Here is a 288,358-nt window from a genome sequence, read left to right as displayed (position 1 = left end):
GTCACGCCATTTAAAGGAAACAACGGTAAATTTCACTTCTGCTCCGCAATCGGGAATGCGTGCACAATCAGGTAAACAATCGAGCACATAGTGCATTTGTTACAGTCGATAACTAATAATTTGAAGACAATTGCGATGTCATAACCTCGTTGACTATTCAACAGTTTGTTGATGAGTTTGGATTTCTACACAAGCTCTGCGACAGATGTAAACTGGTCCGCTTGATTATTATGATGATTATAAAATATGCAGTATACGTGATGAATCAACATTTGGTTTACGATTATGTTTATTATCAGGTACACTTAAAAAAAAATGACTATTTGAGGATGTAAGAAAATAAAGAATGCATATTAAATGTTAAAAGGCCTTTTTTGGGCGTGGTATATATCAATAAATATCAGTATATTCTAAAATCATATTTACATATTTGACAGATTACGCGTTGTCAAGCTGGTCGTATTCAATGCAGGAAGAAGTTCCGAACATGAGCATAGCATATTTAAAAATAGTTCGCATTCAAAGTGCACCTTTATCTAAAACATAGAAACAATGTTCTCATTATCGCTATCAATAAACACCTTTTTGTGGTTTTGCTTAGTGGCTGTTAAACATTTTGGGCAAACGTCATAGTGGTACAATTGCAACGAAATAAAAAAAAAAAACATCTTAAGCATTTTTGTACCAAGATGTTTTAAGACCATGTATTTCTGTTAGGGAAAACCTGGAGAAACGAACTTAGACTGTTTTATGGGTAGAGCCAGTACTTAAATTAAAGTTGGGAAGATAATCAATTGTCTTTGTGAACAGAGTTCGACGTCGGACAACCAATTAGTTTTACTACCTATCCACAGCAGTCTGGGAACAAATCAAAATTCTGAAATACGCTAAACACACGACTCGCTTGAATACCCGCATAAGGTCCTCTTTTTGTCAGTCAGTCGAAATATAAGCGCACGAAATATAAGCAATTGTTTTTGGAGCATACGTTAAAAGCGCCACTTAAGAAATAAGACACGATAATGTTTTATTGACGTAAACTGTCTGTCTGTCCGACTTAAGAAATCGGATTGATCTGATAACATACGACAAAGTGATCCGGCGTCTATAATCGATCCGCTGCCGTTATATAGCTGGGACGGAATATTGACGTCTGACCAAACTTTGCCTCATGTTATCGATGATAGTACATATCATCCTATTGTGTTAATTCCCTAATCTGTATTACCACACCCGCTTTCCTTACTTTCATTGCCATTCAACTAACTGCGTATTACATGACGTATCTCGTTTGCAATTCACTCTCTGTATGTTCGGGAAAATAATGTGTTCGTGGTTGGGTTTTGACCGTTAAATATTTAAATAAAAAAAATAATCTACATCTTTTCCGGATTGTGTGTTTGTCATGCATAATTAGAAACTACGACTAGAAATTTAAAAACCGCTCCGAACAGTCATTCGTAAATCGTGTTTTGGTAAGAACCGCCAGTATTTAAATAAGTATTAATGGATGGACGAACAGAAAATGGATTGTGCACGTCTGTGTGATTTTATATATATAAGCATTTGTTTCATGTTCTTATTGACGCGCGTCGTTTATAACATTGTGTGACTCTTTTTCAATAATGTCATCAATCAACTCTATATTTAAAGTTTTAATCGATATTTGAATTATTCAAATTGTTTTATACGCGTTATTACTATTATGTGGGTGTGCGCAAGTGTTCCCGTGCGCGTGCGCGTGTGTGTGTGTTTTCCGTTGATTTGTATCTTAATTGTATTAATCACCGTTGGCTAGGAGTGAGTGAAACCATTTTGTGCACTTGAAGTCGTGCGAGTGTTTACGAGTGTATTTCGAAGTTTATGAGGTCCTTCCGCGCTTGAAGAAACATTAATACCCCAAATCAACGAATATTTCGAAAAATATGTCGTCAAATAAAATGAACCCATAAGTAAATATACCTTATAGCAATAGACAAAATTTCAACGTTAGATGTGGTATGGTAAGTTTGGTAACATAGATTTAACGCGATACAAAATGCTCGTTTTATTACATTCGAAATTTACGAGTTATATTTATTTTAAATCACCATAGACGATAATGATATTTGAAGCTAGTTTTGAAGACTTGTAAAGTACATTCGCTGTCTTGGTGCCAACTCTCCAGATAAGATCTCTTGCATGGTTATGTAGTGATTTAAGGTCACTTCCAACAGCCTTGCTGTCGAGCTAGCTTTTCAGCGACGTGGTTAGAGTGTCTGACTCCCAACCCGGAGGGGCGTGGGTTCGATCCCCCATTGGAGCTCTGTATTTTTACAATAATGGCGAGGAGGCAAACACGAACTGTGATTCAGAACGTGGGTGTGAGCTGTCTAATGGCTTCAAGGAGCCGCTTGTGAAGCAGTCGACACTATAGCAAAGTGTCAATGTGACATGCTGTAGCTGGCATGTCTGGCCTTGAAACATTAAGAGGGGGATTGTAATGATTTAAGGTCACTTACAACAGCCTTGCTGTTGAGCTAGCTTTTCAGCGACGTGGTTAGAGTGTCTGACTACCACTTCGTAGGTCGTGGGTTCGATCCCCCATTGGAGCTCCGTATTTTTACAATAGTTACACTACATTCATTTATGTGAGGACATGGCACGACAACGCTGCTGGGAGATTGTTCCAAATATTTATAGTAAATGTTCACACACACTTCAGCGCATTTTTATTTTCTAACATTATACGATGTCTTCAATAATAAGAAATCGTTACTGCTATCGTCGACATTTTGATGTGGTTCCAATCTATATACGTCAATTTAAGTCGTTGATCAGACTGCAATTGATGACGAAGTCAATGGCGCCGTTGATGACGACGTTACTTAGCAACGTCATTTCTTGAACGCGAACGTACGCGACTGTAGTCTCACTCGTTATATGCGAACAAATAAATACAATTTTTCAAACGAACTGTCGACAAAAATGAACAGGTAATTTGGCCACATGTAGACGATGATGTACAAAGAGCAGTTCTTTATACAACATTAATGTTAAAATAAATTGTATAAAATTATTTTCTGAAGATAGTGTATGTCTTACAGAATGAGACTTTTGCTTCAAATAAGTACGCTTTGAAAAAACTTTAAATAATAATATCATCATCTTCCTAATAAAATGTTATTAATATTACTATATATAATAATAATAATAATAAAATAATAATAATTATAATTATAATTATAATTATTATTATTATTATTATTATTATTATTTTTTTTTTTTTTTTTATTTTTTTTTTTATCATTATTATTATTATTATAATAATAATTATTATTATTGTTATTATTATTATTATTCATTGTTGTTATTATTATTATTATTATTAATTTATCATTATTTATTATTATTATTATTATATTTATTATTATTATTATTATTATCTTTATTATTATTATGATTATTATTATATTATTATTATTATTACTTTATTATTGATTATTATTATAATTATTATAATTATTAGTATTATTATTATTATTATCATTATCATTATCATTATCATTATTAGTGTCATTATTATTATTATTATTATTATTATTATTATTATTATTATTATTATTATTATTATTATTATTATTATTATTATTATTATTATTATCCTTATTATACAACAGACGTACTACTAGATCTCAGCATACTGCTAAGACTCCGCCCGCCAGCCGGCATAGTCCCCCTGCATCGAGCGGACTGAATAAGTTATCGAGCTTTGCCAATGCCTCTCCTTCGGACTTGAATGGACTCGTAAGACACCCAGTTAATCTTTACTCAACCCAGCAAGAAAATAGCAATGCACGATTCAGCAAACCAGAAATGACCAAAAATGGGTACCAAAGTCGTATAACCATGCAGATGACGCGATACCTAGAAGCTGAAAGCATCAAGCGCCAACTCGGGGAGAGCATTGCACAGCAATGCTACTCGGCATCTACAGTTCAGGAAATAAACGAAGCTTTGCCCAAACCCATTAAAATACCTGCACAGTTTCAAGATGACCGCCAGTTTGCGGCCGATCGTGTCCATAGCCAGTATGTGGAGGAAGTGAGGAAATGCTATTCTTACGTCAGTAAACAATACGACCCTGTGCTGCGAGATAGAGAGCAAGGGCTAGACAAGACACGTACCAGTTTTCTAAAACAGAAGGCAAAAGAAGACGAGATCAGGAGAGCCGAAATGGAACGGGAGATGGAACTGGACTTGAAGAGGCACGAGTTGCTGAAGAAAAAAGAGCGCGAGAAATCTAGGAAGAAAGGCAGTAAGAAAGAGAATGAGCATTCAGTTGAGAAGACAGAATCTGATCATATAAATCGAACATCTGATCTGGCAAAAAAAGGAAAGAACATGAATACATGTACCATCATGACACAGATTGCTCCGGCTCCGCCCACTTTTGAGAAGCCTAAAATGAAGACTAATGTCGCCAATGAAATGCGAACACGCGCGCGCACTCCTCCAACTCAGGGTGAGCAACCAGAACTTGAGTCTTTGCACCAGCGTATACGGAGGCGCCATAACTTAATGGGCTCGGAAGACAATACTGTCGACATGGTACCGGCTCCACCCCTATATGCGAAACCGGACACTTGCAACGTCAGGAGACACAAATTTGTTGGAGACGGGAACACCCCAGAGAAAAATGCCGCACTGGATTTGCCAAGCGGATCGACTTCTTCTACTACTATTAATACGAATACATGTTTAGGCGCGTCTCATACGAACCATAAAAGTCTTCAGGATTTGAATGAAGAGCTGAAAGCAAAACAGGAGTCAGAGCTCAGCGAGGCTGAGATCAGAATGGGCTGCGGAGGTATTTCTTACCTGATAGACACGAACACCTTCCGCCCGTCAACAAGCAGACGAGAGATCACACGAGCCCACAAAGAGGTCGTGACCGGACAGTTCCGGCGACACGAGAAACCAGCCGTCATGAGCTGGAACGCTACTACCGCCAAGATGAAGGTCGGATTCAAGTCTAAATTGAGAAAAGAGCAGGACCAGGCCTCTTTCGACAAAACATGAACAATAACAACAGAACTGTAAATATTTATGTACCGGTATGTTAATATTGTTGAGTGTCACTGAACTCTCTGTTTAAAATAAAGTTGATTGAATGAAGTTGATTTTTTTTCTTTCGATTGTTTACTTGACAAAACAAATTGATGTATTTATTAACAGAACATGTTAATGCATTGTTTTGTTGTAGCTTTAAATTTTAAAACTTAACATAAGCGGAACTGTGGGCCACTAACAAGAACTTGAATAAAGGGAGTTAACTATTAGTTCAATATTGCAACTTGTTTCACGGTTATCTTCCTTCTACTAGTTGTGCAAACCTGCGCTTATATGTTTTTGCGAAATCGTCCATGCAGGTCCTAACTATAAAAGGGCATTAAGTGGGAAAAACGACTGATAGAGAATATGTTACATTATGTGTCATCACTTGTTCATACCATCTCTTAATGTCAACAAACTAAACATATCCGACTAATATAGTCACTGAGTACATACGTTACATTAACAAACATAAGAATACACGTTTGTTTTATTGAGATAATTAGGAATATATGTTAGCAACAATTTTTTTTTATTTATCAAATATGGTTAACGTGCAGAGTCACTGAAATCTTTAACGGACGTGTAAAATTAAAGAAGCATAATAAATACATAAATAATAAATAAGTTAAAATTTTGCAAGTAGATTGGGCACAATGCGATTCGGATCTTTATAACAACTCATATGTTTCATGTTTATTAATGGTTAAGAAAAAACTGTAACCTAAACGAATTTAGACAAACGTTACTTTATTATTATGATAAACATGTGCATGATTATTTTCTCAAAAACAGAACACAATACCCAAGTAAGATTATATATTACTAGTAGACGTATAACTGATGCAATCGGAAATTGGCAATTTACAGTTCAAGATGGAAATCAATAACTTTCCAAAAATGTGATACTTAAATGTTATTCTTTGATATTACAAGAGAATTTGACATTGTTGGACAGTTATGTTATCTTTGTTTGGTATCTACAGCGCACATAAGCCACACGAGTTATTTCAATTTAAGTAAATGCGTATGAAACTTCGCGAATTTAAATATGAAGCAACAAGGTCCGAAATGCGCGTAACAACCCATCGTTGATTACCCACGACTAATTCATGCCGTTACTCTCCAGCATTAATGGAGAGTAACGGAATGGGTCGAACGTGGGTATCCGACGATGATCAAGACAATATTCTGATAATTGTCAGACGGTTTTGAGAGTGAACGTTAAAATAATTTAGAAATAATTTAGTTGGCCATCATCGGATGTTCCAGTTGGAAGAAATCTGGTCATTAAAGCAATGAACTACCCAGATTCGACAGAATCAATTACTATTCAATGATTAAGACGATCAGATAAAAATGACATCAATGACGTTCTAAACTTACGTTGATATTCTATTGCAGACGTCAGAGAGCAGATTGTACTGTGTTGTCGATTAAATAAAAAATCGAGTGCAAACTTTTAGCAATGGTCACACAAATGGGGTGCCGGTTGCAAGATGTATTCTCTACCCGTGGCGTTCTTTCTCTTTCTCCCGACTGATATTCCATTTATACAATTTACCAATTACTCAAATCTCCTGGCAATAAAATGGCTCCATGATTAAATCCAAGGATTCGAAGATTGCGTTTCGTCGGAGATTGAATATGAAGAGTCTTCAATATCGATTCCAGCCAATCAGATTTGACCAGAAGACGTCAAGTGGCTGCGACTATTGAGGTCGCTGATAATGAAAATCTGAATTACATCGAGGCTGCTGTTCGTCTTCTTCCTCTTGGCGCGCGCGGAAGACAATAGCAGACGACATGTCAGGAATACTCAAAATGCGCGTGCGAGCCTCGCGTTCAATGGCAACCAAGAGTCTTTCGGAGACATTTGATTCAAGTATACGCGAAAGATCTTTTGCTGAATTTAATTTCGAGCACACTTATTTTATTGTGTGAATGGTATTTATGCCTTGTTTTTGAAAATAAAAATGAATAACATAGACTGTATTTAAGATTTAAGAACTTTTGATAAGTTGAGTTTGGTTCATTTCAACTAATCAAACAGTTTTATTTTATCATACATCCAACATGCCGGTAAACAGTTGCAGTCACGAACTGTAAGTCGGAGTGAATGTATTTTATCATGTATAAATGAATATAATATTTGTGCAGTCCGCACAGGCTATTAAAGGACGTCAATTTCACTGTTCTTGTATTTTTCATAAAGAGAGAATCTCTTCTTAGCGAATATCTTGTTAGGCAGAAAGTGTCGTCTCTGATGAGCATGTGAGGACTTCACAGGCTAATATGGGACACATTACGCCCATGTTTTCACAGAGCGTGGCTCATTTAAATAAAAAGAAATCAACTTTTTTTCAATTACTTATTCCTTAATATTTCGGTTTTGACAACCTTGATACAGCACTCGGAACACACACCGCGTTGATTTACATTAAAAATTAACGCGACGGTATCACCCTGTAATTAATTGTAAAAATGTCACAAATTCAACAATAATCAATGAATATCTAATAATTAGTATATTGAATCCTGGGATCGTGCAACCACGCCCACCTTGCTTATCAACTCAGGGAACGGCGAATTTCATTGTGCCTGTGGAATGAAAATAGGTGGAGACATAGGTACAAGAATGATGTCATATCAGGGGAATTATTTGCAATTTAATCTCAAATGAGCCTCGCTCTGGGAAAACGGGCCTTAATGCACGTGTGTTAAGTGTCGTCCGAGCTTACATGTGTTTTTTAGTCTCGACACTTTCAGCTTAAAATATGTATTTTCGTTTAGACGATACTTAATTTAAACGAAAAATACAATGACAGCGGTCAAGTGTCTAACCTGATTAGCCAGTGTGGATTGCACAGACTAATATGGGACGATACTTTACGCACACGAATTTAGCCCAATTTTCCCAGAGAGAATCAAATGAGCCTTGTTCTGAGAAAACTAGGCTTAATGCATGTGCGTTAAGTGTTATCCCAGATTAGCCTGTGCAGTTCGCACAGGCTAATCAGGGACAACACTTTCCGCCTAATCTTGATTTTCGGGACTTTCTTGAAACTAAATATACCATTAAAGCGGAAAGTGTCGTCCCTGATTAGCTTGTGAGGACTGCACAGGCTAATCTGGGACGACACTTTACGCACATGCATTATGCCCAGTTTTCTCAGAACACGACTCAAATATGTCAAGTACTAATCAGTTTTGCAATTTTAAAACCCCAAAACAATAAATCGGTTAATGTATAAAATACAGGAAGCGTGTTGCAACCCAGTGCAGAGAAATCAAGTACGAAATCATTCACCAAATCTGACGCAGGCAGTATAGCACGATCAAAATGCCTATGATATACATCCATTGTATCATGCGATCATTGTGAATATAAAGATAAAGACATCTTCATCTTTCTGTGTAATAATAAATATACGTTGATGGAAAATACATTCGAAAAAGAAAAAATGTGCTAATGCGCTTATACAAGGTTTGACACAAGTGTTTAACACCTGTCAAGTTTTAGAATGACCACAACTATTTCATGTAGTAAGAATAGCCAGTGCGGTCATGCGAAAGTAATACACTTTGGCACTTGATTGTTGAGGTAAATTACCTATTAAAGGGATTATTGAATAGCATGATATTAAATGAAAGGTCCTTTCAACATCTAATTAAAGAACAAAATATCATAATTACTATCAAATTTTTTTTTGCTTCGTCTGCATGATTTCCGCTACAGCTACAACTACTACATGTATTGTTTTGCGTTAAAATAAAATAAAAAGTTTTACCAAATGATCATCCTTTTTAAATCAGCATAATTATCCTGTATTAATTAATATGTCGTTAAAAAGGGAGCCAAGTTTGACACTTTAAAGTTTGAAAAGTCACTTAACATCCATGTGCTGTGCCATAACTGTGCGCGTTGGGTTTTATAGCATTTCATTAAATTTGTTGGACTTGTTCAGTATTTTGGGGTCTTGACAGGCTGGGAAAATGTTCGGGTGCGAAACGTGCGGTCACAAAATTAAATAACGGCGATGGGAATATAGGTAAAAGTTACTATTGTACTTCTGTTCAATTCACCTAAGTCGGGTTCGCATGGTGTCGATCGTGTTTACGTGTCCTCATTAGCAAAACCCCTTTCTACAGGTGTATGCGGACTAGGTACTCGACCGGGATGCCAAAGGACGTTGCTAATTGTGGCCGCCATTGTGCAGCGAGTTTTCGCCCCGCGGGGTGGCGCTGTGCCCAGGGCAAGAGCAAGCAGGTGCGCGAATTCGAATCTGCGGTTGGGCTGAGAAATATCTGAAAAAGCGCTACCCTACTGTAACAATTACCGTAAAGCGGAACAGTTTTCCTGCAGTTCTTTACAATACCGAATAATTGGTCGGAAAACGAAAACTTGCAATTAACTAGTGAGACGATTTCCCGGTGTTTTGTAACTCTTTGGTGGCGTTTGAATGGCGTAACCTCCGAGCCGGTAGTTATCACCACCTTTGAGTTACCCAACCTGTGGATTTCGTCACCGCGTGGCGATGATCTGTCAAAACAACCTCGGAGGTCCGCTACTATTGTTCCCTCTGCGCTCTAAAGAAGTAAGGAGCGATGAGTGAGCTTTGGTGTAATAATGGAGTTTTATCATATGCGTTTTTGCCCGATGTCAGTGTTCACGCAGAAGACGTTGAATCTTATGCATCCGTTTTCCATCATCGTGCATACAGTTCAATAACATACAGGTGGGGTTTTCTTCTGATACCCTGGTCCGAACCCCGCTGCACCCACAGCTACAGGTAGGGTTTTCTTCTTATACCCTGGTCCGAACCCCGCTGCACCCACAGCTAATAGTCGTCGAACTGAAATACCTTTCAGTAAATACTTAATACATGGAAATTGCATCTTTTGCGATCCTATAGAGCTTATAAGGAAGAGATGCTGGGAAACACTCATATAATACAGACTGAAGGACTTAATAAACTTCCAAATACAAAATGTGTGTATGCATAAACGTTATCGTACCTTTCATGCCCATAATAAAATTAAGTGACACGGTGCTTTCAAGAAGTGTATGCACCCGATAATCTTCGCGGTGCTGAGATCATCACAGTGGTTATGTTACGTTTTCCAATGCTGATTGTCCATAATATGTATGTTATAATGTGTGTTAATGTTCAGATCGCTTATTTTCTAAGTTGGTTATGTTCTATGGTATGTGATTTTGTTCAACGGTGATTATGTTCGAAGACGGTACTGTTATTCGAGGATACGTTCAACAGCCAGTACGTTCGACAATGATTATGTTCCATTCTGTTTGACGGTGTCCATGTTCCAGTGTGATCATGTTCCACGGTGCTTATGTTCCACGATGACGATGTTCTTTGGTGATTATGCTCCACGATGGCGATATTCTGTGGTGATTATATTCCACGGTGTTTATGTTTCGTGGAGTTAATGGTCCACGGTAATTATCTTCCATCGTTTGTATGCCCCACGTTTATTATGTTCCATGGTGTGTATGTTCCATTGTTATTTCAGTCGACGTTTTTATGTTCCACTGTGATTATGTCCCACAGTGTTTATGCTGCACTATTTATATGTTTCACGGTGTCTATATTCCACGACGTGAATGATCCAATGCAGCGGTAGTCGACGTTTTTTTAATTTATTTTCCACTGTGATTATGTTCCTTAATGTAAATGCTCCACTGTTACATGTTCCACGGTGTCATTTTATGTTCCACGATTATAATGTTCCACGGTGCCAGTTTATGTTCCATGGTGATGATGTTCGACGATGGTTATGTTCCACGGCGTTCGAGTTCTCTGTGGTCATGAATCATGATCATGTTCTATGGTCGCAGTGTCTCGGTGTTCTATGGTCGCAGTGTCTCGGTGTTCTATGGTCGCAGTGTCTCGGTGTGATTACGTTTTTTAACGTTTATGTAGATTGTACCTTTGACTTTGTAAAATCTGCTTTTCCCAAGGCTGTTGTCATGGTTGATGTTGTAAATGTCAAACATTGTTTATTCTTTGTATTTAATCTTAGTGTGCGATTTGTGACGATGGTGTGCAGTTTACCAAAAATTTGGCAAAAAAGTGATCGTAGCATACAGTTGTTTAAAAGGGACCGTCAACCAGATTGACGAAAAAAAGAAAAGTTCTAAAATACCGTATTTTTTACAAGTATTGGTTTATAATGATTCAAATATCACGACTGGTATATTTCATTACATGAGAAAAGTTCGGTAATAAAATTTCGCGATGTAAAATCGAAAGTATTGATCATTTTATATAAAAACTTTCCCTAATAAAATGATATATAACAATTCACTACGCATGCACAATTTGCATTCCTGGGTTAACCACGTGATGATGATGATCAATCTACTTACGTTATTCATTGTTAATTGGTAGTTATCTGGTACACATACCCAGTAGAATTTTATTACCGAATATATGAAAATATGAAAACTTTACAACTTTTTCAAGTAATGTAATATACCAGTCGTGATATTTTAATCAATATAAACTAATAATTGTCAAAAAAACGGTATTTAGAACTTTTCTTTTTGTCGTCTATCTGGTTGACAGCCCCTTTAAACTAATGACAATATTCCACAACGCCAGGGGCAATAGATTTCAGAGGTATTTAAAATTCTGATTACTCGTAGAGACGTATCAGTGTCATGTGCACTCCTGTATTGAGATCAGCGGGTCTCCATGACAGAGTCAGTCAGTTTTATGAATTATCCCTACAGTGAAAACAAAAACAAACCAATTTGTATTGGATGTTATCATTTTGCCATCAATCTTAATTTTTCGTGAACGGGCTTACAAAGGTGACATCACAAATCTTTAAATATAGAAATATTGAAAGTAGATCGGCGTTTATTGACAGTGGGGATAATAATTTATTTGCAAATCATATTTCTGTCTCACCTAAGCTAGTGAAGGTAGGGTATTTGTAAAGGGGCTCCGAATGAATTCCAATTCGCACGCGCCGTTGCTAATTTGCGGATACCAAGCGTCTCACGGTTCCTACAATTTTATTCTTTCCACGGGAGAACATTTTAACAGTTCGTGTTTTGTATTTTGCTAAATAAATGATATAATATGAACTTTAAATCTTATTTGCGAGATTGGAAGATAAAACCCGTCAGCTGTTATTTTTACCGTATGTTCATTCAGATTAATGTGGTACAGTTCAAATTGCAATGGCCGATCACGTATGACCAAATGTTTCGAGTTCAAAATTTAAGGCGTCGCCATCGACATGATTAGTTATACCATTAAACCACGTGATTTTTTTTACATGTAAAACTGACAACTAAGTATCAAAATCATTAATAGAAATTTTGCAAAAAATTACGCTTGAAACAATACATCCTGGACTGAGTTTTTAACATGTAACGCGAACCACGGTGTAATGGTGAAACACTGACTCGAATAAGCGAGGCCGACCGGGATATGAAACAATCTAGCGCACTCGGAAAACTTGATGTAAACTGATCTGAATTAACATACGGGGTGTAATAATAAAGACCAAGTCAGCCGTTGATGAAAACGGAAGCGCAATCTTCCCTTCGCGACCGAGCGCGGTTTTGGCGAGGTGGGCCGAGTTTCTACAAACTTGCATGTCAGTTTTGCAAACAGCGGTTATTTATCAGACCCGGGCGACATTTTGTGTATACATTTTTCTAGACTATACGGCCGCGTGGACATTTAATTTCATAGCTTTCTTCACCTTGACAGTCGGCGTATGGGCGTTCAAAGTTGTATATCCCACGCTTTTATTGGCTCATTCATACGTTTAAACGCTGTGCATGGTAAAGAACACGAATGTAAAACGAAAAGGCAAAATATCGTACTCTTTGGGTTTATATACCACTAGAATATTTTTTCATCGACTATTAACTCTTTAAAGTCCACAGTTTTGCTGAATATTAGCGAATACGGCGGTTGTATATGTAAACATACTCTAGCAAAATATGAATTATGCGTATTTTTTGGTTATAAATGCTATATTGATTTCATATGAAAACAACAACACTTGTTTTGAGTATTTCCCTTAAAAACGATTACGTTGAAAATGATCTTATGCGCTGCTATGAATGCGACCATAAGCCCAGATTTCTTTAAATGTATTTGTCTTTTTCAAGAGTAAATGGCTTTTGATGCATATGGCTATAATTCGAATAACGTTGACGATGTTGCACACAGTAATTATGTAGTTTTTTTATATACATTCCGTTTAAACTTGTCATATAATAACATAAAAATATGCACATATTGCAATATGAAACACCGGGGCCCTGTGTTCACTCAGGCGTAAGCGCCTCGAAACAATCACATCCGTTCTGCTATCCCAACCCCTTCACCCTCCCGCCTCTTGATTCTCGCCACATTACAAGGCAACACGACACCACGGAAGTTCGCTTTCAGGTTGAATTCGTCACGAAGATATCCTAGGGCAGTGGTGGGCGTCTTTGAATTTCAGGAGTCACGTGACAACATCGGGATACGAGTTGATAGAAATTTTTCAAATAGTTGAAAAGATCGACGTTCGTTTAGTTGCTAAATATTGATTGTGTTTCTAATTAACTTGGATAAAAACTTTCAACGTAGATGTTTGATTGTGAATATAGTATCATATATATTCAATATTATATAATGATTTAGAATAACGTTCGATTTGGGTGTTTGTTTTATTTCGTGAATAACTATATTGCGTCGCCCGTTTACTGTCGTCAGCAAAATTTCTATAAAAACAAGAAGGCAGTGATTGCCAATAAACGCTCAAATGAGTTCGATGTACACCAATTGTGAAACCGTGTGACCTAAAATTTAATACACTTGACCCAAATTCGCAAGGTTTTGATATTGACAATACAGTATAAATATTCTGACCATTGCTCGACATTGAGTCTTAAATGTGGCTTCTCGAGTTGAAATGTGTTTTTTTCCCGAGATTTGACCTAGTGACCTAGTTTTGGTCGCTATTATATAGTCAGTCACTTTGATGCCGTAAATAGACTGATCATAATACCAAAACTTCGTGCTCAGGAGAGCTAACAAGACAAATGCGATATGGCACCGCGATGTCTGAAAGATTTTTTTATCTTATTGTTGGTCATATACATATGATGAGCGATAATTTAAATATAATATAATATATATATATATATATATATATATATATATATATATATATATATATATATATATATATATATATATATATATATATATATATATATATATATATATATATATATATATATATATAATTTTACTCTATCAAAAGGTGCAACCTTTCAATTGTGTCACAAAAAAATAAAAACGAGCATTTTGTATCTACAAAAATCTATGTTATCATACCACATCTAGCGTTGAAAATATGGCACTGATTGTTTAGGTGTAAACTTTATTTTACGAAATATTTTACGAAATTTTCGTTGGTTTTCAGCGCTATAGAGACTTTAAGATTAAAATCCTCTATAGTTTTATCTTCAATCTTTGGACCGAGTGTCTTGCCGGTATGTGGATATGACGCCGTCCCGTATGGAAGAGATGAAGACGTGACATGGTCAGACAAAATCTCGGAGGTCATCTTTAATTTCCACCAATACTCACTCGATAACTTCAAAGCATAATATTTCATCAAACACATTTATCAAAACGTATCCGATTTCAAACAATTTCGCCGCTGCCAGTCTGAGAACGACTCCTTTATTCGGACCGCTTTTTAGCATGGGCCTACCCGCAATGTTTTTCATGTTTCATTGTCGCTGCCGCGTTTTGCACCCAAACGCTAATAAATACCGGAAGACAATGCGTTCCCATTAATAGCGAAGAATTCAAGAAATTAGTATTTGCTCACCTGCGAAACCTAATGTTTTGTGTTTTTGTGCAAACATAGCTCCACAGGTACTGAAGTTTTCTCTATTTAAAGATCCCACTATGAAGTCCGAAATAACGACGTATCACCGAGAATCGAAAACAGTAGAATCGTCGCCATTGTTTGAAGGTTAAATTGAGGTGGTAATAATGCAATTAAAGGTAAATATTTGTCGAAAAATATCTTATTTTCCATTTAAATGAAACCGCAAGAGCGATCACAGGGGTGTAGGCTGAGAGTATTTGAGGAGCTATATTACACGGCAGCTCTCATGTATTGATATATTTGTACAGAAGAGTGAAACGTTGTTTGCTTGATACTATTTCTTTCACAACTTCTTTGCGAGTGCCAACCAACTGTTGTATACATGTATTAAATTTGTTGCAAAAATCTGCAGTTAGGATCGCTAACGATCAATACGATCAATCAATCAATCTATAAACTGATCAATCAATCAATCTTTAAACTGATCAATCAATCAATCTGATCGCATGCTACTCAACCAGTATTCCAACCGACTTGAATGTTAAAAGAATCCTCGTTCTGGTGAAACTGGGCTTAATTCATGTGCGTAAAGTGTTGTCCCAGGGTAGCCTGTGCAGTCGGCCTATGATAATCAGGGAAGCAACTGTCTCCTTAGACTAGATTTTACATGATACTTCGTATAAACTAAAAATACCGGTACCATAAAGGCGAAAAGTTTCTCCCTGATTAGCCTGTGCGTACTGCACAGGCTATGGGACAACACTTTACGCACATGTATTGATCCTATTTTTTAAGGCTTCAGTTAAGCAGTCTGTTATGGTCGGTCCTAACGGAGAGACTTATGAACGGGCTTAGAATGTATTCTTGGTATCATGTTGCACCCAATGTTTAAGAAGCGATAATTAGTCTATTAATAAAAAAACATACTTAAGTTCAGGGAGTATGGTACATGTAAGATTAATCTCAGAACAACATTTAATAAAAAAAGTGCTTTGCTTCGGGTCCTTCTATAGGATTTAAATGTATCAAATGAATAGACATCTCGGTACAACTTTGCAGGTGATATAAATCGATCGCAAAAAACAATCCATAACTTAATGGTTTCTGGTTTCGACGGCGGTTCCGCTGTTCTTATCAGCGGCCAACGTTAACGCGAAATCAGGTGTCAATAAACGGCGCCGTATTCCGCAGTTACCCAGCAGCGGTCCACGGTAGGCCGCTTCCGGCGAGGTGTATCAGCTCTCCCCGTCGCGTAATGACATCCTGATGGCGTAGCTGGTCCAAGCGACCGCGCAACACCGAAGGAATGGATCGTCTGATATTCGGTAATATTTTTCTTACCGCTTGAGTGCCTTTATGAGCATTTAAACCTCGGTCTGCGAAAACTGGACTGAATGCATGTGCGTTAAGTCTCATCCCATATTAATATTTGCAGTCCACACGTGCTAATCAGGGACTACACTCTCCGCTTTTATGGAATTTTCCTGTTTGAAGGAAGTATCTTCTAAATAAAAATTCGGTTTAGAAGGAAAGTGTCGTCCCTAATTAGCCTGTTCGGATTGCACTGACTAATCTGAGATGAAACTGTGCGCACATGCATTAAGCCCAGTATTTCCAAAACTCGGCTCATATGCGGACTATTTGAACGGGTCTTATCGGTGAAATAGGCGTAAGACACTGGATTTACAACCCAGGGATAGCAGGTTCGATCTATCGCTACGCCCTATCTTAATTATCCGTGTTTTGTAAAATGCAATACCGGTAAATCAAGACATTGGCACTAAAAGACTCTATTCCGACCATCTGCAATTTGGAATGTTCTTTTGTCACACATTTTGCGCCCGCAGTCTTCTTTTTTTCTTGGATGATGCAACATATTGTTTTCTCTACATTGATGTGTACCGGTAGTCATTTTTAAATTACACGTACAGTATTATTTAGAAAAAGGATGAACAAGATATATTTTGCCTGAAGATATATATTTTACAATTGTTACATGTTATTTGAATACCTTTGAATCAATATATATTATGTTATCTTGTCTTTATTTAAATTACTATAATATCAGCCTGATAGTTTAATATCGTATATTTATATTAGTATATTTTGCTATTTTAAAAGATGTTTGTTAGTGTCAGGTAATGTCTTTATAAAGCCAGCCGTCGGCCACTGAGAGAGTAAAGAACTGATGAAAAGATAGATGATACTGATTACTTGTTGATTTTGTCCGTGTACTTAAAAAAGTCGTAAAGAAAAATCTCCTCAACAACCTATAACTACTTTATCATTGGCACATATGTGAGAACATGCTAAGTTGTATCCTAAAATATATGTGGCAGTGTACAAAATGACTCATATTTTACAAATATACTTACAAATAATTACCATAGACAAACACTAATAAAAACAATGTACAGCAATATTATTGATAATTTATTCTATAATTGCATTTTATAATTAATTTTACACATGCAAACATTTTATTTGAGAAATCTGACACCATTTTTTAAATATGGTTTCCATGGTAACATAAATCTGAATTTTGATTTGTTTTTCAATTCATCGATAATGTTTTTATCGTTATTTCATTTACCATATACAATTAAAATTGCATGTGTAAATTGTATACATTTTTTTAAATATTAATATTTCAGATGTACCTTCTGAAACTATCACGAGTATAGCGTTGATAATAATACTACTGCATTTCTTTGTGTAGACAATTAATGCACAAACATACCATGCCCACTCAAGGTGTTTGACATCACTTTTCAACATAATAATGCGTAATATGTGCACTATTACCATTGCAAATTTAGTTAAACATGTATCACATTTGTATACACACGCAATAAACATCTAAAACCATTTTATATGAATATAAAAAAATATTGTTGGATGCCATAGAAACTAATAGATAAAAGCACCATAAACCACACGTTTGGTCTTTGACTGTTCATGAATCATGTCACTTTCTACATGAACAATGCGTACATTTTATTGTTTATAAGTATGCATATGAACATGCCATTCAGATCTTAATGATTTTCATTCTTGGTAGTCAATATTGACAAATTGAAATAATAAACTAACGACATCAGAAACAATTTTGTATTTATTAGCTGGCAAATTGCGCACTGAACTTTAAGTAGGAATAACACTTTTAATGCAATATGAAAAAGTAAACTTTATTTCCGATTATAGAACATGCTCAGTCTGAGACAATCACGTTGGGAAAACGGAGCTAAATACGTGTACGTTTCGTTCCAGGTTGGCCTTGGCAGTCCACATAGGCTGATCAGGGACGACACTTTTCGCCTTAACCGGGGTTTCGCCCAGAAGAGACTTCCTTCAAATGAAAAATACTATAAAGGCGGAACGTGATGTCCTGATTTGCCTGTGAGGACTGCAGATACATTTAATAAGCATCGTTTTCACAGAAAGCGGCGTAAATAAAGCGTTCATTAATCAAATATGATCGGTGTAACTATTATTATCCCGAACTTTGCCTTGTATACCAAAACGGTTGTAGGGTAGGCAGCAATCCGATCGCTCACGTCATATGATACAAGCAACTTATCACTACCAAACATCTGCAAATGGGCCGTGCTCTGTGAAAAGGGGCTTTAATGCATGTGCGTAAAGTGTCGTCTCAGATTATCGTGTGCAGTCCGAAAAATATCGTAAAAGCGGAAAGTGTCGTCCCTGATTAGCCTATGCGGATTGCACAGGCTAATCTGGGACGACATTTTACGCACATGCATTAAACCCCTTTTTCACAAAACGCGGCTCAAATGTATTTCTTTCATTTCTTTTAAAAGAACGCATATTTTAAACTATGGACAATAACAACTAATTGAGACACAACAGCCACGTATAGATTCATAAATAGACTTTATTTTTGATTGTCATATTCAGAATGCACTATTTGACCCAAATGGTCCGAAATGTCATAAAAATGTATATCTACAACATATTGTACCAGGTCACAAACGCTCTTTCGAACGCAATTTTTGCAGAGTTTCTGACTTCACAACACATTTCAAACATACTTAATATAAAATAATATTTCACTTTTTACACTTTTGGCAAATATCAATATTCGTAATTTTATATTCACTGTAAGATATCCCATGAACAACAAATTTCAACAATTAATTTGCAATCTAAGCCATGGTCACGAATTTGCTTTAAAAACAAGATTAATAACTTTGCCATTTAAACAGCACGTTCGTGAACAAATATAAATACAAATTTACAAACATATATTAAAAATAAATATTTCGCTGCAATACCGATTTTGCAATATTTCCAGAAAGTTTGCAAATGCGCAACGCACAGTCGTCAAAGGTTTGTTTCAAACTACCAGTTGTCGTCATCAAAACTGAGGTAAATAAACTAAACACCGTCTAAATTTGTACAAATACTTTATGGACAATAATGACAAAAATGTTCAGTTACCTCACACAAATTATATTATGCATTTATGGCTTAAACAATGAAAATATTATTGCAGATAAATCTTTATTTTAAAGTAAAATTACATATGCTAATGTTCCTTTCAGAAAGCAGCATTATACATTAATCTTTATTATCATATGAAAGTATGAATTTAAATCAAGCATTATCAATAATAATTATTAATTATTAAAGCATATTGTATCCAACCATGAAAACTGGCTACTGCATTTTGGTGGCATCTTGTATTCATTCTCTTTGTCTATAAGTACATGTGACAACGTAGGTACATGCGCCCGGGGTAGTCAGCAACTCGCACCCACGTTTAGTCTACAGTATTAAATTTCAACATTATCCAGCGCATCTCACTGCACATTTCCATCCGTTCTATACTAAGAAACCATAAAACCTTTGCCGTGAGCGTGTAACATTCTCCCCGCCTCTGTTTTATATGTCGCTCGGTTTGCTCACTGACAATAAACCGGTCGTTTTACGAGCACCCGACTTGGGAAAAGCAAACATCGCCTAACATCAATAAACGCACGGAACCGCGTTAACTGAGACCGGACGCTAACGGCGCTGTCACCAAGTACGTCCACTCAGTAAATACGGCGATCCGCCATTCATGCTGGGCGGCGGGTAACTTAACGGGTTCTGAAGTCCTGTTGTGGATGAGGAGAGTGACGATGACGACGACGACGAGAAACAATGCGTAGGTGCGCCACCTGTGAGCATTGAGCTACCATGGTGCGACTGGGACTCCTGTTTTACACTAGTATTGTGCGCATGCGCAGGACTATTCTGAGTGCTGTTCAACACGGGGCTAACCCGTGATTGCGTATTTTGTGAACTATGGCCGTCACCACTTCCGGTTACATTTCCGGTACACGGTTTACCGTCTTTGACTAACACCGGCACGGCGACTTTCTTCGGAGAGTTCTGACTGGGTTGAGATTGTGGGGAATGTGCACTGTCATTGGAACTCGCGCTCGTGTCTAGCTTCTCCTTATCTTTCTGTTGTCGTTTGCACTTGTAGCGGTGGTTCTGGAACCAAATTTTCACCTGAGTCGGCGTCAAATTTATCATGCTGGCCAAGTGCTCCCGCTCGGGAGCCGACAGGTACTTCTGCTGCTTGAACCTCCGCTCGAGCTCGTACACCTGCGCCTGGGAAAAGAGGATCCGGCGCTTCCGGCGCTGCGAGAGCGGGAACTGCATACCCTTATGTTGGTCGAAACCGGAAAGGCCCATGTTGCTCATCGGGTTTATGCCAGACGACATTGGCGACATGGCACACGAGCTCTGGCTGCCCATCAGGCGGGAAACTGAAAGAACGCAGACGCCAATTTTAGCAAATGTGCCATGTTCTACGAAATATACACTGTTAAAAACGAAAAGCACTATCAATAGCTTCATAACATTCAATGATATGGTGTTTAATGAGTGCATTACAAATTAATTGGTATTTAACATTTGTATAAAAAAATCCATTTTAAATGCAAACTCATTTCATATCTAAAATATATTGCTCAAAACCTATTATCATAACAGTGTTTCACTGACTATTATATATATGTTTGAAAAAATATTTTTTTACTTGAAATTGATTATTAATTAAATACATATTAACAAAATAAATTATCATCTTCATTTTGTCATGACTATCATTATGATGCTTAAAACTATGGAACTTCAAACTAAACTATTTACAGTCTGTCTTATGTAATTATATACAAGTAGTTTCAAGGGGCTCTTTATTAACTTGATTTCAAATCAGCCATTTAATCAACATCAAAATATTTGATTTGAAGTTGACAAAATATTATTTTAGTGTAATGAATGACCAAATCCATTGTTCAAATGCGCCGCCGACTTGTTTTGCCTTTACGCGAGGGGATTGTTTGATTTTCTCTATCCGCCGCTTGTGGTCGCACCGGTCATTGTTTCGCCAGGTGTCAGTGCTTTAATCGGTTAAAAAATAAGCTTCACACTTTGCCTTATTTGCTCTGATAATGTTTTCGTACACGATTTTCCAATGCTTTAATAATTCAAAATCTATATCGATTCAAATTGAAACAAGTTATCTAACGATGCGGCAAATGTTTTAAAAGCTAAGCAATCTGATCATGAGTGGATTAAAAATACCCTCACTTTTGAAAACACACACACAAGCCTTCTATTGCCAAACGTTCAAATTCACAAATTCGTTTTTTTATCTACACTGTGACTGTAATAAATTTTATCAAATATACACATCATCACAGAATTTGACGAATAGCAGCTTACACTTTAGTATAAGACATTGCTTAAGTGAAAATATCCAAGGCAAAAATTCGCTTATAAAATCATATATGCTTTTCTCATTTGTTATACAGTATCTCCGTAATTATTGTTTTCCAGACTTCTGAAATTCATAAACTTATTTTAAAACACCATTCAAACTATTTATGAACGGGCTTCGATCCTGATCTGGCATTACGAATCGCTTTTCTACACTATCACGCAGAAAAAAAGTATGCCATCGCACTAATCGATGCAGACATTTCCGCCTTGTAAAGCCATTGAAAGGTCTCAATATTTTCAAAAGAAATGAAAAGTTCATTAAATACGAATCTAACGCCATGTTACAGTCTGCAATTATCTCTGTATGAGTGAAAAGCTGCCAATGCGTGTATTCGAATTTCACTTAATTGAATACTGAGCACATGTAGGAGTTAATTTCGCAAAACGATTCCCATATATTCCTATTATTAGGATACTAAATGTTTTAAAATCTGGGTGGCTCTTTTAATGATGAAAACTTTTCAATAAAATATTTTGCAACGGTCTTCTTGATATTGGTGCAGGGAGTACGTACAGCAATTACAGAAACTAAATAACATACTGTGTTGTACTGCCAACGATACCATTAAGTTGTACTCAACATTTCAACTAACATTACAAAGTAAAGATATACACCGCGGTAAGCCAGTCTCATTTTTTTAAACTGTCATATTCGTGCGATAAAGATTTTCGGCGTTATTTGTACAGATCGTGCATATCAAATCGGCTTGTTTATTAAGCAACCGACTTTATCGGGTAAACTTGTCTAAACTCCGGGCAAGTTTTGGATGTTCTGCTCTAACCCGGGCCCATTGCAGGATGCTCCACTTGAAATACTCGGTCTCTTATCGCAAGCGAGCCCAAAATGTGTTAGCTTGTTACTCTTTATCCTGTCCATGACTTTACTTACCAATTTGTGTATTATATTTTTATTATTAATGTACGCAAATACGACTTATTATTTATGTATTTCCATATATCTTATTTATATACATGATTTGTACATTTTATTGTACCTATAAAGTTGTATTTTCAACTTTCGACAAGTTGATTTATTAAAAAAACATGATCATTTAGATAGCTTATATGCCAATTAGACAGTTGGATGTGATTAATTATTATGTTAAATCTGATGTAAGAGTCGTTTGTTTTCATTAAAATCAACAAAAAGAACAGTGGGTAAGTCGACTCAATAATTAATTTGCAGTCCTTAAAATTTTCTTAAATGATTCACAATATATAAACATTATGGTATAACATGCAGAAATATTCCAAATCTCTATTTAACATTGTGTCTTTAGTTTATTTTAGTTAATATAATGTCTTTCTTACTTAGTGGTAATTTAAGGGAATTTAGTCAAATGATGGAAAACTCAACCTAAAATGCATGTACATGTATATTTAAAAAAGGTTCAGGGTCGGCACAAGAACTTCGAGTGTGTCGGGTAGGTCGAAACTAACTAGTGTTTATAAGTGAAAAATAGTTTATAATTGTTGATGATGTTCTTTCTTTATCATTTACTTCGAAATTGATCAATGAAGGCAAAAACAGTGGAATTATTTCCCGTTTATTATTGCTAATGAACGGATATTTTGAAGTTGTTTAAGTTATTTTGCCTCGTTTAGTTAAATATATTTACGAGTTTACTGGCGCGCTCTTGTTTATTAGCAAAATCACACAAAACAAAAACAACAATATAAACAAGGCAAACATTTCGATAAAATAAATTTCATAGTTATATCAAAAGAAACAAAGTATCGACTATATTGAAAAAAAATCGTCTATCGAAATGATTTTGTAAACAATCATTGATTTGTTGGCGAATGTCAATTGGGAATTGTAATCATCTACAAATGTTTATGTTTCACCAGCAAACTTGAATGATTTCAGCGGTCCAGAGATGGAAGTTTATACACTTAACATACGAAGTTATAATGCTAATAAATTAAGGCAGAATAAAGTAGTGGTAGTAGTAATAGATAATTATTAACGTGTTAACATTAAATTAACTTATTACAGTACATCCCATTTAAAAACTTGAAAAAAAAATATATTTAAAAAATAAATCAAATGTACAGGCACATAGAGTGAGAAATATTGTCGAACAAGTAAGCACTCGGATTATCAAACATTAAGAGGAATTGCGATTGACTTGTGAATGCATACGTCTTTTAAAACTGCCGAAATGTGTCATCTCAATGTTATTGACTCTGACCTATCTGATTTCAAATAGCCAAAAGCACTTAAATGCTAGATTTTCTTGTTTAAGTTTTCGTGGGATGGTCTGATAGAAATTGCGCACTGAATGTGGACTTAACCCTTTTTCACGTTGACAGAGCTGTAAATTTCGGTGGTAATAAATTTCAAATAATTTAATATCACTCTTTCAATCGACATGATGAGAAAAGTTACATGAATTGAGGCGAATGTTAAGGAAGAAAAGAACTTTTAAACGGAAAAAGTTCACGAAAGCGTGCCTATAACTGTAAGCAGCACTTTGCTGCAAGTACGTGTATAAATTATGCACTTTTTGTTACGTCCGGCCGAAACCAAAATAAGCTTCCGTGTATTAATTCTCATTTAACATAACATAACAAGAACAATTTAATTACAATGTTTATCCATTAATATAACTTTGTTAAAGAATTATCAATTATTATTATTATTATTATTATTATTATTATTATTATTGCTATACCTATAATTATTATTATTATTATTATTATTATTATTATTATCTTTATTATTATTATTATTATTATTATTATTATTATTATTATTATTATTATTATTATTATTATTATAACTTAAAATATAAATAAAAGGTATAACAATCTATTCCAGCGACTATTTTCGATACTCATAGACTAGAAACTAGTTGATCAACTTCGAGTATATGATTGTTGTTTTTGATGTCACAATATTATACACATTTTAGGTATGTTGCCTTTCTCGTGAGTATATTAGTTACTTGGATTGATAAAACATGAAATATGAACGTGATTTGTTATCTTGTTAGGATGTCTTAAGATAATTCAATACACGGTAATACACGTATTATCAAACAGATACGCGGTGTCTTTGCAGCATTGATTATATTCATTACACGTTTATATTTCTTAATATTTTTATTACAGATGTCCGCTATGATATTATGCACTTTCTGAGAAAATATATTACATGTAGTAACTTACAACTGTTTTAGTTGTGATTGACGAGCAGTACCATACCCAATAGTTGATAATATTATTTATGCTAATTTGGATTCTTTGTGTTAATAGTTTTAAACGCTTTTAAAAACCGAAATAAGTATGATTTAAGTATACCGTTAATACATTTTCTTTATGCGTGTATTTTTATTAATAAAAATCTCTTTATATATACGCAGTGTTAAATGGAAGCTAGTCTCTTAAAGGCAAAAATACTAGAAATGAATGTATTATGTGTATTTTGCAAATTTATCTCGATAAGTATTCAGTACTTCCCGACATAACAAATTTCTGCTTCCTTACACACCTAGTTCTTAGTAGACATTTACTAACACTTAAATAGTAATACTTGTTAGTACTTCTCGAATAAGTACTTTCTGTTTCTCTGAATAAAATATGCGTGATCTCGATATGCGAGACGTTATTCGCAATAATCAAGGTAATATATTTAAAGAATCTTACATTTTGCAAAGTAACGATTCACATTTCATGGAAATATATTTGATTACAAACATAAACAATATATGATTTCATAGATATAGGGAATCTGATAAACTTTATGAACAGCGTTTACTTGCGCTTTCATATTAAAAAAAATGGTTTACACATAAATGTATTGCAAAACACATCCATCTAGATGTTTGACAAACAAGAGCTGTTCGAATCATTAAATATATTGCACGATTATTCTGCGAGAGTTAAAAAGTCGATGGATCTCTTAAAGATATTTACGGCGCGTTGGTCCTTATATTCCAGAATTCTTTAAAGTTAATCCCAAATAAATGTAAATATATAAACCGTTAACTTTATTAAACTTACTGGTAAGCCTGTGGTCGGAAGTGCCAGCGTTGTACCAGTTGGAGGAATTGCGCATCATGGAGTCTCCGTAGTATTCACTTCCGTTGCAGTACTGAGACGGGAAGCTCGGTCCGTGGTGGCTCAGTTGCGGCACGTAGTTGTGGTACGGGTTGGTGACCGGAACGCTCATGGCGGCGGCGGCGCTCATGCCGTTCATGGTAGCCTGAGCCCCTGGGTTGCGATACGAGTAGGCGCTGCCCAGGGAGGAGAAGCCGCTGTCGCCGAACGTCGTTTTGCGCAACGGGAAGTTAAAGTTTGAAAAGTTCTGTAGCTCCTCGATAGGGTTCAGAATGTCCGTCACTGAAAATGGCGTACTATGTTTCGGACTTACGGACATTACGTCCATGAGACACACTTTAGAGTTCACGTCTTAACTTTCAATCTATGAAGCACACTCACTTAACTCGGTTTCCCTTTACAAGTACTCTCTACTTCAAAAACCAATCCAACAATCTGAATAGCACGTTGAAGTCGCATAGTTTTCAGTACCTTTTAAATTATTGATACTGGGAGGGGCTTATCGCTGTGCCCATGCGCGTGGTGTTTATCGGATAATCTTCTGCTCTTGGTTCCGCCCTGTTGATTGGAGAGGGCGGGTTTCATGCAAATCGCGACAATTTTATTGTCGATATGCAAAAATATTGTGTGACATATAACAGAATTCTAATGATTTCCGCTCGACGGGATGTTACTACACTTGTTCTTTGACACGTACATGCACAATTTTTAATTGTTGTTTTAACTGATGGAATAATTGATTTATAACTTTAATTAAGGCACGCGTATATGCCCCATACTTTCAATTACAAAATATGTTTTATATAGTTAAAGAGAGATCGACAATATTTTATGATTCAATATGGGACAATCATATATAACAAAAACACCTGATATTTGTTCTGTATTTGTCGTTTATTTGCATTTACTAATAGCGTCATGTATTGTGTTTGCTTATATTATTTTATATTTTGAGAGATTTATGAAGATAATTATATTTTGGAATAATTTAGAAGAAAAGCAATATGTGTTCTGAAAAAAAATCTAAATAAAGTGCATGCAATAAATATTTGAAACATTAAGTAAATTTATATTGTATAATAACAGTATTATTATTGTTCAAAATACTAAAACTAAATATTGTGTTTCATGGAAAAAATATGGTCACAATCATGCACAGCACGTTTTATGATAAACAAAAGCATAAAATATGTTAAGAATGTATTTTCACGATGGGGGATAACATTGATAGAAAACACAAGAAAAAAAATACATTTGGAATATGTTTTAACCCCGACGTCATAATTCGAAGAAAAATTCTCGGGTAATTAGGTTTATGTAAAAACAAGCAGGTATCAGGCACGGCAACGTGATTTTGTGGTACGGGGACACAATATTAACCATTACCAAACCGTGCAAAAAACATACTGCTCAACTCATGTAACGCGTGATATTGGGACAAACACATATTTAAGACAACAGGCATTTTACTTTGCACGTCTGTAGGATATACCGATTACTTTGTTACAAAAAACGTATGGTAGTTGCATGATTTTTTTTCGCGTTTCTTTTCGCTTTTGTGAAGACGTCTTTTTGCTGCCTTTTTTTGTTTGGAAGTTTGACAACTTAAAATCTGAAGAGGAACATAACCAATAACATACCGTTAACTGACTTAAAGTGATCGAAAAGAAAAGTCGAACTTTGGAAATTTTCATGAACAGGAGGAAAGCGTAGGCCGTCCCAACCCCTCCCCAATCTAAATCCGGGTAAAAAATGAAATCACAAGAGTTATTTTTTTACTTATTAAGTGATCTTAAATAACACATAAACAACGAAATGTGAATTAAACTGCCTTGCAAAAAACACTTTAAGTACACTGTAAATATTTTGAGTTTATTTAAACACAAAAAGAAATTTGTCTTGTACAAAAGCGGACCAAACTTATACATTCATAACATTAGTTAACAAAAACACTGCTATCATATGTTTAATATAAACGAAAGTTTGAAGATTGAAACGATCCTTTCGATACAAATATAACGACAATAACACCACTTTAGAATTTATTAAGAGCATATTATGTGTGCGAAATTACGAGCAACTGTTGTTTATTTTTCCCTTCATGAAATGATGTTTATAAATTTTCTTATACATCGATTTAATGTATATCTAAACAAAATCTTTATTTTGCCAAACGAAATTATGTTTAAGAATTTACAACTTATCGCCTCCGACCGTGGTGTGTCTTTAATATTTATAATCCAAAGAACGCGAATGTTCACGAAAACTTGTAAATAAAAAAATGCTCATAAACGAACATGTTGGCGAAATGTACGCACATAAAACAACTCTGAACAATGGAGGCAAACGTTTTAGGAATTCAATGTGGTAATTTAATTAGAACTTTCCATATTAACATGTTGTTGTGTTTTGTGTGTAAGTGTTTCTTTGGGTGGGTGGGTGGGCCGTAGTGCAAATCAAGACATATATTTTCACAAACGTGTCTAAAAAAGAATGGTAATCTAAGCGGACGAATATGCAAGGTAGATGTAGTTAGAAACATTAAGAACGACCGATAGAGCCGATTTAATGTTTTTCAAAGTGGCAAATGCATACTGTGCAAATGAAAACAAATAGCCAAAAACCTGTCCATAAGTGAGTGTGTAAGCTAATTGATGTAGTATATGCTAGACATGTAAAGGGCTGTTGACACATAATTGAGTCGTTACTTCAATCAGTGTAGAACATTCGTAGAGTGCACTTCGCGGTTGTTGAAATTGTACTGGACGCTTGAAGTTAGTCCTCCGTACGGTTAAATCTGATCCTCGCTAAGCGGTTTCAAGAACACATTCAATGGGTATTAATATTATTAACAGTCAAGAAGATTTCGGCAATGATATAACGCGATAATTATATGACAATAGCTACTGAAAGACCCAGAAAGTGAATCAATAAGTACAGATATAAGCACGATGTATCCAGCTATTGTCTCTCTCGGGTTGCTTTTTTACGTCAATAGCTTCAATCGCTTCCACAGAGCGTTTGTATTGTTAGACGCTTCGTCCATAACTAAGCGTAATCTGAGAGTCGATAATTCAACAATGTGTGATAATATTATTTTCAAAAACTATTTCTCGCGCTGCAAAGACCGGATTTGCGCTTTTCTTTTCGCACCAGTTTTAATGTGTTTGGAGAAGAATTTATCCGGGAACAATTGACATTACGTCGAGGTTATTCATTGATTTGGGCCACGGCGATTATGTACGTGCATCTAATACCACTGCCAGGTGTCAGTGTTTTTGTATCAGGTAATTCAATTGACACCCGGGCAGCACGCGCTTAGCGGCGATTTTCGACACCTCTTAACTGACTATGGGCAGATTCTATAAAAAAAATGGCAGTTTATATGGAAACTATGTTGTTATTTTAAATGTAAAATATTGCTTACTTAATTGATAAAATTTCAAAATTAATCAAAATGTGTTGAAACATATACAAAAACAACAACAGCAACGCCAATAAATGGACATATATATATATATATCATTGTCGAAATATAATTGATACTTTGATGGTCCAATGTGATTTTCAGCTTTTCTTTGATATTTGGTATGCCATATATTCTAAAAAGTTTTCTTGGTATTACTATTTTGCAAGCGACGCAATTTTCATTAAATATTATCATAAAATGAAATTTTATTTTTAGTACTTTGTGATTTTTGTGAATTTTTGCATTTTTAGCATGGTATATTACAATTGCTTATTCGGCGAATCGTACAACACATATAGGAACTTTCTTAATGTGTAATGTAAACTACGAACTGGGCTACGGTAATGGTTCTAATTCGAAATGAAAATAAAGAGTTGTCAAAATTCGAAACTGAACCCAAGTTTTTAATAATTAATATATATCATTCCATATTATATCACCGCACACGGCTAAAAAATCACTAAATGGGTTCAAATTAGTAGACATAAAATCAATAAGCCAGAGTTAAGTAATAGCAAACCACGTTTAGAACAACATAATACTCGAGAAGTTCGCGTAGAATAAATATCACTGTTTTTCGGATAAACATCGCGCCGGATAATCCGGAATATTATTGTGTTAACAAATGGTGCGCCCGAATCCGCTATTAAAATTAAAATGGAGTTTATTTGCAGAAGATGGAAACGAAGCCCGTGGCTTGTTTAATTTTGTTATTTAGATATATTAAGTAGGTGGGACAGGTAGTTTACATTAATTCTACTCAAATTTACTAAAATGTCGGTAAACATGAAAATAATAGCGGGGATGTATTTGCATTTGGAATATTCACACAATTAGCGTTTCTATTCGGATATGGAATAACAGATTAGTTCCGTTGGTAAATTAAAAATAAGAGCTTAAACAATTTTGTAGTGTATGCGTCATTACTCACAATTCTCGCAATTTGCAAAACAAAATTCTCTATTGAAGGTTAATTAAATGTTATGTTTATGATGATGAATGTGTCGTCGTCGGCGACATTGTTGTTATTGATGATGATGATGAGTATGATGATGATGATGATGATGATGATGATGATGATGATGATGATGATGTTGTTGATGTTGACATTGATTAAATAAATGAATAAATGAATAAATGAATAAGTGAATAAATGAATAAATGAGTGAGTGAGTGATCGAACGAACGAACGAATAAATTAATGGATGGATGGATGGATGGATGAATTAATGAATGAATGAATAAGTAAATAAATTAATAAATAAATACATTTATACATTTGAAACAATTAAACAATAAGATCTTTAGTACATGTTTCATATCCAATTTCATTTCGCCTAACTGCAATTGTTAGACAGAATTTATTACCTAACCAATAAAAACGGTATATAAATTTTATAGAGGATATTCTGATGGTAACCGCTGTTTACTTCCCGGCCATAAAAGTGGCATAAACAGTTCACTGATATGTGTCACGTGATCGATTCCCGCTGTTACGGAGGCCATAGCGCGCGCAGACAGCAAAGGGTGACATGCGGATATAGTCGGCATGCTGGGTACAAAATTGCAGGAAGCTACTTAGCGTGTTATATGGGGGCAATCGATTGGAAGATAAATGCAATTCGAACATGTCATCATTTGGTTGCGAGTGGACTTTGGTGTGTGATGCCACGGTGGTGAAATGAATACACGAACGCGTAACTTCAAGTCTTGGAAATCAGTATTCGCCACATGCTGCGAGTCCATCCATATAGCGCAGTAATTTTTGTATATTCGTTTTTGGCATCAGTCGCCAGAGTTCGATTCCATGCTTGTTTTCATCCTGGGTGTTAATAATTATTAAGTATAAAATATAACCACTTACTTAGAATATACATTATTTATATGTTATTTACACATAATTGCAAACGCTACAGATAATACAAAAGAATAATAAATGAGTCTGGATGAAACATTTATAGAGATTATGATGAATACAAATGGGTCTGGCTTTGGGAAAACGAGGCTTAAAGGGGCCTTTTCGCAGATTTTGGCATGTTTTGAAGTCCGTCATTAAATGCTTTAAATTGATAAATGTAAACATTGGTAACAAAAAGCTCCAGTAAAAAACCAAGAATAAAATTTTTTTAAAAGAAAAAAGGTCACCCTCAGCAGGGCTCGAACCAGTGACCCCTGGGATTCTGGAGTAAAAAGTCTACCACTTAGACCACTCGACCATTCTTCCGAATACAATGGCAGATAAATTTTATACTTTTTATAACAAATCTTCATAGTTTCACAACATATAACGACAGCAACAGAACTCTCCAAATTATTAATTCGTTTCGCGTTGCAACGCTTTAGAATTTTCGGGTTTTTAAATCGTCAACAGATGCATATAATGGCTATTTTAGAGCATGGGAAATGTTCAGTATTACTGTTTTCTCACAAATATCATAACTCAAACGAAAGTTTGCGAATCTGAAACAATTTTTTTTTCAATTTTGTCAATTTACCCAAACGTGAAAAGGCCCCTTTAACGGATGTGCGTAAAATGTCGTCCCAAATTAGCATGTGCATTCCGTAAAAGCTTATCAGGAACGACACCGCTTTTTGGTCGTTTTCGTTAAACAGGATTTCTCTTCTAAGCGCAACTCCAGTTTAGAAGGAAAGTGTTGTCCCTGATAAGCCTGTGCGGACTCACAGGTTTATCTGGGACGACACTTAACGCGTTATTCCAAAGCGAGGATCATTGTTTGTACCATAGGTATCGAATAAAAGAGATGCGCGTTTTAAAATCACTTGATCGATAAATTCTTAATTTCAATTTAAGAAAGTGGGCATATAGCTAGATTGGTCAGCACTTGAGAGTACGCGATAATGCACTTATGAAATTATTTAAATAATTGATAAGCAAACACAGACAGGTGAGAGAGTAAACAAGGGATCACACCCGTGACCCCTGTTGACCCAGCAGCCCCGCATCCGTGCAAACAAACTGACAGTAATCCCTTACCCCTTCTCCCAGCAGAACCGGATGTTTGACCCTTAACGACTGACCAGCGGAACCGTTATGCAAGTTGACATAAGAACGAATTGTACGAATAAATAAGACCGTTACCATTGTTTTAATGGTGTTTTGTGTTTTGTGTGTATTAACAAAACAAGTCGCTCGACTTTCCCACCGATATATTCAATTTTTTATTTATTTTCTGATTTTTTTTCTGTTGCTCTAATTTAGTTTAAACCTATTTATTTTAGCTCGATTGCATCGAAAGCCTAAGGCTTATATAAATGCTCTCGAGTCCGTTTCCTGGGCCTAGAACCAGTACTTGGTGTCTTTGCTCTAATTTGTACATAAAATAAATGAATTTATTAAATTCAGCGATAAACTGAGGATATGCAACACAGTACAGTGGTATTCGACACAGTCCGGTTCTCATTTTACGGTCACCGTTGTCTATCTAAAAAATTACGCTTTTGCGTGTGATCTGTACACGAAAGCAAAACAAACAACACAAATGGTCAATGTCTCACGACAATTTGTTTACTTTTCGAAAATAACCAACTGGTTATAGATCTACTAGCACAGAATATGCATCAATACATCGAAAGAATTTGCGTTAACTGAGACTTACCGTTAGTGGTCTTTAAATAATGTTTCTTTTAAGCACATTTCATGTAAAACGTGTTAGTTTGATAATGTATTTTGATGGTGTTGCAAAATACAAATTATGTTTTATGCATCTTAGAATGCTATATAAGCCTCGTGTCTTACAAACAAACCTAAATGCATCAGCCATGACAGCATGATACAAAAAGGAAACCATGCACGCGTAACCCTGTGGTAGTGTTAGCCATTCGTCAAAAGTACAAACTTCGGTCACAGATAAACATGGGCCAATGCTAGTCGCGAATCGCAAATCAGTCAATGTCAATACACAGCGTATTTGCGGACATGATAAATTAATTTGGGTTCTTTATTTATTGACATGATGTTCCTTAACTGGATTAAACAGATGCTCTTGTATCATATCAAACCTATTAAAGTTTTATGCCGTAATCCAGGAGTAGTACAGACTTGAGATAGTCGGACACTTACCCTAATCCCCTGCACAAACAACGCTCCATACACGTCAGTTAGGCGGGTTTAGCGCCCGTGCTACCGGCGCTGACATCTTCCGCGGAGTTGGGGGTGTATGTTCACGTCGACGCTGTTGGGTTGGGATGGGGCGGATGGGGAGGGGAAGAAGAGATGAGGCGCGTTCTGTTCAATCTGGACTTAATGCATGTACGTTAAGATGTCTGAGACATATACAAAAAGACCTACTTTTAATGAAAATATTATTCACATGACTGCACAGGCTAATCTTTGACTAAACTTTACCATGTTTTCCCAGAACGCGGTTCAAATGTTAACCATTCTTTAAGATTTGTGTATTCTTTTACACCTCACAATAATGCTGTATATAAAAATTGTTGTTTTATAAAATTTGGGGAATTGAAATTGATGTCACAAGTTCTGTTTTCTCGAAATGATATTTATTTTTACTATGCTGCACGTAGGGTTGCATTTCTGTTGGTGCTGTTTTATGCCCCTCTCACCCTCCCATTTCAAAGAAATGGAGATATATTGCTTTGAATTTGTCCGTTGGTCGGTCGGGTCTGTCGGTCCGATAACCATTTATTTCTGCGTGATATCCATAGAACGCTTGGACCTATAGCCATGTTCATTTGTATAATAGTTACCTAGGAGGAAAAGAAGGCGCATTATAAGGTTAAAGAGACATTTTCACGTTTTGGTAAATTGACAAAATAAAAAAAAGTTATTTCAGATTCGCAAATTTTCGTTTCAGTTATCGTATTTGTGAGGAAAAAGTTATGCTGAACATTTAACATCATTAAACATTGAACATGCTCTAAAATAGCCATTGTATGCATCTTTTGACGATTTAAAAAACTGAAAATTATACAGCGTTGCAACGCGAAACGATTGAATAATTTGGAGCGTTTTGTTGTTGTCGTTATATTTTGTGAAACTACGAGGATTGTTTATATAAAGTATAAAATACATCACTCGTGGCCGAGTGGTCTAAATCGGAGACTTTTTACTCCAGGACTCCAGGGTCAGTGGTTCGAGCCTGTTGAGGGTTACATTTTTTTATTTTCTTCTTTTTCTTTTCTATTCTTGATTTTTTACTGGAGATTTTTAGATCCAATGCTTAAATTTATCAATATAAAGCATTAAACGACAATCTTCAATACATGCCAAAATCTGTGAAAAGGCCCCTTAAAGGTTAAAAGGTCAAATATCAATGTCCCGGAGAATTGAAAACATAAACTATTTCCGCACATTATCTTGATAATTCTTTTACCTATGGATATGTAAATTGTTGTAGTGGTTAAATGATAAAATGCCTATTAATTTTAGAGATAACTTGTCAATGTAACAAGGTTTTGTAACAGGAAATTCGTTTCGGTATTACCGGTATATTTTGAAAAAAAACTTGCGATCATGCAACTTGGTGTAGTTGTTGCAAGGGACGAACACATACGATACGTTTGAGTTGCGTTCTGAGAAAACTGGGCATAATGCATGTCCGCACTGGCTAATCAGGGACGACACTTTCCGCTTTTATGACATTTTTCGTTTACATGAAATCTCTTCTTAGCCAGAATCCAATTAAGGCGAAAAGTGTCGTCCCTTATTAGCCTGTGCGGACTGCACAGGCTAATTTGTGACGACACTTTACGCACATGCATTATGCCCAGTTTTCTCAGAACACGACTCATTTCGATTTAGAGATCACCAGCTCCAATATCAAGTCATAAGAAATAGTTTTCTGTACTAAATTCAGAGGACGCTTCGATTCATGTTCATCTAAATTGGCATCTAGTTACATGGGGTTTTATAATGAAGCTAGATTTTGAGGTCAAAATGCGAAGGTCAATTTTAAAGGAACTGTCGTTTCCTCACAATATTTTGCGAACTCTTTGAGGATGCCAACATGTTTATAGGTTACATGAGCTGCAAGGACGACATCGGTAAAGTTTGAGGTCATCATGTCCAATGTCAAGGTCATATGTGCTTGTAATATTAAAACTGTTGCCACATAATATTGCAAGAATTCTGAGGATCATATAAATGTGTATGCTGGTTAGTATTGACGAAGGATGAACCCTAATTATCAAGAGGGCAACGGTTAAGGTCACAAGGACGACTGTTTCTGCAAGTCGGGGGATGGGCATACATGTTTAACCCATTAATGCCTAGCATTTAGAAAAAAAGGCCTTGGCAAACAGCGAAGACCAAAATGAGACGCCACATGATGCGGCGCCTCATCAGAGTCTGCGCTGTTTGCTAAAAGGAATTTCTTTAAGAAATATTATAAATATAGAAATAAATATACTAGACATCCCTAATTTTGGAAATAAATTGATCCAATTTAGAAGGATTGGAGAGTCCACTAGGCATAAATGGGTTAAAATTTAAAAAGCAACTCTTGTTTGATAGTTTTCCACCGCTTATTTTGTTTGTTGGCTAAAAAAGTATACTAGTATCTTGTTAGAAATAATATTCGTTTTTGACGTCACAATGGTGACAAGGCTCATCTATATTAAGGTATTGAAAAAAGTTTAATTTGCACGTTTCTTTAGTTTATATACTATTCTTCCCAAAAAATGTCACTGAATTAAAATTCTATTACGTTTAGTTTGACCCCTTAGTAACAGTGACACAAGGTGACGCATAATCTATTACCAGTATTAATATTAAACTGACACAATTCAAATACAACGCTCGTGGCGCTTGAGATATCTTTCTTCTAACACGTGCTCCGAAATGCGTCCGATACGAGTAATTTGACACGATCTAAACTTTTCTTGGAAACGGCGGCAGGTTCGCACAATTTTAACATGGCGCGATATTACAGAAACTGTTCAATGGGGTGATTGTCGCTGACAATTAGGATACATTCCACCAACATATCAAGGGCAATCGTCGTCAAGTACCGTTCGGATTTCGTTATCTCGGCTGAAGAGCTTGCTAGGGAAGCCACTCTAGCGACTATTTCCGGAACTTCCCGGAATTTAAACTCTTCAACAACGAATCCTAAAGCGGTTCGCAAGGCATCTGCCATGTCAGCTCGTACAAACAGAAGCATGCCATAAACGAACACGTTTGTTACAAACGTTGCAAGAGGAATGTCATTTGATTTGACTTGAAGATGTAATTGGTTACAGCGTGTGTGTAAGAAATAACGATCTCTGAGTTTGGTAAAGCAGCGTTGCATGACGACGGTGCGTTTGATGGATACGTCAGCAATACGCATAATGCTTGTCGATTTTTGTTCTTGCTAAAGTGTGCGAGTTTAGTAGGCTTGAGTTCGAGTCCCACTGAAAGCGTGTATCAAATCCTTTTTTTTGTAATCGTATTCTTTGCGAAGTGACCAACATATTGCTGATATTAATTGCAGATAAATATATTACTTGGAACATGTAACTTTTTAGTTGTGATACATTACGATCTTTAGGGGAAATACCTTAAATGTGCCATTACCTGTCTTTAAACCATTTTATAATGAATATTCTCGATCTGTTCAAATCAAATGGTTCTATTTTCGACATTAGCACACCAGGTCCCATATTGACAAACCCATTATTAGACTGAATAATAAAAATAAACAAAGAACCAAGGAAATTACGTCCAGCCTTCTAATGTATTGCCACTAACTATATCACTGGTTGAAAGGTACTCATACAATGTTCTACATGAAAAATGATGTGGATAGAGCCAATTAATGCCAAGTTAGACTCAAAATAAAAGTTTTTTCTGGAATATTCCAATTTAAAGAATACAAACTGTACTCTGTATTCTTATACTTAAGTTTAGGAATTGTTTGGACATACAGATCACGTGAAATTAAATTACCAATACAAAGTCTTTACGGTTATTGTGTCACTTTCCTCAAACCCCGTACATTTTATGAGTCCTATCATTTTATCAAGGCCGATCGCCACAAAAGTTATCACCCAGACCGCAGAAAGCCGTGTTTATAAAGTTGGGTCTTAGCAGAGGACATCCGCCACAGACATTTCATAGCCGGGCAATACGTGACAAGACAAACAATCCATCAAACTGTAAGACGATTAGCCGAGTTGTGCGCGATTTTATCGGAGATATTGACAGGATCGATATTGATATGCTTTAATAATCTATAAACTTAACCGGAAGAAGCCTCCATGACAACAAACACGGATTCTTACAACAGTTTTCTTCATCAAAGCAATACACGAGGGGACAAACAGCAAATGATTCAAAGCGAATTGTACAAAGTAACTCTTAGAGTAAAAGATTACCCATGGACCGGTAGCCAACATGGGCATTTTTAGATGCGATCATTTTTCCACAGAGCGAACATTTTTCAACGACTTTAAACAACCATCCGTGCCATTTAAAGTTTTCTTTCGATTGAGCATTTTCAAAGACTTAAAACGGGCATTCCTAGATACTTTATGTGAAAATTATATTAATACCAGGAACGGACATATTCAATACTCAATGTGAATACAGACATGTATTTGCTGAAGTCTAAGAAGGGACATTCCTAAAGACTGGATGGGAACATTTAAATAAAACTGAGATCGGGCATTCCTACAGACTTAATTTGAAAATTTTCAAAAATTCAGATCAACCATTCTTACAAACTCAAATTGAACATCTACCAAAAACTTAAAACGAGCATTACTAAAGAATGTATGTGAACCTTGACTAAAGACTAAGATCGTACATTTATCAAAAAACGCTATGAGAACATTTAAACAAGACTACACAGGAAATTCCTAAAGGCACTATAGAAACATTTGCCAAAGACTAAGAAAGGACACTACTAAAGGCACTATGTAAACATTTGCCAAATACTAAGAACGGTCACTACTAAAGGCACTATGTAAACATTTGCCAAATACTAAGAACTGACACTACTAAAGGCACTATGTTAACATTTGGCAAAGACTAAGAACGGACACTACTAAAGGCACTATGTAAACATTTGCCAAATACTAAGAACGGACACTACTAAAGGCACTATGTAAACATTTGGCAAAGACTAAGAACGGACACTACTAAAGGCACTATGTAAACATTTGCCAAATACTAAGAACGGACACTACTAAAGGCACTATGTAAACATTTGCCAAATACTAAGAACGGACACTACTAAAGGCACTATGTAAACATTTGACAAATACTAAGAACGGACACTACTAAAGGCACTATGTAAACATTTGGCAAAGACTAAGAACGAACACTACTAAAGGCACTATGTAAACATTTGCCAAATACTAAGAACGGACACTACTAAAGGCACTATGTAAACATTTGCCAAATACTAAGAACGGACACTACTAAAGGCACTATGTAAACATTTGCCAAATACTAAGAACGGACACTACTAAAGACACTATGTAAACATTTGGTAAAGACTAAGAACGGACACTACTAAAGGCACTATGTAAACATTTGCCAAATACTAAGAACGGACACTACTAAAGGCACTATGTAAACATTTGCCAAATACTAAGAACGGACACTACTAAAGGCACTATGTAAACATTTGGCAAAGACTAAGAACGGACACTACTAAAGGCACTATGTAAACATTTGGCAAAGACTAAGAACGGACACTAATAAAGACACTATGTAAACATTTTCAAAAGACTAAGAAGTGACACTACTCAAGACACTGTGTGAACATTTGCCAAAGACTGAAAACGGACACTACTAAAAGCACTATGTAAACATTTGCCAAATAATAAGAACGGACACTACTAAAGGCACTATGTAAACATTTGGCAAAGACTAAGAACGGACACTTCTAAAGACACTATGTGAACATTTGCCAAAGACTAAGACCTGACACTACTCAAGACAATATGTGAACATTTGCCAAAGCCTGAGAACTGACACTACTCAAGACACTGTATGAACATTTGACAAAGACTAAGAACTGACACTACTCAAGACACTGTATGAACATTTGACAAAGACTAAGAACTGACACTACTCAAGACAATATGTGAACATTTGCCAAATCCTGAGATCTGACACCACTCAAGACACTGTATGATCATTTGACAAAGACTAAGAACTGACACTACTCAAGACAATATGTGAACATTTGCCAAAGCCTGAGAACTGACACTACTCAAGACACTGTATGAACATTTTCCTAAGACTAAGAACTGACACTACTCAAGACACTATGTTAATATTTGCCAAAGACTAAGAACTGACACTACTTAAGACACTGTGTGAACATTTGCCAAAGACTAAGAACGGACACTTCTTGATACACTATGTGAACATTTGCCAAATACTAAGAACGGACACTACTCAATACACTATGTGAATATTTGCCAAAGACTAAGAACTGACACTACTCAAGACACTGTGAATATTTGCCAAAGACTAAGAACTGACACTGCTAAAGACACTGTGTGAACATTTGCCAAAGACTAAGAACGGACACTACTCAATACACTATGTAAACATTTGCCAAAGACTAAGAATGGACACTACTAAAGACATTGTGTGAACATTTGCCAAAGACTAAGAACGGACACTACTAAAGACACTGTGTAAACACTTGCCAAATACTAAGAACTGACGCTACTCAAGACACCATGTGAACATTTGCCAATGATTAAAAAAGGGCACTACTCAAGACACTGTGTGAGCATTTACCAAAGATTAAGAATGGACACTACAAAAGACACTGTGTGAACATTTGCCAAATACTAAGAACTTGCACCACTTAAGAAACTATGTGAACATTTGGCAAAGACTAAGAACGGACACTACTCAAGACACTATGTGAATTTTTGCAAAATACTAAGAACGGAAACTACTAAAGACACTATGTGAACATTTGGCAAAGACTAAGAGCGGACACTACTAAAGATACCACGTGAACATTTGCCAAAGACTAAGAACGGACACTACTAAAGACACTGTGTATACATTTGCCAAATACTAAGAACTGACACTACTCAAGACACTATGTGAACATTTGCCAAAGATTAAAAAAGGACACTACTCAAGACACTGTGTGAGCATTTACCAAAGACTAAGAACGGACACTACTCAAGTGACCATGTGAATATTTACCAAAGATTAAGAACTGACACTACTTAAGACACTATGTGAACATATGCCAAAGATTAAGAAAGAGCACTTCTCAAGCCACTATGTGAGCATCTACCAAAGATTAAAAACTGGCACTACAAAATACACTATATGAGAATTTACCAAAGATTAAGAAAGGACTCTACTTAAGACACTATGTGAACATTTGCCAAATACTAAGAATGGACACTACTCAAGACACTATGTAAACATTTGGCAAAGACTAAGAACGGACACTACTCAAGACACTATGTAAACATTTGGCAAAGACTAAGAACGGACACTACTAAATGCACTATGTAGACATTTGCCAAATACTTAGAACGGACACTACTTAATGCACTATGTTAGCATTTACCAAAGATTAAGAAAGGACACTACTGAAAACACCATGTGAGCATTTACCAAAGACTAAGAACAGACACTACTCAAGACACTGTGTGAACATTTGCCAATGACTCAGAACGGACACTACCAAAGACACTATGTGAGCATTTACCAAAGATTAAGAAAGGACACTAGTGAAGACACTATGTAAACATTTGCCAAATACTAAGAACGGAATAACTCAAGACACTGTGTGAACATTTGCCAAAGATTAAGAGAGGACACTACTCAAGACACTATGTAAACATTTGCCAAAGACTAAGAACGGACACTACTACAGACACAATTTGAGCATTTACCGAACATTAGGAAAGGACACTACTTAAGAAACCATATGAACATTTGCCAAAGACTAAGAACGGACACTGCTAAAGACACTTTGTGAACATTTACCAAAGATTAAGGAAGGACACTACTAAAGACACCATGCAAACATTGGCAAAGACTAAGAACGAACACTAAAAAGACACTATGTTATCATTTACCAAGGATTAAGAAAGGACACAACTAAATACACCATGTGAACATTTGCCAAATACTAAAAACGTACACTACTAAAGACACTATGTAAACATTTGCCAAATACTAAGAACGGACACGGCTAAAGACACTATGTAAACATTTGCCAAATACTAAGAACTGACACTACTAAAGGCACTATGTAAACATTTGGCAAAGACTAAGAACGGACACTACTAAAGGCACTATGTAAACATTTGCCAAATACTAAGAACTGACACTACTAAAGGCACTTTGTAAACATTTGCCAAATACTAAGAACTGACACTACTAAAGGCACTATGTAAACATTTGCCAAATACTAGAACGGACACTACTAAAGGCACTATGTAAACATTTGCCAAATACTAAGAACGGACACTACTAAAGACACTATGTGAATATTTGCCAAATACTAAGAACGGACACTACTAAAGGCACTATGTAAACATTTGCCAAATACTAAGAACGGACACTACTAAAGACACTATGTGAATATTTGCCAAATACTAAGAACGGACACTACTAAAGGCACTATGTAAACATTTGGCAAAGACTAAGAACGGACACTACTAAAGGCACTATGTAAACATTTGCCAAATACTAAGAACGGACACTAATAAAGACACTATGTGAATATTTGCCAAATACTAAGAACGGACACTACTAAAGGCACTATGTAAACATTTGGCAAAGACTAAGAACGGACACTACTAAAGGCACTATGTAAACATTTGCCAAATACTAAGAACTGACACTACTAAAGGCACTATGTAAACATTTGCCAAATACTAAGAACTGACACTACTAAAGGCACTATGTAAACATTTGCCAAATACTAAGAACGGACACTACTAAAGACACTATGTAAACATTTGCCAAATACTAAGAACGGACACTACTAAAGACACTATGTAAACATTTGCCAAATACTAAGAACGGACACTACTAAAGACACTATGTGAATATTTGCCAAATACTAAGAACGGACACTACTAAAGGCACTATGTAAACATTTGGCAAAGACTAAGAACGGACACTACTAAAGACACTATGTAAACATTTGCCAAATACTAAGAACGGACACTACTAAAGACACTATGTAAACATTTGCCAAATACTAAGAACTGACACTACTAAAGGCATTATGTAAACATTTGCCAAATACTAAGAACGGACACTACTAAAGACATAATGTGAGCATTTACCAAAGATTAAGAAAGGGCACTGCTGAAGACACCACGTGAACATTTGCCAAAGACTAAGAAAGGACAATACTAAAGACACTATGTGAACATTTGCCAAATACTAAGAACGGACACTACTAAAGACAGTATGTGAATATTTGTCAAAGACTACGACTTGGCGTTTCGCGAAGTCTCTATGCAAACATTTGCCCAAAACTAACGGACAATCTTAAATACTCAATGTGAATGTTTTCCAAATACTAAGAACGGACATTCCTAATGACTCTATGTGAACATTTCCGGTCCGTTGTATTTGCAGCGGATCGATTATAGACATCCGGCTAAGCTCAGTCGTATGCTATTGTCTAATAGACGAATTTGAATGGATTATGCCGTCAGTAAGTTTTTGTTGGAAGTCACATTATGTTATTTTATTTTATAAAACCCTTAGTTTGACATCATTAAGATCATTAAGGATTTTCTTTGTGATAACAGAATACAGAAAGCAAAACATTTTTTTTCAGTGCAACAAAAATTCACGGCGTGTTTGATACTTTTCCACTTTGATACAATCGATAACAAACCGTAAGTGCGATTCTTTTGTATCTTATTTACTGTGAGAATCACTGAAAACGCTTCAACGGTCTTCATGAAGATTCTTGAGTGCAACAGAGAGCTCTTTGGGTTCAATAAATTGATCTAGCAAGTGTCCGGCGTCTTTGTTTTCCATTGTTAACGCAACGCAATCCTGTATTTATGTTTACTTTTCTAAGAACCGCTCAAGCACCCGCGTATCTCTCAAAGAGAAATCGGATTTAGCGCTGAAAAGAATACGATAAAGTGTGTGTTACTAAATGGAAGACCTTTTCGAGAGAGGTAATTTAGCCTGTGTATTGAAATAATCTGAACAGTGCTTTCAAAAGTCTTTTCGTTGTTTTATTATTGCAAATTGTTTCATCTACTCAGCCTGGCCTGTCTCAAGTCTTTAAAGTCTTTTTCTGTTAACTATATTACAAATATGTTCGATATCTTTGCTTAATAAGGTGTCCACGATCTTACGAATTTCACACCTACCCCACCAACATCCAAAATAACACGTGCTACAGTAAAGCTCGCTCTCGGACACGATTTAATCGAATTTGTCGGAACCGGAGACATCTTCAAACACTTCTCGCGACCTTTCCTCACTGATACCAATTCAAGTGCGTATACCTCAAATGTCATAATATTTCTACCCACTTTCGTTTGAAGTTCCTTTTCTTTTGATATTTATACAAATCCGCACAATAGAACTCGCGCCCAATTCAATCTACCTGAATCTAATTAAAAGTGTGAAGATTGGTGATTCTCTCCACGGCGCCTTTGTTTTCCAGTAGATCTATAGATGGCAGACGTTGGCGGGCATACATGGAGCGCTGAAGACGGGACGATGATAGCGCAGAAAAGGTCGCGGCTAGGCGGTGTAATGGTTCTTGAACACTGTTGAAAGGCCGACAAGAGTTCTTGAGGCAATAAGCCAGGGCTAATACAAGAAAGCTACATTTACTTTGTTGACAAAGGTTATTGTAATCATCATGAATGATCGCCGTGTTGTGTGAAGTTTAAAAACGGTAGATGGCATATTGGCTGACGTTTAATCGGGTGCCGCTTGACGTCAACGTTAACTGTCAACGTTTACAGGAAATGACGGAAGCGGTGTTTTTTAATAAGTTTATTTTATGCCAAATAATTGTACACTTGCGTATTTACACGATTTTTTGTAATTTACATTTGATATGAAATACGATGATTTAACATACAACACAAATATTTCGGTTACAGAAAATATCGTTGCGCAGTTGCAATCGCTTAAACTTATATAGCAGATGGTTTTCATTTAATCTGGTTGCAGTACTATAACAGGCGCAGTTTTACAAGGCTTCATGGGGTAAACAAAACGTCGGTTTTGTTAAAAGTTGAGTGTTATTACTCGTTTAACACCGTCAACAAGTTTATATCTATGAGGTCCTGAACTAACAATGAACAATGAAAATAAATTTCCAAATTTATTTATAATGCTTTTTTGAAAAGAAATGATTACCTGCTAGTTAGCTACTTTGTTGCTTATTGTTAACACTTACGATGCAAACCGATTATTTATTTATGATTTCATTTAATTATCTTTTCATGTAAAATGTTTTTTGTTTGGTATTTCATTTGTGTGGTCATTTTCATTCATATTTTTTTACTTCTTCATATGTGTAGTCATCTGTATGTATATTTGTTGAGTATGTGGCCAAAAGCATGCTTTTGCTGATTCTGCCAATAAACTGAAACAGTTTGAGGACTTTTTCATCGAACAGTTCAAATAAAACACTATAGATAGCTTAAGTTATTAACCCCAAACATTAATAAATATAACGCTTCTGCAACCTTCATGTGGATGTTGCTTTTTTATTTATAAATATAAATTTATCGTAGTACACGTAGATGTAGCGAAATAAAAACACAATGACCCTCTAGTTTCAAGCGTTTTCAATGAATTCAAATGTTATCAGGTGATAATAAATTTTACTGCGTATAAAATTGCGCCGGTTCGACAGCGCAATTACGCCAATAATAAATTTCGACCACTACAATATTTATATTGCCAAATTTTGCCGTCGACAAACAAAAAGGCAATAATTTCAAGTTGATAAAATGACTTAAATATTGCATTGAGATGGTAAAAGGGGCCCTTAAAGATTATAAATTCAGCGCGATCGGGGTACGATCCGACTCGAGTACTAACTGTAAGTCATGATACATTGTTTGTCAAGTGGGATGTAGGGGAAATTCAAATTATATGCGTTTTGAAAATATTAGCCATAAAAGTTTTATGAGAATCAGCATATATATAAATCATAAGTTATATATATATATATATATATATATATATATATATATATATATATATATATATATATATATATATATATATATATATGTGCAACAGTTTTATACTTAAATACATAGAAATGCATACTTGGTGATATTGACATACAAAACAAATATATATTTTGGGTCGCAAGTTGACGCAACACATCACTAAAATATACGTGGCTTCATCTAATCCGTTTTTTAAATTTAAATTTCACTCGTTTTTTTCTCTCCTACAAATGCCCAAACCTAAAGCGCTAAAATACGGTAGTAAGTGTTTTATCGCGACATACAATCAGTGTTGTTTTAGTTATGCATTTTTGAAACTATGGCATACACAATTTCTAATCTTAACACCCAAATATACTTCTATCATTTTATCATTTTACAAGATTAATTGATGTCCAATAAAAAAAAAACTTGCACAAAGTGCGTAAGCAATACTTCCATATGAACTTTCACATGTGCACATGTATTAAGTATACAAGCTTAAAATAACAACTAACCCGCACTCACTTACACCCTTATTTATCATTGAATATAACCAACATGCAAACAAAAAGATTGAACAGCTGTTTTAACACTTTATGAAAGACCTTTTAAGGGCGTTTTATATTAAATCATAGGAGCATCGTTGTCTGCTTACTATAGTTGTTCAGTCCGAGTACATGCATGGTTTTGCCGTTTATATTACAGCCTACGTCAATTACAGACCGTGTCGCAATGTATCGCCCGCTAATGATCATCAAAACAGTTTATTATAATGTGTTATACGAACAACTAATCCTATTGCACAGGTGGCAATATTTGCTAAGCCCAAACACCTGTATGAATTAAACGTGTTTTAATGAACTCCATAATTCCCTCCCCAATATCGAAGTGAAAGCGTGTCCCATCCAAACACCATGCAACCTTAGGTGGACTAGCGCGGTCAGCATTGTTATGGTCGGTGACACTAAATCCTCAAATAAACTTACCATGCTTAATTAAATCTTAAGTAGATTTATGCCACATTCGACCCATAAAGTTTCTGCCCTAATCAGAAGCGTTTCTGCAAAGCCTTCAGCCCTCGAGTCAGTATAGAATGACCATTCCACGAGCAATTAAGCTTATTCAAGTTCATGTAAATCTGTTTTATTTATCGCAGACAAGAACCCTTCTGTTGCACTAGAAGTCATAATATGTCCAGCGTCTCAAGAAGCGGCGATGAAAGTTTGATATCTTTTAAGAGCTGTGAAGGAACATTCAAGAGGATCTTTTCCTAAAGTCGCCGAAAGTGTTCTTCAGACGTTGATCAAATACTCCCGAGTCCACTTAATGGCTCAACCGGGTCCTTCGAATCGAGCGCGCCTCATATGATATTCGATTAAGGGCCAATCAAAAGTTAAATTATCAAATACGCTGTATCAAATAACAAGATTAACCGTGAATTTCTCTTCAAACGTTATAAGCAATTAAAATGGACAAAAGATGTATTTAAGTTTACTTGACCCCACTAACAATACTTTGTGAAAAGTTTCGTATGAAGTCCTACGGGTAAGGGGATGGGACGTAGGATAAAAGATAAATGTTTTTGTTTATGATAGTTCACATGCACAAACAGCTATTTGATAAATGCGATACGATCTTTCTTGATTGTAATTGAAAAAAAAACACTAGTTTATGTCCTATTTGAATTGTTTTCAATAAATGAGTATATCCGCAACCATTACTGTTGTTTTATTATTGACGATGCAGCTCGTCTAAGTTATCATACCATGAAACAAATTTTCACAATTGCGACCTATGTAAAAGACCGAGCCAGTCCGATTGAGTTAGCTAAATTTTCTCAATCGGCATACCTCGCTGATTATCATTGATAAAGGAAAAGGCAGCTTGGTTCCCGTCCTCTTTCAAATTTATCGAGAGGTTCGGGACAGGAACCAGACACGAAACTGCCAGGTGGCACTTCAAACGCTGTGACGCTGGGAAAAAAATGTATATCTTTTTAGATTTGATCGAGAATGTAACCCGCCTCCCAGTTTCGCTGAATTGGTCAAGTTCCCCACGGGTACTACTTCCCCGAACCCCTAAAAAAAAATTTTCGTACCCAATTTTTTTGTACCCAAATTCATTTCGTACCCCAATTTGTTTCGTACCCCAATTTTTTTTTCGTACCCAATTTTTGTTCGTACTCCAATTTTTTTGCATTACTTTTTCGTATTTAACATTTTCGTACCCACATTTTTGCGTACCTACATACACAATTGTGGTGTTGTAGATACACTTAAATTGATGCTTTTATATCCTTCCTCTTCAATAGCATCGTCAAACCAGTACTGTCAGTTCTTTGATAATTAATATACTGGTGTACGTATTAATCAAGTTTATCATTAAAGGGACCTTTTCACGTTTTGATAAATTGTCAATATTGACAAAAGTTTTAGAATTGAAAATTTTCGTTGTATTTATGTGTTTGTGTGCTAGGAAACTGTAATACTGAACATTAACCATGTTCTGAATTATCGATTATATGCATCTTTTGACGACATAAAAACTTGAAAATAATAAAGCGTTACAAACACGAAACTATTGTATAATTTAGAAAGTTCTGTTGTTTTCATTATACTTTGTGACATTACGAGTACTGTTTATATTAGGAATAAAATACGTGCAATGTTTCGTGAACACGGACGGCCGAGTGGTTTGAGCGCTAGACTTTTACTCCAAGGGTCAGTGGTTCGCGCCCAGGTGGGGATAACTTTTGTTCTTTCTTTAATTTTATTTTTATTTTATACTTGAACTGTTTTGTTTTGATGTTTATATTTATCAATTCAAAGCATTTAACGATAAACTTCAAAACATGCAAACATCTGTTTAAAGGTCCCTTTAAACGCTACAAACTCGCTAAAAGAATTTTATGTACCGAAACCATACGTTTGCCAATATTTGACGGAAAGCTTCTGATGTCATTGTATGCCGGTTTGTATTTATGAATGAATTTTTAATTCAATGGATATTCAACCTACTCTCCAAGTCCCTCGCCCCAATCCCACCAAAAAATGCTTAAATACCAAAATGACAAAATCAATAAAATCTTGCATTGTGTCATTAAGTGCACTAAATAACTTCATGTGTACATAAAGGTGGTATCCACAAAAACGCATAATCATTCGGCTCGCTGTTTTACTTTTTCTTCAAACGTATTCTGTATACAAAAAGAGCTGCAACTTCACGATTGTCCAAACCCGCTATGTGTTTGTCTACATACATTTTGATTGGTCAAAAAATATATATCATAATAAGCAAATGAAGGTAAATTTCTACAAGAACGATGGCATTTGGCAGATATAGTTTCAATGCTAGTCTTCGTATATCGAAGGTCACTATTGAAGGCCTATATATCTGCCAATGCGTCTAGCTGAGAGCCCGTAAGACGTTTTCATTGAAGGGGCGCGTGATTTCCCGGTCCATGACCCACCCTCTTTGAAGTGCCGCCCCATTCTTTTTCCAGATTTATTGTGGTTCTAACGAGTGCATATTTTCACCTATTACGTCTTAAGTCTGATTTACAGCGTTCGAATATATTGTGATATATGATGCTCTGGTTCCCGTGTCTTTACACAAATGGCAGGTCCTTAGATCCTGTGAACAAAATCATTTATATGGTTACATATATTGTTGAGTGTCGTCCGAATAAACAAAACCGCACTCTGCACTTCGAATGTGACTAGGTTAGGTGTCAACATCGACTTTTCGCTTTTATATATACGACCACGTCCTTCCAAAATTACAGGATACAATAAGATATATAATTTATTCGATTAAGTTTACTAGTATTATAAAATAAAAGGCGAAAATCAACAGTGTGAAATAAAAAAAGGAAAGTCGAGCACATGAACCAAGACGAGGTGACGATTCAACGTCATCAGTGCATACCGGTACGTGTATTTTCATACTGGAAAGCAGTGACAAACACTGGTATACTTCAGTGTCCGGCGCAATAAACAGGTACATAAAACTAGGTTATTTTAAGGTCACAATTCAAGGTCAAATGCCATGAATAAAACAATACACTCTTGGGTGGCATAAGATATATTGAACATTGATACGTTTTCAAATTACTTGACATCAGTGACACGCATTGCGAGACGGAGTGCTGCGCGCTAGAACCCGATCCCTCGCTCAAGGACAGGTTCACAATTCAAGGTCAAGTATTTTTAATCATTCATTCACTTTTTTTCCGCACCATTTCATAACCCAGCATGTAGGTCCAACGTAAAGATTAGGTTATTAAAGCACTTGGTAAAAAACAATTGAAGACCAAATGTACAGAATGAGAAATAAATTCGTAGAACAGTTCGAAACATACAAATATGAAATAAGTATTGAAAAAATAAGTATACCATCACAAAAGGCAAATATAAAATTCCCCTCCCCAGTCCTTATTTAATTAGAAAATAATAATATATTAAAAACTTTATTGAGTTTTTATCAGTCGCACACTTATAATCATCACTTATTTATATAACAAAATCAAAAATGTTCAGTTTTATTCAAAATCCATCCCATTTGTACCATAACAAAGAAGCAAATCGGGACCACACTTAATCTAAACAGATTTTAAAGTGCCGTGAACTCGCACTATTATTTAGGCACACCACGAATAAGTTCAGCCTATTCCTTAATCAAACAAAACTCAACATTTGGGAAATTTCTCTTTTGTTGGGTGGCAATCCAACATTTATAGTAATACCGATATTTTTGAAAGGCGCTGTATACGAATTTATCCAATTAAAGATGTCTTAACGCGTATAAAACCGACGCGAAATAATTCAATAAAAAAGCTCTAATTGGATGTACAAATTTCAAAACACGAAACTCTATCCCCGAATACCATCTTTCATTGAAATATGATCGCATACTTTTTCAGCAAACATTGGAGCCTGTAATTTTCTAACTCAGTATGCAAACACTAGGCTGGAAATTAAAGGTATCATCTTCTTTAATGAAGGCTGACAATTGCCAAAAATGTGTAAGGTATTAAATTCATTAATGAACTTTACACGGGATGTTTTACAACTGAATCACCTAGCACAACTGACAAAACGTGTTATATATACCTAAATATAATTGCCACAAGGGTTCAAACGTACCAAAAAAATCCATTTAGTTCCCTTTTCAAATTAGTCACAACCAAATTATTCTTCGGTATATATGTACTCCTTTTTCTCGAGTTATATTCGAAAAGACGAAGACCTGAACCATACAACATCGGAGACGTTAAAACCCGAACTAAACATTTTCGGAGACGTGAAACCTGAACCAAACAACATTGGAGAAGTGACCGGTATGATGATGCATCGTTGATAAAACTTAACGAACAGTAAAACTTTATTAAAGATGAACGTGACTACGTGATTTTTGGGCTAATAAAATAACACACCATATGGAAAAAGTGAACATTGTTCTTTAATCGTCATTCTTTCAAGTATATATCAACCTGATCATTGCTATGTCAGCAGTAGTATTTTGAGTGCACACTCATGTGCTTCCACATGGCAAAATATCTGCCAAAATACACGAACTTCGGAATGTCGTATAGTGCGGCTGTTATTATTGTAATCCTAAGCATCGTCAATGCACGGCCTTTATGTAATACTTTCCGAGGAAATTGTGACAGTTAATCAACTTTTAAATCAAACCCAATTAGATAGAACCCTAAATATCCATGCAAAGAATACTTATAAGTTATACACAAGTATTTAAAGTAAAGACATAAATGTTTCAATTGTAACTGCAACTATTACTGTTGTAACCAAAGTATCAATATATATCTTCAAAAAATTCTGTTTGCACCTGCGGATTTTTGTCGGATTTGTACTCATGTTTCTTATACTCGAGTTTTGATATTAAAGAGACATGTTAAAGATATTAAAGACACATACTTCACCGCAAATTATTTTTTCAGCAAAAAAAACATATAACACTTAAACATTATATTCCTTTTTTTCCACGTATTCCATGACAAAAGAATAACGTGCGTAACTGATGGAAAAGCGATAAGAACAAAACAAAATCGATACTATTGTAAAGTTTTGCAAATAATAATTGATCATCAATTGAAATGGTGACAAAATAATTTATCTTAAAAAACGTGTGGATCTCATAACATTACATACCGGTTTGTGAGCTCAGCAGCTTGTGAACAAGTCGATACGGTCGAGTAAATCTCTTGCACGACGGTTACATAACATTCACATGTATATGAGAGCATGGAACGACACCTTTGCTGGTAGATTGACACTTGTTATTCAGTTGTCTCGAGTTAATTGACTGGCATATTTCAAAATATACATACATGGGTGAACAATACTCTTTACTATTAATCTTAAGCGACGTTAAATATTAGGCTAACCAGGGACCTATACATATAGGTCCCTGGGCTAACATGTCTCATTGTCGCATCCAGTTAATTGTGTGCATGCTTGTTTATGTTTCCAACGTAGTAACAGTAAAAAATTGCCACGCAAGTAATTGTACAGAACAACAACTACAATCATAATGCATCTCAATGATTTTTTAAGCACCTTAAGTAATTATACAGCACCGCAAATAATCGCAATTCCAACGAAAGTTAAACTATTGCGACGCAAGGACACAAACTTCACCGCAAATTGTTATTTTTTCAGCAAACAAATCATATAACAAAATCATGTTGCAACGAAAAGGAATACAGCAACACTTCCGTTCTTAAAGCAAAAAAACAACAACACAATTTGATGGGATTATTACATAGCTTGCACATCAGCCATGCCAGTGTCCAAGTTAAAGGGAATACAACTCAGGAACATTTGGACCACAGCTAACCACGACTTTGTTATAAGGGGTATAATAATATACTCTGCAAAAAAATTGTTATCAAGGGTATACTAATATTCTCTGAAAACAGGTTTATATAGCTTAAACAGTTAATATGTAGGTAATGTTAATAAGGGTACCAGTTAGAATTGTATCCGTCCGTCCACACAATATATACGATCTTGCACCGAAAGTAAGTAGAGTTTAAATGCATTATTTTATAATATTCTGACAATAAAGAAGTGTTTTGGGTTTTAATGTTGTCTGAGAGGACATCAAGTGTATAAGCTGCACAACACATTGACCATTGGATGTTCATGAGTAACTCTTTCCGAGCTGGAACCGAATTTTGAAGGCCTTTGCAAACAGTTTGGATCCAGATGAGACGCCACAGAAAGTGGCGTCTCATCAGGATCCAAACTGTTTGCTATTTTTAGAGTATTCTTTGAAAAAAAATCGAAGAAAATGGTAATTTAAGAAATTCTGCCGACGACATATTAGCAGACGGCAAATTTCCCAGCATGCAAAGGGTTAACTATTGTTGCATTGAAAGAAGCTAGCCTTACACTATATTTTCCATGCAGCATCCTACACCAACCATGTGCAGACGTGCAGTTAATAAATAAATGCAGTGCTACTCCAACTCTTTATTGAGCGACAATCAAACTGTAGGGTGTAAATCAGTATCGTTGCTATTGTGAGCAAGGAGCACAAAGTAAATATTATCAATTAAATGAACATTCAACTAAGAGAAAATGAAGCTTTTATGTACCAATCAGTAGTCAAGCTTCAATAATCAAGGTGCAAGTGCAAACGACTAAGGGCCATTGCAACATAAGCTTTGTCGCCACGCACAATATTGAAGATTCAGTAAAAGTGAGTTGCTGCAAAAATAAATGAGGTTCACTTTGGGAAAATTGGGTTTAATGCACATTCGTAAAGTGTCATCCTATATTAGCCTGTTCAGTCTACAAAGGCCAATCAGTGTGTATCTCTACATATATGGTCATAAGAAATTCCTATTTTATTGTGAGTCTATGGGTTGGCATTCTTAAAAAGGCCTGATTCACAAAAACAACAACAGTAAATTGAATGTTTGGAATCTTTATTCAGATCATACTTTCATCCATGTTATACATTTTCTTCTCTATTGATATTTGTATACTAGTCCTTTACTTCTCCACTTAAGAAGCCAGATTTTACTTTAGCTTTGACAATTAAAGACATATTTAAGAGATATGATGACTTTAAGATCATTTTCTCTGATGTTAATAACTCAATTTGTTTTGCACTTGGCTAATTGTATATCATAATCGTAATATAACAATCATCATGCATCATGCACAATAATTTTCACATTGTATTCACAAAGTTGTAGAATGAATGACTTCTTTATACAAAAGAGATAGATCATTTGATTGAATCCGGCTTATGTGCGACAACTGATGTCTTCGGGTTTTAATGCAGCATATAATAAAATATTTATATGAATTGCTAATGTAATTTTGCATTTGTAGACAGAAGTAAATGACCAGAAAATAAAATATATGACATGAATGGTTATTTGCAATTAAAACTTTACATAAAAACCCTTTGATATCAAACGTTGACATAATAAGCATGTCTTCGCCAAAAAATGTGTTCAGTTGTTATATGTACTTCTTTAAAAAATAAATGTCAGTTTTTAAAAGTTGATTGCTGTTCAACATATGTAAATAAGTTGTCTTTACTTGATAAGAAATAGATTTTTGACAGAAGTGAATATTTTTGGGATTTTTTTTAAATGTACGGATGTCTTCAAAAGTGCAACCAGTTACGAGTCATTGTTTTAAAGTTCATTAAAATATATGAGATTGTAAAAAAATGTTGTTTAAATGTCTTAATTAAAAACATTTTATTATATACTTAAGCTAAAACTATTCTTTACCAGTTTAATAGTTGTGTACTTTAGTTCAAAATAAAATGTCAAATATCTAAACAAATAGCGTAATAATTGAAAAACCATTTACGAGACAGTAATACAATTTAAGAACAAATACACATACTAGTATTACTACTAGGAATAATTATGTTAAGGACTTAAAGGAGGGTTATATTTAAATGAAAATATAACTTTTATTACAATGAGATGATTTGTTTCGTCATTTTTACGATTTGATCGTATCTGTAAACCATTTACGAGCCACCAGTTAGGCAGTTACGAGTCACGAAACCTAGCAAAAATGTCTTTTACCCATTATTTCCAGTCAATACAATATTTTCGGATAAATAACGTCATATTTGAGTAATATTTGATGTCAGAACATAAGATCGCCCATTGTCTTGAACGTAATTTCCAAAATAGATAAATAACGCAGGTTTTTTTAATTATGTTTTAATGTGATTTTCATATTTATATCCGGATTATATTTGATATTTTTTGTATTTAAACACATTATATGAAAAAAAAAGATAAAGAAACATGAAAGATTTAATAATGTTTATTAAATAATTGCCTATTATATCTTGTGTCCCGTAAATGGTAATTTTGTACCATAACTGGTTAAGTTTTGATGCAATTATACTGTATATTGAATGTTTACCTAAGATTTTTTCATGTTTACATGTACATGCAAGGGATATTTTATGGTAATACAATACAATTTTTCAATTATCATGTTACAAATTGACGTATTTATAGCAATAATAAGAAAAATGTAAACAACATACTATTTCTTTTACTGGTTTAATTAAAATTCGAATTTTGAGTTAACTGTCACAGATGTACTAAAAAAAATTGGATTTTAGTCACAAATATACAATTGATTCATAAAATAAACGAACATAACAAATAGTTAAAACTTTATTTTTCACTAAAAATATTGTGTTAATGTCGTACTTAATGCGGATCGAGTGATTTATGAAAAGATTATAGTATTTGAAAACGTTCATCTGCTTATTTATGACCCTTCCTATGATATTTATACAAGAAAAAATAATATGTTGGGAAAATCCGAAAAGCCTAATAAATTAGGCCAGTTACTAGATCAATAAAAATTAATAACGGTTTACTCCTAAAACATATTAATTGCAAGACTGAAATCAACAGAATAAAAATTAATACATGTCAACTTCTTAAACAACAAACTAGAAATTTCATTATATAAATCAACATAATAAAATGGTCTGTTTTGTGTGCTTCAGTCCCGTCACAGATGGATACAAGACCCTAGTCCACCAGGAACTAAACGTTTCTTTAAATTAACAATCATCTTCTAGGAATAATAGTGACGGCTACTCTTCAGTAACCCAGGGTAATGATGTGTGTTGTCTTCTTTACAGACCATACAATGCGACTGGAAGACTTAAAGACACTGGTAGCTTGTTAACCAGTCATGATATAGGTAAGTAAAATGTCTAGGTCATACAAAAAATGTTGTACTAAAGTCAAAATCTTATGAAATGTCAAGTTGAATCAAATGTCAAGGGCCAATAAAACTATTCACAGTGAGGTTATACCCCCCAAAAAAAGTTGAGGCTTTATCCAGTGTCAAGGTCCGAGCAAACCATATTCTGTATAGGTAAGTGCTACAACGCGCACATTTGACTTCTGTAAAAACTAGCATAACCTCATTTTAAAGAGTGCACTCTCCGGCATTGGTCACCTCCTGGTAACCATCACAATGACAGACTGGTAACATAGTATTGCTGTTAACCAGAACTGCTTCTAACTTCCACTATATGCCAACCAGTTTATCATCACCTTCTGTAGTTTGGTGGAAGAGGAAACTTCGAGGTGTTATTCTGTAATAAAACATGCTTAATAAATAATAATATAATACTAGCAGGGCTTAGTGTAAACTATTTTGACATCCTAACATTTTTATTTCTGAAACACTTCTTTCCCACTCAGACCTTTGATGCTGTATGTTACAACATACATACATTTGCAATCACAATAATATTGCTGACTGAAACCCGGAATATGAACAATGGGTCATTTAAAGGCATATAATGAATTCATTGTATTAGAATCGCACAACAGAACCACATATGGAGTACACAGTTCTACAATCCTTCAAGCCTTGTGCTAGGAAAACTGGAATTAACCCATTTATGCCTTGTGGACTCTCCCATCCTTCTAAATTGGATCAATTTATTTCCAAAATTAGGGATGTCTAGTATATTTATTTCTATATTTAGAATATTTTTTACAGAAATTCCTTTAAGCAAACAGTGTAGACCCAGATGAGACGCCGCATCATGGGCGTCTCATCTGGGTCTACACTGCTTGCCAAGGCCTTTTTTCTAGACGCTAGAAAAATGGGTTAATGCATGTGCGCACTGTCTCGTCCGAGATGAGCCACTACAGTCAGCACAGGTTAATCAGGTATGACACTGTCCACTTTAAGCATTTTTCCTAAAAAAGTAAAAACAAAAATTAAGTCTAAGCAGAAGATGTTGCACCTGATCAGCCTGTGTGGACTGCACAGTCTTATCTGGGACTACACTTTATGCACATGCATTAATCCTAGTTTTTTCAGACTACAGCTTGTTTAATTCTCTGCTATTGAGATAAGTCCCCACTACACACCCTGTTATCCTGCCGATCCCTTGGCTGAGCCCCATATGATGATGACGACGTTGAATATGAGCCCCCATAACTGGCGCCACTACTGCGGCCATCATAGGAACCCTGATGTAGTAAACAGAAATATATATCAACATAATCATATCAAGGAGTTATTGAAAACAAATACATCCAAAAAATTAACCATTCACAATTCTTGGAGTATATTTTATTTTACGCTTTTTTAGGTTTCAAATCAGATGACACCATTAGTTTTTAAACTACAATTATTAAAAAAAAAGAACAAGAACAATTTTATATTAATATGAATATAACTTATATTCATACACCAAGTTACAAATGCTTTTTTGTAATTGCAATGAGAAATTAATTTTACTACCCAACGAGATGAATAAGAACTAATTGTTATATTGGGAGTGTTTTCAGTCTTTTTTTATAGAAAAATCTGTGAGTATCAAATTCACAAACCAATTTTTAAGCAGTCTTTAATTCAGAGTTGAGTTATTAAGTATACTTAAGTTCAGGAAGGTCACCTGAGCTTTCCCAACAGTCCTATCTTCATTAATATAAACCAACCTGATTGTAGTTTGATGCACCATAGTTGCTGTACCCACTGGACTGAGACTGCATGTTGCGGTTGCCATAGCCTCCTGACTGGTTGCCATAGCCACCAGCCCCACCACCAGCACTATTGTAACTGTTGTTGCTGTAGCCTCCTCTGTTTTGGCCACCATAGCCACTGTTTCCACCATAGCTGCTGGAATGTTAATAGGATGAAACAAGTAAGATACGCATCCATCACTAAATAATAGGTTATTTGAATGTATTTTTTTTAATAAAAATATAATCCTGGTAAAGAATTCCATCTTTAAAGTTTATATGCTTCTAACATTTCATTGGTAAACAGCTACACATAGGTCACTGATGCATAAATTATATTCATAACTTCTTTTATTAAAATATTTTAAAAAGTATAAATACGTGTTTGTAAAAATGAAACATTTCATACCGGTAACTGTGAATAATGTGCAGTTAAGAAAAATAAAACAAGGGCTGTTTGTAAAACATGCATGCCCCCATATGGGCTGTCCATTGTAGTGGCAGCCATTGTGTGAATACGATTTTTCTCACTGTAACCTTGACCTTTGACCTAGTGACCTGAAAATCAATAGGGGTCATCTGCGAGTCACGATCAATGTACCTAAGAAGTGTCATGATCCTAGGCAAAAGCGTTCTTGAGTTATCATCCGAAAATCATTTTACTATTTCGGGTCACCGTGACCTTGACCTTTGACCTTGTGACCTCAAAATCAATAGGGGTCATCTGCAAGTCATGTTCAATCTACCTATGAAGTTTCATGATCCTAGGCGTATGCGTTCTTGAATTATCATCCGAAAACCATTTTACTATTTCGGGTCACCGTGACCTTGACCTTTGACCTAGTGACCTCAAAATCAATAGGGGTCATCTGTGAGTCATCATCAATCTACCCATGAAGTTTCATGGTCCTAGGCGTATGCCTTCTTGAGTTATCATCCGGAAACCATTTTACTATTTCGGGTCACCGTGACCTTGACCTTTGACCTAGTGACCTCAAAATCAATAGGGGTCATCTGCAAGTCATGATCAATCTACCTATGAAGTTTCATGATCCTAGGCGTATGCGTTCTTGAGTTATCATTCAAAAACCATTTTACTATTTCTGGTCACCGTGACCTTGACCTTTGACCTAGTGACCTCAAAATCAATAGGGGTCATCTGCGAGTCATGATCAATATACCTATGAAGTTTCATGATCCTAGGCCCAAGCGTTCTTGAGTTATCGTCTGACAACCACCTGGTGGACGGACCGACCGACCGACAGACAGACCGACATGAGCAAAGCAATATACCCCCTCTTCTTCGAAGGGGGGCATACAAATTGAGCAGTGCTTATTTCCAGTAACATATGTTTATATAACAAATAAACAAAGGCAGGTAGGCAAAAACTAATTGAAATTATTTTTTACATTAAATTAATGTTCGTCATTTCGACTATTGTTCACAGAATGTGTGAATGGAGGCATAACCAAGGTAACATAGTTTCCTCGCTCCAAGCAATAGGCATTAATTTAAGACTTTGAAAAAAGAAAGTTATCAAGTAACAACCAAGGCAATCGGTTCTCACAATCATCATACCCCTGCAGGGTCAAGGCAGGTGAATGAAGCGCACCCCTAACAAGCCAGGACAGGCCAATCATGCACCACCCAATTTACCAATTACTTCTCCCCATAGCACCTTATTTTCAAATTTAAACATTCTGCCTTGGTTCTGCAGTCAAATAAAAAGAATTATCAGATTATTTGCACATGAAATGATACTTATAGCACTATTCAAAATCGAATGGCTTTGGTACTGATGTGAAATTCCGTGAAAAATAATAACTGGTCCCTTTTGGGAAGTCACAAGTAATTAGCAAAATATTAAGATAGTGGGAAAAGATGGAATGCAGCTTGTGCGAAAAGCAGCAAAATTGTTAGAAAGTAAAAGGGTTAAACAAGAACACAAAACATTGCAAACTCATGACGGTGATGTATTCTTGAGCATGAGACTCCTACTTTTGAGCATAAAACTGGATGTTTGGTAATACAGGAGGCATCCAGCTGAAAAAGCAGTGTATACTTGCTGTCATTAAACAGATCTTACATGAGCCTCGTTCTGCGAAAACTGGGCTTGTGAATAAAGAGTCGTCCCAGATTAGCCTGTGCATTCAACACAATTTCCACATAAACTGGATTTTTGCTATGAAGAGACTTCATTTAAACGAAAAATACCATTAAAGGAGAACATGTCGTCACTGATTAGCCTGTGTGAATTTCGCAAGCTTATCTGGGAGCACACTTTACACACATGCACTTAGGCCTGGATTCCAAGAACAAGGATTATATGAAAACTTTGTTTTGGTAAAAAAGGTCTATTGTTTTTTTTAATAGTAATTAAGAATTATAAATTTGTTGTACATAACTTTTATTAGACAGGTTTAATTTACTTTAACATAATAAATTGAATATATATTTTGAAGAATTTAATTTGTTATGAAAAAATTCAAACTTTGAAAATTTTCTTCACAAATACCTTTTAAAAATTATTATCTTCTCACAGTCAGAGAGACCTAAACTATTTTCCAACCACATTATTTTGACCATCATTGAAAATTAAATAACAAGAGGGCCATGATGGCCCTGAATCGCTCACCTGACTAACCAAATACAATCCCAAACCAGTTTTCATCAAGATAAACATTCTGACCAAATTTTATGAAGATTGGATGAAAACTGTGACCTCTATTGTCTACACAAGGTTTTTCTATTATTTGACCTAGTGACCTAGTTTTTGACCCAAGATGACCCAAATACAATCCCAACCCAGATTTCACCAAGATAAACATTCTGACCAAATTTCATAAAGATTGGATGAAAACTGCGACCTCTATTGTCTATACAAGGTTTTTCTATTATTTGACCTAGTGACCTAGTTTTTGACCCCAGATGACCCAAATACAATCCCAACCCAGAGTTCATCAAGATAAACACTCTGACCAAATTTCATAAAGATTGGATGAAAACTGTGACCTCTACTGTCTACACAAACAAATTGTTAACGGTTTTTCTATTATTTGACCTAGTGACCAAGTTTTTGACCTCAGATGACCCAAATACAATCCCAACCCAGATTTCATCAAGATAAACATTCTTACCAAATTTCATAAAGATTGGAAGAAAACTGCGACCTCTATTGTCTACACTAGGTTTTTCTATTATTTGACCTAGTTTTTGACCTAGTTTTTGACCCCAGATGACCCAAATACATTCCCAAGCCAGATTTAATCAAGATAAACATTCTGACCAAATTTCATAAAGATTGGATGAAGACTGCGACCTCTATTGTCTACACAAGGTTTTTCTATTATTTGACCTAGTTTTTGACCTAGTGACCAAGTTTTTGACCCCAGATGACCCAAATACAATCCCAACCCAGATTTCATCAAGATAAACATTCTGACCAAATTTCATAAACATTGGATGAAAACTGTGACCTCTACTGTCTACACAAACAAATTGTTTATGATTTTTCAATTATTTGACCTAGTGACCTAGTTTTTGACCCCAGATGACCCAAATACAATCCCAACCCAGATTTCATCAAGATAAACATTCTGACCAAATTTCATAAAGATTGGATGAAAACTGCGACCTCTATTGTCTACACAAGGTTTTTCTATTATTTGACCTATTATGTGACCTAGTGACCTAGTTTTTGACCCCAGATGACCCAAATACAATCCCAACCCAGATTTCATCAAGGTAAACATTCTGACCAAATTTCATAAAGATTGGATGAAAACTGTGACCTCTACTGTCTACACAAACAAATTGTTGACAGACGCACGCACACACGCACGCACACATAATGGACGCCGGACATCACACGGTCACATAAGCTCACCATGTCACTTCGTGACAGGTGAGCTAAAAATTGAAAATATGTATTATGTGTACGATGATACAACATCGAAACTTCCCCAAACAAATTGTTTAAATGAACATTGATTGCGGCCATATGTTTTTACAATCTCCATTCACATACCCAGACTGCTGCCTAGCGCCATAACCTCCACCACCATAGCCCCCACCACCGCTGTAACCATCGCGACCACCTGAAATATACCGAACATGTCACCCTTGAGCAAAAACGCAATATTTGCAGTGAAAAGTAAAAGCATTTATGGCATTTTTGAATTGACATTGTTGAACATTGTGTTTTCTTTGTAATATCTGATTTACTTAGTATTGGAAAGTCTGAACATGCATTGTGTTCTTGCAGTATATTTAAATTTCTTCAGCACATTGAATATAATATTATCATTTATGGCTGCAGAGAGAAAGAGAGATTCTAAAGTATACATTAGTACTGAAATTGAGAATAGCATATTTGTTTGTGAGTGGGAAAACACAATACACTTTTTTACAGTTTATCAAATTTTCATTTAATTTCACCACAACATCGTTTGCATCAAATCACATTAAACAACAAAAACAGCCCCCATAACAACAATACTATTTTTTTCAAATTGTTTCAATAAAATTGCACGGAAATGATACTTCATGTTATTGTAGTTCAAGCGGCCAACTTGCTGTGTGAAAGGATGAAATTCCTCAAATGACTAAAATAATACAAAGCCATCAGTCTTCGGCAGCTTCTTGAAAATATCCCATTTTGATCCAATTTCAATGCTCCAAAAATGCAGACACAAACTAATTGAGTCACTGGTCAACGAAAGCTACACGCTCTTTTTCACAGGTATTTTATTAAGAGGTACTCGAATAGGATTAGAGCTCCATTAGCCACAATTACAGAAACGCTAGGTGTGAGAGGGACACTTGTCAAGTGTGTATATTTCATTCGCCCCATTGTTCTTGTGATCACCTGCGGTCACCCTTTTATCACTGAACGAGGGGATGAAAATACCATCAGTACATCAGTGATATGACAGCATAGGTACCTGTTGGTGAATTTAATGTGTTCACTGCACTACTGCACTACTCCAAGAAGTCATGGCTCTTTTATTGTTTGTTTGTAACAGATTTTCAGTCGTAGCATACTCAAAAGCAATCCTTGTAATTTATCTTGAGACCAAAGGTTTTATAAAACAAGAGATGTGTTTGTCAGAAACACAATGCCCCCTACTGTGCCGCTTTGATTTTTTATCCCCACCCTTTTTCAAAAGCGTGGGGATATTGTGGTTATCTCCGCCGTCCGTCTGTCTGTCCGTCCTGGCCACTATCTCCTCCTACACAATAAGCACTAGAACCTTGAAACTTACACACATGGTAGCTATGAGCATATGTGCGACACTGCACTATTTGGAATTTTGATCTGACCCCTGGGTCAAAAGTTATGGGGGTTTGGGCGGGGCCGGGTCAGTGATTTTCACTCATTTTTCATGTTATTTTACATTAACTTCTTCATTTCTGCACCGATTTACTTCAAATTGATACCGAACCTCTCTTGTGACAATATGGTCAATCTCAACTATGCATGGCCCCATTACCAACCCTGGGGGGCCCTGCCCACATAGACCACACCCACCCAAAATTGTCTTTTACTATGATTTTTTCATTTCTACACCGAATCACTTCAAATTGATACTGAAATTTTCTTATGACAATACGGTCGATCTCAACTATGCATGACAATACGGTCAATCTCAACTATGCATAGCCCCATTACCAACCCTGAGGCGCCCCACCCACATAAGCCACTCCCACCCAAAATTGCCTTTTACTATAACTTCTTCATTTCTACACCTATTCACTTCTAATTGATACTGAAGTTCTCTTATGACAATACGGTCAATCTCAACTGTGCATGGCCCAAGTACCAACTCTGGGGTGCCCCGCCCAAATAGGCCACACCCACACAAAATTGCCTTTTACTATAATTTCTTCATTTCTACACCAATCTAATTGATACTGAACTATTCTTATGACAATACTGTCAATCTATGCATAGCCCCATAACCAACCCTGGGGCGCCCCGCCCACATAGGCCACACCCACCCAAAATTGCCTTTTACTTAACTTCATTTCTACACCAATTCACTTCAAATTGATACTGAACTTCTCTTATGACAATACTGTCAATCTCAACTATGCATGGCCCCATTACCAACCCTGGGGCGCCCCTGGGTCAAACATGCGGCGTGGGGATACGCGTCGGCCTCTGCCGCACCGTTTCTAGTTTATATTTGTTTTTGATTATACCCCTTTAAAAAAATTACTTTCTTGTAAAAATGATCTGTACATGCCAAATGATAAATAAAAAATATCTCCCTTTAAGCTTGTTACTTCCCTTGATTAGTTTTTTTGGCCTTTGACCTTGAAGGATGACCTTGACCTTTCACCACTCAAAATGTGCAGTTCCTTGAGATACACATGCATGCCAAATATCAAGTTGCTATCTTCAATATTGCAAAAGTTATGGCCAATGTTAAAGTTTTCAGACGGACAGAAAGACGGACTGACAGACAGATCAAATGCTATATGCCAAACACACCGGGGGCATACAAATAAGTAAATAGAAATTAAATGTATTTTGAAATAGAAATTAAATGTATTTTGAGAACAAATGTACAGTCAAACAAGCGATGTGTTTGTGAAACACTATGTCCCCATATATTTGACCTTTGACCTTGAAGGATGACCTTGACCTTTCACCACTCAAAATATGCAGCTCAATGAAATGCACCTGCATGTCAAGTATCAAGTTGCTATCTTCAATATTGCAAGTTTACATTAAATGAGCGATTTTGACCCATATCTTTGACCTTGAAGGATGACTTTGACCTTTCACCACTCAAAATGTGCAGCTCCATGAGATACACATGCATGCCAAATATCAAGTTGCTATCTTCAATATTGCAAAAGTAATGGCAAATGTTAAAGTTTGCACAAACAAGCAAACAAACAAACAAGCAAAGCAACAGACAGGGCAAAAACTATAGTGGTGGGGGACATAAAAAGTCAAAAGCAATCAAATGCATTATGAGACCAAATGTATCATTCAATAAAGTCAATAACAATCAAATGTATTGTTATACTAAATTGTTTATTCAATAAGGTCAATAGCAATCACATAAATTTCGATACCAAACGTATCATTCAATAAGTCAATAACAATAAAATTAATTATTACACCAAATGTATCCTTCAATAAAGTCAATAGCAATCAAATGTATTTTAGACCAAATGTATCATTCAATAAAGTCAATAGCAGTCACATGTCTTTTAGACAAATGTATCGCTTAATTAATTCATAAGTTTGAATTCGTTATGCAGTTAATTCAATAGCAATTTAACATATTTCAATTTTAGTTTTATAGTTAAGTCACTAAAAACAATCACTTGCATTTTGAGACCAAAATCATTTACAATTTCATTCCATTTTATTGTGAAAAAAGACACTGTTCCAAACATAGACACGTAGCAAGAACAGTTAATCAATTGAACAATCTATTTATCAAACAAAATGTGTATAACAGAGGACAAATTAAACACATCATTATCAACTTTGACCACACTTTGAACGCTGAGAAGAATCATGGGTAAAACCTTCCAATCCGTCATTAACCAATCATTACTGTGTAATTTGCCTCGACATCAATTCATTATAGCAGATGTGCCCCCTGTCGAGTTATTGTTCGTCGTCGGTGATTATCGAGCGGCCACTGACTGACAAACAAAATACCAATTTTCCTCGTCACCTCACTCAAAGACAATCGTTGAGAAAAGGACAAATCTGTTTGGATGGCAAATTAAACATGTATTAATCTTCTTGGAAAATGAAATCAATGAAGCTTACATGGTCAGGTACTTGAGAAAATTCTGACAGAAATCCAAGAGTTGACATCTCCGTGCATGGAATAACAAGCTTCTATGAAGTAACAGGGCATAGGGCTATAAATCGTTGCTGCAAAACATTTGAATTTATTTTAAACTACAAAGGCAAAGTCTGTTAAAATAAAAAGTTGTTCGTTACACCTAATCATGTAAAAAAGAAAGAACTTTTTGAGAAACAGACTAAGTAGTTTGAGGTCTTGTTAAAGTATATTTAGAAAACTGTAAGCCAGAACTTTAGAAATCTTTACTTTATTCAAACCACACCAGTACCACAAAGATTGAGATTAAAAGCAAAATGTGTGGGGAAATATAATTGGTCATTTGACCGATGTAATTTGTGCAACAAAAGGGGGGTCCCCACAATGAGCAGTTGGATTGACGGCCATTGTTGCAGCCCGATGAACTGGGTACATTGTATATTGAGTGGTCTTTCACCATCTACAACTCAATTACAGGTTCGCTGCACTGGTAATTGACTTGGCCTTGTCAAGCGTAATTGGTTGTGAAAGTGCCCAGGATGCCATCAGGAGGCGGAGCTATTGGAAATAATCAACAACCCTGAATTGGCTATGGAGAAATTGTGGGATTTTATTGACCAATGGAGATTATTTCAATTGAGGGTAATTTGCTATGCATTTATGAAATGTTTCAGGACTTTTAAAGACAATACTTATTTATTTGAGAAAATATAATATCTAAAAACAGTTTGTTTGCTGTAAATCTTAAATATTTGTGAAGGCTACAAAATTGTTACTAAATTTAAACAGAACAAGGAATCAAGAAAATGCATACAACTGTATCTAGATATTATATTTTCTCAGATAAATAAGTATTTTCTTTAAAAGTCCTGAAACATTTTGTTAATGCATATTTTTACATTTAATTAAAATATTATGGTTCTCTCTAAACTTCTTGTTAAAATATACTGTTATAACTATTTTGTTCAAAAACATTTTTCCTATGTATGATAAACATGTATTACAAACATCAGTTTAAAATGAATTAAGAATTTTTTTTGTCAATTAAGCAATGCTTATTTTCTTGACATTTCCTCTTTCTAAGAATGAAAGAATAAAAAATCTTTGCAAGGATCTCAAAATTAAATTACCAATAACATATCACGTAGCTCTGACTTCTGGATTCCGTCTCTGCCTTCGGGCAATATTGGCAAAAACACAAGCTAGATTTCAATCTCATATAATGATCAGAATTAACCACGTCTTAACATCAGCCATCAATTCCAGGCACTTGACAACCGACTGATTTGTCCAACTTGTTAATCATGGGATCTCGTCTGCCAGAAATGGCTCCGAGAAACGAGAACAACCGCCGTAGCGAGCCTTTATTAAAAGACGGAGAATGACATATTAGCCATAGTTGCTTCATTAAACGTTGAATCCACACAGCACTCAGACCAAAGCTAACATCGTCCTTGTCATTTCAAGATGGCCAAAAGCTATCCAAAGTATTTTTCCATCAATTTAAATTTCCCCTCTGCCGACTGAGCAGACTTCATTCTCATCAGAGGCTGGTTATTCGTGCCTCAACAATCCATGAAGCATCATCTCAGGTAAAGGCGATGGGCAGATTACAGGCAACTCATCAGGCCTGGGTCAACACTACAGGCCCATTATGACACTCAACAGGTTCTCAACAAGCCTTTCAACAGACAAATACCTCTCGCCTCCTTCACAAAGTATAATATTTGAGGACATGAGATTCCACTTTTGTTTTACTTCAGGTACTTTTCAATGTAACTCGATTATTCTTCATGTTACTAAGAGGCTAAAGAATACGCAATGAGGTCTAGAGTTTGCAATTGGAAGTAAAGACACAACTTCTGCTTTTTAATCTATCAACTTCCACCTCAAGAGGAGTTGACAAGAGAATCGCTGTTACCAGAGGAAAAGCAGTGTTTGTAAACAAATCTGAATTGAAGTTCTAAAGATTCATTGAAGTGCACAATATTATAGATATGCATCAAGTATAGAGATCGTAGAGAGGATGGATGAGTGTTTTCCATGGAATTAGGTGATTGGTTTTAAAAGGACTTTAAATGGGATAAGTCCTGAGACATTAACAGGTGTGAACTCTTCATGTTTCAAAACCAAATGCACTTTTAATATTGAACTAATTGACTGCCTTAAAAGATGTACAGATTAATATCAATTATAAATACTTAAACAAATCAAGTCTGCCCTTGTACTGGACACAAATATTGGCCAAGAAATACACTGGATCTTGTTAGAAATGGCTCAGAAAACAAGTAAAACTGTCGTTGCAAGCCTTTAATATTTTTTTTAAAGACAGAGAATGACATATAAAAAGTAATTGCTTAATTAAACGTAAGCAGTAACTGCTTCATTAAACGTTTAATTCAAACGGCTCTGAGACCAAAGCTAACATCGTCCTTGTCATTTCAAGATGGCCAAAAGCTGTCCAAAGTATTTTTCCATCAATTTAAATTTCCCCTCTGCCGACTGAGCAGACTTCATTCTCATCAGAGGCTGGTTATTCGTGCCTCAACAATCCATGAAGCATCATCTCAGGTAAAGGCGATGGGCAGATTACAGGCAACTCATCAGGCCTGGGTCAACACTACAGGCCCATTATGGCACCAACCAACCCCGCACATTCTACTGGAACCAGCATAGCTGGATACCGGTAAAATCCCTGCTTTCATATTCAGCCATGTGATGATAGCATAGCCACGTGGTACAATAATTTTCCAATTGTTACTTTTACTTTAGGTAATTTATTTTTATATCATGAACACTTAGACACTATTTTAAACAAGAGCACCACATAACAGGTGCCATGCTCGGCTACGGGTGCAGTTTTGAATAACTGAAAGCTTGTCTTTTGTTTTTTTTAGTATTTTTTTAGAGGTCACAGTGACCTTGACTTTTGACCTAGTGACCCCAACATGGGTGTGGCATGTAGAACTCATCAAGGTGCATCTACATATGAAGTTTCAAAGTTGTAGGTGGAAGCACTTTGATTTTAGAGCCAATGTAAAGGTTTTAGCAGTCGACACGGACGTCAGACGACGAGCTGGCTATGACAATACCTCGGGTTTTCTCCGAAAACGCCGAGCTAAACAATTATGAACCTCAACTTAGACACTATTAAAAAAAAAAGATACTACTTTTTATAACTATATACAACTTTTCATAATATAATACTTAAACAAAAAAATAAAATCCTGCCAAATCTGGTAGGATTTTCTTGTGATGGCAGAGATTGTATGTGAGAGTATGGAATGACAACTCTGGGTTGAGATTGGTTCTGAACAAGCCTTTCAACAAGACAAATACCTCCCCCTCTTTTCCGAAGTATATTATTTGAGGACATGAAGTTCCACTTATGTTTTACATCAGGTACTTTTCAATGTAACTCGATTATTCTCCATGTTACTAAGAGGCTAAAGTACACACAATGAGGTCTAGAGTTGGCAATTGGAAGTGAAGACACTACTGCTGCTTTCTAATCTATCAAATTCCTCTTGATGAGAAGTTGAGCAAGCCAATCACTGTTACAAGAGGAAGGCAGTGCTTTTTCAGCAGTGTTTGTAAACAAATCAGAATGAGGTTCTGAAGATTCACTGAAGTGTACAATGTTGTAGATATGCATGAAGTACAGAGATGGTACGAGTGTTTTCCATGGAATTACATGGGGTGAGTGGTGTTAAAAGGGCTACACATGGGATTAATGCTGAGACATTAACAGGTGTGCACTCTTCATGTTTCAAAACCAAATACACTGTCAATATTTAACAAAAGGCTGCCTTGAAAGACGTACAGATTAATATCAATTATAATCACTTAAACAAACCGCGTCTGTCTTCGTATTGGCAACAAATATTAGGCAAGTAATACACCTGCCTGGAACTCAGATTGAAGCCAGAATTTTTTGTAAAATTACTCTGTATTTACTGTATTAGACAGGGCTTTTTTCCTTCTAATAAATGGCCATTGTTAACAATTTTGAGAAATTCGCAAACATTTTTTTTGTTTAAGTTTGTAGCTCATTTTTTCACAATTTTGAAAAAAATCACAACACCTGGAAAAAAGATCTGTTAGAACATCTGGGTATTTATTCATAAAGCAATAAACAGCAGTTTTAAAATGCCTGTTAGGGATTTTCTTTTCAAAATAACTCAGTGAAAATGCACGAGTATTTTTTTGCAAAACACTGAATATGTTCGGTTAGAAACATATGAATTGTTTGATGTCTATTCAACGTTAAAAACATAAACATAAATTAATTATAAGAAAGGTGTTGTGCTTTACAATGTATATAACAAGAAACTTTCACAGATCAGAATTTAACAAATCGTTTTCAAAGATTTTTATTTTTTATTTACATGTAATCTCAAATTTTGACTCAAACCCTCAGAAACAGAGGTTTGGAACTGAACTTGAAGAAGTTGCAAGGGCAAAGGGATCAATCAAACCCACTGTGACACGCAAGGCAGGGATAATCTTTCGTCCATATTAGTGAGAAAATATAGGACAAACCTTGTGTTGATCAAATAGTCTGGAGGACATATAATTGCAGCTAAACACAATTTTGTTGACAATGCAAATCAGAAACATTAACAATGGAGTATGAGTGTTCGTAAAGACTTTTCAAGACTTGCCTTGTTAAAAGCCTAGCATGATGATGAAGACTTGTCTAACAATACTCAAATGGGTGAAGAGCTTTTGAAAAATGTATCACTCTAGTGACACCTTCTGCCAGTTTGAATGCTATCAATGGCTACACACAAACAGTTCCAAGTGACCAAATGCATCTCCTTCTGAAGAGGCCAGCTGAATAGCATCTTTTCTATCTCTAGACACTGAAGAGCTCTCACCAGAACCTCCATCCCCTGAAGAGCTCATTAGGGGAGAGAACCAGCATGCTAATTAATTGTGGAGGTATCTATCCATCTGCCTGACAATTATTGGTGTTAATGGCTCACATTCATTTGGCAGCCTGATTCATTAAAAAATAACTTAAAAACACCCTTATCAAACAACATTGTTCTTTAAGAAACTAAAGTAATGAACATGATCTAGAGGATAAAATGTTGATACTCATAACTAGACTATGGATACCCTTAACATTTTATACATTTCCCAAACAACTAAGCTTGTCGAAATAAAGATGTAATAATAGTTAATATAATGTAAATTTATAAGCAAGATGCAGGAAACTAAACATGTGGACTAGCCTATTATAATCTGAACAGTCCTACAAACATACATTATCCTTCAACAGAAAATGCATCAATGCTCTCAGACAGAAAGAGAGCCAGCATATAAACGGGCATCGCTGTGTGAAAAGGGGGTTTAATGCATGTGCTTAAAGTGTCATCCCAGATTAGCTTGTGCAGTTACATGCTAATTAGGGACAATACTTTCCACCTAAACTTGATTTTCGTCAAAAACAGTATTCCTTTTAAAAGAAAATTACAATAAAAGGGGAAAGTGTCGTCCCTGACTTGCCTGTGGAAACTGCACAGGCTAAGATGGGCTGATACTTAAGTCACATGCTTTAAACCCCTCTTTTCACAGAGCAATGGTACACTGTCAAGTAGGATAGACAATCCCTTCAAAAAAGAGGTCTGATCTGACAGCTGTCACATCACTGACAGGGAATTCCCACAGAGATGCCTCTGATATGACAAGGGTTGGGAAAACTCATCCATTACACCTTCTCTGGCCATATATGGCTGGGATAGCCATGGATTTATTCCACAATCATCTTATACAGGTATTTCAGATAGAATTTCTTACAATTATACAATTCAAAAATCAATAGCTGAGTAACACACTTATTTTCACTTGTAATGGTTGAAAATGCATTTGTGATTCTTATTATATTAATATTATTATTAAATCATAATAATTATATCATATCCGGTATATCAATTTTAATAATTGAGCCACGCTCCGGCAAAATAGAAAGTAATGAATGCATGTTAAATGTCGTTCAAGGTTAGCCTGAGCAGACTGCTCAAGTTAAACAGAGACATAGAGAATACTAGGTCGGTGCCGAATAAAACCACATACCGTTTACATCCATTAATGTTCAATTGTGAACCCCACAAAGTCACGTGATCCTGCACCCTGGTACTGAATCTATCATGACTTCTCTCATGGTAAAACACACAGAATCATGATGAATCACTATACTTAATACAGTCTCACTGACTTTTCCAGGACAGCAATTAGTGTGGAGGTCCCTAAACCTTGGACACTGATCCCTTCTGAGCCATTTAACACTCCTTTACTGACTCAATGTCAATCAGCATTGCTACTAATTGCAAATTGATACAGCCAATCCTACCAAACTACCAGCGAAATCATTAACAGATTTATGACAATTGTTTTAATGACATGTTTATACCTGCTTTTCAACTTTTGCAATTGCTTTTAATTTTTGATCTCATTTCTTTACAATGTCTATCTTTGTTATACCAGTACAAATTAACATGCATCAACTATGATAAATCCCTTATATAGATTTACACTGATTTATCAATTGTTCTTAACCATTTACACTTATAAACTGTATTCATTAATTGTTGTTGTTGTTTTTATACATAATGTTATCATTTTTTAGATATAAATGTATTAATATCACTGAATAGCATGAAATTTGAATAAGATATCAAATTTGGAATGCATATCATTTTGGTGATTTCTAAAACAAAACTTTTAATTTTAGGTTCTGCATGTATTTTTGTAATATCCTGTCTATATATTAAGTATCATAAGCATTTTCCCATGACCTTTTCATTAACAGTGATGGTATTTTTTATTGACTGTAAACTGTGTATTTAAATTGTGTTAATGCATGCACTTTTCGAATTTTTTTAAAATCCATTTAAACATCCAGTTTTAAAGGGACTGTCAACCACGACGACGAAGAAAATAAAAGTTGTAAAATACCGTATTTTTTACAATTATTAGTTTATATTGAATAAAATATCACGACTGGTTTATTCCATTACTTGAAAAAAGTTGGTAAGTTTTCATATTTTCAGTATATTCGGTAATAAATTTTACTGAGTATGTCTACCAGGTAACTACCAGTTAACTATAAAAATCGCCAGATGATTCATCATCATCATCACGTGGTAAACCCAGGAATGCAAATTGTGCATGCGTAGTGAAATGTATATATTTTATATATAAAATGATCAATCTACTTGCGTTACTTATAGTGTGTATATCGTTATGTCACATTTTTTCGCGATGTACTTTCGATTTCACATTGCAAAATTATATTACCAAATATACTGAAAATATGAACTTTTTTCAAGTAATGTAATATACCAATCGTGATATGTTAATCAATATAAACTAATAATTGTAAAAAATACGGTATTTTACAACTTTTATTTTCTTCATCATTCGTGGTTGACAGTCCCTTTAAGTAAAATCAATTCATAGTTTGCAATTTTATATGCAAATGTCAATTTTTCTAATAATTTGTCAAAATTTATAAATATGCCTGATAAAACTGCCTATAATGCATTGAAAAGACACAGTTTCTTCCATTATTGATGTCTTATTCCAACTACATATTATAGTAAGACAATAACACACAACAGAGCAGGGCCAGACGTCTGTAATCGGCCCGCTGCCGACATATTGGCCCGAGGGCCCAGCTCTGCCGTGTGTTTTCGTTTATATCACATTATTTTATCATACTATTTTGGTCCTTCAGTAAAATGTAAACAAAACCAGCATTCCATACATTTATTTTCATTCAATTGATTTTGCAATTTATGACGTACCTCATGTGACGTAATTTTAATGACGAAACTACCTAGACTCTCTGGATTTTATGACAACAATTCAGACGTGGAGGGTTTTTATTTAACAGTTTAATATTTTTTTAAGCATCAAACGATTCCAAAACGTATTTCGGATTTAGTGTTTGTCATGCATAATTGGGAGCTTCGATAGAAATAAAATCATAATAATCGCTTCGACATTTGATTTCGTAAATCGTGTTTATGGTGACAGTAATAAGCATTCGATGCAATCGTTTAAAAAAAATGTTTGATTTAAAAATCAAAGTAGATAAACGGATGGAATAACAAAAAAAGGAATTACAAAAATCTTTGTTATTTTATTATTATAAGAACCGGATTTAAGTTGTCATCGAGGTACATGTATGTGTGTCTTTTTCTATAAATTTTGCTGTTTCACAGTGTTTAATGAATCTTGTTAAAACACAAATAGAGGCATCAATTTAATGTACAGATGAGTTTCAGTTTCAATCGATATTTGTATTATCCAAATTGTGTGCTACGTGTCATCATAATTATGTTAAATTCTTTTGTTGAATTGTGGCTTAATTTTATTGATCACCGTTGGCTAAGACTGAATGTGGACGCCATTTTGTTCCGTATAAGCAGCGCGATCCCATTCTATTCTGATATTAAAAATCGGCCCGGCTCAGCGGGCTGATATAATTGATATTGGCCTGCTAGATATGAATAACGGCCCGCTCACGACGTCATTTTGTTACTATTTATAGCAACGATACGTGATATTGTTTTTTAATAATTACTTCTTAATTCCCTTACAAGCATTAAGAATCCCCACCCATAACACAGCCGGCTCAAGTGTACAGCCAACCTCCCAAAATGGGGAAGGCGACAATATTTATCAGCGCCCATGAATTCCTCCCAGCACATGTACCCTGGCATGAAAGATCAACAAGTGACGGGCCTGTTTACATCAAATACAGCGATTGCAATACAAACTTGTTTATAAAACATACAATAATGACACCAACTTGTCAAACCATACCTGGTATTTCTGTCTGTGTTTACATTTTACTGTAAATGGGAATATATAGGATTATAATGTGGATTGGAGGTTGCATGGGCTCTATGCTGGTACATGGATGGGAGGATGCAAAACCCTGCAGATATAAGTATAGGGCTATGTGCAAAACAAATTGATTGATCAACTTTTGAACAGCTTAAAAGTTTTAAAATGAATTATTGGCTCTAGAGTTTGCTATTAATCATTTTAGAAAAATGATAAGATGTATACCACTTACTTTATCCATGTTTCATTCGATTAAAATATTAATGTTACATAAATTGCAAGAAAGAAAATATTTTTGTGTGTGTATTGTATCTTTTCAGCCCCCTCCCCGAAACAAATAAATTAGCAAATTAACAGGTTATTTTGTTTGACACATCTATTAAACAGCTTCAAACTAGAACTTGTCACACTAGTGGTTTGATTCCCCCGATGCCTCATGTAGTAACATGAAGCAAGATGTAACAATAAACTTTGACCCAGGAGTGTGGCCAGGTTGACCGCATGTGCACTTTTTTAGCAAATTGTTTAGAGAACCACAATATACTGTTACATTTTAAAACATTTAGGACTTCAGACTTTAAAGAGGAAACCATTTTTTAAAGTTATTTTGAAATGTAAGTCATTATAAACAAGACTACGGTATTGCCAAGCAATATATGTCCCCTACCGGCTCCACCATTGTCAGATTATTTTATTTTTTAATTTTATTATTTGTTTCCATAGCAACCACAATTTTTGACGTAGGAAGAAAATGAAATGACGTGCATAATGTCCATATTGCCATCTATCCATGTTTGAAGTTTCATGAAAAAATACGAAGAACTTTTAAAATTATCGCAGGATCCAGAAAAGTGTGACCGACTGACGGACCGACGGAAAAACGGACACACAGAGCGAAAACCATAAGTCCCCTCCGGTGAAACCGTTAGGGGAAAATAAAAGTTATGACCCAATGGTCATGATTTGATAAAGATAAGTAGAGACTCAATATACAAATGTTGCATAGCAAATAAACATATCTGGGTGTTGTTGTTTCAGATATGTATATAATTGCTTATTAAAGGGATCTTTTCACTGTTTGGTAAATTGACAACATTGAAAAAAGTTGTTTCAGATTCGCATATTTCGGTTTAGTTATGATATTTGTGAGGAAACAGTATTGCTAAACATTTGCCATGGTCTAATTTAGCCATTATATGCATCATTTGACGATTTAAAAACCTAAAAATTATAAAGCGTTGCAACGCGAAACGATTGAATAATTTGGAGAGTTCTGTTGTTGTCGTTTAAATTTGTGAAACTACGAAGATTGCTTATATAACGTATAAAATACGCATCTTATGTATACTTGGCAGGAAAGCTCAGTTGGCTAATGCGTTTTTACTTCAGGATACCAGGGGTCACTGGTTCGAACCCTGCTGTGGGCTACTTTTTTTCTCCTTTTTTAAATTTTATTTTTGATTTTTTACTGGAGCTTTTAAAATAAAATGTTTACATTTATGAATATAAAGCATTTAATGGCATACTTCAAAAAATGCCAAAATCTGTGAAAAGGCCCCTTTAAGGCTATAATAACATTAATAATGTTTCAGAAATTCTACTTAAACATGCCATTTTGTTGATTTGATATCCACTCCCCTCAATAAATTTCGTTTTATGGATGGGAGGCTTGGGAGCAGAGCTAAAAGAAAGGACAATAATTCTTATTTTAAAAAGAGTATGGTTCTGGTTCTTGTGCAAGTAAATTCTCCTCATTGATATATAACATCCACAAAGTTTCATGTTGAAATCTTGAAAAGTAATTGAGATATAGCCTTGAAAATTACATCATACAACAAGATGTTTTTGTGAAACACTGTGCCCCCCCCTATATTTGACCTTTGACCTTGAAGGATGACCTTGACCTTTCACCACTCAAAATGTGCAGCTCCATGAGATACACATGCATGCCAAATATCAAGTTGCTATCTTCAATGTTGCAAAATTTCACCTTTGACCTTGAAGGATGACCTTGACCTTTCACCACTCAAAATGTGCAGCTACATGAGATACACATGCATGCCAAATATCAAGTTGCTATTTTCAATATTGCAAAAGTTATGGCCAATGTAAAAGTTTGACCCAAACCAACAGACAAGGCAAAAACAATATGTCCCCCAGTATAGACTAGGGGACATTAAAATACCAGAGGGCAATAATATTTCATAAAGTGTTTGTAATGGTCCTTGTGTATAGCACTTCTCCTCATTGATATATACCATCCACAAAGTTTCATGTTGAAATCTTAAATAGTAATTGAGATATAGCCCTGTAATATTACATCATACAACAAGATGTGTTTGTGAAACACTGTGCCCCCCCCCCCCCCCCCCCTATATTTGACCTTTGACCTTGAAGGATGACCTTGACCTTTCACCACTCAAAATGTGCAGCTCCATGAGATACACATGCATGCCAAATATCAAGTTGCGATCTTCAATGTTGCAAAATTTCACCTTTGACCTTGAAGGATGACCTTGACCTTTCACCACTCAAAATGTGCAGCTACATGAGATACACATGCATGCCAAATATCAAGTTGCTACTTTCAATATTGCAAAAGTTATGGCCAATGTGAAAGTTTGACCCAAACCAACAAACAAACCAACAGACAGGGCAAAAACAATATGTCCCCCAGTATAGACTAGGGGACATTAAAATACCAGAGGGCAATAATATTTCATAAAGTGTTTGTAATGGTCCTTGTGTATAGCACTTCTCCTCATTGATATCTATACACCCATAAAGTTTCATGTTGAAATCTTGTATCTTATCTGAGATGTAGCCCTAAAAAATGAAATCATACAAAAAAACAAAGGGCATTAACTCTTATTTAAAAACGTGTAGGGTTATGGTTATTCTGCATGGCACTTCTCCTTATTGATATCTATAAAGCCCTAAAAAGCTTGGGACAGATGGACAGATGGACGGACTGACAGAAAAGGCCAATTGTAAATCCCTCTGACTTTGGCGAGGGATAAAAGAGGCATAACTTCTGTCATTTTTAAAGTTGGAAACTTACGCACAACTTTTTCTCAAAAGGGACAATGCCTGAAAGTTTGAATGTTGAACTGCAGAGTTTGAGTCTACCCACAGACAGGTGCATAGTAGTCCACATTGACTCGAGTATAATGACAAACCCTGAAATAAATACTATTTTAGCAAGCATGGCTTAAAACAAAATGCCCACTGTTCTTGATACACAAAGGTATATGTTAGATAACATTGATAATCCAAACATGTTTGCAGCCTATTTAGGTCAGTGGGAGATGGAGGGCTATCAAACTCAAAATGATTACAAGTGATTGTGTCACTGCATGTCATAACAAAACAGAAAGCTGTTTTAATGTTTAGCCTTGGCCCATAGATACATGGGACATATCTACAAATGGACAGTCAAATTATGAAATGTTTCACAATCCATGAAACTAGAATCGTAGGGAAAAACCCTTTGGGAAATAGAACCACGTAACCTGATGCAGTATACACCAAAGCTTGCACACAACTAAATAATACTTAAAATGCACACCAAGCAACACCCTGGAGGTCAAAGATTCAAGCCCCACAGGGGGATGGATTTGTCAAGACCGGCTGCAAACCGAGCGACTTATTAAATCAATGGGTGCAACATGCTTTCCTGCAAAAAGCCAGGCATAAAGTATAAGAATCTGGAGTAGAGATGTTCATCAGTAAAAGGTGTCTTATAGGTAAAACTGGCTGGCCCTTAAATGCTAGGGATAAGAAACAAACATGATTTTACTTTTATTTTCAAGTTATTTGGATTTCTGCTCAAAATGTCATTTGGTAGTGAAATGTGGTGTTGATAAACTTTTAGAAATAAGCTGAAACAAGAGCTGTCTCCATAGGATGACATATGCCCCCGATAAACGCTTTGCTAGAAGTTATGAGCATTTTTCGAAACCTAAACGCAGATTTCGAAACCGAAATGTAGACCCTAAGTTCAAGGTCAAGGGGTCAAAATTTGTGTGCGTATGGAAAGGCCTTGTCCATATACACATGAATACTAAATATGAAGCGACATAGAAGTTATGAGCATTTTTCGAAACCTAAACGCAAAGTGTGACAGACAGACGGACAAATAGTCAAGGCATTTTGCAAGCACTGTTGCATTATTCCAATGACCCTGAAACAAGCCCATGGCCTTGCAACAACAACATCCCTACTTAATCCCGCACTTTGACATATTAGCAAAAAAAATATTGCTAAAAAATCCCTTAATGATTTTTTACAGTGTGTCTATTATTACATTCATACACTGTCAACTGAATTCTGTATTTATGAAGACATGAGTAACTTTGGTTTATAAAACACATTTAAAGGATAACCTTAAAACACACAAAACAATTTTATTTCTACACGACTTATACTATTCAGGTATCAAACTGATATAAATATATTAATCCAAAGTACAATATCTGAATATCTGAAATGAGAGAAAAGGTCATGTAACGTAAAAAAAACCCACAACAGCCACAGGTCTCATTTTACCAAATGAATAAATCTGTTGCCAAGGGACAACTTCATTGGTTGAGTAGGCAATAGCAAACAAAGAAATCTTATTGCTGTCCAATGGACAATCAACCAAAACAAACCACTGATGACTGCAAGCTTGGGGCGGTTGAACATGAAATAAGTACCCCAAGACTAAAAACACATAGCGCAACGCACTTTTATCAATCAATATACTCACTCCTAAAATCCCATGAGATACTTACAACCAAAAGGTGATAACACTAGATACTAATAGATAACTGTATTGCAATCAAAAACTCAAAGTAAACAATTCACTAGCCAGTGAAGTATCTCTAATCTGAAATAACATGATAGGCTCTTTCGAGTTAAAAGGATCTAATGTTAAAGTGGCTTGCACACTTATATATGTGTTGCTATATAGTCAAATACATTAAGTTTACTTTATATTCTGTCATATTTTTTATATTTTCTTGTTCAGAAATTATAAAAAATTATAAATTATTTCTAATAAGAGCCGGTATAAGTTGGGAGTTGTATTTATTGGGATGTTTGTTAAGGGGAAATTGAGTGTTCATAATGATTTTAGAGTCTGTTATTGTGATTGGCAGTTCAAAGTATTTGCAACTCAGAAAAACTATAGGTACACATTTGTGCAAGTCATTGTTGCAAAACCTTGATCCGAATCCAATCAAAATGCACAGAATTATGCCATAAGTTGCACACTGGCAAGTTTTTACGAGTTTTCAGGAATGGCTTCAAATGCCATGTTTATGACTTCAACCCTGTACAAGTACTTCAAAATGGAAACTTGACAATCATGAGCAGGTTTTACACGTGTAATTTATAGCAGGGAGATTTTATTGTTTAAAATGGCATTAAAGCATACATTTTATTCTGACATAAAGTTATGAAATATGGCATTAGCAAACATATAACAAGGAACAATGTAACAGCGGATATAGGCTAAGTTATACAATGACATAAATTGTTGATACAAGATATTTTTATCTTTTTATCAAGATTTTTTGGACTCGTGTTATATCATGCAACATTTAAGGCTTATTGAAATCTTCAAGTAACTTTATCTACATATTAAGTAAACAGTACTATCATTAAAATGGTACGCAAGAAAAAATAAAGTTATTCAATTGATCATAAATGATAGAGCATGTTCTTTTTTATTTATTTATTATTTTGGCATAACAAACATTTAGTCAATCATTTGATTTTTTGTCGCATTTGGAAAAATAAGCTTGAGTCTGATAAACAGAGTCCTTGAACCACATACAAAATAATTACAATGAATTACATCACTATCTTAGTATGCTATTGATATTTGTATTTTGTACCACATTGACTAACTCACAAAATTATAAAATATACAATACACTATTCTATTTTTGATGAGGGTTCATATTCATTTTTGCTGACCTCTGACCTACATGTTAAATATGCAGCCCCAAGCAAGTTTTATAACAAAAGTCTGAACATGAAAATGAGGAATATTTCTTTAGCAGAACAATCAGGAGCTGATTTTGTTTTATTCCACCTTAAAACTGGTCCCGTTTTCCTGTTATCGATGACTGTGCATGCAATGAACAGATTTCTAATTTTGATTTGCCACGTCTCTTATATATATATACAGCTACTTTGTGTCTGGTAAGAAATATCCATTTTCATGTGCACATTTTAGATCACAAGGCAATACCAACTGAGACTGCTTAAGCATAACAAGGGAGACAATGTTATTTTTTATGAGCAAAACTGAAAAGGAGTTATGACCCATAGACAGATGCAATAAAATTTTCATTGATAACAACAAACAAGAGATTGTTGAACGAATTGAGCTTTGCTATAAGAAGAATTGTTATTCAAAATTGTATTTGTTCTCAATATTGAAAAGCCTCTGTTACAATCACAGCACATGGCAAACGAAAACGGCTCTCTAAATTTTGCAAACAAAAACTGCACTAAATACTGCCAACAAAACCTGCACTTTTAAGTGTGGAAAAAAACTGCACTCAAGTGTGCAAACAAGAACCATCCTTAAAAGTGTACGAACAAATACTGCATTTAAAAGTGTGAAAATAGCTTAGCTGTTATCGCCTAATCATTCTCTCCAGCATCATGGTCTACAGAAACTTCAGGCATAGCGGACCAAACAATGACACCATGGTCTACAGAAACTTCAGGCATAGCGGACCAAACAATGACACCATGGAATAAAACAAATAGCTTCAGAAAGTATATGAGCCTCGTTCTGACAAAACTGGGCTTAATGCACGTGTGTAAAGTGTCGTCCCAGATTAGCCAGGGCAGTGTGCACAGGCTTAAAAGGCACGACAGTTTCTGCCTTAGCTACCGTAAATTTTCGTTTAAAAGGGACTTTTTTAAACAAATAATCCATAGAAGCGGAAAGTATCGTCTCAGACTTCACAGGCTGATGTGGGATGACACTTTACGAACAAGCATTAAGCCCTGTTACCCCATAGCATGGCTCATATAAATACCAGGTCAGGTGCAAATTTAAAACCTACACAATACATCCCAAGTCATCTTACATTTTGGCATATTCCTAGTATGTACCAAAACAAACAACAATACTCAGTGATGTCTGATCACTTGTGAACCTTATCAATTGTAATTGAGCTGCACTATGGGAAAATAGGGCTTTGTGCTTTTACATAAAGTTTTGTCCCAGATTAGCTTGAGCAGACCACACAAGCTAATCAGGAACAGACAGCACTGTCTGCTTTTATGAAATTTTTCATTTTAAGGAAGTCTCATTAAAACAAAAATCAAGTCTAGGCGGAGAGTATTGATCCTAACTAGCCTGTTCTGACTGCACAGGCTAATCTGTGCTGACTCTTTACACACATGCATTAAGCCTCTTTTTCAAGAGCTCCACTGAATGGTATTCCAATTCTTACCTCTGTTTTGCTGGTAGCCCCCATATCCACCCGATGGAGGAGGGACCGATACCCCTGACCTGAAAACACAGGATTAGCTTTGTCAGTTAGTGATATGAGCATCTATATTTCATCTCTTTGATTGGCATTGCTTGTACCCAGATGGACTCACTCCCAATTGATGAAGGGAATGCTGTTACATAGCACAAACAATCCAAACAAACAAACAGTTATGAGCCTTGCTCTGTGAAAACAGGGTATAATGCAAGTGCGTAAAATATCCCAGATAAGCAAGTGCAATCTGCACAGGCTAATCAGGGCCAACACTTTCCTCTTAATGGTATTTTTTTTATTTTAAGGAAGTCTTCCAGGTTAAGTGGAAAGTGTTGTTACTGATTTGCATGATTCGCACAGGCTAATCTGGGACTACACACAGGCTAATCTGGGACTACACACAGGCTAATCTGGGACTACACACAGGCTAATCTGGGACTACACACAGGCTAATCTAGGACTACACACAGGCTAATCTGGGACTACACACAGGCTAATCTGGGACTACACACAGGCTAATCTGGGACTACACACAGGCTAATCTGGGACTACACACAGGCTAATCTGGGACTACACACAGGCTAATCTGAGACTACACACAGGCTAATCTGGGACTACACACAGGCTAATCTGGGACTACACACAGGCTACTCTGGGACTACACACAGGCTAATCTGGGACTACACACAGGCTTATCTGGGACTACACACAGGCTAATCTGGGACTACACACAGGCTAATCTGGGACTACACACAGGCTAATCTGGGACTACACACAGGCTACTCTGGGACTACACACAGGCTAATCTGGGACTACACACAGGCTTATCTGGGACTACACACAGGCTAATCTGGGACTACACACAGGCTAATCTGGGACTACACACAGGCTTATCTGGGACTACACACAGGCTAATCTGGGACTACACACAGGCTAATCTGGGACTACACACAGGCTAATCTGGGACTACACACAGGCTAATCTGGGACTACACTTTACGCACAGGCTAATCTGGGACTACACTTTACGCACATGCATATAACATAGTTTTGCCAACTCAATTTTCTCTGTATGTAATAGCTTTCAAGTAAAACAATTGCAGTCATTTCACTTGCTAACAACTTTCATGGGCAAGCAATGCCAATAAAAGAGATTGAACAGTACTACATGCAACTATGGCAGTAAACAAAAAATCTTTATCATGGGTCACTAGCAAAAATATGTACTTTCTTTTTGGGGAAGGAAAAAATAACAGTGTTTTACATATTTGTAATGTCTTATCCATTGTTGGACAATCACTTTAAATGTCACTGTACATGACATCTCAAATAAACTGAGCAAATAAAGCAAATGTAAAACAAAAATTGACCATTTATATATAATTTTGTTGCAAAAGTATGATATATAGCATGATCTCAGTAATAAAATAAAATAAGAACACACCTTGTAATAGTAATGACAAATACCTCCTGACTGGGATTATGCTTGTCAAAATTTGTAGATAGTTATAGCATAATTATATTGAAATTTTTAGTTGAAAATGATGCATAACATAACATTGCACATACATGAAGACATATTATAATAAAAAAAGTCAAGCAAGTTTGATTGTTCATTATGTACAATTCAAGCAAGTTTGATTGTTTTAATTACATTTCAAGCAAGCTCGATTGGTTTTTAATTACAATTCAAGCTTATTGATTGTTCTATAAGTACAATTCAAGCAAATTTGATTGTTCTAAAATAACAACATTTGATTGTTGTTATATTTATTCAAGCAAGTTTGGTTGTTCTTTAATTAAGTCAAGCAAGTGTGATTGTTCTACATTTACATTTCAGGCAAGTTTTATTGTTCTTTAATAACAATTCAAGCCAGATCGATTGTTCTTTATTTACAATTCAATCAAGTTTGATTGTTTTTCATTTACAATTCAAGCAAGTTTGATTGTTCTTTAACAGTATTTACAGGCAAGTTTGAGTGTTCTTTAACAGTATTAACAGTATTTACATGGCAGGCAAGTTTGAGTGTTCTTTATTTCTATTTCAAGCAAGTTTGATTGTTCTTTAATAACAATTCAAGCAAGTTTGATTGTTCGTTAATTTCAATTCAATCAAGTTTGATTGTTCTTTACTGGTATTTAAATTGCAAGCAAGTTTTATAGTTCTTTAATTACAATTCAAGCAAGTTTCAGAGTTCTGTATTTACAATTCAAGCAAGTTAGATTGTTCTTTAATTACAATTCAAGCAAAGATTGTTCTTTAATTACATTTTAAGCAAGTTTGATTGTTCTTTAATTACAATTCAAGCAAGTTTGTTGTTCTTTACCGGTATTTACATTTCAGGCAAGTTCTTTTATTACAGTTCAAGCAAGTTTGATTGATTTTTCATTACAATCAGAAACAAGAGATGTGTTTGCTAGAAACATAATGCCCCCTAATGCGCCTCTTTGATTTTTTACCTTTGACCTTGAAGGATGACCTTGATCTTTCACCACTGAAAATGTGCAGCTCCATGAGATACACATGCATGCCAAATATCAAGTTGCTATCTTCAATATTGCAAAAGTTATGACCAAGGTTAAAGTTTTGGGACAGACACACAGACACACTGACAGACAGGCCAAAATCAATATAACCCCGATCATTCGCTCCGGAGGCATAAAAATGGAGTGATGAGAATACAGAACAATTAAATCAATGAATAAATAGTTAACAAAACATGAAAATGGAACAATAATGGTCTTTGGCTTTGTTTGAGCAATTTGTTCAAGGCCCAGAATAATTGAAGTAACTCCAAACTAACTCAGATTCTTGAACCACGTTCTGAATTATTAAAAGCCATCAAAATATTAAGCTTAACTTAACAGCAAGCAAAATTTATATTTTCAAGCAGAATCAATGGTAATAGCAGTAACAATAAACAGGGCTATCAACTTGGACTTACACTGATTCTTCATCACTAAAAATTCAAGAATATAGTGCTGTATCGATAAGCAAATTAGATAGCAGCTATTTGCCAGATAACTTTTTTTTTCTCCTAACAAGAAATAGAGACTTATGCAAGGAACATTTTATAATGATAAGTGTAATACATAATAAGTATAATATGTAATGAGTATATGTAATTATTATAATATTTTATGTAATTATATATAACAATGATACTTATATTACAGGTAATCATGAAAGAAATATAGACATTAATGCAAAAAGTGTTGTAAACATAAGAATGTAAACAAAGACAAATCAAATACAAACAAAATTGATTAACATGTGAAGATTCAAACAAAAAGTAAAGGACAACACAAAACAAATTAACATATCATACCATGCTATGTTTGACCTAGCACACAAATGTAAGCTCAAGCAAGCAGGGTAAAAAGAATCTAGCAAAATAAACAGAATATTAGCTCTGTAGAACACAACACAACTGATGCCTTAACATGGGGTTTGTACAAGACAATATAAATAACGTAAATTCACATTTTTATCTCAAGGTTATTTTCATATTTGATATTTCTTACAACAAACTCCTTTTTATTTAAACACGGAAACAATGGGTTTCAACTAAATAAAGAGGCAACAGGTATTTGATTTCCTTTCAGATAAAACAACACTTACAAGACCCTTGGTCTTTCAAAGGTTTCAGTAAGGTTAAAGTTTTGTAAGTCTTCGATTCCAAGTGTTCAACCTTTAGAGAGGTGACTTTCCCATGGATGCTCCCCCTTTAGCCATGTGACATTCATTTTAGCAGGATTCTGGGGAAACTTTGCTTAATGCGTGGGCATAAAAAAAGGTCACAGATTAACCTGTTCAGTCTGCACAGGCTTATCAGCGACAATATTTTTGTCTGTAACTGTATTTTCCTCTTACAGAAAGTCTCTTCTAAATGAAAATCAAGGTAAAGCCAAGTGTTATCCCTGATTAGCAAACTGTACAGTTGGGTGCAAAAAAACCTTAGTTGATAAGCCATCTGGCTATTCACTCAGAAACACATTTGATGCATTGGTAGTCCCTCATTATATCAATAAATTTTTTAAAGACCTCTCTTTCTACATTCAAGAAGTTTTGTACCTGATCATCCTGTTGGCTGGCCCCATGTCCTTGTGGCCCCTGTATCCACTGTTGGGCTGGAACCCCAACTGGGGCCTGTACTGACCCCCTCTTTGGAAACGATCAAAGTCCTCTGGTTTCAACACCCGGTCTGTCATCCTGAAATACAATTCTTGAAATCCGAGCTGTGTTACAAACATGACTTATACCCTTGCATCAGTTTGTTGGCTCTGTTCGAGCGCAAATAACTCGGGAATTTGTGGATCATAGGAAAGGAAAAGTGTGTTGCATATTCACACTTCATAATGTCACATTTCAAGTTTCAATTTTAAACGCTTAAGAAATGTAGAAACTGTTACGGCCACAAGCATATGAGCATTGCTTTGTGAAATAGGGTTCAATGCATGTCTATCTATCTATATATACTGCCAAGCGCCCTTTAGAGCATTATAGGCAGAGGGACATTATCGAGTCCGTTTCCTGGGAAGAACCAGTACTTGGTGTCTATGGAGTAGATAATGAGAACGCTCCCCGAGTAGGGAGGGAACCCACGAACTCCCGACGGCTAGGCGGACACCTCATCCACTACACCACCGCGATTGTCTAAAGTGTCATCTCAAATCAGCCTGGTCAATACACACAGGCTTATCAGAGACAAGACTTTCTGGCTAAACTGGATTTTCGCAAAAATAGAGACGAAAAATACCATTAAAGCAGAAAGTGTTTTTTATAAAGATGCATTAAGCTCCATTTTCCCACAGTGAGACTTCCATTCATTCAGACCAACATACAGAGTAAGGTCTATAGACTCCTTCTCTGAAGTCATTTTACTGTCTTCCGTTAAAGTATTATGCCCAAACGAATTGTTATGAACAATTGAGAAGTTGACAACTGTTGGACTAACAATTAAGAAACTGTAAAGATTTATTACAGAAACTGGTCTATAGATTAAGCCTCATTCTAGCAAACTTTACTTAACCCATTTATGCCTAGTGGACTCTCCCATCCTTCTAAATTGGATCAATTTATTTCCAAAATTAGGCATGTCTAGTATGTTTATTTCTATATTTTGAATATTTCTTACAGAAATTCCTTTAAGCAAACAGCACAGACCCTGATGAGACGCTGCATCATGCAGCGTCTCATCTGGGTCTACGCTGTTTGCCAAGACCTTTTTTCTAGATGCTAGGCATAAATGGCTTTATGCATGTGTGTAAAATGTCATCCACATTATCCTATGCAGTCTCCAAAGGCTAATCAGGGTGGACACTTTCCCTTTTTTTGTAATTTTTTGGTTAAAATTAGGTTTCCTTTCAAATTAAGTTCATTTAAGGCGAAAAGTGTTGTCCCTAATTAGCCTGTGGGAACCACACAGGCTCATCAGTGACAGCACTTTCTGCTTTTATGATTTTTTTTGTTTAAAGGACGTCTCTTCTAAACACAAATCCAGTTAGGACTGAGTTAAATGTGGTCCCTTTACAAGGCCAGATTAAATACAGTGCTGGTGACATACTTGGCCCCTGGCAGGATGACTGCTGGGAACAGGAAGTCCCGGTCATACTGGGGGTCCTCAAACTGGACACTGAAACAGAGCAATAAGAACTTATTGACATGAGTCAGCTTACATATCAGTGTGAAATCACAGTATATATATATGTGCTGTGTTCTGAGAAAACTGGGCATAATGCATGTGCATAAAGTGTTGTCCCAGATTAGCCTGTGCAGTCTACACAGGCTAATCAGGGACGACACCTTCCGCTTAAACTAGATTTTTGGTAAAAAGGAACTTCTTTTTAACAAAAAATAGCATTAAAGCAGAAAGTGTCATCCCTGATTAGCCTGTGTGGACTGCACAGGCTAATCTGGGACGACACTTTACGCACATGCATTTTGCCAAATTTTCACAGAACAAGACACATATATTAAGTATTTAAGATGGACTTAAGCTGAAAACAATAGAATAACATCAGTTTTAAATACAAAATGTGTTCCTGGTGATTGTTCTACATAGTCATAAACCAGGTATATAACTATCATTTTGATAAGAGTAGCCCACACTAGTTCTTTATGTACTTTCTGTCCAGGCAACATTTCTAAGACAAGAGCACAGCATAACGGGTGCCAGCGCTCGGCTGCGGGTGCAGTTTTGAATAAATGAAAGCATGTCAGAATATTTTTTTTAGAGGTAACAGTGACCTTGACCGTTTACCTAGTGACCCAAAAATTGGTGTGGCTTGTATAACTCATCAAGGTGCATCTACATATGAAGTTTCAAAGTTGTAGGCGGAAGCACTTTGATTTTAGAGCCCATGTTAAGGTTTAAGCACAACAACAGCGGATGAGCTGGCTATGACAATACCTCGGGTTTTCTCCGAAAACAGCAGAGCTAAAAATCAACAAATACAGCAAACATTGACTTTTGCACTTCTGCTTATTTTATCCCTGATTAACATGAGTAAAAATCCTACAATAAAAATATAAAAACATTAATACTTATTTTATGGCAAAGAAAATGCTTCACTCAAAAGTATATCTTCCCAATGCAAAAATAAACCAAGTACACAAAATATGGTTCAACTAGCAGGATAAAAGTATCTCTCCCCCTTTATCACTTTACAAACATGTTAAATCCAAAATTACATTTAAGTCTTCTTATGGGAAAACTAGGCTTGATGCATGTGCAAAAAATATCATCCCAGATTAGCCTGTACACGTTGCACAGGCTAATCAGGAACGACACATCCGCCTTAAATTGATTTTCATTTAGAAGACTGTTTTAAACAAAAAATTCCGTAACAACAGAAACTGTTGTCCCTGATAAGCCTGTTCAAACTGCACAAACTGTATCTGGGATGACACTTTACACACATGTATTAAGCTTAGTTTTTCCAGAATGCGGCTCATTAAGAATCTCATCAACAAACCTTATAACACGGTTGTCCTGGAGATCTGTCAACTGTGGCAGCGGGCTTGGCACTGTCCTATAACAACAATGTTGTGTTAAAATATGCATAAACATGTATTGTGCATATTGTGATGCTGGCATTGATGATCACATCATAACCAGTGGGACAAAAAACTAAGACGTTTTTCGACATAATTCAAACAGGCAAAAGTTAATGAGAGTCTCTTTATAGGAAAACTAGGCTAAATGCATGTGCCTGAAGTGTCATCTCAGATTAGCCTGTGCAGCATTCACAGGCTAATCAGGAATGACACTTTCTGCTTTTATGTAAGTTTTCAGGTATAAGAAGGATCTCTAAAACGAAAATCCAGTTTAGGCCGAAAGTGTCATCCCTGATCAGCTAATATGGGATGTCACTTCAAGTACATGCATAAAACACGGTTTTCCTATAAGCACATGCATAAAACAGTTTTTCTATACTATGGCTCAATTAATGAAGCCATACATCACACAGTCCCTGAGTGGGTTGCCATAAAATACCATGCCATTTTAGTAGCCACGCAGTGCAATAAATTAATTTCACATTTTCACTAAACTTTTTGATGCTCAGAAGTGCATTTCGACCAATTTGCAGTTCCTCAGGAAATCAGATTTTATTAAAGACCATTCTAAATAGATGCTAGTTTAAAAGGCTTAATATCAAACCCTAAGATACTGATGAGAAGTGAGCAGAAAACCTGAACTGTGAGTTACTCGCATGCTGTTATGGTTTGATACTGGTTGCCATTTTCACTTTGCTTCTCAGCGGGAAAGGTTTATTGTAATGATTACAAAGTTCTTTATCATTGATAAGGTTTGCTCTGCAGCAAATCCAAGGTACTCACTCTCCTGTAAGGTTCACAAACTCGTCTGCCCAGACCTTGCCTGCCATGCCTTGAGTCTGCTTGGGATTCAACTCCAGTTTCTGTGCAGAAGAAAACATTATAAACTCAATATCAGAATATTAGAGCCTTGGTTTTGGAAAACTGGGCTTAAAACATGTGCGTAAAATGTCTTCCTAGATTAGCCTTTGCAGTCTGTACAGGCTAATCAAGGATGAGCCTTTCCGTCTTGACTCAAACCAGTCGTCCCAGTCTGTACAGGCTTATCTAGGATGACCCTTTCCGTCTTGACTCCAACCAGTCGTCCCAGTCTGTACAGGCTTATCTAGGATGACCCTTTCCGTATTGACTCAAACCAGTGGTCCCAGTCTGTACAGGCTAATCAAGGATGACCCTTTCCGTCTTGACTCAAACCAGTCGTCCCAGTCTGTACAGGCTTATCTAGGATGACCCTTTCCGTCTTGACTCAAACCAGTCGTCCCAGTCTGTACAGGCTAATCAAGGATGACCCTTTCCGTCTTGACTCAAACCAGTGGTCCCAGTCTGTACAGGCTTATCTAGGATGACCCTTTCCGTCTTGACTCAAACCAGTGGTCCCAGTCTGTACAGGCTAATCAAGGATGACCCTTTCCGTCTTGACTCAAACCAGTCGTCCCAGTCTGTACAGGCTTATCTAGGATGACCCTTTCCGTCTTGACTCAAACCAGTCGTCCCAGTCTGTACAGGCTAATCAAGGATGACCCTTTCCGTCTTGACTCAAACCAGTCGTCCCAGTCTGTACAGGCTTATCTAGGATGACCCTTTCCGTCTTGACTCAAACCAGTCGTCCCAGTCTGTACAGGCTAATCAAGGATGAGCCTTTCCGTCTTGACTCAAACCAGTTGTCCCAGTCTGTACAGGCTAATCAAGGATGACCCTTTCCGTCTTGACTCAAACCAGTCGTCCCAGTCTGTACAGGCTAATCAAGGATGACCCTTTCCCTCTTGACTCAAACCAGTCGTCCCAGTCTGTACAGGCTTATCTAGGATGACCCTTTCCGTCTTGACTCAAACCAGTCGTCCCAGTCTGTACAGTTTAATCAAGGATGACCCTTTCCGTCTTGACTCAAACCAGTCGTCCCAGTCTGTACAGGCTTATCTAGGATGACCCTTTCCGTCTTGACTCAAACCAGTCGTCCCAGTCTGTACAGGCTAATCAAGGATGACCCTTTCCGTCTTGACTCCAACCAGTCGTCCCAGTCTGTACAGGCTTATCTAGGATGACCCTTTCCGTCTTGACTCAAACCAGTCGTCCCAGTCTGTACAGGCTAATCAAGGATGACCCTTTCCGTCTTGACTCAAACCAGTCGTCCCAGTCTGTACAGGCTAATCAAGGATGAGCCTTTCCGTCTTGACTCAAACCAGTCGTCCCAGTCTGTACAGGCTTATCTAGGATGACCCTTTCCGTCTTGACTCAAACAAGTCGTCCCAGTCTGTACAGGCTAATCAAGGATGACCCTTTCCGTCTTGACTCAAACCAGTCGTCCCAGTCTGTACAGGCTTATCTAGGATGACCCTTTCTGTCTTGACTCAAACCAGTCGTCCCAGTCTGTACAGGCTAATCAAGGATGAGCCTTTCCGTCTTGACTCAAACCAGTCGTCCCAGTCTGTACAGGCTAATCAAGGATGAGCCTTTCCGTCTTGACTCAAACCAAACATTCAATAAAAGAGGAAAGTGTCGTCCCAGACTGCACAGGCTTATATGGGATGACACATTACATACATGCATTAATTAGACTTAGTTTTTTCAGAATTATTACTGAAAATGTACCTAGTACTCGAGTTTAATATGAAGATAACAGTGAATAAAATTGGTTATTGAGTAATAAATTTGTAAAAGAAAAATTATAACTCCGGTTCCAGATTTACCAAAATAAATGTCTTTTAAATGATAACTCACTCAAAATTGAAACTCCTTCATTACAGCCTTTTACAGGTAATTTAGATGTTATTATTTTATGATTCTTTCTAAAACATCTAATTAATTCAATACAATAGCACCACTAATGAAAATATTATAAAAAATTTTTTTTAATATTATTTTGCAAAACTCAACTCATATCTGAGTAAAACACAAATAAGACCATTTGATATTTATATCGCTTTCAAGTCCCATAAAACCTTCATCGATCATGTCACTGGTAGGTTTTATAGTTTTGGGAAAACAAATCTTTCATTAATAGAGGCAGTGACTTAAAAAGCTAATTTAGATAATTAAAGGGCCATCTTCAGTAACTTGGGCATTAAGGCTAACAATCAACCTTAGCTGAGATAAGAACACAAACAATTTTATGTAACATATTAACTGCACTTTGAGAAAAAAGGACAGTCCGCACAGGCTAATCAAGGACCAAACTTTCGACTTTCATGGAGTTTTTCGTTTAAAGAAGGTCTGTTTAATACAAAAATCCTGTTTAGGCAGACTGTGTTGTCCCTGATTGGTCTGAGACAACACTTCAAACACATGCATTAAGCCTGAGACAACACTTCACACACATGCATTAAGCCTGAAACAACACTTCACACACATGCATTAAGCCTGAGACAACACTTCACACACATGCAATAAGCCTGAGACAACACTTCACACACATGCATTAAGCCTGAGACAACACTTCACACACATGCATTAAGCCTGAGACAACACTTCACACACATGCATTAAGCCTGAGACAACACTTCACACACACATGCATTAAGCCTGAGACAACACTTCACACACATGCATTAAGCCTGAGACAACACTTCACACACATGCATTAAGCCTGAGACAACACTTCACACACATGCATTAAGCCTGAGACAACACTACACACATGCATTAAGCCTGAGACAACACTTCACACACATGCATTAAGCCTGAGACAACACTACACACACATGCATTAAGCCTGAGACAACACTACACACATGCATTAAGCCTGAGACAACACTTCACACACATGCATTAAGCCTGAGACAACACTTCAAACACATGCATTAAGCCTGAGACAACACTTCACACACACATGCATTAAGCCTGAGACAACACTTCACACACATGCATTAAGCCTGAGACAACACTTCACACACATGCATTAAGCCTGAGACAACACTTCACACACATGCATTAAGCCTGAGACAACACTTCACACACATGCATTAAGCCTGAGACAACACTTCACACACATGCATTAAGCCTGAGACAACACTTCACACACATGCATTAAGCCTGAGACAACACTTCACACACATGCATTAAGCCTGAGACAACACTTCACACACATGCATTAAGCCTGAGACAACACTTCACACACATGCATTAAGCCTGAGACAACACTTCACACACACATGCATTAAGCCTGAGACAACACTTCACACACATGCATTAAGCCTGAGACAACACTACACACACATGCATTAAGCCTGAGACAACACTTCACACACATGCATTAAGCCTGAGACAACACTACACACATGCATTAAGCCTGAGACAACACTACACACACATGCATTAAGCCTGAGACAACACTACACACACATGCATTAAGCCTGAGACAACACTACACACACATGCATTAAGCCTGAGACAACACTACACACACATGCATTAAGCCTGAGACAACACTACACACACATGCAATAAGCCTGAGACAACACTACACACACATGCATTAAGCCTGAGACAACACTACACACACATGCATTAAGCCTGAGACAACACTTCACACACATGCATTAAGCCTGAGACAACACTACACACACATGCATTAAGCCTGAGACAACACTTCACACACATGCATTAAGCCTGAGACAACACTTCACACACATGCATTAAGCCTGAGACAACACTACACACACATGCATTAAGCCTGAGACAACACTTCACACACATGCAATAAGCCTGAGACAACACTTCACACACATGCATTAAGCCTGAGACAACACTTCACACACATGCATTAAGCCTGAGACAACACTTCACACACATGCATTAAGCCTGAGACAACACTTCACACACATGCATTAAGCCTGAGACAACACTTCACACACATGCATTAAGCCTGAGACAACACTTCACACACATGCATTAAGCCTGAGACAACACTTCACACACATGCATTAAGCCTGAGACAACACTTCACACACATGCATTAAGCCTGAGACAACACTTCAAACACATGCATTAAGCCTGAGACAACACTTCACACACATGCATTAAGCCTGAGACAACACTTCACACACACATGCATTAAGCCTGAGACAACACTTCACACACATGCATTAAGCCTGAGACAACACTTCAAACACACATGCAATAAGCCTGAGACAACACTTCACACACATGCATTAAGCCTGAGACAACACTTCACACATGCATTAAGCCTGAGACAACACTACACACACATGCATTAAGCCTGAGACAACACTTCACACACATGCATTAAGCCTGAGACAACACTACACACACATGCATTAAGCCTGAGACAACACTTCACACACATGCATTAAGCCTGAGACAACACTTCAAACACATGCATTAAGCCTGAGACAACACTTCACACACATGCATTAAGCCTGAGACAACACTTCACACACGTGCATTAAGCCTGAGACAACACTTCACACACATGCATTAAGCCTGAGACAACACTTCACACACATGCATTAAGCCTGAGACAACACTTCAAACACATGCATTAAGCCTGAGACAACACTTCACACACATGCATTAAGCCTGAGACAACACTTCACACACACATGCATTAAGCCTGAGACAACACTTCACACACATGCATTAAGCCTGAGACAACACTTCAAACACACATGCATTAAGCCTGAGACAACACTTCACACACATGCATTAAGCCTGAGACAACACTTCACACACATGCATTAAGCCTGAGACAACACTTCACACACATGCATTAAGCCTGAGACAACACTTCACACACATGCATTAAGCCTGAGACAACACTTCACACACATGCATTAAGCCTGAGACAACACTTCACACACATGCATTAAGCCTGAGACAGCACTTCACACACATGCATTAAGCCTGAGACAACACTTCACACACATGCAATAAGCCTGAGACAACACTTCACACACATGCATTAAGCCTGAGACAACACTTCAAACACATGCAATAAGCCTGAGACAACACTTCACACACATGCAATAAGCCTGAGACAACACTTCACACACATGCATTAAGCCTGAGACAACACTTCACACACATGCATTAAGCCTGAGACAACACTTCACACACATGCAATAAGCCTGAGACAACACTTCACACACATGCATTAAGCCTGAGACAACACTTCACACACATGCATTAAGCCTGAGACAACACTTCAAACACACATGCATTAAGCCTGAGACAACACTTCACACACATGCATTAAGCCTGAGACAACACTTCACACACATGCATTAAGCCTGAGACAGCACTTCACACACATGCATTAAGCCTGAGACAGCTCTATTGAGTTGAACAAAACACACAAGAAAACAGCATAAATGACATTTAAGTGTCTTACAGTTTTATCCATGGCCCCGCCCTCATAAATAGCTTCCAGGAAAGCATGTGTCGCATGAGACTGGCTCACAAACAGGCGGTCATTACCACGGATATTCCGCTTTACTGAAAATACAGATAGCAATAGATAAATCATTTAAGATGTTTATAATAATTAAAAATGTTGCCGTCGCTAATTCGAAGCTGATTTTGTTAATTACTTTTTATTGTTAAAATTGAATGACAAAAACTGTTTTTAAACTATTAATATAGCAAATCAACAATAGAATGAGAAACATAATATTACATGACGACAAAATAATTACATGACAAAACAGTTACATGTAGATCTACATATAATTAAAGCTGAACTTAAAACGATTTATGTACATAGCCACAACACACTTTGAACCTGTTTAACAGACTAAACAGTCAGTCTTTTAAAGTTGCCTCGTTTAAAAGACACTTGGATCGGCGACTTCTTATCGGATGATGTCGTGAAATACTTCCAAGCAGCGGAAGGCGTAGGTGGCATTTTGCTTGGACAGATATTTACTTTATGTGTGTAGCAATTATAATATTTTCAATTAAATGAGGGTGCAATACCAAAAACATTTCTTTAAGTATAATTCCTGATTGATTATTGAGTAATTAATTAATGTTTGGACCATACAATACGCAAATACTCATAAGAGGTTGAGTAAATTATTTTCTAAAAACTTTTTTGATTGGACAACGTGATTATAACCATACGATCTGTTTTGTTTTTCACACCAAGTCTGCTCTTTATTTACTTATTTAATCATTGATCATTTTAAATGTAATTCGAGTTATTAGATCAAGACGGGTCGGTGTTTAATTGCCATACGGTCTTATTCGTTTTTTACACAAAGTTGGCTTTTCCTTTACTCATTTAATCTTTGATAATTTTAAATGTAATTCGAGTCATTGGACCCTAATTAAAATACATATTTTTTGGTAATAATTGTTTACAAATGCAGGCTGATTTTTAACACATACTAAACAAGGGACAAAATTGTTACAAAACCAAGTTTTCAATTTGAAAAAAAAAAGTCTGATAAAGGGAGACAACTCAAACTGAACTGATTGTTATTATTACCCCCCTTTGTTTCAAAATCAATCTATTTTTAGTCGTGGCCACCTTGGCCTTGGAGATATTAACGTAATTCTTTCGTGCAACACACCGTCCAATGATGGTGAACAGATGTGCCGAATGATTTTAAAATCTCACAATGAATGACATAGCTATGGCCTGGACAAGCTCATTTATGGCCATTTTTGACCTTTGAACTCAAAGTGTGACCTTGACCTTGGAGATAGTGATGTAATTCTTTAGCGAGACACACCGTCTAATAATGGTTAACAAATGTGCCAAATGATTTTAAAATCTCACAATGAACGACAAAGTTATGGCCCGGACAAGCTTGTTCCGCCTGCCTGCCAGCCAGCCGACTTTCGCGAATCTAATAACCAGTTTTTTCCTTCGGAAAACCTGGTTAAAAACTGAGCATAATGTATGTGTTTAAAGTATTGTCCCAGATTAGCCTTTGCAGTCCGCACAAACTAATAAAGGAGGACACTTATCATCTATACTTGATTTTTGTTTATAAGAGACTTTCATTAAAGGAAAAATTTAAATCAAGTGAAAAGTGTCCCTGAATAGCCTGTGCGCACTGCACAGGCTTATCTGGAACAAACCTTTACGCATATGCATAAAGCATTAAGACTCTTGTTATTACATTTTCACTGGTAAAAAGATAATTGCTGTGAAAAGGCATGCTGAATGATAATACATACTGAAAGCACAAACCCCCAGCTTCTTTAAAGATAAAGTTTTACAAAGAAATCAGGGCACATACATTCTGCATCAGTGAGATCTGGATATACAGTGTCTAATGCCTTCCAAAGACGCGTCTCATCTACAAACGGTAGCAGGGCCACACCTGAAAGGAACATTTCTCTGAGTCTGACGGTTTGGTAAAGAAAAAAGCAGAATGAAATATGAGACAGCGAAAACTGGGATAATGCATGTTGTAAAGTGTAGTCCCTGATAAGGCCGTGCAGCATGCACAGGCTAATCAGGGACAAACCCTATCCACTTATACAAGATTTTTTATAAAGCAGAGATATCCTTAAAAAAAGTCCATTAAAGCAGATGTTGTCCCTGATAAGCCTGTGCAAACTGCACAGGCTAATCTGGCATGACACTTTACCCAAATGCATTAAGCCCAGTTTTCCCAGACTTTGGCTAAAATCACTTGCATACAAAACGATCAGAACACTTTTAAATAGTTGCGATCTGCTGATGAACTTACTCTAAAACTTTTCGCCAGCAACAATTGTTTTGCGTCTAGAAAAAAAAGGTAAAGAAATCCCTGAAAGGGCCATAGATTAAACTAGAACTTAAGTCTGAAAGTTAATATTAGGGTTTCGCTCTGGGAAAACTGGGTCAAATCCATGTCCGCACATGCTTATCAGTGAAAACACTTTCTGCCTAAACTTGATTGTCGCTAAGAAGAGACTTAATTTAAACAATAAAACAATAAAAGCAGAAAGTATCGTCCTTGACAATCCTGGGTTGACTTTATACACATGTATTAAGAGCTATTTTCCCACAGCGAGGCTCCTTTCTATTCAGTGCGTAAAATGTAACACGTTAGAACCTTTTCAATAAGGAAAAATACAATCGTCAAATCTCTCAAGAAAGGCACAGCGCCAATCAAAATGACTGCGGCCCGGGTTACATACCCTGCCAATCAGACTGTGGCCCTGGTTACATACCCTGCCAAGCAGACTGTGGCTCTGGTTACATACCCTGCCAAGCAGACTGTGGCTCTGGTTACATACCCTGCCAAGCAGACTGTGGTCCTGGTTACATACCCTGCCAAGCAGACTGTGGCTCTGGTTACATACCCTGCCAAGCAGACTGTGGCCCTGGTTACATACCCTGCCAAGCAGACTGTGGTCCTGGTTACATACCCTGCCAGACAGACTGTGGCCCTGGTTACATACCCTGCCAAGCAGACTGTGGCTCTGGTTACATACCCTGCCAAGCAGACTGTGGCCCTGGTTACATACCCTGCCCATCCCGAACCTCCGCCCTGCCCCCCCCCCTCCCAAAAAAACAAAACATTTTTTTTATTTTTTTTTACATATGATTATTCATAAATCTCTTATTACATTGTAATTACTTTAATCCCCATTGTAGACATTATATTTGAATGGTTTTATAATAATGGGAATAATACAATTATTTATAACATATAAATTAACATGCAATAGGAAGCATTCAAGAAACACCCGCGCGCTCGTACGTGCCCTTTTGACAAAATACTGGGCGTCGAAAGTGCCCTTTTGACAAAATACTGGGCGTCGAAAGTGCCCTTTTGACAAAAAAGCCCCCCTGCCCTTTTCGGATCCTAGCTGGAGCACTGGTTACATACCCTTCCAAGCAAACTGTGGCCCTGGTTACATACCCTGCCAAGCAGACTGTGGCCCCGGTTACAAATCCTGCCAAGCAGACTGTGGTCCCGGTTACATACCCTGCCAAGCAGACTGTGGCCCCGGTTACATACCCTGCCAAGCAGACTGTGGCCCTGGTTACACACCCTGCCAAGCAGACTGTGGCCCTGGTTACATACCCTGCCAGACAGACTGTGGCCCTGGTTACATACCCTGCCAAGCAGACTGTGGCCCTGGTTATATACCCTGCAAAGCAGACTGTGGTCCCGGTTACATACCCTGCCAAGCAGACTGTAGTCCCGGTTACATACTCTGCGAAGCAGACTGTGGCCCTGGTTACATACCCTGCCAAGCAGACTGTGGCCCTGGTTACATACCCTGCCAAGCAGACTGTGGCCCTTGTTACATACCCTGCCAAGCAGACTGTGGCCCCGGTTAGATACCCTGCCAAGCAGACTGTGGTACTGGTTACATACCCTGCCAAGCAGACTGCGGTCCTGGTTACATACCCTGCCAAGCAGACTGTGGCCCTGGTTACATACCCTGCCAAGCAGACTTTGGTCCTGGTTACATACCCTGCCAAGCAGGCTGTGGCCCTGGTTACATACCCTGCCAACCAGACTGTGGTCCTGGTTACATACCCTGCCAAGCAGACTGTGGCCCTGGTTACATACCCTGCCAAGCAGACTGTGGCCCTGGTAACATACCCTGCCAGGCAGACTGTGGCCCTGGTTACATACCCTGCCAAGCATACTGTGGTCCCGGTTACATACCCTGCCAAGCAGACTGAGGTCTTGGTTACATACCCTGCCAAGCAGACTGCAGTCCTGGTTACATACCCTGCCAGGCAGACTGCAGTCCTGGTTACATACCCTGCCAGGCAGACTGTGGCCCTGGTTACATACCCTGCCAAGCATACTGTAGTCCCGGTTACATACCCTGCCAAGCATACTTCTTGCCGTTGAGGTCGATCTTGAAATCGACGGGGTAGAAGTCTATGATGGGTGACCGGGGGTTAGTCATGAGCTCCTGCCAGGTTGGTGGGACGTGCTGCTTGCTGCCCGCAGGGAACACCCCCATCAGCTGCTCCAGGGGCTTAAACTGCAGGGACAGAATGGGAAATAATACATATGCAATAAGTGTCATCTGAGATTAGCCAGTGCAGTCCACACAGGCTTATATTAGGGACGGCACTTTCCTCAACTGTATTTTTGCTAAAACAGGACCTTCTTTAATGAAAAAATGTTCCTGATTCGCCTCTGCAGACTGCACAGGCTAATTTAGGATGACACTTTGCACACATGAATTAAGCAAAGTTTTCCCAGAATGAGGCTGGCTAATTTTTTAATATTGGATTTTATGGCGATTCAACATGTTTTATGTCCTCATCAAAGTCACTTAACCAACTCATATTTATTCTGGGTCACCTGGTTTACTATTACTTGAAGCATATACTTAAGCTACATAAAAAACAGCCCAACTTGAATCAGAGGTTGCTTGACCCTGTTCCTGGCATAGAAAAAAGTCAAGACTTTAATTTTAAACAAATAAAGTGGCCGGTCTGAGAATCAAATTTCATTCCTTTGATATAAAGTTTAGAACTCTTCCGACTGGGAAAACTGTCTTGGAAATGGGACACGGAACTCAAAGCAGGGGGTGAATATTGGGCATACATTGGGCAGATTTTATTAAAAATTGTGAATGGGTCTGGACTTTTTGAAACTGCAACTATTTGCATTTGAAAAACTGAGTCCACATGGTTTAAGAATCATAAAAACATAACAGATACTTGACAATGTCTCCTTGTTTAGGAAAATATTGTTGAATTCTGTTTTATTTAATTCTGTCTTATTTAATGACCAGAGTATAAAGGAAAAAACAAATCCTGGATATCATTCAATTAACAATTTACAACATTACAACAGCATACACTTCAACAAAAAGCATGTCATGTTTCAAGAACATTGTGATTAAGCATTAACGAATAAAACACTTATCAAAACAACTGAAATTAAGGCACGCTCTGGGAAAACGGGGCTTAATGCATGTGTGTAAAGGGTCGTCCCAGATAAGCCTGTGCTGTCAGCACATGATAATAAGCTTTCATGGAATTCCTCCTTTAATACAAGTCTCTTCAAAACAAAAATCCAGTTTAGGCGTAAAGTTTTATCCCTGATAAGCCCTGTGCAGACTACACAGGCTTATCTAGGACAACACTTTACGCACCAGACTTAAGCCCCATATTCCCAGAGCGAGACTCAATTATAAGATGGCTATCAAGCTTACAGGCTCTGTGTCCTTCTCAAACGCATTAGAAAGTGAACCAACGTTGACAAAGTCTGAAGCGAACGGTGCGTAGTGGTATGGGAAGTACCACTTCCACGAGGCACAGCCCTGGTAGTAGTACCGTAGTACCCAGCAAAGGCCGCGCACATAGTGGTTGGCCTGAAATATGTTATACAATTAAAGCAATATAATGTAGGCCAACCATGGGACACCTGAAATAAGTTGGGATGGTATCAAATACAAAATCAATATTAATATTCACAATATCATTTGATAAAATAATCTAAATTGCAAGATTTATACTAGCATGAATTTTCTGGCCTAAGTGCACATAGCTCTGCAACTAACTGACAACTTCCCTACTTGAATCAGAAGTAGGTAAAGAATGACCGAAGAAAAAATGTCATGACCAACCCCAATTAAGTTAATTGTCCGGGCTGTGGATCTGTAGTCCTGCACTTCACCAACTAAGCTAGCCAGCACGGTTACAATATTGTTGAACCTTTACCACTATGATACATATTTTTATCGCATTTGTAGTCCCTTAGAAAGTTCAATTTAATTAAAGACCTTTCTTACTGGATTCAAGTTTCAAAGGCTTCATGCCCAACCCTAATATACTGATGAGCAGCAAACAGCATAAAACCTGAACAGACTGCGAGTTACTTGCAGGCTGTTCTGGATTTATGCTGTTTGCACATAGCCATTTTTACTTTGCTTCTGAGTGGGAAAGGGTTAATATATGGTCAACTTGTATAGGATTTAGAAATGCAATATCATAACTCAGAAACTCTCGAAGAATACTAAATACTGTTAATGGTCATCAAGTGGTCACTTACCATATGTTCATGAACAGATTGGACATACATATTAAGTAAACAAAGGTTTATTTTCACTATCAAAATGAAAAAAGAAAAGAAAAGCGTTAACCATACATTTTTCATAGATTTTCAACATAATTTTCCATAAAATTAAGGATGACAATACATAGCACTTACATGCAATTTAAAAAATATGTAGTGTCGTCCCAGATTAGTCTGTGCAGTCTGCACAGACTAATCAAGGAAAATACTTCCCACCTACACTAGATTTTTATTTAGAAGAGATCTACTTAAAACCAAAACATTCCATAAAAGCGAAATCCTTTTTATACCAGATTAACTTTTGCAGACTGCAAAGACCTTGGACAACACGTTACGCACATGCATTAAGCTGCATTTTCCAAAACAAAGCTCACCTACAGTTCCAACATGGTCTGACTACCTACCACATTATGCCTGAAGGCAATGTCATCCTTCTCCACATCAAACTTGCTTTTGTAGTATCTGTCTTTCCAGCCATCCTCCCACAGTCTGCAATGATAACAAAATGTTAACGGTTTATTTTTGCATGGCTCTGGTAAAAAGGCTCAACGCATGTGTGTAAAGCGTTGTCCCACATTAGCCTGTGCAGTGTTGTCCCACATTAGCCTGTGCAGTCTGACCAGGCTAATCAGAGACAACAGTTTCTGCATTAACTGAATTTCATTAAAAGTGATTACTCTTAAAGAAAAAATTACATTAAACCAGAAAAAGATATCCCTGATTAGCCTGTGCATATCACTTAATGCATATGCATTAGGCCCTGTTTTCGCAGAACGAGGCTCATTTATATACATGCAATAACAATCAACATCCTACAGAGGTAAAGGAAAGTAAAATGTCCTAAATAATAATCAAACACAACTTAGGGTTTTGTGAACAATTATTCATGTCATGTTGGATAACTTCTTGTTTTAGATTTTGAAAATTAACAAATGAGCAATAGATTTTTATCAAAACGTCATTATTATCTTTGTTACAGACTACAGATCATTATCAAATAAGGTTACACTAAATTATTATTAAAAACTGCACTAAACTCTTTATTTAAGAGAACACAAAACTGTTAATTCAAAGCTACAAGTCTCTACTAAACTCCTAATTCACGTCTTACATCAGTTTCAAAGTGTTTTAAATAGGTCTTTTCCTGTTTGAGGCTGCAGTATGTGAAGATGCGGACTGTGTCCCGATACTAATACCTAATAAACTTAGTGGACACTTTATTCCTATTTCAAGACTACTGCAAAAACTTACTTGACTTCATCATCAGGCTCAGATTCACTGTCACTATCCTCTTTGCTTTTTCTTTTCTCCCCTCTCCCATCACCATCCTAAAAAACAAAGGGTTCATGCTCTGGGAATACAGGGCTTAATGAATTTGCAGCACAGGCTAAAGTGACAAGACTTTCTGTCATAAACTTTTTCTTTGAAAGAGACTTCCTTTAAAACAAGAAATGTGTTTGTCAGAAACACTATGCCCCCTTCTGCGCCGCTTTGACTTAGTATTTTTGACCTTTGACCTTGAAGGATGACCTTGACCTTTCACCACTCAAAATGTGCAGCTCCATGAGATACACATGCATGCCAAATATGAAGTAGCTATCTTCAATATAGCAAAAGTTATTGCAAAATGTTAAAGTTGGCGCAAACCTGGGATGATACATTATGCTTGTGAATTAAGCCCCACTGTCCCAGAGCACGGCTAAAATAGAACTTAACCAATGCAGGTGTTCTATCGTATAGTTGCAGGTGTTCTACCGTATAGTTGATTTATATCTATTTGAACATGATAATGGGGGATAGATACTGGAAATAAAAGGAATCATTAATTTGTTGATTTCTATATTTTTGAATAATTAAATAATATCAGCTATTCATACACCCCTTAAAGATATAAACTACCCTTTTTACTTTTATTAACTACTAGTATGTTATGCTAAGTTTCTTTTTTTGGTTGCCACAGGTTAATGAATATGAATATGAATTAAAAGCTTTTGACAAACGTGGAAAAGGTCAGGAGTTAAAGTAAAAAAATAATGTAGGAAGAAAAATGATTTTGCAAAAAACAAAAATACAAGTTAAAACAGAGAGTTTAATAGTCAGAACGTTGTATCTGCTAAACATATACATACAAGAAAGTTTCAGGGTTAACCTCAATCAACAATCAATTATCAAACACAGTGGTGTAGTGCATATGGTGTCTGAATAGTGACTGGGAGGTCACGGGTTTGATCCCCACTGAAGGAGCCCTCTTTAGATCTCCCCATAAAACATCAAGTACTACCGTAATTACTCTAAGTTTTCGGACACTCAAGTTTTTGGACAACCTCTTTTTAAGCAATAAATAATTATTTTTCTTGACTCTAAATTTTCAGACAAACGGGTTTTTGTCCATAACTAATGTTTTTTAATTTTCGGACAGTATATTTTACCATGCTTTTCTACCGACTTTGGCCCTGTTTTCGCTTATCTTGTGACACTTCGATCCTGGATTTTTACAACGGGATTAAGTGCATAAATATATGTAAATGCCAGAGGGCTATGGACCATTACATTCCCATAATTGGGTAGATAACCATGTATACCTGAAGAAAGTAATGGATTCACCCAACAGCATTTGAAACAGTGTCGTCCTCTGAATGTTTTCTGTTTTTACTTTTATGTTCTATATCATTTTAGCCAAGAGTTACCAAAGCTGGGAAGTTGTATAAAAAAAAAATAAGCAGTAAAAGAAGTTAATCAAAAGATAATAATTGTACATTGATTAATTGCATTTATTTTAATATAATATTCAGATACCTTAATTCTTGTCTCTTTATTTTCGGATTATTTTTAAATAATTTTCATATCTAAATATTCAGAAGATTTAAAAAAAATATTTTTAAGTGTCCAAAAACTTAAAAATAATTATGGTAGTACCACCCAGGAAATGGACTTAAAAGGACATTTTAATAAGCTTCAAACTTTCAATGCAATCCAGATTAAAAAAAAATAAAAATATAAACCACTTACGGTGTTCATCATTGCCTTGAGGGCCTGGGCAGCGTCCAGGTTGGCCATGTCCCTATCACTGTTGGATGTGGAGAACTTCTGCATGCGATGCTCATACGCTTCCTGACGAATGGCTGCACCCGTGGATCCCAGCCCCGGCCTTCCAGGACCACCGCCCCGTCCCCCACCCCCCTGCCCATACCCCCCTAGGGCCTGAGGCTTCAGTAGGCCTCCTGGCACATAGCGAGGCTTGTCATCAATCTGCAAACGAAGATCAGAGTTACTGGTTTAAATTCATTAATGAGCATTTTTATTTTAGAATCAATCAATTACATTTGTTTTATTGATAAAGTAACTCAGATTTATTAATGAAATAATAAGCGCAAAATATAATTGAGCATGTAAAATAATATAGTTAAACAAATTTAAGTAAAACTTTTTTCAGATACTAAAAGACTCTAACCCGTCTGTTTTTCCTGCGTCTTTCCTTATTCCTTCGCTTGAACTCCATGTCATCTGTTCTGCGCTTTTTGAAAATTTCATCCTCAACTTCTCCCAGGTCTTGAATAAGAATTGTTAGGTTAAACAAGCTATATATCTAGGCAAACTGTGCCCATATATTCTGGGACACTTGAAGGATGGCAAAATAATGAGCCCGCATTCTGGGATTACTGGGCTTCATGCAGGTGCATAAAGTGTTTACCAAGATAAGCCTGTGCAGTCTGCGTAGGCTAATTTGGGACGACACAGTCTGCCTAGACTGGATTTTGCGAATAAGAGATATTGTTTTAACAAACCAATTCCACAAAAGCAGACAATGTTGTTCCTAATAAGCCTGTGCATACTTATCTTGGTTGACACTTTACTCGCATGCATTAATATTCTTTAACCCTTTAACACTTAGAAACGTATTTTGATGCATGTGTAGTCCCATAGAAAGTTACATTTAATTAAAGACCTTTCTTACTAGATTCAAGTTTACAAGGCTTCATTTCCGACCCTTAAGTTACTGATGAGTAGCAAACAGCATAAGTCCTGAACAGACTGCGAGTTACTCGCAGGCTGTTCTGGTTTTATGTAGTTTGCACATTTTTACTTTGCTTCTGAGTGGGAAAAGATTAAGCCCCATTTTCTCAGAGGAAGGCTCAATTGCAGGTTCTGCCCAGGAGACTTTTTTAATAAGCTTTAGTGGCTTATGACTTGTAAGCCAGTTAAGCTTATTCACTCCCACTGATACCACTCAGGTACACACTTTGATGTGTTTGTAGTCACTAAGGAACTTACCCACTGATACCACTCAGGTACACACTTTGATGTGTTTGTAGTCACTAAGGAACTTACCCACTGATACCACTCAGGTACACACTTTGATGTGTTAGTAGTCACTAAGGAACTTACCCACTGATACCACTCAGGTACACACTTTGATGTGTTTGTAGTCACTAAGGAACTTAAATTTAATTTAAGACCTTTCTTACTAGATTTATGGTTCAAGTTTTAAAGGCTTGATTTCCAACCCCAAGATAATGATAAGCATCAAACAGCATCAAACAGCATAAAACCTTAACAGACTGCAAGTTGATCACAGGCTGTTCTGGTTTTATGCTGGTTTCATATTGCAATTTACCTTTTGCTTTTGAGTGGAAAAGGTTATGAGATTTCTAGTCTGCAAGATAGAACAAAAATAATACAATTCTTTTCTTGTATAAATGCATTAAACCAGCTTCCAATATTTGTTTTCATGAAAAGCTGCACTATATTTGTTTTTGATACTGTATTTAGGGGATATTTGTTTGTATACATGTCAGACACATGCTTTTTTATTTTTAAGTTTCCCAAAACTTCAAAGTACATTAAATAACTGATACACCTTATTCTGAATTTGTTTTCTAGTTTTGCATTCATAAAACTTGTATATGTTTTTAGTAAAATTATATACATGTTCTTGCATGACCAAGAATTAACTACATTACAATTAAATTGTATCCATGGTTGGTTTTAATGCTGCAAATAAATTCACTGCTGAAGTGACAAAGCTCACTGTAACTTCAGTTAAAGGTCCCGCCAAAGGTTGCGTTCTAATTGATATGAATAAGGTCGCCGTGGCGTAGTGGATATGGTGTCCGCCTAGCGACCGGGAGGTCATGGGTTTAATTCATCTTTCTTAAGATGTGTCTCAAAGACACCAAGTACTGGTTCTAGTCCCAGAAACTTACTCGAGAGCGTTTCAAATAAGCCTTAGGAGTTCGATGCAATGGATCTAAAATGAATTAGGTTTAAACTAACTTCAGTTTCACGTATTTGTGTAAACATCAGTTCATACAGCAGCATGACCTGTTACATGTACCTTGCATGATCAGCTGGACTCTTTCCAGAGACACAACCCCACTGTCTGTTAAATAACCCTGAAAAATAGTAAATCAATCAAATACTTCCAAATTAATTGTAAAATAGAGCGCAAAGTTGTCATCAAAAATGCATGTTTACATTAATCAAGATTGATGTCTTCTCCCCATAGTATTAGAAGATTTCACATGAAAGGAAATGGTGTAATTTTGGATACACTTAAAAAAAAAGACACTTTTTGTTTTACTAAATTGCAAAAGAAAATATAAACATGAATGCAGGATTAACATCATTTATTAATCCCAAAGTAATAACTGACATATCTCCAATCATCTAATCCAACTTCCCTTGTTCAATGGAAATTGCTCTGGCTTTGCTAATGCCATTGAGATTGTAAATCATCTGATCATAAAAGCAAGATTTCCAGATTTTTGTAAGAAATTAAAAAGAGATAAGAATCCACTACTTCTGAAAACAGTTAAACCTTTATTGTCTTCAAGAGTTATTGTGTGAAGTTATTTGAGAAACTTCACACATTCTGTTTTAACATTTTCTCAAAGAATAATAATAAATAATTGTGACTGAACTTTTATTCTAATGCATATAATCAGCAGCACACTAACTATCTCAGTTGCAGATGTTGAAAAAATAAATTATCTTTTGGCAATCAAGTTACATTTATTTGTCCAGAATGGGGTCTTCATTCACAGTAAATTGCTTTATATTCACAACACATCATGTAGCTAATTAAGGCATGTTTCTGGAATTAAGATATATCAATAGACCATCCTGAATAAAGGAGGGATATCATTAGGGACATGCCATAATAGAAACCCTGCTTGTTTTCAAACCTTACCCCTGTTTTACGGACAGCATTTTTGTACAGCTTCACCAGCCTGTCAATGGCCCCTTCCCTGGAATCAAGATTACATATAAAGTTATGAATAGAAATGAAGTGGAATGGCAGGGTAGGAGTTGGATGCCTTAAATTTGTTATGCCTCATCCTTTTCAAATATGTAGCCCCCTCTGTTTTTATGCCCCCACTCTTTAAAAATATGTCCCATTTTGTTTTGTCCTTTTTCCTATGAAAGTGTTCTTGTAATTACAGACACGCCAATGTGTTGTTATTGGATTTTGGCGATTTCATAGAGTAAAATAGAAATACTTAGTCTGCACAAAATGTCAGCACAATATATTGATTACACCAATTATTAAGCATAAACATTTTCTCTATTTATAGTGACGAAGACCCTGGCTGGCCCGAAAATAAACTCAGATGCGTGGTCTACATATAAGAAACCTACACACAAAGGGACCAGAAACCATTTTTCTATTTTAAGTAACAGTGACCTTGACCCAACAATCCCCAAGTACAAGCTCAAGCAGCTAGATAATCAATGCAAGTGTGCTGTATTTAAAGTTTCATTGAGATTGTTCAATGCAAACTGAAGTAATTTTACCTTTACCACTTAGATACGTATTTCGACGCATTTGTAGTCCCTTAGAAAGTTACATTTAATTAAAGACCTTTCAAGATTCAAATTTTAAAGACTTCATTTTCAACCCTAAGATACTGATGAGCAGCAAACAGCATAAAACCTGAACAGACTATGAGTTACTCGAAGGCTGTTCTAGTTGTGCGCTGTTTGCACATAGCCATTTTCACTTTGCTTCTTATGTGGGAAAGGTTTAATCAGAGGCCAACTGTCTGAGGCTATCTGCCAAACCCCTATCTATAAACAAAGATTTTCACTATATTATACACAGAAAATAATTGTATACAGAGCTTTCTATATATAAATCATAGCATCCCCAACATTCCGATTAAAAGTGCAAACATTAACAAAATGAGCCTCGCTCGGGGAAAACTGGGATTAATACATGTGCAGTCAGCACAGGCTAATCAGGGACGACACTTTCTGCCTAGACTGGATTTTAGTTTAGAAGAGACGTCCTTCAAACAAAAAATTCCATAAAAGCTGAAAGTGACGTTCATAATAAGCTTGTGCACATGCTAACCTGGGACGACATTTTAAGCCCATGCATTAAGCCAAGTTTTCTCAGAACAATGCTCAAGTGTTGCTGACCTGATCTCCAGTGAGGGCAAGTGAGGGAGGAAGTCATTGCCAACAAAGAAACACATGAAAACCCAGTCGTCCAAGGCACGCTGAAAACAAAAGGTTCACACTTTTATTGGCATATAAGTGGACATATCGTGTGAATACTGCTGGCTTATTTAACATGATTTATACCTACGCAATTAAACAACTTAGAGTAAAATCAGAAAATCTGCCTAAAAGTTGTAATTGAAAAGATAATGATTCATTATAACTTCAAATAGTTACAGACATCTTTTTATAGTTGATTTCAAAAGCTAACAAATTATATTGACATGAAGTACGAATACAAAATGTTCAGAGATATCAATCCAATTACACATTTTAAAGAAAGAAAGATCTTTAAACTCTTTTCAAAAAATGTCTTTGAAAATGAGACCAGTCATGAACTTACTTAAGTTGTATATGAAAGGGTGAGAGCTTGTTAACTCGAATCAAAAGTAGATTTAAAAGGGAAACAACTCATTACCATACTTAAAAAAGTTGTCTTTGAATGGGAAACAACTCATGAACTCACTTCAAAGCTGTATTTAAAAGGGAGACCATTCATGAGCAGTTCTCTTTCGAGGTATTCCCGCAGCACGTTCAGTCGCAAAAAAATGAAAGGAGTCTCTTCAAAAATTGGGGCCGACAGCTGATCATGTTCACCAAATTTCTCCTTTGGAAGGCCTTGGCAGTCTTTCAGCTCATGTCCTATAAATCGCCACAAACAAATATTTCTGGCTGTATATTCACATAGAATAAATTTCAGTATTACAGTCAATCTCAGCTTATCTTAATTTTGGATTTTGACTGTGCTGAACCTCAAAATTATATATAATTTTCGTGACAACTATTTTGTCCTGATAAAGCAAGCACAAACTATATGACATCTTTGTGCCAGATAGCCATGAACGCTGACAGGCATTCGTAATCATTGTTTATATATAATATCTGAACACCTTTTACATGTATAAACATCATTTTTCCAAATATATTCAGCCTGAAGTTGAAATTTCTTACTTAATTTTTTTCTGAACACGGACTCTGGTCTAAATCACTTCATAAGAATTGAGTCTATCACTGCCTCTTGACAAGTTAAGCTTTAAAGGATACATAATTAAAAGGTATCCTTGAGAAGCCAGAATTAACGAATTATATATTATTTTTTTAAGGGGGGGGGGGGGAGGCAGGGATTCATGGGATAGAAAGTTATAGCTACAAATGCAAGAAATGAACTACTTCTTACCTATCTGTCCACAGAGGGCACATGGGCGGGGTTTATTAGGCTTGAACTCCTCTCGGATGATGGTGAAGTTGACCTCATGGGTAGCCAAACCTGTGTAGGCATTAGTAAATATTTGTAATAATGCAAAATAATTTATATTCCTGGGCATGAACATTCATGGCTTTTTGAACAAGAAACCGTCTAAGACGGGTGATGCTCCCCAAAGTTTTCTTTGTCACAATATTGCAATATATATTCAGATAAAAGGAAACGTCTTGAGACCACAGTAGTTGGAGGGACAATAATTTTTTTATAGAAAATTTCAAAGGGCCATAACTCTGTAAAAAATCATCCGATCAGAACCCGCTGATAATATGCACATCTCCTTTTGGTAGTGAAGCTTCCCATAAAGTTTCATTGAATTCCGTTCATTAGTTGCTGAGAAATAGCCCGGACAAGAATTGCACTATATGTACAGTTAATGGAAAATTTCAAAGGGCCATAACTCTGTGAAAAATCATCCGACCAGAACCCGCTGATAATATGCACCTCTCCTCTTGGTAGTGAAGCTTCCCATAAAGTTTCATTGAATTCCGGTCATTAGTCGCTGAGATATAGCCCGGACAAGAATTGCACTATATGTACAGTTAATAGAAATTTCAAAGGGCCATTACTCTGTGAAAAAATCATCCGACCAGAACCCGCTGATAATATGCACATCTCCTCTTGGTAGTGAAGCTTCCTATGAAGTTTCATTGAATTCCGGTCATTAGTTGCTGAGAAATAGCCTGGACAAAAATTGTGCACGGACGGACGGAAACACGGACGGACAGACGAAGCGGCAACTGTATGCTTCCCCCAAAATAAATTTTGGTGGAGCATAAAAATGACAATATTGTGGACACATACATTTGTGGATTTCTGATTTTAACAGGAAAATAAACGTTTTAATTTTCTCTCCTAAGTTGCCCATGTGTCTGTGAGTGATAAAAAGGGAAATCGACAACAGGAGTTCAACTATGATGAAAAAACAAAATACAAATCAATATGTTTTATTCAACTCTTTTTAAAGCACAGACATTCTTTCAATTAGATCACACTTGATCCTTTATCCGCTGCTTGTTGTCTCTTAAAAACACAAAATCCTACAAACACAAGACACTTTGCACATGACCCTTGTTAACAATTCGCGTTTATCCTTATTGATCTACCTAAACAAAGTTAAAGGTATCCATACGGCTAAAAGACATTAGTATTTACAGGAACTATCAATATTAAAACATTCCTTACTTCATTCGTTACTTGTTCAATACTTACCAAGCATGATCAAATCGGCTGAAAAAGAACAAGTATGTACAGTTAAAATGTGTCCAAAAAATAATAAGCAAAATTGGAATAGCTTATTTACCGGCCATCCATCAGCTTGACATGTGAATCAAGAAATTGTGTGGGATTGAAAGCTAATTAACTAAACATACAGGTATACTTGTATGAAAATGGTATTAATCTGTATTCATACTAGGCATAACAGTATTAAAACACTTTAATTAATGTCAGTTGCGTTTATCCTGCTGAAATATCATTGAATCATCACACTTGGATAATAAAAGATTAGAGCTTTAACTTAAAAGAGTATAGAGCTTGCTTATGCTTTGGATTTCAAATCAAGAATGTGTAAATTTTTGTGATTTTCACGGACTGTATCAGTTATGAATAGTTAGAAAGCTAGAGAAACTATCTGACGTAATTTCTTAAACTATCTTCAGTTTTAAATGATTTTAACAGACCCTGGAATGATAAATGTAATTGTACAAGGATTACATTATAGCCAATAAAAGTAAATAGGAATAAAAAGACCAAGAATTTAATCTTGTTTTATGATATATAATACATGTTATGTATTTGTTTTAATATTCAATATAGATATAGATGTAATTAATTGCATACCGTCTGCTCCACAAAGACAGTGGCTGGTGTTGGGGTCATGATCAGGCTGGGCTGAAATCAAGTCAGAGACATGAACACAAATCAATATATATATCTGGGCCTTGCTCTGTGAAATGGGTGTTTCATGAATGTGCATAAAGTGTCGTCCAAGATTAGCCTGTGCAGTCCGCACAGGGACGACACTTTCTGCTTTAATGGTATTTTCATTTACAGAAAATCTATGTTTTTATACAAAGTAAACCCCAAAAATATCAAAATCAGGGGTCTCATAATGGAATGAACTCAGGTGAGGGAAAAAACAAGCACCTTTACAGGGTCCAAAAATCTACATTTAAATAGATCCAACAAGAGATGTGTTTGTCAGAAACACAATGCCTTTTTTTTTTTTTAAATCAGAGTTTATTTTCAGGTCCTACCGGCCCCTTCATGAGGTCTTTATGGTCCGACCTGCCCCTGTGACCTTTCAGGGGAAAAAGATTAATTTTGAGCCAAAGTAGGTCAAATTTACCCCGGCTTCCCGGGTATTCGCCAAAGATATAATTTAGATCCAAATATACCAGTGCACGGTGGCCAATGAGACCTTAATGTGCACTGGTAGATAACACAATGCCTCCTATTGCTCCGCTTTGAAATAAAATTTCAATATATCATTTGGCAGGTTTAGAAATTATCTCCCTTTTAAAGCTTATTACTTCCCTTGGATTGTATTTTATGACTTTTGACCTTGAAGGATGACCTTGAAGGATGACCTTGACATTTCACCACTCAAAATGTGCAGCTTCATGAGATACACATGCATGCCAAATATCAAATTGCTATCTTCAATATTGCAAAAGTTATGGCCAATGTTAAAGTTTCCGGACGGACGCACAGACTGACGGACTGAAGGACAGTTCAACTGCTATATGCCACCCTACAGAGGGCATAAAAAGAAAAAGTCCGTCTTTCATGAAAATTCATGCTCACCTCTCTGTTTCCTGATGTAGTCCATGATCTTATGCTCTCCCTCACCGGGCACATTAGCATCCGACAGGATGACCTTGATGCCCTTCCAGCCAGGGTCGTTGTTCATGCGGTCATGGATGTAGAATCGCAGGCAGTCAGCCAGGCGGAACATGAATGGGGTACCCTGGAATAGGATAGAAATCAAATAAATTTTGAAGTAAAAACCTGGTATCAATACACTTTGAAATCCAGGAGTTAAATGACCCAGACTTTGACATTTTCACAGGTCTATTTTTTTAAGTATAAAAATATTAAATTCAAGACTTATGTTGTTTCTGCATACTAAAAAAACATTATAACCTTCAAAATGAATTTTCAAGCTGTTTTATGGCAGAATTTGACAACTGCTCTCTAAGTGTAACCTTCAGCTTTGTGGTAGGGTGAAGTTTTATATATATGTATGTGATATGTCGCCTTATGATGAATTACCTTACTGTCAAGTTATTTCAATATCCATCAATACATGGTTATAGCTGAGACAGGAATTTTCAAGCTGTTTAAAATCCACAGTTGAAGCTAGATTTCAAAGAGTGACCTAGTGTTTTTTTCTGGGAGGGCAAAGGGGCATAGCGCATTATTTTCAAAAAGGGCATTTTAATGCCCAGTTTAGGAAAAAAAGGCAAAAACATTTTCTAAAACTGGTTTTGGGAGAAACATGTAATTGCATCAGAGACAGTTGTGGAAAAACATAAAAAAGCACATTTTATGGTAATTGATGTAGTTAACTTACTTTGATTTATATTAATATATTTACCTTGCAATGTCCATTTCAGTTCCATGCTGTTTCAATAAACCGTACAGCATGACATTCATAATACAGCAGTATATGCATATGAATCTGATTATACACAGATCCACTAGCATAAAAATTAAAACATGTTTGTCTTACTGGAGAGATCCAGTTACTGTCAAACTTCTCAGTGTACTTACTGGAATGATGCCGTTACTGTCAGTCACAGTGTACTTACTGGAGTGATGCAGTTACTGTCAATCACAATGTACTTACTGGAGTGATGCAGTAACTGTTAAACTTCTCAGTGTACTTACTGGAGTGATGCAGTTACTGTCAATCACAGTGTACTTACTGGAGTGATGCAGTTACTGTCAATCACAGTGTACTTACTGGAATGATGCCGTTACTGTCAATCACAGTGTACTTACTGGAGTGATGCAGTTACTGTCAATCACAATGTACTTACTGGAGTGATGCAGTTACTGTCAATCATAGTGTACTTACTGGAATGATGCCGTTACTGTCAATCACAGTGTACTTACTGGAGTGATGCAGTTACTGTCAATCACAGTGTACTTACTGGAGTGATGCAGTTACTGTCAATCACAGTGTACTTACTGGAGTGATGCAGTTACTGTCAATCACAGTGTACTTACTGGAGTGATGCAGTTACTGTCAATCACAGTGTACTTACTGGAGTGATGCAGTTACTGTCAATCACAGTGTACTTACTGGAGTGATGCAGTAACTGTTAAACTTCTCAGTGTACTTACTGGAGTGATGCAGTTACTGTCAATCACAGTGTACTTACTGGAGTGATGCAGTTACTGTCAATCATAGTGTACTTACTGGAATGATGCCGTTACTGTCAATCACAGTGTACTTACTGGAGTGATGCAGTTACTGTCAATCACAGTGTACTTACTGGAGTGATGCAGTTACTGTCAATCACAGTGTACTTACTGGAGTGATGCAGTTACTGTCAATCACAGTGTACTTACTGGAGTGATGCAGTTACTGTCAATCACAGTGTACTTACTGGAGTGATGCAGTTACTGTCAATCACAATGTACTTACTGGAGTGATGCAGTTATTGTCAATCTCAGTGTACTTACTGGAGTGATGCAGTTACTGTCAATCACAGTGTACTTACTGGAGTGATGCAGTTACTGTCAATCACAGTGTACTTACTGGAGTGATGCAGTTACTGTCAATCACAGTGTACTTACTGGAGTGATGCAGTTACTGTCAATCACAGTGTTCTTACTGGAATGATGCCGTTACTGTCAATCACAGTGTACTTACTGGAGTGATGCAGTTACTGTCAATCACAGTGTACTTACTGGAGTGATGCAGTTACTGTCAAACTTCTCAGAGGCGGGTTTCTCTGGCGGTACTTCCATCCCCTTCGACTGTAATTCCTCCCTCATTCGCGCTATTGCCTCTGCAGATTCTCTATAAGTAGACAATATTGATTTGGCTAACTCTATTCATTAAGCATTGCTTGTACAAAAAAATTGTAGAATTTCATTTTAGATCCTGCAACTGTTTTGTACAAGCAATTCTTCAATAAACAAGAGATGTGTACGTCAGAAACACAATGCCCCCTATTGCGCCGCTTTGAAATACAAATATATATAAAAACAAGGGACAAAATTGTCACAAAACCAGGTTTTCATTATGAAAAAAAAATCTGATAAAGGGAGACAACTCAAACTGAACTTTTGAAATGAACAAACAAAATTAACCCCCTTTGTAAGTTTGTTTTAAAATAAATCTATTTTTAGTCGTGGTGACCTTGACATTGGAGATATTGACGTTATTCTTTCGTGCGACACACCGTCCCATGATGGTGAACAAATGTGCCAAATGATTTTAAAATCTCATAATGAATGACATAGTTATAGCCCAGACAAGCTCATTTATGGCTATTTTTTACCTTTGAACTCAAAGTGTGACCTTGACCTTGGAGATATTGACGTAATTTTTTCGCGCGACACACCGCCTAATGATGGTGAACAAATGTGCCAAATGATTTTAATATCTCACAATGAACGACAAAGTTATGGCCCGGACAAGCTTGTTCCGCCAGCCCGCCAACATTCACCAATCTAATAACCAGTTTTTTCCTTCGGAAAACCTGGTTAAAAATATATAATGTTTTAAATATTGAGGTTATATACACTCAGAATAGCTCCAAAGAACATGCCATTTATTTTATTTATTTGACCTAAAGGTTGTGAGTGGGGTAGTGGGGAGATTTTTGGAAGAGTTGACAGCAGGGCATTGAATATATTTTTACTGAATTATTGAATTTGGCCATGACACAATTGGAGATTACTTGCAATTTGCAGTGGAACATGCTGCCAACAGGTTTGAACATCTTTTCGGTTTGTTTTAAAAATTTTGCTGTAATTTATGATGGACTGAAAGTTTGTGGGTCCTGTGATTTGCATGATTTTAGTAGATTCAATATTTGCTTCAGTTAATTGTTTAACATATTTTTTTTCTGCCTAAATGATTACTGATATTTTTTCTTCATCAAAACCAGCGATATTTTTCAGCTTCTTTGTACGTTTTCTTTGCCTTTGCCTGTTTTTGTAATCTTTGTCTTTGATCAATTTTTTAACATCTTCCATTGTTATTGTTAATTCCTGTTCTGATATGTTTTCACTGTTCTAACTTATTGATTGTTTTCAGCGAGGGCTTTTCTATGACTTTAATTAAAGTAGACAATTCAGTGGTGCTTTCATCAATTGGCTCATTATTCCACTTACATTTATTCCAAAACTGGAGGGCAAATCATTTTCTGACAAAAAATTACTCAAACTACCGGTATTTTAAACTTATACCCATGCACAAAATCTGACATGGTAATTTATTTTTTACATGTATGTTAATTTTTTGTTTATGTCATTATTTCCCCCCCCCCCCCCCCAAAAAAAAAGTAATTGAACTATTTAAACATAATGCCTGTGTCAAAATTGACAGACTGTAGCAGACGGAAAATGTTATCCTAAAAAATACATAAAACATTTAGCTTTATTATTTACAAATATATATCATGCATTGTAATATCAGGCAGATATCAATGTAGTGGTATGATAAATTGCTAATTATTGCCCCAGTCAATCTCTTTCAAAAACAGAAAATAATCAAACTTCTTACACAGATTCCTTTGAAGCTCTGAAACGACGGCTTCTCTGCTGATTCATCTTGGCTCTAGGAGCCTGCAATCATAACATTCAGATCAAGGTTTGGGTTGGAAACGGCTGTATTTTTGTAACATTGCTAGACACAACCCTTTCATGCTTTACCATAACAATGCCTAGTCAACTTCAGTTAATGCTGATTTATAATATGAGGAATATGCTTAAAACTATTGCATCATTTAACAACATAATGGCAAGGCTTACAGCAAAAACAATACCTTCACACTCAACACTCAACATTTTTTCATTTATAAAAATTAACAGAATAATATATGTATAAATGAGTCTTGTTTGAGGAAACTGGGCTCAATGCATGTGCGAAAAGTGTACTGGTTGTCCCAAATGAGCCTGCGCAGTCTACAAAGGCTTATCAGGGACAACAATTTTCGCATACACTGGCCTTTTGTTTAGAAGGGACCTGTTTAAACAAAAAGCAGAGAGGGTGTTGTCCCTGATTAACCTGTGCAGACTGCACAGGCTAATCTTGGACAACATTTAAGCCCAGCTTTCTCAGAGCGCTACTCAATTAAGTACGCACCACTCCATCAATGGCCATGTAGAGCACACGCCTTGGTCTCACAATAGAGAAGATTCTGTCTATGTATTCAAAGATCAGAATCATCATCTCCTGCTCATTCTTTGGGGCAGGTCTGAAAAATCACCAATACAATGAAAACAATCTGATTTTTAATTTGTAAATTAAAACTTAGTTATTATAATAAGACAAGAGTGCCAATCTGTCACAAGATACGCCCGTTTTAAGGCTTTTGACAACCTGATAACTTTACTATGACCCATATTTGAACTTGACCTACATATCATCTAGACACAACTTCTGACCAAAGTTGGTGAAGATCTGATGAAAACTACTTCAGTTAGAGAGCGGACACCATGCTTAATGCTTGAAATGCACTAAGTGACCTCGTGACCTAGTTTTTAACCTGGCATGACCCATATTTGAACTTGACCTACATGTAGATATTGTGTAGATACAACTTCTGACCAAGTTTGGTGAAGATCGAATAAAAACTTTTTGAATTAGAGAGCGGAAACTGCTCTGGACTACGCCCGCCGCCAAGGTGAAACTATAATACGTCCCATTTATTTTAAACGGGCGTATAAAAATGCATGGTTCATGTTGTTGTTTATTTTAAGACTAACACAGAATGGTGAGGCTAAATTGGATATTTTCTATTTAAAACGTGTTAAATTCTACAAAACTAGGACTTAGACCAACCATTAATCACAGTTTAGGCCTTCAATTAGTGGCATTATATACACTGTGCGGGAATCCGTTTGGAAATCATCATTGACCCTGCTACAAATGAAAATGCATCAACACTGATAATGTGGCTATAACAGCTTACTTGTCCTCAGGGTGAGTGCAGGGGTGAATGATACCATTCATGTCCAGGTAGAGATTATCAAACTCGATATCATTCGGATTCTTAGCGCTGGTATCCACTGGAACCTTCACTCCATTGATTTCCTTTGGCTGCAGAAATGATGAAATTCAGTAAGTGCAATGTTAATCAATGACAATTATATGTTTTTAAATCAAATGCGTTCTTTTGCAGGCACTTCGAACTCATCCTCACATTTTTTTTATTAATGTATCATTTACTATCCAAGTAAAGTTGCAGGAGTTTCTCTGCCAAAGAAGAAAATTTGAAAGTAATGACAATATTTTCAAAGTGGCGAATTTCATATAAGACCATTATTGTAGACTGTGCTAATCTGTTTTACAACAAATCTCCTGAAGTACATGTACATTACTTAGAGGGGCGTAATCATGTGACAAACAAGATAGCGAAGTCCATGCCGAGACAGGAATTTTTAGCCGTTTTATACCCTTCATTACTTTTATTAATTGTTAAAATGCTGCTCACTTTCCAGCCATATTGGCAAGACAGTGTAAAGCCTTTATATCTTAGTAATATTTCCTCTACATCTCAAATGTATGCGCTAACAAATTTCTTAGGGTGTAACAAAATTACAGCTCCCACTAAGAAATATTTTTATAAATTTATGACTATGAATCATTATAAACATAATTATTAACCTTTGTTCTTTATATTTGTTGCTTTTTTTCCAAATGTTTATCGTCAGTAATAATAATAAATAATCAATTGTCTTGAAAGTGTAAAACTGCTGTCTTGAAAATCAGCGCTTCCGCTAGCTTTTAAAAGTTGGAAGTCCTGACATCCAATGCTAAAATTGTAGACGTCCCAGACATACATTGTGAAGTCCCGATTTTATTTTAGAATTTTAACAGACTTATAAGTTCCAACTCTATCCATTACCCAATATTCCAGTATAAATTACGATTTCTATTTTCAAAACCAAAATATGGCAAATATTGACGATGAATGTGTTAAAGAATTTCATGGACACAAACGTCCTACATTTTACGCAAGTGCATATACAAATTGAATTGTGGGATGGGGGAATTCCCATTGAACATGCGTTAATCACGTGACGCAATTTGAGAGCATAGAGCACTGTTCATATTTAGTAATCATAACAAATCAACAAATAAATTTAAAGTGTTAAATGCGTATAATTAAAAGTGTTGTCCGAAATCATTTCCAGATTTTATTATTCACGGAAAGTAAAGAAAACTCTAGAAACAAAGAAACATTTCTCAGGTTTTTCGTGTACAGATGAAAATCATGGGAAAATTAGACTTCATGTACAACATCACGTCATTCTTCCTCGGCTTAAGCGTGGACTTTTATATGTGATTGCTGAATAAAAACTTTGTAGTGCAGAGGTCGCTTATACTTTACTTTACTTTTTACTTTTTACTTTTACTTTTACAAAAGTCTTTACTTTTGTTAAACAAGGGCTGTTTGTAAAACATGCATGCCCCCCATATGGGCTGTCCTTTGTAGTGGCAGCCATTGTGTGAATACGTTTTTTGTCACTGTGACCTTGACCTTTGACCTAGTGACATGAAAATCAATAGGGGTCATCTGCGAGTCATGATCAATGTACCTATGAAGTGTCATGATCCTAGGCAAAAGCGTTCTTGAGTTATCATTCGAAAATCATTTTACTATTTCGGGTCACCGTGACCTTGACCTTTGACCTTGTGACCTCAAAATCAATAGGGGTCTTTTGCGAGTCATGATCAATCTACCTATGAAGTTTCATGATCCTAGGCGTATGCGTTCTTGAGTTATCATCCGAAAACAATTTTACTATTTCGGGTCACCGTGACCTTGACCTTTGACCTAGTGACCTCAAAATCGATAGGGGTCATCTGCGAGTTATGATCAATCTACCCATGAAGTTTCATGATCCTAGGCGTATGCGTTCTTGAGTTATCATCCGGAAACCATTTTACTATTTCGGGTCACCGTGACCTTGACCTTTGACCTAGTGACCTCAAAATCAATAGGGGTCATCTGCAAGTCATGATCAATCTACCCATGAAGTTTCATGATCCTAGGCGTATGCGTTCTTGAGTTATCATCCGGAAACCATTTTACTATATTGGGTCACTGTGACCTTGACCTTTGACCTAGTGACCTCAAAATCAATAGGGGTCATCTGCGAGTCATGATCAATGTACCTATGAAGTTTCATGATCCTAAGCCCAAGCGTTCTTGAGTTATCATCTGACAACCACCTGGTGGACGGACCGACAGACATGAGCAAAGCAATATACCCCCTCTTCTTCGAAGGGGGGCATAAAAAATCATACAGCATTTTTTTAATGTGGAAACCTTTTCTCTAACTTAAAAAATAATTATTTACGCTTTATCTACAGAGCTTCATTCATTGAGATAGGTCAGTAATGATCAGTGAAATGTAAAGGTATTGTATACAGCTTTACGTGGGGTCGGCGTGTATTCAGCTGCCTGAGCACCGATTGGCTGATGCGCTTACCAAGAAGAATTCGATCGACAGCTTGAAAAGTCAATATTGGCCACTCGCTGAGAAATTTCATTGAAAACAGTAGCTCTTAGGCAGAGTTAATGGACTGAATAACCCGATTTACTGTTGACATTTGTACCAGGCATTGAAGAATTTTTCCAGAGCCACTTGACCTGCAGGGCGAGTAGGCCTGACAATCCACTCTCCCTTCACTTTAATCTACTCACCCTGCATTTAAAAAAAAAATATATCTATATTTATAGTTATGATCAACCAGAACCTTTTTGACGATGCTAAGAAGCGTTGTCTAAGTTATCATATCATGAAAAAATTCTTCACAATGGCGACCTATGTAAAAGACCGAGCCAGTCCGATTGAGATAGCTTGATTTTTCTAATCGGCATACCTCGCTGATTATCATTGATAAAATTAAATATTAATAGAACAGCATATTCTGGGGAAACAGATTCAATAAGTTAATCAAAACGTTAATTTTAAATTAGTTATTTTACATCCATTTTATTTTTATGGACCAATGAAACAACTATATATTTTTTCTATTTTTTTTTGGATATTTGTTCTCGATTTTGTAAATAAATTGCGAATGAAAACATATAAAATTATCTTTTTACGCGATCACAAATCTAATGCGAACAATTTCGATCCTGCAAATTGTAAACACTGCACTGCTATGATATATAGTTGTCCGTCCCGCTAGCGCAGTGGTAAGCACATTCGCTTTTTCACCTGTACAACACCGGTTCGATTCCCGCTCCCGGTGCCATGTTATTTTTTGTTTGTTTTTGTTTGTTTGTCAGTCAATCAAAGTACTGACAGTACTGGTGTGAGGATGCTTTTGAAGAGGATTGATATAAAACATCAATTTAAGTTTATCTATATCACCACAATTGTGTATGTTGATACAAACATTTTGGGTACGATCAAAAATTTGGGTACGAAAATTTTGGGTACGAAACAAACTTTGGCACGAACACAATTTGGGTACGAAACATTTTTGGTACGAATTTTTTTTAGGGGTACAGGGAAGTAGTACCCGTGGGTAACTTGACCCATATTGAGCGAAACTGGGAGGCGGGTCACATTCTCGATCAAATCTAACAAGAAATATCTTTAAACAGATAATCAGTGTGTATTTTTCTGTACCACTTTTCGTAAAAACTTTCTATTATAAGAAAATGTTTGTGGGTTATTCAAATTACATTTCAGCAGATATATACAAAACACGACATGATCGTTAATAATAAAAACACATGTACATCATACCCCACGTTTATTTCATTGTTTACATTCTTAATTTAATAATGTTATATGTGCGGACGTGATTTCACATGCCCATGGACATGGATATATGCTTTTATTCCTGTTGAATATTGTTTGTTAATTTAAGTTCAATACGCATAGGCATGTTTGTTCGTTAAGTACGGCAATAATTTCATGATGATTCCCAAAAGTAGGTATGAGCACATAGTTGTAAGAGCACTTGAATACGTGAGTTCCCCATGAACACATGGTAAGGTTAACTAAATCTCCGTGAACAGCATACAATATCCAACAAACGAATGAATTATCAAACAAAGTATGTGCACTCTGTAATTTCTGTTTGATAAGTTTATTAAATATGCAAAATGAGAAAGCACTCATATAAGCGAGTTTCACAGATGTCATACGGCTATTATTATGCTATTAGTCGCTACAACGTTTCCAAATGGCATGTTCGAAATAATTCGTTTTCTTTAAACTCATGATTGCGTTTAAAGTTAATTATACACGTTTTATTTCGCAATTTATTTATTGAATCACGACAAATGTCAAATACAATACAGAAAATGCATAGTTGTTTCATTCATCTATAAACATATAATGGATTGAATATAACTGATTTAAAATTAACGTTTTCACACTATTATGAAATCTTTTTCCCAGAATATGCTGTCCTATTTATGGCTGAGCTTCCTATACCTTTATCAATGATAATCAGCAAGGTATGCCGATTAGAAAATGAGTAGAATTATCGAAATTCTCGCTACAAGTCAATATTTTTCAACAGAAGTGGGATATTGTTGTTAAGTTTTTGACTGTACCGCTGCTTTATAAAAAAAAAAAAACCAGATGAATTTTTGACACTTGAAGGTCTTTACAGCTGGGATTTCGGTACCTGATCGTGCTTGTGCAAATATGCACTATGAATTCATACTGGGAATCCCAATAATAATGTTTATATTTAAGTTTTTCACGATCAAACTTGGATAAAAACAATGTTTCGTCAGTGATTTCAGTGTATTTTGCAATATTCTGTAATAATATCCGCAGTATTTTGAGAAATAATCAATATTAAGGGGGATTTCTGGGGATTTCAGTGGATTTCTGGGGATTTTGGTAATTATGGGGATTTCAGTCTTGGCATTAATTGTTTTTAGGCACTAGCCCAGCCGGGCTACCAGATTGGAAATTTCACTAGCCTGAATCAATTTCAACTAGCCCGAAATAAAAGTTATAATTCTGTTACATTTGTAACTATGTTTGTATTGAACTGTTTGAACAAACATAAAACAATAATGATTAAACAAATAAACACTTGATTCTGTTTTATTAACATGTAATGTCTGACAATAAAAATGTAACACAAGGTCTCCAGACATCTCCATTCCATCATGATCCTGTCTGAGTCACTGAAATCCAGGTCTGACATGCTCTTATAGGCGGCCTGAAAACAAAAACAATGTCATAACATGATATGAATTTTCCACTCAAATATCTGAGAAAAAAAAGTAAATGCAATGTCAAACTAGCAATAATACCTGTGCATAAGAAGTAGAATAAAAAGGTAACCTTTCTGCCCTAACTTCTGAGTCTTCTTAATCTAAAATAACATTTGTAGCAGTAGTTCTATTGCCTAAGGGGCTAAGCCACATCTGTTTTGTCGCCGATTGTACCAGCATCTTAAATGCCGTATGATGACACATTTGAATATAATGTCAGAATTCGTTCCTTGACAGATTTATTTTATCTGTTAAAAACTATACTTGTCAGTTAGAGCATGATATTTAATTGCATGCTGTTTTTTTTTACATTACGTATGAAATGCACTTACCAGCCAGTCAGCATTGCTGGCTCAGAGTCAGAATCAAAGTTCCCAAGGCAATAGGCATTGGCAATACAAAACAATGCCATGACCGATTATTTTTCCGTAATGGTTGGAATTTTCATTTCATTGACTGTTCATAATTTCTGTTGCAACCTTCATTGTCATTATGCAGTTGATGTTTTTGTGTTGCGCCCTCAAAATATCGCAGAAAATACATTAAAACAAATTTATCGCTGCGAGTTTTCCAGCCTGTAATAATAATAGCGTCTCGCGAGATTGACTTACAGCACTGTTCAATAAGCGTCTAATCAATGATTGCTCAAGGGATATAGGAGGTTTTGGGGATTCCGATAATGACGTCACGTTTGCGCATGCTCAAATTTTGGCCGTCAAAGCTGCGGCCATTCTGCTATTGTTTGCATTGATGAAGTGCATCGTGATAAGGTTACAAACATATTCGCGACCCTTTTGAAGAACAAAAAATACTCAGAAATTGAAATTCTTTTAGATTAAATTGAATCCAATGAACGAATACAAATAAGGACGAAAACAAACAACAAATTGATTGATTTTATGTAATCAACATATAGAAACTGATTTGAACCTATTTGTCTGTAAAAACTTACCTTGTTACAGATTAACTAAATCCTCTTAATACTGTGAAACCATTTATTTTCGTCGACACAAAATTTCGCCCTTTTCATAAAAATGACTATTTCGTCCGCTCTTAAATTCGTCCATTTCTGGTTTTGAAAAAACCCAAAACATCCGATTTGTTTGTAATACATGTAATAGGCGGTTGCGAAAAAATCGTGCTGGGGAAAGAGAGGTGACACTTAAGTTGGTAGTCACTTGCAGGAGGTGGGCCTTGTTTGGCATATGCCAATTAACAAGTCTGTTATTTTAGGTGATAGTAACTGTCCCTTATTATTTCATGTCATTGACACGTTCTTTGTTATGATTAGCGGATAAGTGGGACTGAATAATCGTTAACGATCGTTTTAAACAACGAAGCCAATTGCCAATTAGTCTTTTTCCATTACTATCACGGTCAAACTGATAACAATCTTACCTTTATCGGCGCCAATTAGAGAAGGTGCGAACATTATGGGCTATAATTAGCGTAAGCAAATTATTTTGGTCATATTTCATGACAGTTTCAAGCGTTTTGCATCGTAAATAGTTGATCATTTTTTATCACAAATCAAAATGTTCTTTATTAATTTGTAACAAAGCGCAGAATATATTTCAGTCAGGTGTTGATCACACATCGTCTTATTTTAATTGCGTTTAATAGTATTGTCTTTAATCCGGATTCGCCGCGTGTAGGCTGTATTATCTGCCACACCCCTGAAAAACACAATACACACAATGGGTAATAAAGTTGTCAACAATTAGCGCTAATCAACACTATTATACCTAAATGAAGTCGACGCATTCGATACAGCCTTATTGCATTCGCGTTTTACAGGAAATGTCACTTGTCAGTACACTGTATAATGAACATCCCTTTGTGTCAAAACCGGATTTAACTTGAGTGTGAATAGTCGACTGTTTGTATCAATACCATCTGTGTATCTGTATTGTAAGTGTACCAGTCAACAAACAAGGTGCGCGCTTCCGCATATGGGTATTCGGACATTCAAAAAATTGACCTACGGTTTAGCGTTCACGCCGTCAAACGCATTAAGCAATATAACTCGTTTTTTTCACTATTTCTTTACTTGCAAAAAATACTAGTGGCTTATAACTTACCTTGCAATATTTTTTCTCGCATTTTGCGAGTGTTAATTTCGAGCCCTGTGTATATGCGTGGATTACACTGTATTTAAGTGCCTCATGCCTACGGTAATTCAGTCTTATTTGTTTCAAATATGGGACATGATTGTTCGTTCGGATCTTGAATTCGTCCATCGGTCGAATGACGAAAAAGGCGAAAATTAATGTCGGACGAATAATAATGGTTTCACAGTAAATGTTAATGTTTTTTATTTAATTGTTCACACCAATTTTGACACTCTTTGTTTCAGCATTTTAACCCAGTGTTTAATTGCCCCTTTCTTTATCACAAACAAAATCTCGATATGATCGGATTCTGTCCAGACAATTACTAAGAAAACAGTGTGTCATAAACCCAGGGACCTATACTTGTATGACTCTGTATGGGGTCTCTGCATAAACCACATGTGTCTGGTCATTAAACACAATTTATGATACCTCCATGTCATCTCTCGACATATTAAGTAAAAAACTCAACAGTTGCTTTAATAAAATATTTGAACATGTTTAAAAATAGACATTTGTCCGAAATGGATTAACAGCTAAGAACTATTAAGTATATATATTAGCCAGTTTAAACATAATAATAAAGTGTTTAATAACTATACATTTAAAATATTGTACACATTTACTGCTACACAATTAACGTATTTAACGGGTACCTGCAAATGTAACTCTGCTATAATGTGTAAAGATCGTGCCTTACTGCAGTGTTCGAAACATCATCATGAAAACAAGCAATCGCGTTTGGTCATTATAGGGATTTAAAATTCTTACGTTAAATAAATTAAATGTGTAGATTAATGGTATCATAAAATGCTAGATTTGTATCGCTCATAATCACTACAGACGAGTTTTCAATATACGTGTACATGCAAAGACAGTTCAATTTGCAAAATATGCAGGTGTTTTTTCAATTTGAATGCTTAAATTTATTAATATTTTCATTCAATGTTAAGAAACAAAAATTCATTCAATGTAAAAGAAAATTAAAAATACATTTCAAGATTGAATTGTATTGAGCTATTTTAGGGCTTTGTTTTATAACTGATTCAATGCACGCCTTACACTAAATTTCAATGGCGGATGAAAAACAACACTATCGCATCCACACCACTTATAATAATATTCAAATTATTATATGTTTTATTATTTTTGAAATATCATTTATTTAATTCTTATTTTAAAAAAGAATACGGGTATTTTTAGTTTTGTTTTGTGAAATTGTAAGTATTAAGTCTTCCGACGACCTTTACTCTGATACAATGTAATTGGCCGCGATCAAGAAGTTGACGGCCAATCTATTCTTAGTAAAAGAAAACCCCTCTTGTGACGTCACACAAAAACCTCCTATAACAAATGTAGTTTTAAATAAGCGTCTACATTTATCTATTTCAGACATGTTACAAAGTTCGGACACGAAAAAATGCACTCGACTGATCGGGCTACCGGCTTAGAATTTTCACTCAACAGACGCAAAAATCACTCGACTCGGTCGACGGTCGTGTGGGTTACGTCCAAGACTGGGATTTCGGTATTTCTACGACCCAGGCATTATCTCAATCGGACTGGCTCGGTCTTTTACATAGGTCGTCATTGTGAAGATTTTTTTGATGGTATCATACCTTAGACGATGCTGAAACAGCATCGTCAACTAGTCTATTTAGAAACAAACCGGCGACCAGTGAATACAAAAGTATACCTTATCTTCCACACAGTGCACAACAATTGACGGATACTTCCTACTCAGCCAGCGAAAAAATGCTGGGACTCCCATACTGACAATTTATTGCTCTGATATTTCAAATGGAATACAAAACAAATTGTAGCTCGATTTTTTCACTTTCGGGAAAATTGTTTACGAAAACATGTGAAGCCGGATAATTTCCGGTGGGCTTTGTCCAGTATTAGAGCTGCCCGATACTGTATGACGCAAAGTTTATAGGAACCAGTCATGACTACTCCTTTTATATAACTTTTTTGATTGGTTCGACATTTTGAGGAATATCCAATTAAATCACAGCTATCAAAAAGTTCAACATTTGGAATGCTTCTGATGTTTTTGTTTATTCGGTTACTTCTGTCTAAATGGAAGAATCAGTTTTACTGAAACTCTGCAGTAAAGCCAAAATAGACAGAGATAAGGGGTATCAAGACCTTGAAGAATATATAGGAAGAGCTGATGATGCCTCTGTACACTTATTTCAGTCGCGTTTGGTTGACATGCTACTACAAGGCAGCTCTGAATGGGAGACCAGGCATGGTGCTCTCATGGGTTCCAAAGCAATTATTTTGGCACGGATGACTCCACAAGAACTCATCAGCAGTCTGCTAGAAAAGGCTTTTGAATTGGCAGACGATAGTGAATTTCGAGTGCGAATAGCTGCAGGTAATAGAACCACATCATTGAGTTGGAAGTGCAGGTCTGTACGCAGGAATTTTTGACTGGAGGGGGGGCCAAACCGGGGAGGGTGCGGCGGGGGGGGGGGGGGGGGGGGGGTATATATAATACCATATAATTTTAGCTCGGCTGTTTTCCGTGAAGACCCGAGGTATTGTCATAGCCAGGTTGTCGTCCGTCGGCGGCCGTCCACCATCAGCGTCAAACGAAAACCTTAACATTGGCTCTAAAATCAAAGTGCTTCCACCTACAACTTTGAAACTTTGGGACGATTGAACTTTACCGGTACGCAACACCTAACATCGAACAGCGTACCTTAACACCTTACACATAACAACTAACGCAACATCTTATAATCTTTTTTATCCTATATATTTCATTAGTATCGGGGGCTAGTGCCCCCAAACCCCCGCTTTGTCGATAGTGGTAAACAACAGCGTACCGGTAAAGTTTAATCTCGCCAAAACTTCATATGTTGCTGCACCTTAATGAGTTCTACACGCCACACCCATTTTAGGTCAAGGTCACTGGGACCTCTAATATCAGGGCCCTTGTTTGGCCGGTTTTTTTGGGCCGAAATTCAGCCCCATTTCCCCCCTTAAAATAGTATACTTTCAGGCTTCCTGAAAAGGCCGGACCACCGGTCTTGTCAGGCAAAATTCTTTACAGTCCGGCGAAGTTTCAAACATGTTCCCATGCAGTTGCCGACAAAATGCAACTGGATTTGTTAAAAGACAGTAAATGCAACGAGATTACACTACTATCTGATCTCCTGCTCGGCTAATAACTTTAATATTCAATTAAATTCGACTTTCTTGCTACATGTCTGTGTTTTGCTGTCATATTTTGTCGATCGAATGCTCGGTTCTAAAACGCCATATCATTGGCCAACACAATGAGAACAACCAACCAGATGACGCGTTATAAAATTAAAATGGTGTACATGTGTACATGAAACACCAAGTGACATATAGCGAGAAAGTCAAATTTAATTGAATATTTAAGTTATAGCCGAGCAGGAGATCGGTTAGTTGTGTAATCACGTTGCTTTAACTGTCTTTTAACGAATCCAGTTGCATTTTGTCGGCAACTGCATGGGAACATGTGTGTTTTCGATGAAAAAGGTCACGTCCAGTGTTCCACAATCTTTCAGCAATAGGCATATTGTGCGTTTCATACCTTGTGTACATATAATACTTATACGAGGGTTATTTTTTTCAAACTATGAATTTTTATCAATATTCGTTGTTGAAAAGTCAAACCATACACAATAGGTGTACATTTAACAATATGGAACTCCTGGGGTAAGCTCGAGGGGGGGGGGCAAATTTATGATACTGCTGCCTGTGATTGTCATTAAGAACACTAACGCGTTACTAGTTCTTAAGAGTGCTCTCCCTTTGTTGTTGTTTTTCTAAAACGTCAATTTTATTGTTCCGACATATTACCATCTATCCAATTACAAAGGTTGTTACAAAAAACTACACATGAAAAAAATGCTTATACAAATGATTGAAGTTGTCATCATCATATATAAGCAATGTTTTGCTTTATTTATCGTCGGAACGCATGAAATAACACGGAAATGTGCTTATATCAGTGTAATATCGCATAATGCCATTATCATTTTATTTTTGATAATATAAAACAGATAGTTTTGTAAAAGATTGATATTGTAGGGAGAATATATAAGAGTATATTTTGTACAAGTTGACTACATAATTACATATTATATTGAATGAATCCCATATTTTAAAATTACAGTGTGTTACATTTGCATAAGAACACATAATGATTTGATGTTATATGTTCCAAAATCAATTACTTACAGTTGTCCAATACTTATACACAGGCTGTACATTGCAATAAATATGAGTTGAACTTTACTCAATTCTTTAGTTATAAACTCACGCTGTTCGGTCAGGTGAATTTTTGTCTGGACAGGCTTACTTTTCCATCAGCCAGTCCAGTTGACAGGCACTGTTTGGGGCTTTTCAGGAAGCCTGTACTTTTCCCCCTATTTCTGCAAAAATTTCCCCCTCCCCCCATTTTTAGCTCACCTGAGCACAACGTGCTCATGGTGAGATTTATGATCGCCTTTTGTCCGTCGTCCATTGTGCGTTGTGCGGCGTCAACATTTGCCTTGTTAACTCTCTAGAGGGCACATTTATTGTCCAATCTTCATGAAATTTTGTCAGAAGATTGGTCTCAATGATATCTTGGATGAGTTCGAAAATTGAAACGTTTGCTTGAAAAACATGGCTGCCAAGGGGTGGGGCATTTTTCCTTATATGGCTATAGTAAAATCTTGTTAACACTCTAGAGGCCACATTTATTGTTTGATCTTCATGAAACTTGGTCAGAAGATTCATCCCAATAATATCTTGGATGAGTTCGAAAATGATGCTGGTTGGTTGAAAAACATGGCCGCCAGGGGGCGGGGCATTTTTCCTTATATGGCTACACTAAAACTTTGTTAGCACTCTAGAGGCCACATTTATTTTGCCGATCTTCATGAAACTAGCTCAGAAGATTTTTTCCCAATGATATCTTGTATGAGTTCAAAAATGGTAACCTTTGCTTGAAAAACATGGCAGCCAAGGTGCGGGGCATTTTTAACCAGGTTTTCCGAAGGAAAAAACTGGTTATTAGATTGGCGAATGCGGGCGGGCGGGCGGAACAATCTTGTCCGGGCCATAACTATGTCGTTCATTGTCATATTTTAAAATCATTTGGCACATTTGTTCACCATCATTGGACGGTGTGTCGCGCGAAATATTACGTCGATATCTCCAAGGTCAAGGTCACACTTTGAGTTCAAAGGTCAAAATTGGCAATAAATGAGCTTGTCTGGGCCATAACTATGTCATTCATTGCGAGATTTTACAATTATTTGGCACATTTGTTCACCATCATGGGACGGTGTGTCGTACGAAAGAATCACGTCAATATCTCCAATGTCAAGGTCACCACAACTTAAAATAGATTTATTTTGAAACAAACTTACAAAGGGGGTTAATTTTGTTTGTTCATTTCAAAAGTTCAGTTTGAGTTGTCTCCCTTAATCAGATTTTTTTTCACAATGAAAACCTGGTTTTGTGACAATTTTGTCCCTTGTTCCTTATTATGCCCCCCTTCGAAGAAGAGGGGGTATATTGCTTTGCTCATGTCGGTCGGTCGGTCGGTATGTTGGTCCGTCCACCAGGTGGTTGTCGGATGATAACTCAAGAACGCATATGCCTAGGATCATGAAACTCAATAGGTAGATTGATCATGACTCGCAGATGACCCCTATTGATTTTGAGGTCATTAGGTCAAAGGTCAAGGTCACGGTGACCTGAAATAGTAAAATGGATTTCGGATGATAACTCAAGAACGCATACGCTTAGGATCATGAAACTTCATGGGTAGATTGATCATGACTCGCAGATGACCCCTATTGAATTTGAGGTCACTAGGTCAAAGGTCAAGGTCACGGTGATTCGAAATAGTAAAATGGTTTCCGGATGGTAACTCAAGAACGCATTCGCCTAGGATCATGAAACTTCATGTGTAGATTGATCATGACTCGCAGATGATCCCTATTGATTTTCAGGTCACTAGGTCAAAGGTCAAGGTCACGGTGACCCGAAATAGTAAAATGGTTTCCGGATGATAACTCAAGAACGCATATGCTTAGGATCATGAAACTTTATGGGTAGATTGATCATGACTTGCAGATGACCCCTATTGTTTTTCAGGTCACTAGGTCAAAGGTCAAGGTCACGGTGACCCAAATATAGTAAAATGGTTTCCGGATTATAACTCAAGAACGCATACGCTTAGGATCATGAAACTTCATGGGTAGATTGATCATGACTCGCAGATGACCCCTATTGATTTTCAGGTCACTAGGTTAAAGGTCAAGGTCACGATTGATCATGACTTGCAGATGACCCCTATTGATTTTCAGGTCACTTTGTCAAAGGTCAACGTCCGCCCCCACCCCCCCTCACCCCATCACATTTTTTTTAAACATCTTATTAAATTAATTACTTCACCCCGAATTATACCCCCTCTCACCCTTATCCTCCCACGCCCCCCCCCCCCCAATTGTTTTTTTTGTTTTATCAAGAGGGCATATTTGGTATTGCTGTTTGGAATAAATTACAATAACATGTAGCAATATGCATCACACCACTTTGTTTTCTCAATCACATTGCAGTGTAAAAAGATGTAGCATTCCAAAAAAAAAGAACATTTTTCCAAACCTAATTTTTTTTTCTTTCATATTCTTGTTCTTTTGTGTCTTTCTTATCCAAATTTTGTTTCTCCTAATTTTTTCGTATGTACAATTATTTTACTATCCAAAATGTCCAACAATCGTACCAAATTCAAAATCTGTTTAAGACTACTTATAAAACAATGCAAATAAATATGTGGGACTTCGTTCATAATTTTTTTGTACATAAAGGAAGTGGAATGCATCTAATTAAATACAGCTATTGTGTTTATGCCAATATTCATGTAATTTTCTAATGCACTGGAGAGCCTGTTGTTTGATCTTTAGATGAGCCAAGTGTACCAACTGTGTTTTGTTGTATCAAATGAACAGTTCAATGAAACTGTTTCCATGGCAACTTTGATTTCAGTACAATGTACTGCTTTACCAGTCAATATTTTTAACTTTTGAGCTTAGTGTCTCATTTGTACATGCATTACTGTATTAACTCCAAATCAACTAGTACAAGTGGTAGGCCAGTATTACATGGACTGGTGTTCACTGTTTACACAGTTTCACAACCCCATCTGATACTGGTCAGTATCTTGGCAAGTGGCCAAAGTTGGGAGCGGAATTAATGGTCTATTACATAACTGACTTCTGTGTGTGGTAAACACATGATACTGGTCATGTGGTCAAGTTGCACTTGTATACATTTGCCCAATACACAACACTAGCCTTGGCTATTTTTAATCAGATTGCATTGCTATCTATGGTGGTCATTGACTAGGGGAGTTAACTGCTATAAATAACATGTTTCATTACCATTAATAAATAAAACATTACAAATTGTGTGCACGTTTCACATATTGTCAAATAAGTCAAAATGTGTGAAAGGAATCCAAAAAATCAAAGACTCAATCATATAATGGATATAATTGATTAGTATAGGTCCTGATTGGTTTTTGCACTATTAATTGGATACATTTCACAGGTCATTGACATACAGTGACAAAAAACATATTCACACAATGGCTGTCTCTACAACGGAGAGCCCATATGGGGGGCATGCATGTTTTACAAACAGCCCTTGTATGGCTATAGGAAAATCTTGTTAACACTCTAGAGGCCACATTTATTGTCCAATCTTCATGAAACTTGGTAAGAAGATTCATCCCAATAATATCTTGGACGTGTTTTGGTTGAAAAACATGGCCACCAGGGGGCGGGGCATATTTCCTTATATGGCTATTGTAAAACCTTGTTAACACTCTAGAGGCCACATTTATTGTCCAATCTTTATGAAATTCAGAAGATTTGACTTATTGATATTTTGGATGAGTTCGAAAATGGTTTTGGTTGCTTTAAAAACATGGCCACCAGGGGGCGGGGCATTTTTCCTTATATGGCATATATTGCTATAGTAAAACCTTGTGAACACTCTAGAGGCCACATTTATTGTCCAATCTTTATGAAATTTGGTCAGAAGATTGGTCTCAATGATATCTTGGATTAGTTTGAAAATAATTATGTTTGCTTGAAAAACATGGCTTCCAAGGGGCGGGGCAATTTTCCTTATATGGCTATAGTATAATCTTGTTAACACTCTAGAGGCCACATTTACTGTCCGATCTTCATGAAACTGGGTCAGAAGAATCATCCTGATAATATCTTGGAAGAGTTCAAAAAAGATGCCGCTTGGTTGAAAAACATGGCTGCCAGGGGGCAGGGCAATTTTCCTTATATGGCTATAGTAAAACCTTGTTAACACTCTAGAGGCCACATTTATTTTCCGATCTTCATGTAACTTGGTCAGAAGATTTGTCCCAATAATATCCTGTTATCTCAGGTGAGCAAATTTGGGCCTTTCAGGCCCTCTTGTATTTGTTTTTTAGCTCACCTGAGCGATAGCTCAAGGTGAGCTATTGTGATCACTCAGCGTCCGGCGTCCGTCCGTCCGTCCGTCCTTCCGTATTCAAATTTGTAAACATCTTCTTCTACTAAACCATTGAGCCAATTTCAACTAAATTTCATGTGGAGCATCCCTAGGTCATGGGACAAAAGAATTGTTAAAAAAAATTTGATCACATAACCAAGATGGCCGCCATGACCATATATGGTAAAAACCTTAAAAAATCTTCTTGTCAGAAACCGCTGATCAGATTTTCAAAAAATTTCACAGGGATGACCTTTGAGGGCTCCCCTGAAAAAGTTGTTCAAAGAAATTTGATTCGTCAAAAAACATGGCCGCAGGAGCTCGTTGAACTTTGCATGTTTATTCGTTTTTGCCTATTTTGTGAAAACTTTCAAAAATCTTCCACATTTTTTGTCCGATCCTTTCCAAATTTGCACAGTGTCTTTATATCAATGAGGACACAAACCCTACAAAAAATGAGCATTATTGGTCCATGAAGTACAGAATTACCTCCCCTTGAATTGAGAAAATGGTGTTTATGCCATCAAGTCCAAATTTTTCATCCAATTCTTTCCAAACTTGTAAGGATTTAGCATGGTTCAAACAAGGGAAACAACTACGGTTTATGCATGTTCTTTTTATTACAGATTTGCCTCCCTTTAATTCATTCAAAATCTCATTTTACAGCAGAGATTCCAAATCTGACCTGTAAATGAGCCCCATATTTACTGCTGGTGCTATGTTACCTTTTCCCATTTGATCATTCTTAAGTATTGGTCTTGTAATGCTGCTACTGCTACTGCTACTACTACTACTACTACTACTACTACTACTACTACTACTACTACTACTACTACTACTACTACTACTTCTACTACTACTACTACTACTACTACTTCTACTACTACTACCACTACTACTACTACTACTACTACTACTACTACTACTACTACTACTACTAGTACTACTATCACCACCACCACCACCACCACAACGTCTACTATTACTACTTCTACTACTACTGCCACTACTACTACTACTTTTACCACTACTACTACTACTACTACTACTACTACTACTACTACCACTACTACTACTACTACTACTACTTCTACTACTACTTCTACTACTACTACTACTACTACTTCTACTACTACTACTACTACTACTACTACTACTACTACTACTACTACTACAACTACTATTACTACTACTACTACTACTACTACTACTACTACTACTACTACTACTACTACTACTACTACTACTACTACACCACCACCACCACCACCACCACCACCACCATTCACAGTGACAAAAAACGTATTCACACAATGGCTGCTACTACAACTTATAGCCCATATAGGGGGGCATGCATGTTTTACAAACAGCCCTTATTTCTATGGGATTTTAACCACAACTGTTCATGTTTATCTCCGACACATATTTTTAGGTCACCTGTCATGAAGTGACACAGTGAGCTTATGTGATCGTGTGATGTCCGGCGTCCGTTGTGCGTGCCTGCGTGTGTCCGTGCGTCCGTCCGTCAACAATTTGTTTGTGTAGACAGTAGAGGTCACAGTTTGCATCCAATCTTGATGAAATTTGGTCAAAATGTTTATCTTGATGAAATCCGGTTTGGGATTGTATTTGGGTCATCTGGGGTCAAAAACAAGGTCACTAGGTCAAATAATAGAACAACCTTCTGTAGACAATAGAGGTCACAGTTTTCATCCAATCTTTATGAAATTTGGTCAGAATGTTTATCTTGATGAAATCTGGGTTGGGATTTTATTTGGGTCATCTGGGGTCAAAAACTAGGTCACTAGGTCAAATAATAGAAAAACCTTGTGTAGACATTAGAGATCACAGTTTTCATCCAACCTTTATGAAATTTGGTCAGAATTCTTGATGAAATCTGGGTGGGATCGTATTTGGGTCATCTGGGGTAAAAATCTAGGTCAAATAAATAGAAAAACCTTGTGTTGACAATAGAGGTCACAGTTTTCATCCAATATTTATGAACTGTGGTCAGAATGTTTATCTTGATGAAATCTGGATTGGGATTGTATTTGGGTCATCTAGAGTCAGGAACTAGGTCACTAGGTCAAATCATAGAAAAACATTGTGTAGACAATAGAGGTCATAGTTTTCATCTGATCTTAATGAGTCAGGTGAGCGATTCAGGGCCATCATGGCCCTCTTGTTTTACTTTTATACCTTTGTTGCCAGCTGGTATCGTGCTATTAACCTTTGATTAAATGTATATTTATATAAATTGTTGTTAAACATTTAAATATAGCAATTTTAAGTATTGAATGGTTGGTGAAAAGATCTTCTAAAATTCCCCTTTTCGCCCGAAACGACGCGAAATTCCTCCCTCTAAGGGCCCCGGCCCCAATCCCCCAAAGTGTAGCAAGGGTAGTATATAAAACTTAAACATAGGCTCTAAAATCAAAGCGCTTCCACCGACATTTTTGAAACTTCATATGTAGATGCACCTTGATGAGTTCTACATGCCACATCCATTTTTGGGTCACTAGTTCAAAGGTTAAGGTCACTGTGACCTCTAATATAAAACTTTAACATAGGCTCTAAAATCAAAGTGCTTCCACCTACAAATTTGAAACTTAATAATAGTAGATGCACCTTCATCAGTTCTACATGCCACACCCATTTTTGGGTTACTAGGTCAAAAGTCAAGGTCACTGTGACATCTAATATAAAACTTTAACATCGGCTAACTATGACAGCTCTTGTTTCTTTCATCAAATATATTAAGATTCCATCATATCTGTCATTGTTATTAGCCTTCTTATAATTTTGAATCTATCATTCACATTTTTATATATTTCTTACCAACAGCCATCACAATATATAGTCAAGGTCACTGCAGCCTGAAATAAAAAACATAAAACTGGCTTTTAACTAAAGTATTCTATCTACAGATGCATAGTCTCTCGGATGAGTTCTTCTCGCCACTTACCTTTCTTCCTTTTCTTCAGACAAGCTTTCATTTATTCAAAACTGCACCCACAGCCAAGTGTTGGCACCCGCTATGTGGTGCTCTTGTCTTAATTTGGCACTATTAATGGTGAATTTTAATGCTTAAACACTTATTTTATAATATAAATTTATGGAATATAACAAAACAATCAGCACCTTAAGGCTTTCTAAAGTCTAAAGCTTTAAACATATGTGTGTAATTCACACCAATGTTTAAAGCATTAGATTTCAGAAATGTATGATGTTTGATGATAAAGGAAAGCAAACTTTGAAAATCAAAAACCTTTATTAAGAAATGTATCATTAAATATGACTTACATATAACCATAATACTTTTTTATCTTTGAACTTTGAATTCAAACCTCCAATAACATTTCAAATAAATTTACGTACAAAATGTTTATCATCTACAAAAGAGTTTTACTTTAACCGTGATCAACACAGATAATCCATTAAATTAATTAAATTTAGCTAAAATTGCCATAACTTCTGTATTTATTATCAGATTTGAGTCATGCTTTGACAAAACAACCCTTACCTTACATACCACAATAGACTCCATCCAAACCATCTCACCACACCCCACCCCAGAATCCCTCCCGCCAATTTTTGTTTTCCATTTTTTTCTTATATTTGAAAGATCATCTAAAATGACCACACACCCAATTATACCCCCCTCTCAGCCCCCCCCCCCCCTCCTCCGCCCCCCCCCCCCCCCCCCTAATTATGCCCCCGGTAGGGTGGCATATAGCAGTTGAACTGTCCGTCAGTCAGTGTGTCTGTCTGTCCGTCCAAAAAAAAACTTTAACATTGGCCATAACTTTTTAAATATTGAAGATAGCACCTTGATATTTGGCATGCATGTGTATCTCATGGAGCTGCACATTTTGAGTGGTAAAATTTCAAGGTTTACATCATCGTTCAAGGTCTAGGATCGAAAAAACAAAGTCAAGGGAAGTAATAAGCTTTAAATGGACATAGTTATCTGACCTGCCCACGTATATATTTTTGTTAAATAAATCAAAGCGGCGCAGTAGGCGGCATTGTGTTTCTGACAAACACATTGTGGTAAAAGGTCAAGGTCATCCTTTACGGTCTACGGTAAAAAATACAGATTTAAGGGAGGTAATAAGCTTTAAAAAGGGAGAAAATTATTCAATATTGAACATAGCCACTTTATATATTTGGCATGCATGTGTATCTCATGGAGCTGCACATTTTGAGTGGTGAATCTACAGTCACGGTAGTGGCTTTTAATTATTTGCTACTAAAAATAGAGTTTTGTTACAGACAATTATTTTCAACGGAAGTAATTTATATAATTATAAATCTCATATTATATATTTCCTTACCAAGAATTGAAGTTCTTTTCACAGTTACTGTACAGATGTATTATTAGCTCATCTATTTTTTGAAAAAAAATTATGAGCTATTGTCATCACCTTGGCGTCGGCGTCGGCATCCGGTTAAGTTTTACGTTTAGGTCCACTTTTCTCAGAAAGTATCAATGCTATTGCATTCAAACTTGGTACACTTACTAACTATCATGAGGGGACGGGGCAAGCAAAGTTAGATAACTCTGGCGTGCATTTTGACAGAATTATGTGCCCTTTTTATACTTAGAAAATTGAAAATTTTGTTTAAGTTTTGCGTTTAGGTCCACTTTTCTCAGAAAGTATCAATGCTATTGCTTTCATACTTGCAACACTTATTAACTATCATAAGGGGACTGTGCAGGCAAAGTAATGTAACTCTGACTGGCATTTTGACAGAATTATGTGCCCTTTTTATACTTAGAAAATTGAAAATTTGGTTAAGTTTTGTGTTTTGGTCCACTTTACCCCTAAAGTATCATAGATATTGCTTTCATACTTGGAACACTCGCAAACTATCATAAGGGTACAGTAAAAGGACAAGTTGCATAACTCTGGTTGTCATTTTTACGGGATGATGGCCCTTTTTTGACTTAGAAACTTTGAATATATGGTTAAATTTTGTGTTTCGATCCACCATACTTCTTAAGTATCAAGGCTATTGCTTTCAAACTTCAAATACTTTCATGCTATCATGAGGTTACTGTATCTGGCAAGTTGAATTTTACCTTGACATTTGAATGACCTTGACTCTCAAGGTCAAATTATTAAATTTTGCTAAAATTTCCATAACTTCTTTATTTATTTTTAGATTTGATTGATACTTTGACAAAACTACTCTTACCTGAAATACCACAATAGACTCCACCCAAACCATCCCCTCTGCCCTCCCCCCGTGCCCCCCCCCCTTAATTTTTTTTTTCTTCTTTCTAAGATCATCTCACAAATGACCACCACACCCTCACACTATACCCCCCCCCCCCAATTTATTTTTTTTTAAACGGTTAAAAAACACAAATATTTATTTTTATTAATTTATGTTTGAAATACCGTCCAACCATTGCACCCAAAAATCCACCCCCCCACCCCCCCTCCCCCGAACTTTTATGTCCCCCACTATAGTAGTGGGGGACATATTGTTTTTGCCCTGTCTGTTGGTCTGTCTGTTTGCGCCAACTTTAACATTTTGCAATAACTTTTGCTGTATTGAAGATAGCAACTTCATATTTGGCATGCATGTGTATCTCATGAAGCTGCACATTTTGAGTGGTGAAAGGTCAAGGTCAGAGGTCAAATATATATGGCCAAAATCGCTCATTTTATGAATACTTTTGCAATATTGAAGATAGCAACTTGATATTTGGCATGCATGTGTATCTCATGGAGCTGCACATTTTGAGTGGTGAAAGGTCAAGGTCATCCTTAAAGGTCAGAGGTCAAATATGTGGCCCAAATCGCTTATTTTATAAATACTTTTGCAATATTGAAGATAGCAATTTGATATTTGGCATGCATGTGCATCTCATGGAGCTGCACATTTTGAGTGGTGAAAGGTCAAGGTCATCCTTCAAGGTCAGAGGTCAAATAAATTTGGCCCAAATCGCTTATTTTATGAATACATTTGCAATATTGAATATAGCAACTTGATATTTGGCATGCATGTGCATATCATGGAGCTGCACATTTTGAGTGGTGAAAGGTCAAGGTCATCCTTCACAAGGTCAAGGTCATCCTTCAAAGTCAAACGTCATATAGGGGGGACATTGTGTTTCACAAACGCATCTTGTTTGTTTTTTTGCGTTTTTTTTCGCATTTTTCGAAGATAATGTAATAAATTCCACACACCCACACTATACACCCCTCTTCACTCCGCCCCTCCCTCCTTTGTGATTGAAAATGAGAGTCCCTTCACCTTTAAAAAGATAATAGATGAGCGTTCTGCACCCGCAAGGCGGTGCTCTTGTTTTGATTTTTTTATAACCCAAATGATTGATTTTTCAAAGTTTTTTTTAAATGATATAATTATAATTTCTTTAATGTTCATTACATACCTGTGGACTTATGTCCACAGATACATGATCAACTCTGGCTATGATCTCTTTTAAACCACAGGCCTTGGTTGTCCGTGATGTCTGACATGGTCATAATTGACTGTGAGACCTTCCCCCCGGTTGGATTGGACAAAATTCAAGGGAAGTAATAACCTTTAAAGGGAGATGATTTCTATACATGCAAAATGATAAATATAAATTTCATTTCAATGCAGCGCAGTAGGGTACTGCAGGCATTGTGTTTCTGACAAACACATCTCTTGTTTTTAAAATTATTTTTGAAACACAGTTAAAAAATATATATGTATTTATTTTTATTATTTTAATTTTGAAAGACCGTCTTACCATCCCACCCAAGAATTCCCCCCCCCCCCCCAAAAAAAGTTTAGTCATCGCTTTCCTTACTTGGTAACGAACAACGTCTGTTTAGTGATGTACACAAAATCTGTGTGCAGAACTGCGATTGTGTTTATGAAGGGGTGCATATGTACTTCCTGAGCGGTCATAAAATATCACAGGCTCTGAGAGTAATTTTATATGGACTCGGTCTCCCAAGTGGTAACCAGCCACTCCAACAGCGTTTTTAAAGAGCCAGCTCAGCCTTATTTCATTACACTTCTCCCTCTCTAAATGTTTCAAGTCTCGGACAAGCCCTCTATAGCGTGTTTGCATCGGCATGGTCCTACCTAAACCCATTACACAAGCTCTGACCCATTTATTTATGCACAGTTTTTGTTTTGTCTCGTCGCCATTAAAGTGAAAATCTTGAGCTCCAACTTGGGATCTAAACGGGATCTCACAAGTGGTAATCAGCCATTTTAACAGCCTTGCCAAAGAAGGAGCCAAACAGCAAGGTTGTTGGAAGTGACCTTATTTCGCTACATTCCTTTACATTTTGGTAACAATATGCCTAAGACTTAAAATGTACCTGTATTTATAAGTATATCTGCTGCATATGCATCTTCAGCATATCAAATTGGTACTTCAGTTTTTTCCACAGGAATTGTTTATGACGCATCGGGGTTGTTAGCGGTGGGTTAGGTGGGCAGCCTCCTCCATACCTTTTTTTATATACATTAATTATGTATGACGTTATTTGGTTTGTTATGACTCTTCAAGAAAAAAACCCACAGCTTTGAATTAATTGATAACAATATTTTACTCCCCCAAAATTTATTTTGGGGGGAGAATATAGTTGCCGCTTCGTCTGTCCGTCCGTGCACAATTTTTGTCCGGGCTATTTCTCAGCAATTAATGACTGGAATTCAATGAAACTTTATGGGATGCTTCACTACCAAGAAGAGATGTGCATATTATCAGCGGGTTCTGGTCGGATGATTTTTCACAGAGGTATGGCCCTTTGAAATTTTCCATTAACTGTACATATAGTGCAATTCTTGTCCGGGCTATTTCTCAGCAACTAATGACCGGAATTCAATGAAACTGTATGGGAAGCTTCACTACCAAGAGGAGATGTGCATATTATCAGCGGGTTCTGGTCGGATGATTTTTCACAGAGTTATGGCCCTTTGAAATTTTCTATAAAAAATTATTGTCCCCCCAACTACTGTGCCCTCAAGACGTTTCCTTTTATCTGAATATATAGTGCAATATTGTGACAAAAAAAACCTTTGGGGAGCATCAACCGTCTCCGACAGATTCTTGTTTATTTTTAATTGTTTTAACCCTTTCACAAATAGATACTATAAGAAACGCATAATTCTGGGCGGCGCGATTGATTCCCCAGTACATCAGTATGACCCCAAATATCAATTATTGCATGCTTACTTCTTTCCCTTTTGCTATTCACTACCTGATAATCCCTTATATTCCATTTTGGAAGCAAATTCTGGTAAAGTGCTCAAATTTTTTATAAACACAAACATTTTTCTCAAGTATCAAATTTGTTTGTGCATATGTTACTATTTAAAGATTTAATGAAATAACGTACAATTACAATGTTTTTTTTCCCATCTGAACAGGAATTAATTGCCTGAAGTGCTGTTCGCATTTTTATACAACAATAAATACACCCACACTTTCCACGCTACGCAATACATGTCTGCATAATTTTCACGTCCTTTTTATTGAGACAAAAAACAAACACGAAATACATGAAATTCATCAAGAACTGTTTATTTGAAGCTAGAAGTTGTTAAAATTTAAAGATTGAAGATTAAATGACATAACGTTCAATAGAAACAGAGGTTTTCCATCTGAACATGTGTAAATCGCCTGAAGTGCTGTTCGCGATTTTTATACAACAATAAATACACCCACACTTTCCACGTGACGCCGTACATGTCTGCATAATTTTTGCGCCCTTTTTATTGAGACAAAGAAACAACACGAAATACATGAAGAACGATTTATTTGAAGCTAGAATTTGTTAATATCACTTTAAGGCCATCCTTAAAAATTATTTTGTTTGGCATAACCCGACGGACCCACTTAAATTTTTTTTGCTCGCTGAAAATTCTTTCCGCTTAATTTTGCGTTTCCGCTTTTTATCCTTACCGGTTATTTGCGTCATTTAATTGAATGCTCTTTTAAGGATATCTAGAATAGCAATGAACAAAACGCGTACCGGTATTAATTTGAGTCGCCTATTTATTTGACAAATACATATGGGTTTAATAAGACTTTAAATACAATTAAACCGCTCCTGTTATTAGCTCCACTGGCCAAAGGCCAGCGGGGCTTATGTCATGGTCCTGTGTCCGTCGTGTGTGCGTCCGTGCGTTAACTTTTTCTCTAAACATCTTCTTCTCCTAAACTACTGGTCCAAATCTGATGAAATTTCTCAGGAATGTTACTGTGGTGAACCTCTTTCAAATTTGTTCAAATTATGCCCCTGGGGTCAAATTTGACCCTGCCCTGGGGGGTTAAAAAATTGAAAATTTGCTTATGTAAGGCCTACTTTGTGCAAACTTTAAAAATCTTCTTGTCCATAACCATTGGGCCTAGGGCTACCAAATTTGGTATGTAATGACATCTTATAGTCCTCTACCAAGTTTGTTCAAATTAAGCCCCTGGGGTCAAATTTGACCTTGCCCCGGGGGGTTAAAAAATTGAAAATTTGCTTATATAAGGCCTATTTTGTGCAAACTTTAAAAATCTTCTTGTCCATAACCATTGGACCTATTTGTACCAAATTAGGTAGGTAGTGACATCTAATAGTTCTCTACTTAGTTTGTTCAAATTATGCCCATAGGAACAAATTCGACCTTGCCCCAGGGGTCACAAAAATGAACATATGCTTAAATAAGGCCTATTTTGTGCAAACTTTAAAAATCTTCTTGTTCTTAATTATAGAGCCTAGGGCTACTAAATTTGGTATCTAGTGATATCTAATAGTCCTCTACCAAATTTGTTCAAATTATTCCCCTGGGCTCAAATTTGACCCGGCACCGGGGGTCACAAAACTGAACATATGACGTTTACCAGTGGAGATTACTGTGGCCGTTTGGCTGTGACCAACAACAACATCAACATCTTGTAAACATGAGATAAAACCCTGTCATTTAGTGCCATTTTAGGTCAGATGGTGATTGCTTACAAAGGCATTGAAGTAAGAACATGTGTTATGAATGTTTTTCTTATAAACTGAAAAAAGTCGGGTTTTATTTAAATATGTCGAAAGTGACCATATATCCGGATGAAAATATTTTGGATGATATGTTATTTTCATGTCTTTTTTGTTGTGTTAAAACCAGTTTAATAATATATTATTGATTTTAAAAACACAACTTCCATGAACATAATTATTTCAAGGAAAGTCAATATATGATACTGCACGGTAAACTCAAACTTTGTATCGAAGAGGTGTTGAAATGAATGAAGTGCAATGTTCTTAACTATCGTATATGCTGCTTTTTAATAACTAATGATTCATTGTTCCATTTGTGAATAGTGACTGATCATGAATTGTTGAAATGATTGTCAATTGCTTAACAATCCATATATATTTCTGACCATTTTATAATTTTTTTAATATAAGTTATGAATTGATCTTAGAAGTCAAATGTATTACTTAATTAAATACATTTATAAATATTGTTGGGGCCTAGCTCTAAATATTGGTAGCGTATTAAAGTTAGGCAACAATGAGTTTATATCAAAATAAACAATGTCTCCAAGTAACTCATTTTATTCCACCACCGTTAAAATGCACATAGTTTAGAATAACCTCAGCATTCGCGTCACAAGTGATGACGTATACAAAGCTTACACAGTTGTACGTATTCAAATGTACATGTAGTTAAAATACTTTGTCAGGAATAAATACTCTAAAGTTCCGTGATAAGTTGACAAATATTCTGTAAAAAGTCACAATAATGGAAATATGTTTACGTAAAAGTGTTTTCTTTACTAATTGTTCGGATTAATTCACAATATGGATTAGTTATTTACACTTATCGGGAGCAAGCTGATGTTAATGCTTCTCCCCCACAAGAAAAATCAAGACTGACTAGAAAATCAACAAAACGTTCGAAGTTTGGCCGAAATGTGGCCGAAAACTGGCCGAAATGTGATCGAAAACTGGCCGAAAATTGGCCGCGGCCATAAATCGGCCACCGGCCAAGAAACGGCCTCAGACCGGCCAAAAAACAGCCATAGATACAAAATGGCGGAGAATCGAACGCTGACTTCGTCACATAGTTTCACAACATGGATATTACGCTGAATAGTTTCACAACATGGATATTACGCTGAATACTTAAATTACCTAAGTGTAACGAAAGGATAAAACACTTAATACACAAATAGCATACACATATGTGCTAAATGATATTGTTAGTTCAATGCACGGATATTGACATCAGACTACTGAGTTATAATACATGTAAACAGAAGGGAGACAATTCTCGCTAATGAAATAAATCGTTAAGAATGGAAACGGATTAAAGTGTTGCTCTGCATATTATACGAGAAACTTGGACCAAGATGACAAGCAACAATGCCTTGTGTGTGCTTGTAAGTTATTGTCTGTTAGTTTTCTTGGTCCAATACGACTATGGAAAAACATCAAACCGTCACAGAGGTAAGGTACTTCAATATAAAGAAATAATCTTTAGATTATCATAATATTCTCAGGCCTGTTGGTCTTAGGGATGAGTGGGTTGATGAGCAATTTCTCCTTTTATCACAATTATTTCTACCCTACCTGATCTTTTCCTTCATATTCCATTTTAATTCAATTGACGTCTGCAACCTCTTTCAAATTGGGAAAGTCCAAAATGTGTTGTTTGGTTAAGGGTTAAGGCATTTTGATTCCTGTGGGTCTTGTGAATGTGTTTCAAATCAAATGCGTAGATTTGATCTTCAGCATCTAAAAATATGTGAAATAGAAAGAACGACAATATCTTTTGGAGAGATAAATGAACCTACGTTATAAGCAAAGGACCTGTGCAACAATTCCCGGGCTTTTTTGTCTGTTTAGTTAACACGGTAGTAACTTTTTCCATATATAAAAATGCTCACCCTTCCAACTTTAAGCGCCCAGTGGGACGAGGGATAGAAAGATAAAGTCACATGCTTGAGTACATTTCAACCCATGCGCATTACACGTTTTTTTCGCAAAGAAAAAACAGTGGAGCGATACAGGGCCATCATGGCCCTCTTGTTCTCGTATCCCTTTAATTAAAATACGCTGCTGTCGTTCAGGATAGTTTGGGAGTAAAAAACAAATTGATTAATTATCACCGTTCAATTTAATTCGGCAATCAGCAGAGATGTGTAATATTATTGCCATATAACTAGTTATTTAATTATCACTCTTTAATTCAGATCGGTAAATATTCGGAAGAAAGAAGAAAAGTGGTCAGCTAAGAAATATTTATTGACAGGAACTATCACATTTTTAACCAGGTTTTCCAGAGGAAAAAACTGGTTATTAGATTGGCGAATGCGGGCGGGCTGGCGGGCAGGCGGAACAAGCTTGTCTGGGCCATAAATAACTATGTCGTTCATTGTCAGATTTTAAAATCATTTGGCACATTTGTTCACCATCATTGGACGGTGTTTCGCGCGAAATAATTACGTCGATATCTCCAAGGTCACGGTCACACTTTGAGTTCAAAGGTCAAAAATGGCCATAAATGAGCTTGTCCTGGCCATAACTATGTCATTCATTGTGAGATTTTAAAATCATTTGGCACATTTGTTCACCATCATGGGACGGTGTGTCGCACGAAAGAATCAGGTCAATATCTCCAATGTCAAGGTCGCCACGACTAAAAATAGATTTTTTTTAAAAACAAACTTACAAAGGGGGTTAATTTTGTTTGTTCATTTCAAAAGTTCAGTTTGAGTTTTCTCCCTTTATCAGATTTTTTTTTCACAATGAAAACCTGGTTTTGTGACAATTTTGTCCCTTGTTGTTTCATTTGTTTATCTCTAGTGACCGGCCGCTATTTTGAAGGCAGGCTGCGATATTAAATGTGAATTCAAATTATACAACATCTGCGCATAAATGACCCAATATTATCCGATTGCTCCACCCTTTCTCACGTTTCATTCGACAACGTCATGTCATGTGAAAGTGAGCTCAATGTTGATAGGCCAGCTACCATGTGCACTTCAATAAAAATAAGGTCAGGTCAAGCGATGTCTAATCAGATACAGACCTGGTTTTGTTAATTGTTCGAATTGCGAACACTTTCATTGAAACAAAGAGACAAATATAGAAAACCAGTCCGGATTAAAATGGCGGATGTTTTCAACGAAATTTTACTAGATTTTCGAATTTTTCGTAATTTGGATTTTTCTTTAGCCAAATTCTCAATATTTTTGCAAATGGCGCAGATGGCTCAAATGGCAAACGACAGCATGAGCATTGTGAATGTGTTATTATTTGAATAAATGCTCACTATTATACGGCTCGCGCTGTCGTTCGCCATTTGCAAATAAATAGCGAATTTGGCTCAAGAAAAATATAGTTTGTGAATATGCTAAAATCTCGTTAAATTTCATTGAAAACATCCGCCATTTTAATCCGTATTGTTTTTTATAACTATTTTTATGCGCTTGGATCGAAAGAACGGGGGTATATTGTTTTTGGCCTGTCTGTCTGTCATTCCGTCATTCTGTCATCAAAACTTTAACCTTACATTAAAGTTTTGGAATAATTTTTGAAATATTGAAGATAGCAACTTGATATTTGGCATGCGTGTATCTCATGGAGCTGCACATTTTGAGTGGTGAAAGGTCAAGGTCATCCTTCAAGGTCAAAGGTAAAAAAAAGTGACGCATTAGGGGGCATTGTGTTTCTGACAAACGCATCTCTTGTTTTCTCTTTGTTTCCATGAACGTTTTGAAGCGCATATGGTAGCTGGCCAATCAACATTGAGTTCGCTATGGGGTAATATTGGGTAATCAGGGTTTTTTTTTACTAAGAAAATGACGCCGATATTCGGCGTCTTCCCCTACCAGAATTTTTCCCCTAAAAATACCATTTCCCCTCCAAAAATATAATTTTTCACCAAAATATAATATTTTACCCTCAAAGAAATGTTGTTTTTTTCTTTTGGGAAGTCGACACTTATCCAATTTGTACCATGTACAACGATCTCGCTCTCTCCCGACGAACACTCAAATCTCGGAATCCCAGTGATTCTATATATAGCTCTTAAATTACGTCATGGAAACCGGGCAACTAATCATGTGACTATTTTACTGGATTCCGGTCTTGCGCGAGAAGGGTGTTTCGTCAATTAATTACCGGAAACCAGTCGAATTTTCATCCGGGTTATGTGAAAGCTAAGATATAAACGTTAAAACAGAAAAAAAGTCTCACAATTGGCGTTCATACACGAACAAAATAAAACGTTCGGACTCGGAAAATATTAATTGCGTTGACGCATTTTTTAAGAATGAATCATCAAAAACCGTTGAAACCCAGCAAGATTCGGAGGTACATGTAATCAACATCGATTAATACTGTCGGATTATTGTGAAAGTGAAAGTATACAATCGGCAGCTGCCGCACCTTTCCCTTCCAATACTGTAGCAGATCTAGATCGTCAACCCATTCATCATGAAATTGAAATCATAATATTGACATCATTCCCCGGCCCCAGTTGAAAACATTTCCCATTATTAGATCTACACCTGCAACTTTATTTAGGACTTTGACTTTAATATCATACTTGTTCATGTGTTTAAGAACAAAAAGGTCAGAGACATGCCTCTTTTTCTAAAAAAAAACCTGAAGTCTGTAGGTGAGTTATAGACATTGAAATGAGCAGTTTTTATTTTTTCCCCAAATATGTCTCTTTCGCGCTCGATTTTCCCCTTTTACCCAGCGTCCAGCGTCTTCCCCTTTTTGTAAAAAAAACCCCTGGTAATTTATGCGCAGATAATGGAATACACAGTTGAAATTGTCGTCAGCCTGCAGTCAGGGTTTTTTATCTGATTTTGGGGAAATGGCCTAGCCTTTTATGAGGGGAAAAAATCACGCGAAACGCCGGATTTTGGGGGGAAAAATCACGCTAAATGCCGGATTTTGGGGAAAATAAGGAAAGTCTTAAATAATCAATTCAACATATTTTGCTGTTTTTAAAACAAATTCAAGGCAACAGATAATTTAATTATGCAATATGTTATATTTTCTACACTTGATCAGGTGAACTTGTGTATTTTAAGTTTAAAAAAAGTGGAAAAAAATGAAGTCTGGGGGAAAATTTACCTGCTGAGGGGAAAAAAATCTGAGGGGAAAGGGCCGATTTTCAGCGGGTCCCAAAGAAGGAAAAAAAGCCCTGGCAATATAATGGCCAATGGCAAAAGTCGTATAAAAAATAAGCAAATGAAAATAAGCGTAACTCTCAATAAAATATTTTTAAGCTGATCACTTTACAACTTTCTACTGTCTATCGATCTGAATTAAAGGATGATAATTAAATAATTAGTTACATGTCGAAGATGTTACACCTTCATGATTGAAATTAAAATGTTATAATTACTTTGTTGTTTTTTACTCACAAACTATGCTATTGTAAAGTAATTTGTCAACCAAATAGTATATTAATTACATATTTGCTAGGTTACTTGTTTTCATTTTCTGTAGTCAAATGATATGCACATTTTCATGTGCAAAATGCGTACAATTTTTTGGACTCTCGTTTTCGGATCAAGTATTTTTTGTCGATTATATTATATTTTCGATGTTCTTTATACAAAAAATAGACTTACGAATACAACTGCGGTGATACGGACGGTGCAGAAAAATATTTACCAATTTCCTTTCATGAGGCAGAAGACTTGGTCAGGAGCTTTATTTGATAATTACCTTTCAGTTTGGTATATGTCCGAGTTCAATTTCAGAAAAAAAATACAAAAAAAAATAAAATCCCAATCTACCTACCCACCCATAGTTTCCTGGGTCGGGTTATGCCAAACAAACAATTTTTTAAGGATGGCCTAACATTAAAGTTCCAAAGCGCGTTTCGAATTACAAATTTAATTATGTTGATTTGAATATTCAACAAAACATTTATAGTTGTGTGTAATGAAGCACTGATCTTGGTGTAATAGTATTTTTTCACTTCCCAGGTTGAAAATTAATTTATAATTTACATTTTGTTATTACATATGTTAAGTTTAAACCTAATTGTTTTATCTTGATTGCATGGAAAGCCTAAGGCTTATTTGAAAGGCTGTCGAGTTTGTGTCCTGGGAATAGAACCAGTACTTGGTGTCTATGGGGGAAATCTTAAGAGCTCTCCCACAGTGGGGATCGAACCAGTGACCTCCCAGACGCAATGTGGACACCATATCTGCTACGCCATGGCGACTTTAAAAAAACTGGATCTTCTTACACTTACAGTACACTCCACGCGTTTTCCCCAATTTCCCTCCATACTCCGCGGTGATTGACCTGGAGGGAGATTAAGAAAATCCCGCCAGACGTGGCGTTTGCATGATTTTGGACGCGGCGGTTAACGATCGGCAAAACTGATAAACCGACGCGGCGGTCCTCGGCGTTGGCAACGCGGGGGAAACTCCGCGTTTTACGAGATAACGATCAATTTAATTTTGTTTGACTTCCTGATTTTCAAATAAAATTACATTTATTACAAGTACATGTAGTATAATATTTACAATTAAAAAAAACTACCAAGATACATGTAGATCGATCCTGACGTGGTTGTAGAAGTAGTTGTTGTTGTATAGAAAACTTGTTGATTTACGACAAACAAAACGTCGTCTTTTAACTAATACTTACCAATTAATATAAACACAGTTTGCAACATTGTTTTTATTTTGATAATTTAATCCAAAGTTTTCATGTTAGCAGGTGATTTTCTATACTGAACATGTAAACAAATGACCAAGGACCCTAAAAATCTCGCAAATCTGTGTGAATTGACAGTTTGACGTAATCAAAGAAAAGCCGCTTCCTGTCTAAAGGCATAACTTACTCAAGTAAACACGTTCAACGAATGCATAAGGAATGGTTTTAATTGTCGGAACAAAGTCAATTCTCTGCTCGCTAAGGCATTTATTTTCTCTTTGAAGTTAGGTTATTCCATTGATTGCTAAGAGAAGGTGGTAACTATTGAGTTGATAGTTACATTTAATATTCACAGTTGTATGCTTGTTGCGTCGACATTCAAAACAATGTTTACCAGTAATTATGGACCAAATCGGCAGAGTGACATTCACACATGTTAATCCCTTTTGTCAAAACACCGCAGACAGCAGTCTACACAATAGGTCAGTAGACAAGCTTTGCGTGTTTTCATAACGTCAAACACTTAAAATCCAATATAATTTTGTTAAAATACCAAAGAAACTTTTAACCGAAATCAAACAAATTCAATGTTCTCTGCGCTATAAAGTTTGTATTAAAAAAATCAATACACGCACGCTTTGCAGGAGTATACCTTGTACATTGCAGCATAATTTTCGCGCGCTTTTGGCGGGAAATATACATGATGACTGTATATTGGAAGCATTTGTAAACGTCGTGTAACAATAAAAATCGTAGTATGTTTCGGATTACTAGTTATTATTCTCATTTGGAAACTTTACGTAACATTTATTCTTGTCTTATATGTGTTATGATTTAAATATTAATTTGTCAAATGTCTTATATTCATTCATATTGTAGACGTACCTGTGAATTAAATTTTTTTATACGTATTAATTTTCTATACAATTATCTTTTTTATACATGTACTACAGTATTTAAACAATTTATTATAACAATGTTTTTATTTTTTGGCATGCCCAGTAGCACACTGCTAACGCCGCGTTGCGCGGCGGTCACTGATAAGAGCGGAAACTGTCTGCATTTACCGACTAGGCTAAAGTAATACACGCCGCGGGAATTAGCGAACGCGGCATAACGCCGAGCGTTTTATCGAGTTCACCTCGCTCTCTCAACGCCGCGTGAACACTGGCTTGCAGAAAAAAAAACGCGGAGGGAGCGCGTTTTTTGGCGAAAACGCGTGGAGTGTACTGTATGTTTCAAACCTGCATTTGGGCATAAATGTTCATTTAACCCTTTCACACGCCGATGCAAAGTGAAAATGTTTGTATACAACCAGAATAAAACCAGAACAGCCTGTTAGAAACTCAAGGTTTGTTCAGGTTTTATGCTGTTTACTGCTCATCAGCACCTTATGGTTGGAAAATGAAGCCTTTAAAACTTGAATCTTGTAAAAAATGTTTTTAATTTAACTTGACTTTCTAACACACTCCAAATCCGTCATCTTAGTGGAAAAGGGTTAATATTTGCATGAATCTGAAACCTAACAGGTTACCTTTCTTGCAGGTGAAGTAATAGGCTCACTGTGTGGGATGTATGGTTCAGACATCTACAGGGACTGTCGGGAGAATGTTCTACAGAGCATCTTTGTAAATCTAGAGAGAGATCCACTGACAGACAGCGCAATGGGCGAGCAAGAAGAGACAGATAAACTCATTGAGAAGCTTTCCAGTTCACCAAGTGGTGAGCGGGTATGTGATTGTATGGTTATCATTCCAACTAATGGTTCTTACACCCAGATTGACTTCACTTATAGAATTTTTAAGCATTGGACCATTGGTCAACAAGGTAGATAACAATTGGACAGCACAATACAGTTCAGTGGACACCTATTTGTGTTGATTTAATTTCACTGTTATCTAAATAATATAATTTGTTTTCACAGAACAACATGGTTTACATGGTAAACATCCATTCTATGGGCTCCATTTTCAATCTCAAACAGTTCATGTACATACTTTTCCTGAGTGACAGCCCAACATTCCTGATTCAACCCCACCCTAGTTTTCCAGTTTATTTCCCTATCCAGCTAAGTAAATAGGCAGTTCAAAAATCTTTTATTCAAAATTGTACACCTAATCTAAGGAAAACTACTGATATTGTATCAAATTTAGTCAGTATGAGTTTTTTTAATCCAAAGACACTGAAATCAAATACAAGACAAGAGCATCTCCTAGGTAATTTGCATTTAATTTTTTAAGAGTAGTGCGCACACTATTCAGGGTTCATTTTAGACCAAATTTTTAGCTTGACATTGACCAATAAATGATTTATTACCAATAAAATGTTATAATAATAGTTTTAACGTTTATTGGAACATTTAAAGATTGTCTGGTAAAACATAAAACAGTGTTTTCAACTGCATGAGTGTGTTGTTTTAGCAACCAATATTGAGCGACTGCTTTGTCACGGTCAGTAAGCGATCCGTGCGGTGGTGAACTTGTGTGACTGTTAGATAAACAACAAAAAATAAATTTGCTTATCGCCTGCGGGCGGTAGCACGCCTTAACAAAAATAATCAGGCGGCTTGATTGTCGCTTTTTCGGTCTTGCTTATTAAAAAAATTGGGCGACTTGATCTTCGCTTTTCTGGGCTCGTAGGGCGACATCACGGGCGTTAGAGCGAAATTAGTCTATCTAATCTAGTCGCACATAGGGTAGTCCCTGAACAGGCTGTTAAACAGACCATCGCCAGTGCGCTTGAATTTTGCAATAAAGTCCCTGGGGCACTTGAAATTTACAGATCAGTGTATTTTTCTGTTGATTATGCAAAGTTTGTAAATGCCTGCTCTTTTATTTCTTAATTTGTTGCTAGGTACAAATCATTCCAATCAATGCAGTGGGCAGTTAGTCCCAGCGCTTGCATTTTATAAACCCAAATGCGCTTAAATATGTGACTTTGTTTTATTTTCCAATCAAGCCTCAAACATCCAATGCCCTATGTTTTATTACGCACAAAATGTAGATAAGCACATGCCGTCAGTCAAAACAATGATAATGTATGTCTCTAAACATATAGAAGTAGCTCACAATTATTTTTTGATTGCTGTGTAAGCCAAGTCAGGAACAGTGATAGAGCTCTTTCAATGATGTGTAATTATTTTTGTCATGCTGGTTGTTGTCTTTTTTGATGGTTCACAGATAATTGCAGTAGTGATATATTTACAATCAGAGAACATGTTAAAAGTGGACATGTATTGAAATGACTTCTCATTATTAGTTTAAACTTGTGATTGTTATAGTGCCCCAAAAAATAGTGGACCAACGGTCAAGTTAACTTTAATACCTAGGTGTATCGAGTGAAAATGTGGACGACTTGGTCAACCCCTTAACGTCGAAGACTGTGACGTGTTGTGCATCATAATATTATGTAGCACTTACATGTAAACCGTAGCAGAAAATTTAGCGTTCTATTTAATAAAACATAAATTATTATGTTGTTTTTTTCATCCTAAGTTTATTCAAAATCCAAGAAAATTGTTAAGACATATGCAGCCTTTAGCTTCTATTGTTTGTATTTCCACAATATTGTGTTTATCGTTGTTGCAGAGATACAGTGCTGATGCAGCCCAGATCTTCCATGACACAGCGGGCTGGAAGTCCCTGGAGACATGGATGAAGTGAGTTTCTCAGATCCTCTACATAGGATGGTTTTATAGATTCATATTTGAGCCTGGCTATGGGAAAACTGGGCTTAATGCATGTGCATAAAGTGTTACCCCAGATTAGCCTGTGCAGTCCACACAGGTTAATCACAACAGCACTTTCCACTTTTATGGAATTTTTCTTTTGTTTGATGTCTCTTTTACATTAAAATCTAGTCTAGGTGAAAGTGTCGTGCATGAGACTATACAGGCTAATCTGGGATAACACTTAAAGCTCATGCATTAAGACCCGTTTTCCAAAACACCAACTTTGGGGAAAGGGCCACAGCCTGTTTATGGGAGAAAAAAGACACAATTTTCCGGCTTTGGCAAATGAAAAAAAAAAAACTGAGTAGATTGGAAATTTAGAGAAAAATGCATGATTTTAAAGAAATTTCTATAGGAAAAAAGGCCATTTTTGTTAAGGGAAAGAAAAAGAGGCCCCTTGCGAAGAAGTTTTTTTTTGCCCTGAATGAGGCTGATATTTTGTTGAGTTAAATCAAGAAAGATCTCTCAGGAGTGCTGAATTATCTTTTTGTATTTAAAGTCACATAAATACTCTAAATAAATGAATAATAGGCAAAATATTTGGTAACCTTCACACTGATTTATTGGCCATATCTTTCTGTTCAGGTGTCTGCAGTCCATTATTGAAGGTCTGGGCCACAATTTCAACCCATTTGTCGACCAGGCTCTCCTGGATCTGATATTCCGTGCGCTAACTCACACCAACAGATTTGTGCGCGAGACTGGTTACTACGTGTGTGCCAGCCTCGTTGCCTGTGGCTGTGTGAGAGATGGTAGAGTAACGGTTTATTTTAAGAGCTTTGTCCAGGGAAAACAGGGTTTTATGCATGTGCGTAGATTGTCACCCGGATTAGCCTCTGCAGTCTGTGCAGTCTGCACAGGCTAATGAGGGAAACTTGTTCTGCTTAAACTGGATTTACATTAAGAAGACACTTCCTATGAACAAACAACTCCTTAATAACAAAAAGCATCGTCCCTTATTAGCCTGTGTGGACTGCACTGGCTTATCTGTGACAACACTATAGGCACACACATTTAGCCCAGTATTCACAAAAAGATGCACATACCATGAAAATGTCTTTGTTTTTCAACAGTTGGGAAAAGTGATGGTAGGCTGTTGAAGGAGATGTCATAATAAATGTCTCATTATCATCATTATCATGTATTGAGCCAAAAGGCCACAATTATAAACATTTAATAATTGCCTTACAATTATTCTTAAATAAAAACTTTAAAAAATACAGCAAAACAAAAATATTAACTTGAAAATATTGTCTTCTATGATGCTTTCTCATGCCTTTTGCCATATTCTGTCATCCAAAATAGGACAATGCAAATGGAAACTTAAGTTATAAACGTTCTAATTGGCCAGTGTAATACACTTGTGTTAAAGAAATCAACTTCAAGCACGCCCCTATGCACCCCTGATGCTGCATGTTGTAATTTGATCATATCCATAATCATGTAATAGAAAATCAATATATCTCACCTCCTACAAAAATGACCTAATCCGATTGACTTAGAGCGGCCACGTGCCCATGGTGTATTTTCCATACACCGAGAGTAATTTCCATACACACCGAGTAATCGAGTAGTCGGTTGAGATATTATGGTTACACAGTTAGTAACTGATGGTGTATGTGATATACACCCTCAGTACTTTCATACTTCGCTCTCGTATGGTTTGAAATTACTGGGGGTGTATATCCCATACACCAGTGACCATCAGTTACTAACAGTGTAACTAATAATACCTCTGACATAAGAATTGCTGATATCTCAGTTGTGATTCAGTATCAAATCATTGTAAATTATTATGTTTCTAGGTTCAGGCACTGCGTTATTGGATGAAGAAAATGCAATTTTGAAATACGGTCACCAGTTTTCTGAACACCTGTGCAAAGGCCTGGCTGACAACTGGAGTCAGGTAGTTATTTAAGCCTCGTTCTGGGAAAACTGGGCTTAATGCATGTGCAAAAAGTCTTGTCCGAAATAAGCCTGTTCAGTCTGCAAAGGCTTATTAAGGACAATATTTTCTGCTTTAATTGTTAACCAGGTTTTCCGAAGGAAAAAACTGGCCATTAGATTGGCGAATGTGGGCGGGCGGGCTGGCGGAACAAGCTTGTCCGGGCCATAACTTTGTCAATCATTGTGAGATTTTTAAATCATTTGGCACATTCGTTCACCATCATTAGACGGTATGTCGCGCGAAAGAATTACGACGATATCTTTAAGGTTAAGGTCACACTTTGAGTTCAAAGGTCAAAAATGGCCATAAATGGGCTTGTCCGGGCCATAACTATGTCATTCATTGTGAGATTTTTAAATCATTTGGCACATTTGTTTACCATCATTGGACGGTGTGTCACACGAAAGAATTACGTCAATATCTCCAAGGTCAAGGTCGCCACGGCTAAAAATAGGTTTATTTTGAAACAAAGGGGGTTAATTATAAACAATCAGTTCAGTTTGAGTTGTCTCCCTTTATCAGACTTTTTTTCTAATTGAAAACATTGTTTTGTGACAATTTTGTCCCTTGTATTTTTTGTTCAAATGATGTCTTTTCTAAGCAAAGATCCAGTTACTGTGGAAGTGTTGTCCCAAATTAGCCTGTGCAGACTGCACAGGCTAATCTGGGATGACACTTTATGCATATGCATTAAGTGTAGTTTACCAAGAACGCGGCTCATTTGTTTCAGTCTTTCACTAAGCTGGCTTAGTCATCAATTCTTATTAAACATGAACCTATTTTTATTCAATATCCATATTTTCATTAATTATTCTGTGCATCAAAAATGATGGAATGTATTATTTTGCTGATGCAAATGAGTAGGTAGATTTTTGGTTTTTGTTAATAGCCATTTTTTTATATACCAAGATATCTAAAAACAATGTAGGTCAAATTGCTTAATAAGGTTAATCGCCTAAGGATTGGTTTAGTTAAGACTCATCAGTGATATCATTTTTATGTTTCAGCCATGTTCAACTGCTATAATGCAATTTTCACTAATTTTTAAAATGATGATTATAGCAATAATATCTCTGCCAATAAGCCCACCAAATAGCTTCAAGAAATGTTATAGGCCTTGAATCATCTTAATTATGTCAATCAGGCACTTTCTTCTTTCAACTGTTTTTTGTCTGATTTTCAACGAACTTCATTAAAAACAAGAGCTGTCACCATAAGATGACTTATGCCCCCTATAAACGCTTGATAGAAGTTATGAGCTTTTTTCGAAACCTAAACGCAAATTTCGAAAGCTAAACACGGACCCTAAGTTCAAGGTCAAGGTCACAGAGGTAAAAATTTGTGTGCGTATGGAAAGGCCTTGTCTATATACACATGCATACCAAATATGAAGGTTATATCTCAAGGGACATAGAAGTAATGAGCATTTTTCGAAACCTAAACGCAGATTTCAAAACCTAAACGCGGACTCTAATTTCAAAGTCAAGGTCACAAGGGACAACATTTTTGTGGGTATGGAAAGGCCTTGTCCATATACACATGCATACCAAATATGAAGGTTATATCTCAAGGGACATAGAAGTAATGAGCATTTTTCGAAACCAAAAGGCGGACCTTAAGTTCAATGTCAAGGTCACAGGGGTCAAAATTTTTTGTGCGTATGGAAATGCCTTGTCCATATACACATGCATACCAAATATGAAGGTTATATCTCGAGGGACATAGAAGTTATGAGCATTTTTCGAAACCTAAGCACAGATTTCGAAACCTAAATGTGGACCCTAAGTTCAACATCAAGGTCACAGGGGTCAAAATTTTTGTGCGTATGGAAATGCCTTGTCCATATATACATGCATACCAAAAATGAAGGTTATATCTCAAGGGACATAGAAGTTATGAGCATTTTTTGAAACCTAAACGCAAAGTGTGACGGAAAGATGGACAGACGGACGGACAGTCCGATCACTATATGCCCTACCAGGGACATAAAAATTACAGCCATTATTGTTATGCAGACATATGTACCACACAAATGCTTTTTACATAATTATTAGGGGAATAAATGAGCATTGCTCTGGGAAAACTGGGCATAATGCATCTGCGTAATGTGTCATCATAGATTAGCATGTGCAGTTTGCTGGGGAAACTGGTCATAATGCATCTGAGTAAAGTGTCATCATAGATTAGCATGTGCAGATTGCTGGGGAAACTGGGCATAATGCATCTGAGTAAAGTGTCATCATAGATTAGCATGTGCAGTTTGCTGGGGAAACTGGGCATAATGCATCTGCGTAAAGTGTCATCATAGATTAGCATGTGCAGTTTGCTGGGGAAACTGGGCATAATGCATCTGAGTAAAGTGTCATCATAGATTAGCATGTGCAGATTGCTGGGGAAACTGGGCATAATGCATTCTGCGTAAAGTGTCATCATAGATTAGCATGTGCAGTTTGCTGGGGAAACTGGGCATAATGCATCTGAGTAAAGTGTCATCATAGATTAGCATGTGCAGATTGCTGGGGAAACTGGGCATAATGCATTCTGCGTAAAGTGTCATCATAGATTAGCATGTGCAGATTGCTGGGGAAACTGGGCATAATGCATTCTGCGTAAAGTGTCATCATAGATTAGCATGTGCAGTTTGCTGGGGAAACTGGGCATAATGCATTCTGCATAAAGTGTCATCATAGATTAGCATGTGCAGTTTGCTGGGGAAACTGGGCATAATGCATCTGCGTAAAGTGTCATCATAGATTAGCATGTGCAGTTTGCTGGGGAAACTGGTCATAATGCATCTGAGTAAAGTGTCATCATAGATTAGCATGTGCAGTTTGCTGGGGAAACTGGGCATAATGCATCTGAGTAAAGTGTCATCATAGATTAGCATGTGCAGTTTGCTGGGGAAACTGGGCATAATGCATCTGAGTAAAGTGTCATCATAGATTAGCATGTGCAGTTTGCTGGGGAAACTGGGCATAATGCATCTGAGTAAAGTGTCATCATAGATTAGCATGTGCAGTTTGCTGGGGAAACTGGGCATAATGCATCTGAGTAAAGTGTCATCATAGATTAGCATGTGCAGTTTGCTGGGGAAACTGGGCATAATGCATCTGAGTAAAGTGTCATCATAGATTAGCATGTGCAGTTTGCTGGGGAAACTGGTCATAATGCATTCTGCGTAAAGTGTCATCATAGATTAGCATGTGCAGTTTGCTGGGGAAACTGGGCATAATGCATCTGAGTAAAGTGTCATCATAGATTAGCATGTGCAGATTGCTGGGGAAACTGGGCATAATGCATCTGAGTAAAGTGTCATCATAGATTAGCATGTGCAGTTTGCTGGGGAAACTGGTCATAATGCATCTGAGTAAAGTGTCATCATAGATTAGCATGTGCAGTTTGCTGGGGAAACTGGGCATAATGCATGTGAGTTAAATGTCATCATAGATTAGCATGTGCAGTTTGCTGGGGAAACGGGGCATAATGCATCTGAGTAAAGTGTCATCATAGATTAGCATGTGCAGTTTGCTGGGGAAACTGGGCATAATGCATCTGAGTAAAGTGTCATCATAGATTAGCATGTGCAGTTTGCTGGGGAAACTGGGCATAATGCATCTGAGTAAAGTGTCATCATAGATTAGCATGTGCAGTTTGCTGGGGAAACTGGTCATAATGCATCTGAGTAAAGTGTCATCATAGATTAGCATGTGCAGTTTGCTGGGGAAACTGGTCATAATGCATTCTGCGTAAAGTGTCATCATAGATTAGCATGTGCAGTTTGCTGGGGAAACTGGTCATAATGCATCTGAGTAAAGTGTCATCATAGATTAGCATGTGCAGTTTGCTGGGGAAACTGGGCATAATGCATCTGAGTAAAGTGTCATCATAGATTAGCATGTGCAGTTTGCTGGGGAAACTGGTCATAATGCATCTGCGTAAAGTGTCATCATAGATTAGCATGTGCAGTTTGCTGGGAAAACTGGTCATAATGCATTCTGCGTAAAGTGTCATCATAGATTAGCATGTGCAGTTTGCTGGGGAAACTGGGCATAATGCATCTGAGTAAAGTGTCATCATAGATTAGCATGTGCAGATTGCTGGGGAAACTGGGCATAATGCATCTGAGTAAAGTGTCATCATAGATTAGCATGTGCAGATTGCTGGGGAAACTGGGCATAATGCATTCTGCGTAAAGTGTAATCATAGATTAGCATGTGCAGTTTGCTGGGGAAACTGGGCATAATGCATCTGAGTAAAGTGTCATCATAGATTAGCATGTGCAGATTGCTGGGGAAACTGGTCATAATGCATCTGAGTAAAGTGTCATCATAGATTAGCATGTGCAGATTGCTGGGGAAACTGGGCATAATGCATCTGCGTAAAGTGTCATCATAGATTAGCATGTGCAGTTTGCACAGGCTAAATAGGGACCCTAATTTCTGCTTTCCTGGTGTTTTATAGCTCGGCGTTTTCGGCGAAAACCCAAGGTTTTGTCATAGCCAGCTCGTCGTCCGACATCCGCCATCTGCATTGGCTCTTAAATAAAAGTGCTTCCACCTACAACTTTGAAACTTTATATGTAGATGCACCTTGATGAGTTCTACACGCCACACCCATTTTGGGGTCACTAGGTCAAAGTTCAAGGTCACTGTGACCTCTAAAAAAAATAAAATCTGACAAGCTTTCATTTATTCAAAACTGCAACCATAGCGGAGCGTGGCACCCGTTATGCGGTGCTCTTGTTTAAGGAAGTCTGTTTTTCAAGGAATGTGACGTCCCTGATGCGAGTCGCACAGACTAATCTGGGACGACACTAAATGCACATGCATTAAGTCCAGTTTTCCCATAACGAGGCTCACATGTTTGACAAATACCGGCTTCTTCAGGTGCGCCTAGCCTCGTCAGTGGCAACGAGAACATTTTTGCAGAGCTTGCCATCGGATGAGGCTAGACATCAGTTCTTCCCCACCCTCCTGCCGAGAATGTGTCTCAATAGGTATGGCATGCTCATGTTTTTCAAAGCTGCAGATGGTATTGATAGTGTCATAGTTATCTGAATGTGGTTTTTAAGCCCCCCTTCCTCAGAATATAATTTGATGGATTTGAAAGGGCTTATTTGCTGACTTAATTGTTTAGCTATTTCACATGATATTTGCTTGATTTGATTAGTTTTAACAGAAAAAAAAGGAACATATTATTTATCCAAACACTGCCTTTTAGCCAGGTTTTCCAAAGGAATAAACTGGTTATTAGATTGGCGAATGTGGGTGGGCTGGCAGGCGGGCGGGTTGAACAAGCTGGTCCGGGCCATTACTATGTCGTTCATTGTCAGATTTTAAAATCATTTGGCACATTAGTTCATCATCATTGGACAGTGTGTCGCGCGAAAGAAATACGTCGATATCTCGAAGGTCAAGGTCACACTTTGAGTTCAAAAGTCAAAAATGGCCATAAATGAGCTTGTCCGGGCCATAACTATGTCATTTAATGTCAGATTTTAAAATCATTTGTCACATTTGTTCAATATCATTGGACGGTGTGTCACGCTAAGCTATTCGCTTTCCAGAATGTGTAATTACTAAACCAGTATTTGATCAAAATTAAGAAAATAGTTCAAATGAAAGATTATTACATTAATTTTATTGAAAAATGATTGAGTTTGATAGAAAAGCATAAGCATAATCTTAAAGGCTGGAAAGCAGGTTGTGAAAACAAAACACAAATGTCCAACAATTAATGGGGGATACACACTATATACATACCAATTTACTCCAGCTTTGTGAGTTACATCTCAGCAAATATAATGTTAAAAACACTATGTATTCTCAATTTTATAGTATTTGCCAGAAAAAAGACACACAAATAAATATCCCAATATTAGTCAAAACAGTGTGATTTTTCCATTTCCTAAATGGTGAAAAAACATTTGGTTGTTAAATAATTTTTCATTTAAGTGATACGGCATCAGTATTAGTATATCTACATATAATATGGATAGGACATTCTAGGTATCAGTTGATGACATAGTAGATATTATGAAGTTGATATCTGATGTATCATGTACATGCTGCAAACTTTACAATGCTAGATGGCGCTTCATTATCAGTTGATGCTAAAGAAAATACTATCTGGCCGTTTTTCATCATTTTTGTGAAAGGGACCTACCCTTTTATTTCAGAAAATAATTAAGCAACTAAAATAATAATAAAGATAATTTTTATGTCCCCCAGTCTAAACTGGGGGACATATTGTTTTTGCCCTGTCAGTTGGTTTGTTTGTTGGTTTGTTTGCGTAAAACTGTAACATTGGCCATAACTTTTGCAATATAGAAGATAGCAACTTGATATTTGGCATGCATGTGTATCCCATGGAGCTGCACATTTTGAGTGGTGAAAGGTCAAGGACATCCTTCAAGGTCAAATGTCAAATATATGGGGGGGGGGACATAGTGTTTCACAAACATTTGAGGGAAAATTGCATTTTTTAAACAATGCCCTTGGACCTCTGCAAAAGTAGAAAGAATATCCTAGATATTTTGTAATAAAAATGAGCCACTGTCTTGGAAAAGTTAGTTTAACTCATATACCCAAAATGTTCTCAAAGATTAGCAGTCTGCAGAGGCTTATCAGGGGCGACACTATCCGCTTGTATGGTATTTTTGTTTTAAGATAGTGTCTCCTTGTCAAAAACTAGTCTGTGTTGACTGCACAGGCTAATTTGGCATGAGACCCAGGCCAATTAAAGCCTGTTTTCCCAGAGCAGGGCTCAAATGCATATAAATGTGATCACTGCAGATATTACATGGCGGAGGGCGTGAGGATTTACTCTCAGGACACATGGAAGCAGGTTACAGGAACACAGGGCAGACTCCTGGTTGAAAAATACATCTCCAATGTGGTCAGTGCACTTTGGGCTTGTTTGATGTTAAGGCTAGGACAGGTTATATTGCTCTAGCAGATTACTTTTCATAGTTATCTTCTGCCAGAGGCGAAAGGATATAGTTTTGTCGTGGTTTTTCCATTATTTTTTTTATGAGATGCAAGATTTAGTGAATTTTCCTTTGCAGCTCTATGGCTAGAACCTAAGTCAATATAATATTGACAACGTGACAACACTTAGTTATCAATGTTAGAGATTTTGTAAGCAAAAATTCAAATACACCAATTTCCCAATATGAAGAATTCACAGCGCACATTTTCCCAATATCTCAATGACATTTTTGCGCACATTTTTCCATATTGGGCTGGAACCAGTGCTTTTCCCTATCAGGCAAAATATTTGCTGTTTTAAATGCTGAGCAGCATTTATTTGTGGCAGTTTTTCTAGTTGTACTGAACAGCATTGTACTGAGTGGTAATTGTTTACCGCTATCCCTTCTGGCAGTTAAGATGCATTTTTTTGCAGCCAAATTAAGTTAAATAGCCCCAAAAGATTGCTTTTATTATCATATAAAATTTCTTGTGTAAAAAGCAAACTAATTATTTTTCATATGGGCAGCAATAGATGCATAGCGCTTTAACATTTATCTCATATATTTATATTGATAATAGAAAATGTTTCACTTTGTTTACAATCAATGGCTATTTTCCAACCAGTCTGTAAATTGTGTAATCTTTTTGAATTCACAAACCAGCAGAATATTTAACTCGGGGCTCCAGGCTTATTTTACTCAAATGATTAAAGCTGGTGTGTAGCTGATTTATCATTGTGTGAATCAAATGCAGCTACTTGTATGTTGTTATGCCAGGTTGACTACTACATTGAAGCCACCGATGCTGACAACCATGCTGTGAGGGAGGCAGCGTGTGCTTGCATTGCTGAACTGGGTGCAAAGGTGACCAAAACTGCTTTAAAGTGTTGTTGATTTTTAAGATTTTAATAATTTTATTGAAATATACATGACATTGCTGCAAACCATCGAGACCTTAAACCTTACAAATTTGGATAACATTCAGGTTTCTGCCACGGGCCTTAAGCAAATGGCTGCCGCTGTTTCTGAATTTCCAAATATGGGATACCCATGTACCCTATGCCTTAGCAAAATCTGGGGGAAAGGCTTTATATAAAATTTTACTGTAAATATACAAGGTATTGTTGACAGTAATAGAGCTATATTATCCTCCAAAATCTACATTTGATTCATGATTCAACTGATATTCTTTGCTAACCAGGTAGCCATTTCTTTCTGACAGGTTAGTAAGGAGGTTGTACACAGCCTGATACCCCGGATGTTGCAGGCCCTCCTGATCTGCTTCAATGATGATAGCTGGCCTGTCAGAGATGGTGAGAACTGTAGAGGATATGTGAGCCACGCTCTGGAGAAAATGGGGCCTAATGCATGTGTGTAAAGCGTTGTACCAAATTTGCCAGTGCAATCTGCGCAGGCTTAAGAGGGACGACACATTCTACTTGTATTGTATTTCTCGTTAGAAGGAAGTCTCTTGTTAGAAAAAATCCAGTTAAGACAGAAAGTGTCATCCCTGATTAGCCTGAGTGGACAGCAGAGGTTTATCCGGGAGGATACTTTACTCACATGTATTAAACCTCAATTTTCGACTGTTAAAATAAAAAGTCAAGCTTTGATTTAACTGGTTTGATTATGGGGACTTGATGATATCTGCTAACACATAATATATGTTTTGCATTATTCATTAACAAAGATGAATCCTTGCATAAAAGTATTTTTTTTAACACCTACTTAATGAAGCTTGATGGCATTGAAAGCCTTTGGGTTATTAAGACTCGTGTTGGTTTCCTGGGTAGAACCTGGACTTGGAGTTAAATCTTTGACCTTCTGACCGCAATGTGAAAGTGCAATATATTGACAAAAATAATATGAAATGTACTGTTACTGTTTCAAAATAAGTAACAAAATAAGTGTTAATTGTGCTTACAGAAGGAAATGATTTTTATGACCCTGAAGGAGGGCAAATAGTGATCACACTGTCCGTCTGTCTGTCCTTCCGTCACACTTTTACGTTTAGGTTTCGAAAAATGCTCATTACTTCTATGTCGCTTCAGATGTAACCTTCATATTTGGAATGCATGTGTATATGGACAAGGCCATTCCATACGCACAAACATTTTGACGTTGACCTTGAACTTAGGGTCCGCGTTAAGGTTTAGAAATCTGCGTTTAGGTTTCGAAAAAAGCGTTTTTCGGGGGCATATGTTTTCCGATGGAGACAGCTCTTGTTGTTGTTGTTTTTATGCCCCCGAAGGAGGGCATATAGTGATCGGACTGTCCGTCCGTCTGTCAGTCCGTCCGTCTTTCTGTCACACTTTGCGTTTAGGTTTCGAAAAATGCTCAGAACTTCTATGTCCCTTAAGTTATAACCTTCATATTCGGTATGCATGTGTATATTGACAAGGCCTTTCCATACGCACAATTTTTTTTACCCCTGTGACCTTGATCTTGAACTTAGGGTCCGCGTTTAGGTTTCAAATTCTGCGTTTAGGTTTCGAAAAATGCTCATGACTTCTATGTCTCTTGAGATATAACCTTCATATTTGGTATGCATGTGTATATGGGCAAGGCTTTTCCATACGCACACAATTTTTTACCCCTGTGGCCTTGACCTTGAACTTAGGGTGCACGTTTAGGTTTCTAAATCTGCATTTAGGTTTCGAAAAATGCTCATAACTTCTATGTCCCTTGAGATATAACCTTCATATTTGGTATGCATGTGAATATGGACAAGGCCTTTCCATACGCATAACATTTTTTACCCCTGTGACCTTGACCTTGAACTTAGGGTCCGCGTTTAGGTTTCGAAATCTGCGTGTAGGTTTCAAAAACTGCTCATGACTTCTATCAAAGCGTTTATAGGGGGCATATGTCATCCTATGGTGACAGCTCTTGTTTGTGTATGCTGTTTTTTTAACTGGAAAGTGTTTCTGTCAAAGTGTTACAGTCAAAGTGTTACAGTCCAAGTGTAACAGTCAGTGTTTCTATTTACAGCTGCCTGTGTAGCATGTGGCAATTTTATACTGTGCTTTCCTGAAGAGTCCAGGTATGTGCAGATGGGTTGTCACCCAATTTTATACTGTGCTTTCCTGAAGAGTCCAGGTATGTGCAGATGGTTTGTCACCCAATTTTATACTGTGTTTTCCTGAAGAGTCCGGGTATGTGCAGATGGTGTGTCACCCAATTTTATACTGTGCTTTCCTGAAGAGTCCAGGTATGTGCAGATGGTTTGTCACCCAATTTTATACTGTGCTTTCCTGAAGAGTCCAGGTATGTGCAGATGGTTTGTCACCCAATTTTATACTGTGCTTTCCTGAAGAGTCCAGGTATGTGCAGATGGTTTGTCACCCAATTTTATACTGTGCTTTCCTGAAGAGTCCAGGTATGTGCAGATGGTTTGTCACCCAATTTTATACTGTGCTTTCCTGAAGAGTCCAGGTATGTGCAGATGGTTTGTCACCCAATTTTATACTGTGCTTTCCTGAAGAGTCCAGGTATTTGCAGATGATTTGTCACCCAATTTTATACTGTGCTTTCCTGAAGAGTCCAGGTATGTGCAGATGGTTTGTCACCCAATTTTATACTGTGCTTTCCTGAAGAGTCCAGGTATGTGCAGATGGTTTGTCACCCAATTTTATACTGTGCTTTCCTGAAGAGTCCAGGTATGTGCAGATGGTTTGTCACCCAATTTTATACTGTGCTTTCCTGAAGAGTCCAGGTATGTGCAGAGGGTTTGTCACCCAATTTTATACTATGCTTTCCTGAAGAGTCCAGGTATGGGCAGATGGTTTGTCACCCAATTTTATACTGTGCTTTCCTGAAGAGTCCAGGTATGTGCAGATGGTTTGTCACCCAATTTTATACTGTGCTTTCCTGAAGAGTCCAGGTATGTGCAGATGGTTTGTCACCCAATTTTATACTGTGCTTTCCTGAAGATTCCAGGTATGTGCAGATGGTTTGTCACCCAATATTATACTGTGCTTTCCTGTAGAGTCCAGGTATGTGCAGATGGTTTGTCACCCAATTTTATACTGTGCTTTCCTGAAGAGTCCAGGTATGTACAGATGGTTTGTCACCCAATTTTATACTGTGCTTTCCTGAAGAGTCAAGGTATGTGCAGATGGTTTGTCACCCAATTTTATACTGTGCTTTCCTGAAGAGTCCAGGTATGTGCAGATGGTTTGTCACCCAATTTTATACTGTGCTTTCCTGAAGAGTCCAGGTATGTGCAGATGGTTTGTCACCCAATTTTATACTGTGCTTTCCTGAAGAGTCCAGGTATGTGCAGATGGTTTGTCACCCAATTTTATACTGTGCTTTCCTGAAGAGTCCAGGTATGTGCAGATGGTTTGTCATTTATACTGTGCTTTCCTGAAGAGTCCAGGTATGTGCAGATGGTTTGTCACCTGTAATACATGTAGTAAACTGGAATGACACTGGATTAATGTTGCCTTTACAGTTTCTTTCTTTCTCCTTATAACAGTTTATATCAGTATCAAATTTCTTATGTTTTAAGTCCTGTGGAAATTTTCTTAAAAATCGAGGTATTTGATCAGAATGCTTAGGAAATGTGATATTAATATGCACTGTATATGAAAAGTAAGGAAAGAGCTAAATTGAACAAATTTCAAATAGTAGCAGGGAGTAAAATAGAATACATTTCCAGGAATTCTTTGGGTAGAATCAGGATTTATGATAAAATTATGGTCAATATCCAATGGGAAATATATTGTTATATGTAAACATTATATATACATATGACCTGTGTTAGAAGCATTTCATGGAAAAATGGCTTTACTTCCCTCCTCTTCTGATCAGCTAAATGTGCTTATCTTTTCTTTGATCCTTAATTATATTGGGAGCCTTACAAAGGTGAACATGGTCATTCAATAGTCTTTGGTTAAACACCACCATTTCAATGTTGTTGGGAACATCAAATATAGATTGAAATGGAAAAAGCCTGGGCCCATATTTACAAGTTGTTTGCTGTGTTATTTTAAGGCATCTTAATATTTAATAGTTTTAAAGAGGTAGTTATTCATACGGGGAGTTATACTTTAAACTTTTATAAGCAGAAAACATTATATTATTTACAAAAAAATATCTGAAATTATACCTTAAATACAACATAACGTAAGAATTCCCTAGGGATCGAAAGATCAGGGGTATATCGTTTTTGGCCTGTCTGTCTGTCTGTCATTCATTCATTGTGTGTGTCCCAAAACTTTAACCTTGGTTAAAGTTTTGCAATAACTTTTGCATTATTGAAGATAGCAACTTGATATTTGGCATGCACGTGTATCTCATGGAGCTGCACATTTTGATAGGTGAAAGGTCAAGGTCATCCATCAAGGTCAAAGGTAAAATATATGGCTTCAAAGCGGCACAATAGGGGGCATTGTGTTTCTGACAAACACATCTCTTGTTGAATATGGCCCTGGTCTTTGTTGTCCTAACACATGTTAGAGGGTTACTGGTAATGTTCAAATATCAATTCAAAGATCAATTCCAGATCTTCGCTGCCTGATCTGTACCCTCTGTTCTTCAATAATCTCCAAGACAACATCCTGTCTGTGAGACAGGGGGCAGCTCTGGCACTGGCCAATGTAGTCAAGGCGTATGGTATGTGAATGGTAGTTTTACTAACCCTTTCCCACTCTGAAGCAAAGTGAACATGTCTATATGTAATCAGCATAAAACCAGTACAGCCTGAGAGTCTGTTCAGGTTTTTATGCTGTTTGCTTCTCATCAGTATCAAAGGGTTGGAAATGAAACCTTTAAAAAATTGAATTTTATAAGAAAGGGACTGCAAACAGGTCAAAATGTTTGTCTGAGTGGTAAAGGGTTGACAATAGGTGTGAACATAGACTAATATCACGCAGATTTGCACTTTGAATTAGGTGAGAGTTATAATTAAGACATAACAATTTGAGACTGGATTATTGGAATGATTCTAATAAGCAAAGTATCAATCAAACATCAACTTTCTACGAAATAAAGATTGTCAATATGGGGACCAAAAAAATACTTTGAAATCATGTGGAACTAGATGACATTATCATATTATAATGATGACAAACTGTTTATTCAAATCAAAGGAAACAGTTACAGTTACATGTAGCAACCAGTTACAATTCTTGGAAATTGTCTCCCTCTGCAAAATTGGGTAAATGGCAATCAATATGGAAACATGAGCTTGGTGTTTTTAAATGATTGGGGGCAGTGTTTTATGTTTGTTTTACCACTGAGTCTGCTAGCTCAGTTGGTAGAGTGCTGGCCTACAACTGACGAAACTGGGCTCAAGTCCCGGCCTGGCCACATAACACTGGTGTGGTGATTGGTTATGATATGTGTCTTGTTCTGTGAAATCTGGGCATAATGCATGTGCGTAAAGTGTCGTCCCAGATTAGCCTGTGCCTATTGATTCATGTAGAGCAGTTGTCAGTTATGTGCTCTTTGTTTTGGTAAACTAGTTGCTGTAGAAAAGTGTAAATATGTGACTGCTGCTATGTGACTGAAATACTATTGAAAAAGGAAAAAAGAAGAAAACAACAACAACAGAGCATTGTTTTACAGGTGATGAATGCTTTTCTGAGATCATTGCAAAAGTGAAGGAGGGACTAGCAGGTGTGGAGAGACAGCCTGAGAACACTGAGAAATACAGCTCACTGGACAAAGGTAGGCCAGGATGCATTATACAAGTGTTATATCTTTTGTGGGTAGTGCTTTTTGCACTGTACTGTTCTTATTGTTTAATCTTGGATTTATGCAAGGCTTTGGTATTTGTATAGTGGTTTATCAAAAGCTTTGGTATTTGTTTCATCAGATTTATCCCCTGCGTAATGTGGAAGGATGTAGTTTTGGTGTTGTCAGTCAGTGCGTCAGCCAGTTCTTTCTGTCACAAAATCTTTAGAGCTATCTCTCAGAAACTAAATAAGATTTTAACAAAATAAATGGGTGTATAGTAGTGGTTGGAATTGGTTCCCTAAAACCGAGTCGATTAATTAGAGGCCATAATCAGCGATTAATCGATTAATCAGCATTTTAACAAAAAAGTTTTTAATATTTTAGCCAGTTTATTTTGTTGATATAAACATTATATTGCTATATTTTATCAAAAAGAACTTTATCATGACTATTCCTTATGTGTTTTGTGATTTAATAATGAATAAATGCTAAAAAATCTTGCTTCATGTTCGAATTAGTGAAAATTCTTGTAGCTGCAATGTTATGTACTGTGTTGAAAACGGCGTTAAACCCCAATAACTACAACAAATCTTGTACAGAGTGAAGAATAAAACAGATTGGTAAATAAAAACAGATCTTTAAAAAGTAATTTTATTTCAAAAGGACAACTTCTCTGGTTTAGTAGGATAGATCAGTTTGACACTAAAATGGTTCCAAACTTCAGATTTTTTCTTAGATTTTTTAGGAAAGGGAACAAATTCTTCTCTGACAGACATCTAGAATGAATTGCCTATACACATCCGTATTACGATTGCCGATCGGTTTAAAGGGGTTGTTTTATCCAATAAAAAAGCTCGTTCAGTTGAGCGGTAAACAGAAATGGTGTAGTAAAAAAATTATCGAATGATCGGTACGGTAAAAAATTTGTCAACTTTTTGTCGACTCGAAATTTTCATCGTCATCGTCACGTCAGCAGCAATTGGTTGACGATGCGTCGACGATCTGATTAATCAACTCACCACAAGTGTATAGATATCAATTTGGATAAATGTCATGCACAAGGACCATAACCCTACACTTTCTTAAATAAGGGTTATTGCCCTTTGTTGTTTTTGTATGATTTCAATCTGTCACAAACCTTTTTAGGCTATATCTCAGAAAATATTTAAAATTGCCATATGAATTTTAAATTCATTAAAATTAAAAATTCATTTTAAAGCGCATATATTTACAAAAATTGAGTTTAAGCAATTCTGTACCAAGATTTAAATGTTTTGCTTAATGCTTTAAAGAAAAGATTGTCAAATTAAATTGAAACACGCAATTTCTATTCAAACCTGTGTTATTCATCCAGACTTCACTGGCTTATCTGGGATGACACTGTATAAACCGGCATTAAGCCTATTTTTCCAAGAGCGAAGCTTATATTCCTTGACATTTTAACATGTCTATTCAACTTAACTAAACCTAGTAAACTCCCCCCCAACAGGTCCAGCCACCTATGGCGTTGTTAAGAAGCTTCGAGATAATGACATGACCCTACACACGGACAAGCAGATGTACTCCTGTGGGTCCCTGGCCCCTAAGATGGGTAGGGGCAAGCGGGAGGGCGGCTGCATGGACCACAAGTTTCGAAAGGAGCCTGAACCCTGGGAATTAGCCGATGGGTGGGTAAAAATAGGTACTGGATTGTGTTTAGGTACAATAAGATACTGTATTATGCCTAGGTACAAATAGGTACTTAATTATGCCTAGGTACAAATAGGTACTGAATTATGCCTAGGTACAAATAGGTACTGAATTCTGCTTAGGTACAAATAGGTACTGAATTATGCCTATGTATAAATAGGTACTGGATTGTATTCAGGTACAAATAGGTACTGGATTATGCATAGGTACAAGTAGGTACTGAATTATGCCTAGGTACAAATAGGTTCTGGATTTTGCTTAGGTACAAATAGGTTCTGGATTTTGCTTAGGTACAAAATACGTACTGAATTATGCCTAGGTAAAAATAGGTACTGTATTGTGCTTAGGTACAAATAGGTACTGTATTATGCCTAGGTACAAATAGGTACTGTGTTATGCCTAGGTACAAATAGGTACTGAATTATGCCTAGGTACAAATAGGTTCTGGATTTTGCTTAGGTACAATTAGGTACTGGATTATGCCTAGGTACAAATAGGTACTGGATTATGCATAGGTACAAATAGGTACTGAATTATGCCTAGGTACAAATAGGTACTGGATTATGCCTAGGTACAAATAGGTACTGGATTGTGCTTAGGTACAATTAGGTACTGGATTATGCCTAGGTACAAATAGGTACTGGATTATGCCTAGGTACAAGTAGGTACTGGATTGTGCTTAGGTACAAATAGGTACTGGATCATGCCTATGTACAATTAGGTACTGGATTATGCCTAGGTACAAGTAGGTACTGGATTATGCATAGGTACAAGTAGAAACTAAATTGTGCTTAGGTACAAATAGGTACTTGATTATGCCTAGGTACAAGTAGGTACTGGATTATGCCTAGGTACAAATAGGTACTGGATCATGCCTAGGTACAATTAGGTACTGGATTATGCCTAGGTACAAGTAGGTACTGGATTATGCCTAGATACAAATTGGTACTTGATCATGCCTAGAAACAATTAGGTACTGAAATATGCCTAGGTACAATGAGGTACTGGATCATGCCTAGGAACAATTAGGTACTGGATCATGCCTAGGTACAAATAGGTACTGGATTATGCCTAAGTACAATAAGGTACTGGATTATGCCTAAGTACAATAAGGTACTGGATCATGCCTAGGTACAATTAGGTACTGGATCATGCCTTGGTACAATTAGGTACTGGATCATGCCTAGGAACAATTAGGTACTGGATTGTTTGCTTAGGTTTACAATTTTTATTTTATTAGCTCATCTATTTTTTGAAAAAAAATTATGAGCTATTGTCATCACCTTGGCGTCGGCGTCGGCGTTGGCGTCGGCGTCCGGTTAAGTTTTGCGTTTAGGTCCACTTTTCTCAGAAAGTATCAATGCTATTGCATTCAAACTTGGTACACTTACTTACTATCATGAGGGGACTGGGCAGGCAAAGTTAGATAACTCTGGCGTGCATTTTGACAGAATTATGTGCCCTTTTTATACTTAAAAAATTCAAAATTTTGGTTAAGTTTTGCGTTTAGTTCCACTTTTCTCAGTAAGTATCAATGCTATTGCATTCAAACTTGGTACACTTACTTACTATCATGAGGGGACTGGGCAGGCAAAGTTAGATAACTCTGGCATGCATTTTGACAGAATTATGTGCCCTTTTTATACTTAGAAAATTGACAATTTTGGTTAAGTTTTGTGTTTAGGTCCATTTTATTCCTTAAGCATCAAAGCTATTGCTTTCATACTTGCAACACTTACTAACTATCATAAGGGGACTGTGCAGGCAAAGTAATGTAACTCTGACTGGCATTTTGACAGAATTATGTGCCCTTTTTATACTTAGAAAATTGAAAATTTGATTAAGTTTTGTGTTTAGGTCCACTTTATTCCTACAGTATCAAAGCTATTGCTTTCATACTTGCAAGATTTATGAACTATCATAAGGGGACGGTGCAGGCAAAGTTACTCTGACTGGCATACTTACACAAAATTTGGGGGTTTATGTAATTGAAATTCCTTTTCATGGCTTATTTACAGATGCATTCAACTGGTGTCCGACTTGTGCCAGCTACAGAAGTTTGCAGCCAAGGTTGCTGAGTTACTGCCCCTGGTTGCCAAGGCAGCATCCTATGACCACTACACTCACCATGCTAACATGAAGGAGACACTCTGTCACAGGGTAAGAGAGTTAGCAGTTGGGCTTATTGCATGTTCGTGAAGTTTCATACCAGATTAGCCTGTGCAGTCCACAAAATATTCGTTGATTTTAAGTGTTTATGGGGCTTTAAGTGGAATTTCGAAATCATGAATCATCATAGTCATGGGGGTTGATCTATTTTGATGGAGGGAATAAGATAATTACAAACCAAATATAATTATACTACTTTAAGAGCAGAAAAATTGCCATCTGATAACAATATAATATTAGGGGTTTCAAAGTTAAGAAAATTAGACACACACAAAATCAATCTTGCATTGATTGAATTCCTTGATCACACTTGTTAAGTGTTAGCAATTATGTAAATCGTAATTGCTTATGCTCATATGTTTCCATTTTTGGTTGTAGGTGATTAACATTGTATATATTTACTAAGAATAGAAACAGATTTTGCAGTAAAAAAATTATATAGTCCAGGTCTTGGTGAATGTGAATAGTATTTTTGTCCCCTACCGGTTTCACCGGAGGGGACTTATGGTTTGTGCTCTGTGTGTCCATCAGTCCATCATTCTGTGAGTCTGTCACACTTTTCTGGATCCTGCGATAACTTTAAAAGTTTTTATTATTTTTTCATGAAACTTGAAACATGGATAGATGGCAATAAGGACATTATGCATGTCATTTCATTTTGTTCCTACATCAACAATTATGGTTGCTATGGCAACAAATGTTTTAAAAAATATATATTTCTGACAATGGTCTTGTCAATGGTAGGGGACATATATTGCTTGGCAATGGTCTTGTCTTTTTATATTATTATACAGTTTAATGAAAAAATCAATGATGCCAAATGTTCCCATGATTTCAGATACCACATATGGCGACAGGACTGGGGAAGAGATATTTCAAGGCATATCTGGAGATCTTCTTTGATGCCATATTTGCCAGCCTGGTATGTCACCTGCTTTTGTTTGAGGCCTTTAATGAACATTCTAAACTTGAGTATGATAAATACTGGGTTATTTTCATTATGTAAGGAAAGTACAATTTTTCAGAATGGATGACACGGTATACAGCTTAAATAACAAAACTAAATTGAAAGGTGATACAAATGTTGATTGAAACCATTTCATCTGGTGTTTCCAGTAACTGTTCAAATTATTTTGAAAAAATTGAAATATCAGATTTTGCACAGATAAAATTATGTTTTATTATGTTATTCAGCACCTGATATATTTTAACAAACATGCATTAACATGTTACATATTCAAAATGTTAATAAAATCTTCCTAGTGTCATCTTGAATTTCTTTGTGGCTTTGTCAATATCTACTATACATACAATCTGATTGAGCGTCTGGTTGCCTGTCTATACAATACAAATGAACAGGTGCTAATAATTGCTTAAATAAAGTTGGTATTAAAGGAACACCTAGCATGGGTGTTGGGCAGGTGATTGGGTAGGCATGCAGGAAGGCAGTTTCAAGGACAATGATGCCTGCTCATTTACTAAAACAGACATTATGCCATGTCTCTTTCAGGACAGTGAGAATAGTCTCACATCTGCAGCCGCCTCCAACTGCCTTGCAGAGCTTGCCAACTTCCTGGGGCCGTCTATTCTAAGAGGCAGAATAGAACAATATAACCCAAGGTGAGGGTCAAAATAGAACAATATAACCCAAGGTAAGAGGCAAAGTAGAACAATATAACCCAAGGCAAGAGGCAGAATAGAACAATATAACCCAAGGTAAGAGTCAGAATAGAACAATATAACCCAAGGTAAGAGGAAGAATAGAACAATATAATCCAGGGTAAGAGTCAGAATAGAACAATATAACCCAAGGTAAGAGGCAGAATAGAACAATATAATCTAAGGTAAGAGTCAAAATAGAACAATATAACCCAAGGTAAGAGGCAGAATAGAACAATATAACCCAAGGTAAGAGGCAGAATAGAACAATATAACCCAAGGTAAGAGGCAGAATAGAACAATATAACCCAAGGTAAGAGGCAGAATAGAACAATATAATCCAAGGTAAGAGGCAGAATAGAACAATATAACCCAAGGTAAGAGTCAGAATAGAACAATATAACCCAAGGTAAGAGGCAGAATAGAACAACATAACCCAATGTAAGAGGCAGAATAAAACTATATAACCCAATGTAAGAGTCAGAATAGAAAAATATAACACAAGCTAAGAGGCAAAATAGACCAAAATAATCCAAGGTAAATGTCAGAATAGAACAAAATAACCAAGGTAAGAGACAGAATAGAACAATATAACCCAATGTAAGAGACAGAATAAAACAATATAACCCAATCTAAGGGGCAAAATAGAACAATATAACCCAAGGTAAGAGGCAGAATAGAACAATATAACCCAAGGTAAGAGTCAGAATAGAACAATATAACCCAAGGTAAGAGGCAGAATAGAACAATATAACCCAAGGTAAGAGGCAGAATAGAACAATATAACCCAAGGTAAGAGGCAGAATAGAACGATATAACCCAAGGTAAAAGGCAGAATAGAACAATATAACCCAAGGTAAGAGGCAGAATAAAACAATATAACCCAATCTAAGGGGCAAAATAGAACAATATAACCCAAGATAAGAGGCAGAATAGAACAATATAACCCAAGGTAAGAGGCAGAATAGAACAATATAACCCAAGGTAAGAGGCAGAATAGAACAATATAACCCAAGGTAAGAGGCAGAATAGAACAATATAACCCAAGGTAAGAGGCAGAATAGAACAATATAACCCAAGGTAAGAGGCAGAATAGAACAATATAACTTATAAACCTGTGCAGACTGGGCAGGCTTATCTTGGACAACACTTTATGCACATGCATTAAGTCCACATTTTGCAGAACAAGGCTCAAATTGTGAAAAAAAAAAAATTCAGTCATTTTAAAATTGTGGTCTGTAGTATTACAAACCCTAGTAAAATTGTTTGGATTTACATGAACATAGTTTGTTTTTATTTGCTAATGTCAAACTTACTGGATTATTTAGTTTTTTAAACATTTTAAATATTATGAAAGGTGTTGTGAACATTGTTTAATTGTTCTTTAAGATACCTTTGTACTTAAACAGTATCTTTATCTTTTGAGTAAGAACCCATTTTAGTTATATTGAGGAATGAAATTACCTTATCTATTAAGGAAGTGAATGTTATTTGTTGATTCTGTATAATTTCTTCCTGGCCACAGCCTTTTGTAAACATATTGTTGATGATTTTTGGTAAACAATAAACATACACTTGATGAGGAGCTGCACTGTCTGCTGATGGGACCACGAAACCTTGCGTGAGTTTACAGCCTGCAGGGCAGCTCCTGACCAGATTGCATGGATGCGCAGGCTGGTCCAGATCTGCGCTGGCTGCATATGGCATAAGCCTCTAATTTGCATGAAGATTATCATATATATATATGCTGAGCATAATAAATAGGACCACAATAATAAAATAACAATAATTAGGCCACAATCATAAAATAATAGAACGATTTAATTAAAAAAAAATTGTGTCAAGGCTTGATTGACATTAGTCATCAATAAATGCATACTCTAGGTTTTAAGATGTCATTTTTTCATCTTGATACTGTATTTTTACCTTGATGCTGATTATCATTATATTAAGGATATTAAATACTGTTAGTTTTTCATGTGGAAGTGCATTATAGCATCACAGGCATGGCAAATATATTAATATTATGAAAACTTACCTGAAGGCAAATGTAAAAAAAATAATGTAAACTGATGGCATATCGTTATCCCATGACTCACAAACATATTTTCTTGTTATTTATGCTAGTGAGTATTTCCACATTGTAATTTGTCTTTCAGCATTACAACTGACAATAATTTATCTCACAGGGTGGATTTTGTTTAGAAGAGACATCCTGGAAAGGAAAAATGCAATAAATGCGGAGTGTCTCTGGTTGGCCTGTGCATATGCATTAGGCCCCATTTTCCCAGAGTGCTGCTATATGTTTGTTCTACCTCTTGCAGGTACCTTGAGAGGCTCCAGTCTGACTTGGGCTCCCCCGCTGTCACTACGGGCCCGGGAAGGTTCCAAGCTTCCCACCTTCCACCTCTCAATATGCCGGGGGGCTCCTTTGGTCCGGTTCCCTTTTCCGGGCAGAGTCCAACAGCATTTGATGGGCCCGGTCCGGCATTCTCTTTCCCCGGACATACTTGAAGTTGAGAGTGTTGAAAGGCTGCAGTAATGTTTCCAAAGATTCAACCACAATTGAGCGTCATTTGGGGAAAACTGGGCTTAATTCATGACCTAAAGAATGCTTGTGGAGATCAAAGATCTGTCAAAAACTGATTCAGTAGCAAGTTTCATTGTTAATTATGTTGTTCAACATTGTGTTTTGTTTAAACTTGGATCTACCATTATTTAGGAGGGCTTTAAAGAATCAGTTTGTTTGACTGTCATGCAGCTTGCATGCTCTTTCTTGCATGCCATGCACAATAACCACTTGACTTCTTTTAAGGTGAAGGTAATACATTGAGTTAAAGGCCGGTAGATAAAACTTGCTTGTCAATGGGACTTGTCTGTAATCATGGGTCATCTTGTGCCTCCTGTTAAGGTCAAGGTTAACATTGTACTTTGAGGTCAAGAGTTAAAACATAGCACTAATTGTTTAAGCTTAACATCTGTGTGAATATGGTATGTTGGGGGTATAGCACTAATTGTTTAAGCTTAACATCTGTGTGAATATGGTATGTTGGGGGTATTAAACACTTTCAATAAAGCTTAATTTGTACTTGTTATGCATTAAGAAAATGGTAGGTAATTTGATATAATTTTAAATAAACATAAACATTATATCTTTTATAAACCACTCTTTGTTGATCCAGCGCAAATAAGCCAGGGTATTAATTATAATACTCTTGATTGTTATTGTAATAACAAGTTATGCGTGTAAAACAAGTTTTGCATACCGAATGTGATGTAATTACAGGTAGTCTTAAAGCAATTTGAAGGTTGTTAACATACTAGGTATTACTATAAAGCACCTTGCAATGCACAGGAAATTATATTTTTAGAATTTTAGGAATAATGTATGGTTTTGTGTTGATCAAGAATGGTAAAGTATAAATCAGTTGTGTACACACTGCATTGGTATGGCAATGCTTACATAGATCAATTTGAATGCCAAGTTATTACAACAGTATTCCTGCTTCTCAATTGCCGGTGGAAATTCATTTCTTTGTATCAACACTAATTCCTGCGATGCTGTGTTAATTTTGTTTTGAGGCTTTTCCCGCAACAGTGCAGAATGTTGATAATGATTTTGATGATTCTGTAACATGCACTGCAACAATATTTCACGCAAATTGATTGTTTTCCAATCTAATTGTAATTCGAATCTTTTTATGCCCCCGGTAGGGTGGCATATAGCAGTTGAACAGTCCGTCTGTCAGTCTGTGCGTCCGTCCGAAAACTTTAACATTGGCCATAACTTTTGCAATATTGAAGATAGCAACTTGATATTTGGCATGCATGTGTATCTCATGGAGCTGCACATTTTGAGTGGTGAAAGGTCAAGGTCATCCTTCAAGGTCAAAGGTCAAATATATGGCTTCAAAGCGGCGCAGCAGGGAGCATTGCGTTTTACAAACACAGCTCTTGTTGTTAAGGAAAGTCAGTAATTTGGTAAGTTTTAAGTATTAATTGTCCCTTACCGGTGAAACCGGAGGGGATGTATGGTTTGCGCTCTGTGCGTCATACTGTGAGTCTGTCTGTCAGTCCGTCACACTTTTCTGGATCCTGCGATAACTTAAAAAGTTCTTAATATTTTTCATGAAACTTGAAACACGGACAGATGGCAATATGGAGATTATGCACGTCATTTCACTTTGTTCTTACGTCAAGAATTCTGGTTGCTATGGCAACAAATAGACTAGAAATAATGCTGAAAATGGTGGATCCTGCGATAACTTAAAAAGTTCTTGACATTTTTTCATGAAACTTGAAACATGGATAGATGGCAATATGGAGATTATGCACGTCATTTCATTTTGTTCCTACGTCAAGATTTCTGGTTGCTATGGCAACAAATAGACTAGAAATATTGCTGAAAATGTTGGAGTGTCACCAGTAGGGGACTAATATTGCATGGCAATAGTCTTGTTTACTGAAATTTGACATGCAGTTTTATATTAAAGTTATGTCGTATTTTTATTAATTAGTGAAATAAAAATCTCGAAAACACAAACCCTTTGATTTGTTCATGTAATTTTTACTAATAAATAACAGCACGTCAGGAAACTACTTGGGTGCGACACAGCTGATTTTCAGGTTGCTCTAACGGAACACCGTGCCGGAATAACTGGTGGCGGACGAGCGTTTGTTGACATGTTATTGCAGATGTAACAGGTGCTGTTCCTGTTGATTTATAATGTTTTTGAACTCGGCATTTAAATGTCCTTGTATGCGCTGTTTATTTGCTGTCGTTTTAAACAGTGAATTATAATGTCCGTAAAGTCTGTGTGATAATTAAAGGTTCTAACGGATGATTTTGGATATGCATCTGTAAATACACACAACACAAGATCACATCGATGATTTTTGTGTTGTGTGAAAGCACCATTTGACAAGGCGTGCCCGCTGTAATCACATGTCTTTGCAAATATTGCGTGTGCAGATTAAGTAAGCGTTCAAATACCGATTTTTAGCTATTAATTTTTAAATAAGAATTAATTAGTTTTGACTTTTACTTATCTCTAAATACATTATTCAAACTAAACACAAACTTCGTCATTACATGTACATCGGTTAAGTAAGGGTCAAGTCATTCAAAAAGTGTGCGATACAGCTCTATAACGTTCAAATATGAACGTTAACCACTTCAGTTGGTCTTTGGGCTCGGGCCATACCGGGTATGTCTTGCACGCGACGCACGTCATCCAGATTCGAACCCGGCCTAGATATTGTCAATATAAATATTCTGAACACGTTTAATCAAGATTAAGTCGTTAATGTGGCGTCTAGAGTGGTGACAATGTTTTTCTAAGATTTGACCTTGCGACCTAGTTACTAGACGCACGTGTCCAGATTCGAAAGATTCATCGGGTCTTCTTTAATCGACGTGCTTCCACTCTTGGGGACACATTTATTTCACCAGTTTTGATGAAACGTAGTCATAATGTTTATCATGACAATTGCGAGGCAATGTCTGGGTCAAGTGGAGTCTATTACTAGATCCCCAGGTCAAGTCATCTACAATTAGTGTCCCTTAACTCAGGTGAATCTTTGTTTCTTGTTCTTCGAATTGTTTGATGAACGCCGATGGTAGAATCGGACAATCTGAGACGACCGAATAGACGCTCGCACATATTTAAGCACAGCTTTATCGAACTCTCCGCGAGCGGCTTTGTTAAAACACGAGGGCACGCATAACCAATCTGCATCGAAATTGAATATTATTTTATTGAATGTAACCGCTACATTACCCTTTAACAAACAGCCCGTTATAAAGATAACGTTCGCTAAACTTTCCGGTCATTCCGTCAGCCAGTTTTGGTGTTTTTGATGATCTGATTTTGAACTTTGTAGTTTGCTATACCGTAGATTGACAAGGTAAGAATGTGTTTTATTGATCTTATATACTGCAATACAACTTTGAAACAAATAGTGTCGTTAATTGTACATCTTTAAGCCTATTTTATTTTAAAATGGAGATTGGTACCCGTATAAAGTGACAATAAGTCTATAAATGCGATACTTACTTACCCCCCCCCCCCTCCCGAAATATTTCGACAACAAAACTATTTATATACAAGGGTATCACAATCAAGCCTTTTTTTCATTAAACAAAACCTCCAGACTTTGGCGTTGGTATGTTTTACATTTTATCTTGAAATTTGACATTGACCAACGACAACGGATTTGTTACTTTGCGCGCGAGAATTTGTCTTTGTAGTTTTGTAATGCTAATGCACATATAGGATCTGGCACGAGTTGTCATATCATACCATATTTTATTAAACGAGTAGACAAGAATTTGTTAGTAAGCGAGCCTTTAGCGAGCTTACGAACGAATTTCCTGGACGAGTTTATTAAAATATGGTATGATATGACAACGAGTGTCAGATCTTTTTATCACATGCAAATGAGCAAATTAAAAAAATATTTATTTATTATTAAAATCTAATACATGACTGTTCCATGGTTACTGCCACCAATAACAAGGACCACAATGGAAATAAGTGAAAATCATTTTTCTCTTTTTTGTGTTATCCTTGGTATTGTGTGTGCATTCCATGGTTTGCTATGTATATTGCTGTTATAATATATTTTATATTGTCTGCATTATGTAGTAACTATGTAATGTTCATATGTTTACCAAATAAAATCAATCATATGCAAACCTAATCATAAATCCCGAATGATGTTTACATTTCGTGACGTCATTTGACGTTGCAACGTCATTTCAGCAAAATAACAAAATGCGATTAGTCGATAAACGAAAACTAAGCCAATGAAAACGCTTAACAAGTATATTACACATGTAATGGTTATATTACATGGGAAACAGGGTATGGCATGTGATAAATAGAGAATAATAGGTTAGTGTTGATTATAGATCAGGTTTATCATGCGAGGCTTAGAAAACAAAAAGCACGAGCCTTGGCGAGTGCTTTTTCGTTTTCGTGCCGAGCATGATAAACCTGATCTATAATCAACACTGACCTATTATTCTATTTATCCCACTTTTTATTCAGTAAACTTTTTTTATTTAAACAAAATAAGTTTTCACGAGTGTTTGTCGTACTTTGATAATGACTGTAGTGTAACCAAGGTCAGTGTATTACTCCGCGTTCCAAAAATATCCGCTGATCAAATAATCATTTTTTTAAATCAGAATATCGTTCTGTAACAAAGTGTCGAGCGTTATTAATTACAATTTTAATCATATTGAATTGCAAATCTTTAAGTTTTATGATATCAATATGACATTAAGTTGTTATATACAAGGAACTACATTTGTTTACAACGTAGCCTAACACCACACACAATTCACTTTCGATATCAAACTATCGAGTCGATCACGAGGTGCACATTATTTGCTTCTTTGTTATAATATGTGGTTATTTCGTGACGAAATAACAAAGATTACTTGGATTTAAGCTAATTATATACATTAACATTTTGAATGTTGAAAGTGGCACCAAAGAATTGTGAGGCAAAGTTGTTCGAACGCTGGTGAACCGTGATTGAAGTGACTGGGTGGGGCGAACATCAAGATCAACTTGTTCGACGGTAGACAGTGGTTGTCTAGGCTGCATTTCGGCCATAGTTTCGGTGCGTGAAGGTGTACAAGAGGAACTGTTGGATTGTTACATTTACTGGACTGAGCAAGAATGAACACTTTTGCAGCTGTTCAACAGATATGTTGGAATAATTGGTTAAGGACTGGACATTTTTGTGCCCTGTTATTGCCATGGTTTCAGTTGGTGGATATTTGTATTTCGAAATTTTTGGACCAGGAATTTGCGAACTGAGTGGTTCGTTATTCTCTTGTGCTTGAGAAAGCCGGAGTCTTTTGCCATGGCCTTCAGCATCTGACCTAACTTGTTGACACCCAATTGTTGACGCAAGAATCACCGGGATGCAGTGTCATTTGTGCGTATTGCCAGGTAGAAAAGATGCTTTGAAGAAAAATCAGATGGATGCATATCCGAGTACAGCTTGTAAATTAACACAGGATTTCTTGGTCCAGACGATTGTTTTCTACGGTCAAAGGGGAGCAACTCGCACTGACTTCTTCAAAGGGGAGCAACAACAACAGAACCTATTTGCATAGTGTTAAATTTACCTAATACTTGAGGTTTTAATAAAAATAAATGACAAAAAAAACACGTTTTTTTGCTACTTTCCTTTGTTTTAAGGTCATTAAGATTGACAAACATTTGAGATTGTTTTTATTATTGATGCACTTGGCAAACACAGGTGACGAGGTGCGTGGGAAAAAGTAGTCCCGGTTCGGCAGTTGATGACGTCATTTCGTGCCATTGATTATAGCCTTGCCGTTGATTATAGATGAAATTTAATAAACGGGGCTTTAATCAACCGATTTCGCTGTAAAAGTGGGATAAAATTGAGTATGCTTCTTCCATACATAATGATATTACTTATCGGCTGTTGTATCAACACTGATCCATCTTTGAATTGTGTAATATTATGTTATTATTTTCTTTCCATCAAACGACGTTACGTAATTGCATGACGTTGACGTCTCTTCATGTCTTTTTATCCCATCATCAGACGTGCATTGTCGAAATAAACCACTGCAATATATTTTCCTGTATTTCGGCAATGCTGAAATATAGCTGTCACGAACGGCGGACTCTTATATCAGTCATGTGTGAAGGATGGTAATATTACTCAGAATTAACTATAAAGTAATCATTTTTAGTAAAATCGAATCAGATTCAACAAAACAAACAATTTGATACCAAGATGTAATATATTCTAAACACAAAATGCAACACAAAAAGCAAAAAAACAACATTTTTTACAAATATTAAGTGCGCGTACTCATTACGTCATTATTAACACGTCAAACGACAAAAGTCATATTCTTTCCCGCTAAACTGCAGTTTTTTCCGGGAGTTTTTTAGTATTTTTTCATTATTACTTTAAAATCGGGGACGTAGAAGTATGATAAACAGAAAAACAGGTTAGTGCCTGATCTTTTTTGTAATATATTAGGCTCGGCACGCATACAATAATAAAACACTGTTTGATTAAAATAACTTTGGAATTTTCCATGCAGTTCTATTTTCCTATTCTATTTTTAAAGAAATAATTGTCGACTAAAAAAATTGATGGGATCAGGGGTTTTCAGCCTTATATAACAGGGGCCTTTTAAAGGCCCCTTCCCAATTGAAAATTTCTTTAAAATCATGCAGTTTTCCCAAAAATCCTAACTTACACCAGCTTTTTCATTTCCCAAAGCAGTAATTTTAGCGAGAATTATTCCCAAAATGAGCAATTTCTTCCCAAAATCCATAGGCAATGACCTCTTCCCAATGAAACGAGGAAAACCCCTGGGGATAAATCGAATACTAGGTCGGTGCCGAATAAAGCGACGTTTATTTTGCTCGGCCCGAAAATCTGAACCACTCGCCAAGGCTCGTGGTTCAGATTTTCTAAGCATCGCAAAATGAACTTCGCTTTATTCGGCACCGACCTAGTATTCTCTATATGTTTATGAAGGCTAAGGCTGAACCATGTTTAGTATTTACGAAATCAAAATAAACAATAGAAACGTGTTAACACAGAATATTTTATTTAATTATGTGTATACCAAAAAAAAAACATACACATACAACTGGCTTTATACGATTAAAACATGTCACTAAAGTTTTTTGGTAGAAAAAATTGATCTTGGTTTAATTGATATTGATCTCGCTTTCTTGGCGAGTCCGTTTCTAGGGAAGGGTCAGTACTTTTTTAACGGCTGATCTTTATAATGTATTTCCTTATATTATTAACTATTATTTTCAGTCTCTATTTTCAAGTCGTCTACAATGAACGCTCTGCCAGTCATAGTTCTGTTGCTGTTTGGGACAGTCAAGGTGATGTCAGAGATTGATCCAGAAAAGAACGGTAACCGTTAATACATTTCATAATATGTCGTTTCTAAACGGATATTACACAATTATGTAGTATTTTATTTTTTGTCTTTTTCATTTCATACGTGAGAAGTTATTTAAAAATTATTAGAATGTAGTCGTGCAAATATGCCAATTACCGTGAAAATCTTACGCGTTCTTTCGCGTTTGTACCCAGGAGGGGGGGGGGGGGGGGGTAACTTCCTATATACGGGTATATAGGGGTGTGCCGAGTATATGGGGTGTGTTTTTCGACTAAAATTATAGATATGGGTATGGTTTTGAGCATCTTAGGATAGAAATGGGTATTGAAAGCAGAAAATTGCTTGTATATAAATGCATATAGATTTGAAAGTATCAGTATCAAAATGGGTATGATAAATTTCATTTTTGTATATAAATGGGTATGCAAACGTAAATTTCAGTAGCGAGAAAGATGCAGAAACTTGACTGTTTTATTCTGTTTGTACAATTTTGACAGACGGGATTGTGTGCATATTTTTATTTCCTTTCGAAGAATGCAGTTTGCTGGTTGACGGTGAGAAATTGGTAATGAAATGGGTCCAGTTTATCAAAATTCTTGTATTGAAATGGGTCCACTTTCTCAATGGTATCGTATACAAATGGGTCTGCTTTTTCAAAAATCTTGTATCAAAATTGGTCTACTTTATCAGAGTTCAGGTATAAAAATGGGTCACATTTCGGAAGTCTCAGTGGGACAACCCTACCCTAAAATTTGGAAAGTTAAACCCCCCTACCCGAGTTAGTACACAGCTTGCTTGGTTTATACGCACAGTGTCATTTGCGTTGCATCGCGAAAATATACGCACTGTTTTGCCTCAGTACACCGTTGTTGTGTTTAACCCGGTATATCGCGTACATGGATCGTGTTTGTGTTGTAACGCATCTTATAGATTCAGTGCATCATGAAATAATTCGTTTTATCGCATAAAACACGCAATATTTCAAGTTAATACACTCTCGGTCGTCTTTTGTCAAATTTCACCGAATGCGTTATGTTTGTCTTACTCAGTGTGTGAAATGCCAATGCTGGTGGGTCCGTGCAGAGCTTATATACCGCGCTATTTCTTCGATCAGAAGGCAGGGACGTGTCAGAAGTTCATCTATGGCGGCTGCGGAAGCAACGGGAACAACTTCAAAACGGAAGAGGCGTGCATGGCATCGTGTGCGCCATAATTGTTAGAGAGTGCGCGATTTGTTGTCGAACAATTTAAATACATGTAGCCTAATATAAATGTGTTCCACGAGTATTGCGTTCTTTTAGAGGACTTAAAATGATAAATGTATGTAAATGTCTTATCTTTTTTTCTGATACAACTTTGATTATAATCATGCTCGAGATGTATTTGAATTAAATTCTGAATAACTGACAACCATAGAAATGGTTTGTTGTTGTTTTAACAAAATCTTAATGTAATAATAAACATAGTGTGTTATTAATGGAATTTTAATTTATTTAATTTGATAGCGGGCAGCACTGAAATTTTGTAGATCATCATGTTCACTTCTTCCGGGTCTGCAAAAATAAGCGCTTATTTTGATGCATTACCGTACATAACTGACAGCGAACGAGCGCTTGAAGACATGTTTTATAAACGAAGACGGTCGCGGGTGCTGATATTATTAATTTATTATCATTTTGCATGCGGCATTTGAATGTTATTATATGTTCTGTTTGTTAAATGTTTTAATAGTTAATTGCAATAGTGTATAATTTCCTTAAGGTCGTTGGGGAAATTAAAATGACTAATGGATGATAATGGATACGTACATGTAAATGCACACAAAACAACATCACATGGCTTAAAGTGTTTAAGCACCACTTGGCTTGCCCATCGTATTCATACGTTGTCAGCGTTTATCCACCTTATGTTTTCAGCTGTTAATTTTTATGATTAACTTGTTTTGCCTTTACTAATGTGCTAATATATTATGCAAAACAAAGGCAAAACGCAACATGTCATCATTACATCATTAATGTTCACCTTTGTGCTATTCATTTTAAAATTGCGCGATGAAGCTACAGCTTTATTACGGCTTTATACGAATATTACCTCTTCCGGGTGCCCAAGACCAGCGGGCTCGGATTTCATGTATTACACATAACGCTCGTGTTTTGGACGCACGTGTATTCGAACTCGGCCTCACATATTTTCTAAGATTTTTTCTAGTTTTGGGAATCGTGTTGAGTCGAACACGTTTTAATCAGGATCGCGTGTGTCCAAAAAATAGGTCACTAGGTCAAGTCTTTTAAAAAATCTTACCATTTTAGGGCCAACATGATTTACTCAAGATTGATGAAACTTGGTCACAATGTTTATGTTAACCCTGTTTAGGCAAAGTTTGAATCTGGGCCAAATGGGATCAAACAAAAGATTATCAGGTCAAGTCCTCAAAAATTGGGGTCCGTGAATTCAGGTGAGCGATCAATGACCATCGTGACCATTTTGGTATTTGATTTGTTTGATGAACGATTAGTTTAAACCAAACGATTGGGTCATGCCATGTGTTAGAATATGGTGGCTGCGGAGGCAACGAGAACAGATCGTTAGAGGCGTGCAAGGCAGCTTGTGCCGCATAATTGTGAATATAATCTGAGATGAGACGTTTCAAAACATATCAATACATATTAACATACATGCGTTCTGTGTGTATTGCGTTGACTTGCAGTCAAGAAGGAAAGAAAATGATAACAAGATGTATGTAATATTTGATAATTTCGATATTGTCCTGATTTAACTTTTATTTCACTCACGCCCCCGATGTATTTTATTTTATTTGCGAATAAATGACTACAAACGACATGGAGACTAATAGCCCCCCCCCCCCAAAAAAAAAAACAAAAAAAAAACAACAAAAACAACAACAAACAAACAGCAACAACAACAAAAAACCAATCTGAATAATATAAATAATCGCATTGAGTTATTTATTAAACTTGAATTATTAACTTGATATCGTCACCTCTGTCCGTTCGCAGAATATACTTTTCACTCAATGATTACTCGCTTCAAAAGTCGATTTCAAATACTTCTCTCATACGAGTATGGCAAATTTAACGATGTTTAAAGCGAGTATTGTCATGGAGGATTTATATCTATCAATCTTGACAATAACTTATTTTCGATTAGTAATACCGGTCACTGATCCTCTAGGGGCACGCATTCGTCTATCTTCGGAAATTTCGTAGTTTACTTTTTTACCCATTTATGCCTAGCGTCTAGAAAAAAGGCCTTGGCAAACAGCGTAGACCCAGATGAGACGCCGCATGATGCGGCGTCTCATCAGGGTCTGCGCTGTTTGCTTAAAGAATTTCTGTGAGAAATATTCTTAAAGAAGAAATAAATATAGCAAGCATATCTAATTTTGGAAATAAATTTATCCAATTTAGAAGGATGGGAGAGTCCACTAAGCTTAAATGGGTTAACTCATTCTTTTTCAACATCTTCAAGTTATAATCTGCATTATAATTTCTGCTCGCTTGATCTCACTATCTCTCGCATTTCTTTCCAACATACGTCGTTTTTTTCCTGCTATTTAATTCAGGCTCAGTTGAATTCTGTGAGGGAGGATTCCGTGTACTATATCTGGGATTTTCTTTCACCAAGTGAGCGTTTGGTGTTTTCACTTTCCATGTATATGGTAATCTTACTTGAGTAGGCAGTGGGAAATGTACGGCATATTTAGTTCGTATTCAACAGTGTAATTCTCCGTTGATAGCATGGTATGTGTTTATTTCTATCCAATACGCCAAATTAGGCACACGAGGACAACACAAATTCACAATAAAATTAACAAAGACGAAGGCAAAGCAAAATGCAAAAAAAAACAAACGCGCGCCAACACGCATACACCCACACCCACACACGCGCGCACGAATACGCCCACTCTCATACACACATGCCCACACTCACAAGTAAACTAAACATACCTAAAACGTACATGGACAAAACCATAATCATGAAAACAAGCGAAGAAGCCTATTATGAGTGATAAATAGTTATAAGCGAAAAATAAATACATGTACAAGTGGAACATGGCAAAAACGTGTCGTGTTTTAATCACTCTGGCAGAACGCGTTGCGCTTCCTATAGTTCTGCTCGCAACGCCCCATTCCTTGGATATGCTTCTTGATCTTATCAGAAACGTTTATACGATCGTGTTCGAAATGTCATTAGGACAAACGTGTTTTGTCCAAAGTTTACGCAATATAAATGGTTTTTGTATGAAAGGGTGAAACACAAAACAAAGTACGCTACATAAACAATTATTATTCACAATGATGATCTGCTTTCTAATCCGTCATATTTGCAATAATTTAAGCTAAAGAGTTGTTTGAATGTATTGAACGTATGAAATAAGATGCTTCCTTTTTATCATTTTTAACTACGTATTGAATGAGGTTGAGTTCTAGTTATTGTACAAGGGTATAGCGGGCTGGTGGGCGGGCGGGGCGTCAAATGGTCGAATATTTAAGTTTGCATGGAGATATTGCACTGAAACTTTGCGTGTAGATAGCCTACACGCAAACCTAGCTTCGGATTTCATTTTGGGCCAGTAGGATCAAGGCCAATCACTGGTTCTTAAAATAAAAAAAGGTTTCCACTCGATTAAAGTTATTGCTTTGTAACTTTGCGAGTATGTAGCTTACATAAAGAATAACATTGAGATTGTTTATAGGGTCAAGGTTAAGACCATTATTACTAAATATAGAAACTGGTGTCATGTTGGATGGGGTTATTGCACTTATTTTTGGGCACAGTTAGCCTACATGCAGTCCATGCTTGGGATTACATTTGGAACCAGAATTGCCAAGGTCAATGTCCCTGTTACTAAACATAGGAAAAACAATTAAAAAGGAAGCACGCAGCAATTGGTCGGCTTCATGAAAAGTGTTTTCTTTTTTTCTATGAAAACTGGTAAGATCCATGTCCAACGGTGTCAGAGGGATCGTTATGTCTACCCTGGTAATGTCCACTGTGATTATGTTCCCGTCGTCCTCGTCCGCGTCCCCGCCGACCGCTACCCTACAGCATGATACAAGAACATACATTTTAGAAAATTGTGCGTTAAGCGTCATTCCAGATTAGACTAATCTTGGACGAAACTTAACGCACATGCATTAAGCATAACGAGCTTGCGTAATAATAGAACGCTCGTTTTTTATCAGGGTGAAATCAACACATTATCGAGTTATTATTTTTTGCATTATACGGATGCTCCCGTTTTGCATCACCGTGGGTAAAGACAATGACGGGGCATTTTTACGATACTAATAATAAACGGCAGATTGTCGAATTTTATTTTGTATTAAACGGATGCTGAAAGCTGTTTATTGTTTGATCACATCGAAAAGTCTTGCAAAAGACTAGCCAAAACTTTCCCACCTAAGAGCTACTGAACCAAGTGAAGGGTTGCCGGCCGTGGCTCACTTTCTGGTGATATTACATCAATTTGTTTGAAGGAAATTATCAAAATGAATTTGCTCATCCTTGAATACTACAAAATATGTGTTGCTCTTTGACAAAGCTGGGTTCTAACTTAAGACTAACGCATACTTACTGTATACAGCATCTGTTCGACGTTGGCATCCATGTATTTTTAATAATTGTTGGACGCTGCTAAGCCGGTATTCTCAATCAAGAGTAACACAATTTGTTGGGCGCTCAATACCCTTTGGTTAATATCAAGACTATCAATAGTTATTGGACGTATATAAGCAAGTGTTCTTAATCACGACTAAACTAACTTTAAGTGCAGCTGTAAGTAATGTTTTCTAGAGTTTTTCGCATTGAGTTCATGTTCCAGGTAACCAGTACTCACAACCGTTTTCTCATTTGGTGCTCATTTTGAAGACTGTACACAAGTATCAGGACTTTATTCATCCGATAATCTAATTCAAGATTTCAAGAGATTTTAGCATTTTCTTACACGATGTTTAATATTCAGACCTAAATAATTTGCAGGACTTTGCTAACCCGGTGTTTAATATTCAGACCTACTTAATTTGCAGGACTTTGCTCACCGAGTGCTTCATTCTCGATAAACAATTGCGGGACTTGACTCAATATGTGTTTCATATTCAGACCTACAGGAGCTATGTGACTTTGCTCACCATTTGCTCCTGCTCCTGAAGTTGCCTGGCCAACTCCTCGTCTTTCTTTTCCTGGAGAATCCGTTGCTGTGCGGGATCTAGGTGGTCCGGTGGGCCGAAGGGGTCCCTATCGCCCTCTAAAGTGCGACTTGGGTGTTCCCTAAAATGATTGTATGCCACTTCATGTATTCGTAAACACATTAAGTCTTATTTGCAATTATGTGTGTTTTAAAATTTATTTATACTTGTAGCTCAATAAGCGCGCCTCTGATTAAGAAATGTTGCGTAGTTACAACAAAATTTAGGTCCGATAATTGTGTGTCATTTTAGTCAAAAATGTATAATTATAATATAAAATCTGCGAATAAACTGCTTACATATAAATAAATGTCTAAATATACGTGCGAGAAATATTATTGACTTATGTGAAAGAGACACAATAGTAGTGAAATTACTACCGTCGTTTATACCGTCGATTGTGATCATGGCCACCAATGTGAAGGTCACTAACGCCATCCTCAAGGTTACCTGTGCTGACTAAAACAAATGAAACGGGAATACAAACCAGAAAGTTAACATTGAGATAAAAACATATGCTAAAGCTGGTCAGTACGTCCATACTCGGTCCGCAGCCCGGTCTTTAGCCCAATGGGCTATTGTTTGACTAGGGCACAATACATAGGTCCGGCCCAGCACTGCCGCATGTTGTTGTTTACAACATATATATCATCCTATTTTTTTCTTTTCCTAAAATTTATTACAAGAACAGCTTTGTGTACTTTTATCATTTACTTTATCATTCAAAACGCAATTATTTACGAATTTCGTGTTTCATTTTATTGTGACGACATATTATAATGCATACGTGTACACCCAATAGTCAGAAAATATATTGCACTGACAAGCCATTCGATGTTTTAACCTGTTTTTTCGGTCAGACTGGTAAGCATTCAATGCAAACGTTTCGAAAAATAGTGTGATTGTAATAAAATTAAGCAACATTGATGGAAGAACTCATAATGAAATTTCGTTTCATTGTATTTATATTGGTGTTAGCATTTGTTTAAAGTTGTCTTTAAGGTAAGCGTATCGTATACTTATTATTCTTTGATGACTCCTTTAGAGCTAAAATAGTGTTATCGATCTCATCTACAGCTCCAGTTGTCTACGATTTTTTCATTATGCTATATTAAGTCGTTGGTAATTTTGTTAAATAACGACGCCAAATCACACCTAAATTGTAAATATATAACCGTATTTAAATATAAACATAATTATGAAGAGTTTGTCTGTTAACTTTTTTCCTTTTTCAAATGTTTATCGTTTGTTAACATCAAAATAATTGTTTGTGTTGATATCTACTACATAAGTGTCACAATTTACAGATGATGCTTAAAAACAATATAACATAGTTAATAATTTTATAATTTAATAAAACATTATGTTTGAATGTTTAATCACATTATTAATTGGAACATATTACAATTGCATTTTGGTATATGACAAATACTTTTTGTACTGTGCTATTCGTTACCAACATACTGTTTGTACATTCCGACTTTACACTAGTAATTACACTAGCAATTACACTAGTAATTACACTAGCAATTACACTAGTAATTACACTAGCAATTCAACAAGACGAAAGCAATAAGCACTAAGCGTGTTGCAAGGCATGACGCAACATGAAGTTAATCAAATGCGACATGACAAATTGTAATTATGTAATTCATATAAGCGGAGAACCAGAAATATCGGGATCAGTAAACTCCAAGTTATTTTAAGCCACTAGCTATTTTTGTCGAAAAAGCCCTGTCTCTCAGAAAAACGGAAGAAGCAGGCAAGTTGCGTGTGCCCAAGCAAATCGATGCATGATTAAAATTTCAGTACTTTCGTACACCCGTCTTTGCGTTTCAGTCACACAGAACGTTAATCATTAACACAGCTGCGCACTTTGGAATCGTCAATGGATATTTTGTTGACATTACTCAGTTAAATAATTTCTAGGATTTGCACGTCGTTTTCAGTTTTCATAAATCTTAGCAATCATTTTAAGGGACTTGTCCACAGATTTTCGTAGATTAGAAAAATCTCATTTAATACGTTTTCAAACAAATCTATAATGTTTCCCCGGGATTCGAACAAGGGTCCTGTGGAAGCAAGAGGGTTACCTGTAAATTATTGCGAATTATAAACGCTTTGTTAGTAATATTCGTATTTTAAAAATTATCGAGGTAAAGCGCTACAAAAGATTTATTATTTTATCGATTTCGAATGATGAGTATCCATAAATGAAGAAATAATTTTCGCTTCTCACATAGGCGGACTTGATAGAACCCACTCGGTGCAGATGGGTTTAGTTGTTGCGCACATACTGGGCAGGTGGGTTTTCCTCCGGGAACTCCGCTCCCCTTATGATCTCGCAAAGTATAAAGGGGCTTCGCATAAGATATATTCTCGCACAATCGTCATAAGCATGGAAACACACATGAACGCACAAAACACAACCACCGCTCACTCGCGCACGCACATAAACGCAACCATACACGCGTAATCATATTCTTTATAATAAACTTTTCTGAACGAATACATCTCTTTGCGGTATGTACTATCAGCAAAACAAGCTCGGACGCCAATATATTTGTATCGACAAAAGTAGTCTACACGCCGTAAATTATCGTACACCTGCCAGAGTTATCTCCCTGTGCAATAATTTGCGCTAGAACGTGAAATTTAGTACTAGCTCCATGTAATAAGCTAACACTGTACATGCATAGTAAGATCATCGAAGCAGCAACAAAGTAAAATGTACTTAGGCAAGCACAGAAGTAAATAGCAGTAGTATAAATTAACATTTTAATATTAAAAAGCTGAACGCAAATTTCATTACACCAAAACAAATGGTATTCATGAAGGGACTTAACATAAACCTTAATGCGCATGAACAATGAATTGTTTCTTCAGCAAATGCAAAAAAACAACAACATACAATTGTAATATAACAGAATTCAATGCAAGTTGTAAGATGTCACAGTGGAGTTGTCAATAAGCAATAACAATTGTCATTTAGAAATATGAAATTCTCATTTAGCAATTAGCATGTACTGGCGGATAAACCCTTCCATAGTTCCGAAATTTGACCGGTACGCAGGACCCCGAAGTATAAATTCAGAGACTGGATGATAACATCATATTCCAGTTTGTGATTTTGTAAAAATCCCATCAGTTACCATTCGCCATGGTCTATTCCTGGTATAGAGAATTAGTAGCAAACACAACATTTGTTGCCCGGATCATCATCTTCTACCTCATTGACATTTTGGGGGCTTTGCTGGGTGAACGTTTGGGGTCATTAATTATTCGTTTACTCCTGATTGATTCATTGATTTTCTTTCTTCTATGTTGTTTCATTTTTGTTCATATTCCATTAGCTGGAAGTACACTTCGTCCTCTGGTAATAGTTTATCTCCTTTTTTAAAATTCCTTTTGTCTCGCAAGTTTAAGCTTTGTTTTATCTTGTCTTGGTTTTGGTGCTCTTTCAGTAAGTTTTTTTATTTAACTGTTCTTTCATTGCCATGCGTGTACATGTCTTCTTTTGGAATGCTTGTAATGGCAAAATCATCTCAATAGGGACAAGTTGCGTGAAATGTGGCCTTGAATGAACCAACATATGCGATGCCCATTGATTGGCAGGCATGTGGCCATGTGGTGGGGACACAAAAAGTATCGCGTTGTGTGGCCCACTTCACAATGGCATGAGACACTTGCGATGAATGGTCATGTCACATCAACAAGATGTGTTCATTTTCGCCAGATCCTCTTTGCACATATTTTAAGAAGTGTTCGTTGAGTTGATTTTTGTCAGAACTTCACCATTCACCAAAAATGAGTCTGATATAGTGTAGGCGTAGCCAGCTGATGCATTATTCTAAACAATTAGGAAGATGCATTATTCAAACAAGTTGTCATTTGTTCATGCCCCTTAGTATATATACATGATGCATTTATACAGATGAGGTAATGTTGTATGTAATTGGTTAGGTGATCGCTTGTGTTGTACTCGCCAAAACATCAGTAATAATTGTTTATGGCCTATGCTCAGGTTAAAATATTTCTAGTTTTGCTGCTGCTCTCCGATGAATGGCACGGCCATTGGTTTAACGACGTATGGGCTCACATCTTTTCAGGAAGGCATAGTTGCAGGTATGACTCAGCTTGTTATCTGAATTACGCCTTGCAATATTCACAGCATGTTTACTAGCATGAACATTCACGTGTGCACGAAGCAGACCATAGCAAATCTGGGCAAAAGATTCAATATGTTTAACAAACTGCTTTTCTTCGTCAAATGTGAAAACAAATTTGTTTTAACACTCTGCTTTTATATTCACATTGGTCAGAACTCTGTCGCTAAATGTTTGTAAAGGAACAATAAATGTCACATCAGCTCTATCTACTGACTTGTGTTCTTCCATAACAGGTTAATAAGCTTCCATCATCATATCTCAGGTATTTCCACCAAAATTGGATTTTTGCCAAGAAGATACTTCATTTTAACGAAAAATGTCATACAAGTGGAAAGTGTCGTTCCTGATTAGCCTGTGCGGAACGCACTGGCTAATCTGGGATGACACTTTACGCACATGCATTATGCCCAGTTTTCTCAGAACGCGACTCATATATATTCTATGTGATACTAGACTGTTGTTATTAGTTTGAATTGTGTTTTATCTCTTTATGTATGCTTTACGAATGTTTAACAAATCGAAAACAATAGGGAAACAATTACTACAGTCTGACTAATTTGGCGTATTAACCGAAATTGGTTTGCTTATGCACAGACCGCTAATTGAGAAAAAATGTCAAAAGACGCTTGTTAATGGATATTACCGGTAAATGAAGTATTTTGTGTGACTTAGAGAAACATTTTACATGTAGAAATTGTTTTTTGTTTGATAAGAATGTATCGTGTTATAGTAAAATACAAGACTTACATGTCATGTAGCATTCTTGATGTGTAAAGCGATAATGGCTGCATTAAAACTTATAACCGTAACTGACTGCATTATATGCAAGGTTTTAGCGGGTATATACGATTTTTAATATGTGTTTAATTGTAATATATTGATAAAATATGTTACAATAACACAAAATAGGCAAGAAAAATTATACATTAAAGCCGAATTTCATAAAATGCAGCAAAGACAAAAAAGCGCCCCCGTGCCGATAGTGACGTACATATTTTCCTACAATAACCGAAGCATTCGTCTTTGTATTATAAACCGTTAAACTACGAGGGGTGTTCCAGAAGTTCGTGGATTTTCGCTATATTAGTTTGCTGGTAAAAGTCAATGTTATTTACATATTATACAAACCAATTATCACGGACTTTATATATAAGCTAAAAATGCATGAATTCCATAAAGCTCGTTTGAAACGCGTTGCCATAGAGACCTCAGTAACGACATGCGGCGCACGCGTGTATTTTATTGTAAGTATGAGCGTTACGCGAATTTAAATTTGGTTTAAATGTCGTTGATAAAAGGACGTTTTTTATATGCTTAGGAATTAAATTCCAACATTGTCAATTAAAATAAATAACCACTGAACGAAGAACCTAATACCACTAACATGTAATGATTGCTGCCCCAGAATATTAACCCATTTATGCCTAGCGTCTAGAAGAAAGGTCTTGGCAAACAGCGTAGACCCAGATGAGACGCCGCATGATGCGGCGTCTGATCAGGGTCTACGCTGTTTGCTTAAAGGAAGTTCTGTAAGAAATCTTCTAAATATAGAAATAAATATACTAGACATCCCTAATTTTGGAAATAAATTGATCCAATTTAGAAGGATGGGAGAGTCCACTAGGCATAAATGGATTAACTATCAACATACCCGATGCATGCCCAGCTTGTTGCCTTGCACACCTGTCTGGTTTCCTTGACTTTGGGTGTTTTTCTTTCTCCAAATAACGCCCGTAGCCTCGCTTCTCTTGTTCTTGTAGTGCTATGGCATACTCCTGTACATAAATATGAGTCGCGTTCTGAGAAAACTGGGCTTAATGCATGTGTTTAAAGCGTCGTCCCAGATTAGCCTGTGCAGTCCGCACAGGCTAATCAGGGACGACACTTTCGGAAATTCCGTTTTTATGGTATTTTTTGTTTACATGAAGTCTCTTTTTAGCAAAAATCCAATTTAGGCGGAAAGTGTCGTCCCTGATTAGCCTGTGCGGATTGCACAGGTTAATCTGGGACGACACTTTACGCACATGCAGTATGCCCAGTTTTATCATAACAAGACACATATTATTGGGGATATTTTTTGTACATATGATGTATACCCAGATTATGATATTAAATTTTAGGACCTGAATATCTCCTACTTTACATGAAAAACTCATTCTCAAATTATGTGTAAAACGTGAGTACTTTTATTTCAAGATTGCACAGACAACCACATTATTTGGGATGGCTAATTAAACGCATTCCTTACACTCTTGTATTATGAACAAATTTATACATTATTCTTTAAGCTTAGTGATATTATCAAAATTTCATCATATAATTACTATCATTTGACTTCATAAATGAGGATATTGTAAAGTCTATTGCTAATACCTCGTCCGTTAGTTCGGTTGACGGTTTCTGAGATTCGCCGTCCGCAACGGCACTGGAATTAACATAATGCAAACATATAAACTAATAATGTAAGTGCTAACAACATCCCTCAGTCTTCTTCTCGGATATTAACATATTATATAGTATTTTTATATTTCTCCCTGTGCTTTAGTATATTGTTCGTACACGGATGGCGAAGTTGTTTAATTCTTCATTTATTTTTTAATATACCCCCCCCCCCCGCCCTTTACAAAACATTATTTATTCTGATATAAAATTTGTTTATTATCTCTATCTGCAACTCACGACAATACGTAGTTGTCGGCTAAGATACTACTCAAAAGTATCCTGGATACACCAAGTATACTACTATGTTCCACGTTGTGGAAAATACGCTTAAAGGCACCCGGCCATACTCCGGAGGTACTTTTTAGTATTTTTCCCTAAAGTATACAACTAAGTACCAGGAGAACTATTAAGTTGTACCTAAGCCGACAATGTTCAATGAAGCGAAACTCACGTCGTCAAATCTTGCTGACGAATCTCGTCGTCTGTGAGTAACATTTGGGCGACCGAAATGTCCTGGCGAGCCGTGCGACGCTTCAAATGGTTAAGATCGTAATGTCGATCATCTTAAAACAGAGTAGATCTAATCAGACCCCGTATTCATAACCCATTCTTAGACTTCAGAATGGAGAAAAAACTTTCACCAAGGAATCAATTCATACGGATTTAAAAAGTTGCTTTTGTCATACATAAATTTTTCTAAATAAAGAATTGCGTAGTTAAATGTGTTAAATTCAATGTAATACTAAATAGGATAACACTATTAGAGAATTGTAGTTTCAATAATTGTCTATATTTTAAGACGTAGGGCTAAGAATTTGTTAATTAAATTGGACATGGGATGACATTACGCACATGCATTAAGTCCCGTTTTCACAGAACGAGGCGCGTATTTAAACTTGGTTATTGCAAATCAATGCACGTACATTCTTCTTTCTGAAGCTTATGAGCGAGCGCGCCATCCTCTTGCACGGCCCACTTCTGGCGCACTGCAACCAAATATAAAACAGGTACCTTAGCATCGGGCGCAGAGTGTGTATTAAATATCTTCCCATTCCCTTATTACATTTTAGCTATCGATTTTCTTTAAAAACCGATAAAACGATCATCAGGTTGGAGAATAAACATCGTCTAATATCTGTCAAGACGTTTCTGACCAGGGACGAAATTTCATGATAATCAGAAAAGTTCCCTCGTGTATTCCAGTCTACGACGTTGTGTTATTTAGACTTTATATGAGTCGTGTTCTGTGCGTTAAGTGTCGTCCCAGATTAGCCTGTGCAGTCCACACAGGCTAATCAGGGACGACACTTTCCGCCTAAATTGGATTTTGGCTAAGAAGAGACTTCATTTAAACGAAAAAATCATAAAAGCGGAAAGTGTCGTCCCTGATTAGCCTGTACGGACTGCACAGGCTAATCTGGGACGAAACTTTACGCAAATGCATTATGCCCAGTTTTCTCAGAACGCGGCTCATATAGAAATAATAGCGAGTCGTATAATTGTTTGCAGCTGTATATCGTATCCTTTCATATAAATCTTTTTTTAATTGAAAACAATTTTTCATAGAGTCAATACTTTACTTCAAGACTATGGACACATAAATTCCCTTTGTAAGGTTAGGAAAAGTCGAGAAAAAGAAATGACTATTTGATGCGAGTTTTGTTAAGGAAATAATTGATTTTTGGATGGTACTTTCTGTCAAATATTACCCAATTCTTTCCCCATTCTATTTCTATACCCCGGATATTTTGTAGAAACTCGAACTAGATATATTAATGAATACATCATTCGCAGCGGAACAAATATCGTCCAATCGTATAATGGTAAATTTCTTTTTTTTTCATCAGAAAGAAACTACATGGGAATTTTCAAGATGTCGTTTCTTTTTCGTTTCGGAGGATACGAGGCGGTTTCGATTCTCCACTCTGGATAATACAGCCGATATAATACACGATCTAAACTGAGATGGTCGGCAAGGGGGGCGTTGTAAAAAATTGAGACGAGCTCTGAAAAACGGAGTTTTATGCATGTGTGGAATGTGTCGTCCCAGGTTAGCCTGTGCAGTTCGCAAAGGCTAATCAGGGGCGATACTTTCCTCCTAGACGTGATTTCCGTTTAGAAAAGACCACCTTTAAACGATACATTCCATAAAAGCTGAAAGTGTCGACCCTGATTAGCCTGTGCGGACTTCACAGGCTAATCTGAGATGATACTTAACGCATATGTAATAAGCCCTGTTCATCCAGAGCGAGGCTCATAATTTATTTTAATCGTTATTATTTGCCATTTTTAATATTTTAACTTTAGATTTGATATATTTTACTTCCTTTTTCCAGTGTACCTTTTAGTCACTTTGTGTTTACATAGTCCCTTTAATCTTTTTACCCCAAAGTCGAGGATTTCCGATAATGTTATTTATATCTCGGTTGACAGGACGCTTTTCAGCCTTCATGATTCATTCATTGATTTTGATCAAGTCAATGAAATTCAACACCAAAAGCTGTAAGACACTGTTTACAGGTTATACAAAAGAGCGCTTACGATTTAATGGGTCTGTGTATAATTCTTATCATCATCATCATCATCATCATCATCATCATCATCATCATCATCATCATCATCATCATCATCATCATCATCATCATCATCATCATCATCATCATCATCACCAACACCAACATCAACATCATCATTTACATCAATTTGATACGTAAAGAGTTTTGCAGATGACCATTCCAAATTCATTCAAATTTCACTTTCACGTTTTTTTAGATTGACCTGGTGGCCATGTGTGAATTGTTAAATCGTTTGAAGCGGCATTCTTCAATAAAACATGCAACACAGTATAATGGATACTTTACATAATATACCTTTGACAACATTCAAATTCAAAATGACGGGCTGAAAGCCATATTGGATAAAGATTTTTTTTAAACTTTATAAAATTCAGCTTTACTCATATAATGCTACTTTATGATGTGTATGAAGGTTTCCCAGATTTCAAATCAAAGACAATTTAGTAAACAGTACAGTTTAAAGCTAAGCATTGTTAAATTAATAACGCATTCATGCGTGGAATATATTGCGTTGGTCTCTTTTAAAAATCAATATCACACCCTCATCGGAATATTAGGGACTTTATTGTAGATTGTGTTCGAAGTGTTTCAATGCAAAGACTTGCCTGCATACATTAACCACTATACATGTATGAGAACTGTGAATTTTCGGCTTAATAAGGAAGCTTTATGCGGCTGATCTCTTCATTATAATAAGGCTTCAAGTGCTTAATAAGTCATTCTGAAGCACATACTAAACTAAACAATACCATCATGTGACTATGTACTTGAAGATTTTTTATTAAAGAGTTCTTTTGGGATAAGCCAAATCTGGGACGATACTTTACGCACATGCATTAAACCCCCTTCTCACAGAGCATGGGTCATATGTTTTTTCCCATGCGTCGCATGCCTCTGTTAAAACGATCAATACCTCTTTACCTATGGCATTGTCTACATTTTAGTTTAAATCGATGCCTTATTCAATTCAAAAATTGCAATATCGTAATGAATTATGCAGCTTATCCTCAGCATAGTAAAGTTTTTGATATAGTAATTTATTTAATCTTAAAAATTCTACATATTTTTACAGTTGCGTGCAATTTAAAAGTGGCTCTTCGCGGGATCAACAACTTAACATGACAACTAACACATCTAAACAAACAAATTTATGTGCATGTTGTTTTACAAAATAAAAATGTTGAATTCAGAACAATAAAATAAAATTGCCGAAAAACGAAAAACATATTCACATTAATACAGCGCATTAATAATAATAATAGTATAATAATAACTTTATTTCATGAAGAATTCACATTAAGAAATAACTTTATTGCTCACATAGATTTAGCATTTGTGTTGTAGAACCGTTATATTCAATGATTGCCATTACAATGTATAACTTCAATTATTTGTTCAATACGTCTCATTAGGAATAACGTACACGAAGGTTTTTATTAAACAACGCTTCATTTCCAAACAATATTAATTACATGCACATATTTACAACTGTGTCAATATAATACTGCCAATTCTGGATGAAATGTATATATTATATTTTTATATGTATATTACTGAAACTATTGCGATTATATGCGAAATTAAGTCCAATCATAAAAACCCACACAAAACTATGAAAAATAAAAAAAACATGATAATTGCTTTAGTCACCCTTTTGTTTTTACCGCCATTTAATTTATAATTTGATTCATTTAAAACCGAAACCAAAACAAAACTGTATCCTAAGACCAAATGGTCGAGCTGGGTTTCTTTAGATATTAATTTCACAAAAACGTATTTATTCCGTAATAAAGAAAGACAAACTATTTACATTTTTGCACTTTCCCTTTAGCTGGCTGTGTATGTTCAGGACCCTCCTCTCGTATTTCACGATCAGCCTCGTCAGCCATGACTACAGGCTGTAGTTTCGATGTTAATAAACACGTAACGCAATAATTATGTAACTGGATACTGTTGTAGCTTCCAATTTGATTATTATTAGAAACAGTTAACGTAATAAGAAACCGGAAATTGTGTGACTCACGGTTTAGAAAACCGAATTTAGATCGTGCGAGTTTTTCTTTTACAATTTAACATGCGACCTACAATTTAAAGGCACCTATTCACAGTTTGGTTAAATGAAAATTTTAAAATGAATTGCCATTAATTCAATGAGAATGTAACAATTTCGTTTCTTTGAAAAATGGTAGATATACAGGTTTATTAATGGATAATCATCATTCGATATCGGTAAAATAATAAAGCGTTTGCAACATGTTTCCTCTTTAAGTTTGATAGTACGTGTTGTACTGGAATAGTGCTTAAAATCCACAACACACCACTCCAGTCCACGCAGTGCAGTGATGACGCGTTATCGTTTGCTTCGAGAGGTTTCGGTTTCGAATGCCCGCCAAGGCAAAATTTTGTATTGAACATTGTTATCTTGCTAATATTATCAGTTGATGCTATTTGAAATAGTATAGACTTGAAAATAAACACATTTAATGACAATAAAACATAAATGAACGAGTTAATCTTATTGAAGTTTTACCGATGGACTAGATTTAATGCATATTTTGTATATTATGACTATGTTTCAAACTTAAGGGACCTTTTCACGTTTTGGTAAATTGACAAAATTAAAAAAAATGTTTGAAATTTGCAAATTTACGTTGTAGTTATGATATTTGTTGAGGAAATAGTAATACAGAACATTTACCATGCTCTAAAATATCAATTATAGGCATCTTTTGACGATTTTTTTGTGAAAATTATAAAGTGTTGCAACGCGAAACAATTGAATAATTTGGAGAGTTCTGTTTTGTCATTAATCAAATCTTCACTAGTCCTGCACAGTTTGTCAATAATCGTAGGATTAAAAAGGAGCTAGAGTTTAAGCCAGATCAGGGTTAAATCACCACAGTTATAGCCCTTTGATTGTGAAAAAATATGCAAATTGAACAAGATAAAGATAGAGACTTTATTTTTTTCCAATCTTCACAAGTATATATATGTATATGGCTATGCACGCAACTATGCTTTTTAGATGCGCTTGTCATATATGTACTAAACTTTTAAAACAAATCTGCTGTCTCTGCATTTTTCAGAAAGTCACTGAATGACCATAGGCGCTCGATGGCAATGTTATATTTATTTATTTATTATTTTTTGTTTTAGTTACCCGTTTTTATAATGCATACACATACTAAATCAATACAAATCTTTCGACAAAACGTCTTCTTATAAAAAGATAGTTCGACTATGTAAATAGATATCAACAAGGTGAATGACCACTTACACAATGCTTGAAGCATACTTATGCCAATCCCATAACACTTACACTTGTTCAAAATAGAAGAGCCTTTAACCCCCTCTGCTACGGAATCCGGATAGTGTCATCTATAATCTCGCACGTCTTTCATCAAGGGCGACACTAGACACACGAAGTGATACTTGATATTTTTCTTGACAGTCGCGGCGACGCACTATATATTTAACACGATATATCGCCCTTGTGTAGGTAGCCCAAAAGGCGATATATCGTGTTAAATATATCGTGCGTCGACGCGACTGGCAATACAATTATCGTGCGTCGCCGCGACGGGCAAAGAAAAATATCGTGCGTCGCCGCGACTGTCAAGAAAAAATATCGTGCGTCGCCGCGACTGTCAAGAAAAATATCAAGTATCGCTTCGCGTGTTTATTGTCGCGTTCAAAGGGCGACACAAGACACACGAATAGATACACGATATTTTGCGCGACAATCTCGGCGACGTACGATATTTTATTTTTCAAATATCGCCCATATTATCCGAATCTCGTGTATCGCGGTCTAATTTCAGACCGCGACGCTAGACACACGAAGCGATGCTCGATATTTTGCGCGACAGTCGCGGCGACGCACGATATTTGTACTGTTCAAATATCGCTGTAATAAAATCGCCTGTCCACTGTCAGGTTTTCAAAAAAATTAGGGGAGACAAAAGGGGATATTTTCACGTCATCAAGCATGTGCATCATGTCGTATATATATCTTTTGATATAATATTATTTTATAATAATGTTTATTTCTGATCAGCAATTAAAATGTATATGATTGATATAGCAAGCTATTCGCTTCTTATATTTCAATCTGGCCATAGATAAATATTTAATATCACATATATATTTTATGTAAACGTATATTTGATGATAGGAAAATCGCTTGGAATAACGATTTTGAAAATAAGACTGAGTTCCCAAGGTTATGTTATTAGTTGTTCGATTCTACGGTCCAACGTGCATTACGTGCTTTTGTTTAAATCATATTTGACATGCACAACAGTAACAGTGTGAACTTTATCTGAATATAATTATATAAAAGTCATATATATTATATAAGAAACCCTGTTAAGCAATATGAAAAATTATATAATAGTCATATATATTATATCTGGAACCCTGTTAAGCAACATGAAACAAACGTGTTTCGCCCTTCAAAAGCGTTTTTGTTAGCCAATATGAAAGTAATAAAATTGTTGTTTGCACTGTTTGCAGTTTTATTTATGCCGATAATTTATTTGATAAAGCATTATAAAAGGTATTTAAAAGGTAAAACAATATCAGCAACAAAAGTACCGTCTCATTAATATATCAATAGACTGGACATTAATGTTGCTCGTCAATAATTTGGATAACCTATAAATGATGATTACACATGTACTGAAAATAACTCTTCTGGTTTCATATTGATGTCTTACTTAAAGTTAAACGTTATCTATAAATCTGCAATCCTATTGGAAGTGATACAGATTAAAATGATATATTATCTTAAAATTGATATAAATTTTACTTCATTGTTCAAATTTCTGAATAGTTTTAAACATATATCCTTGTCAATATATATCAAAACTATTATGAAAATAAATTAATGTGTACTCGGTTTACTAATGCTAGAATAATCTTTTATAAGTGTGTCGATTGCAGCAATATTAATAATAAATGGTTAAACATAACTGTAACACCGTTTAACAAACCTGACAGTGGACAGGCGATTTTATTACAGCGATATTTGAACAGTACAAATATCGTGCGTCGCCGCGACTGTCGCGCAAAATATCGAGTATCGCTTCGTGTGTCTAGTGTCGCGGTCTGAAATTAGACCGCGATACACGAGATTCGGATAATATGGGCGATATTTGAAAAATAAAATATCGTGCGTCGCCGCGACTGTCGCGCAAAATATCGTGTATCGCTTCGTGTGTCTAGTGTCGCCCTCTGAACGCGACACTAGACACACACAGCGATACTTGATATTTTGCGCGACAGTCGCGGCGACGCACGATATGTTTCTTGACAGTCGCATCGACGCTCAATATTTTTATTGACAGTCGCGTCGACGCACGATAGTTTTCTTGAGTCGCGTCGACGAACGATATATTTAACACGATATATCGCCTTTTGGGCTACCTACACACGGGCAATATATCGAGTTAGATATATAGTGCGTCGCCGCGACTGTCAATAAAAATATCGTGCGTCGCCGCGACTGTCAATAAAAATATCGTGCGTCGCCGCGACTGTCAATAAAAATATCAAGTATCGCTTCGTGTGTCTAGTGTCGCCCTTGATGAAAGTGTGCGAGATTATAGATGACACTATCCGGATTCCGTACTCTGCAGATGCAGAAGTGTGTGTAAAATACCTTTAGATACCCTAATTATCAAACCTGTCGCAGGGATGATCTTTATTTCAGCTTATGCTCAGGCACGCGCTTTGCGCAATCATCAACCTTCTTTGAACTTATAGATATACACGAACGGGAACGCATGCACATAAAGCGAGGGCACGAGATTACCATGTGAGATCGCGGTATTTATTTCGCTACATGCTCGCGTATCGAGCATATGGCTGGACGGTTACCACAGTGGCTGGCAGACCTGCATCTCAGCTAGGCGACCCAGGTTCAATCCCTTCTCCCGGTGCATGTGTGTTTAGTTGTTGTCACCATACCTGGCACGTGGAGATTCCTTTTGGAACTTCGGATTACTCGCACAAATACAGACCTTACCGAAATTGAATATCTTTCATTCAATTAAAAAGCTGTACATTTAAGCTATAACTCGCTAATTCGCCCCAACTATCCTAAGTCCAGTAAGTAAATTAGGTAGGAGTGCTGGGATAACCCAGCCTCACGTGCTGAAGGATTTCATGAACTTCGAAACACACACGTTCCCACATCGTTTTATCGGGCTTGGACTGCAACGGTCGAAAGTTCGAAACAACATTTGGCACTTACAGAACACCGTACATGTATGTTTCTGATAGTGGACAAGCGCTTGTTGACATGATTTATTCACGTAGACCGTGACAGGTGCTGATATTATCGTTTCAATAGAGTCATTTAAATGTCCGTGTATTTGAAGTGTGTTGTTGACGTTTAAACAGTCAATTTCTTTGCCTGCATAATAACATTCTAGTCTGTGGAATTATTAAAGGTGCCACGCAAACAAAAAAACAAAAAAAGCTTTTCCTCAAACTGTGTGCAAACTGTGAGATTTAACAAGAATCGAAGATACAGTTCAATAAACAGGATGGTATGTGACTATACGGAAAACAGTCATACGCTCGTTTTTTTATAAATTGATTTGTTTGAGGAGGATACTTTCAGCTACATAATTTGTCAAAATAAGTAAAACTCTGCCCCCTTACCTTCACTTCGCTCGGCTGATACCAACCACACATGCATTCGTAGCGCACAAAAAACCCTTAAAAGGCGATAAGATATTTTTTTTATATTTATTTAAAAGTAAGCTTTATTAACAAAACAAGAAGCATTGCAACGAGTTAAATGCACGTATGAGCCAGTCGAGATGATCTAACCAAATCGATTTAACTACACAAGGTACGTATCGAGTCCTTTGTCAAGAACTAGGTTCGGCTATTCAGGCGAGCTTTTGTAAGCAGGTATAAAATTGTGATGAATGGTGAAGAAAAAGCTCGGACAATATAACATATGCATATTTGACCCGTGACCTTTATATATTACACGTTAAACATGGTAATGGGTTGTGGCCATGTATTAAAAGTGCATGGTGAATGTTGAAGCCCGGGAAAGTTGCATTCTGGAAAAAATATTGGCTTTTAATGCTTAGTGTTGCCTTGATATTTTGTGCTCGGAACACGAGTCTTAAATGCGATATACGTCTCCGTCTGGTTTTGTAGTAAATTAATAAAAAAAAACTCATTGATTCGAGTCGCAGCTTATACAAGCTGGATCGGATAGATAGACCCAGCCAATTTATGACAGCAACTTAGAGCTTTCATCAACCGGGCTCCAACGTAATGCAAGCATCGACATACCGTACCATATATGGATCGTATAAAATATTGTTAGACAGTGAATCGACGACATTACCTGAACATGACCCTTTAAAACAGCCCGTTATAAAGATAAGGTTCGCTGTGCTCCACTTTCTCAAAACCAATTGTGGTGTTCATTATCTGGTTTTGAACCTCATATTTCCTTGCGAACTGAAATCGACAAGGTAAGCATTTGTCTCTTTGATCTTTGTTAACCGTAATTTTAAACAGGCGCAAATATTGTTGTTTTATACACTTAATTGTGTTGTATTTTAAGAATGACGGGTCACTCATGTTTTTCATGATAAAATAACGAAATTTTGATGGTAAAAAACGCAATACTTCGTAAACGAAATAAACAAAATAAGAATACCATGGTCACGAACAAACTTTCGTAGAAAAAGTTTTTTTCAGAAAAATATTCGACCAAGCATCAAGTATTGATGTATTATATTTTACCATTGTCTCTGAGTTGTAACAACGACCTTCGATTGACAGACCTGGTTCTTGCGCGCGAAACTCCGTCTCAATATGCGTGACCCGATTTATTATTAGACAAATCATTGCATGTCAAAACAATGTTCCTTACACAGATTTGTGAGATGATGTCTTATTAGTGATCTTTAACCTTAAGCCGCAACTTCGTTACACTGTATCATCATGATTGTACTTTCTGTCAAATTACATGTACCTTAATATCCCTCCCTGATGGATAACACTACTTATGCCCTGAACTTAGAATTACTTTTCTAGAATAAACATGCAGTTCATTGGTAAAACACACGTTCATATACACTTGATACGATTATTTCATTAATATCGCCGTAACTTAAAAGAGTTTAGTCATCGAACAACAGCAACACGAAATGGTCTTAGTAGAACAGTCAAGAATTCACAAAATGCTTTTAGCCTTAACCTATTTGTGTAAGTTCTCTTGCACCGAAAACACAACCTTTATTAAGACACTATCGAGTTCATTTCCCAGGTAGAACCAATACTTCGTGTTTTTGGAGAAGATCTTGATTATATATTATCTTACATGTGCTCATGTAATTTTTAGTTTCCGCATCCTACGTTCACGCCTGTTGCAATGAACGCATTACCGTACATCTCTCTGTTGCTGGTCGGTGCAGTCCTGGTGACGTCACAGATTGCCCCTAAAGTTTCTGTACAAGCGAACGGTAACCTTGAATAATATTTATGTTGCTTATAATATCATTGTGTAACCTATTGAAACAACATTATTTTTTCGTTTTGTATGCCTGGTGTCTAAGCATATCTCACACTTCGGTTTTCTTCTAAATATTTTGTGTATTGCATCGTGTCAGTTCGCCGTGAGCCGCATACATATAACGCGTTCTTCTGCGTTATGATAAGTTATGACACCGCGTATCGTTTTTTTGCGCGCTGTATAGTGTTTATACACTCAGCGTTATTATATACGCGCTGTTTCGGGTCAATACAATTTTTTTCAGTTCACCAGGGTTTATGTTAAAGCATGTTATTTCGGTAATACATTTAGAATTAACGTACAAGACAGTGTATCGTTTAAAAATACGCGTGTATTTCGTGAACGCGCAAAGTTTCGTATTGTTGCACATTATGTTTATCGTCTTTTTTTGTATTTTTATGCACAGTGTGTGAATTGCCAATGGAGCCCGGTCCATGCAAGGGTTATTTCCCGCGCTATTTCTTCGATGACTTAACAGGCACGTGCCAGGAGTTCATCTATGGCGGTTGTCAAGATAATGGTAACAACTTCGAAACGGAAGCCGCGTGCCAGATCGCATGCAGCGATGTGAAGAGACTGTAGTTTATGCTGTCTTCCTGATTTCAATATCCACGATTATTAAAATTAATGAATTGTCGATGTATCGTGTTCTGATTAAATATTCAAACTCCAAGTTGTTTTTTGTTGTTTTAATTTGCAGTCCAACCACTCCATTCGAAGAGTGGGAACGTATTGCTTATCACCCGTCCGTCATTCGGTCGGCTGGTAGGGCCGCAAACAATGCTATGTTCGTACGGTATACTACTATATGAACGCGTTGGCATACCGTATGCCTCCAGCTAGGCCTAAATCGAAGGGCGCCGCGCCCTGCCCTCCCGAACCTCCGCCCTGCCCCCCGAACCTCCGCCCTGCCCCCCCCCCTCAAAAAAAAAAAAAAAAAAAAAATTTTTTTTTTTTTTTTTTTTTTTTTACATATGATAATTCATAAATCTCTTATTACATTGTAATTAGTTTAATCCTCATTGTAGACATTATATTTGAATGGTTTAATAATAATGGGAATAATACAATTATTTATAACATATAAATTAACATGCAATAGAAAGCATTCCAGAAACACCAGCGCGCTCGAATGTGCCCTTTTCACAAAATACTGCGCGTCGAAAGTGCCCTTTTCACAAAATACTGCGCGTCGAAAGTGCCCTTTTGTCAAAAAAGCCACCCTGCCCTTTTCAAATTCTAGCTGGAGCACTGATACGGTCATGCAAATAAGTATGATGATGACTTATGCGGAAAGGAAGCAGCCTATCGTATATAGGTCAACATCTCAAAGGTCAAGGTCACAAGGGCTTAAAACATGATATTCGTAGCCCACAATTTATAGAAAACGCGTAGACCTCCGATCATTTAAGACGCCTATAGATTTTAAGTTCAACCAGTCTAGTTCAGGGCCATAGGGGTTTGAACAATGATATTTTTTACAAGATATTAAGATCACGCTTTAATTAAGACGTTATCAATTATTTTACTTTATTTAATTCGATTTGTGGGGATTATTCATATTGATTAAAAGAAATGAAATACTTTAATTTAGCTGTTGTTACCTAGAAATATTATTAGAGAAATGGAAATCCTATGGTCGTCCGATCGGGCAAGACTGTATACCACCGATACAATATCTAGAACGTTGGTCCATAAAATGACAATTGGGGATATGAACAAAAGTCATATTATACATGTTAAACTAATAGGTATATATAACTGTAGTGTACGGATTGGACTTATTATTGATCGATACCTGTGAATGCACTGTTCGGAATATATATATGTTTTACAATTGTATTTATTAAGTTTCTTAAAAATAGGATATGGTTAAAAAATACTGGTTATCAAACCGATAGATCGACATATATCAAATACCACACTACCTAGTTGCTTAGTTAACGAGCAGCTTTTATATTATGTGATATAGAACGTTTTAACACTTGCTCCCTTGTAGTCCCCGCAAATGTGGGAACATTTGTCATTCTGGTAGTAGTATAAATCAAACGATGATAAGAGTGGTGATCAACGTGAAACTTCGCATTCCAAAAAGAACCTATACCAGTGCTCATTTACTGTCGAAATACATTCGAAGTCTTACAAGATGCTGCAACTGTCAGTAACATTTATCCGTTTCCCTGAGATGTGCAGCCCATATATGTGCACTGTATTAACCCATTTATGCCTAGTGGACTCTCCCATCCTTCTAAATTGGATCAAATATATTTCCAAAGTTAGGGATGTCTAGTATATTTATTTCTATATTTAGAATATTTCTTACAAAAATTCCTTTAAGCAAACAGCGCAGACCCTGATGAGACGCCGCATGATGCGGCGTCTCATCTGGGTCTACGCTGTTTGCCAAGACTTTTTTCTAGAGGCTAGGCATAAATGGGTTAACGACTATTTTGTTAGGTGTTGTTAAATGTAACATTATTAAACATTTAAGTAAATATAATTGACAAAAATGGTTTATCAGATTTAACAATCACAGATATATAGGATCTGGCACGAGTTGTCATATCATACCCTATTTTATTAAACGAGTTCAGGAATTATGTTAGTAAGCGAGCCTTTGGCGAGCATACTAACGAATTTCCTGGACGAGTTTAATAAAATATGGTATGATATGACAACGAGTGTCAGATCTTTTTATCACATGCGTTTAAATGAGCAAATTAAATAAATATTTACGCAAACATAATGATAAATCTCGCATATTGTTTACATTTCCTGGCGTCATTTGAAATGCCTCGGCTTTTACAAAGCAAAATAACAAAATGCGATTGGTCAATAAACGAAAACTAAGCCAATGAAAACGCTTAAAAATGTTGTATTAGGTCACATAACCCCAAACCGGAACTCCTGTTTGCAGGGTTACATGCAGTCAAATTGATACTTAGCACACATTGTTCAGTGCATGCTGCATAGGATTTGTAAAATACATTGCAAATGGTTGTTTTTGGCATCAATTTGAAGGTATATTTGTAAGCAATAAGAAAAAAGCCATTTTTGTGCTCTACTTTTTCTGTTGATGGTTCCCGGCTTTGAAAGTAGGTAATACTATTTGAGCCCAAAATGGTCGCCTCCACATGTGTCAAAACTGGTGTGCCTATTCTAAGGTAAATATTTTGAGTTACAACACATAGAATTTGATGACATGCATTTTTTCAAAAGATTATGCATTTATCTTTCCAATGATGTATGATGATATAGTGCTGAAACGCTTGGTCATCCTAAAAATTGATATCGAACTTCAACTATTTTATACGTAATATAGAAGGAAATTAATTGCGCATGCGTAACCATTACACATGTGTAATATAAAAATATGTAATGGTTGTATTACATTAGAAACAGGGTATAGCATGTGATAAAATGATATGTCTGTGTCATTCTTACATAAAATGAGTGCGAATGCAATACGAAGTACCGTTTAATAAACTACTATAACGAGACGCATTGGGTTTAGCTGCAATTAACGCGATACAGTAAAACCAGAAATAAGTTCATTGCTGTTGAAAGGCTAGTAACAACCACAAAAAGGATTTCAAACAGAAATAGCTTATCAAGTCATTTGAAATGTGTTTAAATTGCATTTCACATTTTCCCGTTGGTATCAGGTTGAATATCATTCAGTAAACACTTGAACTTTTCAATGTTAACAAAAATGGCATGTACAAATATTGATAATGTACACATGTGAATAACCTATGGGGTTTTGGATTTAAATACAAGTCATACTTGTCGGGAAACCAGAAATGTGATGTTCGTGTTTCTTTCTGATCAAGTGGACATTAAAGGGGCCTTTTCACAGATTTTGGCATTTTTTAACTTATTCATTAAATGCTTTATATCGATAAATGTAAACATTGGACCGTAAAAGCTCCAGTAAAAAATCAAGAATAAAATTAAAAAAAGGAAAAGAACATTGCCCGGACCAGGTTTCGAACCAGTGACCCCTGGAGTCCTGCCAGAGTCCTGAAGTAAAAACACTTTAGCCTACTGAGCTATTCCGCTGTGTTTACATATTGAACGTATTTTATACCTTATATAAGCAATCATCGTAGTTTCACAAAATTTAACGACAAAAACAGAACTCTCCAAATTATTCAATCGTTTCGCGTTGCAACGCTTTATAATTTTTAGGTTTTAAAGTCGTCAAAAGATGCATATAATGGCTATATTAGACCATGGTAAATGTTCAGTATTACTGTTTCCTCACAAATATCATAACTAAAACGAAAATTTGCGAATCTGAAACAACTTTTTTCAATTTTGTCAATTTACCAAAGCGTGAAAAGATCCCTTTAAGCAAGATTAATAAGTTCAAGGATTTCCAATGTTAGAAATGAAACATGGTCTGAAGCCGAAAAACCGAATATGAGCTGTTCGGAAATTCGTTGTGTTTAACGGAATCCGGTTGAAACGGACACATTAAACCTGTACACTATCAATATATACAAACGATTTGCGTGTGAAAAGAAGTATGGGAACATTGTACGTTGAATATAATACATAAGTGCTGTCCAACAATAACCGTGTTAACTCTACATGTTTAAAGGGTTATAAACGCAGTATTTGGTGACAAATATGTTAAAGCATGTTTTTGCCAATTTATATTTTATTGGAGATAGGGCTTCAATATGTTAACGAAATCGCTAAACATATTCAAAATTTTAATTGAAACTGTATTTTGAAGAATTAAGAATTCACGGTTATAATGTTATTTAACACACGCATGAAGATACAAAACATTTTGCTAGTACCTTACAGGACGTTTTTTTTCGTTCAATACAGTTATTACTTCTCAGGATTGACAGCAAGGCCAACCGATCAAGTACTGCACTGACCTGTTATATTTCGGAATGTTCCTACATGATTTATTATATCAGCATGGGGTCCTGGCTTTGAATAAATACATAGCGGAAGCCATTGAATGAAACATAACGCTTATCCGCTGTAAGTAATAACATTTCCAATGTACCGTATATTTTTTAAAGTATCAGTTAACTACGATGATAAAGAGTTGACATTCACTCCTCTTTTTATAAAGCACGGGGTGGAATCATTGCGACCATAACGCTCGTGTTATGTGCGTAAAATGGCACAATGCAGCTTCCGTTGTGGTGGCAATTTAAAAAAAAAATACAAACGGTGAGTACGATTTTTTTTTTTTTGTTTCCCGAAGACATACAGACCTTAATTTAAAAAACGGGGAATGCTTTTCGATACGAATATTAAAATTGTTTACTATTCTGGCAAAATTCTTGAGAAAAATCTGATATTCTAACTTCAAGAACTTTACAATGGTTGGTTCATGTGATGTTGACAATGAACAAGTCGAATATGTTGACGATATTATTATATTTTTGTGCAGAAAATCCCATTTTATATTCTTTCTTTTAATAATTACGCTCGGCTACAAAAATATCGTAACCTCTGCTAAAAAAGGCGTTGTACCCGTTGTTTTGAAAATGTTGTGGTCGCGGCACATGTTGAGGATGCAATATAGTGTTGTGGTGCTGATGTGAAGTAGCTTATATAAGAACAAACGTAAGGGAAGTAATGTAACACAAAATCAAAGGTTAGTAATATTTTATATAAAAAAAACCCTGAAAGAATACAATTATGTTGCACGAAAACCCCGCTTTGCGACCACTCATGGTAAACAGTATTTTTATTATTGCATTTTTAAATTGCAGATGGGAATTTTCAAGCGAAGACGAACGAAAGGATTGTTCCTTTACTGTATCAAACAGATTTCTTACAATACAAATGTCCGTGAACAAACATCTTTAAATCGGACGTTAAATACCAGTACGCCTGTTAAAAAGGTGTTGGAAAACGATTATGTCCAAATAGCTGTCGGAAAAAAATCTGCACTGAAACGTAGTAGAATATTGTCACCAATCCCCCAAAAAAGTGATATATTCATTTATTAAAGATAATAAGAATTAGCATGTCATTCGATTGAACGATCATATATTTTATTAATAAATAATGCCAGTGTCGACGAGGTGTTAGACATCTTAAAAGAACACAATGTAAAAGCGGACTTTGTAACATTTCACTTTTTCGATAAACAGGACAATGCGAGTGTGTATAAATGAGAGAAGTTGTACAAGCCGTGCAGACACGGATCCTTGAAGCCCGTCCGAGTACAGTTCAGTTATAAAATCAATGAAGCAAAGAAACTGCCTTCTAAACGTTTTGTTTTCAATGAAGATTAATAATATGTTTAGGTGCATCTGTTAAACATTTCATAGTCCCTATATGTATGTGTTAATTTAAAAAAAACGTTTGAAAAAGCATATTGAGGGTAAACAACTAACTTTAAAAACGTGTTTATTATTTCAAGCAAATGTTAAGTTGCATTTCTACCCTCACGCGGGCCTGGTCGATCCTTTAATTATTAAACTCTTATGAAAGAAATGATAATTTTATTTCCAAACTAGTTACATAACGTATTAAATACCTTAATTTATGCGAAATGGACCATAATTATACGCAGAATTATATTTTATTAAATATACTTTCATTGATATTATGTGACTTGTTCTTTGTTTTAAATTCATGACGCTTATAAGAAGTGTTCCCTACAATGGCTTTTCCGCTCTTTTCGATATTTTTTTTCAAAATACAGTATCATGAAACATTGCTTTTGAAACCATTTAAAGTATGTAACTAAGGTCCAAAAATTTGTTTGTTTTCCACTGATCCGATTGTTCGTACCGACACGCAATTTGTTTGGTCATTTGAAATCAAGTTTACAGCGAAAAATTCATTGTTTGTTTAACTTGATTACTTTTATCAATATTATGACTGTGCCATTATTGAATTATTAAACAAATAAAATAAACATAAAAATATTGCAACATAAAAGGCTTTCAAACATAATGTTACAAGCACTTTAGCTTTATCATAAATTCTGTTACTTCACAGAAGGTGAAATGCGCCTTAAAACTAAGCACTGGTTTTCTTCATGCAACAAAATACTTTCATTGTTACATAAACTTAAAAAAAAACTACTTGTACTTACATGTCTGAGAAAACAAAACAAATCATATTTATGGTTTGAGCTTTAATACAGTTTAGTTTGTTAGAACATATTGCAAATTGAATGAAATACAAATATAGCTAGAATGTTTTTACACAGTTGTACAAGCACACTGACAATGGTGTTTAAAATTAAGCAAATGCAAAATATGTTGGATAACATTTACTTGATTTGAATTTACTTTTTGAAATTGCCCATAAACTAATAGCATACGAAATGCATGACTGCTAAAATACCATAAAAACAACATTATTTAAACGATTTAACATAGTTCCTTTGTGAAAATAAATTAAAGTGACATGGTCATATTATTTGCGAGACAATTGTGGTTTGTTTGAACTTTTTAATCCTAAATATTGTGACTGTTCTGCCGTCAGACAAACATTAACGAAACTGACGTTTTGACGACTTCGACTTGCAAATCCATGCCTTTGTTGTGACATATGCCTTCAATGGATCAATTACCATTCAAAATATTAGCCACATAGCTCACAAACGAATTTGTGACTGGTGTGTTTCGCTCTCATATGATTTGATAAAGTTTCTTTCGACCGGAATGTATTGTTGCACTTTTCACATATGACTGTTCGTTTTTGTCTGCCAAACACAGCCACGTTTCGTTCAATTCTTCGTTTGTACGCATACTCCTTGCAACAATTTTCACACTTTGATACCGTTGCCATGAGACTGGTTCATATGTCCATACATTTCTCGACTGCAAGAGAATTGTGTGTTTCATACCAAACACTTATGAGGCCTTTTGTTCAAGAGTACGACAAGTTGATGTATTTTCATGTTAAAAACTGTGCTAATGTTCTTACCGCAGAGGAGACAAAGCGAGTTGCGAGTTGATTGTTCATGGATGTTTTTGATATGGAACGAGACTATGGCTTTTGCACAAAAAATCTCTCAACAGAAGTTGCAGAACATTTGGCGTTTTGTGATGTCGGCATAACCACGTTACGACCTGAAACATACCAAATCGCTATTAGTATATTTCGTGACAGTTTTGCAAGAAAATATTGAATCAGGACGAGACAGCCTATAAATATATCGCCCTTGATTAACAACCAATGTGACACATCATTTTTTTTAAGTACCTTCAGTACATTACAGTTATCGCATGGTCCAGTTTTGGTGATATGTTTAATTTCTATTTATGCACACCAAATTTCATAAGAGAAACCGGTAAATACTTAATGATGTACTGCATTATATAGTTTTGCGGAAGGACGGACATAAAAAACGGACGGACGGAGGGAAAACCTATTTGCCTTTAAGAACTCTAGACTCGGGCCATGGAACTCTTCTACGTATCTCAAAAATAATTTTATTACATTCCTACATATGGATTCCTACATATTACATTCCTATATATATACAAAAACGCTGTATTTATTTTATGCCGAAGCTTTCGACCTCACGGTCTTTATCAGCGGCCATTTTTTATTTCAAGATGTTTCAAATTTGTACGGATATGACGTCGTGCATTTCCGGCGTCAACGTTGTTTTCGCGCCCTTTCATGTCTGTTTATTCTTGCACGTTGATGCCATATGGTCGGTATGTCCTAAGTTTTGCCTTCCATAATTGCTCAATGGTCTTGCGATACTCGTCCGACCCGTCTAGTTTTTCAAGTCCCATTATTTGAAAATCGTCCATGGAGTGTCCGTCTGTGTAGAAATGTTCGGCTACCGGGTCACTGTGCTGTGTGCGAATACGCGACAGATTCAACAGATGTCGCTGGTACAGAGTTCCGCCGGTCTATCCCACATACACGTACTTGCGACAGCGACGACAGTTGACCGCGTACACAACATTGGATGATTTGCAATCAACATTGTTTCTCACGCTGTACTTTCTGCCGCTGGGTTCTGTGAAGTAGTCCGCCACCATCATGTACGGGCAAATGGCGCACCTCTGCGCCCCACAGGGCCCGCTCATGTTGGGCTTCCGGAAGAACATCCTATTGTGTTTCTTGTGTACTAGGATGTATTGCAGGTTGCAATCCCTTCTGAAGGCTACTAATGGGGGCTCAGGGAACACTTCCTTCATTCGATCGGACGTGTGCAGCGTGTGTAGGTGTCTGCGGATGATACGGCCGATGTTCGGTAGTGCGCGCGAAAACGTAATCACGAGCGGAATCCTTGTATTACGTTCCGAGTTTTTCTTTTCGCGTAGAAGGTCCTCTCTCTTTTTATTGTCGACCTTTATTAATTCGGTCTCTACAAACTCTCCGTCATATCTACGGTTTACGAGCTGTGCTTCCGGTAGGCAATCTCCTCTGAACAAATTCTTTTCGCACGCACACCCAGACCGTATGGTATCGCTTTTTTTGTAGATTCCGGTGCGAAGAATCCCTGTGTAGGTACAGATGTTTATCAGTAGGTTTAGTATATAGGTCGGTTTGAAGGCGCCCGTTTTGTTTTGATGTCACCGTGTCCAGGAACTCGAGTTTTTCCGAAGAATAGCGGAGCTCAAGTTTAATGCGAGGATTGATTTCATTTCCTTGTGTGTGGAAAGTTTTAAGTGCCTCGATACCATGCGTCCATAAGCCCCACACATCATCCACAAACCGGAAGTATGCGAGCGGTTGCTTTTCTGACCGCCGGAGCAGTTCCTCTTCCCAAGCACCCATGTAGGTTGAAACATAGTTTAGCCCGAGGCGTGAGCCAATTGCCGTCCCTTCCGTCTGTATAAAGTGTTCGTCGTTGAAAGAGAAAGTGTTGTTTTCCAACACAGTGTCCATCATCACGATGACGTCCTCTGTAGGAATTTCCGGGTTCGCTCGCCTGTTTAAAGCCTCTATAGCCGCAGCACGGGCCTCATCTCTCGGGACACTCGGATACAGGGCCTTAACATCTAAATATATATAATATATATGTTTGTAAAAAACAAGGAGGGCAACTTCATTTGCCCTAAAACTACACCATCTTTATGTAAACCATGTAACTCGAACAATTTTTAACGAATCAACTACACACCGGTTGTTTTCGAAAGCTAATAAAATGATTTATCAGGAAAAGTTAACATCAGTACCATTGATCAGTACACACCACAACGGAAGCTGCATTCCGACATTTTACGCATATAACACAAGCGTTATGGTCGCAATGATTCCACCCCGTGTAAAGCACTCCTCTTTTTTCTATCTCGTTCCCACCACATACTAACTCGAGGAAACGATATAAGCTATGTCTTGGGAACGACTTACTAAGTCGGAGGTACGAAATAGAATAAAAGAGAAGTGCAAAACTAAATTAAAGAGAAGTGTATTGAAAAAAAGACCGGTGCAGTAAATAAAGGAGGGATGCATTAAACAAAAGAGGAGAGACTTTTAGCTAAATCGAGGGAACGACTTAGTTACTCGTGGGAACGAGTAAGCTATGTCGTGGGAACGACTTACCAAGTCGAGGGAACGAGATAGAAAAAAAAGAGAACGGCAGCACTAAATAAAAGAGTAGTGCAAGAAGTACATTAAGGAGGGTGCATTAAACAATTTCCTGCTGCGCATATCTAGCCATAAGTTACATTTTAAAAGTAAAAGCATATACGACTTGCAGAATGTTCACACATACCACGGCATGACTTGCTTTCCAAGACGGCCGGATAAAAGTGAATGTGTCATATTATTTTTGCTTTAATAAATTAATATGTACTTAATATACACGTTTATAGTATTTGATATATTCCGGATATGCTTAGCAGTTATCAAAGACAACGTACTCCCTAAACAATCCATCTATGAATACCACCGAGTCGAATGGTGGTCTCTCTTTCTTGTTTTTTCGAACATTCAATTTTCATGCACTTTTTACATGGAGGTTGTTGGGATGATGGTCGGATATTTTATCGATCAAAAGAAACACACAAATCTCCGATCAATACCTTAGCCACAATTATGCAACACATCCCTTTTTCATCTGAAAATAATAGAACGATGTTTATATTTGTCAAAACTTAGTTTGTTGAGAAGCGTAATTTAGTTTGTTTACATGAAATACGGTTTAAATATTACTAGAAATCGACACTATATATGCTCTCTTGTTTTAATTGACTTACCTGGCGTTGTGTATTGATCCGCTTTAACTACGCTGTCGGCAAAATAAAGCCCTCGACCTAACATGGTTCGCCGACATTTTTTAATATCAAACCCTTCTTCTGCGATACGTTTAGCTGTAGAAAGTTTAGTTCCATGGTACAAGTAGTATTCATTTAACGAATGATTGACGGGTGATTCGCGTATAACTGATGGTGCTGGTTTTAAGCTGGGTTTTTTCCCGACTCCTGGACATTCGGTTAGTGACTTAAGCCTTCCGCCAACAGAAGCAAAAAACGCTACAAGCATTTTTCGTCTATTGTTGTATCCATCAAGAAGATAACTGTTTGCAACAGTTCTTACGTTTTCAATTTTTATTCCCGCATGGCTGAGACTTTTAGCGTCTTTTCCTATGCCAACATTATTTTCATCTTTAATCCACTGCAACTATAGTAGGCTGCTTATTTCATCTTAAACCGCTGTACTGTCATTATAAAGTACATCGTCTTTTGCATTTGAATCGTCCTTTGTATTTGAGTGTTTCTCAACAACGACGTAGTCATTTAAATATGCTATCTCACCGTCAACCTTTGAAACCATATTGTCATTAACTTTCGTACGGCTATTTTCCACTGTTTTAGTCTCTGTTAATACATTTCCCTTTACATAAAAATGGCAGCCCAAAACTATATTGTCCTTCACATTATCATTACTGTTCTGTTCTGCTTAAACTATCTCGGTCTCTAAAATTGTAGTGTCGTTCTTTGTTTTCACAGTTTGGCTTTTATTGGCAACAAGCTCAAAATCATTCCTTAGAACTGTCTTATATTTGAATCCAACCAGCTTCGAAGGTGGTAATGTGTCCATAATTACATTATACTCTAGTTTTAGCGAATGTAAACACATACAATTAAATGATACAATTAAAAATATAGACTATTAATGCTTTGTATAAAAATATGTAAATATACTAAAATTAAATTTATCGGTGACCAACCTTTACAAGCTATGCAACACACAACTGCAATAACGATCAACACCATCACTATTGCAGAGACTGTGGCGCTTACGAAAAACGCTTCATTGAGATCTCGCGGTGTAAACCCAATCGCAGAGCCGACAGGGAAATTTGACATACCTGCTGAATATGAGCACTTCTGAAACAGAGTGATGAAAGGTGACACTATTATTTATCGCAGAGCCGACTGGGAAATTTGACATACTTGCTGTGCTAGCACTTCTGAAACAGAGTTTTGATAGGTGACACTATTATCCAAGTGAATATGAAATTCTTGCCATCTCGTCCATCTTTTATAACCTGTAATTTGGGATCGAATGGCTTGAGCAAACGATCATTATATAGTTTAAAGTTAACTTACATGTGATAAACCAAATGTGTCAAATTTTATGAGTCAGTATTCGATTGTCCAAAATCTATTTCTTTAGTTCCTAGCTAGCTGAATCTTGAGTTAAAGTATTTATCAATAAATATTATTGCTAACTTATAAATTAGTTAAGTCTATGCGTTGTTGTTGTTTCATAAAGAAACATGTTAGACCAACGATAGACAAGAGCTATGTAATACAGCGTTTCGTTCTTTTTTATTGATAAAGGCAAGATAGTTGGTTTTGCTCTCAATTAATACTCGTTTAAAGGCAATTGAGAGTAGGGGCATAGAAAATACACACTTCTTGTTTCAGTTGAGTATTTAGTTATATTCAAATGTAGGTCTCAGTACTGAGCAAGGGGTTATGTTTGAAATACAGATACATGAACATTTGTCATGAAATTAAAAACCAAACATGTATGCACCTTCACAACTGTTGTAACATATAAAACCTATTTCACAATTGAAACTTAAAGTATTAGTCCTGCAAACAAGTGGCCATTTTTCACTTAACCCGACATTGGGCTGTATAGTAAATGTTAAAGTGTTTTTTGTTAGGGGACATCCTACTAATGAAAAATCCAAATAATGCCGGGCTGGTATCTTTGGGGGTTTCGAGATATTCAAGATTGCATCCAAGATAGCGGCCATTTTCGGTCTGATTTGATATAACAAATAGATATGCATTATTTCATGTATTATAAAGTCATTTTGATAAAGTAAAACATATTCAATATGAATAAAGAAATGCAAACGTGTGTTATATAAACAGAACATGAAGATGGCGTCCACAATTCTGCCAAAACCGATTTGGCTGCTCAAAAATTGCTCTTAAAACCGAGATCATACCCAAATTTTCTCATAGTAATAATGAATATGAAAAAAGGCAATATAGCAGCAATTAAATGTTTAATAAGTGTTCGATTCAGTGCATTCCAATAATATATATGCAGAGTATAGTATAAAAATAACATATCGAACTAATCATGACCTTTTGGTGAAAAGTTATTTTATATGTGTGTACAGTAACAGAAACTTCGTCAAAGGTTTGCTCTGTTTAATGAAAATACACCGGTGTCATAAATGTCTTAAAGTAAATTATTTATCAATTGAAACACCATAAAACGTATAATTTCACATGTGTTCACCAAGGTTATGATAAGGTCACATTTTTCAAACATCATGTTATAACGTAGCGTGTATACTAGTTAAGCTCATGTTGGGAGTTAGAGTGATGTTCAAATGTAAATATTAGTTTAATCCCATGTTGTTTTTCGTTTCGTATCAACAAGCACATAACGCAATACACCAGTATTCTCCATCTTTCCTTCCTCATGGATAAAGTTTTCTCGTGGGAATGTTTTGTCTGATCATTGTTAAATTGTATTATGTCAACCTGAACCTATTGACAAGCGCAATGTACATGGTAGTCGCGCTTTTAACACGAGAACAAAAGTGTTGAACGCGTACACACCAACAAGTTATAAGTTTAAGCACATTGAGTGGAGCTTAATCAATATCCGATGCTACTGTGATGGGTAAAAGGGTGTTAATCACATGGATTCAGATCGGGAGGGGGGGGGGCTTCATCTAATGCGTGTTTCCGGAAACACTCCTGCATGTGGACACGGTTCACATTTGCATAGAATGCTCTGTGGATGGCGGCATGCCTGCTAGGGATGGCATAGCCGTACCCGATTTAGCAGGTATGGACCCTGGTTGCCCAAAGCTTCTGTCTTGTAATACACGTTTCCTTTGTATCAGTATTTCCATAGCATTCTGAGACAAATCTTCTATCACATTTTCGTTACTACAAGCTGTCATATCGCTTTCCAGTCTGATGGAGTTGCGTGCGTTCAGCATCTGAATACATGTTTCCTTACCGATATTAACTATCCACCTTATTGTATCCAATCAGCTGTTGTTAGTTCTCAGGGACACCTCGTATAATATTATGTGTTGAAACAGACATGTCACCCGTTAGATCGGCATCCTTGAGACCCTTGAATGTCTACCTGACATTACGAACACATCGAATGCATTCAGATTTTGTCTTATATAACACTTTAAGTTGTAAACATAGTAATGTTTCTTTCGGTCTAGGACCAGTGATAGACATACACGACAGCAGATCTATCTATTAATGAACATGTGATCTGGCTTTCATTGTGTCGCTCACACACTTCTATTTTAATTGATTCTTCAGCACCTATTTGGGTTTTCCAATTCTGAGTTTCCCTGTTCCAGTAAACATAGCAAAAGGTACTGGGGCAAATACACGGTTTGGTATACGGTTATTATCAATTTCCCTTTGATAAGCTTGTAAGACAATCACGCTTGAATAAATAAGATTGATGTCATACACTTTGGTGTCTGCATCGCTTATGTGCTTGTAGGACACAACCTGGGTTTCAAATGTTTTAAATGATTTTTCAAATGTTATTATTTGGGTAATACAAATACCTTCTGCTTGGTGAACATTGGCAGACGTTGGTGCTATTGTTTCTGTTACAATGTTCACTAGAGTGGGTTGATGCTTGCTTGGATCAAACGGATCAATACATTCTGCCAGCTTTCTCCAAATAAAACTTGCTTGAGCCTAAGATCTGCATTAATCATCGCCCGCTTTTCTCTACTGATCATTGCTCTCAGATCTTCTTCCATCCCGTCGCAAAAATATGCAGGCTCAAACTCAAAACCTTGATATTTTCATGTTGTAGTGATGAACCTATAATTACCTACTTGTCATGGCTATATTTCATAAAAGGTCGCTACATATGGCATTCCATACCTCCGGAACATGTACATAACATGGTCATCCTTTAAGAACTTGTTTTGTGCGCTTTTATTTATGTTTTCGGTTGATCTTAGATAATAGAGGCCGTATCTCGAGTAGTTTGGGTTGCAGCAGCAAGAGCTATGGTAAAATGATCCTTACTAATCCCAAGTGCATCGGCCAATCACTTTCTCTTTCTGCTCGAACATACCTCATTATAAGAAATCATGCTTTAATCAAACAACCAACACATAATTAAGACGTACGATTGGCACATGTAATGCTGTAAAGATACATTTCTAGATCATCAAATGTCTGAACAAAAATGTGTGTGAATATCTTGCGCAACAATTCCTTTGTCGAAACAATTCCTTTGTCACTATTCATAATGCCCGTACAGTCTGTGGATATTTCTCCCATTCAGGAGTTTGGGGAATCATCAAATGTTGACACATGCAGCTCTTCCAACCCATTATTTGCCATAAGCGTTCCCACTGACCACACGTACTATTTAAACACGTTTCACTCAACAAATGGAAGTAACGTTTGTAAACTGTTATTTAATGTTTTTAAAACATAATTAAGAATTATTATTATTTAATTTGCGTAGTCTATGCTTACACGATGTAAATCAAACGGCTTTAAATCATTTGTGCTTGACGAATATGTGTACATGATATTCGCACCTAGTGTTTTGTGCAGTACTTGTGTATGATAATTATGGTTTCTTTGTTTCCTTGTCAGTAATATCTTCCCATTTAGAAAAAAGAACACATTTAAAGGCTTTTCGTGGATAATATTGAATGGTCTTTACAAAATACCATTCAGAAATACAATTATTTCAGTTTGTATAGCATTATATTTCGATTCAACGTACGGAAAAGGGAATTTAAACTGCAATTATTTGCATTAGCGACCATATTGGCAGCAATCTTGCGTATAATCTGGAATTTGATTTCGATTGATTCACGTTCAAAACATTAACCTTCATAACAGCATTCTATTTTAGGCTGAACAGATCCAAAATAATGGATAAAGTCATGACTATATTACCTTATACATGTACGTTAAAATGCTGAAAACGGCGGCCATTTTTTGAAATTCTTTGATGCATTACAAAGCTGGACATGGACATCTAATTTAACCCTATCCAAATGAGAAATTGGCCAAAGCTTCAGGTGCCCACTTTGACCTTGACCTTTAATCGAGAAAAATGGTATTTCCACGCAGCACGTTGTCTTAATATTGTTGATAATTTTTGTCAATTTATTTCAGAATCCCATAGTTAGCGACAAAGTTATTTTCCGAAATAAACTTGAACTATCACTGTATCCTCATAAGGATTATGCACGAAATCCAAGTGCACACCGAGATCTTATCCATTCAGCGCGAATTATGATTTTACACTCTTCATGTCATTTTGCTGAGATGCTTATTTGTATAAATGCATTTAAAAATAACACGGAAGGGGTAACACCATATTCCCTTCTGCCACTATCATGGCTGAGGCGTAATATAGTTCTTAATATAACTTTTAAGACATAAACATTCCAACATGGACATAAGTTGTACATGCTATGTTGATGTACGCATAAGTTTTGTTACTCTTTTCTGTTATGTTGACTGTTCAGACATTGTCTATGGACGCGTCACGGAAGTTTTCGTTTTTGATAGTCACCTTTGGACACCCATTTTCAACTTACTGCACAAACATACCCAGTGTGACGTTCACAGCAGGGCGCAGACCGATTATTGCCAATTATAGCTCTACATAACGTTGAAAATACAGTGCCTTTAAAAACCGCCATGATTGTTAAAAGATTCTGAAAGTAGTTGTGCTAAACCTTAACAAAATTATGTCGTAAGTTTTTTTTAATGATAAATCAAATATGACCAAATTTTATCGAATCGGAAATTTAAAACTACGCAGACGTTTAGTCCTGAAATAATGAATGATGGCCAACTGACCAATTACCTGTTTCTCGGACTACATATTGTCCGGATAATACTAATAACACTTTTTGGACCCTTACTAAATTTTTTTATTTATTTATTCATGTGAATAAACGACGTATAATGCTAGTTGTTGTTGGTGTTTTTTGCAAAAGAAACCTCAAATTAGGAATTTACGAAAAAAAGTTTGATAATGAAGCGGATATATTTTTTAATTGCACATATAAATATAGCTGAAATTAATCAATCATGCATTTTTTGTTCAAAATGAGAGTTCCTCAGTAAACATTAGCAATGTATTACGCTACTCTCATTCCGTACTAAGTTAAAAATTCTTCATACACGTTTACCTCTAGAATAAGCCCGCTGCTTCTATATCAAATATCCTGCACATAATATATTGTTATTAACATAAGACCTGCACAAATATGTCCATCCCTGTAAAACAGTTTTTTGAAAACGAAAGTACAAGTAACATTTTACTTGCTGCGTAGTATTGATAAGCTAACGGAATCAAAAAGATACTTATGAATACATAATACATTCAAACAACACATCCCTTAAGCGAAAGTAAAAGCATTATTTTACGTCCTGCTTATTGATACGATACGGGTATACATTGAAATTGTGTGGGATTCTGCGTATAAAGAAAGACACAAGCCACACCATTCTTAAATAAACAAGTATTGCACCCCTTATTATTTTAAATTTAAAACACAATGCCGTGCATAGGTAATGTAATGTACACATTTTTTTAATATTAGGAGACAATATATCGAGCTTATCAAGGCTGTTAGATGTTGTTATGCCGCAAATAAAGAAACCAAAAGAAACTCAAATTTTGTCATCAATGTACCATTGTCGAATTCTGCATGGGCAAGACTGACTAAACATCGATGCTGACAGATAAGCACTCTTTACAAACATCGTGTTTCGACTAAAGAGTTTTTCATTATTTTTCAGGTACATTAATTTATGTACAGACCTTGAGGAGGTTGACACAGTCTCAGCAACTGCCTCAATGGTATCTGCATCGCAATGTCTTGAAAAGTGTGAGGCACGAACATCAGTAAAATATTAAAAACATTTGTATTGTGAATACTGGAAGTGATAATATATTTCTATACGAGTTTTAAATAAGTAGATGGTTAAGGCAATATCTATGGATGAAAACACCTCCACGTTTACTCGCACTATCCAAAATGCCAATCAGACTCAAACTTAGTGTGGCCAATTTTCATCAATGAGCTCCTCATTTGATTGTGCAGCCCTAATTGAAAATTGAAGGAATAATAACATATTTTCACAATCTGAAAAAATACGCACAACACTAAAATGGTCCAACTACCCATATAATATCTATTTTAACCCCTAATTCATTTTTACACATAAAGTGTTTTTAACCATTGTTAGCATCATATATTCATTCAATATGATATAGTAATAGTATTCAATGTAAATAGGGGAATATTTTTTACACTTTGGTCTATACTATTATCCATTAAGTTGTAAAGAATGATAATATTATCAGACGTGTTCATGTTATAACAATTGTTCAAAGTGCAAATTCTCACCGACAATAACTCAATATACCAAATTACACAGTTGTTTTTATTTTGGCCCGAGCAGTTGTCAAAGTGAAAAACTGCGTCTTTCTCTCCTTGGTCATTGAAGGTAGTGGTGTACATACGTGTAGCTCACAACAGTGTTTGAGCTTTTCCCTTTCGATTATCCCTCATCAGCCATGTAAAACACATGTTTTCCTGCAAAAGAAACATAAAATACTGCAGAAATAAGACCATTTTCACTATAATTATGATTTGATAGTGTAATACACATTTCATGTACATCTAAAACAATGACTATCCAGATATTTTTGTATATTTAATGTTGTAAGTCAAATCTTGGCATAATTCAGTTTAAAAGGGCATTGATCTGTGGTATAAAATAACAACAATTAAACATGTTTGAATTTAAGTTTCAATTTAATATTAGTATCAAACACATAGATATTAAGTTGTTGCAACCAAACCTTAATCTTTGCGCTCAAATTGGTTCGTATTTTTGTTGAGACTTTTTGAAATACAAGAGCTATAAATCATATTAAATGGTACTTGACGTTGTTGTAATATTTGTGGTTAATAGCTTGATGTTCTGTCGACACAGTCACTAAAACTGGCATTTATATTTTAGGTATTATTTCGTAGTGTCTATAGGAAATTGCTTGTTGAAAGTCAATAACATCACTGCATGGTTTGCTATGAAATGGCAAACAGCCACAAGTTAGAAGTTTGATTTTTTTGCATTACTTGTTCATTTAAACCTAACAAGAATCTCGAAATAGATGCAGTACACCACCTGTCACATAATGCACTTAGTATTTATGTCTGAACAGAAATAACATAATTAATGTATTTATCACAATTTACATGCGACACACTTTTATGTAGACATAACACATTACTTGAAATATTGTCATAAATAATGCTGGTCAACAAGTTTAAATAAAACTATCACCATGGCCCTTGAAAATTTCAAAATATTCCCGCAATTGCATATGTGTTACCAATCATTTTCCTACCAAAGTATTTTACTTCCGGGTAAAGACTTTCGCTTTCTTTGTTCGCTAAATACTACAATTATTTACCAAATTAATGCGTATCAAGTTTAATCAAAGATCTTACCTGGTTTTAATAACGATCCTTCAATTGCAGAAATAACTGCCACGACTGTTTAAAGATAAATTCCACAGGAACTCTCAAACAAATGGTTAATAATAATGTAAGCTTACGCCACGCCATGTTGAGTAGATGTCGCTTCCAGCAAAGCAACGGTTTGATCCAACCAACTTTAATATTTTAAGAGTACATTGTCGATTAGAGTTTGGGTCTTTTTTTCGTCAAAAATATGCCTATATTGCCTATATCGCAAGCTTTCAAAAGGTTTTAAAAACTTAATTGTAATTGTATTTCCATTTTTATAACGTCCCGGTTCAAGGACGTGTTACTAAAATAAAGTCGACCTCATTTGTACATCGAACCATTTTGTTTTAAACATACATCGATACTACATCTTCAAACGAGATCGAAATCAAAACATTCCCAATGACAAGAAGGGTTTAACTGAAGAATCAAACCTTTCTTACAGAATAGGATTCTCATTGGACGTGTAATTGACAAATGGGTTTGTCTTAACCATACGCTTATTTTTAAAGAAGTCTTAAGTTACGTATTGCAATAAATAAATTTAGTATTCCTAAGTTCAATGTCTCAAAGATATTGAATTCTGTATTATACAAGTATGTAAATCAATCCATAACCACAGGACGGTAGTCGATTGTTCATTATTTATATACCATCATATGCCTATCCAAGATATAATTTTTACGAAGATTTTTTTACTCTCCAAAATACCGTTTTTACTGTTCTTAATTTTGAGTGTGAATTTAGACAGACCTTTCCTTTTATTTGGTGGTTTGATAAAAAGTCAAATTGAAGAATGTTCCACTGAATAACTACCCAAAACACTGCAATTATAACTTTAATATTTCAAAGATGTAGCATCCCTTTTGTACAAAAACGTAAATCAATACAAAACCACAGGCACGGTATCGATTGTTTATTATTGTTTTTTCATCCTTTTCCTAACTAAAAAGAGTTGAACCAAGATGTTTGGATTATCCACAATACCGTTTACTGGTCTTATTTTTTTTGTTTTGTTTAGGTAGACAGATCTTTCCTTATATTTGGTAGTTTGATAAATGGTCAACTTGAAGACTGAATGACAACCAAAAATATTCAGATGATTTAATTTATAAGATATAACAACTTTTCATGCACATTTCGCTTTACATTGTTTTTTATTACCGTAAACATCGGCCATACAGTATTGATTTATCAATCATACATTGGTTATTTATCATCAATACCCAACAAAGTGATAGGTTAGACAACATTTTTTACAGGTAAAAAATGAAAAGCATTAATACAATATTAAGCAACCAATTCATAAAAACACAGACAAATCAAAGTAAAACCTAATTGTAAAATAAATAATCAGAGCAAAACCCTAAATAAAAAGCCTAATGTATTATATCTAGTAAAGAACAAACATGCAACTGTTTATTTTTTTGTGATCATCAAATAAAACGAGTTTTGAAAAAAAAACTAGTCAACATTAGGGGAGAACGTAAGGTCTGCACTCCGTTTGCGCCGCTAATTTCCTTACTTTTCAATACACATTTACTTAAATGCGATAAAAGGACCAGCATACTCTTTAAGCCCACAGTGGTCTTCTAAAGATGAAAGCCGTAAGAGTTGACTGCTAGGTACAATTTAACATATATTAAAAAGAACAACTGCTACCAATGTCGATATCTACAATTATTTGCGTGTCGGGTATTGACTCCGCATACATGGTTATTGGCATACGATTGAAAATGCAGAGAATACACGACAAGAAAAACAAATATCAAGGCATAACTTGCTTTATGATAACGTGGGATCAAAGTGAATTTGTCATATGAGGTTTGCTTGCATGTTAACTTATACACGCTTATAGTAAATTATATATTCCGGATATGCTTGGCAGTTATCAAAGACAACGTACTCCCTAAACAATCCACCTATGAACACCACCGAGTCAAATCTTGGTCCCTCTGTCTTATGTTTTTTCGAACATTCAATTTTCATGCACTTTTTGCATGGAGGTTGTTGTGATGATGGTGGGATATTTTGTCGATTAAAAGACACACAAAAATCTCCGATCAATACCTTAGCCACGATTATGCAACACATTCCATTTTCATCTGAAAATAATGATACAATTTATTATTTTAAAAAGGAAATACGGTTTGAATATTATTATTCATTGATACTATACATTCTATATTGATTTTTTTTGACTTACCTGGCGTTGTGTATTGATCCGCTTTAACTACGCTGTCGGCAAAATAAAGCCCTCGACCTAACATGGTTCGTCGACATTTTTGAACATCAAACCCTTCTTCTGCGATAAGTTTTGCTGTAGAAGGTGTAGTTCCATGGTACAGGTAGTATTCATTTAACGAATGATTGACGAATGATTTGCCGAAATCTGATGGTGTTGGTTTTAAACCGGAGTCTTTTCCGATCCCTGGATATTCGGATAGTGGTTTTAGCCGTCCGCCAACAGATGCAACAAACGCAACAAGTCTGTTTCGCCTAGTGTTGTATCTATCGAGAAGATAATCGCTGTATACCGTTATTACGTTTAAAATTTGAATTGTCGAATGACTGAGACCTTTAGCGTCTCTTCCAATGCCAACATTTTGTTCATCTTTAGCCCACTGTGAATATATTTTGCTTTTAATTTGATCAATTACATCTGTTTTATCATTACAAAGTACATCGTCCTTAGCACCTGAATCGCCCTTTGTATTTACTTGTTTCTTAACAAAGTCGTTTTCATTTATAAATGCTATCTCACCGTCATCATTTACAACCACGTTGTCCTTAAATTTCGTACTGCTATTTTCCACTGTATTAGCCTCTGTAAATTCATTTCCCTTTACATGAAAATGGTAGTCAACTACTCTCTTTTCATTACCATTATCATTACTCTGTCGTTCTGCTACAGCTATCTTGGTCACTAAGATCGCAGTGCTGTCCTTTGATCCAATGGTTACATCTGTGCAAGTTTTGCTTTTAATAGCACAACGCTCAGGGTCATTCCTTATGACTTTCTTATATCTTATTCCAACCAGGTTCGAAGGAGGGAGAGAGTCTATAATTACAAAATACTCCGGATTAGCTTATACAAACTTAACAATTATATCATATAATTAAACATGATTATTGGTGTTTTGTATAATCTATAAATATATTTAAATGAACTATATTGTTGACCAACCTTTGCAAGCTATGCAACTCACAGCTGTACTGATGATCGACGCCATGACTATTGCAGAGATTGTTGCGCAAACGTAAAACGATACAGTGAGATTTCTCGGTGTAAACCCAACCGCAGAGCCGACGAGCGTGGCAAACAGAACATAATTGCTAAACATACACATTTCTGAAACATAGAGAACATAAGCAATGTTTAAATATGATCCGAGTGAATATTTAAATCTTGCGAGAATTCGATCTTTTATAACCTGTGATTGGGGATCAATGTCTTATGCTTAGTAAATTGTTTTTACTTGTGTTCAGACCATAGTCAGGCTTTCATTATATTCGTTAAGTACTATCATAACGCAGCATGATACAGCGACAAAACATGTGATTAACCTTAAGTGTTAAGTATTTATTTTTATTTATTTTAAGTGCTGCGAGTCAACATTCAATTGTCCAAATCTATAATATTTCTTCAGTTGATTGTTGATTGTAAGCTGAATCTTGAGTAACAGCTTTACTCGATAAATATTATAGATAATTTATAAATAAGTTAAATGCATGTGTTGTTGGTGTATTTCACAAAGAAACAATCGTCATACCAACAAAAGACAAGAGAGATATAAGAACATCGCCTCGGCCTTTCTTAACGATAATGGCAAGACAGACGAAGAAGTACAGACACGCCGAGAGAATGTTGTTCCACTCGATGAATATTGCTATCTTTGGGTAATCTGCAATGAAAGAAGCTAGAGTAGACGTTAACAACAAGTTATCATGAAACAATGTGGTTTAATTTCATGTCAAAGTAAATATATCAGCATGTTTAACATAGTATCAGTGTTAAGATTTACATTTTAATATAACTAAATCCTCGACTGAAACTAGAAGTGTGTCCATAGCATTTGGATGTCCGAACTGACAACAGACATAGAAACAATTGTTAAAAAATAATGTGTATAGTTAACCAAGCATGTATGCACTTTTTAAGTATTGTAATACATACAACTTATTTCACAATTGAAAGTATCAAGTGTTACTGTGACCTGTAAGTGATCAATATGGCTGCACTAAGCGACACAATGTCTAGTAATGACTTTATTTTGAAATCTCACCATGCATGACCATTTGTGGGTTTTTTAACCGTAATGCATTACAAAAGCCAGAAGACCATGTAATATGACTACATCCATATAAGGAATATGCAAAAACCTAAATTGCCCACTTTGACCTCAAATCGAGCAAAATCTTGTTTGCACGTTATACCTCGTATTGATATTGTTGATGATTTGTGGCAATTTATTTCATAATCCCAGTGTGCGAATCAAAAATATTGGCAGGGCAGAGGCATGTATACTTTGACTTTATCCATAAAAAAAGAGTTTTCACTAAATCCTTGTGCCCATTGTAACATTTACCCTTTAGCGCTAACCATGGTTTTGCACGCAACATTTCGTCTTGATGGAATGCTCATTTATTTTAATGCATTTAAACATTCCATAATGCAGGACAATTCGTGGACCGGACATGAACGTGTGCCCCACTTTAATTCCACACAAACGACACATCATAGTTTTTAAATATTGGTTTAAGAAGATATACATACCAACATGGACATTAGATGTGCAATTAATCAGTGCACATGTCCCATTTATGTTAGAGAATGTTTCGTTACTCTTCTGCGTTATGTTCACTGTTCTACAGACATTGTCTATCGACGCGTTTCTGAAGTTTCCGTGTTTGATGGTCACTTCTACACACTCATTGACAACCTCTTGTACAAACATATCCAGTGTAACGTTCAGTAAAGGGCGCAGACCGATTATTGCGCCGATTATAGCTCCACATAACGTTGCTAATACAGAGCCTTTTAAAGTCGCCATGATTGTTTTCTGAAAATAATTGTGCGAAAACCTTAATAACATAATACATATGTATAATATGTATATGATATGTTATTAATGAATTAACATATTCACATTGTGTCCACCCTAGTCCATGCTTTACTTGTGCAATATGTATGCAGTTTGGTAGTTTCATAAGCTTGAAATGATAAGCCACATATGAAAAAATAACATTGATTTGGATATGTACCAATACGTAAATGTACGATTCTTCGGTGGTAAGTGAGGTAAAAAGGAGCCTATTGAGTATAAATATTCGTCTTTTGAAAAATATTGAATGGTCCCGATGCATAATTACCTCAATAAATTCACGTCAAAATTGATCTTATTAAGCCCAATAATTATGTATATGAAAATATCTCTCTATTCAATGTCAATGTATTTTATGACTTGCACGTTTAAATATACGTGAAATGAATCAATAGTGCATTGTTTTTAGTATATTGGCTTTAGCCAATGGACTATTGAACCGCAAATCGGAAACACGTCTCGCAGTCAGGCGCGTGTTTATCAAGTGATAAAAATGCCCGGGTGTTGGATGTTGGCAGACGAAATAGATAAGATATTTATCATAGAATTTTTTACTTTGTACAATTTTTCACATAGAAACTTTTTTCAACGATTTTCTTCTAAGAATTTTTTAAAGACATTTTTTAGTGAATTTTTCTAAGACCATTTAAGTGAGAGAAAAAAAATCTAAGCAAATAAAACACAATTCGTTCGTAAAACAATTCAGTTATTGGCAAAAGCTAGATAAAGTTTAAAATAGGTATTATGTTTCGAAACAGTTCATGAAAGTTTGCGTGGCCCAGTGGTAGCGCATCCGCTACATGGATTACGTTACTTAACATAGTTTTAAAGGAAAAATAATTGTTTTGTTTCATGCAGAAGACTGTTGAGTTCTTTTTAGGGCTGTAATTCCGTTAAACGTTGTGACGGAAAATATTTACCTTGCGATATTGGGCGGCAAGAGAGAGGGGTCAATTTACAGTATTTTGATATTAATCTGCAAATTATGTAACATATTGTTTGAAATTATCTGAATAAGGAATACAAACTTTAGTTTGCTCCAATATACGATAGCGTGTAATATTTAGCGAATGTAACGAAGTCGGTAATTATAACAACAACACTAACAACACACCACCAACAACAACAAATTGTGCAATTTTGCTTAAATTTAAATGAAGCGATCGTAAAAGTATAAAGAATAGTAGCAAATTAAGCAATAAAAACTAAGAAATAACTTTGACCTTATCTTTCGAATGAAAAATTCTTGCTGCCTCGTAAATAGTAATGATGTAATGATAACGTTTATCAAAACAAAGCTCCCTTGATACATATTCCAGATTTGTCCGATGTAAATAGGATGGTTTGCAATATCTCACCTCTTCTTGTCTCATTTATTTATACTTAAACCGCTCTCGTTTTAGTAAAAGTTATCTAGCGATTATTATCAATTTATTATTCTGCTCTTATTTCATACGAAGGTTAAAAATGCATCATACGTGTTTACCTCTAGAATAAGCCCGCTTCATCAATGTGAAATATCCGTCACATAATATAATGTGCTAAACATACGACATTTAACATTTTTTCCATTATCGTAAAAAGTATTGATATTCTGCAAAAACGAAAGTACAAATCAAAATAAGAAAAAAACTGCTGTTAACAATGACGTGTCAACAAAATAATTCATTGAAAATAAGCTCATTTGAACACGAAAGTGAAACATTATATTACTTCCTGCTTATTGTTACGCTACGGATATTTATAAGGTACTGCTGATAACAAAAGTAAAATTAACAACTAGAGAAAAATCGTTACTTTCTGCCTCAACCGTTCAATTACAAAAAGATCTAAAGGTATTCAATTCAAATTGAAACTGTATTGGATTATGCGTATTAAGAAATATAAGTATAGAAACAAGTCACACGAACGTCACGGCCATTGTGAATGTGAATAATATTTGGTTCCCGGCAAATATCGTGTATTAAATTGTTTATTTATATTTGATAATGAATAATGATTCTTAGATTACTTTATACGTATGTTACTATTGTACATGCTAACTTGTATTTCATTATTAGGTAAACCATGTTTTGGTTAAAAAACTGCATAATTATATTGTTTGGCATAGATAATGAATCATACGCTGTGGCTTACCTTGTAAATATGTTTATACTTGCATTTTGATATTTAAAAATTTTGAAATTATAATGTATAGCAGTATTTGTTCTACAAAAGTGCAGTGTGTTGCATCATATGACTTTGTATTATTTAACTACTCAGTTTATTTTATATAATAATGCAATTACACTGTCTGTATTATGGGCTGGCGGCCTTTGACTGTAAAATAAATATTCGTATTCGTATTCGTATCTAAATATACCCACAAGATCATACACACTAAAAAGAAATTGGTTGCACGTTAAGTATGTAAATGTTTAAACACAATACCGTGCGTGGGTGGTGTAATGTACACAATAACTCTAATGAGAAAATTTATGAATCGAGCTTATAAAAGCGCCGTAGGCATCATTTATTTGTTGTAATGCTTCAAATTTATTACCTTGGTTTAATTGAGGTTTTTATGGAAAAGCCAATTAAATGTAAATTACATTACAATATAAACCGCGTGTGGAAATTCAAAGGTTTACGTGATTTTTGTTTTAGATTTTAAAAAGAGTAATTGATGAGATTAATTTTTTATTGGTTTGATTGGAAATTAATTCTCTACCAATAGCATGAGAGAAGTTTAAGCTTTTCGTGTTAAATCCTGGACCCGTCAATTTTTTAATAACCGACATCAGAATAAGCTTGTCTTATGTATTTAACTTTAAATTGAAATTGACAATGCAATGACGCGATACTGAGACATGTAAACGGTCTTTTTATTTAAGAAAAATAATATAGTCATGGAAGAAAATGAAAGAATTCACATGATTTGCGAACATACGCGTACGCTAGAAATTTAATTTCACGCAATTTTGATTTTACTGTCACAAATGTTGCACAATAAGTGTATGCTTTTTATGATATTTGAATCAAAACGTGACGGGTATCAAACATGGAAAAAACATTAAAAAATCAATTATTATGAGCAAAAAAAAGATGAACAAGAATATCACTAAAACTGATGAATGCTCCCCAATGATGCTTTGTCGATATATTATGGGTTAATTGTGTGGAAAAAAAAGTGTGACCTTGAGAAAATCTATTATAAGCCTCTGTGACATTGACCTTGACATCAGTGACCTCAAACCTCATCAAAAGGTACAGGTCGTTATAAGGTACCTACATGCCAAATATGTAAGAGATCGGTAAAATATTGAAGGCGCCTTGAGAAACTGTAACAAAGGTGTGACGAAAAAAAATTATTATTAGCCTCGTTGACCTTGACGTTGACCCAAGTGACCTCAAACCTCATCAAAAGGTAGAGATCCAAGCAAGGTACCTATATGCCAAATATGTAGGAGATCGGTAAAATATTGAAGGCGCTATGAGAATCTGTAACAAAAGTGTGACGAAACAAATATATTATTAGGCTCGGTGACCTTGACCTCAGTTACCTCAAATTTCATTACAAGGTAGAGGTCCATGCAAGGTAGCTTCATGCCAAATATATAAGAGATCGGAAAAATATTGAAGGCACTATGAAAAACTGTAACAAAGTGTGACGGAAGTAAGGACAAACTGGCAACTATATATATATATATATATATATATATATATATATATATATATATATATATATATATATATATATATATATATATATATATATATATATATATATATATATATATATAAAACAAAGATCTATTAGCCTTGTTGTATTTGAACAAAAACGCTGTAATTATTTTTTGCCGAAGCTTTCGACCTCACGGTCTTCATCAGCGGCCATTTTTTATTTTCAGATGTTTAATTATCTATATATAAATATATATTTATATGGGGAGCATAAACATATGTTTCCTCTTAACTGCACAAAAACGACCATCATTTATAAGACCTAACAAAACCTTTTTTATAGCGTGCTTGTAAAAGCAAGCATCTAAATACTGGAAAATGTGCGATACATCCTTATAATTGGAGATGTTTGTGTCGCAGACTTATTGAGTATAGCTTTCTTGTGCATTAAGGAACAGAAACGAATAATATTTCAATCATTTAATGCCTTTTCATTCTTAATTAACTTTTTTTGAATTTGTTTTAATTTTATTTCATGCAGTTGAACTGCAATTGTGAACAAGCGGTTCCGGTGACTAGATTTTTTGTCTTCTTTTTTGATATCCAATGAACCATTTTTGTTATGATTGGATGAAATCTATGTGCGGGAATGTAATAGAATAAGAACATGAAAATGTATATGAATTGTTGGACGGTTTATGTTGAAAATCATAAATTTTATATTTCAAGTTTACACCCCAAAACGTATCATTTGTGTATATCAATTTGATGTTTTTTGTTATATGAGATTAATGTTAATCAAAGTTCTAAATGTTTATAGAGGAATACATTATTTTTAGAATGTCTCACTTTTGTGTTCAATGTTGCCCTGCATGGAATTTTTGTGAGGTTAACACACACACTGAAATAGTCGTATTATTTAGAGCCCAATGACAAATAAACAACACCGTCGATCTTCGATTTTAGCTGCATTTTTATATCGGCACAAGATAGGTCAGGTAAACTTCCAAAAAACATAAACTTTTAATGATCTCGATACACATGATTAATTGTTTGTGTTTCCATTATAAATTTAAATCTTCTTTTGCATCTGCATACAGCAATACATGGGTAAAGTCATGTCAAGAATTACAATTTATACGTTGATATGCCACTTTAAATGTATTGTATACATCTGGTTTTGGATGTTGTATTAACCTAATTTTACTAATCTAGATACACATTATTTGTGTGGTCATTTTAATCTGAGTTGTATCAACAATTGTCTCACTTATTTACTCATTTTGAGTGGCATATTATTTTAATTTATACTAATCCAGAAATAGGTATGTTGTTCATGTGCGAACAAAAGAAATAACAACACTGGTGACCCACGACTTTTATTTAATTTTCTATCCACATCAGGATGATTCTAGCCCAATACCAAAAATCATCAAATTATAGGTTTAACAAACAATAAATATCTTTTAAAAAAGATACTCGGCGTTTATCCTGTCTTTGAAATGAAGGTAGGAAATTGACGTTTCTAAGTAATTAAATTAAAAACAAAGGTGTCAGTATTGTTGTGTTCTTTTTCACTTAATGGCCGCATATACACCGCATGAAATGTTTGTTATGAAGTGCACCTATATTAAACCATATAATAGTGTTCGTAAATACACATTTTACTTCGTGAGATCACATCAAATGTTCCTCACATGGTTTATTATGAATTAACTTCTTTGTCGCCGAAACAAATGGTACGTTAATATTTTATTTAGACGTATTTTCTTTCCACACATTCAAATAACACTGTTACATCTGCGTAATGCGAAAATTGGTCTTATAACATATGCACTTGCGCAGTCTGGTCAGGGGCTACACTTTCCGCTATAAAAAGCACACAGGTTTCGTGGTCTCTCCAGAGTTGTCGATTCAATATGCATATCCTGACAAGACTGGAGCTACGCTGTCAGCATATTGCATAAGATCCATTTTCGCAAGACGCGGGTCTTTGTGTCATACAAATCTCCTTCGTCTTGTAAATGGAACATAAAACCACGATACATTGCGATGGATCATTGAAGTAAAACTGTTTTTCATAGCAAACTGGCAAATGTCGGTAACCTATTCTGGCTTGCATACGTCAGACATGTGTGGATTGATAATTTAACGATTTCCTTTTATTATGGACACTATACTATTTCGTTATTTTTATCGCATAATACTAGAAATTGCATTTACCGACAGGTTTACATTCATTTATTTCCCTTAAATTCTTGTTATTTGATATATTGAAAGCAATACAGTGTGATAAACGTCAGGCGTTTTTTCACAGTACGTTTCGTCTTCCCCTGATGACTGACTTACGCGGCTTTGACCCTTAAAGTCTTGGGGATTTAATTTACAAGTAATTGCAAATGGGCCAAAATATGTCCGCATCTCCCTTCACTGAACAGTGTTACATCCTATACTTCAAAGAAACGGTGATGGTGCCAATGCGCCGAGTGATAATGCTTAAATCAGCCAATAGAATAAATGAAGTGTATTCATTCGGGTCTGCTGGAGATCATTTAAGGTGAAAAGCTGGGTAAAACAGCAACGCCGAAAAACATAAATAAAACTGCAGCCCATCTTCTTAAGGTTGAACATATTTATTTAAGTTTGCTTGCACGTAATTCCAACAATTATTAAGACATTATAAAATTCGTTTCCTTGGTAGAAACAGTACGTGGTGCCTCTGATGAAGATCTTGATCTGATATTCCGTTAAATATATGCATGACATTTTAGTTTCTTGTTCCTACTTTCACGTCTCCTACAATGAACGCGCCGCCGTACATCGTTCTGTTGCTGTGTTGAACGACCCTTGTTACGCCACAATAAACACAACCTTTCAAATTCTATTTTTGCTCAAAAGACTATTTTATGCAATGGAGCTTGACTTAGAAAATATGTAACATGTTCAAGACTTTAACCTAAATTGTTTACGAGGGCCACTGTTCGCTTATTTAAAAGTCGATAAAATGAAAAAGAAAAGTTGTATAGGTCATTTTTGCTACGAACAATAATAAACGACAGATTCTAACGGGCATTTCTGTATTATGCGGATACTAAAGAAAGTTAAATGCTTTGTTCGCCTATGCAGAGTTTAACAAAAGAGTTGCTTAAACATCAAACTTTAAGAGCTGCAATATAAATGTTCACCGTTGTGGATACTATTGCAGCGTTATGCTTTAAACTAAAACTAAAATGGGCGTTGTAGTTGAGGTTTCTTTGCTAATACTGTGTTCTTTATAAACAAATATTTTAGTTGCGGGACGTAGCCGATACTTTGTTCTTAATCAGAACTAACTCAAGTGGCGGGATGTTGTATTCTATGCTTTCTTCGTGACCGAGACTATAAGAAGCAGCAGGACCGTGCCAACTCTCTGTTCCTACACATAACAAACAGTAGTAACGGGACGTCGCTCACTATTTGTTCATGATTAAGACTACAAGATGAGGTAGGACGTTGCCACCATGTGTTTTTGACCAACATTCACAGTAGTAGCGGGACGTTGCCCATACTCGTGCTCTTGATCAAGAGCAACAGTAGAATCTGGTTTTTGCCCACCCTTTGCCAGATTAAGAGAAGAAGCGGAACTGTTTCCGTTCTTTATTCTTCACTAAGACTCAACGTATAAGCGGTACTTTAGCCAGCCTGTATTCTTGTTCAAGACTAATAGTAGTAGCGGGATATTACCACCTTGTGTTCTTGACCATGACTAACAGTAGCAGCGTACTTTGGCAACAAGACTATAAGTAGTAGCGTGACTTATATGACCATGTGCTATTGACCAAGACTCACAGTATAAGACGAACTTTGCACAAGAAGTCTACAGTAGTAAGGTTGTTTTGCTAATCTTATTCTCGAACACGACCTCCAGAAGTTATTTGGCTTTGTCCAAATTCTGTTCTTACACTAATAAAGTCTTACAGTAGCAGCGGGACGATGGTAAGATCTGTTATCAATATAGTTGTAATAAATATTGAATGTTTGTGCCTTTGACTTTCTTGATCAAACTAGTACGAGTTGTCAGACCTGCGCACCAAATGCTCATATTCAAGAGTTTTTGGACATAATTCAACCGTTTTTTTTACTTTATTAAAGCTTAATTACTTTGTGAGTTGTTACATGATCAGGATTTAGTTTTTCATTTATAAATGTTACCAAATAATCCATTATTTTTATCTGACGAAAAAACAGAAATATTCCCAATATGTTCTTCTGTCTACTTACTGGGGTTTTTCAACCCAGCTTGAAAAGTTTTTCAGTAATCGCATGATCAAGATTGTTTTTACTTAAGGACGGACATACGGACCAATCTTAAATTACTTGCACAATCCCCATATAACTTTTTATCCATTCACAAAGTCTCATCAACCTATCTTACGTACTATAGGAATTATCGCAGTATCCGATTTTAGTTATCAATTTGCCCGTGACCATACCTCTGAGACCATAGCAACTACAATTTTTGGTCTAAAGAAAAAAATGAAATAACGTACCTATTCCCCATATGTCGCTCTATCTACATACCAAGTTTTATCAACCATACTTAAGTACTTTATGACTTTTCGCAGAATCCAGAGATTTTCATGTAACACTATGAACCACAATTGCTGTCTTCTTAAAACGACCATATATCAACATACTGGGTTTCATCAAATAGCTTCAGTACTTTCTGCTTTATCGCAGAATCCAGATTTTTCGGCCGGACAGACAGACGGACTTACAATTAAAATTGAAATAAAATACATTTTCCTCATATGTTCCTCTATCAACATACCTATTTTCATCAAATTAGCTTAACTTCACTTGAGTTGTCGCAGAACCAGATTCTAGTTGCCACTTACATCTTTTACCATAGCAATCACAATTAATGTCTGACGAAAACAGGGATAACGTGCACGTTCCCCATATGGCCCCCTATCCACTTACTGAATTTCCATCATCTAGCTTTAATTTTTAATTATCGCAGGATCCAGATTTTGTTGGACAGATTTTTCAATTATTTCCGTAACCATAGCAACTAAAATCTTTGTCTTACGAACAACTGAAGTGAGATTATTATTCCCCTTAAGTTCCTTTATCCTTATACCAAGTTTTATCAACCTAGCCTTAGTACCGTGTGAGTTATTGCAGGATCCAGATTCGGACCAATACATAGAAACACGGACAAAAGAACTAACGAACACATGGATGCACCGTGGGTTAACCTAAAGTCCATTCCGTTTACACTGAAAGAGGACTAAACACGAAAATTGTGTTTTGTGAATTTTTGAAAATTAAAGAGAAAAACCAGTTTGCACACAAACAAATATTGCTTTAAGGTGAAAAGTCATGTTTGTAACGAAATTCTACTTTATAAATAAATATATTCTCAGACGATTTAAATCAAAAACAAAGCAAAAAAACAACATTAAAATTGTGTAACTTAAAACAATGATTTTGTTAATCGACAATTTCCGTAAACCGTCCGGGTACTCCCGCAACCTTTCTTGATGATGACGTATTACCTCCCCAAAGCGCGTAACACGGAAATTCGTAAATGCGTAGGGAAGCTTGAATATTCCGTGTTAAACGTCAACTAAGACAGTAGATTTCGTTTTATTTTGCCAAAGTTTTTCTTTTTATCAAAGTGTTATTGCAAGCGTGTGTTACTGCTGATTTTATTTGCATAACAAGCATTATTCGACATGGTTCCGTCTGTTGTTGGCGGTTGAACTAACGTCCGGACTAGAAAACAATTGACTTTTTTAATTGTCTAAACGACGGCATTTCCCTTAAGAAATCGATGTCAATTTGATGAGGGAAATAGATGGGACAGTGATTGATTTCAAACCGAGTAAGTCTTCTAAATTAACACTTGAAGCAATTTGAAGACAGTTGTTTCGTTCATCCTCCAAGAGTATTGGCGTTCGTGTTGGAATTGAGTGAAAGCTCATCCTCAAGTCTGGGTTTCTTCAAACCATATTTCCTGTAACAAAGTTAAAAAGCTCTAAAGAAAGCCCCAATAAATCCCAACGACCTTGAACCCGTGAAGCACAAACGGCAAATACAGCCTTTGCCAAAAGTGACTAGAAACCGTAATGTCGTCTGTGCCTGATTCATTATTCGACTTGCTAAAATGTTTTATTCAGCATAGTTATATATGTAATGATTTCCAGACTTTTTAATTTTAGATTTTCTGTGTCACAATACTCTCATGCAAGCATATGTCTTATACTGGCTTATCAAAAGTAGAGGAATAATAGCTGTTGAAATATCTTTATGTCCTAATCTCTGATAAGTTGAACGGCAATGCCTTTGATTCCAGAAAACGGCTGATTTGTATTGCTGCACACTAATTAACCAGCCTAGCGTGCATTATATTTAAATTCAGTATAGTTCCTATTTTTTTAAATGTTAAACGTTTTATTTTCTGACATTGCGCAACATGAAAGTAAATGTTTAATTGACACTGTAACTTGGAAATTCATAACTAGTGATTTTATGTTGAACTTACAGATAAGGATTTATGTCAAAATGCCCATATAAGCATGCATGTTTCTTCAGTGAGGACTGCATTGAGGAGATGGCAGATCATATCTAGTGTATGAGAGCTGCCTGTTGTCATTGCAGCTGATGTGCTTTGTGTGTGGCGACATGCACCATTACCAGGAAGGCAGTAAGAGGAGGTCAGCTGAAAATGTATGTGAACCTGGAAAGAGGAGATGTCAGTGAATGTGTGTGAACACCTCTGATTAACTTGATAGTGACAAGAGCCATGTTTTAGTAGTGTCTGCATGAGGAAATTATAGAACTGTTTCCGTTTCATGAACGTTCCAATTATATCGTACCCATTATATCGCACATAACATTTATGAGATTGCAGTCTACTTATATATTGCCTGTTGTGCACAATGTGTGGAAAAATGACCCAATCACGATTCTTCGAGATGCGGCCGCGTAAATCTGTGCGGCCACGGCGTATGCCCGGCGGTCCATACCTGGCCACTCAGCGAAGAACGGCTCATACACTCTTATAGATCTGGATGCTAACCAAGTTCTCGATGTTCTGCAAGTTAATGTACAGAGACTTTCGTTATTTAGTTGCTTTATATTCTAGTCTACTTATTTAAGTCAACTAGTATATATACCAATAATGCATTCCATTGTCATTCAAATAATCAGCGCGTTAGTGTTCTGTGTCTCCATCATCGATTTTGAAGGTTCGGCTCCTTAAAGCTGAATTATGCCAAGGCTTTTTTTATACTATTTAAATGTATAAAGTCATGATATACTCGTCATTACTTCTGTAAATGTCTTGAAGAAACGCAATCGAGCTCTTGAAATATTCGTCATTTGTATTAAAAGGTGTTTGCAACATCTACGTGCATAATTTAAATTTACAAATATTTTTTGTAATTATTCATCACTGTAGTAGGTCTGTATCACATATGAACCGTTAGAAATATATAATTATTGGTCCTTCTATTAGTTCTATATAAGTTATACCCGTGAACGCTATAGACATCAGTAAGTTTTGCTGACCTGGAATATGTGTACGCTTGAGAGAGAAGAACGTCTTAATACATTCCCACAATATGTAGTGTATGTAAAAGCGCCTACTTGGGGAACTATTAATCAGAAAATGGCTTCGAAAGCAGTTGAAGGGGTGTGTAAGAAAGAAAATTATAGTACAGAAAAGCTAAAAATGGCTAGTTCACGCTAAACAAAGCCACTGTTTATTAACATTTGTTGGACATAATTTATGTATAAATCCTTGTCCACAAATTCAAATAATTAATTCTCGCAAGGATTAAATGACGTCACTTAAACCTCCATAACAATATAGGCTGTTATTTTAATGTAGGTTTTAATTTGGTTTTCAACATTGCGAATTTTCACCTTTATTTTTTGGCCTTAGAAGATTTTGATGAAGAAAGATTTTAAAAACTCGACTCGGTTAAGTATTTGTTTGGTGTAAGTCAAACGGGCATAATGTATAGCATCTTAAAACCAATAAATCATTACGTTCTCGTTCGATGGATAGAAATAAAAGTCATATGCAATTGTAAAGATCTAACGAATATGTGAAGTATAAAACACCCAATTGTTTTAATTATGCAAACCGCGTGGCAATATGATTCGGAAAGTCCAAAGATGTTCTTTGATCGGCTGCAACGATTATGTTGTTTACATCTTTTACCAACTTTATAGCTTTTCCTGAGTGTTGACTCCTTTGAAGAGGAAAGTAACCCTGAGAAACTTTGAGGTGGAATGTGATCATAGTTTGAAACAATATTCACGGTGATAGGGCGATTACCACAACTATTCCGCTCACAGTCGAAATTGTATACTTCTGACAAAAGCTCCGTATCCTTCTGTCAAAAACATGGCCGCAAACTTTTTGGCGAGTCCAGAAATCAATGAAAAAAACGAGAAAAGAAGGTAAGTTGGTAATAAAATGATATTCTATTGAACGAGGTATATATTTTACATCTAATTGCCGTTTACCGCATCAAAATTGAGTCGCTATTAACTTTAAAATAGTGACAACAGTTTGAGCATGTCGTGAAAGAAGTGACTTTCATGACGCGAACAATCGTATTTTGCAGATTTTAAACCCTTTAAATGAAAGATGTTTTGTTAAAAACGGTATTTTATGGTAGAAGAATCAATTAACAACACATTATGGCATGCTTTATTGACTATAACTGTGACTTTTATATGTACACGTGTTAGCAAGTATGCACCGCTAAACACTGACATTATAGAAATATGAACACCGCTCAACAATGTCCGTAAAAGCACCGCATCTTTATGACATTTTGGCACCGCTTTATTCTGATCTTTTTTCTTTCAGAAGGAAGAGACGTTCAAATTTATGTCTGACCAAGCCAAAGAACAAGAAACAGAGACATGCACTCACAAGCTTCTATAGACAGTCTCAAACAAGTTTTGTTTTAAATAATTGTAACCCCTTTGTTTCTGATATAAGTACTCGAGCGCATCTTTGGTATATATCTTTGGTTTTGGCCACAAATACCAAATTCATATTTCAGTAAATTTAACCAATGCAACATCACTTTGTACACTCTATACATAACTAAATTTTATTTTTTTTTCGTATAGTTTTATACCATCATTTGCTTATGCCTTTCCATAATCGTAGCTGGACATCTTTCTTCTAATATTGATACGGATTATGAATCTGAAATCAATAAATAATAATTATCAATAATGATTGTATTTTCCAACAACAATAGATAAATTGAAACATGAGACTTAAAGCATGCTATCATTTTCAAGATCAATTCTGGGCCATGCAATATTGATAAATAAAAGATTATCGTAAATCAATTCAGCTCACGATGACTCGTTCTAGCACATCATTTAAAACCATGTGCAGAAGCCAGCTTTATTAACGTCTCTGGCAGAAGTTAGCGGTGCCACGAATTTCAGTGACACGGAATATAAATACGGTGTTTATAATCAGTGTTGCGCGGTGCATCGATATTTATGTAAGTGATGTATGTTTTCACCAAAAATTAGGCCTTTAACAGATAATGAAACAGACAGGTTCGTATGGCATGTTCGTTTAATATATAAAATGATTTAAGTCTGACACATCAGGTCTGACACATCGACAATCATCTGATTATTACATTTTTCTCACAAGTACGAATGGTGTCGAGCGCGACACGACTTTTTGTAAACACTATTTCAAAGGCATACAAAATATTTCACGACTCGTAAACTTTAATATAGACGACATATTGGTTCAGACATTCGATGGAGTGCTACGCAAGTGGCAATCATTTTGCAGTGTCTTATAATAAAATATTGTGTCACCCGGTTACCTGATATTGCTTCGTCCGCCATGTTTCTTTTCGTCAGAAGGATACGGAGCTTTTGTCAGAAGTATAACATTTCGACGGTGAGCGGAATAGTTGTGGTAATCGCCCTATCACCGTGATATTTACTTAAATACATGTCTGAATGTTCTTTTTTAGTTAGGTTGTTCGCACATAAATTTTGTCTGAGGAGTATATTGAATGGGAAATTCTAGAAGAAACACTTTTTATCCCCGCCGTCTTCTTCCAGGTATTTAATAAAAGCTCTAGATGTCAATTGATACTATTTGCGAAGTTTTAAACAATTGATTGAAGACCATACATTTGAACTTAGGCTGCATCATATACGCAAGCAGCATTGAGCGCCCATGTGTATGCAGCCAACTGAAATGATTTCAAGATGGACATGTGGGTCATGAGCCATGTTGTTCCCGATGTATCAAATGCACATGATGCATTAATTTTCACGGCATTTACTGATGCATCTGATGAAAATGATCGTGAGAAATGATTTAGATTTAATAAATACACTGCCAAGTTAATCAAATTTTATTAAAATTTAGTTGAAATGTAAAATGTTTGATTGTGGTAGTCCCGTGCGTTGCGAAGAAATCATTCTTAACAAAATCAGTCAATTGAGCAAAAAAACGAACTTTAATGCTTATTTTTATTAGAACACTACCGCTGTTTAACAACAATATTACATAATAACTTTATTACTTTTGCAAGACGTATATTATTTTTAAGGAACGAATAGTTAAACATCATCAGGAGACAGTATTATTGTTAACGTCCGCCAGTACTTTGTAGGCAGATTGCAAATTGCAAATACAATACTTGTTTATACAACGCTTTATTAAACCTCCAAACTGAATTACGACTCGGAAAATAAAAAGAATTGGGGTTTAAACTTTTTAAATAGGATACATGACCTCACACTGACTTAGCCCAGAATTATTCACACAAAATACAATTGCAAATAAACATTGACGTTACAGCATTGCAAATAAAACGGTATGAATTCAACTTAATTATTAGAACGCTGGAACGTTGAATTTTTCAACCAGATTCATTAAAACTCAACACTAAATATTTTACTGCTAATTCTCAATTTGAATTTTAGAATGTTTACTTCGGCACTAAGTATTACCAGAGTGTCTGACTTGAAACCGAGAGATCTTAACGGGAAAAAGCAATTGGAATTCCTCGTGACATGTAAACATTTTGCAAATATGGTATTACATAAAAGTTTGTGATAATTGTATGCTAACGTTAACAATTAATTTTTATAAAACTTGATCGATTTTACAATCTTCAACAAATGTCTTTCACTCGCGAATAAATTATTTAAGATACAAACAAAATAGTCCACAAGAAAATGTCCGAACATTTAGAGACACCGTGGTACCTTTTTTATCTACGGTAACATCATTGATGTTGTTTTACGGACAAATACTTCGGTGTTGAACTTTGACCACAAATAACAAAGATTAGCATTAATAACTGCACTACGATCCCTTAATTATTTAAATTCAACTGTAATATTAAATGTCAGTAAGCCAATTATGAGTTCGTTGTTTGTTCTTTATTGTTGTCTGTAACACCTTTATTCGTACAAAAATACAACTGGAGCCTATTTGGCACACTTTATATTATTGAGCGGGGAGCATGTTGCCTTACATTACTAAACACATGTTACTAAAAAGGCTTTAACCAACAAAATACCAATTTTCAAAAGTATTGAGATTATCATAATTCACACTAAATGAAATTAAACTGTTGTTATCGGTATAATCTGTGAATACATTAAGCAAATTTTATTTGTTTCCTTACGAAGATAATTTTAACTGCGTAGACTACTTTAAGCTGTCGGTTGAAATCATTGCATGTATCGAGTACACCTGCCTATTTATTCATATAAAGCAAGCGCAACGGTTCACTGACTTTAACATGCATTATAACCCAAATAAAGCAAACGGTGCACTTACTTCTTATATATATCTGCAATGATTTAATTCCGTCAACAGGCTTTAAAAACACAGCTGTGATATGTCACTGGATTTACGCAAATATCGGTAAGATGAATTAGGATAAATGCAACTGTGCAACAATTAAGATTGGAAAGGGAAAAATCTGTGTGTCCAAAAATTAAAAGTCACAAGAAACACAAATTTGACTTAAATAGTGGGTTTCCGAAAAATTAAAATGTCCGAAAACTTTATGTTATTACGTTAACATAGATTATTTCTTGGTTGGACCGATTTCAATTAAGCATCAAAAGCATTTACTTGTGTAGGCCACCAGTCGACTGTAAAAATGTCCCTCTTTCGTTTTTTAAAATAATACTGGAACATATCTTATATTGCCATTGGAATGTTAAAATGACATATATCATATCATGTAAATTAAATGATGTTTATGCACACATGTCAGTTTCAGTTTAATGTAAGTGTAAACTCGAATGGTAATGAACAACACAGGTTTTCTTTTCACTAAAAGTCGTTATATGTACCAAATAATTTGAAAAATAAGTTTATATTAGTATTTTTTCATTGTTTTTTGTTTTCATTGAGTATTCAGCTGCATCGAACCGTCCTTTGAAAGATTCATAAAGATTTTGCGTACCCTTTGTGAATTTTTTTAAAAGACACTGTTCATACTACGAGCAAGAGGTGTCCGTAATGTTTTAATGAATAAGGAGGTAATATTATTTCTACAAATGAGCTCACGAATATATTGACATTCTGTCTTTCAATTAGTAGAATAGACCCGCTCTTAGATGCATTCAACACGGGCATGTATACAGCCGCATTCAATAGTTACAAACCTTGATTCATTTCAATTTGTAATTTAAAGTATATTGCTTTCTTATGATATTTAGAAATACGCTATTATATTGATTTGTTTAGATTGTATGCTCTCGTTGTTTATAATACTATAATCTTGTTTTTTTCATGTATCGATTTATTGCATTAAATGCATTTATGAATACATGTTTTAATGTACCCTTTTGAAGCCTAAATCGATTAGAAAAACCCATGGGGAATGACTCTGCGGATACGTTAAATTAGTGTGCGGATACGTTAACAATTAAAAGCTAAATAAATAACAAATACATAAATAAATATATAATATGAATGTATTGTACCATTCGGTAGCTGATTTCTTTCACAACGGGCAGGCATGTTTGAGGTTTTCAGGCCGGCAAAACGGCAAATAAACTTACCAGAACGACACAAAGACCGACGTATATGATAATTTTCGCATGGGTGAATGTTTGTCAATCATGCAGGTATTTAGGTATTTTACTCGTGGTGGCGTGTTGACGAGTTTGAAGTCGCCAGAACGGAACCCTTACCCGCCAGAACAAAACAAACAGCGAAATATGTCATATCATAAGTGTTGCTCTTTTATGATCTAACGGGTATATTTACCATTCTTTCGTATAGGCAACACAACAACATCTGTTTTGAAAATCACCACTTTCGAAGAGATGCATTATCGTATCAGATTTTGAGTCTTAAGGGAATAATAATTAGTTTTTGCTCTCGTCATAATTATAAAAAAGACTATTTCAAAGTATCGCAGGTTTTTGGTCTATGGTTACATGATCATCTTGTACGTCGAAATAATGGGTTTTGGAATAGAAGCCGAGTTTGAGACGTGATTCATTGGTCGAAATGATGAGCTGCACAATTAACAAACATCATGGAGCACGAAGCGAATGTTTGGAATTAATGGGATGCGAACTGTTGGTACTTCCCGGTTAGCGAAGAAGTTCCTGAAAAGTGTCAAAAGACAATATGATGATTTAGTCTATGCTACTTTTAAAGAGACAATTGACATAACACAGATGTACGTCAACATGTGCGTACAATTGAAACTTTGTATTGAATCACAAACGAACGGCATTAAGCCATTAGAGAACTTACTCCTCAGTGCAATTTCCTCCAGCAAAACAGAATATGTATTATTTTTGACAATGGGTAATATTTCTTTGAAAAAGACAGCGAAACAAGAGACCGTCTTAAAAACATATGCTTTGATCTTATGAAATTGGACAATGTAAAAGTTGTACTTACTTCAACCACAACGTTTTTTCTAGTCAATTTACGACACGTTTACCATATGTGTGAACTGCGTCCACTGAAGCCAATTGAGTCATCAGAGTTGTTGAGAGCAGAAGCCCCGGATGTTGATTACGGTGAATATATGAGCGCAATTGTTGAGGGTTACCACTTCTTATTCTTATGATCGCGTCTGAGCTGCGCGAGAACAGAGGTATGCTGTCGCCCAAAGACATGACGCAGTTGCTGACAGAGTGCAGATTTCCGATACTGAGTCGAGAGTTCTATCCGGAGGAAGACAGAGTGTGTAAGTAAATGACATCAAAAGAATTTTGTCAGAATCAGAATCGAGTTTTAATTAGTGAATTCCCTACCGAATATCATATTTAGGAATACGCTTGATATACCACCAGCAAAACGACGCGATTGTTTTGGCGTTGTCCGTCCATCCGTCCGTCCGTCTGTCCTTCCGTCTTTCCGTCCTTTCGTCCGTCCGTCCGGCACTTTTGTGTCCGGAGCCATAGACATGACGCAGTTGCTGACAGAGTGCAGATTTCCGATACTGAGTCGAGAGTTCTATCCGGAGGAAGACAGAGTGTGTAAGTAAATGACATCAAAAGAATTTTGTCAGAATCAGAATCGAGTTTTAATTAGTGAATTCCCTACCGAATATCATATTTAGGAATACGCTTGATATACCACCAGCAAAACGACGCGATTGTTTTGGCGTTGTCCGTCCATCCGTCCGTCCGTCTGTCCTTCCGTCTTTCCGTCCTTTCGTCCGTCCGTCCGGCACTTTTGTGTCCGGAGCCATATCTTGGAAGTGCTTTGGGGGATTTCTTTGAAACTTAATATGAGTATAAATATGGATAAGAGGATGATGCACGCCACATGGCATTGTACACCATCGGATAATAATGGAGTTATGGCCCTATGTATCTCGAAAAAATGCTTTTTTGTGTGTCCGAAGCCATATCTTGGAAGTGCTTTGACGGATTTCATTGCAACTTGATATGAGTATATATATGGATAAGAGGATGATGCACGTTGGCGTTGTCCATCCGTCCAGAAAACTTTTGTGTCCAGAAGTATAATGTCGGGGGATATCAATTCAACGAATTTGCTTGTTATATGTTGATTTATTCCATCTCATTTTAACATACGGTATTTAGATTATAATTAAATAATCGCATAACAGAAACTAGTAAAAGCAATACGTGTCTTCAAAATAGACGATCAGCCCTGGTCCCAATGATACCTTCTTTTTGTGGTGACAGTGTTATGGGAAATATTAGCTGTTGTTGTTTTATATAATCAAATACATAAGGGAAGAAAATGTAACAGCTTATCGCAGACAATCACTTCCATACTAAACAGATCAACGTAGACACTTTAAACACCACACATATACACACATGAAGTGCAATAAAATACATTTATGAATCTATACATAACTGAATGCCGTAATCTATTGAATGCATAATACACACGTGACGTTTTTCATTGGGTGAATCCTGCATTAGCTATCGTATATTGGCTCGTTTGCTTCTGCTTTTTTATTCACTTCTTCTGTATTTGTTAAAGTTATACCTTACATGTATACATTCAGTGTAATCATCATATGTTTAGTGTTTTACCAAAATCAAAGAAGATCTGTTAACGAACGACCCAATTGTAATTTTTAATCCTCGCAGTCCAGAAACAAAGTCTGTCAGATTATGTGGACGTACGTTAGGTAGACTAAAAATTATGGACGTGTAAAGCTTCAGTGCATCCGAACATTGGGTTTTCTTTTGAAAAGTCGTTCGGCGGAAAGATAAAAGACTCTTTACGTCATGCTTGTGTGTTTGTGGGGTGGTTTTGAAAGCATGATATAATCCACATGTGTATCATTTTTAGAGATTTGATACACATATAACACATATTTAATACATATGTATTATGAATTACATGTACACCATTAACATATTATTACGATACAAATAGATTCTCTATTCTAGCTGCTAGTCTGATATTGCGTATGTGTTCCTGAATCACAACTGTATGTTGCTGTTTCAGCTCACGTTTATCAACAGTTTATCGGTAGACTGAGGCAATATCACAGGAGATCCTATGCCGAGCTTGATTACATTCCTGGCTCGGCTCTTTTACTGCTGATGTAGATGGTCCCATTCTCGGTTAATGTTGAGTTTAAAGCAGTAAATCTAGCACATATTGCTATCTTCACAGTGCTTATATATGTTATATGCTCGTGTGATGAAATCTGATGAGGTTACATTTACTTTGCATAAATTCACGACTTTGCGCAGATAATAAGATTTCTATGCTATTTGCGCATCTTACGTTTAACTCTGTTAACATTTACTAGAATAACGGGTACATGAACCTTAGAGAACGCGTCGAATATTCAAGCCAATCCAGGTACATTTCAAAACTGAAGCTAGAATCATACCAATTGTGCATAAGTCATGTTGAGTTTGTACAATACTATTTGAAATAATAAGGAAATATATTACACAATTCATGTTTAAATTGTAGAAGATCTATCACAACATCTGTCACTACATATAAATACATAACACATTATTTGTAAAAACAACAACATTGTCCCACATTTTTATATGTTGTTTTGCACGTGTTTCAATCCTTTTTGAAATATCGAGGGGTTAGAGCCAGAACGTAATAAGTCCATTTTTCAAATAGTGGAGAAAAATGAAAAAGAAGGTTTGACAAACTACAACTTTTATTTGAATATGAATATTATCATAATATTATGTTAAAATATTAGGTAAAAGTATTGTTATGGCATTATAAACATATCATAGAATTGCATACAATATTTAATGCTTTTGTATTCAAAATAGCACTTACTTTATTATGGCATAAAGGTAAAACATATATATTTTCTGTGTGCCACTGTGTTAAGTGCACTTGGTGCTACTTAGCATAAGAATAGTACCCTGCTTTTCCTATGCCATAAAGTTCTAAGTGCCCTTAAGGCAAAACAGCCCTGTGCTATGCATCTATTTTGAGAGACTGAACGAAACATGTGCACTTAGCGCAAGTTCATATTAATATTCATAATACGAGATATTATTATATGGAAGTACATCATTATTTCCTTTTGCATTCTAGATTTTAACAGGACATACACATGTAACAATACATATATTTCAATCAGTATGGACTTGTTTGTCTCCAACCTTCGCAATGGAAGAAAGTCAAGATTCAGATTTTCTATTCCACATTTGAATCTTCACTTTCTTCCATTGTATCTGGTTCTGGAAGATTGTCCCTAGTTGTCTTATCAGATGGAATATCCTTGAAATACTGGTCATATTCTGAAGAAATTATTCATCAGATCAACGTGATAGCAGGTCTTTTTTCTTTGATACTGTTATTGGAAGTTTGGCATCATACAAGGGTTTTAAGTCACATTTTATAAAAGGTCCTTTCCATGAGGATTTAAGTTGCACACACTGAAAACTGGTGTCATCGAAACTGCTCTTTAAAAACACACGCCCCGGATCACTTTTTTTGCAGTTTTATCCATGTTATTTTTGTCCATAAAACGTTTTGTCCACTTACATTTACAACGTTTAACGGTAGTACATATTTGGCTACATGCTTGATATCTAAAAAGTCATAGTATTTCATCGGCACTACAACATACGGATTTCTTTTTCGTGCAACCTTCACAATTGTTTCTCACTGGCTTGGTACATATACCGATGTAAGTTTCTTTGCTCGTTCTATCGAAGCATGTACACTATCACAACTCCATCTGGGTATGTCCACTTTCTAAATACTTTTGTTCAATAGTGTCTCTATGTTTTTACATTTCTCTTAAGCATGCATCAATGCAACAGTAAAAACCCTATTTCGATTTTGACCACAACAACAGTCAGAATAAAAACAGACATTCTCTACTGTGATAGGAAGAGATTTCATGTAAGTCAAAAGACAAGTTCCCTCTTGACAAGAGCTCCGTTTTCCTTCAGTTTCATTCTACAAAAACCATGTCGAACTTGCGTTTTGTAATAATAAAAGGAAAGATTGTAACAATTGAGCTTTCTTTTATAATAAACTTTACTCACAAGAGAACATGGAATCGGTAAAACAGCCTCTAGATCAAATGTTGCAACATGGTATGACTTGTCTTGTTTTGCACGAGACTTATCCAACTTATTTTTATATCTAGCTCCGTTTTTCTTTTGATATGGTATTCAAAAGCAATTGTCAAATCGGTGGTTAGCTCGCCTGCTAGCTCCTTATTTCTATACACAGCGCACGTATGAAACTGGTCTTTCTTGGTTATATGGAATGAATAGTTAAACTCCTCACAGAAAATTGTACGATACATTGAACTTGATATGTATTGCCTGCCCGTTTCTTTACAGTTTTCTTTGTATAATTAATACAATTTACTAATATTTAAATCAGATCGTAGAAAACGCATTTTAGTGTCTTGGCGTGTGTAATGTGCTTCTACAGTAGGAAATGATTCTATATGATTACGAACACCTTTTATGATTGCATTTGGGGTTTTGTTATGGGGAGTGTGCTTTCCACGACTGTCAAAGGAAGCAAATGTTCCTGAAGATAGTGATTTCAGTGCTGTATATATCATTCTGCCACCAATAGCTAACGTCTTCTGCAAGAAAGCTTTGCAAACACATTTCGTATCTAAGTGATATACTCTGGAAATAGCTCTGCGCTTTGATGAGTGTGTCCATACACGACTCGGCACATCCCCCGTTAATGGCAATTGTAAAATATTGAAAACAATCCCTGAATTATGTGAATATAAATGAGGTTGGATTAACATATATCCCGATCAGACTATAATATTTAATACAGTGTATACCCATTGTCTGGTATAAAAAAATAGTAACATAGGTTTTAACTCAAATTCCTCATGCATAATACTAGTATGGTTACTTTGTTTACAATTATAATAATGTGTGTACTATAAACTGGTAGGAGGGAAACTTATGTTTGTTCTCCATGTCATGTGCGTGAATTACATTTTGAACTTGAGTAAAATACCTCCTTGTTATACCATTCGTCCCTAACATATTGACTGATTGTATTCATAAATGTAGCATTATTTGTTTTAAATTATATTTGTATATTTCTTATTGGCTTTTGTGGTCATGTCCTTCATTAAAATATATACAAAAAACCTATGTGGTAACAGTGATACATGCGTATTAAAGTATAACACCCTGATGTGCGTGATGCTATTCGAGAGTTAAGGTAGACGTAACTATTACTCTAAGAGAGATTGGCAGGATGTCACATGCTGAGAAACATGCTGATAATCATTTATTGCTTAAACAAGTGACCTACGTAAATTGATGCGGGGTGTTACAAAAACAAGATTATAATCAAAGATAATGTTCTAAGTTCATGAGGTCCTTCCGGAACAGTGCCTGCATTATGTGGAGACCCATAGTGTGCCCCACCTCTCCTACCTAATTTAATTACTAGACTCATGGAAGTTGAAACGAATTTTAAATTAAAGCTTCAGTTTCAAGCTACATATGTATTTAGGTTTTACTGAAAGTTATTCAATTTTGGTGTGGTCTTATGCTGTTGGCGGGGGGGGGGAACCGGATTGCCCAGAGGAAACCCACCTCGCCGTTATAGTGACCACCTACCAAACTCACGTGCCCTGGGAATGGGGATTGAACCCCGGTTGCAGAAGTGAGAAGTGCATGTACCAACCACTGCGCTAACCGTAACCGGACAGCCTTGTAGATAATGAATTAACATAAACCTATTTAAATTGAGATTTTGAAAATCAGGTCAATGCCTTTGCTGCATAATACAACTAAATCTGGTCAACGTGTTTGCTGCATAAAACAATTAAACCAGGTCAATGTGTTCGTTGCACAATAAAACTAAGTCAGGTCAATGTGTTTGCTGCATAATACAACTAAACCAGGTCAATTCGTTCGCTGCGTAAAACAACAAAATCACGTCAATGTGTTCGATGCATAAAACAACTAAATCACATAAATATGATTTCTGCAAACTACAACCAAATCAGGTCAATGTGTTCACTGCATAATACAAATAAATCAGGTCAATATGTTTGCTGCATAATACAACAATCAGGTAAATATGTTCACTGCATAATGCAACTAAATCAGGTAAATGTGTACATCGCATAATACAACTAAATCGTGTCAAATTGTGTTTGCTGCATAATGCAACAATGAGGTCAATGTGTTCACTACATAATACAATTAGATCAATGTGTTCGCTGCATAATGCAACAAACAGGACAATGTGTTCGCTGCATAATACAATTAAATGAGGTCAATGTTTTTGCTGCATAATACAACTAAATCAGGTCAATGTGTTTGCTGCATAATGCAACAATCAGGTTAATGTGTTCACTGCATTAAACAACTAAATCAGTTTAATGTGTTTGGTGCATAATACAACAATCAGATCAAATTGTATTCGCTGCATAAAGCAACGTTCATGTCTATGTGTTTGTTGCATAATGCAACAATCAGGTCAATTTGTTTACTGAATAATGCAACAAACAGGTCAATATGTTCACTGCATAATACAACAATCAGGCCAATGTGTTCACTGCATAATGCAACAAACAGGTCAATGTGTTCACTGCATAATACAACAATCAGGTCAATGTGTTCACCGCATAATGCATCAAACAGGTCAATGTGTTCACTGCATAATACAACAATTAGGTCAATGTGTTGTTTTTCATTAAACAACTAAATCACTTGAATGTGAATGCTGCATAATTAAACACTCACTTCAAATTGTTTGAAGCAAAATGCAACTAAATCAGGTCAGTGTATTCGCTGCATAATACTTATAAATCAGGTCAATGTGGTCATTGCATAACACAACTAAATCAGGTGAATGTGTTTGCTTCATAATGCAAAACTCAGGTCAATGCGTTGGCTGCAAAATGCAACGAAATCAGGTCAATATGTTTGTTGCATAATACAAAAATCAGATAAATGTGTTCGCTGCGTAATGCAATCAGGTTAATGTGTTGGCTGCATAATACAAAAATCAGGTCAATGTGTTATCTGTATAATGCAACACTGAGGTAAATGTGCTCCCTGCTTTATACAACAATCAGGTCAGTGTGTTCTCTGCATAATAAAACTAAATCATGGCCATTCATACCTTGACAAAGAAATTAGTTTTTACAGTGAGGTATGCATTTGATTTTTCGTTCATTTGCTCTTCTTATTGATATCCGAGTTTTTCAAATTGCAGCGTTTTATCTTCCTCTGATATATTGTTTAAGTGCTAGAAGGTAACAACATTGCAGGGCATAGACCTAATTTTTGTAAAATAATACATGTCATTTACCCACAATCTATTTCATTACATTTCTATTTGATTTATTGTTTTTTAATAACAAAAAAATATACATCTGGAGCAGTTAGACAAAACTTCCGTATGGCAATTTAAAAAAGTGCTTTGTTGCAGATAATATTATAACATGTATATTGCCTTTCTAAGTTTTGCTCGTCAGCATGATCGTGGCAGTCCAACTAGTGTTTTCCGGTCGAAATTAGCAATGTTTGTATGAACCCGGAGCGAAATATACATAGGACAATTTGTTCGTGACTATCTGATATATCTGCTAAGTTGTTAACTCTTATCGTGTTTAATTTGGTTGTTATTGTATCTATGAACTATGATGTTCATAATAGCAATACTTAACTATCGGTCCTTCACAGTCAACATTTAAGTATGCCCTTTCGTTTACCAGATCTGCTTGCCGCTCCTCACAAGTAGTTATTTCCATTGATCTTGATTGTGACACCAAATTGTATGTGGTACTTACAGTAATATATAAAAAAGTAGACCAAATCCGAAAATATTGTGTAAGCCCCGGCATTGACTGACTGAGAGGTATATAATGATTGACTCATTCTTCCATCTCTACATGGTTAACACAAAATGACACATTCCATAGAATATCAATTATGTTTCCTACAAAGCTTTCATACTTGCATGGATGTTGTCCTTGAACACTATCAACACACCCACTCTAACCTTACCTCATGTTGCTGTTGACGCTGACCTACATTTTGTTCAGACTAATGCAGAGTCCAATCTCTTGTTTAACCCTTTTCCACTTAGATACGTATTTGTACACATTTGTAGTCTCTTACACAATAATATTAAATTAAATTCATATTTAACAAGATGCAAGTTGTAAAGGCCTCATTTTCAACCCTTAGATACTGCTTAGCAGCGAACAGCATAAAAACCTGAACAGTCTGCGAGTTACTCGCAGGGTTAGAGTTAGAACGGTATTTTAGAACTTCTCTTTTATCGTCAATCTGGTTGACTGCCCCTTTAAGGCTAGTGACTAATTACTGACTTAACAATACTGATCTATACATCGTATCTTAAAATCTGTTTCTTGTGCAAAGTATGCTGTCTCATCATGTGTTTTTAAAAGTCCTTTTTTAGACAGAATTTCACTACCAACACCCTACCAGCTCACATGGAAATATGTATAATAGGTGCCCAATATACATAATTATGTATTTTTATCAAGACATGGCAGTGAGGAAAGACTCGTGCTTAATATCATTCAACATGTATTTCTATGAAGTCAGTCAAAAGCCACTAATTCAGAAAACGGATGCAATTTTTTTTAATTGCTATTTCCAGCCATCCACTATTTAGTGTGTGTTGACCTTATTGTTTTACTCTAGCTGTCTTATCCAGAGGTTTTGACCTAGATCCCTTTCCATACTTGTATGCAGCGAGAAAATTAATGGCAGATATAATTTCGCACATGTTCATGTTTTTGTATGTTCATGCTATTTGCATCTTCCTCCCATGTCAACATTAGTAGATTTCACGCAAACAATCTGCCTTCCATGTAAACTTAAGTAGATTTTACGCAAACAATTGAAGGCCACAATTTACTGTACATGAAATATTAATGCTAGACATTGTTTAATCTATAAAAAAAACATTTTAGTTGGCAATTTTGTTATGCTCTCTTCCAAAAACACTTTTAATAATTTAACATTCAGACTGGAGGAGGATGAATGGTAGATTGTTCTCAAGTGGTTCAATACAGAGTCATGAATGCATACTTCAACCACTAATTAATAACTAGAAGTGTCCTCCTCAACAAGGAAGATTGTATTCATAATGAGAAATGTTTAATTGAAACTTAAAGTGATTTTTGAAAGACACACTCAACTTAACAATACCATCATTGTGATTATATACTTGGAAAAAGTATTTTGAGTATGAAAACCCACCAATGGTTAAATAGGTTTGTTTTTAGAACATTCAGTTCTTACACTTATTATACAATTTTAAGCAAGCTCCACAAGATACTTTGCAAAGTATTTGTAATTGACTGACATGTATATTTTAATCATATAGAATACATACATGTGCTATGTTATCTCCTAGATCATCTATGGCAGTATAGTACTTGCATATTTCTGCATATAATTTTTTTATCATTTGTTTTCAATGGTTTTTATAACTCAATATAAGTAAAAATTTCCTTTTGTCTGATTAAAATGGCATGAGCAAACATTTTGGTTCAAATTGCAGTATAAAGTGGATTTTAACAAGTTTACAATTCCACTGCAATTTACAGAATCATTTTTAACTTTGCTTTAATTAATTATCATTCTTCCACCACTCTTACCTATTTTATGTAGACAGAGTTTGAAATCAAAGGTTATTTTGCGACAAATCATGTGGTTATACTGCAATACATTATGGAGTTATTCTGCTATCAAAGCCTATAAATGTTGTAGGGCTTTTTTCCTTCTTTGCGTGTGGCCTGGGTCAGCCATCGCACAGTTTTGATGCAAGCATTTCACAAATCTAATATATCAACACTATTTTACAAAACCAGCCTTTGTAAGTTGTTTGACATTTAACAGACATTTTATATTCAAAAGTACAATTCATCCGTCTGTCTGTCACAAACTTTTTAGGGCTCTATCTCAAAAACTATTTAAGTTTTTTAACATGAAACTTCATTGGTGTCTATATATAAATGAGGAGAAGGGGGATATCAATTCAACAAATGTGCTTGTTGTTAAGGAATTTCAAGTATGAAACTGGTGAAACCAGTGTTGTAACGTTAGTTCGGCTAAAAAACACACCAGTGCATTGGACCGTCAGTAAATTGTATAGTAAAACTTGAGATCCTTTGTTTAAAAAGTCAGCATGGGGATCCAGATTTGTTTGAATGAGGAGTCACTTTAAAGATATCACAGTAAGATTTAAGCATGCACTTTTACAACGGAAATACCTTGAATCAGAAAGATCATGTGACGAAAGTGAAAACACATGAGTAATGTAGTACTGGCAGAGAGCGAGGAAAGGGTAGCAATTTAGAGTAGATTTCGTATTCTTATCCGTTTATATGTGTAAATATTCTTTAAAGCTTGAATAATTTCTTTTCAAATAGATTAAATTGCATTTTCATGAAATGCATTTTAATGTCAAATATTGTTAATATGTATGATTTATAGGGAATCCTATGCGCATGTGACATGGCACAATTGTTATTGATAAAGGTTTTAAACTTGGAAAAATTATATGGCTTACATTTCTCACACGAGAACTAAAATTCAATGTATAACTAATGTGGCCACACAACAGAAATCACATAGATATGGCAAAACAGTGGATAAAGCTGTAGTTGATCTGGCAGTGGGAAGCTTGTACACTAATGTCAAGGTAAAATCAAATATCTGGAAGCATGTACACAAGTACCTTAAAGCAAAATAGTGTATTCGCCAGTCCATGTCTATAATATGTATTTATTGCAAAAATGACAGGGTTTGTCAGAGTTAATTAATAATTCTTGAGCATGTATGCACATGGTCATTCTTTAACTTAAACAACAAATTGTCAAAGACATGCTTGACACTAAGTATGAACAACGTTAATATCATACATCAGTGATGCATACACATTTTAAAAGTTAACTTTATGATGTAGCGCTATGTTGATATATTCAAAGTATAATGATTGCAGGGAACCCTCAAAGAAGGCTACATCAAATACAGCGCAGCTCTGCGTATACTTAAAGGTGGCGGAAAGTAGCTTCAGCTGGCAACTGTTTATCAGCGGATTGGGTATAACCTGATGCTCCAGGATCAAAACGACGAAGCGATTAAGTAAATTAGTCTTGATACATATGTTTTTTTTAAAAATCATTTACAGTATATAATCCTATGCAAACATACAGCGATCGTTTTTGCAATTCACGACAAAAATTACTTGGTCGTGAATACTTTTACTTGATGTAGTAAGTGTGCTAAAAATAATTGACTTACAAGTAGCTTCTTAGACGTATCTTATTTTGTATTTGTTGCTTCATTTTTGTAACTGTCAACACTGACTTTACAGTAATTTCGAGAAGTCCTTGGCTATATCGAGCGTCTCCAGAAAGCAATTCAATGCTTTAGCAATACAATCGCTGAACAGTTTAGGAATGACACTAGGAAAATTAGGCAAGTAAATTGTGTATTAAAGCTGCAAATGTGCATATACGTTGTCTTTCATCCACACTGACAAATATAGGTAAGCCTCTCGTTTTCTGGTTATAGCTCTTGGCCCGTATTCACCAAACAATTCTTAGACTTAAGTCTAAGAATAAAGAATATTCTTTAAATTGATATATTCAATAAGTGCTTGAATGTTTAGTAAAACTTGTATTAAGCACCTCTGTCTATGGCATTCTTCATGTAGAACATTGTGTTAATGCCATAATTACCAGTGGAGGCATCTATATATTTTAACACTGAATGCATTTTTCTTGGTTCCAAGTCTTTTCTTTATTCTTAAGTCTAAAAATGGGTTGGTGAATTCGGGCCCTGATCTCGGAAACAGCTATAGGCACCTGCTTTAAAAGAGTATCACTTACATTATGTTTGTAAAGTCGTTTAATGGTCTACAAATGACGCTTACACTATTTCATAGGTGTAAAATGTATAATCTGGTTTAAAGATCCCATAGTCTTAAAGCACAGAAATACCCATGTGTCGGAATTTCAAAATAAGCGTTAACTATTTTCATGAATTTGTAAATATTATGTTATTGCTGCAGTGTACGCTCTGAAGTAATATAGTAATCTATGTAGAGCACAAACAATGTCTTGTATCGGCCCAATTGTCAACTGCGAGTCTTTACTATTGTGGGAATAAGTGATCTACAACAAAACGATCATGGCGCCTGCATGATAACATATATGCATGTTACTCTTACGAACGATACATTAATATTTCCAACTTTATTTAACAACAATTGCGATAAGTTAATTCATTTACGTTTTTTGCATAGATTTATAATTATTTCGCGCATGTAATGTCACGTGTCTACCCATAGTTAAACAAGTACGAGGAAAACTTTCTTTTGAAATGTTGTAAGACATCTCTGATGTTGTCCCATATTTGTGTCATTTTCTGTTTTGCATTCATATATGAAGTGCAAAACAATGAACATATCATAATATTGTATATAATGTAAACGAGTATACATAATATACTCATTGTATAAATGCATACTGAGAGTTTAGCCCAACCATGCATGTAATGGTTGTACTAATTCATTTGTCAGCCCCGACGTAGGCGTCTGCGTATTGCTAACGTGAACAACATTTCCATTACATTTTTAACAAGAGATGGCATCGAATACCATCGCGATTCGAAAACTTGCATTTTTAGTCAATCGAATATTCAAACTTTGGCATTATAAGTATTAACTGCTTGGAACTTTTTGAGCTAAGAAACACAAATTTTTCAGTATTTAAGTGCCACATTTGCAACGTCGTCGCACATGTGTGCATTAACAAGTTGTGGTTTCTTATTAATTGATTATAATCTGAGCTTAAAAAACCGTCTTACCCAATGGACTTAAATTTGTTATTTCAAAAGTAAAAAAAAAGTTTCCTATAATAAATAGTACTTAGAAAAACATAAAGTTAGTATTCGATTAAGCAAATTTTCTAACCTAAACTACGAAAATCATTTTATCGCGGTCTCAAGGTTTAAAGAGCATTTTCACGTTTTGGTTAATTGACAAAATAAAAAAAATGTGTTTCAGATTCGCAAATTTTTGTTAAAATTATGATATTTGCGAGGAAACAGTAATACTGAACATTTACCATGTTCTGAAATATCCATTATGGAATCTGTTGACGATTTAAAAACCTGAAGCGTAGTCTCTTCTACATCTATGGAATTTAAACTTCATTCATGTGTTTAGGATCGTTTGTTAGGTAACTTACCAGATTCCATGACACTTACCTGCAACTCAGCAAAATTTTGCCCTTTTATACTAATATATATATATGCATTTCAGGTGTTAAAATAAAACGATATTTATCTGTTGAGTGTCTTCATAGTCAGTAATTCATCAATACCTATACATGTGAATAGCATTTCTGCAGAATTATACCGCCCTTTGTACTCCTGCAATAACGTTAAAGTTTTCATGCAATCAACTCCTGGAATACGTTCGCCTGCAACTAGTGCGTATCTCTGTAACTAAAACAAATAGTACATTGAAACTTGACTCATATATGCGAGATCCTAAGGCGAGGTCACTGATCAAGGCTTATATCTCTTAACATCAGAAGTTAGCAGAATAATGGTATTTTTGTTCTTAGAAAATTCAGATTAATGTTTGCGAGCAACAACTATATATGTTTACAATTATCTCAGTTACGCAATTAAATATCAATTTATGTCTAAGTCTCCATAATATATTGTCCCTGAAAATGTGCTACAACTCTGATATTAAATTTAGTACAATGATGTCCATTTCTTTGTTTTAAATATAGGCTAAGGTTATCGCTCATTAACTAGTTGTGACGGAGCTTTTTCGTTAAAATTTGATTTTAGGTAGCTTACATGCAGACCATGCTTGTGAATGCACACTTATGTAAATAATTTATATTCAACTAAATTATTGGTGAAACGATGAAAATCTAGTCTTGTGGCATCGCAACGTTTCTTTCGGTAATCTCAATTTCATGTTAAATTTTGGATATAACTTCATAACAATTACATATATTCGCCATCAAATATGTCTTCATAATAACAATATCAGGTGACTTACTGACATTTCTCATATAACAATAACAGCAGAAGGAAAGTAGAGCGCGTTGTTTAAGGAAAGCTATTGAAGTTGTTTTTTTTACATTCAACAGGACGATTCGAAGAAGCCGAGACATACCACTTCGCTTCTCTGAGAAAAAGTCGTATAACTCTAGGACATAATCATCCAAGTGTCGGAATGACATTGAACAATATTGGACTCATGTATCACCAAAAAAGCGACAAAGTGATGGCAATAAAGTATTTGCTGGAAGGACTTGAAATAATGAAAACGTCGAAGGCATCTGATTTATCACAAATTGAGTCTTTGATAAATATTGCGAACGCTTACATTGTGATTGGCGAATTTTATAAAGCAACACAGGCTCTGGAAGATTCTGAGGTAATTGTATCGAGGCAATTTTTACCACCACTGTCTGAAATTTCTTACATAAATGATACCTGGGGAACTTTGTATTTAAAACAGGGACAATTGGACAAAGCAACAGAGATGTTTGATAATGCAGCACTGGGACGGGAGACTATGTCATATGGTGGAACCGTTCACGTTGAAATCTTGGTCAATGCGATTAAAGTAGCCACCTAAAAGGGCGACTATCGAAAATGTATACAAACTGGACAACAAGTGTTATCATTCAGTGATGGTGTCCTTAAGCAACGCCCTAAAACCCATGTTATTAGTGACTGCTATGAATGCCTCGCTAAAGCGTACAAGAAAATGGGCAATCTGTCTAACGCAAAAGAAGCGTTGGAAAGTTTACAGTTCGAGTTAATACGACTCGGAAATATTCACGATTGCGATTTAAATAATATTCAAAAAGACAAAATACAGAAACGTTTGAAGTATATCGAACAGAAATTAAAATCAGATACATTCAAGTAAAGCAAAAAGATACAATTTCAGACTATAGAACATATAAAATCAACGCAATTCATAACTGTCGATTCTACATTTTACGAAATAAAGTTCATAAGATAAAATATCTCAAACAAGATTCGACAGAATTGAGAAGAAATCTCCACGCTCATGCTTAGTCTGTCTTCTGTCAGATAGATTCGCGGCTAATACGATGCAAACACTGAATACATAGCTTTATTGTCATATGACAAACATCGATAAATAATATATAATTTACAATAATTAGTCAAGAAAAGAAAAATAAATAGTAACGTAAAATAGAATATTGAATAATACTAATTATTGTACAAAGTACACTGAAGTAAAAGCGACGCATTACACAAAACATGTTACTCATTTCCATTATGTTATATTTTCAACATAATTGGGAAAATAAAAAGGTGGACAATGTATATAGAAATGAACACATCGTGTGTTTTAATAAAATAGCATACCGTAAAACCTAATTATTTTGAATACAGTGTTTGGTCTATTACACAAAAATCAATCTCAATAATAGCATTCAAGAACCATATTTGTATACTTGTTTTAAATTCAACATTCGTAAAATTATTTGGAAATGTATTATTTGTAGAATAGTTTGAATAAAACACATCGTTTAAAAAGACATAATGTGTTCATTAATTTGCAAAGGCAACATATGTACATTGGTTTTATGGATCATAGTGTTAGCAAAAATTCGAGCATTGTTTAGCATGGGCCACATATGTGCATTGGTTTAAAGGACAACATTTGTAAAATGTTTTGCAAGGACCGCATTTATCAAACAAGGGCCAAAATATGTATAATAATTCGAAAGGTCCAACTTGTACAATTGCCTTGAAGGAAAATACTTCTACAATTATCTTAAAGGAACACATTTTTGCATTAATTTTTAATTACCACGTTTTACATTCGTTAGTAAAGGCCAGACGAATGCATTGTTTTGCATGGACTGCGCTTTCACATCTATTTATAATGACCAGATTTGTACAATTATTTGCAAGGGTCAAAGTTTTAAAAAAGTTAACAAGAACCGCATTTTACAATAAATTTGTACATTGTTAGAACCTTATGTGTTGTTCAGCAATCAATGTGCGACAACATGTCTGCTTAAACCAATGATCAAATACGAACCAGATTTATAGAAAAGCTCCTTGAAAACACAATCCATTAAATTACTCTTTATGAACCATAGTACAGATATTATTCTTGAAGACCAATGTACACAATCTTGTCTTTGCAAACCATTGAAAAGATCTGGTCCTTGCAAACTATTGTAAAAAGTAGTCCTTGTAAACTTTTGTACAAATGTGGTTCTAGCAAAGTATTCAAAACTATCAAACAAATACGCTTATTTCAAACCAATAAGCAAATGTGGTTATTTCGAACCAATTTATAAATCTTATTCACGCATATCAGTGTACAAATTTAGTACATGCTAACCAATGTAAAAACCCGGTTATTGCAAATGCGCTTACAATCTTTTTTCTTTTATTAACCAGGCCGAAATCCTCTAGTACGGCCCAGTTCTGGCGCACTACAGTTTAATACAAATACATACAACAATATTGGAAGCAGATTGGTACATATCCTCCAAACACCTAATTAAATGTTAAATTGTCAGGGTGGTGAATTAAAAACGTCTCATTTTTTTCAGAAACATGTGACCAGTGACACCTTTTCATGATACACAGTTAAGAAAATGACTATTACGCACTCCATGAGACTTTGTACATCGTATATTTTATACACAAGGAATAGCAGGTTGTATCATTGAATGATGCCAAATCAGATTGGGTCTTTTTTTCCAAAAAAAAACGTTTTTGATAGAGTCGATACTTAACCACAATAGTATGCATATATTCTTATATTCTTGTTGTGATTAGCAAGTTGGAGTATAAGCAATTTTGTTTTCTTTATTAAATATTATACATATTTTTGTTAGTTTCTGTCAAATTTGACCCAGTTCCTCCTCGATTCTATGTAGTGTCCGGGATTATTTATTAAAATACAAAATAGAGATTTGTGATCCATACATCAATGGAAGCGGAAAACGAATATTAAGTAATGGCTACTTTCTCTTTTCATTCGTTTCCGAATCAAATTGCAAATACTTAATAATGTCCAAAATGGCGCCGGTTTGTTTACATTTATACAGAACCGAGAAACTTTGATTCTCCATCGAGGACATTAGGCCTTCACCCACTATTTGAAGATATCTTTACCGAGATGATCGCGTATAGACCTCATTCATGTTGTCAAAGAATCATTAGTAGCTCTATTTAGCGTCGTCTCGTCTATAATCACTTCGATAATCATGGGATGAAATGTTAGTTTGATCATGCAATACCACAAAGGACCCAGCAAGAGGCAGATGATTGGTAGGTCTTCAGATAAAAGTGTTCACTTACGCTTACTACTAGTTTGATTACATACATTATGAGCAGCACCTCTTAAATTGTGGAGTTTTTACTTTGCGAAGAAGGGGAGACCACTTATAATAAATCAAGCAGTGATCTTTATTAGGATTACCGTGGTTGCTCACTAAGTATTCATACATATCGGTCCGCATACATTTGTATTTACTTAATGTCTACTCTAATTAGTATATTTCCTGGTAAAAATACACCTGGCTTTATTACAGCCAAATGTTTAATGAAACTTACAGATTGCATATTGTCTTTTTTAATCTTGTGTTTATTTACATTGTTAAAATACATGATAGTTTTTGTTACTGTTGCTTTCTGCTCCATAAAAATACTTTAAGGTTTTATTTGTGTTTTAACTTTCCTAAAGCGCTTGCTTACATTTTGACATATAAAACGTTCTATCTTTTGACTGCCTTTTTTTATATGAAATAGTTGGCAAACATTTACAAAACGTGATTTCCTGATCAATAGGAAAACATTATTATTAATGAATAACAGTTACATAGAGGAATGTGAATTAAAGAAGAATTTGAATGACAGTTGTGATTTAGCAAGGACTGAACTGACAAAAGGCCGCGTTAAGTGCACTGTGCTTTACCTTTTTTATTAGTTGTGTAGAATGTCGAAATGCACATAATGAGCGAAATGCCCGTTTGTCTGGGCAAATTATAATAAGCATGGCTAATTTATTTACAAGCATTCAAAGTAATTGAAATTAAGCATGTGTTTATTAAATAAAGAGAAATATTGATTGCATTTATGGGCCGTAACAATACATATTGATGTGAAATGTTTTTTTCATTTTGTTCTGAGTTTGAACGTACGGAAATCACGTTTTGCATGTCGTTATAATGATAATGGTGATTGCGATCATACTGGTAATGATGACGTCGATGATAATGACGAAGATGATGGTGGTAGTGTTTTTACGACGATAATTATGATGAGTGGCTGTGACTATAATGCTGCTGCTGATGATGATGTTACTAATAACGCTGCCCGTAGTTCTGGTATAGAGGCGTCTGTTTGTAATCACGATCGTGATACTGATGAAGGATTAGGATTATAATAATGAGGATGGTTTTGGTGATGATGATGTTGAACGGTGATGAATAGTATAATGACTTCATCTATTATAGTGCTACAACAACTTAATTCGTATGATGTCTCGTCATCAACTGACCACGAAAATATGAGATAATGTGATCCCCACATATAATGTTTTTCAATACATGTAATTATATTATCCACTCGATAATTAAATGCGTCATGCGATTCAATAGTATTCACAGGTGAGTGAAACAGCAACATCCATCAACAGTATACGGCATAAGTGAGCATCTTCCTTCGTCAAGATCTGACGGATTGTCAAGCAAATAAAGAAGATTAACCCATTTATCCCTAATGGACTCTCCCATCCTTTTAAATTGGATCAATTTATTTCCAAAATTACGGATGTCTAGTATATTTATTTCTATGATTAGAATATTTCTTACAGAAATTCCTTTAAGCAAACAGCGCAGACCCTGTTGAGACGCCGCATCATGTGGAGTCTCATCTGGGTCTACGCTGTTTGCCAAGGCCTTTTTTCTAGACGCTAGGCATAAATGGGTTAATGCCTAAGTTGAACGGGTTAACCTACAATCACATTTTTTTTACAGCCGTCAATTTATAAATATTATTTCAAGTTTATAGAGACATTCGGAGTGCGCTTATATTGTGTTCAATCCGTTAGTTCTCCTTGAAATGATTCTAAGGGAAAAAAACTGTCTAATGACTTGTGCACAAAAATATGACCTGTTTAGTGTAATCGTTTTCAATCGTGATCTTTCTCATATAAGCGCTGATTGTATGGCAAAATAACGGCTTAAAAACAATATGCATACAGGCATGAGTTTTTTCCTAATAAATTGATACGAAATAACGAAATAAACATTAAAACACTATTTGAAATGTCATAATTTTAAGATATCATACGAAGTACCAATATTGCATATATTAATACATGTATTTTCATTTTTATAAAATTGAGAGTGATTATTTAGCATCATAGTAAAGTGGTGTCAAGAATTAACACCGACGACTTAACTGTTTAAAATAATTAAAATATAGCTATAAATTTGCCGTACTATTTCTTGAACACCCCCCCCCCCCCCCCATAAATCTAATATATAAAGCAAACATGTAAATCTTAAAAATCTAGATGCAGCCTTGTTATTATAATTATCAATGCACTGGGTGTGTAATTGTAATTTGTTATGAACGATCGTTTGTGTAAGAGGTCCATTGGATCAACCATAAAGCAAATCCCTATAAAAAGGAAAGAACACATGTACTGTAAACAGTATTTTAATGAGGATTTTATTTTAGCTTTGATGACACAAGTGATGACGCAACGGATGGCAAATTTGGTATGCGACTATTCGCTTATAAAAGTATTTGAATATTCGATAGCCTTGTATTCAATATATTTGTATATTCAAGATCAGAAAGTATTTATTTTTATTGCAAACATGGATTTTACATATTAGTCATGTGTAAAGCGTAGGCATATACAATATACCGGTATTATATTATATAATAAAGTCACGTCCCCACAGGAGCCCACGTAACGTGCAATAACGACCTCAAATGAGCCCGTCGGAAGAATTTGTTTCATTTGTGTGAGTACAAAATCCACAAGTGAGTTATGTTTTTGTCTTTAACATGTGTCTTCTGCCCATGCGTATTGAAATTTCTTTGCGGGATGACCTAATTACAGCTCCTAAAGCGAATTTTACTACGAAATAAACGCTAATCACATTTTAATTGGTATAGCTGGCAGGAAAGCGTCATTTAAAAAAATCAAACAAAAGTAATAAAGAGTATAAAACGGCGAAAGATAACTGTCTCGGCATGGACGTCGCCATCTTGACTATCACGCGATTACCCACTCTGATATATGCACGTGCGCATGTTTGTGCGATTTAACACATTATTTTTCGAATCTTCATTCTTAATAATTTTTTGGGCATGGGTATGCGCAAATAAAAATTGGTATTAGTAAAACTAAACGCAAAAACAACCAAGATGGGCCTCGTTTTATTAACAACAACACAATTTATATATAGTTTTCCATGTATAAATCCAGAAAAGAATGACACTTCATAATTCAATTAATAGTGTGTTTTTCGATTTCATAAATTAAAGAGGTAAGGTATTTTAAAAATAATGTAATTTTATGTTCTCCAAAGACTTTATATAATTATCAGTGTAAGTGAGCATTACCGGTATAGCGTTCACATTTACTGCTATTTTTCTTCCCGTCTTTTTTATGATTTTCTGTAAGAAATTTGAAAATACATTAAAATTCAAATCAAGGGATTTTTTTCAAAACAGTAGTCTCAAGTCATGAAAATAAGAAATATTAGCAGAAGTTATTTCTCCGATATTGTTCAATGTTTTATCACTAAAATCTGGATAATACATGTATACCGATTAACTCTAATGCGAACAGCGTCTTTCCGGGAAAGTGCATGCGACGTCAAAATGACGTCACTAGAGATATGTTTGAAAATGAAATGGCCGCTTGATAAAATGAGCGCGTTGTGTTTATCAGAAATGTTTAAAACACGCGTCCAACTACAATAATCTATGGCTGGACCTGTCGTAAACTTCACAGAAGTGGGTCGCGCAAGACTAGCGAAATTTTTGGGAATTGCACATTGGATTTGTATTCTTCCATCGCTGCTCTGTCTGCTGACGGCACTGTTCGTTCAAACGACTATTGAAGATAAAATATTTTTCCTTGAAAACTACAACGGGGCTGTACTGCCAGGGTTCCTAGTATTTACAGGATTTTATGGATTACTAGCCCATATTTTATGCGGAAAGGCAATCTTTTCGAACAGAATCGTAACCAAACGAAAAAAATGGATGGCGTTTTTACTACCAGCTTTGATCGCAACTTTTGTCATTTTCCTGGCGGAATTTATCGGTGGAATCATGTGCGTCGTTCACATGAAGGACATGCGAAAATCGTTTGACGCCGGCATTTGGAAATCTATGAGAGCCTATAAAAACGACGCCACAGCAAAAGAGAGCCTAGACGTGCTGCAAATGTCTTACAAATGTTGCGGAAGCAGGTCGTACAGTGACTATTTCAGCGTCGAGTGGATTCACCCGGACTTCATAAGTACAAGCCAGGCATTCGGGCAGAGGTACATTGATGTATATTGCCCTTAACCATTTTAAGCGTTCATGGTGTTTAATTAAAAAAACTTTGTTTTCTTAGTATCATGTTGAGAAACGAATATGTTCTTGTGTTTGGTTTCATTTTAATTAATCAAAATTTAATAATTGTTTTAATATTAAATATTCAGTGAATGTTCAGTGTGTTATTATACACAACGTTTCAAGAAAATCACAGAGCCCTTTTAATGCAATTCGTACTATTTTTACATACACAACCGCGCTAAATGACACATGAGATTTTTTTATTCATGTGCTTGTAAATGTTATGTTTTAATGGAAAAATATTATGCTACAAAGTCACTTCAATGTCAAACGAATGTATTGTACTGTATTGTATTTTCAAAATCGCCTATAATTTGAATTGTACTAGCTCTTATTACGTTAGTGTTGTAATCAATTTGACGGGGAAGATTTTAGGGGCAAGGTTAACTGTGATATAAAATAATTAATCTGTAAAATCGCCTTTTAGACTTAACAACTAGCAATTACAAAATACATACACATAGCACTAGTGATCTTGCATAGTTTAAAGTCTGATATTATAAGATCTTAAAACTTAATACACTTACAAAACGTTTACTTTGATATCTGTCCGTGGAAATTTGACTGCTGCGAGCAAGGCGCATATTTTTCACGAATCATAATGGTCACAGAACAATATTGTTAACAACGATAAGAAACTCTAAATTTCAAGTGTATCTTTTTATACATCATTATTTCGTACCTTTAAAACCACTGAAATGTTGAAGATTTTACTAGGAATGTTGTATACGTCGAACAATAAAGTGATAATTTTGATTTTTAACATTTTATTGCGAACGCGAAGTTCAATTAAATTATGAATGCTTTAACTGTAGTCGTTTAAGAATTATATATGATTTCTTTACCAATCTTTTCATATCTATGAAAATTGCGAACGAAAAGTATGGTTTGTTAAAACTGTTAATAGCAAATGAGCATTTGGTAAATTTTACAACAGTTATCTAAAATTATTATTAGTGAACAATTTAGCGCTAAAACGCTAAAAAGCTTAGCGTTCTTATCACATACGAGCACTTGCTCTATCAAGAATGACGACATGTTTTCAGGGCTGGAGATTCGGGGAAAGACGTCCCGTTCAGCTGCTGCAACCCGCGCGTCCTCCGCCCGTGCATCTATCGCAACGTGCATGACAATGTGCAACACTTCAACTACGACTACCGCACGCAGACAACGCTGCACGTGGTCGGCTGCACAGACAGACTGGTGAAGTACTACGAGAAGTCGATTCTGAAGATAGGGGGCGCTGTCGTACTAAGCCTGTCTTTCGTTCAGGTAGGGGATGTGATTATATCTTACGTTTTACGTTCGCTTGTATTAAGAAAAATCTTATTGTTTAAACATGAACTGATGAATTAAGTGCTAATAAATCGACCAGAATCATACGATTAAGAGTACTGGGGCATACGAGTTAAACCCTCCTCGACCCTCTAACGTTGGTCCGAATGATTTAATAGCATCGCACCAGAACGACACAGAGTAAATAAATTGGTCGCGCTAATTCGAAATTTATTTGGATTACACCAATGTTTGAAATGTTATGCTTTGTTAATGCCATATATAGTTTATTTGCTCTAATCAGCATGCTTACTAGCAATCTTTATATATATAAAAATAATTATTATCATATTATTACTATCCAATTCCCTGTTTACGTGACACATAGACCACTTCAAACGTTAAAACTCATTCCGAAATGTACTTACGCAGTCTTAATTAGTTAAACATTCGTTTTCTGACCGAATATGTAAAAGTGGGATATGTGGATATATATTAACCGCGCTCTGAGAAAACGGGGCTAAATGCTTGTGCGTAAAGTGTCTTCCCATATTTGCATGTGCAGTTCGCTTAGAAGAGACTTCATTTAAACGAAAAATTCATTTAAAGCGGAGAGTGTCGTCCGTTATTAGCCTGTGCGCACTGCACTGTCTAATATGGAACGAAACTCCAAGCACATGAATATTTTTCAGTTTCTTCTTATGATTTTCGGGCGGCTTCTGCAGACGGCCATTCAAAGCGTCGACTCCGATGGCGACCCGACATCGCCGTCTGTCGGCTACCTTTTAACTGCACCAGCTGATGCGAGAAAACAAAAAGGTTTGTATTATTCATTTTTTCCTTATTATGGTTACTATATTTTAAATTTAATGTCGTATTCGCATATTAAATAATCAAGACCATGGTTGTAATCATTGTTGATGTTGAGGTTATAGTCATCTTTATTATACAAGTATTAATCATCTTCTCCGTCTCCCTCACTAACAGTACGGTATTTATATTATTAGATAAACTTAACTATATTTATGTGGACACGTTAGAAACAGTATTAACATTTCAATCTATTCATGTTTTTTTTTTTATCTTTATAGTTACAGAGCTTGACACGACGGCGACGACGTCAGATGGCGGCACGCTTGAGGTAAGCGGTGAGACGACGTTGACGGAAGACGACGGGGCCGAACGTTACGTGTATATCGACGCTACGCCTGAAACGGAAGTGTCGTATGAGAACGAACCGCCATTCAAGATCGCAAGTAATTTAATTATGGCAGACGACGACGAACATATATACAACGAGGGCGAGGTTGAAGAATATTTGGCGGCGAGGTACGCGCAATCGCGCCAGCTGTTCGATTCGTCACCAGAACTGCTCCCTGAGCCTCCGCCAGAAGAACCCATTTATGAGAACATTGCTTCGGTTGGTAAAGATGATTCCGCTCAAGTGAAGTCTGGGACCTACATGCCAATGAACATTTCAAATTCGTCGATGCAAGAGTTGCAAACTCATCCTTCACATTTGAAATTCCGGCGACAGCCAAGTTCCGACATCAGAATGCATTCCTACCCAAGCCCAGTTGGTGAGAGTGGACCTATAGTAATTGACCTTTCAACGGACTTTTCACCTAATATTTTTTCTCGACACTCTGGAATGCATCGCTCGTCTAACAAAATGAGGCCGTTAGGCCACGGCCCAGTTGACCGCAGTCGCTCACTCGAAAAATCCCGATCGTCTCAGGTACTAATACATCATTCGACTCCGAAAGGAACGCCGGTATATCAAGGGCCCGTTAATCGCCATATTTCTTCCGAAAAGCAGCGCCTTCTTGGACCACCGTCAGCGTCGTCGTCGGTCTATCGGGACGCTTCCGGAAGTCCCTCTAAGAAAAGGTCTTCAAGGAGGTCGCCGTCGAAAGATCGTGGCGACGGCCTCTCCCCCCGGAAGAGACGCTCGCCTTTACGCTATGTGTCTCCGGAGAAAACCACCTTCAGATTCGGGACATCCTACGACTGCAATCATGCGCTTTAGTAGAAAAAAAAAGCGTATTTCTCTATCAAAAATGAAGTTTGATATGTGATCTTGAGATATATAGTATAGATTTGTCTTTGCCCATCCATCCTTTACCACATTTTGTAAAGTTTTTATTATAGCGAACTCTGTGCTAAAACGGCATAAAGAATAGTGTTGGTCCTTTGGGTGCTTATATTGTATTTGTAATATAGATATATAAAAAGTTATTTTATTATGAAGCACGAACGTGTTTTAGGTGATTCAATTTTTATATGAATTTTGCTATAGCAAAAATGGTATATTACAGCACTGAGCTTGTTATAAAGACAAGATATTCTTACAAACCTTTGGTACAGAAATAGCAAATCGTTCGGAAAGTTTTAAACGTATACATAGCATATTGAATTATGTTCAGTTTTCATAAAATGAGCAAAATTTATTTATTGTTTTATTTTTGTTGTTGTTGATAACACCCACAATATGATTAGCATCGATAATTTTTCATCAAATTATATCATTTTCTTTGTCCAATTAAGCGAAAGTAGTTAATTGCTTACACTAACCCATCCGACCCAATTTTTGGTGGCAACCCTTAATTTAGTTTTGGTAATCCAGAATGATTTTTTTTTGGGCAACATTGGTTAAAAATTATAAGCCTAACAGTTGTAAACTTCCACTAACACCTCCAATCATGAAGATAAGTTTGGTCGGTCGAAAGTTTTTTCATTAACTTTTTGTTATAATAAAACACGATCTGTCTCATTTGAAAAAGGTCCTAAATGATATAAATCTTACAAATCTCTCTTGAACATTTCTTCCTTTAAATGTAAACGTCATTTTTGAGAATTAGGCGTAAGGATCGAAAACAAAATAACTTTTTCAGGCCTACTTAAAAAATTACATTTCATAAAGAAAATATGTTGCTAACATCTATACGTACCCTATTTGTTAAAGACTATAGTGAAATCAAACAACTAATTTCATTGGGCATTTCCAAGAAAAATACGGCTCTCGATAAAATACCACCTTTAATTTTCAATAACTTTCGAACCTGCCCCTGCCACTTTCGTATTCTCGAAATGAATAAAATTCAAACATCTCAAACGAAACACAAAATATTCGGTCAAAATATAAAATCTAAAATAAATATAAAGCGGTGCAATATCAATTCGACAATACACTGTTCTTCCGGTGGAAAGGCTTATCTCGGCAACAAGCCGCCCCGATGAGGCAGAAATTGCCCACAGATGTTCCATTATTGATATACATTCACACGATCGTAAATTGATGATTAAGGACAAGTGCCGCTACCTCGCACGTGACAATCGTGCTCAGAAAAGTGCCAACTTGTATCAGTAGTTTTATGGTCCATACGAAGATTTAGGGTGCAGAGAAATAAGGTTTTATACGAATTAATCCGGCAGTAATATAGTAATGAAAATGTCAATAAACGTAAAACGTATCATGCTATCACAAATAATGATAACTTTTACGTTGGAAATGTTGCCTGCAACAAATTGGGGTGAAATCATAGACGAGCGAATCGCACAACGTGCAGATACGGCGGGAGAAGTGGGTAATACGAGGCCAATTAAAATCTCGTATAAGCTCGCACCGGTGTAATAAACTCTCCCAGGAAAGAAACAATTTGCTGGTGGGCAAACAGTGAGGAAATACATGTGATACAAAACAAACACGACTGCTCAATGTAGAGCCTGCCAATCTTTTAGAATCAGAAGCAAACAATTGAAGCCGAGATATCGATTTTATTATTATGAAATTTTTAGACTATGAATCCCTTAATGTCAACCTATGTGTAAATAAACCATTCATATATGTTACGCCCTTATAGCATAAAACTTCAGTGAAACCAACCCAACAGTTAAACTGGCACGTACTAGTGTGTACACATGTAATTCACTTCACGTAACATCTATTTGGAGCAATTCATTTTTTTCAAGGATATTGACTAGTTTAATAACAAAACATAAGTTTCCAATGTTTTTTATAATTCATAATTGAGCCTCGCTCTGAAAAAACATAACTCAATGCATGTGCTTTCATTGTATTTTTGGTTAAAAGGAAGCCTCTTTTAAGCGAAAATCCATCTAAGGCGTAGAGTGTCGTCCCTGGTGATCATGTGCCCACTGTGCTACACTTAACGCGCATTAATTTATCCCTCTAAGGCGTAGAGTGTCGTCCCTGGTTAGCATGTGCCCAATGTGCTACACTTTACGCGCATTAATTTATCCATCTAAGGCGTAGAGTGTCGTCCCTGGTGAACATGTGCCCACTGTGCTACACTTTACGCGCATTAATTTATCCATCTAAGGCGTACAGTGTCGTCCCTGGTGAGCATGTGTCCACTGTGCTACACTTTACGCGCATTAATTTATCCATCTAAGGCGTCTAGAGTGTCGACCCTGGTGAACATGTGCCCATTGTGCTACACTTTACGCGCATTAATTTATCCATCTAAGGCGTACAGTGTCGTCCCTGGTGAGCATGTGCCCACTGTGCTACACTTTACGCGCATTAATTTATCCATCTAAGGCGTCTAGAGTGTCGTCCCTGGTGAACATGTGCCCATTGTGCTACACTTTACGCGCATTAATTTATCCATCGAAGGCGTAGAGTGTCGTCCCTGGTGAACATGTGTCCACTGTGCTACACTTTACGCGCATTAATTTATCCATCTAAGGCGTACAGTGTCGTCCCTGGTGAGCATGTGCCCATTGTGCTACACTTTACGCGCATTAATTTATCCATCTAAGGCGTAGAGTGTCGTCCCTGGTGAACATGTGCCCACTGTTCTACACTTTACGCGCATTAATTTATCCATCTAAGGCGTAGAGTGTCGTCCCTGGTGAACATGTGCCCATTGTGCTACACTTTACGCGCATTAATTTATCCATCTAAGGCGTCTAGAGTGTCGTCCCTGGTGAACATGTGTCCTCTGTGCTACACTTTACGCGCATTAATTTATCCATCTAAGGCGTCTAGAGTGTCGACCCTGGTGAACATGTGTCCACTGTGCTACACTTTACGCGCATTAATTTATCCATCTAAGGCGTAGAGTGTCGTCCCTGGTGAACATGTGCCCATTGTGCTACACTTTACGCGCATTAATTTATCCATCTAAGGCGTCTAGAGTGTCGTTCCTGGTGAGCATGTGCCCACTGTGCTACACTTTACGCGCATTAATTTATCCATCGAAGGCGTAGAGTGTCGTCCCTGGTGAGCATGTGCCCACTGTGCTACACTTTACGCGCATTAATTTATCCATCTAAGGCGTCTAGAGTGTCGTCCCTGGTGAACATGTGCCCACTGTGCTACACTTTACGCGCATTAATTTATCCATCTAAGGCGTAGAGTGTCGTCCCTGGTGAGCATGTGCCCACTGTGCTACACTTTACGCGCATTAATTTATCCATCTAAGGCGTCTAGAGTGTCGTCCCTGGTGAGCATGTGCCCACTGTGCTACACTTTACGCGCATTAATTTATCCATCTAAGGCGTCTAGAGTGTCGTCCCTGGTGAACATGTGCCCACTGTGCTACACTTTACGCGCATAAATTTATCCATCTAAGGCGTAGAGTGTCGTCCCTGGTGAACATGTGCCCACTGTGCTACACTTTACGCGCATTAATTTATCCATCTAAGGCGTCTAGAGTGTCGTCCCTGGTGAACATGTGCCCGCTGTGCTACACTGTACGCGCATTAATTTATCCTTCTAAGGCGTCTAGAGTGTCGTCCCTGGTAAACATGTGTCCACTGTGCTACACTTTACGCGCATTAATTTATCCATCTAAGGCGTCTACAGTGTCGTCCCTGGTGAACATGTGCCCACTGTGCTACACTTTACGCGCATTAATTAAGACCCGTTTCCCAAACGCGACGCTCTTATAATTTAGCAAAGGCAGCGATCTCCTTGGAGAACACTGGGTTCGGGATCGAATTTTTCCTGGTTCGAGTCCCACGAGGACCCTTGATTTTTTTAACAAGAAATGTATCGAACGACAGCAGATCTCCTCACAGGTGTGTACTATGGAACTATGTAGGAAATAAGCTAACGTCCCATGGCTGAGTCGAACGTTAACTGACCAAGTGATCGGATGTTTATCCCATTTATGCCTAGTGGACTCTCCCATCCTTCTAAATTGGATCAATTTATTTCCAAAACTAGGGATGTCTAGTATTTTTATTTCTATATTTCTATCTTACAGAAATTCTTTAAGCAAACAGCGCAGACCCAGATGAGACGCCGCATCATGCGGCGTCTCATCTGGGTCTAAGCTGTTTGCCAATGCCTTTTTTCTAGACGCTAGGTATAAATGGGTTGAGTGAAGTCGGCTGAAGATGTTCTTTATATCAAAAGCATATTAAAAACCTGAAACTAAACGGTATTATTACTACAAACCTGGTGGCAAATCTAGCGCTGATATAGGCTTACGTGAAATTGATGACAGAACAATAGACTGAACGGAGAAACTAATAAGTTTCAACAACCGTAACTAACAGTATAATTGAATGTTTAAAAAAAGTGTGGACGTAAAATCTATGAGTGCCGTTAACACATTTAATTCGTAACTGCCAAGAGTACTCCTATGGCCCCCGATATTTTTAAAACCGTTACCAGCGCATCAAAAACCCATTTCGCCACAGTATGTATAAACACGCATGTTTACAAACAAAATGGCGACCCACTGGTCCGTAAACACAGCCCATGGGCCGGGACATTAGTGTCAATGGCAAGTCTCCCCGTGGGTGTCGATCATTAGGGCGTTGACGCGCGCCCCCGGGAAGTGGCCGCTCGGTTGTCTGTTTAACGGTGCATGGACTCGCGCATTCAACCACTCACTTCTGAACAATTCGCTGCCAAGGTTGCTGACTCGCTCAAATGGAGGATGGGCTTCATTAACAACAAACGACGACTTTGCTTTCTAACATGGTACTTGAATGTATATGTTTAATCATTATTAGCGAAATAATATACCTTTTGGCATTTTTCACAACGATATAAACATAAAAAAAAATCTTAATAACTATTATCCTAAAAGATATTTAATAAATGACATTTAAACAAATGTTCACTTACAAAAACTACTACATGTACATAATTGTTCTTATTTTTATTTAGTTGTTTTAATCAATTCTGCTTACACTATCTAACAATGATTATGTAAAATAAGGAAGTTTTTTACTTTAAATTTATTGTAACGGCTTGCAAACAAAGAAACAGGGCATATATCGGTCTGCATTCAGTCGATTTTGGATGGTCTCTGCATTTATATTTCTCGAAAAACAGATAATAGCTTCTATTAAAAAAATGTACAAAAATATATTTGGAAAAATGATTGCAAAGCCAACACTAGACAGATGTTCAAGTTTTAAAAACCACTGACACTATCAAATCTCGGTTCGAAAATCATTTTTATTGCTCATAAGTTGGATGAGAATTATGAGAATTTAATATCACGGGCAGATATGATGTTTTATGTATATTTTACTTTTTTTCTAATACTGCTATATAAACATTAGGGTGTCAATCCATCCCTTGATAAGGAAACATTGCACAGTAATATTCCCAGGTGGCCAGAGTTTAGAAACATCATCTGGCATTTTTTGCAACGATTATTTATCAATATAACATTGATATTCCTTAGAGTTTGACACAAATGCATTATACACCTTAACATTTGAATGATAGTGTTGTTATAAAAAAACACATGTTTTTGCAGTAATAATGAAATATGTAATAATATAAATAGCTTCATAATTAAAGAAAGACAGGGCCGCTCGTAAAATTGCTAGCGTGCGGGAAATAGTTGCGCAGAATTGTGCAATATATCTCTGTTGATTACAATCGTTTGTGACATATTTATATAATTTCAGTCAAGATTCAGGCAGCAATATATAAACCATTTTATTGAAAAGCTTTCCTTGTGTGTTTATTACAGTAAATAACGAAATAATCGAGGCAAATGTGATAACGGAGGCTAATTTATGATGTTCAATACATACGGAATATAAACTTGCATTAAGATTCTTACGGTACTAGAATAAGCAGAATCAAGTTTAATACAATTGTATTTCTGCCCATGAGTTATATTGACTAATTTATAACGCGGCAATTAATGCATCGAATTATTAATATATATATATATATATATATATATATATATATATATATATATATATATATATATATATATATATATATATATATATATATATATATATATATATATATATATATAATAATTCAAGATAATAGTTTTTGATATATAATGTTCATCATTAATGACGTGAGAAAATAATCAAACTGAAACACCAGTTAATCTGCAGTGAGATCATTTTAACAGCACCACGAGGTTCTTGAATTGATGCAAGTGACACATTGTCATACCATTAGACACATGACAAACACGCTTGAAGAGCTGAGACGTCAATCAATAAATACGGGTTCTCTTCATTGGAACGGTCAATACAAGGCATAGCAATATAAGTGGGCATTATCTTATTCCTTAAACATGTTATATTGTCAGTAAATGGCAAAGGGAACACGCGGACGAACAGATCCTTGCTGAAACTTGAAATGAACATGTGAAATAGTATTATGAACTAACTGAAATTGTATGCATTGTGTTTTGCTCCTTCTGACCACACATGCGTGGTCATGAGTGTGTTAAAGAAATACCACTATGACGTGACAGCGAACCTCTATTTTGGTATAACAATATAACATACCGAACACGTTTACAGTTAGGCCTTTTTATTGCATTTCCGTCCTGCTTCCTACATACTTGTGTAGGTTTGAATATCTAAACAACGTTATATAGTACTACTCCTCTAGTAATATGACACGTTCATAACAGTTTATGCGAACCCTATGGCATCACGCCTGGTGGCAACACTGTATTTATACAGATTCGTTCCGGAACGTTTGTATTAGATCGATTCGTTCCGGGCCGTTTGACGTGCGCGTGAATGATAATTTTATTTGACGCGCGCCCGGCGAGAAGACACGTGGTTAATAATCGTAAAGAGAACTATGAGATCAATTCAATTCTACGTTTACCATTTTCGGGCGTGAAGAATTTGTAAGGCTTGTTCGAAAATACAATTGTCAGAAAGTGAAAATCCAGTAAAAATGAGTATGAACGAGACTTCCTTTTAACAAAAAGTCAACACAAGCGGAAAGTGTCGTTCCTGATTGGACTGCGCGGATTGTATTAAGCCAGGTTTTCCTGTAGCGGGGCTTAATTCGTATGTGACTTCCCTTCCTGTTAAAACTGAATATTCAAATCTATAATTGAGATTTTTTCAATTGGTAAGGTGTTCGCGGCAGTTAAACGTGTTCACAATATCATTCGTTCATGATTAGTTATTGCAACAATATTAAATACATGTTTTCTACAACCGAATATCGACAAGCTTCAACATTTGTCCAGGTGTCATTTGTAAAAGAAATCATGTATAACGTGGTTTGTCATAAAACAAAATACAGACCTCTTCAGGAAAATTTAAAAAAATACTTTCTTTGGCTGCAAGTTTTTTTGCTTGTTGGTAAAAGCTTCCAGTTCTTCAGAAAGAGTTTTACGGCATAGTTAAACTAGAACTGATTTGGTAAAAATGTTACTATCTTTGTTAAGCTGTATAATATTTTTAAGTCACCGGATATTCAACTGTGATATGCATTACTGTAACTTTGTTACATTTTGTAAGAATGTCAATATAATAAAAAGGATGAATTTCAAAATTTTAACGCTGGAACTATTACAAACTTTGCAATTTACATACAAGTACATAATCATTGGTCGTTTAACCGGGTATATGCACGTAATTAACCTTTTATTTTGTTTCTTATTGTTCATGGCTCAATAAAAATTAATTATTCGGCGTTTTTGTTTATAAAAAAAAGAAGTTTAAATTGAAGTGAATTTACCAGTTGTGTTCATCAATTCATTCACTATCATTTTGTTAGATTTGTGAAGTCTCATATTCCCGAGGTAATCTGGCGTCGGCCACGCCCCTTCCTGGCAGACACGCCCCACCCCCTTAGTGAGGGTAATTACCAAGAATTCGCGCGCTTAGCACCTCATAAAACTCCGATGATAAATTTCACGGACCAATCGGCGGGGCTTATTAGCGGCTTACGTTAAGACAAGGGGTATCTATGTTACAACCTATCGAAATTCGAGGTGCTCTGTGTCAAAATTCAGCGCTCCAAATTAATTGGTATCATTTCGGAGAACCGCGCATTCGGAGTCTTAAAGATTTGCACTTTTGAGCTTCACGCCGCTAAATAAACGGAAGTGTTTGATTATGTGAAATAATTGCATACGTAGTTGATTCAAATGTTAGAATTTTTAACGTTTGACGATATAGTAGCTTTGTTAATCATGTGAAATCATTTAATACTGTTGGAATAACAGGAAAGGTATTTTAACATTGTATATAAACATAAATTAAGGTAATTATTCTGCAATACTTAACAATGTTTTTGAACACGTGTTCCGGGTGCATACAGGTACCGGCGCCGGTATATTATTGGAACCCCTACTGGATACAAAGTATATCAAAGAAAGCGGACATTAATCTGGCAGAACTCATGCAGCTTAACGCGACCAAGTATTCCGCCGGTCAGTCTAACGGAACGCTAAGAAAGTTCGACGCTATACCCAGGGATAGCGACCTAGCGCCGCCATCAAGATATTTTGCAGGCGGTTTCGGGCGCGATGAGAAACGAAAAGAGGGTGCAACTCCCGGCCCGGATGGCGTCATTGACTTTAGCGTCAAGAACAGTGGCGGCGGCTGCACTCTCCCGTCTGCCCTCGAGCCACTGAGAGCGCTCTGTAGCACTGGCCCGCGGGGGTACAGGGGTTCGAGTCCTCTGAAGGTCGGTGAGTCACAGGGGTCGTGTCGAGGTCATCTACAGGCGAACAAGGAACTGAAGTTCGGAATAAGCAAAATTCTCTCAGATGATTTCGGAAAAGGTAAATCTACATCTTATTATGCATTTACCAGCATAGTTTCAAAATGAATTTATTTGTTTAACATAAACCGCACGAAAAAGTGATTATTTTGTTAATATTAAACTAAACAACGGAGTTAACTTAGTTTTGGTGTTATATTTAATTTAATGCTATGTTTAATATTCATCTTTATGTACAGAAACAAGTGTTGTAATTGATCGGTTTGTTAGAAAACGAGAAGAAACTTTTGAAGGTATCGCGAAAAAAGACTTGACAATAAATATATAACAAATCAATCACTGTTCACGGAGATATTTCTGCGATGCGTTAGAAAAGTCTTGTTTTTCAATGCGAAAGAAAAACCGAAACATGCAAGTATTGATGACAATATTTATGTTAATATTTTCAGAGGATTCCGTTAAAATAAAGGGCTATGCAAAACTACGCAGCCGAGGGAGTTGTGAGTGCACACTGGATGGATGTCACGGTTATCCTGCGCATGCACAGTACCACAGCCACGCATTGAGCGCCGTGCACGCCCTACAGCCGCCAAACTACCCGGCCTCCCCTTCCGGTTCAGATTTATTACCAGGTAGAGCCTATTTTTGTAAGTCGTAGTATTGTTTTATCTTCTGTTTTCCTGTTTCATTAGTATAGCAATGCAATTTCTGAAAAGATATACTCTCAGACCCATCATTTGAGCTTCGCTCTGTGACAATCGGGTTGAATGCATACACATGAATTAAGAAAATGTTGTCCCTGATTAGCTTGTACGGACTGAACAGGCGGTATCGGGACAACACTTTACGCACATGCATTAAGCCCCTTTTTTCCAGAGTGAGGCTCGTGTAATTATACAAGTGAAGGTATTGCAAGTGTAATTATACAAGTGAATGTATTGCAAGTGTAATTATACAAGTGAATGTATTGCAAGTGTAATTATACAAGTGAATGTATTGCAAGTGTAATTAATGAAATAATCGAATTTGCTCCACGACGGGTTGATATACTTTACAAAACGAGATCAGATCATAGTAGATTAGTACCTGATTGGGCATGCAGAAATACTTTTGCAATAGTCATTTATCAAGGGACATTAATCACACCATATAAACAACTTATAAAGATAATTATGATAAACATGAAATATTCACAAGAATCATCCTTAAAACTAAAATTGGATTTAAACCTCTGAATATGTGCACATATTGACAATAATAATTGTGTTGTTATATGACAATGTCTAATAGTTGAAAACGTTTCAAAGAGGTTCGAGCCAATTAAGCTATTTAATAATTATGCAAAATAATATCAAATGCTGTGGTTTATTCAATAAATTATTTAAAACTATCAAATATTTTTTCCAATGAACATCAGTTTCAAACAAACAAACAAACAATAAATACAATATGGTTAATGAGGTCTAGTATGACACATTCATGAATCTCTCAATACGCGAACCATATTAATATGAATTGTTTTATTATGATTTTTCATTTCTGATCAAAATATAATAATACATTCCTTTCCAAAAAAATATTCAACGTAAGTGCGTGATAATTATTAGAATGGAAAATGTGTACTTTCCGAATGGTTCATTTCTTTGCAAAAGATATTGTATGCTTCTTGATTTGTTAATTAAATCTTAATGGTAACTAACATACATTCAATTAATTTATTTTTATCATACAACCTAATCATATTAAAAATTTAGTACACAATTTATTCAACCATAATACGATAGTTTCAAGAATTAGTTTGTAACTACATTCTTGTAAATTTAATTCGTTGGTCATTTCCTTTATTATTTTATGTAATACTTTAATAAAACAGCA

General features: G+C 36.1%; 9 protein-coding genes and 3 long non-coding RNA genes across 29 annotated transcripts in view; 7 read left to right on the top strand and 5 right to left on the bottom strand.

The window, feature by feature from the left end:
- Nucleotides 1–2,849: 2,849 nt before the first annotated feature.
- Nucleotides 2,850–5,157, top strand: LOC127870878 (uncharacterized). The gene is made up of 2 exons (XM_052413454.1): nucleotides 2,850–2,975; nucleotides 3,660–5,157. The coding sequence occupies exons 1-2, from the start codon at nucleotides 2,923–2,925 to the stop codon at nucleotides 5,059–5,061; spliced, it is 1,455 nt and encodes a 484-aa protein (XP_052269414.1). The 5' UTR covers nucleotides 2,850–2,922; the 3' UTR covers nucleotides 5,062–5,157.
- Nucleotides 5,158–18,853: 13,696 nt separating this feature from the next.
- LOC127870884 (thyroid transcription factor 1-like) lies at nucleotides 18,854–26,305 on the bottom strand. The gene is made up of 2 exons (XM_052413465.1): nucleotides 25,783–26,305; nucleotides 18,854–20,756 (listed from the first exon to the last, which is right to left on the bottom strand). The coding sequence occupies exons 1-2, from the start codon at nucleotides 26,165–26,167 to the stop codon at nucleotides 20,017–20,019; spliced, it is 1,125 nt and encodes a 374-aa protein (XP_052269425.1). The 5' UTR covers nucleotides 26,168–26,305; the 3' UTR covers nucleotides 18,854–20,016.
- Nucleotides 26,306–53,370: 27,065 nt separating this feature from the next.
- LOC127870862 (5'-3' exoribonuclease 2-like) lies at nucleotides 53,371–127,887 on the bottom strand. 8 transcript variants are annotated; one of them, XM_052413403.1, is made up of 33 exons: nucleotides 127,669–127,887; nucleotides 118,567–118,694; nucleotides 117,738–117,849; nucleotides 117,156–117,217; nucleotides 115,331–115,442; nucleotides 113,216–113,378; nucleotides 112,250–112,300; nucleotides 111,620–111,637; nucleotides 110,324–110,413; nucleotides 109,613–109,788; nucleotides 109,066–109,145; nucleotides 107,834–107,891; nucleotides 106,979–107,036; nucleotides 105,095–105,192; nucleotides 104,653–104,892; nucleotides 102,895–102,971; nucleotides 102,048–102,132; nucleotides 100,781–100,939; nucleotides 99,433–99,595; nucleotides 96,892–96,975; nucleotides 95,034–95,137; nucleotides 89,471–89,550; nucleotides 88,606–88,662; nucleotides 87,195–87,263; nucleotides 85,703–85,840; nucleotides 84,957–84,971; nucleotides 84,573–84,587; nucleotides 81,596–81,654; nucleotides 61,481–61,550; nucleotides 59,452–59,496; nucleotides 57,429–57,609; nucleotides 56,856–56,957; nucleotides 53,371–56,065 (listed from the first exon to the last, which is right to left on the bottom strand). In XM_052413403.1, the coding sequence occupies exons 1-33, from the start codon at nucleotides 127,741–127,743 to the stop codon at nucleotides 56,021–56,023; spliced, it is 3,069 nt and encodes a 1,022-aa protein (XP_052269363.1). In that variant the 5' UTR covers nucleotides 127,744–127,887; the 3' UTR covers nucleotides 53,371–56,020. The 8 variants fall into 8 exon arrangements, with proteins under 8 accessions (XP_052269363.1, XP_052269364.1, XP_052269368.1 ...); XM_052413404.1 differs by having other exon boundaries at nucleotides 57,429–57,606; XM_052413408.1 differs by lacking the exon at nucleotides 59,452–59,496.
- A 131-nt stretch (nucleotides 127,888–128,018) lies between these two features.
- On the top strand, nucleotides 128,019–180,539 carry LOC127870865 (uncharacterized). 5 transcript variants are annotated; one of them, XM_052413430.1, is made up of 17 exons: nucleotides 128,019–128,355; nucleotides 152,693–152,877; nucleotides 154,735–154,805; nucleotides 155,463–155,629; nucleotides 156,683–156,783; nucleotides 161,712–161,821; nucleotides 163,620–163,722; nucleotides 164,573–164,659; nucleotides 165,018–165,108; nucleotides 166,787–166,838; nucleotides 169,305–169,414; nucleotides 170,369–170,470; nucleotides 171,969–172,146; nucleotides 174,187–174,328; nucleotides 175,176–175,259; nucleotides 175,848–175,957; nucleotides 176,246–176,264. In XM_052413430.1, the coding sequence occupies exons 1-17, from the start codon at nucleotides 128,055–128,057 to the stop codon at nucleotides 176,247–176,249; spliced, it is 1,998 nt and encodes a 665-aa protein (XP_052269390.1). In that variant the 5' UTR covers nucleotides 128,019–128,054; the 3' UTR covers nucleotides 176,250–176,264. The 5 variants fall into 5 exon arrangements, 4 of the variants coding, with proteins under 4 accessions (XP_052269390.1, XP_052269389.1, XP_052269388.1 ...); XM_052413429.1 differs by lacking the exon at nucleotides 176,246–176,264 and adding an exon at nucleotides 176,214–176,232; XM_052413428.1 differs by lacking the exon at nucleotides 176,246–176,264 and adding an exon at nucleotides 178,321–180,539 and having other exon boundaries at nucleotides 128,020–128,355.
- Nucleotides 167,138–167,997, top strand: LOC127870909 (uncharacterized). 2 transcript variants are annotated; one of them, XR_008044997.1, is made up of 3 exons: nucleotides 167,138–167,286; nucleotides 167,343–167,454; nucleotides 167,959–167,997. It is a non-coding gene; the product is annotated as an uncharacterized LOC127870909 (long non-coding RNA). The 2 variants fall into 2 exon arrangements; XR_008044998.1 differs by lacking the exons at nucleotides 167,343–167,454; nucleotides 167,959–167,997 and adding exons at nucleotides 167,623–167,678; nucleotides 167,735–167,756.
- Nucleotides 172,164–173,406, top strand: LOC127870912 (uncharacterized). Its single transcript, XR_008045000.1, has 3 exons — nucleotides 172,164–172,272; nucleotides 172,582–172,833; nucleotides 173,366–173,406. It is a non-coding gene; the product is annotated as an uncharacterized LOC127870912 (long non-coding RNA).
- Nucleotides 180,540–189,677: 9,138 nt separating the features above from the next.
- LOC127870857 (uncharacterized) lies at nucleotides 189,678–208,055 on the bottom strand. 3 transcript variants are annotated; one of them, XM_052413395.1, is made up of 8 exons: nucleotides 207,993–208,055; nucleotides 199,671–199,733; nucleotides 199,199–199,310; nucleotides 198,679–198,730; nucleotides 197,957–198,080; nucleotides 192,517–192,595; nucleotides 192,080–192,218; nucleotides 189,678–190,991 (listed from the first exon to the last, which is right to left on the bottom strand). In XM_052413395.1, exons 1-8 carry the CDS (start codon nucleotides 208,027–208,029, stop codon nucleotides 190,872–190,874), a joined length of 726 nt encoding a protein of 241 aa, XP_052269355.1. In that variant the 5' UTR covers nucleotides 208,030–208,055; the 3' UTR covers nucleotides 189,678–190,871. The 3 variants fall into 3 exon arrangements, with proteins under 3 accessions (XP_052269355.1, XP_052269352.1, XP_052269353.1); XM_052413392.1 differs by lacking the exon at nucleotides 207,993–208,055 and adding an exon at nucleotides 203,134–203,648; XM_052413393.1 differs by lacking the exon at nucleotides 207,993–208,055 and adding an exon at nucleotides 203,134–203,646 and having other exon boundaries at nucleotides 192,529–192,595.
- On the top strand, nucleotides 207,676–210,547 carry LOC127870858 (trypsin inhibitor-like). The gene is made up of 3 exons (XM_052413396.1): nucleotides 207,676–207,877; nucleotides 209,704–209,824; nucleotides 210,281–210,547. The coding sequence occupies exons 1-3, from the start codon at nucleotides 207,875–207,877 to the stop codon at nucleotides 210,454–210,456; spliced, it is 300 nt and encodes a 99-aa protein (XP_052269356.1). The 5' UTR covers nucleotides 207,676–207,874; the 3' UTR covers nucleotides 210,457–210,547.
- Nucleotides 210,548–217,004: 6,457 nt separating this feature from the next.
- Nucleotides 217,005–227,678, bottom strand: LOC127870856 (uncharacterized). Its single transcript, XR_008044952.1, has 3 exons — nucleotides 227,480–227,678; nucleotides 222,011–222,170; nucleotides 217,005–217,943 (listed from the first exon to the last, which is right to left on the bottom strand). It is a non-coding gene; the product is annotated as an uncharacterized LOC127870856 (long non-coding RNA).
- A 3,291-nt stretch (nucleotides 227,679–230,969) lies between these two features.
- On the bottom strand, nucleotides 230,970–236,580 carry LOC127870854 (uncharacterized). 2 transcript variants are annotated; one of them, XM_052413390.1, is made up of 6 exons: nucleotides 236,423–236,580; nucleotides 234,609–234,894; nucleotides 233,605–233,736; nucleotides 233,019–233,183; nucleotides 232,038–232,892; nucleotides 230,970–231,936 (listed from the first exon to the last, which is right to left on the bottom strand). In XM_052413390.1, exons 2-6 carry the CDS (start codon nucleotides 234,883–234,885, stop codon nucleotides 231,674–231,676), a joined length of 1,692 nt encoding a protein of 563 aa, XP_052269350.1. In that variant the 5' UTR covers nucleotides 234,886–234,894; nucleotides 236,423–236,580; the 3' UTR covers nucleotides 230,970–231,673. The 2 variants fall into 2 exon arrangements, with proteins under 2 accessions (XP_052269350.1, XP_052269351.1); XM_052413391.1 differs by lacking the exon at nucleotides 236,423–236,580 and adding an exon at nucleotides 236,160–236,272.
- A 36,926-nt stretch (nucleotides 236,581–273,506) lies between these two features.
- On the top strand, nucleotides 273,507–277,985 carry LOC127870853 (peripherin-2-like). Of its 2 annotated transcripts, none has more exons than XM_052413389.1 (4): nucleotides 273,507–274,184; nucleotides 275,307–275,532; nucleotides 276,261–276,354; nucleotides 276,627–277,985. In XM_052413389.1, the coding sequence occupies exons 1-4, from the start codon at nucleotides 273,619–273,621 to the stop codon at nucleotides 277,562–277,564; spliced, it is 1,824 nt and encodes a 607-aa protein (XP_052269349.1). In that variant the 5' UTR covers nucleotides 273,507–273,618; the 3' UTR covers nucleotides 277,565–277,985. The 2 variants fall into 2 exon arrangements, with proteins under 2 accessions (XP_052269349.1, XP_052269348.1); XM_052413388.1 differs by having other exon boundaries at nucleotides 276,228–276,354.
- A 7,791-nt stretch (nucleotides 277,986–285,776) lies between these two features.
- Nucleotides 285,777–288,358, top strand: part of LOC127873522 (H2.0-like homeobox protein) — a 6,416-nt gene continuing 3,834 nt past the window's right edge. Inside the window, exons 1-2 of one of the 2 annotated variants that reach the window (XM_052417406.1) lie at nucleotides 285,777–286,544; nucleotides 286,933–287,130. In XM_052417406.1, the coding sequence (XP_052273366.1) occupies nucleotides 286,046–286,544; nucleotides 286,933–287,130 (697 nt within the window). In that variant the 5' untranslated portion in view covers nucleotides 285,777–286,045. The remainder of the gene's footprint in view (nucleotides 286,545–286,932; nucleotides 287,131–288,358) is intronic. The other variant, XM_052417407.1, reaches the window with a different exon arrangement.

The sequence above is a fragment of the Dreissena polymorpha genome, chromosome 3 (genome assembly GCF_020536995.1).
Source record: "Dreissena polymorpha isolate Duluth1 chromosome 3, UMN_Dpol_1.0, whole genome shotgun sequence".
Lineage (NCBI taxonomy): Eukaryota > Metazoa > Mollusca > Bivalvia > Myida > Dreissenidae > Dreissena > Dreissena polymorpha.
This window is presented reverse-complemented; position numbering and strand designations above follow the sequence as displayed.

What these genes read in the sequence shown, in the direction of transcription:
- LOC127870878 (XM_052413454.1), top strand. Translation starts at nt 2,923, where the DNA reads ATGCGAACAAATAAATACAATTTTTCAAACGAACTGTCGACAAAAATG. An exon ending in CTGTCGACAAAAATGAACAG is followed by an intron (nt 2,976 to 3,659) that starts GTAATTTGGCCA and finishes ATTATACAACAG; the next exon opens with ACGTACTACTAGATCTCAGC.
- LOC127870884 (XM_052413465.1), bottom strand. Translation starts at nt 26,167, where the DNA reads ATGGACGTAATGTCCGTAAGTCCGAAACATAGTACGCCATTTTCAGTG. An exon ending in TTCCGACCACAGGCTTACCA is followed by an intron (nt 20,757 to 25,782) that starts GTAAGTTTAATA and finishes GCGTTCTTTCAG; the next exon opens with TTTCCCGCCTGATGGGCAGC.
- LOC127870862 (XM_052413403.1), bottom strand. Translation starts at nt 127,743, where the DNA reads ATGGGAGTCCCAGCATTTTTTCGCTGGCTGAGTAGGAAGTATCCGTCA. An exon ending in ACATGGCCATTGATGGAGTG is followed by an intron (nt 117,218 to 117,737) that starts GTGCGTACTTAA and finishes TTATGATTGCAG; the next exon opens with GCTCCTAGAGCCAAGATGAA. An exon ending in CAAGAAGTATGCTTGGCAGG is followed by an intron (nt 96,976 to 99,432) that starts GTATGTAACCGG and finishes TGTTCCTTTCAG; the next exon opens with GTGTGGCCCTGCTACCGTTT.
- LOC127870865 (XM_052413428.1), top strand. Translation starts at nt 128,055, where the DNA reads ATGGAAGAATCAGTTTTACTGAAACTCTGCAGTAAAGCCAAAATAGAC. An exon ending in CTGTGGCTGTGTGAGAGATG is followed by an intron (nt 155,630 to 156,682) that starts GTAGAGTAACGG and finishes TTATGTTTCTAG; the next exon opens with GTTCAGGCACTGCGTTATTG. An exon ending in CCGAGAATGTGTCTCAATAG is followed by an intron (nt 161,822 to 163,619) that starts GTATGGCATGCT and finishes TGATCACTGCAG; the next exon opens with ATATTACATGGCGGAGGGCG.
- LOC127870857 (XM_052413392.1), bottom strand. Translation starts at nt 203,212, where the DNA reads ATGGCTGACGAGGCTGATCGTGAAATACGAGAGGAGGGTCCTGAACAT. An exon ending in TAAAGGGAAAGTGCAAAAAT is followed by an intron (nt 199,734 to 203,133) that starts GTAAATAGTTTG and finishes ATTTGGTTGCAG; the next exon opens with TGCGCCAGAAGTGGGCCGTG. An exon ending in CAACCGAACTAACGGACGAG is followed by an intron (nt 198,081 to 198,678) that starts GTATTAGCAATA and finishes ATTTATGTACAG; the next exon opens with GAGTATGCCATAGCACTACA.
- LOC127870858 (XM_052413396.1), top strand. An exon ending in AGTTTCTGTACAAGCGAACG is followed by an intron (nt 209,825 to 210,280) that starts GTAACCTTGAAT and finishes TTTTATGCACAG; the next exon opens with TGTGTGAATTGCCAATGGAG.
- LOC127870854 (XM_052413390.1), bottom strand. Translation starts at nt 234,885, where the DNA reads ATGGCGACTTTAAAAGGCTCTGTATTAGCAACGTTATGTGGAGCTATA. An exon ending in GAGTTGCATAGCTTGCAAAG is followed by an intron (nt 232,893 to 233,018) that starts GTTGGTCAACAA and finishes TTGTAATTATAG; the next exon opens with ACTCTCTCCCTCCTTCGAAC. An exon ending in GGATCAATACACAACGCCAG is followed by an intron (nt 231,937 to 232,037) that starts GTAAGTCAAAAA and finishes CATTATTTTCAG; the next exon opens with ATGAAAATGGAATGTGTTGC.
- LOC127870853 (XM_052413388.1), top strand. Translation starts at nt 273,619, where the DNA reads ATGGCTGGACCTGTCGTAAACTTCACAGAAGTGGGTCGCGCAAGACTA. An exon ending in AGCCAGGCATTCGGGCAGAG is followed by an intron (nt 274,185 to 275,306) that starts GTACATTGATGT and finishes ACATGTTTTCAG; the next exon opens with GGCTGGAGATTCGGGGAAAG. An exon ending in TGATGCGAGAAAACAAAAAG is followed by an intron (nt 276,355 to 276,626) that starts GTTTGTATTATT and finishes TTATCTTTATAG; the next exon opens with TTACAGAGCTTGACACGACG.